Source organism: Platalea leucorodia (assembly GCF_965183815.1).
Source record: "Platalea leucorodia genome assembly, chromosome: 5".
Taxonomy (NCBI): domain Eukaryota; kingdom Metazoa; phylum Chordata; class Aves; order Pelecaniformes; family Threskiornithidae; genus Platalea; species Platalea leucorodia.
Window position 1 is genome coordinate 58,430,952 of NC_138827.1, and position 219,049 is coordinate 58,650,000.

General features: G+C 44.7%; 4 protein-coding genes across 6 annotated transcripts; 1 reads left to right on the plus strand and 3 right to left on the minus strand.

Moving 5' to 3' along the window:
• Window positions 1-44,192: 44,192 nt before the first annotated feature.
• Window positions 44,193-55,227, minus strand: LSS (lanosterol synthase). 2 transcript variants are annotated; one of them, XM_082313550.1, is made up of 22 exons: window positions 55,178-55,227; window positions 54,893-55,082; window positions 54,669-54,807; window positions 54,475-54,583; window positions 53,958-54,079; window positions 53,527-53,623; window positions 52,537-52,672; window positions 52,202-52,310; window positions 51,766-51,884; window positions 51,243-51,340; window positions 51,079-51,106; window positions 50,402-50,458; window positions 49,662-49,733; window positions 48,906-48,956; window positions 48,609-48,758; window positions 48,164-48,260; window positions 47,857-47,962; window positions 47,227-47,292; window positions 46,720-46,800; window positions 46,263-46,433; window positions 45,727-45,805; window positions 44,193-45,509 (listed from the first exon to the last, which is right to left on the minus strand). In XM_082313550.1, exons 1-22 carry the CDS (start codon window positions 55,192-55,194, stop codon window positions 45,324-45,326), a joined length of 2,280 nt encoding a protein of 759 aa, XP_082169676.1. In that variant the 5' UTR covers window positions 55,195-55,227; the 3' UTR covers window positions 44,193-45,323. The 2 variants fall into 2 exon arrangements, with proteins under 2 accessions (XP_082169676.1, XP_082169677.1); XM_082313551.1 differs by lacking the exon at window positions 46,263-46,433.
• A 6,929-nt stretch (window positions 55,228-62,156) lies between these two features.
• Window positions 62,157-65,087, plus strand: S100B (S100 calcium binding protein B). Its single transcript, XM_082311919.1, has 3 exons — window positions 62,157-62,215; window positions 63,497-63,649; window positions 64,164-65,087. The coding sequence occupies exons 2-3, from the start codon at window positions 63,512-63,514 to the stop codon at window positions 64,302-64,304; spliced, it is 279 nt and encodes a 92-aa protein (XP_082168045.1). The 5' UTR covers window positions 62,157-62,215; window positions 63,497-63,511; the 3' UTR covers window positions 64,305-65,087.
• Window positions 65,088-68,649: 3,562 nt separating this feature from the next.
• Window positions 68,650-72,230, minus strand: LOC309590307 (uncharacterized protein; the record flags this gene model as incomplete). Its single annotated transcript, XM_082311427.1, has 2 exons — window positions 68,650-68,691; window positions 70,849-72,230. The coding sequence occupies one exon, from the start codon at window positions 72,228-72,230 to the stop codon at window positions 70,902-70,904; it is 1,329 nt and encodes a 442-aa protein (XP_082167553.1). The 3' UTR covers window positions 68,650-68,691; window positions 70,849-70,901.
• Window positions 72,231-72,712: 482 nt separating this feature from the next.
• DIP2A (disco interacting protein 2 homolog A) lies at window positions 72,713-209,374 on the minus strand. Of its 2 annotated transcripts, XM_082311658.1 has the most exons (38): window positions 209,257-209,374; window positions 168,761-168,832; window positions 151,234-151,353; window positions 142,487-142,606; window positions 136,763-137,008; window positions 129,649-129,777; window positions 128,712-128,831; window positions 127,070-127,267; window positions 125,319-125,410; window positions 124,963-125,073; window positions 124,052-124,175; window positions 123,670-123,779; window positions 123,136-123,238; window positions 117,099-117,163; window positions 116,717-116,810; window positions 115,592-115,711; window positions 113,978-114,092; window positions 112,734-112,873; window positions 101,371-101,507; window positions 99,851-99,931; window positions 99,538-99,665; window positions 97,416-97,530; window positions 96,044-96,245; window positions 95,373-95,482; window positions 95,152-95,232; window positions 92,480-92,603; window positions 91,521-91,642; window positions 91,093-91,204; window positions 90,815-90,924; window positions 90,175-90,305; window positions 88,257-88,425; window positions 86,905-87,075; window positions 83,586-83,647; window positions 79,644-79,701; window positions 79,102-79,176; window positions 78,238-78,412; window positions 75,563-75,686; window positions 72,713-74,693 (listed from the first exon to the last, which is right to left on the minus strand). In XM_082311658.1, exons 1-38 carry the CDS (start codon window positions 209,351-209,353, stop codon window positions 74,441-74,443), a joined length of 4,716 nt encoding a protein of 1,571 aa, XP_082167784.1. In that variant the 5' UTR covers window positions 209,354-209,374; the 3' UTR covers window positions 72,713-74,440. The 2 variants fall into 2 exon arrangements, with proteins under 2 accessions (XP_082167784.1, XP_082167785.1); XM_082311659.1 differs by lacking the exon at window positions 115,592-115,711.
• Window positions 209,375-219,049: the final 9,675 nt, after the last annotated feature.

The following is a 219,049-nucleotide window of genomic DNA, read 5'->3' on the forward strand; positions in this document are numbered from 1 at the left end:
TGTTTAGGAACACAACTAAAAATTGATTTCACAGTTACTTAAACAGATGTTGGGACTCAGCTTTCTAATTTGTAAGCCTACACGAAGAAAGAAATTTGAATTTTTCTTAATTTCTTTTCTTTGTTTCAATTCTAAATTAAATTCCATCATTAACAGTGTGACCACCATATTATGAAATGGCAGAATGTCAGCAGAAATGTTTTCAGTAAAAATATCTTTTTGCCATTTACAAGCACTGCATATTCTTGTCTAAGTACATACCTAACCATCTTGAAGTCACTGGAAGTAGTCTCCTAAGTAAATTTATACATCTGTCTAATAAACAATGGCGGGCAGGGTGGAGAGCGAGAAAAAGTTGAGTCAAAGTGAATCTCTTGGCTCAGAAAGCACTTCGGACAAATGCTTTCAGTATTCTTTTGTCTAAGCAAATTTTAAGAGATCCAGTTGGAGTGCCTGAGTAATAACAGTATGCATTTGCTTAAAAGAGCACAGTACTCTCAGGTGCTTAAAGAATGCATAAATTAACATGAAACCCAATAAAAAAATAAGAAAAGTATTGATAGAAACACCTCTTGTGGGAGATCTGCATGATATACATCAGATGTCGCAAGCAGCAAAACAGGAGCAAATGTTGGCATGCTCTGCAATAGGGCTGTATAAGTAGCTTTCACGGTAGCTCCAACAGCCTCCCACCATAAATGGATGTGTGCAATATAAAATACTTGTTGCTGTCGTCTGAGCTTCTTGCGTCAACTAGTAAAACGACAGCTTGGATAAGAGTACTAAACCATGTAGGATGGGCTGCTAACAAATAAGGCCCTATCAAGCAAACTGTCCCACAAAATAAGAGTGCATGAAGACAAAATGTCAAAAAAAATGACAAAAAAAAAACCACCAAAAAAAGATGGGATCCCAAGACAGTAAGTCAATCCCAAGAACTGCAGAAGAGATGATGTGTGAATGTTATCAGCTGCCATTAAAAAGCAAAATGCTGCAAGTGATGGGGTGGCAGAAGCACCTAGGGGAGAGGAAGCACTTGCAGGAACCAGGATGAAGCCCGGGGCAGGGGCTGTCTGCCAGATTCAAGAGTGGGAAGAAAGGGCTGAGCTGGAACCTGTTAAGACACAGTTTATAGAGGAAGAGACATGGGGTAATGAGGGAGTGGACAAGTTGAAAACACTGCAGTAAGTGGAGAGGGTCAAGTGTGGCTGAAATGGATTTGCTTGCATTTTTCTCTTCTTCTGTATTATTCTTCTTCTGACAGAGAACTATAGCTCGAGCTTTGGAGTTTTACTGAGTCCTGAAGTACCATCAATTTTCTTCCAGTTTTGCAGAATTTCCGCCAGCAGCGAGCCCTGTTCTTCCTTATCTTTTGAACCCCCGCATGACTTATGCTGCCCCCGGTTTCAATACCTTGCCAGTGAACACGGACCTCACAAGGACAATCAGGTGAACTCACCCAGCACCGGCTGTGTTGTATGCAGTAGCTACACTCACCAGGCTGGAAACCCACAGAGTCCCACCTGGGTCGCCAAATTGTTAGCAAAAAGGACTTGCACGCATTATCTTCTTTTCTTCTAGTTCATGCGCGGGCCCTGGAAAGAAGGCAGCAGAGGTACACACTAGCTAAAACCCCTTTTATTGCCTGCATTAAGGTGCCTCTTGGCTGGGAGCCCAAGAAGGAGCCCGTCTTACACTCTTGATTCTTTATATACAATTTTAAGAGGACTCACGTATTCATTTTTACAGTTTACATAACCTGTTGGCTTTGGCCGTGACATCGCTTGTTACCATTCACTTTTGAGAATTTGTTCATGCGAACGCACCACACAAGCATGCTTAATGCATATTTGTTAGCAGAGTTTGCACTATTTTGTTGCAGCTTTGCCACTTTCAGCCGGTTTGGTCTGGTTTCTTCTAAGAGTGCACCCTCTTGTACGGGAGAGGTCACTGTTGGTCAAGTTCTCTTGCGCAGGTCTTGGAAGCCATCTTTACATTGGAGCTTTTTCTTATGTAACAGCCTCCATGGTCTGTCCAGCTCCCTTAGGAAAAGGCTGCTTGGCTGGCACCTCCCCTTGGGGAGAGGAACTGTCCCTCAAGTCCGACTCCTACCTAGGGCTGCCTCTGCCTTCTACTGAGGCACCCAGAGTGACCCTTGGAGGAGCTGTACATGTCTGTGGTGGGGACAGCTGTCCATGAGCGCTCCTCAGCAGAGGGTCCCCTTCCATCCCATGGTGATCTGGGAAGCCGAGTCACCAGACGCATGGCTTGCTTTAGTCCTGGTTGCAGATCTTGAGCTTAGACGGCTCTCCAACCTCTTGTTCCAGTATCATCCCTCTCTCCGTGTCTGCTCTCTTGATGCAGCTAAGGATGTCATTCTCCAGCCTGAGGAGCCAAAAAGGGCCGACCCCAACTCTCCTCCCTCCTCTGCCAGGCCCAGCCTCGGAAACCAGCTGGTAGCATCAAGGGGCTATATCAAAGGTTGGGAAGTTTAGGCAAGGAGCGTGGGGAAGGCATGGACCTACTTCTCACTGGGGTCTGAGACAGCATTCCCAGAAAAAATCACGGACATGCCTCCCCACACCCTTCCCTCCCTCCATCCCTGACTAGTCAGGCAGCCTCAGCTCCAGCTGTGCTCCTCTTGGCTCCAGCTGTGCTCTGCCCCTCGCCTTTCACCTTGGGGTGCAATGGGTGGGGGAGACCCTGCGCATCCCAGAACCTTCCTTCAGCCCTTGGATGAGCAAATCTCCCCTCTCACCCCTCCTTCCTTGCTGAAAAGCCCTCACCTTGTCTCTGCTCCTTGGGGCTCAGGGTGACAGGGCCAGAGCGTGGTGGGAAGGCAGGGAAATCTGTTGGCCACTGGGGGGGCACCGCAATTGAGGTGGGGTTTGTCCTGGCCCCTGGAGGGTTTTCTGCCTGAAGTTTTGAGAGCAGCAACAAGAGACAGCCACATGTGAGCGAGTTGCCCAGGGTGTCTGTTCTGCTCCCAGAGCAGGGAACGTCCCACAGCCCAGTCTCTGGGTCCCAGCACCCCGAGAGCCTGGGCATCCCCAGCCCTCCATGCACAGGGAGTGCCGGGGGAGCCCTCACCTCCCACGGAGGTGGTGTGGCACAATGGGACAGTGCAGCCTGGCCATGCCCTGGGGGACTGCGGCCGCAGGATTGGGGCCGTGCTGGCTTGGGGCCCCTGGGGGCACTGTGCCCCTGTGTGCTGGTCCTCGCCTCCCGGCCAGTGCCACAGGCTTCCCTCCAGCCCCCAGAGCCCAGAACTTGCTCCTCTCCCAGGAACGGGGCAGGAGGGGGCTGCCTGGGGGAAGCACGGTGTCAGAGTTATGCTTGTGTTTGCTCAGAGGAGACTATGCTCTGTACATAGCCTGTCTTCAGCAGCTGTTGTGGCTGCTGCTGTTGTTACTGCTGCCATGAGAGCTAATAAAACAGGCTAGCAGGCAGAGCTCAGCCCCTTTGAGCTACTGCCTACTGGAGCTTCCCACTCCACAGTTTCTTCTGTTCTCCTGGCCTGGCCTGATATGAGAAACCTCCCTGAAAGACATTTATCTCCAGGGACTCCACTCTGCAGGCACCTCTTTCCCCACGTCTCTGGCTTCTTGGTCCTTTGCTTTCTTTCAGGAGATGCAGCTGACCCAAATGAGCCTGGTCTGTGGGAGAAGCAAGTCGGGGGAAACAGGACTTACCAGCAGAGCTGAGAAGCACTGTGGGGTTGGGAGGAGGCTCAGACCACTTGAGGGCAGTGCAAAGCCCGATGTGCAGGGAGCCACGGCTCACACGTGCCTGGGATCGACCCCCTGCAGCAGTGGGGCAGGATGGGGGTCCCTCCGAGCCCCCCTCATACAAATGCCTGCCGTTGGAGCACGTCCAGCTCCGTCACTTGCCCCGCGCCTGGCACACTCAGCTCCCAGGACTGCCGGAGCCCTCGGCACTGCAGGTGCTCAGGGGAACGCCCAGCCCCGGCACCTTGGCCCTTGCTGGCGCCCCCTCCACAGCAGGACCCCCTCTCAGCGTGGTGTTCAACACAGAAAGGGGCTCGACTCCCTCTTACAGCTCCATCCTCACCTCTATCAAGGAACACGACGGTGCAAGGTGGGAGCACGGGTTGTGCTTGAGCAAACTTTGCAGAGTCTTCAGTTTGGCTCAGACATATGGTGGGACCCCCAGGACAGGAGGCCAGAGGCTCACGTGGGCTCACAGCAGGGCCGATGTGCACAGCAGCCCGACGGAGGAAATCACATCTCTGCTGGTGGGCTCCCTGTGTGGAGCTGCCTCTGCCCCATGCAGTTGTGCCCAGGCCTGCCGGGGCTGGGGAGCAGCACCAGTGGGGCCTGTGTTAACAGGCAGGGGCCTGATGGGCCAGCCAGACCCCTCTGCTACACTCTGCTCAGCCCCTGTGCCATTGTTGACCCTTTAAGATCCCCCCGACATTCCCCATTCGTCCCCCAGTGCCTCCCTTCCGCCCCCTGCCCACACGCCTGTAAACTCCTGTGCCCCCCCTCAGTTCCCCCCACCCGTCCCCCAGTGCCCCTTACTCCCACCAGTGTCCCCCTTTTCCCCTGCTACCCCCACACTGTGTCCCTGAGCAAGTGCCGTGTGGGACACCGGGGGCCAAAGCCTGCTTGGTGGCACAGTCAGGGCTGTCCTCGGCTGTTCCCCGAGCCAGCCCTAGCTGATGCTGGAGGTGGTCATGCTGTGGTGGGGGGGGGTGGCAAGGCGTTCCCCGTGGACAGCGAGAGGGCACAGCAAAGCCCCAGGACCCCATGGGGAGACCCCTGCTCTGGGGTCTGTCCCAGCATGACTCCATTATCCCCAGCCCGGGAAGATCTGAGAGGGGCCAAGCATCTGGCAGCCCCTAGCCTTGGTGTCACCCATATGTGGTCCTGCCAACCATGAGGGTGCCATCAGGGCAAAAAAAATACTCTCCCCTTTAGGCATTTTGTGATGAACTTTATTTAATTAATTTCTTGGTGCTGGCTGGGGCCAGGTATCTAGCGGGACTCCTCTAGCTTGGCATGATCCTGTGGGCCGCCACCCATGGTTGCCGTCACTGTGAATGACCTCTGTCACCAGCAGACAGCCACATTGGGGAGTTAGCCTGGGCTGAGTGAGCTGCTGGTGGCCCTAGAGCCCAAGTGAAGCGCAGCAGAGTGCGAGTGGAGGAGAACAGGAGCCTTGAGCATGAGGCCAGAGGCTCCCAGGCTACAAATGGGAAGCAACTCATCGCTAAAGGAAGAGCACCTCGCAGGCTGGGTAACACCACAGTCAGGGGAAGCAATGAGAGCAATGAACAAATATCCAACCTGTGGAAAACCGAGTGTGCCCGGCAAAACTCTGAGTAGAGGTAACTGGGGATCAGTGGAAGAAGAGCAGGGTGAAGTGGGTCTCAGGTCAGGGAGAACTGACAGTGACCCCAGAGGAAGGGGAGGAACAGCTAGGTTGATGCCTCCCAGTGATAACTGCCTCACTCATGGGAAGATCTGGACCAATGGGAGACTTTGGACAAGAAGTGCCCATATCCTTGTCACCAGATGGAGCAGATGTCAGCAGCAGGTGCTAATGCACAACTCGGACCATCAGTAGTCCCTCAGCTCGACACACAGGTGGTGTTTCTTCAGCTCATGCCAACTGCACAGTGTGTAGTGCAACAGCCAACAGGAGAAAACACAAAATTAAATGGAAAAAAAAGTTCTTTACCTCCTGGAGTATTTCCTTACTGCATTCCACCAGGAAGACGAACACCCACTTCCACGCTGCCTTCACACACGTGGGTCTGACATGCAGGAAGATGTCCAGGACAGCACTCAGAAAGTCCGTAGCCTGTGCTGGAGGGAAGCATTTGCAAACAGCCTGGCGAGAAGTCAGGAACAGGAGAGACCACATCACAGCTCTGCTCCAGCAATTTGGAAAGGAAAGGAAACTTGTCACGACTGTTAGTTCGGCAGTCATGGAGGGGCAATCCCTTGATCCTCCTGTTGTGCATACGCTGCTGTTCACATCTAATACAGCTGACTGGTTTGGAAGTGTCTCCCGCCGTGTTGTTTGCTTATATACCAGATTTGTATTCTGACAAGAGCACACACAGCTACACATACAGTATCTGCTCCAGCATGCCTAAAGGACAGTCTTGTCTCAAAGCCTCCTGCTACTTGCTAACAACAGCCATCCTGGACAGTTTGCTCTGGAGACAGCAAGAGACTCTGGAGGGGAGCAGGGAGATGTGCAGGAGTCCAGGAGCTGGCCCCCACCCCATTGTTTTGGGGCCAATTACCTTTGCTATTGTGGCACAGGCCTCCACCAGAGTCTTGGTGTCTGGGCTGTTCAGCTCCTCACACAGGCACCTGATCTCATCTGCCTGAGGCACCACCTTCATGGTCTTGTCTGGAACAAACACCAGGAGAAAAAAGGAGTCATGTCTACAGAAACCCATCCTCTGGCCCCAGATACTGATAAAGGAGAACTCAAGTGGTGGCAGTGAAGGCCACAGGGAAACCCAGAGCCCTCCTGAACTCGGTGCAGCAGGATTTCCTGAGCCCAATACATGGCTGATAAATCCCGAGCTGGAAAGACCCCTCGTCCTCCTTGAACCATTTGCTGGGGCTTCAGGGTTTCAGCAGCCACTGGCCTCTGCTCCCAGCAGCTGTGTCCCCCATTCCTGCACAGGCCACCATCATGTCTGGCAGGCAGGAAACCTCCCTGTGACTTCCTCAGCAGAGGCAGACCCTGCTGCCTGAAGCAGAAAGGGTTTGAACACAACCATTCACAGCACACTCCGGGCCTGCAGCTCAAATCCCTGCTACCTGCCCAGTTTCCTCTGGGCAGCAAATTGGTTTCCTGTCTTGTGCTCAGCAGAAGATTTCTTCCCTGGCAGGGATGAGTTTGGAGACGCTGCCTGGGTAGCTGCCTGCCTCTCCAGGCTCAAGGCAGGAAGCAAGGAGTAAGGCACCCTCTGAAACGCCAGGGACCTCATCCAAGCAAGTTGTCTGACCACCCTCTGTGTCTCCTGGAATGTGGAGGGGGACAGTCCCCAGCACTGGTGACAACATCCTGCTCTCAGACAGCAGTGGGGGATGGGCCTGACAACCCAACATCACACATGCCCCAAGGAGGTGGGACTCAGCAACCCTGTCCCAGGCATCCTTCCTGAGATGGCCGGGGAGGCAGAGGGCTAACAGGGTGGGGGCACATAACTAGCCAAGCTCATTGTCTCCCCGTTCCCTCCTGGGGATGGGGCCTGGCCCTGCAGGATCCCTGTGGTGCCGAGCCAGGAAGGGAGGGAGGATCCGGCTGAGCAAGGCTGAGAAGCGCCCACTCTCCTCACCTTGCATTTGGAGAAGGTAGCCAAGGCAGACCCATGCCCTCTGGCAGGACGTGGCCAGGCAGTCGCTGGTCAGAGTCCCCAGCAGTCCCACCAGATCTAAACTGATTGCAAGGACATTCTCTCTGCAGGTGAAAGCAGCAGGAAAAGGGTCACAGGCAGCCCCAGCACCTGTTCGCCTCTAGCCCCCACCCTGCTCCCTTAGGGGCAGGCAGAAGGGCTGTCCCATAATCCTAGGAGTCCTGAAACCCAGCACCTGGCTGGGCAGGGCTCCCTTCCAGGGCCGTGAATGGTGCACCAGGGCACACAGGGGTCCCTACTCACCATGAGCTCAAATTGCTCCTTAGAATCATAGAATCATAGAATCGTCAAGGTTGGAAAAGACCCTTAAGATCTTCAAGTTCAACCGTTAACATAGCACTGCCAAGTCCATCTACACCATGTCCTCGAGCACCACATCTATCTGTTCTTTAAATACCTCTAGGGATGGAGACTCAACCACTTCCCTGGGCAGCCTGTTCCAATACTTGACCACCCTTTCGGTGAAGAAGTTTTTCCTAATATCTAACCTAAACCTCCCCTGTCGCAGTTTGAGGCTGTTTCCTCTCATCCTATCACTCGTTACTAGGGAGAAGAGACCGACCCCCACCTTGCCACAACCTCCTTTCAGGGAGTTGTGGAGAGCAATAAGGTCTCCCCTCAGCCTCCTCTTCTCCAGGCTAAACAACCCCAGCTCCCTTAGCCACTCCTCATAAGACTTGTGCTCTAGACCCTGCACCAACTTCGTTGCCCTTCTCTGGACACGCTCCAGCACCTCGATGTCCTTCTTGTAGTGAGGGGCCCAAAACTGAACACAGCACTCGAGGTGCAGCCTCGCCAATGCCGAGTACAGGGGCACTATCACCTCCCTGGTTCTGCTGGCCACACTATTCCTGATACAAGCCAGGATGCCATTGGCCCTCTTGGCCACCTGAGCACACTGCTGGCTCATGTTCAGGTGGCTGTCAACCAACACCCCCAGGTCCTTTTCTGCCAGGCAGCTCTCCAGCGCTCCTCCCCAAGCCTGTAGTGTTGCATGGGGTTGTTATGACCCAAGTGCAGGACCCAGCACTTAGCCTTGTTGAACCTCATACACTTGGCCCTGGCCCAACGATCCTGCCTGTCCAGGTCTCTCTGCAGGGCCTTACTTCCCTCTAGCAGATCGACACTTCCACCCAACTTGGTGTCATCTGCAAACTTACTGAGGGTGCACTCCATCCCCTCATCCAGATCATCACTGAAGATATTGAACAGGACCGGCCCCAACACTGAGCCCTGGGGAACACCACTCATGACCAGCAGCCAACTGGATTTGACTCCATTCACCACCACTCTCTGGGCTCCGCCATCCAGCCAGTTTTTAATCCAGCGCAGAGTGCACTTATCCAAGCCGTGAGCAGCCAGCTTCTCCAGGAGAATGCTGTGGGAGACAGTGTCAAAGGCCTTACTAAAGTCCAAGTAGACCACATCCACAGCCTTCCCCTCATCCACTAAGTGGGTCACCTTGTCATAGAAGGAGACCAGGCTAGTGAAGCAAGACCTCCCTTTAATAAACCCATGCTGGCTGAGCCTGATCCCCCAGTTGTCCCGCACGTGCCGCGTAATGGCACTCAAGATGATGTGCTCCATGACCTTTCCCGGCACCGAGGTCAGGCTGACAGGCCTGTAGTTCCCCGGATCCTCCTTCTGACCCTTCTTGCAGAGGGGCGTCACATTTGCTAACTTCCAGTCATCTGGGACCTCCCCGGTTGACCAGGACTGCTGATAAATGATGGAGAGTGGCTTGGCAAGCTCCTCTGCCAGCTCCCTCAGTATCCTTGGGTGGATCCTGTCTGGCCCCATGGACTTGTGCACATCCAGGTGGAGGAGCAAGTCAGTGACTGCCACCTCTTCAACAACTGGGGCTTCATTCTGCATCCTATCTCCATCCCCCAGCTCAGGGGCCTGAAAACCCCAAGGATGACCAGTCTGACTATGAAAGACTGAGGCAAAGAAGGCATTAAGTACCTCAGCCTTCTCCGCATCCTTCGTGGCAAGGCTACCTTCTGCATCCAACAAAGGATGGAGATTCTCCCTGGCCCTCCTTTTGTCACTGATATATTTATAAAAACTTTTTTTGTTGTCTTTAGCGACAGTGGACAGTTTAAGTTCCAGCTGTGCCTTCGCCTTTCTGATCTTCTCCCTGCATATCCTCACGACATCCTTGTACTCCCCCTGAGTCGCCTGCCCCTTCTTCCAAAGGCGGTAAGCTCTCCTTTTTTTCCTGAGTTCTAGCCAAAGCTCTCTGTTCAGCCAGGCCGGTCTTCTCCCCCGCCTGCTCGACTTGTGGCACATGGGGATGGCCTGCTCCTGCGCCTTTGAGACTTCCATCTTGAATAACATCGGGCCTTCCTGGACTCCTTTGCCCTTCAGGACTGCCTCCCAAGGGACTCTGTAAAACAGACTCCTAAACAATCCAAAGTCCGCCCTTCTAAAGTTCAGGGTAGTGGTTTTGCTGACCCCCTTCCTTACCTCTCCTAGAATTGAAAACTTTATCATTTCATGGTTGCTGAGCCCAAGACAGCCTCCGACCACCACATCGCCCACCAGACCTTCTCTGTTCGTAAACAGCAGGTCCAGCAGGGCACCTCCCCTGGTTGGCTCGCTTACCAGCTGTGTCAGGAAGTTATCTCCCACACACTCCAGGAACCTCCGAGACTGCTTTCTCTCTGCTGTATTGTATTTCCAGCAGATATCTGGTAAATTGAAGTCTCCCACGAGAACAAGGGCTAGAGATTGTGAGACTTCAGCCAACCGCTTGTAGAATATTTCATCTGTTTCCTCGTCCTGGTTGGGTGGTCTGTAACAGACTCCCACCAGGATATCTGCCTTGTTAGCCTTCCCTCTGATCTTTACCCATAAGCACTCAACCTTATCATTACTGTCATTAAGTTCTAGACAGTCAAAACACTCCCTGACATACAGGGCTACCCCTCCCCCTCTCCTTCCTTGCCTGTCCCTTCTAAAGAGCTTGTGGCCATCCATTGCAGCACTCCAGTTGTGTGAGTCATGCCACCATGTTTCCGTGATGGCGACCACATCATAGATTTCCTGCTGCACAGTGGCTTCCAGCTCCTCCTGTTTATTGCCCATGCTGCGTGCATTGGTGTAAATGCACTTCAGTTGGGCTATAGATCTCTTCACCAACCCAGGCATGCCACCCCTAGGCTCATCCCTAGCAAGCCTGGCTATCTCCTGCTCCCATTCTTTGGCTGAGGTGAGCCAGCCCTTCAGTCCCTGAGGCAGGGTGCGTCTCTCTCGCAACAGGCATCTTTCTCTCCCTGACATCCCTCTCCATCTCCCTCCTTCTCTGGCCCCTTGCTGGCACAGACCCCAGCCCCACCAAGCACTGGCACTGCTTTCTCCACCACCTTGCTCTCTCCAGCTGCCTCTGCCCTGAGCCAGCTGTTGCTTCCCTGCCAGTGTCTCCCCACTCCAGCCTTCCCCCAGGCTGCTCTCACCCAGCTCAGGGTTGGCTCTTGGCTTTCCCTCCAGGAGGGCCCACTTCTCTGCCTGACCTGAGGCCACAGTGGCCAGGTGCTCCTGTCCCCCAGCTTAGCCCCTGGCCCCAGCCAGACACACAGCCTTGGAGCAAGGAGCCAAAGCCCCACTTTCCCACAGGAAAGGTATCCACCCCCTATCACCCTCTAAGGCCTCGATTCTCTGTCCCTGTGACACTTTCCCTGTTGCCCCATGGCTACTCACATGGACCACATCATCAAAGCAGGCAGAGGTCTTGTCTGCCTCCAGAAGGGTTTCTGTGAGATAGCCCAGATCTTCCATGAATCTCCTTTGCAGAAGCTGAAAGCAGGAAAGGAGAGCTGAGAGCTCTCAGAATGTTGCCCATTATTTCTTTATCCATGCGGGTAAGCAGCTGCTTCTTGGGGGCATGCAGCACAATGCTGCTGTAGGTGTGCTTGAGAGCAGTGCAAGTAGCCTGGGATCTCTCCGTATTCTGCCACTGCTGTACCTGTGTCGACAGAGATGCTGCAAGACATCAGCCCAAGGACTCCCACGGGCTCCTGCAGCAGGCTGCTGCCCTGCACCCTCACCAGCTCATTGTTCACCTGGGAACCTCCCAGCAGCTCCCCAAGCTGCTCCTCAAGCTGCAAGCTCTGGGGCTGGGAGCTGTTCCCATCCCGCAGCATGGGTTCTCACATGGGGATGGGGAGAAGGTGCAGCCAGCACTGCACACACTGCTGGTGGCTTTACCACTGATTTGAGGGGTCAGGGAGCTGTCTGGAACATTTCTGTGGAAAGGTATCTGAAATAGCCTGTCCTGGTCCTGCTCAGAGACATGAGGCCTGCGTGAGTCAGTGGTGCAGATAATCCCAGTCTGCTCACCACCCCAGGCCGGGCTGCACTGCTCTCTCAGCAGGGCCCTGCCCTGAAAGGCTTCCCTGTGGCCCGCAGGTGGGGGGGCAGAGCCAGTGAGACCTCACCAGGCTCCTGTTCCCGGCCCTCAGCTTTGGGGAAGGGGCAGAGTGTCGCACCATGCCCATCCCCTTGTTGCTAGCTCCTGCTGAAGTTGTCATGGGCAATGTGGCTGCATGCAAGGAACTGCTGCAGCTGCCCCAGCCAGGTGGCTCTGATCCACGAGGTGTCAAACTCCATCCTTTCCAATGACACCTCAGGGGCCCCAATGCCAGGACATCCCCTCTGAAACACAGGTCTTGGGTAGCTCTTACAAGAGGGCTTATCTAAACACAGCTGCCACGGTTTGGCTGCTGCAGGTGTAGAAGTGGAAATAAGGCCAAAAAAGGAAAGCCAGGCAGTGAAACTCTGGATCCTTTACCTTCCAGCCCATGGAAGTCTGATAAAACCAGTTTCTGGTGAAAGTGGCGGCAAACATCATCACTGTGTCCAAGACCAGGTGGAAGTGGCTCTCGGCAGCATGGGACACAACAGAAATAATTTCCTGCAACCACAGAGAAATGGGGAGTTGGCTCCAGCCCAGGCACTCAGCTGTGGCCAGAGACAATGGCCAGGCAGGACATTGCAGCAAGGGGGAAATGGCAGCAACAGGGAAATCAAGGAGGTCTGGAGCAGCCCTCCCTCTCCCCCCGGAAGAAGCAGAGGGAATGCTCAGGATCATCACCTCACCTGGGCCTCAGACAGCTCCACAGGATTTGTCTCCTGGAGGAACTTCAGCACCTGCCCTTGGATGTGTCTGAGGTCCTGACAAGCTGCCAGCATCATCCCAAGAGCCTTGTACAGCAAAAGCTGAAAGAGAAGAAGCCAAGCCCAAGATGCGGTCATGGCCTGACCTGTCAGGAGAGGGCTGGCCCCAGATGGACCCGACTGCCCCCGGGAGCAGGCGAGGCCAGCCATGGCACCAGGCTGTGGCCAGCCATGGCACCAGGCTGTAGCCAGCCACAGGAGCAGCCCAGGGAAAAGAGCCTTTTGGGGCCGAAGGAAGGGGACATAGTGAAAACTGCCTGCATGGCCAGAGCACCGGCACCAGCCCCAGCCCCAGCACAGGGCAGGAGACACACCTTCTCCCAGGAGCCAGGGGTAGAGCTGCCCAGATGCTGGCTCAGCTCCTGGCTCAGGCCCATGGTCCAGGCCTTGTCCTCAATTGGCTCCAGCAACACTCGCAGGAACTGTGGGCAACAGGAAACGAAGCAAGTGATCCCCTACCCTTGGCCAGGACCCTTTCCACACTCGCATGTCCCGGGACACTGCTGGGGGAGAGCTGCCGGGAATGGCAGTCTCTTCCTCCGCCCCACCCAACCCTCTTTTCACCAGCCTCCCTTTTCTCCTAACACCTCAGGCGAGACCCCCTGGCATGCCAGATGTAGAGGAGGAGGTAGTGCTAAGGTGTGTGCCATAGTGTTAGAGGGCATTAGCCATCAGTTGTGGCACATGTGCAGACAGCAGCTCCTCTTAGTGGGCAGGCACCTACTGTGGGGGGAGGCGCAGGGTGCTCAGGAGGTGCCCCCACCTCCTGGTGCCTACACAGGCAGCCCTGAGCTTCCTCCCACAACTTTGTCTGCTCCCTCTTTTCCCCCTAGGATGCTGTACCTTAAGCAGACAGTGCTCCCACTATGCAGAGTCCAGAGAGCTCTCAGTTTTTCCTAGAAAGTAAGAGGAGGCAAAAGCCCTCACTGCTATTTAAGCTCACACCAAAGAAGAGCACCAGTCCCAGGGCCATCAGGCTAGAAAGGGCCTAGAAGCACCTGCACCAAATCCCTTGTGAGGCCAAAGACACAGGAGGGATACCAGGAGCATTTGTCAGAGCCACTGGATTCAAGTTGGGAAGGACGCACTGACCACAGCTGATCCCCATTGCTTGACTGCAGTTCCCAGAACAGCTCTGACCACTGAGTGCCAGCACGCACCAGCAACGCACATTTTCTCCTGAATGACCTACCACTTTTTGCCCATTTGCAGCCTTTCTCCCAGGCCAAGACAGCTGCTGCAAACCTGGCCTGGCCTGGGGACTTGGCCCTCCAAAGCCAGGGGCTGCACCCCCTCCAGGAGCACCAGTCCTGTCCCTACCCCAAACACCATCCCAGCCAGGACATAGGGGTGCCACCAAGACCTGCCCTCCTAGGGGACATCAACGGCCTCATCCATCCCCTGGGCCGAATTGATGCTGGAGGACGGCTGCACCCCAGCCTCAGCACTGGCTCCCAGGAAGGGGAAAGGCAGCAGAGCAAGTGCCGGGGAACTTCCCCTCCGTCATGCTGGAAAGCTGCATTTCCCTGCCCCAACTCCATACCCTCAGCCTCTCCCTCCCCACCCACACTTTACCTTCCAGGTACTGCAGCAGGAGGGGGATCTCAGTCACCCACGCACCCCCCAAGGCTCTGTGGATCCTGCCATGGAGGGCCTGCAGCAGCTGCAAGGCAGCGACTATGCGTTCACTGCTCTCGCATGGAGCCGCCACCACCATATAGGCAAGGGCAGGAGAGAAGAGTCACTCCTGCCACCAGAGCTGCAGCTTCTCCCGGGAGGGAGCTTGGGAGCTTGGTGCCACTCTGGCCAGCAGCTGGGATCCAATGGCTTCACCCGGGGTTGCTGCCGGTCCCAAGAAAGGAGTGGGGTCCCTGATGGGCCTGGGCAGGCTCGGGCACACTGCCTCCTCCTCAGGGGCTTCTGCCACTGGCCTCAAAAGCATCTCTGCCCCGGGCTCTCCCACCATCCCTGGCCAGAAAAGCTCTTTCTTCAGAGCCCTGCTACTCACCAGCAGTCAAGCCAGCAGGGCCTGGGGAGCCGGCAGCCAGGCTGCAAGGAGGAAGAAAGGCTGGGTGAGCCGACGAGCCCCCACCATGCCCTGCCCCTCGCACCTCCATTGCCCCTGCTGAGGGCTGAGAGCTGAAGAGTCCCTCATGACCAGCAGCAGAGCCTGGCTCTGCCCTTTGGTTCTTCTGAGCTCCTGCTCAGGGCTGGCGGGGCACATGTAGACACAGACTGGCCCAGTCCCCAGCCAAACCCAGCAGGTCTCACTGGGGCTCCTACCTTGCTCCTGGGAGTCCATGGCATCAGGGTCCTCCTCCTCTTTGCATTCTGCTCTCTCCCGTCTCTCAGCCAGGGCTCAGAGACAGCGGAAGAGCAGGATCAGCATGCTACTGTACTAGGCTGGCACCACATACTGCAGCAGTCTCGGCCACAGGAGCTGCAGAGAAGAACGAGGCAATTCACCACATTGGCATTTCCACTCATCTTGAAGACGAAAAGGATGGTCTGTGTTTCCCTGAGCTTTGTGTGCTTCAGCACATGTGAGGGAAGAGGTTCAGGGCATAAGGAAGTGCAACAAAAAATGCCCTGAAGGCAAGAAGTAGCCACAGCAGCAAGGCAGAGGGCAACTTACTTTGGTCATCCCTCTCAGAGAGAATCCACAGAGCCCAGGATGTCAACACACAGGGCTCGAAGAGCTCCTTCCTCTGGGGTTTCCCAGGCAAAAAGGTCTCCTGCTACCTGCAAGACAGAGTTGGCAAAACCCCTGTTACTCTCAGATCGTGACTGACAAGGCTCAGGCATGGCCCCACCAGTGCTTCTGCGCCAGCCTCCCAGGAGCAGTGACCTCCCGAAGGAGGACAAGGACAGCTGGACCCAGCTCAGGGACCAGTTCCCAGACCCTGGGAAGGACTGGGAAGCTCAGGAGCAGAGAGAGATGCTACTTATCTGCACAGTCCCCCAAGGCCCAAATGCTGCTGTTGTGCCACCAAAGCAGAGGTGAGGAACATGCCCTTCAGCAGGGCTGTGCTCGGTACCAGCCCTGGCAGCAGCATGCCTAGCCTGATGGATGTGGAGGAGAGCCCAGAAGCCCTTTCATTCACCCTGCTCCCAAAGCATAGCCCCCCTGAGCCCTGGAGCAAAGCGATGCACAGGGATCCCCCGGCTAGAGGGAAGCTCCAGCCAGAAGGAAGATCCTCTGCAAGTCAGCAGGAGGCTCAGCCATCCCTGGCCTTCATCTCCTGGGTGCCCAGCTGGAATTAATCACCAAAGGGACTGCCAAATGGCCTATCCCCTTGCCAGAAAGGACACGGGTCCCCAGACTGCTATCGGATGGGCAGGGCATGCTTTGGAGGGCCAGAGCACAAGAACACCACAGAAAGCTCCTCTAGCCAGGCCCACCTGTCTGCACTGGCTGTGTTTTGCTGATCACCATTTAAGGATGGAGGATGTTCTGTCCCTGCAAGGCCCCCCTTCACAAGGTGGCTTTGCTGAAGGTGCATGTGGACACAGCTCAGCCTGCAGGCTGTGTGCAGGTAGCCCCGCAGTCCCGGATGGCACTGACATCTCCACTGACATCAGCACAGACACCCACGAGGAGGAACGGCCATTTGGAAGCTGCTCCAATGGCAGTGCTGGTGCTGATGGCCCAGCAGCATGCAGCTGTCCATGGTCAAGGACGCCTGCAGGAGCTCTCAGCTCAGTCCAGGCACCAGTCGAAGTCCCAGGTGTCCCATTCTGCCCTTACCAGTTTGCCTGAGGTCCGGCTGAACTCATTGAAGATGAGTTCCACCATATCCCATGCGCAGCAGCTCTGGGAGCCGGAGCTGAGCTGCTCCCTGATGAACTCCAGAACTGCCCTCCACACCAGTCAGGAGAGAGTGTGGTTACAACCCTCCTGTTGAAAACCCAAAGGGAAGATGTCTTCACTTGGTGGCAGCCTTTGTGGCTCACAGAGAGATGACGAGGGCACAGCAGAAGCTTTTTCTCCTGGTTTCAGGGATGGGCTTTAGCACCAGGCTGGATGTGCATTTGCCCTGCAGGGCACAGCGACCTCCCCACTCCACTCTGCCAGTGCTCCCCGGGGAGGAGCCATCACCCACCAAGTGGGCAACATCCTGGCACTTCCTCAGGCAGCCCAACCCTGCCCTTTCCAGCAGCAGCATCACCTCTCACCATCAGCTCTCTGGGGAGCACGAGGAAGTGGGGAAAGGGAATGGTCATCTAGGTCAGACCCCAAACTGATGCCTCCTGCTATGGCCTTGCCAGGCTCTGCCCCGAGGGGAAGAGTTTCTCTGCCTCCCCTGGCATCACCATCCCTTCCCAAGCCAGCTCACGTGGGCACTGGGGTCGTTGCACACTGACCACACAGCCTCCACCACCTGGGGCAGCTTCTCTCTTGTTGCTGGTGCTGGAACAGAGACAGAGAGCATGCACTGAGGCAGAGATGTGATGGCAGAAGGGACCCTTGAAGCTTCCAAACTTTTCATACACCAGCAGGACAGAAAAGCGGGGCCTGACTCTGACTTCACAGGAGGCAGCGGCGTACCCAGAATGACTCTGTTTCTAGAGGCACGGCTATTCTACAGGGACTGAAAGCTATGGTAACACAGAGAACAAGAGAAACGGCATGGGTACAAGCAACTCGTGTGCATGCCAGCCCACCTGCTCACTCACCAGCCCACCCGTGTTACTGAGCTTGGAGCATTGTGCCTGGTGTGCCTCCATTTCTAACTGCTGGGGGAGAGCTCAAGCCCTGTCGCAGAGTGTCAGCTCAGCTGGGGGACCCACTCTTTGCAGCTCCTTTTGGGTGCAGGTGTACCACTTTCAGCTCATTCCTGCCCTCAGCCCTGTAGCCCCAACCCCTGCCTTGTGCCCTTGGCCCATGGCACTGACCGTCAGAGTGGGCCAGCGCTTCCAGCAGGCCCAGGGCTGCCATGCACCCAGCCTCACTCCCATTGCTCAGCTGGGAGTACAGAAACATGACTGTCTCCTTGGCGCAGATTTGGGCTGCAGGGAAGAAATCGCATTCTGCATTAGCAGGCAGCTGGCTCCGACCACTGAGTACTGGGAGAGAGCTGCCACGGCATGGTGGGGCATCACCTAGTCTCCTCTCCTTACCCTGCAGCACAATGCAGTGGGACAGCACTGCCTTATGGGCCAGGCCAGGCTCTTTGGTCACATCAGAGAGCTGTGGGAACAAGGTCCATTTTAAAGAAATTCGCATCAGCGCTGAGGGGGACTGAAAAGAAATGGTGCTCTCTGCTCTCCTCTACCAGAGTCCTCCTGTGACTTGGCTGAGAGGGAAATCACTGTGGGAACTGGGCTGCCCCTCGGACCCATTCCAAACACCCAGGATCAGGTCTCCTGCAGCCTTAAGGCACATACGTGGCACCTGGCTCACAAATCCTGGCATGCTCCTAGCCTGCAGGAAGGTCCTGGCAGAGGGATGCTCTGCCCTGCCCTGCCCTGCCTTTCCCTTCCCTAACAGCTGACAGGTCTTTCCCCTCCATGGCAATCAGGTATGCAGGCCCCAGACCGGCAGCAGGGCACAGGCTCGCTTTACCTGGCAGTGCACAGCAGTGCTGATGACAAGAGCTGTGCCCTGTAGGACTGGGGTCTGAAATCCCTCCAGTGTCTCCAGGACACAGCTGAGGCTCTACAAGAGAATGGGGGAGGAAGAGGAAGCTAAAGCCACCAAAAGCCACTTGGGAAGGGAGAAACCTAGCACACCTGGGATAAGGGGAGTCCCTAACACCAGCTCCCAGGGAAAACCCCAAATGCTCCTGCATGGGGCTTCTCGTTTGCCCTCCCCTCAGAGCAGCATCAGGAGGGTCTCTTTCCTCTGAACAGAGCCCATTGTTGACAACTCAGTTTCCTGGCACTTCCCACTCATCAGACCTCACCCCTCACCGGACAGGACTGGACATGGCCCTGGGCATTAGGGCAAAGCTCTTCCCGCACAAAGAGCTCCAGGAAGGTGCCAATGCCTCCTTTCCTGAGAAGATGAGCCTCAGGGACTCTGGGCTCCCTCCTGGCCCCCCAGCATTGCTCTTTTCTTGCCCAAAGAGCCCAGGAAGCCTCAGGCCTCCTCTGCTCTCCCTGTTCCTTCTCTAAGGGCTTCCCAGCTCCTTCTGGCACCCCACAGCTCCCCAGTGCCTCATAGCACTCACACAGACCCACCCCAGCAGCCATGCTGGGCCCTGCGTGACTCCTCACCTTGGTACCCCAGGAGGTGTCTCAGACCTCTTGATATTGGTGCAGGAGCCAGGCATGCTCTTGGTGCTGCTCCTCATGTGGAAGGACCCCCATCATGGCAGCCACCACCCTGAGGACAGCCTGCTTGTCCTGGAGAGGAAAGGAGAGGCTCTGCTTGGAGGGCTGAAGGTCTGCTCAGCATCCCCTGGACACCAGTCTGCCTTTCCCACTGGGAGGAGTTTCCCTTTCCCTTCTGCCCTGCAGGAGAAGGGCTCACTCCAGAGGAAAGAGAGCATTTCCCTATGCTGGTACCCCAGCCCTCTTCCTTCCCTCTTCCCTTCCCTGCTCCCCTCTGCTTGCACCCTGTCGGGCACAGATGGACCCACTGATGTGGACTGGACTTCCCCACTGCAGCCCCAGGTGTGGAAAGCAGCACTTCTCTTCCTCCTTGCAGCCCAGCCAATTTATCACTGCATAACGGAAGACGGGGTAAATGTCTTCACAGAGCTGTGCTTCCCCATTGCAAGGGAAGGGGCATTGCTCCTGGTTGTGGAAATATGTATTGACCCCTTTTGACCATTGCTCCAGAACTGCACCAGGAGAAAGGAAAAGGGAGCACGTGAGAGTCTGCAGCAAGGAAGGTTTCTTGCACCCTCACCCAAACCTGCTTTAAGGACAGTCCCAGGCTCAGACCAGGACCAGATCTGGATCCAAGGACAAGTTGTGCTCTTGAGGTATCTGGATTCAAACACCTTGCTGTTTCTCTCCTACTCCCCATCACACCTTTTCCTCCTCAATGGCCTGTTCCCCTCTAGCATTTTCCACTGCAGCCCCTGCCCTTCCTTTGCCACATACTTGCCCTTTCAATGCAGGGACTTTAAACCACAGAGGAAAGCAGGGGAACAGAAGCCATGGGAAGGGACCTGGGAGTTCCTCTGCACAACACTGACGCGTCCTGCCCACAGAAACCTCCCAGACTTCCCCCACTCCTTCTGCACACTCACAGTAGTTTGGGATCGCCAAGACCTGACCTCACTGCAGGCTGCTGCCCACCACCCTCTGATATCACATGGAGGCATCAAAGGCCACCGCAGCCCCTGTCCCTGGGACTCCAGTCAAGGACCCGACACTCGCCACTGCAGACGGCATGCTGGACCCGTCCACTACCCACCCAACTCAGCATGGTGCACAGGGCAAGCCAGCGTCATTCCCACAAAGGGGATGCACTGCAGGGCTGCAGAGGAGGCAAGGACAGAGGGACTGAGAGGGTCAGTGAGAGACACGGGAGACTGGGGTCAATCCCTGGCAAGGCTGGGGCTGCTGGGCCATGTGGGACATGCCGGAGGGTGTGGGGAGGGCTGTCTTCCCCAAGGGGAACATAGGGAAGCCCTTTGGGGAAATGCGGAGGACAGTGCGGGGCAGAGGCTCAGCAGGTTTGTCTCCAGCGGGTTCCTGCCCTCCGGGAACTGGGATTGGGCTGGTAAGGCAGAGCTGCTGGCCAGCCCTGGCACAAAGCAAGGAGGCATGGCAACTTCATAGCCCCCCAGTTCAACACAGAGCATTTAGGAAGGGGGAGGATCCCTTCTCCCTGTTATCACATACCCCTACCCAAACCAGGAGGCCGAGATTGCCGTACTGTAGCTGTGGGCCATTTTGCCCAAGGTGAGGAAAACAATCTCAACAGGGACCTTCCCCAAGACCTTCAAGTGGCTCTGGAGCTCAGACATGACAAAGTGGGTGTGAGAGCGGGCCAGAGCCACCAGGACATCGCTAGCAGCCATCTTCACATTATCTGTCACACCCTGAAAAAGCTTCACAGGTTAAACACTCCTGAGAAAAAGGCTGAGGCACTGCGACAGACTGAACAACCCTGTCTCCCCTGCAAGACCCCTCAGGGCAATTGTGCTCGGGCCAGGTGGCTGCTGCCTTTTGTACCCTGGGGTAGGTGAGTAGCTCCCTGGTGAGACCAGGGAGGCTTTTCCCCAGCACAGCCCTGTGCTGCTGCCTCCTCTCCCTCTCTGTGGAGATGCCAGGAACAACTGTTGCAGACTCAAGACCCCCCTGGAGCCTCTCCGTGGAGCTGGTGGGTTCCTACGGCTCTTCTTCAAAGGCAGGAGAAATAACCTTGAGTTTGAACCCATCTCTCGCTCAGTTAGAAACAACCCTGAGTCTGCTTCTCTGCACAGCTCTCTGTGTTCCCTCTTCAAATTCTCTGTAATGAGGAGTCCCCAGAGCTTCTCCCTTAGGACCTCTGCTGGGCCTGAATAACCAAGGAACATCTCTGTGCTGCTCTGTATTTCCCCAAAAAACAGGGGCATAGGCAGGCTGCTTTGGTGGCCTTGAAAGAGAACAAGCTCACCTGGGCTGTTTGCATGTCACTGGACGCCTCTGCCATCAGTCAGTTCACAATACTGCTCATCAAACAGCTGTCGTCTCCCTGCAAGACACTCTCCAGCTCTCAGTATGTCTCCACTCTGTCATCCTGGGGACAGACCACAAAGGGGAGTGATGGGACTTGCTTTGCACTTGTTCCCAGGGAGCCACAAGAGACACCTGCTGTCTCCCAGATAATGTGTGCCTTGGGCTGCAGGCATTCGTCAGGACAGCCACCGGGCATGGCAAGATCTTCTGCAGCACCTCTGACACTAGCAGAGAGCCAGACAGGGAGGTCAACTCCACCAGAGTAAAAGGCCATGCAGGAGCCTAGAAAGTCATTCCTGAGGATGGGGGATGGCAGAGGTCAGAGGGAGAGCACCAGGCAAGGAAGGGGAAGGCGTGGGAATGAGACCATGCCCTGAGGAGGGGAAGCCACGAGCACCCTGCACCCTGGGGCACAGCGTCGCTCCACACGCAGACAGAAGCCGCAGTGCTGGGACAGTTCCTGAACCAAAGCTAAGGAGGGGCTTTGGGCCATTTGGACAAAGGCTCTAGAGACATGGGGTTTATGCTAGGGGCTTTGCCTTGCCCAGGAGGGTGCTGTGAGCTCCTGGGGAAAGGAGGGAGGGAGTGGTGGCATTAGTCCAGCTTGAGTGGCAGGACTGGCGCTTGTGGATCAAGTGCCTGCAGGAGGGCAGACGTGCCATCAGGCAAGATCCCCCTCTGCCGCGGCACCTGGGGAAGCCAGGTGCACGGAGGGGAGCCCTCACCACCACCCCGACCTCACCTCATGGTCTTGTAGCTGCTTTATCAGAGAAGTCCCAATGGCCGCAAAGGTAGTGATGGCTGCAGGGACAGTTCCCTTTGCCCTGCCTTCGTCCTCAGTATGTGCAGGTCTGGACTGGGAACACATGCTTGGGCAGAGAGCTGGAAGAAAAGAAAGAAATGGTTTTGTGGCTGCAGGGCTTTGAACCAGGGAGGGGTGAGGATCTTCCCAGCCTCCCCCAGCATGGGTTGTACTGGCAAGAGGGCAGTCAGTGAGATGAGGGGAGGGAGTCTTCCCCTCACTGTGGCACTGGGAAGAGCTCACTGGGGGACTGGGCCCATTCTGGGCTCCCCAGTGCCAGAACGGCAGCGACGCGTCGGAGCAAGTCCAGTGCGAGCGCCCAGAGCTGGGCAGAGGATGGACATGCGGCCCTGTGAAGAGGGGCTGGGAGGGCCGGGGCTAGGCAGCCCCGAAAAGAGCCATCCAGGACAGGTTGTCTTTGAGCAGTCTCCAGCTGCCCCATGGAGAATGGGAAGAGGATGGAGCCAGAGCCCTCTCAGAGGTGCCTGGCAGCAGGATCAGAGGTGACAGGGACGCAGCTCCCAGCACCCAGCTGGGATGGGCACTGCCTCCAGCAGGCATCAGCCACCAACCTCCTACCAGCTCCTCACCTCTGAGCGCTCTCATCCTCTTCACGGCAGCAGGATCCCCTGGATGGATGCACTGCTTTCTCCAGGTCCTCCTCCTGCAAATGCCATGAGAAACTGGAGCAGCACTAGCCCCAGGGGCAAGATATAGAGCCCAGCTGTTGTGAGCTGCCTGCAGGGCGGAGTGCCTCACAGAGGGCTGCTCACATGCTGAGGACAAACCACAGGGTGGGAACCAGACATGGCAGCACCCTGGGGGCCCTCACAGGCCCAGAAATGCGGGATTTCCCCATTCTCCATCACTTGAACTCACTCATGGTCCTCAAACAGTTTTAGCAATGACTTTCTCCTGATAGCCATTCCCAGCCCCATCCCCGATCCACATCCCCCTCCAGGGACCCAAGGCAAAATGGTCTCAAGGGGACCTTTTACCTCTTCATTGTCTCTCCCTGGTTTTCTCCAAAGAGGAGGCTCCTGCTTGTGTCTGTGTGTGCCCTCCCCTACATCTCCTCCAAGAACGCTGGCTCCCATTCTTCAGCCAGGACCGAACTGGGCAGAAACTGGAGACCTCCAACCCATCAGACCCAACTGCGTCACGGCAAGAGGCGACACAGGAAGGAGAGAGACCCAGGCTGGAGCTGCAGAAAAATCCAGCCGGGTCTTATGACTGCACAGATGGGACATGCTACAGCAGAGAGACGCTGCTCACTGGAGCAATTTGTGCCACCGCTTACAGCTACGTGGTGTCTCTCAGCCACCTGGAAAGCCCCACTAGCACCTGGGGCCCGACAGGATCAGGCCACAAGCCTCTAGTAAACACACATGGCAAAGTTATTCCCCATTTTCCCGTTTTCAGCCAAGAACATCAGCATTGATGATGGGGCAACCCAGCCTAGCCTAGCCAGGCACTCAGGGCACAGCTGCTCCTGGCCCACCCCAGCCTGCGGGCCTTCTCAAAGGGCCCTCACCCTGAGGCCTCACCGCAGGAACAGGCAGCGGGTGCCAAGCCCAGCCCTGCTGCATCCTGGCCTGGTCTGGCACCCTCCTGCTTTCTCCCTCAGTGCCGGCATCAGACCTAGCCACTGGCTGCCAGGGCCTGGAGCTGCAGCCAGCAGCCCCTGCCAAGGCATAGGAGACCCCAGGTGCAAGGGAGGCCCCTTCAGGGTGCCCAGCAAGCCCCCCTCAGATGTCAGGGAGCTCCAGTCCAATGCCAGTCTCCAAAACCTGCTTCTGTCTCATGAGGGGTGTCAGAGAAATCCCCTCTTTCCCCTAGGGCTGCCCTCAGTGGAGGGATGGGCCCTGCAGTCAGAGGAAGCACCTTCCCTTTTTTGGAGATAGTTACCAGGGAAGCTGCCTCTGCTGCTCTTGCTGCTGCCTGTTGGTCTCAGTGACATGCTTGAAAACATCTCGCCACAGTTGATGCGGTTCCAGCCTTTCTAGGACCTGGACCTCTCGTGGAGAAAGGTGGCTGCAACAGCAGGGAAAAGTCATCTCTCAGCTTCTGCCAGAGACCCTTTCTGCCTCCGCCATCATCCAGCCTCTGCACTTGCCCGGTCCCCCGTCCACCCACAGTTTCACCCTGCGGTGAGTCTTAGGCCTTGGCTGTGGGGGTAACCCAGGTCATGCCCATGTTAGGAGACATTACATACAGTTGCTTACTATCTTACTACATGAACAACGAATGTAGATGAACAGCAGAAAAGCCTTTTGAGACAAGCAGTTCTTCAGATCTGTTATAAAGCTGTAAACTTCAAAAGCTACATACATATTGGGAAGAGTTGAAAAGACCATTTAAAGGGAATATGTGAAGGAGAAAAAAATGGTTTGTAAAGACTTACACCTCCCATGCTTTCTGCTGACTGATGGATGGTGTGCACCACTACATCAGTGGTGACACCGTGACACTGTGGTGCAAATGGAGAAGACCAGTCCCTGGTGACTGCAGACGGTTTTCATACACAGGATTATTTCTGTGTCTGTATATGGTCTGGTTATGTGAGGAAGGAAAGAAATACCAGTTCAGTATGGTACGGCAAGGGAGGAAGGGAAAAGGAAAGAGCATCAGGGAAGGTTGCTCATGTGGGGATGAGGCAGTTGTTTGTTTCGGGGCTTAAAGATCTCTTCTGAGATGGAGACAGGGCTGTGTGTGTTTGGGATTGAGCTGAGGGATTCCTGTGAGTAAGGGGTCAACTGACAACAATGTGAACTATCAGAATTCAGTCTGGTGGGTTCCTGCATAAACAACCTTTTCTACTGTCTTTTGAAGGTACACAATGCAGACAAGACACCATCTGATTCCTGAAGGCTTTTATGCACAACCAGGTAAGAGCTTTGTCCAGTGTATGGAGAGATGACCTCAGACAGCCACAGCTCCAGCCACATGGTGTCTGCCTGGATATCTCAGGACAGTTGCTGGAATTGGGAGGGAAGATGCTGGTGGAAGATTCCTACTCTTTAGCAAGTCCTTGTTATTGTCACATTGCTTGCTTTGCTTTTTCTCCTGTTGTACATTTCCTGGTACCATCACCATCATATACTTTTTCTGGGACTTACTTACAAAATTTTCCATGTATTTGTCCAGGCCTGTGAGACTTCAGCTTCTCTGTGCTCTTCTGTGGCTTACTCTGCTCCTCTCTGATAATGCCTCTTAACATATCTAAGATGGCTTGATTCACTTCAGTATTTCTTCCTCTTTGTCTTTCTCTGCATTTGTGGTTTGTTTTTTTTTTTAAAATTTTTATTATTTTACACTCTTGTGCAGCGGACACCTGTTTTCCCTTCCCTGTGAATGAGCTGGGGCACTTCCTTGTCCCTGTGTGTGCTCTTCCCCGTTCTCGGTTAAAAAGAGAGTCTCTGTTTCCTCCCAAGTCCACACGTTCCAGCTGTGGCTCTTGGGGTCTTAAGTTTTGCTGAAAGCCTTTCTCTTGCTGGCAGCGTGTGGTTTGAGATGCATCACTCCCTTTCTTGTCACTCCTCTGTCCCATGAGAAACAAGGGTAACATAGATGTTTGGACAAGGTTTTGGAGCAAATGTTTTCTCATGGTTATTCCTCAGAGCACTCTCAATCTCAAGGCATTCCCATTGCACTCTTCTTTAGAGCTGGCCTGGTCTCAGACATTAATTCCAGCTTTCTTTTCTCCTTAGTTTGGAAGAAAACACTGCTGGGTACAAAAGAAGGCATGCTGCTCCTGGCAAGAGCTGTTGGTATTGAAGTCCCTCACATGATGATAGGTGCTGCAAAGGGTCTGTGTACCCTCTGTGTCCTGCCTCAACCTGAAGGCATGTACATGGTGGTAGAAATCCTGCCTTTTGCTGCTCTTGAGCTTTTGACTGTTAGTGGCCTCTCAGTGGAGTCTCTTTTTCTGACTCTCACTCTTCATTTTCCAATGAGTCTGCACATGCATACTCCTGTCCTGGTTTGTGGGGTAGCTGCTGATCCTCTCTCATTGCATGTTCTGGAGGCTTTTCACTAAAAGAGCAGAAACAGATGGCCTGGAGAGTGGCTTGAGCCCCTGTTGGATAGCCTGGAGAGTAGAACCTCAGTGGTGCTGAAGGTAATTAGTTCCTCAGGTTTTTGTGGACACAGCACTTGGAATCTAACACAGGAGCTGGAGAGCTTGTAGAAGGATGAATTTGGTGTGGATGAAATGCTTTTGGCTTTACTGCTTTTTTCTGCTGCAGCTTTGTGTGTTGTCCTCTGGCCTCCTAGTAAGTCCTGAATGACTGACTTCAAGTCCATGCTCAGAAGTTTTCTCTTTTGTGTGTGTGGTTGGTTGTTTTTTTTCAGGTGGCCTGTACGCAGCTGATCAATGCCGTGATACACCCTGGTGGTGAGCTTGACTAGGGAGTTCAGATTTGTATGGAGCTGATGCATTCAGGACTTCAACACATCCTCAAGGTAAGAAGCAGCCATCTTTCCTGTTCCCCCATGGAGTGTGATGGCCCCACAACAGTAGCACAGCTGTTTTCAGTGTGAAAAACATAGAAATTCTCTGTTTCTAGCAGACACAAAGCAAAGCTGGTCTTCTCAGATCTGCTGCCCTGACACAGGGCAGCTGGCAGCCAGTGGTGGAGCCCGGCAGGATGCAGCACCCACAGAAATGCCTGGCTCCTTGAGCCTCTGCCCTGGGGCTGCAGCACAGGGTCAGCACTGTCTGGGCCTCTGCTGGGAAAAACCCAATCTGAAGTGACCCTGACATCCCACAAGCATACCCAGCCCTGACAACGTGTTCCTTTGCCCATCACCACCACAGGTTCCAGAAGCAGTGCTGCTGGCCCTGACACAGTCCTGAGCCATCTCTTGACAGCTGCCAGACACAGACAATTCCTGAGACAAAACAGGCCTAAAAAGACGAAAAATTGCCCAGAATTAAGCTGTTCTCAAGTTTTTGCAGGCACCACACTTTTTGAGCATCCTGGGCAGCGCTCAAGAAACATGGTGGCTGCCTGTTCCTGGGAACAATGGAGTCATGCTGGGACAGACCCCAGAGCAGGGATCTCCCCATGGGGTCCTGGGGCTTTGCTGTGCCCTCTCGCTGTCCACGGGGAACGCCTTGCCACCCCCCCCCACCACAGCATGACCACCTCCAGCATCAGCTAGGGCTGGCTCGGGGAACAGCCGAGGACAGCCCTGACTGTGCCACCAAGCAGGCTTTGGCCCCCGGTGTCCCACACGGCACTTGCTCAGGGACACAGTGTGGGGGTAGCAGGGGAAAAGGGGGACACTGGTGGGAGTAAGGGGCACTGGGGGACAGGTGGGGGGAACTGAGGGGGGGCACAGGAGTTTACAGGCGTGTGGGCAGGGGGCGGAAGGGAGGCACTGGGGGACGAATGGGGAATGTCGGGGGGATCTTAAAGGGTCAACAATGGCACAGGGGCTGAGCAGAGTGTAGCAGAGGGGTCTGGCTGGCCCATCAGGCCCCTGCCTGTTAACACAGGCCCCACTGGTGCTGCTCCCCAGCCCCGGCAGGCCTGGGCACAACTGCATGGGGCAGAGGCAGCTCCACACAGGGAGCCCACCAGCAGAGATGTGATTTCCTCCGTCGGGCTGCTGTGCACATCGGCCCTGCTGTGAGCCCACGTGAGCCTCTGGCCTCCTGTCCTGGGGGTCCCACCATATGTCTGAGCCAAACTGAAGACTCTGCAAAGTTTGCTCAAGCACAACCCGTGCTCCCACCTTGCACCGTCGTGTTCCTTGATAGAGGTGAGGATGGAGCTGTAAGAGGGAGTCGAGCCCCTTTCTGTGTTGAACACCACGCTGAGAGGGGGTCCTGCTGTGGAGGGGGCGCCAGCAAGGGCCAAGGTGCCGGGGCTGGGCGTTCCCCTGAGCACCTGCAGGGCTCCGGCAGTCCTGGGAGCTGAGTGTGCCAGGCGCGGGGCAAGTGACGGAGCTGGACGTGCTCCAACGGCAGGCATTTGTATGAGGGGGGCTCGGAGGGACCCCCATCCTGCCCCACTGCTGCAGGGGGTCGATCCCAGGCACGTGTGAGCCGTGGCTCCCTGCACATCGGGCTTTGCACTGCCCTCAAGTGGTCTGAGCCTCCTCCCAACCCCACAGTGCTTCTCAGCTCTGCTGGTAAGTCCTGTTTCCCCCGACTTGCTTCTCCCACAGACCAGGCTCATTTGGGTCAGCTGCATCTCCTGAAAGAAAGCAAAGGACCAAGAAGCCAGAGACGTGGGGAAAGAGGTGCCTGCAGAGTGGAGTCCCTGGAGATAAATGTCTTTCAGGGAGGTTTCTCATATCAGGCCAGGCCAGGAGAACAGAAGAAACTGTGGAGTGGGAAGCTCCAGTAGGCAGTAGCTCAAAGGGGCTGAGCTCTGCCTGCTAGCCTGTTTTATTAGCTCTCATGGCAGCAGTAACAACAGCAGCAGCCACAACAGCTGCTGAAGACAGGCTATGTACAGAGCATAGTCTCCTCTGAGCAAACACAAGCATAACTCTGACACCGTGCTTCCCCCAGGCAGCCCCCTCCTGCCCCGTTCCTGGGAGAGGAGCAAGTTCTGGGCTCTGGGGGCTGGAGGGAAGCCTGTGGCACTGGCCGGGAGGCGAGGACCAGCACACAGGGGCACAGTGCCCCCAGGGGCCCCAAGCCAGCACGGCCCCAATCCTGCGGCCGCAGTCCCCCAGGGCATGGCCAGGCTGCACTGTCCCATTGTGCCACACCACCTCCGTGGGAGGTGAGGGCTCCCCCGGCACTCCCTGTGCATGGAGGGCTGGGGATGCCCAGGCTCTCGGGGTGCTGGGACCCAGAGACTGGGCTGTGGGACGTTCCCTGCTCTGGGAGCAGAACAGACACCCTGGGCAACTCGCTCACATGTGGCTGTCTCTTGTTGCTGCTCTCAAAACTTCAGGCAGAAAACCCTCCAGGGGCCAGGACAAACCCCACCTCAATTGCGGTGCCCCCCCAGTGGCCAACAGATTTCCCTGCCTTCCCACCACGCTCTGGCCCTGTCACCCTGAGCCCCAAGGAGCAGAGACAAGGTGAGGGCTTTTCAGCAAGGAAGGAGGGGTGAGAGGGGAGATTTGCTCATCCAAGGGCTGAAGGAAGGTTCTGGGATGCGCAGGGTCTCCCCCACCCATTGCACCCCAAGGTGAAAGGCGAGGGGCAGAGCACAGCTGGAGCCAAGAGGAGCACAGCTGGAGCTGAGGCTGCCTGACTAGTCAGGGATGGAGGGAGGGAAGGGTGTGGGGAGGCATGTCCGTGATTTTTTCTGGGAATGCTGTCTCAGACCCCAGTGAGAAGTAGGTCCATGCCTTCCCCACGCTCCTTGCCTAAACTTCCCAACCTTTGATATAGCCCCTTGATGCTACCAGCTGGTTTCCGAGGCTGGGCCTGGCAGAGGAGGGAGGAGAGTTGGGGTCGGCCCTTTTTGGCTCCTCAGGCTGGAGAATGACATCCTTAGCTGCATCAAGAGAGCAGACACGGAGAGAGGGATGATACTGGAACAAGAGGTTGGAGAGCCGTCTAAGCTCAAGATCTGCAACCAGGACTAAAGCAAGCCATGCGTCTGGTGACTCGGCTTCCCAGATCACCATGGGATGGAAGGGGACCCTCTGCTGAGGAGCGCTCATGGACAGCTGTCCCCACCACAGACATGTACAGCTCCTCCAAGGGTCACTCTGGGTGCCTCAGTAGAAGGCAGAGGCAGCCCTAGGTAGGAGTCGGACTTGAGGGACAGTTCCTCTCCCCAAGGGGAGGTGCCAGCCAAGCAGCCTTTTCCTAAGGGAGCTGGACAGACCATGGAGGCTGTTACATAAGAAAAAGCTCCAATGTAAAGATGGCTTCCAAGACCTGCGCAAGAGAACTTGACCAACAGTGACCTCTCCCGTACAAGAGGGTGCACTCTTAGAAGAAACCAGACCAAACCGGCTGAAAGTGGCAAAGCTGCAACAAAATAGTGCAAACTCTGCTAACAAATATGCATTAAGCATGCTTGTGTGGTGCGTTCGCATGAACAAATTCTCAAAAGTGAATGGTAACAAGCGATGTCACGGCCAAAGCCAACAGGTTATGTAAACTGTAAAAATGAATACGTGAGTCCTCTTAAAATTGTATATAAAGAATCAAGAGTGTAAGACGGGCTCCTTCTTGGGCTCCCAGCCAAGAGGCACCTTAATGCAGGCAATAAAAGGGGTTTTAGCTAGTGTGTACCTCTGCTGCCTTCTTTCCAGGGCCCGCGCATGAACTAGAAGAAAAGAAGATAATGCGTGCAAGTCCTTTTTGCTAACAATTTGGCGACCCAGGTGGGACTCTGTGGGTTTCCAGCCTGGTGAGTGTAGCTACTGCATACAACACAGCCGGTGCTGGGTGAGTTCACCTGATTGTCCTTGTGAGGTCCGTGTTCACTGGCAAGGTATTGAAACCGGGGGCAGCATAAGTCATGCGGGGGTTCAAAAGATAAGGAAGAACAGGGCTCGCTGCTGGCGGAAATTCTGCAAAACTGGAAGAAAATTGATGGTACTTCAGGACTCAGTAAAACTCCAAAGCTCGAGCTATAGTTCTCTGTCAGAAGAAGAATAATACAGAAGAAGAGAAAAATGCAAGCAAATCCATTTCAGCCACACTTGACCCTCTCCACTTACTGCAGTGTTTTCAACTTGTCCACTCCCTCATTACCCCATGTCTCTTCCTCTATAAACTGTGTCTTAACAGGTTCCAGCTCAGCCCTTTCTTCCCACTCTTGAATCTGGCAGACAGCCCCTGCCCCGGGCTTCATCCTGGTTCCTGCAAGTGCTTCCTCTCCCCTAGGTGCTTCTGCCACCCCATCACTTGCAGCATTTTGCTTTTTAATGGCAGCTGATAACATTCACACATCATCTCTTCTGCAGTTCTTGGGATTGACTTACTGTCTTGGGATCCCATCTTTTTTTGGTGGTTTTTTTTTTGTCTTTTTTTTTGACATTTTGTCTTCATGCACTCTTATTTTGTGGGACAGTTTGCTTGATAGGGCCTTATTTGTTAGCAGCCCATCCTACATGGTTTAGTACTCTTATCCAAGCTGTCGTTTTACTAGTTGACGCAAGAAGCTCAGACGACAGCAACAAGTATTTTATATTGCACACATCCATTTATGGTGGGAGGCTGTTGGAGCTACCGTGAAAGCTACTTATACAGCCCTATTGCAGAGCATGCCAACATTTGCTCCTGTTTTGCTGCTTGCGACATCTGATGTATATCATGCAGATCTCCCACAAGAGGTGTTTCTATCAATACTTTTCTTATTTTTTTATTGGGTTTCATGTTAATTTATGCATTCTTTAAGCACCTGAGAGTACTGTGCTCTTTTAAGCAAATGCATACTGTTATTACTCAGGCACTCCAACTGGATCTCTTAAAATTTGCTTAGACAAAAGAATACTGAAAGCATTTGTCCGAAGTGCTTTCTGAGCCAAGAGATTCACTTTGACTCAACTTTTTCTCGCTCTCCACCCTGCCCGCCATTGTTTATTAGACAGATGTATAAATTTACTTAGGAGACTACTTCCAGTGACTTCAAGATGGTTAGGTATGTACTTAGACAAGAATATGCAGTGCTTGTAAATGGCAAAAAGATATTTTTACTGAAAACATTTCTGCTGACATTCTGCCATTTCATAATATGGTGGTCACACTGTTAATGATGGAATTTAATTTAGAATTGAAACAAAGAAAAGAAATTAAGAAAAATTCAAATTTCTTTCTTCGTGTAGGCTTACAAATTAGAAAGCTGAGTCCCAACATCTGTTTAAGTAACTGTGAAATCAATTTTTAGTTGTGTTCCTAAACAACAGTAAGCGTACGTGCCTAACTTTCTAGACTTCCGAGAGTTTGCAGTAAAGGACGATATGTTAAAAATATCAAGATGCTGTTCTTATTATGACTACTTTGTGTCAAATAAGGGGGAAGGGGGGGAGAGAATCGTACCTAGATGTGTTTATCATCAAATGTTTTGAAAGTGCTTCACTTACTTAGAATTGCCATAGAAGTTTTTATACTGTTAATAAATCTCTTCTAAAATAAATACTGAAATTCCTCCCCTACCTTTTGGTAGCGGAGAATGGGGTGGGGGGGTGGGGGGTGGAACTTACTCAAAAGCCCCCAGTTAGTGTTAATCTGTAATACCATTTTATCTGTTTGTATTTTTGATTTCTGAGTGTTTGTATGTTCTTTATAGAAAGGTTTGCCTTTGTTTTTAGGACTGCACTACTGTGTTTTGGTTTTTTTTTTCAAGAAGCAGGAAGTACATTTTGCTTTCAGTTTTGTTGACTCCGTGAGGCTCTCAAATGTCTTTTATTCGAGTATTTGCTGGAGGCCCTGGTTTCCCTTTAAAAAGTCAGCCCAAATGCCAACACAATTTGCTCATGAAAAGACTTGGAGATGTAGGCACGTTACGGCACTGAAAAACACAAGAGATCTCTTTCTTTATTATTATATCAACTGTATTTAATAGACTGTTTTAATAAAGCATAAAGCTCTTTAATAGATTGTCAGTAGTTTCTGTGAGAACAGGAGTCGAAGCAGCAGTTTGCAATATGATTTTTTTGATTCTCTTCTCTGTTTCATCTGGGGCTTCTCAGTATAAGATGAACCATAAGTGCTCTGTGGTTTCTTCTTCTTGCCATCTACTTCCTAGGACCCTTTTCCTCATTTAATTTATTGAAGAAGTCTAAGCCAGTGGAATATAATTCAGAAAGTCAGCTGTAACTGTAATACAGCTGGGTGTCCTGTTCCCCTAGGCATCCGCTGACTTGTCTTTACTTTTCCTTCTAGGTTCTTGAGGTGTGAATAATCTAAACAAACATAGATGCCCTCATCTAAATGAGTCATTAAGTGCCTCTTACAGTGTGAGTAAAGAAATGGGCCCCTCTGGGTCCAGTTACCTCATTCTGAAGCAGTCTCTGCCTGGAGCAGAGACTTCAAAGGTGCAATTCACGCAGCCTTTTTCTTGATGCCAACAGCAAGGTGGTTCTTGGGTGACTTACTCAGAGCTCTTTATTGTGATTTTTCTGAAGTGAAGTGAAATGAGTCCCACCCTGGGTGTCTGTTCCCTGCTCCACCCCAGCCACGCTTCTGACCCCCCTGCTGCTTTTGTCCTCCTTCTATTATATAAATAATACTATGTAATATATAGTATGTAATATATATGTTATATATAATATTGTATATGATTATATAATATTGTATATGGTGATATAATATATAATTATATGCAATAATTTGATATATAATTCCCCATAATAATATATAATTCAATACAATAATAAGTAATGGATTATGCCTTCCTGTCTGGCAGCACAGCTGAGGGAGTCCTCAGGGCTCTGAGAGCAGCTCTTGGCCTGCAGGTGCTTTGCACAGGGGCCAGGCTGGGCGCCAGCATGGGGGAGCTCAGCTCGCCTGGCAGCATCAACCTGCCAGGGAGAAGCCATGCTGGGCTGCAGAGCCCAGAAGCCATCCCACAAGAGCCCAGGGAAACAGCCCTGCCCAAGTTCTGCCCGCAGGGCTGGGCTGAAGGGCAGCTGTCCTTAGAGAGTTCCCATCGGTGTGGGGCTCAGGCTCCCACAGCAGCTTTATGTCATCAAAGAGTGGAAGAAGTTTCTCCACCAGCTGCAGAGCAATGGGGCTGGCCTCCTTCCTCTTCATATGACCCATCGCATTTCTGAAGACAAGCAGGATCTTCATCTTGATGTCTGTGTTGGCATCCTGCAGGGTCTCCACGACGTCTGGCAGCAGGACCTGCGGTTTTCTTGCCTGTCTGAAGCACAGAATTTGCTTTTAGCAAAGTGGTGAAAGACCACCCTGGCAAAAATGCTGCGGTCACTGAGCACCAGCCTCCTGTCCACCTTCCTGTCAGGTGGCGCAGGAATTGCTGCAGCAGCCTCCTGGCAGGCGGTGGCCATGGGCGCATTGATGCGGACACGGGAGAGCAGGGGTAGGGAAGGGAAGGCAGGCGAGCAAAGAGTCTGTGTCCCCTGCTCAGCCACCCTCTTTTCTGACCGGCCCAAATGGGCAGCTGGCTTGGTAACCCTCCGTGCCTGGAAAGCTTCCCAGGCACCCACCAAGCCCCTCCATGGCATTTGGAGCCATCACCCCACCTCCTGACTCCCAGCCAGGGCCAAGCCACCACGTTACCCGCTGCCCCAGCCCCAGGCTGCCAACACGGCTCCACTTGACTATGCCTTGCTCACCGCCTCAGGTCTCTGACAGTGTGATGAAGCCTCTGAGCACGAGTGAGAGCATCACCAGGCTTGGATGCCTCAGAAACTTGCAGACATTGTACAGAGCTATAAACTCCTCTGATTTCATGTCACTAGAGGCCAGCAGCTGAAACAAAGACAACAGTGAGCCACAGGCAGACCTGCAGGGCTCCCCACACCGTGCAGCTCCTGGTTCCCACTGGCAGCTCAGGGCAAGGGCACTGGGGCTATCCTGGGGCAGCCCTGCCCATGGCGGCGGGGGGGTGGGTGTGTGTGTGGCCCCATGCCCTCCATCTCACCGTACACCGCATGGTGTCTCTGCTGGCTCCTGTCCTCTGACCATCAGCAGCCTCTTGTTCTCATGCCTCCGGGGAGCGATCTAACAGTGAGAGCTGGCACAAAGGAGGCACAACATACGGGTGGTGAAAAGTGTCTGCTAACCCCAACCTTGCAGCTGGCTCAGCCTGTGCAGAGGTCATGTCTCTGCCCCAGATCCAGCCCTTGCCCCAACTCTGTCTTCTGCCCCTGCCCTTCCCCTTCCCCTGTTCCCCGCCATGGCCTTGCCTCTGCCATGCCCCTGACCCAGGTTTCCAGCCTGCAGAGCAAGGCAGGAGGTTGCAGGGAAGAGGGAAAAAGAGAGCACTGCCTGGGCAGAAGGCAGGGGCAGGCTTCATGTTTGAGCACTGGTGCTGAACAGCCTGTGCATCCATTGGTACCAGAGTTCGCTGTGCAGCTCCCTTAAGACCTTCTCCAAAGTCTGGGGCAGGGAAAGCATCACCTCCCACGTGGCCAGAGCAGTGCTGCAAGACAGAGTGCTCTGTCAGCAGGTCTGTCTCGGCCATGGCGCTGTGCCTGGGCCAGCCCTGCAGGACCCAGGCTGTCCTGCAGCCCTGGCCCTGCCCAACCCCTCACCTGGGGAGCCTTGGGGCCCTGCCTGAGCAGGCAGAAGAGGGCTGAGGTGGTGTTCCCCATGGGGCAGGGAGGAGTCTGGTGGCAGAGCTCTGGGCTGGCTTGGCCAGCTTTGGCTGCTGCAGGCCTGGCTGACCCACCAGGGCTGGAAAGTGTGGTAGGATGGAGGGCCCTGCTCCTCAGGGATGTCCTGCAGTTTTCCTTGGGTCTGGCAGCCAGAAAGTCTCCAGAGCCCTCTCCCCACAGGAGTGAGGGTGGAAAGACACGTATGTATCAGACCTCTGGGCAGAGAGAGAACAAGCAGCTGTCAAGGGCGTGTGCATCCAACAAGGAACGCTCCCCACTTGCTTTTCTGATAACAAAGCTCTGGTGCACGTTCTCACCGGGAGGGAGAAACGACTTCTGTTTCTGGAAATCCCCATTTATGAAAGACTATCGACAGAGATCGCTCTTTGATGGGACTGTTTATAAGCATGAGAGCTTACTCCAAAGCAGCAGGAACACATTGCGTGTCTTGGGAGGACACAAAACAAGAAGTCACTGGAGAACGGCAAAGGAGAGCGTCTCCATGGTTGGCCTGAAGTTCCACCAACTTAAGGAGATTACTTCTCTCCAGTACTTCATCAGCTATTTCTTGTGCTGTTTGGATGCCACAGGAACATAGATCTGTCAGGTTAGTTGCTGCATAAGGCTGCATGCCCCTGAACTTTGAGCATGATCTTACAGAGCTTTTTTTTTTACCTTTTCCTGGGGAGAGGGAACAGGTGAATGTGATTTAGAGTTGCCTGAAACCTGGCCTCCGACAGGAAAGCTCTCTCCACCCTAGAGATTAACATTGGTTCTACGAACTCCATGCTATGGCCTGGTAGAAACGTGGCTTTTTCGATACCTTTTTAGCTTCTCTGGACTTGTGGTTTCAAAAAGTACTTCATTTGTCCATCCACCAGGATAAGTGTTGGCTTTGTGTCTGAAGAGGCATTGTGATGTTCAGGCCCTGGGTGGCCACTGTGCCCATGCCTGTTTCCTAGAGCTCTTTGTTGTTTCTCTTGTTTTCTACCTCTCTGTGTCTCTGTCCTATGTTTATATTACAAGCACTTCAGAAAAGAGCTTTCTGCTGGGGTTCGCACAGCTCACAGCCCAGGACAGCTGTGTCTGTGACCATCACAAGGTTTTCATTCTGCCTTCCCACAGAAAGCCAAGCCATAATACAAGGAGTTTGGTCTCATGTGTCTCCCAAGCAAAGCTAGAAATAGTGTTATCATCAGTGAGCTCCTATGGGCCATAAAGGAAGCTTGTCAAGGAAGAGTAGTGTCCTGCCACATAGGCTTTGAACTAGCCCTGGTTAAGAAGCTGACCAGCAGATTGTCACTAGAGGACACTCAGGCTGCAAGGGTATGCATTTCCCAGCATTCACATACCTGGAGGGAGATCTGCTTTGATGGCCCCATGCCAGAAGGACATGGTGGGCATGCATAGATGCATTTCTTGGACCTGTCAGTAGAGTAACCGCCTAGGGCAGAGGACAGCAGCACAAGAGCAGTGAAGTTCTGGCCTTTTGCTCAAGCCAAAGAGGCAATTTCACAAGGAGTTGCTCTCCTTAACAGCTGCAGAAGTGCCAGCTGTCTGAAAACATCTATGGCTCTTTCAAGGGGTGAGCTGACTGTTATGTACCCACGAACGCAGGGCAAAAAGACAGCTTGTTTGTCTTCTCTAAATGAATGGCTGGAGAAATGTTACTAACTCGGTCCAGGTGTAATCTTGGTATTTATCTTGGGAAGTCCGCGGATGGGATACACTGGAGCCACATACTTCCCATTCCTGGTCATCGAGGGCTCCACATGGTAACGAGGACCTGGAGAACAGCTGTCTTCCATGGGAGGTTTTGCCTCTTTACATGTGTAAGCAGGGGCTTTGGTTTTGGTGGGATTGCATTTCAGGTAACTTAGGAAGAACAGCATATGAAAGGACACCTGCGTGCAACAGCATGTTAAAGCTCCTTTGTAACTGAAGGAGTTTGAGTTGACCGCCTCATGAAACTCCCTTCATGCGGGACTTTTTCCTCCAAGAATAACACAGGAGAGCTACACAGTGCCTTGTAGTGCCAAAGAGTAAATCTCTAAGCACAAATGGTTTTGCAAGTGCATTGCTAAGTCATCTTAAAAAGAAAGTGGATCTCCTGCCGCCTAGTTCCAGTGACTGTCAGGTTATTTTCTATATGTAAATGCTACTCATTCTCTCAAAAGGTAAATAAACTTAATCCCACAGAAGCAGTATTTCAGACTTGCAGTTCAGGGCCCTGACCCTGAAGAGTGAGTCACGGGCTCTGTGCCCCACAAGGGTGTTTGAGCCAAAGTGACCCTCCAGAAACTTCTGAGACACAAAACACGCAAGACAGATCCACACTTTAAGCTTCTAACGCCAGACAAGAAGCACTCAATTGGCACTATGCCGATGAGTCAGGTTATTCGAGACCCTCGGGATGGCTACCAAGCTGCCCTCTGAGCACAAAGAGCAACAGGATCATCCAGACCTGAGGAAGGCCCAGTACAGGACACAGAACACAGATGTGGGCTGGAACTGCCCTGCCCAGGCGTACACATCACGTGGAAATGACCGCGCCCAAACCTGACTGATCTTGAACAGACCTCTCCACAGCCCTGACATTAAAACTCCTGCCCGCCTGACCCTGCAAACCCTCCTCCCCGCTGCCCACCACCCTGCACAAACACAGCATCAGTCCCTCAGTTTAGCTTCCAGAGAGCTGCGGGGCTCCATCGGCTGACTAGGATGTTGCTGCCATCGCCAGGTTCCTCCTCCTCCTCATCCGCAGAATTGAGAAACCAAGAGGGGGATGCAGACCGGCACAAAGAGATGGAGAAGGACAAAACAGCGGCAGGCTGCAGGATGGAGATGGAGGAAGAGCAAAAAAGGGCTGGGAAGCAGGACGGAGGCACAGACAGAAGAAAAATGGGAGAGCCGGCTGAACAGGGGCAGAAAAAAACAGCGATGGGCAGCAGGCCAGACAGGTGGAGCAAGAGGAAAAGCGGGGCACGCAGCGGGGCACAAGAATAAGGAGAAGAAGACAGGTACAGGGAAGCGGCAAAAACAACAGTGAGGGGAAGAGCGAGGGCCTGGGACTCGCCGCAGACTACAGCTCCCGGCATGCCCCTTTGACCAACATGGCCGACCGCGCCCCGTGGCGCAGGACTACAGCTCCCGGCATGCCGCGGGGCGCGCCTTCCCGCTGTCTGACCCTGCGGGGACACCGTACCCTGCGCCGGCCCCGCCGCCACCGCCGCCTGCTCGGGGCTGCCCCGGGACCTGCCGGTCGATCGCGCGGCCGTGCCACCGGGCCCGGAGCTCCCCGGCGAGCCCCCACCGCCCGCAGGACGCTCCTCCCCGTGTCCCCACCCGTCCCCGCTTTCCCCACCGTTTGTGCCCCCGTGCCCGGGACTGCCGAGGGACGCCCGGCCCCTCTCACCCTCGGTGCAGCCCCCCCCCAGCCCCGGCGACGGCTCCCTTGTCCCAGACCGGCCCCTCCACGGCCGCCCCGGGCAGGCCCGCCAGCAGCGCCACAGCCTGCAGCCGCCCCCGGCCACGCAGCCCCGTTGCACCGAGGCGCCGTCGCCATCAGCCTCACTGGCCGCCCCCGTGGCTGGAGCCCCTGGGGAACGGGGCGGGGCATGGCCGGTAGCCCCCTCGGGGACAGCTGGGGTCGTCGGGGCAACAGGGGTGTCCCAGCACTTGCCAAAAGCTGAAGGGAGGGCCCTGGGTGCACAGAAAGGAGAGGACGGAGATACATTGTTATGGGGACGAGAGAACAAGCGGAGAGCTGTGGGATGCGGTACAGTAAAGAAAAAAAACATCAGGGGCCGATGGCGCAAACAGAGGACACACGGACAGGGAGACAGGTAACCCCAGAGCACGCCAGAAAATCAGGAAAACTCCAGTATGGGAGAAGGCTACAGACAAGTCTTGGTGGCGCGCTGCAAGACACACAGAGCCCGGGGGCACGCAGAAAGGCGCATGGAGGGCTTGAGGTGCATCCAAGCACAAACAAAATGCCTCAGTGCCTACCCAAGGGGCCGCGCTGCCTGCTGTGGGGCTCAGGGTGGCTGGCAGGCTGTGGTCTGCGAGCACCCCTGGCTCCATGTGAACCCCAGCTCCCAGCACCCCTCATGCTGGCCTGGCCCTCGACCCTGGAGGTACCCAGGTCATCTTGGGGTGCTGAGAGCAAACCCAGGAGCAGCCTGTGGACCCCAAGCATCCATGGCAATGCAAGGGAAACCCCCTGGAGCCCTGTGAGTAGCACTGGGGTTCTCCAGGGACGCTAAAGGGGTCCGAGAGGCCTTTGGACCCGCCTGATGCCTCACCCCCAGCACATCACCACCTCTCCTGGACACTGTGACAGCCACTTACCAAGCGCAAAGGGACTGCAGGCACAGCCATGAGTGCAAAGACAAAAGCAATCATTTGTTAATTAAGGCACATAAGTCCCAGGAGCGACCTGCTACGAGGCTCAGTGCCCGTATGGTTCCCCTTCCCCTGGGGCACTCCAGCAGTCATTGCTGGAGCAGTGCTTGTCTGGTGGGGAATGCTTGGTGCCTGGAACAAGGGGCTGCAGGGCAGAGGGGGAGGAAGGAAAAAAGGCCGGAGAGTGGGACAGAGGGATAAAGAGAAAAAGAGGTGAACGGGAGAAGGACAGTGGGATGCAGAAAGGAAAATCAGTGTCACAGAGCATGACAGCAGGCTAGAGAAAAAGGACAGGAAGAGGCACAGAGGGACAGAGAAAGAGAGGAACAGGGAGCAGGACAGAGATGGAGAAAGAAAAAATAGCGACGGGCAGCAGGACAGACAGATGGAGACGGCTGGAGGACTGGAGATAAGAGAGAAGGACGTAGTGGGGAGCATCCTCTGGTCCCGCAGCAAAGTGAGAATGCAGGAATGTCCTGGTGCCCCTGGGCCATGTCATGGAGGGACACAGGGCCCTGACGCGCCAGAGATCCAGCCCAGCAATGGGAAAGGCAGGTGAATGGGCCACTGTGGGTCATGGCCCCATCCCAGAGCCCACTCCCTGAGCAGGGGGACCACTGGGCGCAGGGCCAGCCAAGCAGGTTTCCTAGGGTGGTGCACCAGCCGCTCAACCACAGTGGCTGGCAGCACAGGCCTGCCCTGGGCTCTCCCTGGAGGGAGAAAATAAATGAATAAATCCCAACTATGCTCACGCAGCCTCTGGGAAGAAGCCAGATGTTGCTGGTGTTTCCTGATGGAAGTGGCATAACCCAGCCCAGGAGCCGAGAGTTTTCCTGTCTTGACCTGAGAAACATTTTCCTCCTTTCACCACAGTTACCATCCAAGAGGCAGATCCACTGTGACATCCAAACGATGGCAAAGTCTGTGAAAAATTTAAACAGGACACTCGATGCTGCTTCTGCCTCTTCTCTGCTAAAATCCACTGTTCTCATGAGACCCAGGGTAGTGATGCTGTCTCATGTTGTTTGCCTTTGCTTTTCTAAAAAGATGGGGCTAAAAAGTCACAACAGTTGATGAACAGAACAAACTGCAGGCACAGCCTGTGATTACTTTTACAGCTTGAACACTGATTTTTACTTGAGTCCTTAATTTTGTAGCGGTAGGACATGACACTCAGCTGCAGGGCCCCCACCCCCTCATGCCATGGTGCTGTGCCAGTTCTTATGGACCAGCTCCCCTGTATGCCTGGACAGCATGGTGACGGGGGCTGGGATGACACATGCTGCCACGCACAAATGGCAGCTCTTAGGGGACTTCCAGCCCTCCCTGGGGACCACTCAACTCCACCTGAGCACCCAAAGAGCCCCAGCCCCACTCCTTTCCTCTGTACTAACGCAGACCAGGGAAAGGAGCGTTTCCCTCTCGCCCACCTCTGCAAGGGTAGAGGCTGGGAGGCAATGTGACTTGAGCTCTCCTCCGGCTTTGTCTCCCAGCAGGGGACTAGGTGGCTATCCCAAAATTTACATGCAAGAAAATAATACTGGGGGAGGGTGGGGCTTAAAATTTAAGCACAAAACCACTCCACTTTTCTTTTACCCAGTTCTCCCAGGATGTTCATCTATGCAAGTTTTCTCAGCCTGTGATAATATGTGAAAGAAGTGCAAAAAGAAACGTCTCACACCAGCTACGGCTGGGAAAAACTGATAAGCAAAAAAGGAGGATATCAGTGAACATTCAAATATAGTTGTTTTTTTTTTTGTAAATGAAAGGCAAGATGGCAACCTTGCACAAGACAGTCCTAAGATTTTTTTTTGCCCCTAAAAAGCAGTGGTCCCTGGATGCAGAAAGGCCGGGGCTAGGAGCCACGAGCTCTTTTCTGATGCTGTTGTTTACCTTGGCTATTCCTATGTAGAAATAAGATTTAGAAATGATCATCACACAGTAATTCTAAGGTGGGGGTTTCTGGTTTCTTGGGGTGGGAGGGAAGGAGGAAGGATAGTAAATATTCAGAAAACCTCAGCAACTTTAACGTGTTCCAGTTTTGGCTTGCTGAATTTGAATGGGAGACTGGAGAACCCAAGTTTCCCAGCTTGTGCGTAGCCTGGCCTTTGAGTCATGACACCTTAGAATACCTCACAGTTGGTATTTAAGATACCAGGTGCCCCAAGATTTAATTTCAATAAAGTCATGTCACTGTCCTAGCTCAACCAGGGACCTGCTTGTTAGACACATGAAAAATCTGAGGTGACAGCCAAGAGGCTTCGAACCACAGGAGTGTCTAGGACAGCTTTAAAACATTAACCTACACCATCAAGACCTAAAATCCATTAAAATGGCCTTTGTCTCATGCATAGAAAATAGCTTTCACATTCTATTTAGGAATCATAATTACAGTCTTCCACTCAACATAGAAACCAAATTAGTTTTAAAGCAAGATATGTTGGTTCTGTTTGTGGTAAGGATCTGGTCACACTGCTAGAAAAGCTCACTGCTATTGACCTGAAGAAGCAAAAAGTCCAGCTTCCTAACTCCTGATAGAAAACCAGTCTCTTTTTTAAACTGATGAGGACTATTTTGGAAATTGGTTCAAGGACAACTAGAGCAGCCATATGAACAGAGAAAACTGCAAACTCCATGTGCAAATAAACCGATGACATCATGACAAAAGTACTATTTAAGTACCAGTGTGAGAGAAGTCATGGTGACTTTTTTGGTCTTTGTCTCGTCTGTCTTAATAAAATCAGGGGATAAGAAAGTGCTATTAAATCCTACTTCAAGTGTAGAGCAGAAACCAGGTCCAAAGCCCCACAGGTATTTGAGGATCCAGATGACTTGTGAACCTCATGAGAATTAGCCACTTCTATGTCTTTTGAGATCTGTCCAAGGAAAGCAGATCAGCCTGGCCAGATAGAGCTACTGGGTAGTAGGGTTTAACGTCATGTCTCCTGGATCCCAAATGACTGTCCTCATCCCTAACATTGTATCATTGGTCCGTTGCTTGATGACCTCACAAATAGGGATGTAGACAAAGTGGAGACGTTTAGTGCCTCCTTCACCTCTGTCTTTAACACTGATGATGGGCCCTGGGACCCCCGGAGCCCTGTGTTGGAAGACCATAACTGAGGGGATGATAAATTCCTACCCGACTCTGAACTTGTTCGAGACTTGCTGCTCCAGCTGGATGCACATAAGTCTATGGGGCCCGATGGGATTCATCCCAGGGTACTGAAAGAGCTGTCCGAGTTCAAAGAGTGTCTGCACAACACTCTTAGTCATATGGTTTAGTTTTAGGTAGTCCTGTGAGGAGCAGGGAGTTGGACTCGATGATTCTTATTGGGTCCTGTCCAACTTGAGATATTCTATCATTCTATGATCCCCCTTTTTGCCTCTCACTCAGAAACAAGACAAAAACTAAGCTCAGCCTGAAACCACAAGCTAACAGACAGGTTTGTTTTACCTTTAGAGAGGACCTATTTGCTGCCCAGTATCTCTGTTTCATGATATAATGCTACTTGGCATGACCCTCCCACTGCAAAGCAGAGGGAACATTTTCCTGCTCTGAAACTGAAGGAAAGTGAAGAGTTCCTGGAATCTGAAGGGAGGACAGAAAATAAATTACATTCAGCAGTTTATGGTTATAAAATCTGCAAAGCAACCTTACTTTTGTTTCATTAAAGTGAAATGTGTTCTCAAGCCAAAACCTAGGTGGAAATCCAAACAGCCACATCCTCTCAAGACACACGACTGCATGACACTTGAATCAATTCAGTTTCAGCTAGAAGAAAGCTGAGTAACCACCACTCCTTGCTCCTGATCTCGTGCAAAGATGGAAACAAAAGAATCCATACAGGGCATAAATGCAGCTAACTGGTATCTAATGTCACAAATTTTTGGCCCCTTACCAACCAAAATGTTTATAATGAAAATGGGATTTTAGTGATAAAACAACTTCTTTGCAGCACTCCTAGGGGTATCAAGAATCTGTATACAATAAAAGAAAAAAACCAAACACAATAACATGGACACTGGTTTTGTCAAGTTCCCCTACAATGACTTAAAAACAAAACAAAATCAAAACTACAACAAAACCCTCTTCCTGCTTGTAACAGAGAATATGGAGGTGCTTTAAATGCAGAGTAGCATCACAGGCAGGTGTAAAGGAGCCCAGAATTTGGAAAAGGCAAACAGGGCTGTCAAAACAGCACGAGTTGAGTTTGCTTAAATAAGCTTTGCTAGCTAACAACCTGGGAAAGAGGACGGAGCACATGCTTAGCAAGCCTGCAGACCCTACCAGTCTGGGCAGGCGAAACATATGGTACAGAGTGGAGCTACTTCTCAGAGGCTGCAGAAATGGTTTGTACAGGGAAGTCTATGATTCCATGGTTCTTCCATGAAGTTAGACCCAGGCAGAGTCAATATTTTGCCCCTATGATAGAATAACCCCATGCAGTTGGCACAGGCCAGCCAACTGGCTGGCCAGCTGGCTGGGGAACAGCTTTGCCAAACTGCACCGGGGGTCCTGGCGGGCAACGAGTCCAAGAGAGTGCAGCCAACTGCACAGTGGGCTTATTTGCATGAGGGTAAGCAGCAGGCAGAGGAAGTCATCATTCCGCTTTAGTCAGCTGCTTCCTTGATTATATTTTTCTGGGGCCAAAGGCATTGGAAGAGAGTGAAGCAGGCACAGGCTCCAAGCATGGCTTGCTTGTTGGTGGAGATGGCGCCCATACCACTGGGGACAGGTGACCCAAGCCAGGTTACACGACACTGCTGTGCAAGCTCCCCTCCGCTGGGGCAGACCATAAGGAGACCAACACACAGTTAAGTTCCACTTGCAACACCATTAGCAATTTATTAACCTGTCAGTCAACATGGCTTCCAACTCTGACAACAAAATGTGAATGCCCAACTGCACCATAGCCTGAACAGGGGCACCTGCTATGCTGGGGGAAGGCTGGAGCCCAGGGGTCCAGGCTGTGCCCTGACGCTCACCACCTCAGTGCTTTCTGCTTCAGTTTCCCCCTTTTCAAAGTGGGAATGATGCTGGTGACTTCACCTGTGAGGCTCTGCGAAGCCAGGTGCCACCAGCTGGGGACAGAATGGTAAGAAAACTGAGCGAAGCACTCCTCTTTCCCATCTGTTTGGGGGAGGACAGGTGCCCTTCCCCTCCCAGCACAGGCTCCAGAGCAGACAACACTTCAAAGGCAGTCACTGGCACCCACAGCACAGAGGCCAGCTTGGCAGGGGTTGTGCAGTGCACCCCATCATGATGCTGGGCACAGGGGAGGCCCCAAATCCCACACACTTGTCACAGACAGCCAACCTGGACAGCACGAGGAGAAGATAAAGGCAGCCTTGCTCTACCCAGGATGAGAGAGAGTCTGTCTAGATGTGTAATACAACACAGCTTGGCAGCTTTCTCTTCTCAGATCACCAAACTGGTCTGAAAAGGCACTTCACTCCCCGTCCTGTGAGGGAGGATATACCTGGGAAAAACCTTTAAAAGTGGATTTTTAGAAGAGGTTCAACAGAAAGCAGAGACTCTGCAGCACCATGGCAGCACTACTCCCTGGCAGAGGCAGTGGTCCATGTGTTAAGATCAGCACTGAGATATCCTATGCAGGAAACACCCCCGTGGCCCCATGCACCAGCCGATATCTAAGACAAGTCAGAGGCTATGGCATCTGCAATGGTCCAGGTTCAGGCAGACAAGGCCTCCTGCACAGTCCTCCCCACCCCAGCTGAGGATCTGGACTGCAGCTGCCCAGCAAGAGGGCTGTTGGGATGCAGGCAGCAGAAACGCCCTAGTGTCCAGATGGGGAAGACATTGCGGTACGCAGTGTAACTGATGGCACACGACTTGTTGAATACTCCAGCAATATTCTCCTGAGAGAGAGACAGACAGCAAGATGGTATGGGTGACAGGGTACCAGTGTGTCCAGGATGTGGTGCTGAGCTCATTGCCTTCCTGAAGTCCCCCACCAAAAGCCACACGTGGCTTCCCTTCCAGGTAAGGGAAAGCACACCATTGCAATGGCTGCACAATGCCCAGAACATCTGCAACACCAGGGAACCCCTCTGGAAGACTAAAGGAAAGATGTACCTGAGGCCAGTCCCCGTTGGGCAGCTGCTTATCAATCAACACTTTGATGCCCCTTTCCAGTACATTGATGTCAGGGTACCTGCAATGCATGAGGGAGATGTGAGCACTCTTATCCAAACTGTCTGCAAACTGCCATCCATGCTTACGGAACTCAACCGCCATGCCATGCTTACGGAACTCAACCACCTCCAGGCTGCCCCAAGCTTCTCCCAGGCATGCTGAGTGCTTTGAGAAGGCCCCTCACAACCTTAGGACACCAGACATTATGGATACAGCAACCTTTTCCCAGGCTGGAGGCCTGCCGTTGTGGGTCAGACAGACCTTTGCTTTGCACTGGTTCCCCCTCGCCCGGCATTACGAGCCTTGCTGGCCTGTGGAGCACTGCACAGGCCAGTCCCTCATTGCAGGAGGCTCATGACCAATGACGTCACAAACAAACACGGTTGGGTGCCCTGCCACACAACCCAGCCTGCATTTCCCATCTCACTGAGCACTCAGGGCCAGGTGGTGCCTGAAGAGGTGAGGGCTGCTCCTACCTGACAGCCATGAGCCCCAGCAGGGCCCAACACGTGTTGTGGATCTGCGACATGGCACTCTGCACATACATGCGCTGCTCGCATGACTCAAAGTCCTCTCCCCACCCGCCATCTGCCATCTGCTTGGAGAGGAGGAACTGGCAGGCCTGGGCCACCTCTTGGCATGCAGCCCTGCAAGGATGGGGCAGAGAATCAGACAGGGAGTGTTTGCACACCCATGTTTCCCAGCTGCCAACAAGAGCTGGGCTCTGCTCAGCCCACGGCCAGGGCTGCCCTGATAGTTCAAGGCTCAGGCAGCGAGTGCCCTGGTCATATCGTAGGCACAGGGTCTGGGAGGAGCAGTACCTGGGGCAGGAGAGCCCATCCGCAGCCAGGGCATCCACCCAGCCCCACCACGGAGTCTTGCCCCAGCCCAAGAGGTAGGTAGGGGCAGGGGAACCAGGCAGCCCCTTCTCACCCGTCACGGTATGTGTGCTGCATGCTGGCAAACGCCTCCAGGCCAAACCAGGTGCCATAGGTGAAACAAACTCCCCAGCTCCTAGAAGGAAGGGGAGAGTGGTACTGTCAGGGGTGCAAGGCCCCAGGTAGAGGCAGGCTGCAACACAGCCGTGTTCACAGCAAGAGCAGAGCCAGGCATAGAGCTGCAGCCTGCCTTCCCCTATGGCGGAACCATGCCCAGTCCCACCAGCACCTGCTCCTGGCTCACTCAGGCATCAGCAGACACTCTGGGACCAGAGGAGCTGGAGCCACCCTAGCCCCCAGGGGCTGTCTGGGTCTTGTGCAATGCACAAAGTGCCTGCTCCGCCTGGGCTGATGGGAAAGGAGAGAAAAGCACAGGAGCTAGAGGAGGATCAGCCCCTACTTGCCCTTCCCACAGATCCTGCCAGCCAGGAATGTTTGCCATCATGGTCCCTCTCACACTGGGGAAGCCAGGGGAAAACTGGGCACCGGGAACACTGCTTACCCTTCCCATGACCCATCAGCTCGCTGCTTCTTGCGACAGAAGTCCAGGCCCTTCTGCAGAGTCTCTCTGGTCAGGAAAAAGACACCTTCTTCAGAAGCAGCTCAAACTCAGTGGCTGCTTCATCAAGGGCATCCATCAGTCCCTCTGAGGCTTTGATGGGTCCCATTGTTAGAGAGCTCAAGAGGCAAGAGCATGCAGACAAGGCAGCCACATTGTTGAGGATCTCAGACTCAGATCGTGCGCCAGTTGGGTGCTTTTCTGCCTCATGCCAGCATGCAAACAGGCGACCCAGCCTACAACTGGCTGCAAGATCAAGGCAACTGCTAAGTCAGAGGCAGGCAGATCTCCACCAGTTTCCCCCAGCCTGATCCCAAACAGCCTATGCCCTGCTCCTTGAGAGAGGCTGGCCCCCAGCCTCTTGGCAGGGGGCTCTGCTTTGGAGAAGTCACTAGCATCCCAGCTGTGCACACACCAAAGGCCTCTGCAGGGGCTGCTCCATGCCAATGCAGAGGTCCAGGCAAGACCTCTGACAAGGCTCAGCAGGGGCTGTGCCAACAGAGGCCATGGCAGGCAACAAGGGACATTGCAGCCTGTCTTCTCCCCCACCCGACTCTCATTTCAGTGACTCACCTGATCTCTGGGGCTCTGTGCTCAGGGAACTTGTCGTGGAAGTGTCTCAGTGCCTGCATGACAGCCGACGTGCACTCCACATAGGTGTAGTCAATCATGATGTCGCCTGCCAGTAGGTAAAAGGATATCAGTGCAACAGCCCCTCCGCTGGGGAGCCTCTGAGCCACACACTGCCAACCTCTCCCTTGTATACTTATCCCCCAGAGAGACCTGGGGCAAAGCCAGGCACCCACGGGGCACAGCGAGGCCAGTCCACTGTGTCTCTTCACATCAGACAGGATTACCAGCCCCACACAGCTGCCCTTACCAAACACCTCCGAGGGGTTCAGCAGCTCCAGTAAGTGGCCTCCTCGCTTGGTCTCATATGTGGCAAAGCCTCCGTCCGAGTTCCTCATGCTCAGCAACTGGCCAGACAAGCAGGGAGAGGGGTTGGGACTGGCTCACAGGCAGTACCACCCCAGTCTAGCCCCAAGCTGGGTGTGAGGACAAAGTCAGACCCACAAGTCCATGGGGCTGGCAGACAACCCAGGTCCCAAACCACACTGACAGGCAGGCCCAATCTGGACCATCACATTACATCACGTCACAGCTCCGTATCACAGTAAATATGGTGATGCCATACCAGGCCACAGGCCTTGTACTAGCTTAGTAATACCAGATCTAACAACTCATGAGGCCTTGTCTTCTGTTATTTTAGCTCGGTTTAGCTGCCTGCATTTCCCTTGGCCCTAATTTTTGCAGCACTTACTTACCACATTCACGGCATCAAAGAGGCGCTCAGGGGGGACGAGCTTGGCTATGAAGGGGCACTTCTCCTGCAGCAGCATAACTGACTTCAGTCCCTCTGCTGTGCAGTCTGCCACAATCCAGCCACAGTCTCGGGTGCTGAATGGGAAGCCACCCTAGAAAGGGGTCAGGAGAGCTCAGCACCTTCCCCTGACCTGTTCTGTTCTTGTAAGGGGGGAGGTGCTGCCCCTCATTCCCATCCCCTCTGCCCAAATCCCTGCCCCGTTTGCGCATTCTTCAGAGACCACCTCCAGCCGTCATACCTTGTTCATATGGCGATAATATTTCTGGTAGTTGGGTGGGTTCTCTGGGATCTGCAGAAGACAAGAAACAAGTGAGAGCAGGCTGGAGGTGCGTGGCTGCAGGACCATGGGCTGAAACCATTGCAGATGCAGAACCGTGTGGGACTGGCAACCGTCTGTCCTTTACTGAGGAAGGCAGACAGGGAAGGAGCTCAGATCTGGAGCAGAGAGTGCTAAAGAGAAATCATATTTTGGCCTGGTTTCAGCAAGTATTGCTAAAGTCCCCTCTTTGGGTGCTTTCCTGCCAGGGAACCATCTGCTTCCAATGCTCCCATTGGCAGCACCATGAACAAGACCTAAGACTGCATCTGCACCAAGCTGCTGGTGACCCCCACCTTGAACCACTGGCCTGGCCAGCAGGAGCTGAGCTCATGCAGTCACTAGCCAAGGAGTCTGGGTTTCCCAGATGGGTGCCTCACACATGTGGGCACCAGACAGGACAAAGGGCAAAGACGCCTAAGCTCTCAGTTTTACAGTCTCTCTTAGCCCAGGCAGCCAACCAAAACATCTCTGGGCCTGGCCAGGCTCCTCGCCAAGCTGCAAAGATGGCTCCCAGCAACAGGGAGCGGAAAACAGGAGGCTGTCCCTAGGACTTTGCTAGTCCAGCCCTTCAGAAGAACTCTTCAGAAGGCAACAGATGCATCCAACAGGGCTCTGAGAAGCAGTCAAGTCTGCATAGCCAGCATGTGAGAGACACTGCCAACTGGCTCTGCTCACCTGGGTGAACCGGAGGAACTCATAGGCATTTTGGAGGCAGGATGTGAATTCAGGCATCTTCTGGGCTTCTGCCTAGAAGCAGAGGTGCACAGTCAGCAAGCTGTGGCCACCAAGCGTGCCCCTCAGGAAGAAGAGGATGTGCTGCGACCTTGCTGACCTGCTGATCTAGGTGCCATTAATGCCTAGCCCTTCATATAGCCCTTTCTGTAGGTTTGCATTCATACTTTGCTTACCATTTCCATTATAAACCTCTACAGGGAGAACTGAACCAACAACTGTTGCAAGCATCACTGAGAGAGATATTTGCATATTCAGGTTAGGGGCTTACGAGAGCAATCACATCACCCTCCAAACAGCATGCCTACCATAGCTGTCTCTGCCCCAATGCGGGAAAGTAGGAGACCTGCCTGCTGTCCCTGCCAAATGGCAATGCTCTGGGGCCAAGCAGAGCAAGGAGGAAGGGCCAGGGTTTTACCACAAGACTGCAGCAACTGGGAAGTCTAACCTGACCCTCTCAGCCAGCACTGTGGTCTCCTGCTTCAAAAGCAGCTGGCAAAGATGGGTACCCTGCCTACCATGGCTGAGATGGGCTCTGAGAAGACGTATGTTTGCCTGGCTCAGTCATATGATGCAATGCCAGAATTGGCACAGCTTCTGCTAGTCGGAGCTGCTGGTATTTGGGGATGCACCAGGAGAGACCATTTTCCCAAGGCAGCATGTAGCACCGAAGGGTGCATTACCTCCAAGAAGGCTTGGATGGCAAAGGCAGTATCCCAGAGCTGGGATCCATTTGTGCCCTGGAAGAGAGAAAGTAGATAGTGAGGGGCAGGTGCTGGCAGCAGCCTGACCTACCTGTGGGGTCTATGGGACAGCATATCCCTCCTGCATTACCCCCACTAGCTCTCTCCACCCCGCATCTCGGTTTTATGTCACCCAGCATCACAGCTGATGTGCTGGCATAGAGGGGACAGATGCAGCAGCTCAGGGACAGCAAGGGGATAGGAAATGAGACAGCTACTTCAGCCCGCTCTGTGCACAGCCAAGACAGGAGAGCTGGCTAGCGATAAGAAGCAGAGGGACACAACAACTACGAGAGAAGCACAGCTCAGTCCACATGCAGTATCAGGCGCCTGTCTTTCTCCTTCCCTCCTCCCAAAACCCATAAGGATGCAGGGGATGGAGGCCTAGAGCTGCCCCCTCAGCTCACAGCCACAGAGACGCAAACTAGAAGGACGGACACTACTCACTCCTGGCACAGCCAGGAGAAGTGACAATGAGACAGACAAGGCCATCAGGCACCAAAGACGAGATGCCAGGAGCTCAGGCCCAGGGTGAACAAGCTATCCCATTATTCCATGGGCTGCCCCAGCACACCGGGATCCCTCTCAGTCACAGCTGAACTCCTACAGCACTTCACCTGCATCTTCATGCCATCGAGGCCCAGCCTGTAGGAGGAGAGAGCACAATGCTGCAGCACAGGCACAGCAAGAGTGCCAGGAAGCAGACTGGGAGCCACAGCGTGCTCACGCCACAGGATTCAGAGCCCTACACTGTGCCAGGTGGGCCACGCTTGGCCCTTACCAGAGATAGTCAGGGATCCTGGAAACGTGCTCCTGAAAAGCTGGGGAGTTCTTCCCATCCACGAACCAGCGAACCAGCATGTTGATAGTCTTGGAAATCTGCCAAGAGCAGCACTGTCACTTGATACAGTTTCTCCCAGCCCCAGAGACATATATTCCTCCTATCCAGGACAAAGCCATCTAGAGCTGGTCCTGGGCTTAATCCTGACCGCTCCATCTGTAGCATCACTCAGCATAGTTGAGTTAGTGGGGCAGGTGCCATGAGATTACTCCACAGCTTCCCCTCAGATCATTTCCCTGGACCACAAGGAGAGGTACCCCTCACCAGGGCCACAGCTGTCCCCACACCTTCTGCATCTTCTGTACCCTGTTAGCATTAAGCTCTTGAGCAGCAGGAGTTGTGCCTGAGCAAGATCTGGTGATTATGGTTACACACCACAATTGCAAAGGGCGGGGTGGGCCACAAGCTGGTCCCTAAAGAGCAAACGGCAAGATTTTTAAAGGATCGACAGTAAGTGTCCTACCGGCCCAATGCTGATGCACTTGGTGAATCTGTCATCAGCTTTGATGTGGTCGTACAGCTCTGTGATGGCTCGCTGCCGCAGGTGGGTGCTGTGGTGAGCTTCGTACACATTCATGATGGCTACAGGAGAAGAAATGGACATGCCCACCCCATGCGGCCAGATTCACTTGCTGTGGCAGGCTGCACCACTGCTCACATGACAACGTGTTGAGGAAAGCATGGGAACTGCTCTGCCCCAGAGTGGCCTGAGGACCTGGGCACAAGGCCCTCATGGAGGGAGAAGCCCAAGGATCACATGTCTCTATCCCAGCTCCAGGGTGTACACCGGTAGCCGGCCATAGACCCTGAAGAGCCCCCATGGTACAAGGCAGCTTCAGTTCCACCACCACCAGCTCACATGGCAAGGGCCCTCCTGCCCCAGCCAACACCACACTCACCATAGGCGACCCCCAGCAGCCAGCTGTGCGGTGTGTACACATCACAGGCAGCCACATTGTTCCTCTGGGCTGGCCAGTCTATGCTGGTGTAGTCTTGCACGTACAGCTCCTGGCACAAGACAACAAAGGGCATCAGCCTGGCAAGCTGGGAGCAAGCACCCAGAGGCAGCTTACTGCTGGAAGCTGGCTCCACTGCCTGGACAGAGAGACTGTGCGGGTGTGAGATGTGTCACTTTGCAAGCCAGAGGCTGGCCCACAAGGACATGGCTGGCACAGCAGGTGGTCAGGGAGCCATGTATCCTTGTCCAGGAGCCCCACCAGGGTCAGCTCCTTACCTGCCGCAAGCTCCGTATGAGCTCGTCCTCTTCTGCTGACAGACGCCTGGCATAACAGTAGCTCATGGGGAGGTAAACCTGGCGGCAGTGACACCAGAGCCGGGATGGGTGGGCTGGGAACCACGTAGGAAGCAGCCTGTTTGCAACAGAGAAGGTGCTACTGTGAGGAACAAGGAGGGCCAAGGGCAGCATGGAGAGACAATGTGCTGACCGGGAGATGCCCAGAGCAGGGCATGCCTTTCCCTATCCTCTGTACCAGGCCTGCTGCTGCTGGTAGAGCTGCAAGAGAAAACAAGGGAATACCACACAGCCTGGCCCTGCTCAGATCCTCCCCAACAGGGATGCTCCCTCCCCACCAGGGCCAGCAGACACTGCTCCTGGCCCAGCTGACACAGGGCAGGCAGGATCCCGAGCTCAGAGAGGAGGGAGGGGAGAAGTCAATTCAGGGGCCCCTCTCTTCCCCATGTAACTTTGAAGGCAGAGGCACAGACTGATGGTTAAGTGCATTTGATGACAAAGCACCATCAGCACTTGCTACTGTGCAGCCCCTGATTTCCCCCAGGAAAAATGTCATACGCTTTCCCTCTCTGACACCCAGTGGCCCCCGAGTAATCGGAGAGGGTACAAGTGAGGGTTAGAGTTGGCAGGCTTACATGTGGCTGTCTTCTCCTGCTAGGGCCTAGTTCTGGCTGGCCGCAAGAGCAGAAGATACTGCTGGCAGGCAGGGAGCACACAGACATATCAGGGACCCTGTGGGTAAAGCTAACAGGGCTGAGCCCTGGCATCTCCCTTCAGTGCAGTGTTCTGTGCTGTCTACCCACTGGCTGGCCTTGCTGCTGGTCTCCCAGCTGACAAGCAGCCTGAGCACACCCAGTTCCAGGCCATAGCTGGAGTTATCCCAGCAAACACCAGTGCCTGGGAGAGCTCTGGGTCGAGGCTGGTGGCAGGACTGACAATACCCCCTACCTCCACATCGAGGGTGGCACATACCACATCTCTGGGAGAAGCGTGTTCATTCCCTCCCAGCTGTAAACGTTCAAGACAGCCAGCCAAAACTTCCCCCAGGAAGGAATTCCCACAGCACCTCCTGCAGAGAGCGATATCAGCTTTCAGGGTTAACACAACCATGCCAGCTCCCTGTTTTCTTCCCCATCACAGGGTCTACTTCTCCCATGTTTGGGAGCATGCCACTCAGGCTGGGACACATGTCCGGAAAAACAGCAAGCAGGCAATGGTACAAAAATGTAACACAATTTCCCATCATTAATTGAAAATACAGGTGCCATTGAGGGCAAGTAAGAGCAACAGTTCCTCCACTACCTGGCAGCTCCTCATGTTCCATGCAGCCCTCAGGTCCAGCCAGACCTCTCTCACCAGCATACCAGCCCCACAGCTGCTGTGCGGGGCACAACGGAGCTGACCTTTGCTGTGCAGGTTGACACGGGCCCGCACAATGTCAGGGTCATCTGGTCCGAGCCCCAGGATCCTCAGGGCTATGTAGTTGAGTGCTGTGCCAAACACTGTTGATTTGTCTTCCACGTGCCTGTCACACACATACACAGAGACAGCATAGCTATTAGCCAGCTATTAACATTAGCCAGACACAACCCACTGTGCAGGGCTGTCTTTGTTGGGGTGAAGTGGAATGCCAGGGCTGATTGTGGAACCCACCTAACCCAGGGAGAAACATTGCTCTGCACTACCCTGGCACACATGATGCTTTGGGATATAGCGCCACAGAGGAGATGCAACCAGACTTCATGCTCCAGCCATCTCTGTGGCAAAAAGTGTACCTGGTGTGCTACACAAGCAAGTCCAACCACCCAGAGGTATCACAGTTGCTGAGTCCCACTCCCCAAGCCTGGGCAGATTTGACAGCAGCTACAAGTGCTGGACCTTGGAGGTGCCATCACTAAAAGAAGCATCTTTGCTACTCACAAGCCCCAGCCTCCATCTGGGAGCTGCACAGAGCGCAGGTAGCGCACCATCTCTTTCCGAAACCCCTCTGGCAGCTGGATCTTGACAGTGTGGCACGTGATGAGGAGACCTGGAGGATCAGACAGGCTGGCTCTTATACGAAGCCAAATGCAACACATTCAGTCTTCTCAGTGAAGGTGTCCCGCGAGGCCTACCTGGCAGGAGGAAGAGCGGCCCGCCATAGTCGCCCGCCCAGTGCCCGTCCTCGGCCTGCAGGGCGGCGTAGAACCGCATGCCCTTGCGGGCAGCCTCCCGGGCCGTGCCGGCCGCCGGCAAGGGCCGCAGCGCCTCGCCCTGCGGGGACACAGCGCCTCAGCCGGGGGTGCCCCTCGGCTCGGGCTCTGCCGCCCGGCCCGCGCCCCGGCCCCCCGCCCCGCACCGTGTCCAGGCCGAGGCTGTGCTCCTCCAGCGCCGTCTGCGCCCGCCGCTCGCCGCCCGCCTCGCGGTCATCGCCATCGCCATCGCCCAGGTAGCGCCAGCGCTGCCGGCCGCCCTCGCAGCGCAGCCGCCAGGCGGGCAGCGCTGTGGCCGCCGCCGAACGCCGCGGGCCGCCGCGCCGCCGCACCGCCCTGCCGGAGACAGGCACCGTTAGCCGTGGCCGCCGTGGCCGCCACCCCCGCTCCACGTCGCCGGCTCCCCTCAGCCGCGCCGCGCCGGCACCCACCCGCCGTCCGCCGCCATCGCCGTTCCCGCCCGTATCGCCGCCGGCCCGGGGCCGGGGCCGGGGCCGCACCGCCCTGAGCCGACATCGCCTCACGCGCGGCAGCCAATGGGGCCGCGGAGCCGGGCCGACAGCCCCGCCCCCGCTCCGCCCCCGCCCGCGCGGGCCCGTGTCGGCGGCGGGCGGCGGGGCACAAAGGTGCCCTCACAAGGCTGTTACCTGGCCAGTAATTGGGGCACCACCCTTCTGTCGGGGGATGGCGGGAACCTCCTGCCTGCGTGTACCTGATGTCCATGTCACGGCCGCGCGGGTGGCGTTGCTCAGAAGTCCTTTGCCAGCCCCAGCAGCCACCATGGGCATTAAATGCACTTTTATTTAAACCAAAAAGCTGTGAGTTTCCCTTTCCACCAGGGACTCCCTTGCAGGCTGGTGCACAGACCCAACAGAGGTAGATGATGCTTTGTTGGGGCCGGCCGGCAGCCTGTCAGGGAAGGGGGATCTGGAGGGGAGCAGGCGAGCAGCAGCAAGAGCAGCAGCTTGTGGCGGTGCTGGACAAGCAGGTGGTTGATAAAGATGGACATTGCACCCAATGGAGTGGGCGTTGATGGTGTTTAACAGCCTAGCAGTGGTGGTACCCCCTAAGGACCTGCCTTTGTATGGGTGGCCGTGGGCCATGAGCCTGGACTCAGCTCCATAGGCATCGCCCTTGGACCCAGCCCCAGGGCATGCCGTGGTGCTGTTGCCCCTGGCTCCACGGGGATGTGCCACTGCATCTGTCCCCACAGGTATCCCCCTCCTTGCAGCACCTCCTGTCACAGGGATGTCATCGCCCTGCTAACAGCCAGGACCCAGCTCCTCTGCCTCGCACTTCTGCCCTGGGCACAGAGACCACGCTCACTTCCCCAGGAGTGCCATCTCCCCACAGACCCCAACAGCTGCCCTGTCCCTTTGGGTGACAGTGCCAACCCTGAAAGCAATTGTTTCCACCGCTGTGCACCCCCAAAGCCTGAGCATGCGGTTTCTGTTGTTAATGGAAATTATAAACCAACTCCGGCCAAGCCTGGATGCCCAGCTCATGTCCTCACAGACCACAAGGGGCTGGGGCTACCATCTCTCAATGCAGCACCAACCATGGGGTTAGTGCACCCTGGCCCACGGGTGCCTGTGCTCCCCAGCTGCCCTGCGACCCCACCAGGCACTGCTGCCTCAGGGAGCCGCTTTTGCTCACTGAACCTGCAGAAAAGCTCCCAGCAGAGGCGATGGTGGCAGCACCCTCTGAAAGCACCACCGCCAGCAGCACCCCCAATTGCCATCCTCGGCACAGCTCTCCTGGAGTAGCGGGCACCCGCTAAATACCAGGGCCCTGCCTGGGCAAGAAGGGGTGCGGCAGGCAGGGGTGACACCCATAAAACATTTTGTTATGCTTTACGGGTGCTGTAACCATGGGGCTACAGGAGAACAGACATGTGGCACATCCTGTCACGTGCACAAGAGTCTGCCAGCCCTTATAAAAACACCGTCAGGGTTGGGATGAGGATAGGTTTCACCTCTGGTATCAGGTGATGGGGTGAGTCAGGCGTCCCCACCGTGAACCCTGCCATGGTGCCTCCAGCATGGGTGCAGTGTTGGGGCGGGGGGTGTCACCCTCCCACAAGTGCTGCCGTGGGACAGTAGTCCATGAGGTCAAGGAGGTGGCAGAGGTCCTCCCGTCCTGTCCTGTCCCAGTGACGTGCCCCCATCTCTCTGCTAACACCCCCAGTGCTGCCCCACGTTTGGCAGCATTCCCTTCCCGGGCCAGTGACCAAGTGGGTTTTAGTCCTTCAAAATCCCTGAGCTCAAGAGGCTCCCCAAATGGAGGTATGAACTCCATCAGGCACATGGATGGTTGGGAAGGGGCTAGCACCCTGCCGTGAGCCAGAGAAACCCAACAGGAGTCTGGGGAGGTGCATGAAGAGCCAGGGAGCCCCTCAGGGACAGATGGGCACCTGGGGTTGCATTGCTGGCAGAAGTGTGCAGCCCAGGGATGTCGGGGACTACTTTGCAGGAGGCAGGCCTGAGCTGGGCTGCAAATGGGATTTTGTGGGACAGAAGCATGCCTGGCTGGCAAACCCTCCCGACACAGGCTGGGGCCCTGCAGCCGCATCCCAGAGCTGTGGGGACGTGGACTTAAAGTACACATCCTCAGCACAGATGAATTCCCCTTTCCTTTCCTCCTGCAGACATTGTTTTTTTTACCATCTCTGTCTCTCCAAGGAAATCCACTGTTTTTATAACACATGCTATAAATCCTGCTCTGGGAAGGACACGTGTGAGCCAGAGATGCTTTACTTGCTGCTGTTTTGTGTTGGAAGGGCTGGGTGGGAATTTAACACGTACATGTTTAAATGTAGTGATAAAATTTCTTCCTGCTGCCTTTCAGAGTGACTTGGCTTCCCTCCTACTGCAGAGGTGACACCAGATCAAGCTAAGCCAGTGGAAAGTTCAGGTGGAAAAGCCCAAATTCATAGCTGTAAATACTTGTGATCAAAATTCAACCTTGACTCTAAGGCCTTGGAGGCAAGGGACCACCTCCATGTCTGTGCAGCGCCTTCCACAGCAGTCCCCAGGGGCCTTGGGGAGCACAGGGGGCTCAGGAATAAAAGAGCTACTCCCAGATGGGGCACCCATCAGCACTCCAGGACAGAAACATGCCTGTGAGTTAATACTTATTGTATTCACACACTACAAGTTGAATTTAAAATGCTCCTCTGCTAGCAAATAGCTGCTCCTCCGCTAGCAAATAGCTCTTCATTCATGTCCAGCATAACCTCAGGGATTATTTGGAGAGGATACAGTAATTTTATTTGGGAATTATAAAATTAATTTGGTATTTATTTTATAAACTAGGCTTACGTCACACACAGGTTCAGCCCTGGCTGTGTTCAGTAACAGCAGAATTTTGTCTGAACAACTAACAGTGCTGGAGTCTTCCTGGGGTGTGTCATGGCATGAGGATAACATCTTTGACTTGTGCCTCATACCACTGGTCCTCACTAGGGAGAGCTGTGTTGCTTCTCTTGCACAGTTTAAATGGACAAAGGGAAGAAGTTCACCGATATGGGCGTTGTATTTGGGGCTTAATAGCGTCTTGTTTATTTTTGGTTTAAGAAAAAAAAATTGTTGTAATGAATCTGCTGGAGATGCGCTTCAGGTAAGTATCTCCAATTCCTTGCAGATGCCAGAATCTGCAGATAATTTATGCTAATATTTGCCTAAAGACAGTGATGGAAGATGAACCACTTCATTTTATTTTTCTGTCTCTATACAACCTGCCTGCCTTAGAAATTCTGTTTTAGTTATGAAACTTTTATTTTTAATAATTGCCAAACTCCTCTTACCTGGGAATTATTTTTATACTAGTTTTTATATGTCTTATATGACCACAGCTGTCAGGGTAATGCTCTGTTCCTGTTGCTTCTGGGCGCTCTGCTTGCTAGAGACATTAGATGCTGAAAGTGTTCCCCTGAGAAAGGGATACCGTCAGCTTGTAAAAGCAAATGCCACAACTTCCCGCATTTTATTGCAGTCCAGCACATGAGACTCAGTTCACAAGGTCTTGTCTGCCAACTGCTATTCATTATGCTGCTAGAGTAAAAATTGCAAAGCCATGGGATATCATTTAGTTTGTATTAAAAGGGATCTGATCAAAGGGATTTTACAAAACATGGTCTAAATATGGCCGCCTCTGCTTTGAGAGAAGACAGACCTGAAATGGTCACTGTTTCGGCAGAAATGTCTTAAGCAGAAACACAGGTGTTTTAGAAGCATCTAGAAAAAACTCCATGGTTTCCTCTGTCCCTGTTAAGGTAACTTGGCTCCATGCAGCAAAAGGTGTGAGCCTTCACCACCCTGCTCCACCAGCAAGCCTGCAGCCCTCTCCTGCTGGGGCTACTGTCTATACCAGGGGCCAAAGAGACACTCTGGATTGATGCTGTAATGCTTTCTCTCAGCGCAGGTTTGATGGAGAACATATTCATGTATCTTTTTAATGAACTTCACAGTAGTCTCTTGTTGTTTCAGCTGAATTCAGCCAGGAACTGACCCAAGCTCAAGGCCATGTTTCAGACAAGGAAAGATCCCAGTTTTTTCAGCTCCAGAGAATTTGTTGCAGTGGCAGCAGCACTATTCAGTATTTTCTTAAGGGGTCACAAAAACTGCCAAGATGACAGCACCTGGTGGGCCAGCAGCAAGGTTCAGAGCTGCTCCTCTGCAACCTTAGCGCACGGTTGTGCTGGGAAGACAGTGGGGGAATGAAGGGACTGGGGGAAATGGCAGCTAGCCAGAACCCAAAGCCCAGGATTTATGAGATGAAGGTGGATATAAAGCTACCTTTGCCTGCGGTTCCCAAGAGGGAGGTATCATCTTAACCTTGTGAGTCTGTTCTGTGGAGGCAAAAAAGACCCACTGCTCATCCCATGGAACCTGCCCCTTGTCCTCAGGCGGACGCAGAGGCAACATTTGCACAGGGCTGGCAGTGATGGTGCAGGGCCCAGCGGGTCCCTCCTGGGGCAGACAAAACCCCTCAGGTCCCCTGACCTACATGCAGGGCACTAAATTGGGCCCATCATCTCCCTCCAACAACTTCAAGAAGCACCAGCCCAATTCCCAGATGTGTCCTGGTGTTTGTTTCTGTTTCTAGGCACCATTCAAGGCTTCCCGTGAGGATCCTAGCTCATCTCTGGCTGCTGTGTTTGTGAGTTTAGAAATGGACACAGCAACCATGGCACGGAGCTGGGGAACCTGTTCTCTGCAACGGTGTTCTGTGTGCTGGGACTGCGAGCATAGCCCTGTGGAGGCAGAAGCAGCTTCTTCCCCCTCCCACCCAAATTCCTCCACTTTCATTACTTTTTTCTCCCAGTTCAATGACCGCCAGCCTTTGTCTCGTGGTCTGGCAGAGCCTGGTGCCACACACACCAGAGAGACAAAGAAATACATTGGCTTTTCTCCCCGAGCCTGCTATGAAGAGCCCACATTGTGTTTTACTGGGAAGAGGGAGACAGGCAGAGGGCTGAAGTGTTTTGCTCAGCCTTGGGCTCTGTAAAACCCTCTGTTTCTTTAAACATTATCAGCCCAAAGCTCCGGCAAGGAAGCGGTGACCCTGAGGAAAGGAGCTCCAAGGTTACACTCTCCTGTTCAAAGATCAGGACCATGAATTTTAAAATAATGGAAGCAGCTCTTTGGGCAGCACTAACAAGTGCAGCCAGCTCTCAGCCCCACACCCATGCCCAGACCTCCTGGACTTTCACAGGCTGCGTCAGGGACAACCCAGGCCAGGAAGGCAGTGTTTGCTAGGACACGAGCCTGGACAAGGATCAGGGAAGTTGCCTGGAGCTGCTCATTAGCAGTGGCAGGAAAGGGCCAAGGTTTCTGGTGTTCACAGCTGATCCTGCTGCGCCTTCCCACCCTATCAGCCAGTGCAGCAGCTCATTCCAGGTCATTCCCTGCATAATATAGAAATCAGAGATGATTTGGGGTGAAATGGACAGTAAGAATAAGCAGGAAAGAGAATTTCAAGACTGGTCAGGTTTTAATCTGCCAAATACTGATTTTTCTGTTCCATTTTAAGAAAAGGTCACTTTCAAGACACCAGAAAATGGTTTAACGAGGCCAAGCTAGGACCTTGTCTCTGACTAGAAGTGCTGTGCTTTGATCCTGTGCTGCAGTGAAAAAGGCATAAATGGAAACATGCCACATCGGTAATAGCAGACAGCTTCAACTTTGGCTCATCCCATCTCATTCTTGGGAAACAGCATGGTTAGGCAATGAAACACAGTGAAAACCTGCTTTCTTCAGCATGTTCTCTGTATTTATCAACCACCCACTTGTACTGTGCCACCGGGAGCAGCCTGGGTGAAAGACACTGCTTGCTGCTCTTGCTGCTTGTTGCCTGCTCCCCTCCAGATACCCCTTCCCTGCCGGGCTGCCCACCAGCCCCCAAAAAGCATCACCTCTGTTGTGTCTTTGCACCAGCCTGCAAGGGAGTCTCTGGCGGAAAGAGAAACTTACAGTTCTTTGGTTTAAATAAAAGTGCATTTAATGCCCGTGGTGGCTGCTGGGGCTGGCAGAGGACTTCTGAGCAACACCACCCACGTGGCTGTGACATGGACATCAGGTACACGCAGGCAGGAGGTTCCCGCCATCCCCCGACAGAAGGGTGGTGCCCCAATTACTGGCCAGGTAACAGCCTTGTGAGAGCACCTTTATAACCCAAAGCCACTTGATGTGGCTTTTTGTGAGGGTATGGCAAGGCATGCGCCAGAACCTGGCACTGTTCCCCCAGTAGGCATCAAGGAGGAGCTGCTGCCCGCTCTGTCCTTCAACCACTTGCAGCCCAATACAATCGCAGTTCCCCCACAAAGGGTCTCACTGTCCCCCAGACTGATGGGGTGGCAGAGAAAACGCAGCCAGACCCGTTTCAAAGGTGCACAGTGAAGGGACAAGAGGCCACAGGCACAAGCTACCGTGCTGGACGTTCCCATCACATGCAAAGAAAAACCTCTGCCCCAGAGGTTGCTGCAGCCCTGGGACAGGGCCCACAGGGACAGAGGGGCTCCATCGTTCCCACGCACTTGGCCCTGGCTGTCGGGCACCTTGGGGCACGTGTTGGAGCCCCCACCCCAGCTCTGACTGCACCTGTCCAGCCATGGGTCATAATTCATTGCCTTTACTGTGGACGAGAGTGGCAGCACAAGCAACGCTGCCAGGCCGGCTCTCCTGCTGACTGCCCAGCTATTTTTTTTCTCACAACGGCAGCTTTCTCCGGAACGGCTCCCACGTCCGCGGCCGTGGGCTGGCAGCCAGTCAATGTGTCCCTGTGTGCATCGCTGCGCAGTGCGGGCCCAGCACCGGGCTCCGGACGCCCCCGCCTCCCGCTGCCATTGGCGCCGCGGGCGCTGCGGCAGGGCCCGGGGCTCTCCGCCCCCGGGCATAAGAAGCCAGCGAGTTCCCAGGACGCCCGGCCGCGTTGCATCGCTGTGGCACAGCCCCGCCGCCAGCAGGGAGGTGAGAGGGGCCGGGAGATGCCGGGGCAGGCACTTGGCTGCCGGAGCAGGCGGGCTGCTGCCGCGGGAGGGGTGGCGCGGGGGGCACTATCGCAGCTCCGAGCCCCGCCACGACAGCGGAGGCCAGCGGGGAGCTGAAACGCTCCTCGGCCTGGTGGAGGGAAGCAGGCAGTGGTGCGGGCGGCTAGTGCAGCCCGGCGCGGGCCGGACGCAGTGTGCAAGCGGCTGTTAGGATGCACGAATGCAGCTACTTCCTACCTGACTGGAAACAGTCTCGCAGTTTGGACACCTGTACGGGGGAGGGCGTCAGCTTGAGAGTCAGGCCGTGGGATGAAATTTAGTCCCCTCAGCGCTAGGCCTTGTGGTGGTGAAACAGGAGCCAGACTGCAAGGCAGGAGGCATTTATCCATGGGGTATGAATTAACCAAGTGCCAGAAAATAAGGCTTCCCCACTCTCCCCCCCAGCATCAGTACATCCAATAGCTTTTGGGAAGGTGGTTTTGCATCTCTCCCTTTTTGATCAGTCTCTTTGGTTTGGCTGTTTGTGAAATCTGCAGGAAATGCTGCAATCCCAATTATTAACATTTCAGAGAGGGTCTCCAGATCAAGTGTGGGAGGAGGGAGGTTAGAGGAGATGTGCTTATTTCGTCCTGGCGCAGATCAAAACTGGTTCCTGCCTGGGTTCCCCTGACTGCTCAGTTGGAGACAGTCCTGCAGGCAAGAAAGGCAGAGGTGAGAACGCCTGTGACAGAGGGGACAACAAAACCTTTCTGAAGCTCCATATGCAGAAATGAAACCTCTGCCTGCCTCTCTCCCAAGCAAGGAGAACAAAGCAATGGGTTAAGCAGCAGGAGCCAAAGAAGGGGTGAAATCACAACATGCCACCTGCTAGCCAGGTCAGCACATATGGAAAATGCAGGAGCACCTTGCTTTGCAGCCTCTCCTCGTTTTCTCTCCTACGCTGTGCCCATGGAGAGACCCGAGGTGCCAAACTCACATCAATCCCAGGGGATGTGACAGCTCCCGGCATGCGCCAGTCCTATACTGGACACTCCTCGCATTGTGGCTCTCCTCAAGAGCTCCTGGAGGCAGATCCAAGGTCTCTCAGGATCTTCTTCCCTGAAGTGAAAGCTGCTAGCGGTGCTTTTCAACAGCATGTTTTGAGTGTGGGGTCCAGCATTGGTGACACATGGGGGGAGCCCCAGGGTAGCCACACTTGCAAAGCAAAAGGCATTGCTGGAGCTTACCCAGGCTAATGCACCCATCACTCCTCTGACCTCAGGGCCACGCTGTGACCATGTCTGAGCTGGAGAAGGCTATGATCGCCATCATTGATGCCTTCCACCAGTACTCAGGGAAGGAGGGAGACAAGCACAAGCTGAAGAAATCAGAACTGAAGGAGCTCATTAACAACGAGTTGACCCATTTCCTTGGTGTAAGTATTGCCCTCCATGCAGCACGCCTGGCTGGGCTCAGGGAGCCGTGCTGAGCAGCTGCTGGGCTCCGCTAACTCTGTCTCCCATGGGAAGCAAGCGTAGGGGAAGGGGTTTATTCATGCAGCAGTCTGTTAAACACTTTGCTCCAGCTCCACAGGAGCAGCAGGTGGGAGGACAAGGGCAACAGCCTGTACTGGGGGCTAGGTTTCGGGTTGGATACTAAGGTAATTTCCTTCCCTGGGAAGGGGGGACAGCCTTGCCCCAAGGGGCTCAAGATGTCCTTTCCCAATGGCACAGCTGTGGCTGTGATTCCCACTTCAGGAGGGCCACTGTTCACAGATGCTGCTGCAGACACAGGGCGGTGCCCCAACACAGACAGGAAACAGCAATGAGCTATTTGGGATGTGTCTGAACAGATTCAGCCATGAGAGCACCCAAGAAGCAGGGACATGTTACTGCCTGGGCCTCACTCTGGTCCTCCCCAGCTTTGGCTGCCTGTTTCTATCCCTTCAGGAGATCAAAGACCAGGAGACTGTGGACAAAGTCATGGAGGCGCTAGACAGCGATGGGGATGCAGAGTGCGACTTCCAGGAGTTTGTAGCCTTCATTGCGATGGTCACCGCTGCTTGCCATGAGTTCTTTGAGCATGAGTGAGTTGGTGGGAAGCAGGCGAGCACCTCCTGCTCATGCCAGAGAGATGCAGAGCAGCATCACTCCTCCAGGAAAAAGACTGGGTGTGATTAGGGGCTCCTTGGAGTTAAGCTTGTGCTAGACTTAAGCAGCTTATTAAGTTCTGCAGCTTTGTGAATAAGAAACACCTGCGTGGCTCAGCAAAGCCTATCAGCCAGTGCCCACCTGGCTGGATGCGGTGTTCAAATGCCTTGTCTCGAGCTCCTTCCCTGCTGCTGTATGCAAGGGAGGTGCATGGGGCTGGAGGCAGGTGGACGCTGCAATCCAAGCTTGCTTGCAAAGGGAAAAGGGAAATGGGAAATTCAAGGGCTGAAGTAGGAGGTGATGCAGAGGGGCTGGTTACAGAAGCCTGGTTCTGAGCTCACTGGCCTGAATGGAAAGGCTCCCGTTGATTCCCGTGGGCTCTGACTGCCCTGTGCGTGGTACTAACCCAGGCAGCACAGCCCCTGCCCTGTCACAGGGGTTCAGCAGAGCCCACGCATTTCTTGGCAAAATGCTAGGCTTGAAAGGCAAAGCATAACCATCTAACAGCCCAGGCTTTTCTCTTCTCAATGAATCCTCCTGCTTTTAGCAGCCTGCAGAACTGGAAGCAAAAGCGTATGAGGCTACTGGGCTGGTGACAGCTTCTGGGCCTGGGATGTGCCTTCATAAGGTCTCCAGGCTCAGTCAGAAGGGAAGGGGGGATCTGCCTAGTGTGACCACAATGCTTTAACATAGACCAGGCACAGCCTCCGGAGTGCGTGGAAATGGTGGAAATAAAATGGAAATTTTATTCTTAAAATGTTGTTTTGGTCTCTGGCCTGCAATCGGTCTCTGGTGAAAAATGTGTCCTTTTGTCCCAGGCTGTGTGCAGCTCCCCAGCTGCCCTGCACTGTCAGAGGGGAAGGCTGGAGGATGCAGCCTGAAGCACTGCTACGGCTTATGCCCCTGGGTTTCTTGTTGGGCATTGACCCTTCATCTTCTCCCTGGCATCACTGTGGCTGGCCAAACAGCTCAAGGCTGTTGCCACCACCACGTTCTGCCTGGCTGTCCAAACTGGCAGATATACCTCCAAGGCCAAAGGAGCGCAATATACCTCTGTGGGACTGCTGCTGTTCAGGGTGTGCTCGGGGCTGCCAGGGTCATCCAGGGGATTGCACTGGTGAGCCTTTGCAAAGCCAAAACTAAACCTAGGATAATTTCCCTGAAGCCTATGCTCCTGCCTTTTTCAGTCTGCACTTGCCAACTAAACCTCAGCAATACCTGTGAGTTAGACATTCATGACTAGCAACATCTATAGTGACAAATTCACAACAGAGATGCCCACAGATGATGTTGTCATTTTTACCTCATTCCACACTTCATAATGATTTCACGTGCAAAATGACATGTCTTTGGATAGGGACCATCTTGCTATTCTCATCTGCCTCCTCCAAGCCATGAAAAGGGACACTCAGGCAGAGACATGCATACAAGAAAGGCAACGTCTTGTACTCCATCTAGAATTAGAAAAGCAGTTTTGCCATCCCAGGGTAGCACTCATTTGTTGAGAGCTTGTTTAGCATCCAAGTTACTTCCACCACATTTCTAACATCCTAATCAGTTCTCGGTTCAAGTGTTTCTAACACTTGTACGGACCTGAGGCAGCATGTGAGGACAACGAATGGGGACATTGTCTGTCCCACAGTGTCCCCAAAGTTAGGCAGATGGGACTCTCATGACCCTCTCTCGAGCCTGAACCTGAGTTCAGCAGAGGGGTCTGATGCTTCAGCACAAGGGTCTGCAGGTGAGGCTGTGTGGCAGGTCTCCAAGTCCCACCTCCCTTCTGCCTCACCGCACCAGCAGTGCTCACATGGATGAGGAATCCTTCCCCAAGACTGAGCCTTTTCAACAGCATCGCAGTGGCAAAGAGCTGTAGGTGTAACATGCGGCTTGAACGCTGGCAGAGCCAGTGAGACACAGAGCAGGCTGTCCTGTCCTTTGGCGGGCAATGGGAGCAGAAGCAGGGAGTGACACAGTATGACTGCACACATGTTTCTGGCAGTAAGGCTGATCCTGACTTAGCAACACCACTGCTAGGAATTCACAGAGGCTTTACCTGGCACAGGAGAAGGCGCAGCAGAGCTGGTGCCTCTTGTCAGGGAGGAAGAGAGCATGTCTTCCTTTGAGGTGAGCACCCTGACTGCCAGCAGTGCAGTACACTGTGCTCAGGCTGCTGAGCCCCGGACACTCCTCCCCAGCCAGCGAGGAAAGCAGAGCTTTCCTGAAGTGAAATTCCTGAAACAGAGACTGCATGCTCACAGGCCTCAGCACCCCCCAGTCTGCACTGCAGCTCTGCTCCCGTTGTGTCCTGCTGCTCTCTGACACAGGCGGTGCCTCAGCTGAGAGCATGGACTGTGGGGACAGCCGCATGCTGGCATGGTGGGGGAAGCAGGCAAAGCAGTTTGGGCCACACTGGCCCAAGCACATAGCATGAGGTGCCTCTGCCGACAGCTCGCCACTGCTGATCCCTCCTGCACGCTGCCCCCTTGCACGCACAGGCACAGGCACAGCCAGCCACCTGCAGCACCTCTGCTAACACCCTGGGTCCCCATGGACCATGCAAGCCCCCTGTGTCCAGCCCAGAAAAAGGATGCTGCCACACCAACAAGGGGTTTGAGTAGTGTTGTGAGGGGCTCAGAAGCACGGCGAGGCTTTCTGGGGAAAAAAGAAAATCACTCAAGCCTTGTGGCTGACCAAGGAGCAGCTGTCAGAGCTTTGCAAGGCAGACATCACAGCTGGCTCTGAAGGAGGCTCAAAAGGCTTAAAGCAACTCACTAACCTCCCAGCAACGACAGGCAGGCTCAATACTTAAAAGTGCCAGTCCTGACACCGCTGGTTTTCAGGGGTAGTTCACTCTTCAGGAAGGGAAGGTGATAGGCTAATGACATTATGAAATAAATTTTTAGTTATGCCCCCATCCCGACCAACAGAATCAGCCTGCTGTATGCCCGAGGTATGTGTGCTCTTACAATACCTCACTGGCACTGGTTAGATTGATCTGACATTGCATCGATCCCAGAAGAGCTCAGAAAATTCACATTTTTGTCATTAGTGCAGACTGGCGTGTGACAACCTGCAGAAAGGCTGTTTTGGTAACATCAAGCTCTGGGATCTGTGCCATGGGACCCTTAGGACCCTGGGAGGCTCCCTGAGGATGAAAGAACAGCATTACACTAGCAGCGCCTGATTGGACACATTTGCCAGTTATGCTTTTGACCCTCTATAGAAGAGGACGCAAGTGAATTTCCTACCAGGAAGGGCACCAAGAGATGGTTTCTTATATTAAATGCCCTGTCAAGACAAGAACTACTTATCAACAGTACTAAAAGTGAAACAAAGAGAAGAAAGTACAACAGGAGGAGCCTGAGATGTTTGAGAGACTCAAATTAACTTTCAAACTAGAAAAGTGACAGATGGGGGGCAGATTTAGTACATACATGCTGTATTGTACCTCTGCTGAATTACGTTTTCATAATTTAAAATGCTGCCATTACTTTTTGTTCTGGGAGATTAGAATCTGCACTTTTACTCACTCCCCAAATAATTATAGGCAAAGCGCACCTGTGAAAGGGAACCGTCTCTCTGGATCAGACACAGAGCCCTTACCAGCACTGGAAGAGTACTTACAGACCCCCACAAAAAAGTGCTTCCAGGTAAGATCTAAATCTTACTGGGAATGCTAATTATTGCTGTTATCACATCTAAAAAAAAAATTCATCTTGTTAACTGTCAATGGGATGTGCATTCAGGATGAATCATTCAATAGCAGAGTTCATGTGCTGACAGCAAGAAACATAATTTGTCTTAAAAAGAAAAAAAAATACACTTTTCCCACAAATCATCTACAAATCAAATGTGGACTTTCACAGACCCCAGAGAAAGAACGTTCCTGACCTTGTTGGATGGAGTAAAGCAATTGCGTAAACAAAGCACTGCACTGCTGGGCCGTGTCGCCCACGCGTTCAGAACTCCGCACTGCAAGCTGTGATGGCACTGAGAGGTGCTCCTCCATCCTGGCAGTCTAATGACATGGAAGCACATTCCTGCTCCCTCTGTACATTAAGCTGAAAAATACATTCCAAAAGAAAGCGTCAGCATTTCTGTGAGTGATCCATGGATTGAATTTGTTCCCCCTACCAGATATTAAATCTAAAGGATCTGCCTGGCTGTACTTACTGTACTGCAACAGTCAGGGCATTAGAGCGTATTTTCAGTTTTTCCATTCTGAAATATTCTTGACACCGGATTTTACTGCACAGTCTGAGTTCACCCTGCACCCTGAACAGTGTGGACTTGATTGCAGGGGAAAGGCAGCTGACAGAGCAGGAAACTAGAAAAGCAAAATGGGAAGCTTTTTAAACAAAACAAAACAAAACAGCTCCAAAACTGTTAAGGAGCAACACAAAACTGATCTTTAAAAGGCCACTTTTATATTTTCTTGCCACTGAAATTTTGATTCTGCATACCACATTACAAGTATAGACACAACCACCACAGCACTGTTGTCCATGTTTGGCAAAGAAAAATGCCAGAAATAAAGACAAATCATTATTTTGCAGTTACCTTTGTAAGCTAAGTTTTAAGGAATGCTAGAAAATTAGCAAATGCTTTTACTTCCATAAGCAAACTTTTATGTTTAAGCGAGAACAGGATTTTAAAAAGAAAAAAAAGTGACTGGAGAAAAAGATAGTGGTGTATATTATTTTAATAACATGTATTGAATGACAAAAAAGATAGAACCCTGCTTATATAGCACTGGCATAACTGAACTGAAAATAATCCCCAGTGTGTCTAGTTCCTCCTAAACAACATGACTGGTCACAAAACAAAATCTAAAGACTGTCACAAAAATTTACATTAGAATTTGTCACGACAAGAAACTCTGGCTTAGAAACATCTCATTTGAAATATCTGACCATATAAATATTTAAAGTATATTAACCAGCTGAATATAAACAACAGTTCAACAATAAGAATTATATCTTAGTATACCCAGCATCAAGTAAATCTCAAAGTGCAAAAAGCTAGAGAATTATTTAATGCAGTTTTGTTAGTTTTGTAAATTAGTTCTTAGATGTAATCCAGCTTTATCATCTGCTAACATGATTTCTGGCCTGATACACTGCAATACTTTAAATGTTCAAGCTTTTGGAAAATTCCTTTTTTGGCCTTAAAGCAGAGTTGTGAGTATGCTATAGAAACCAAAACCAGATGCCTATCCAAAAAGATCCTTAAAGTGCGTAATACGTGTTTTCACACAATGGCAGGGAAATAGCGTTAAAAAAATCAGGGACTTGGTACAGAAAATTAGGAATGTGCACTTAAAATGAACTCACTGCTTCCTTTTTTCTGCTATAATAAATTCCTGGGTAACAATAAGTGATAAATAAAGACGTAAAGTAGCCTCATAGTACTGTTGCTGGAATGACATAAAGCTTATAAAAAGTCAGTATAAAGTGCTGGCTCATAAAGAACACCACTGCAGTAAAGGCAGTTTTATTAATGTTTACAAAGTTACTTAGTACTCACTGGAGTCCAATCTCACACCCCAGAATAAATCTGAAACATTCCGTTTCAGTAACAGCTCTTTCGTGGCATCTTGCCTCATTCCCTCAGCGTGGTGACTGGCCAGTGAACCAGCTACAGCAATTTGTTAATTCAGAAGCAGATGGGGCTTAGGATTCCCTTATTACTATATTTTACATTCCCAAAAGATAGGGTTAAAAAAAAAAAAAAAAAAATCATTCTTGTAACTTTACTACAAGCTGGTATTTCAAATGTCAAACTCATTCAATTTAAGATGAATTACAGATTTTTTGACACCTGTCTTCATTAGTTTTGAGGAAGATGAGTTAAGTTGCTTTGGCAATAAAACCTGCCGTGCTTTAAATGCACTTCATACACAGCATTATCTGGATGCTAAGTACAATGCCTTGTAATTAACAGTGAGAAAAACAGAAAAGGCTCAAAGATGCTATCTTTTCGCTATGTACAGTGCTTTTAAAAACAAATTGTGTTTTGCAGGATAAATTCCTGCTTATTTCCTAAACCCACTGTTGGTACAAATCTGTTTTCTGTAGATGCGCCACCTCTCTTGCCTCTTCAAGCAAAAACTTTGCCTTCGTTTAAGAGACTACAGCTTAGTTTATTTCCACGTACAAAGAAGCATCCCTCTTTCAATCTGGGTAAAAGCAAGTGCTTTGGTCAGGAACCCCTGGAAGTTTGTGTTAGAAAATGTTGCTGACATGAAATAAAACCTCCAGGACCTGAAAACAGGCTGGAATTCCCCTGTAACCATGGAGCGTTCTGCACACCACACTGACTGTGGAGAGCCTCAGCAGACTTTTACGTATCATCTGCTGTGCCCCAGAGAAGTGTTTGCATTGAACCTTGCATCAGAGAAAGAATTCCATTTGGAAACACGCTCCAGAGTAACACTGGTGCAGCTATCATTTTCTTTTGATAAAAGTTAAACCAGACACTCTACCTCCCATGAGCCATGTTGTGGAGGGCCAGGAACAGTTCTTGGTTTAGTGATTTTTACAGCCTTTCCACCTGCTGCTGTTCCAGCTTTGGGTCAGCCTGGTGAGGGTGCTCAAGGCTGCCATCTTGGTGCTGCTGCTCCTGCTCCTGCTTTTTCTTTTCAGTGAGTGCTTTTGTCCTGGTGGTGACTGGCCTGGGTTTAGCATCAGGCCGCTCTTCATCCTGCTGGTGCTTTATACAATGTTTTTCAAAGGTGGAAATTTTGGCATATGTCCGGTTGCAAAGCAAACAGTGGTACGGCCGCTCCCCAGTGTGTGTTCTCATGTGAAGCTGGAGGTAAGAGGACCTGGAAAAGGCTCGGCTGCAGACCGAGCAGCAGTGAGGCTCACGTGCCTCGTGGGTCTTCAGGTGCTGCTTGAGGGATGATGCCTGCTTGAAGGCCTTCCCACAAGTGGAGCACTTGAAGTTCCTCTCACCTGACTCGAGAAGCTGGTGCGACACAAGGTGGGCGGAGGAGCGGAAGTTCTTCCCGCACTTGTCGCACTTGTAGGGCCGTTCCCCGGTGTGCAGGCGGATGTGGAGGACCAGCCCAGCCTTCTGCGTGAAGGCCTTCTCACACTGCAGGCACTTGAAAGGCCTCTCACCTGTGTGCACGCGGCGGTGGGTCGCGAGGTGCGAGGCGCGCCCAAAGAGCTTGCCGCAGTCCTCGCACTTGAAGGGCCTCTCGCCTGTGTGGATGGCCTTGTGGCGCAGCAGGTGGGAGGACTGGAGGAAGAGCTTCCCACAGACGGGGCACTGGTACTTCCGCTCGCCTGTGTGGGAGCGGAGATGGAGGGCAAGGTGCGACGAGGAGATGAAGGCCTTGCCGCAGAGCAGGCAGGCGTGGGGCCGCTCCCCAGTGTGGGTGCGCTTGTGGAGGACCAGTCCCGAGGACAGGGCGAAGGCCTTGGCACAGATGGGGCAGCGGTAGGGCTTCTCCCCGGTGTGGACCCGGCGGTGCTTGGCCAGAGCGCCGGCCTGCGCGAAGGCCTTCCCGCACTGCTCGCACCCGTGGGGCCGCTCCGCCTCGGCGGCGAGCGCCAAGCCCCGCCCGCCCCCCGCCCGGCGGCCCGGCGGCCCCACCGGCACCATGGCGGTGGCCCGCGCGCCGCCCCGCCCCGGAAGCGGCGGCACAGGCCCCGTGCCCCGCGCGCATGCGCCGCCGGCGCGCCGTGGTGACGTCAGGAAGCGAGGTGCAGGCCGCAAAGGTCGGCTTGCCGCCATCTTATCGCTCGGCGGGGGCGGAATGTTCAGCCCCGCGCGGCTTGCAGCCTGACAGCCGCCCGGCGCCTCTCCCCCAGGGGAGGGCTTACAGCGGCTCCGGGAGCCCCCGTGTACCGGCGGCATGGCTGGCTCCCCTTCCTCCTGTCTCCCCCCTGCACTGACCCAGCAGGGCTTCATGTCAAGACTCACCACTGGCTTTGCTGTGTGAAATAAGCAGCACCATGCATGTTACACACACCCTCCGCGCCCCCAGCTGTGCTCACCCCCGAGTTTAGAAAACTTGGTCTGTGTCAGGTGCCAGTTGTGCGTGGGAAGGACCTATACTCGGGTCAGGGCAAGGAAGTAAGCCAGACCCCAGAGAGCACTTCAATTTGGGTACTGAAAACATGAAATTCAGGAACATCCAGGCTTTGAGGATATGCAAGTGCTTTGACTGTAAAGCAACTGTAATGAAATTTTGCAGAAAAAGCTCTTCAGGCATTAAACTGTCCAAAACAGGTGAAAACTGTGTACTGCACATAAGCTCATTTTTGATGTAACAGCATGTTTAAACATTCAGCAAGTCAGATTTTCAAGAGCTGTTTTGAAATGTTTAATGTGCTTTTTGTTTTAGATTTACTTTACAAGGCAACTTGTCTCACTGTCATCAATATTTCAATACAAAAATCTTACAATGCTTTATTTGCTAAAAACCTACAACATTAAAATTGGGGTTAGGTAGTTCTTTCCTTTTGCCAGCTGTTTTGTTACGAGGAGTGTCCCATAGTCCACTGCTAGAGGTTGCTGTACTTAATAAGTTACACAAGTTCTGTACATAATTACAGTCATAGTAGAGTATGCAGCTGTATAATACACCACAGTAGAACACCATGAGGGCAAAGAACTACTATATGTGAAAGCTTTTTGTTGAATATTTTATAGTTTATTTGACCAAGAGTCAATTTGATATCCTCACATCAGGAGACTGATATCCATCTTTCTTAGGCACTGATCCAGGCAGAATTGCCTTGCAGAAAAACCTGGCTCTTTTGCCAAACTCATGCATTATTAAAAAAATTTTATGTAGCTCAAAGTCTTTAACAACTCTATAAAAATAATTATTTGCTAGTCTCGTGCTTACCTTCAAATACATGAAGTATTTGAATAATTTCACATTCTCTTTCTGAATTAGGTTCACTGCAGTATTAGATCAGGCAGAAACTTCAAAACCTTAATTAGTCACGTGTGACTCAACAAACTGGATATTTCAGCTTGAACAAAAAAGTCTGTCTAAATACAACTCAAAAAAAAAAAAAAAAAAAAAAAAGTAAGTTTGTACCACAGCAGATCAAGCTAAATAACACTGAAAATCTTTCCCATGGTGGAAAAAAAATATCACTATAATAAGTTTTAGCACAGGATATTCAGGGAAAACATATTGTAAGACCATGCTTTGTAAACATTTCTACAAATAATTCGGAGACTTGGCTTTGGAATGAATTTTCAAATACTTGGCGTTATGCAGGACAGTAATTAACAGCTAATGCTATGAAAACAAGCAACTTTAACATGAAGTTAAAATAGCAAGAGCAGTGAAGGCTCCTGCATCAAGTAGTTAAAACTGGATATTAATTTATATTTTATTATAAAGTTTATAGCATTACAGAGTCCAGCATGGCATGATAAGTAACCTTGTTACAGTTGCAGTATTTGTTCTTGCTTGGTACACAAAAGCCGAACAGCAGCATAATTGTTGTTACATTGAATCTGGGATTGGAATGAATTTTTCTTCTGAATAGGGATGAGTCAGTGATTTAAAATAAAAAGGCTGCATTTTTAAATCTCAAATATGTGCAAAATTCCTTTCAGTACAGTAGAGAATATGGTAGAGATGTGTGCAATCTTGAAAGTTACATCCCAACCCAGATACTGCCAATATATTGCAAACAATCACATGGAGGGTGAACTCTGAATGGTTACTCACAACTTTTCAGTATTATTTCCAAGAGTCCTCCTCACAGCTGGTATTCTCTCCCCACCCAGCTTTATGTCCTTTTATGCAGTGCATCAAGTACTGACATTCATAATTATTGGAAAAAAACATTGGTCCATGATAGTTCTAATAAATTTCCTTCAGGAATTCCAGTAAACTCTCCATCCTAAGACAGCTGTAACTGTTAGAATACATCTATGAAAGCAAATGCAATCTGAGAGATGAAGGTCTGGGAAGATTAGTATCTCCATTTTCCCCATGGTCTTCAACAGCTTTTAAAAACACAGAAAATGGATTCCGATGTTATTATTTGGAAAGTCCCTTGATTTTGGTGCTTTAGCCTTGATGTGATTTTCTGTTTTCACATGTTGTAGGCAACATAAATAGGATCCAACTGGTCAGCTAAAAATCCGTCTCTCAAGTGCATTCTTTGTTTCTCACCACGGGAATTGATAGGAATGACACCGGGGTCCACAATGACTACAACACCTACTATGAGATAATGCTCTTCCAGAACCACATTTGTTACCAGTGCGACCAGGTCCAACGCTTCTTGTTCTGAGCCTTCTAATTCGACAACCACCACCAACAAGTTGGTCCATGTAAACACAGCGCTGTCGGCATGATACAAATATTAATGGTGAGAAAAAAATACATAGTCAAAGGAAGTTAGTTATCAAAGAGACTCACTGGAAATAAATTTCATAAGTACTTGAACAATATAATAAATGAGAACAAGTGATACAATAGTAATGTGAAAATATTTGTAAATCAAGAGGTATTAAAGCTGTAACTTCTTGGGATATTCTTTGCCACTTGTTTAATTGTCCATGTACAAAATATGAGTAGGTCTTTTTCTCTTATATGTACACAATCAGTATGTAAGAGTCCTTTGCACTTATATATTGAAACGGGAACCATTAAGATTTCACATTCAGTGTGTGCATACTTGATAATCAATGTACTTGCGTAAATCTTCAGAGATTATTAAAGGAAAGACAAAACTTCCCAAAGATTACAAGTAAACACTACCACTTTGAGACTGAAGAGGACCTACAGCCAAATGGCATACATCATCCATTAGGACCAAATGAGAATAATATATGTTAGAAGATACCATTCAAGAAATCCTTGAGATGTGTTTACCACATCCAAGTGTGTACATTCTGACACAGCCAGGGAAGTCAACAACACAACTTGCAAGTGCTCTGCTGCCCCATTCTTGCCCTGCCCTCCCTGTCTTTCAGACTATGAAGATCAAACTCTGATAAAGGCATGGGCTATTTTTTTTTTATGAGTGGCAGAGGCAGGGGAAAGAGAGGTGTTATATTTCAATTACTCTCACTGCAGTCGTTTCTAAGCAAAGTTTTGTTGAGTTCCCTCTATACCAAGCTCTCAGTCTAGCGTGCTGTTCCACAAAGCTTGACTTCTGCTGCTTTAGAAGAAATAAAAGGATACAGAAAAGTAATACTGAGGCTCTTACCATTCTGCAATGCTCTTATGTGCTCTTATTACAGAGGTCTCTATATCAATGGGATGGTACCTCATTCCTCTGAGCTCCAGTGTTTCATCCAAAGAGCCTACCACATATAGGGCATCATGCCTCTCTGCAGTAGAGCACAGACATTTAAAACATCATCAGATCTACAGAACAAACATGGTCATTTGTATGTGCTTATTCCTGACATTCTAAGATGTTTCTGGTGCTTCCTAGGAGAAGGAGTCTATAATACACGTCAAGCTCTACCACTTGGAGAGAAGAGAATTAAGATGTCATTTAGCACTTCCACCTATTGACTCCAAGCAAATGAAACCACACGGAAAAGAATTTCTGGGTCATTCAGTTCTGCCCCTTCTCTCATGTAATGTAATCTCAGTTCATAAACCCAATCAAAATCCACTGTTAAAGCATCTTTTTGTTCCACTATTCTTACCAGAGAACTTCTATCCTCTGATCAATAGGAACACTTTTCCAATTTCCAAATTTAATTTTTTCTTTTTGAAACGAGCTTATACCCACTTGTCCTTATGCCAGCAGTATTCTTCTCAGCTTCTGAAGTTCCCCACAGTAGCAGCAAGAACAACTCTATCCTCTCCTCAGCCTTAGCTTTACTAGGTTAAATAAGCAAAGCTCTCCTAGACCCTTCTTGAAGGACATGCTCTCCACATTGCTACGTTCATCCTGTAATTCTGTTCAGTGTAATTTTGCCTTTTTTTTGCACCCATTTTGTAATTCTGCTCAATTGTGTAACTTGAGACGAAAAGCATCTTGGGAAGCTGCACTGTATTTCATGCATACTTGCTACGTTAATTCACCATACATAGCCTCTCAAATGCTGACAAACTAAAGGACGACTGACATTGTTCCACAGTGATAAAAATCTCTGAGATACATGATTTTTCGGAAAGCTACAAGGCACAAAAACTTGCTACAGTAATCTGGTGCCTTGCCACCTGCAACTTCTCTTTGTTCATGAATGCCTCCTCACAGGCATCCAATTTTTGTCAACTACCAGCTTTCTCAAGTACAGGGAGCCATTGCACTTTGAACAGTGATAGGAGGACAATTCCATCAAAGCATCCAGTGCAGAACCTTGCACTAAGCAGCAGCACAAAGTGCCCTGGAGGTCAGGTAACTACCCTAGAAAATCACAGAAGAGGAAAGCAAGGAAAGCCTAGAGCACTTTGGTTGGGTGTGCTTTTATCATGCTCTACCAGCTCTGAAGTGGAAGGTGACATGCAGTAAAAGCTTTTTCAGGGAGCTGGATTTACATTACATCAGCTCCCACCAACAGTCTGAGACCACATTCCTTCAGGAACAGAGACTCTGGAGGGGCTGGCCAACACAGAACTGCTCAGTGTACTAAGTAGGCTGAACGGGTGGAGAGGCCTGGTGCCAAGAAGGGTCCCTTCTCTGTAATGGTGGTAGCTGTGGGCTAAGGATATCCCACATCTCTGATGAAGACTATTTCTTTACCAGAATTCACCTTTTGCTCTCTGATGGCACTCTGACTGTGGAAGAGGTAAGCCTGCATGACGCTGTTCTGGAGGAGATGGAATTGAGTGGGCTGCAGGGATTTCTCCAGCCAGAGCAATAGCATCCACGTTTTTTGTTTTCAAGAGCCCCAGGGAGACTGAATAGGACACCCGCACAGTAGACTGGAGGATGACCCTCTCTTAGTGACTAGATCCAACTGAGTTACATCACGGACCTGAACCCTAGACTGTTTCCACTGCAACAGATGGGGTAGCTCCTCAGCAAAAGTCTGCACCCTCAACAAATTGCCTTCCTTGCTCACTCTTCTTCCTTCATATAATGGAGGACTAAAAGTAGGATGGACATGCGTGGCGTCCCCCAAACGGACACTAATGTTCCAGAAGCGGGAACACTGCTTTTCTATCTTGTACCATGAGTGGTTACAGGAAATGTAAAAGGTGTCTGTGAAGCCCCTACAGTTCATTATCCAGTGACAGCAATGAGGGGACACTGACACTATCCATGTAGATACCACCATTCATTTAAGTCCAATCACAGACAACTAGCAATATACATTTGCTAATAAGTTATAAGCATTCAAACTCCTTTTCTTAGGATGGTTAGAGATTACTTTTTTTTTTAAAAACGTGTGATAAGCAAGAGTTATACCTACTCCATATTCTGTCTTAACCGAAAAAGGAGCAGTTTTTCTTCCATCTGCTTAGATTTCTCAAGTTTAGACATCTTGGCTTAGACAGAAAAAATAGATTAACAATTTATTTTCTATACCGGAAAATCTGAATGACAACATTGCTTGTATTCTCTAGATCAGCACTGAAATACTGCATCATGTCTGTAAGGAAAGAGGTTCAGAGGAAAAGTAAGTAGAAAGGCCCTAGTGCTTCTAACAAATGTGCTTATATTATTTTGTGTAAGTGGAAATAAAGGAAGATGAACATGATTTCTCAATCTGTCAAAAAGGCATTAGGAATTTCTCATTTTGCACGATTACCCAGTAACATTATAATCAATGAATATGTACAGAGTAACAATTCCTGTTACATTCAGCACTTTTCTCTGATGGGAGTCAGGATGAACTTGCAGGACAGCTTACTCTTCGCTAGCTCAACTACCCCAAGTTTCAAACACAAGCTTCTGTAAGCACATTTGTTTTCTCTCACCTCCACTAGCATCAGTAAGTTCTGTTCTGCGCAGAAAGCCAAGGTACCCAGTCCGAGCCCATATGGTCTGAGTGTCTCCAAAACTCAAGCGAGCAGTAAAGTGATCAGCGTGCAGTGCTTCTTCTCCATACACTGTGTAGTAACCAGTAGAATTGTGCGGACTACTCACCCATATCTAGGGGATTTGAAAAAAAAAAAAAAAGAAAAATAACAAAAGGGAATCATTCCCATATAAACATAGGTTATTTTGCCAGACCCAGGCAGCATCATTTATTGATTTAAAATATCTGTTCCACTGATTGTTTTTTTTTTTTTTCCTCCTAAAATGCCAGTAGTAGTTTTATTAAAATAATTCATTAACTTCTGCCTCACAGAAAATGATCAGGAAAAAGGAGAGAAAAGGAGCTTTATATACATGTAATAGGGGATGGTAAAGAGGAAAAATGAACTAGGCATTTGGCTTACTGGAAAAGAACACCTGTTAACCTGCAGTCTTCTATTAGTTGGGCATCCTGGTATACACAAATCCAGATGTATATAAAGCAAGGACTAAACCAAACAGTAAATTACCTCATTACTACTGTCCACTGATGGGAGTACATAAGATATTCACTGTCTCTTCTAGCTGCCAATCAGACATACTAGTCAACTGATATCACCTGGTACTGGCAAGCAGTAGTTTGGCAGAGGAGGGAGGAAACCATGCAGACATACATACAAGTATGTCTTCCAGCTCTCTGTAGAGTTCATTCACTTGCCACATTATGCGGCCATCCCACTAAGAGACAGGCGTTGATCTAACATGATTTATCTATATATTAAATCACTGCTGATACACAAAGTACAACAGCATCAAAGCTTTACCTCTCCTAAATGCGAGTCTCCCAGAGGTCCCTTGGTTTCTGTGTGTGCTATGATGACCTTTACCCCTGGAAGAATCTTGAATAAGAAGCAAATGTTTACAATAGAAGTTAAGAGAACTTGAATTCATCAAAAGAAACGTTAATAATGCAGAGACACAGAAGTCAACAGTCTGTGCAATTCTTCTCATTCTACTCCCCTCTGCACCATAGATATCAACCATCTCTTCCTACTAAGTTGTTTCCTCATTTAAACTCTAAGCAGGTATTTTGCCACTTCAGAGTTGAAGTTTGTTTCACACCTGAAAAAGCCTTCCACATGAAGGCCTCTGATTTTTTCAGCTGTAGCAACATATCCTATTGCTTCACTTCATGCACCTGGCTTCATTTTAACTAGCTGTTCATTTTATGCTCTCTCTAGTGCCTCTCCTAGATATACTGTGATTAGTGAAGCTCGTTGCACAGATTCTGTACTACGATCCAGCTGATGCAGCTCACCACCCAGGTAAAGGTCATGAGGAGGAAGGATTGCTCTCAGTCTCTCACCTTCCCAGACTCCATAAGCGGCAGACTGTGTGGAGAACCTCTCTCTACCAAACGCACCCTGAGAAAATAAGACAATGCATTTGTACACGGATTTATGAACTTAAACAGAAGTTAAATAGATGTGTTCCAGTATATCCAGTGTTACCCCATTCTTAGCTGCACTGACCAAACCGTTATGATGCCAGCCAATTATGCTCAGTTATTCACAATGCAATAAGACAGTTAAGAGTTTCTAGCTGTCTTCAAGACTTTGATATTAGCATTCCCATAGACCATGCTTCTTTTAAGAATCAGAAACTCAGCTCTCTGGAGAGATGAATAACTTTTTCCAACAGAGCTCTAAGGTTGCAGTTCCACCAGCATTTTAAATTTACCTTCTTTGTTGGACTCTCCTGGACCTCTGCTTGCCACACTGAACCATGGCAGAGCGTCAGTAGGAATTACAAAAAGCAAAGAGCAAGCAGCCTAAACAGAATTAAGTGACACTATGCAGGCCATTAGTAGCATAACTTATAAAGGCAGCACATTTGCAGAAGGAACAAAAATTGGGTGTAATAGGAGAGGCGTACAAGAGAAGAGGCTCCTATACTTTATATTATATTACACTATCCCTACACCCATAGGCTAGAACTAATGCAGCTTTTAGGCTATGGCTGAACTTGTTTTTAACAGGAATATATATCATGCAAATCACAGTAATAAATTAAATGAGGAGAAAATGACTGTAGTTTACATTGATCTGTTTAGATGCCAAATCAGGATCATTTACTAGCAGTCCTGGTCAACCGGGGAGGTCCCAGATGACTGGAAGTTAGCGAATGGGACGCCCCTCTGCAAGAAGGGTCAGAAGGAGGATCCTGGGAACTACAGGCCTGTCAGCCTGACCTCGGTGCCAGGAAAGGTCATGGAGCAGATCAGCTTGAGTGCCATTACACGGCACATGCAGGACAATCGGGTGATCAGGCTCAGCCAGCATGGGTTTATGAAAGGGAGGTCCTGCTTCACCAACCCAATCTCCTTCTATGACAAGGTGACCCACTTAGTGGATGAGGAGAAGGCTATGGTCTACTTGGACTTTAGTAAGGCCTTTGACATTGTCTCCCACAGCATTCTCCTGGAGAAGCTGGCTGCTCACGGCTTGGATAAGTGCACTCTCTGCTGGGTTAAAAACTGGCTGGATGGCCAAGCCCAGAGAGTGGTGGTGAATGGAGTCAAATCCAGTTGGCAGCCAGTCACAAGTGGTGTTCCCCAGGGCTCAGTGTTGGGGCCGGTCCTGTTCAATATCTTCAATGATGATCTGGATGAGGGGATGGAGTGCACCCTCAGTAAGTTTGCAGATGGCACCAAGTTGGGTGGAAGTGTCGATCTGCTGGAGGGTAGGAAGGCCCTGCAGAGGGACCTGGACAGGCTGGATTGATGGGCCAGGGCCAAGTGTATGAGGTTCAACAAGGCTAAGTGCTGGGTCCTGCACTTGGGTCACAACAACCCCATGCAACGCTACAGGCTGGGGGAGGAGCAGCTGGAGAGCTGCCTGGTGGAAAAGGACCTGGGGGTGTTGGTTGACAGCCACCTGAACATGAGCCAGCAGTGTGCTCAGGTGGCCAAGAGGGCCAATGGCATCCTGGCTTGTATCAGGAATAGTGTGGCCAGCAGGACCAGGGAGGTGATAGTGCCCCTGTATTCGGCACTGGTGAGGCCGCACCTCGAGTACTGTGTTCAGTTTTGGGCCCCTCACTACAAGAAGGGAATCAAGGTACTAGAGCACATCCAAAGAAGGGCAACAAAGCTGGTGAAGGGTCTAGAGCACAAGTCTTATGAGGAGCGGCTGAGGGAGCTGGGGTTGTTTAGTCTGGAGAAGAGGAGGCTGAGGGGAGACCTTATTGCTCTCTACAACTACCTGAAAGGAGGTTGTAGCGAGGTTGGGGTTGGTCTCTTCTCCCTAGTAACAAGTGATAGGATGAGAGGAAACGGCCTCAAACTGCGCCAGGGGAAGTTTAGGTTGGATATTAGGAAAAACTTCTTCACTGAAAGGGTAGTCAGGCATTGGAACAGGCTGCCCAGGGAAGTGGTTGAATCTCCATCCCTGGAGGTATTTAAAAGACGGGTAGACGTGGTGCTTGAGGACATGGTTTAGTGGTGGACTCGGCAGTGCTACGTTAACGGTTGGACCTGACGATCTTAAGGGTCTTTTCCAACCTAAATGATTCTGTGATTCTATGAAATGATGGTGAATAGCTTGTCTTCTAACAGCTAAGATTTAAACTTGCAAAAATTAGAGGTGAGTAGTCACAAAAGCTGCCAGTTAACCTATGTCCCTAATTTAACATTATCAATTAAAAAAACCTGAAGCAAATGCACCAAGTCTTGATATTATGTTTCTTAAATTAAGTCTGGAAACAAATACATACATGTACCCTACTAAACTTACAGTCTGAACTTGATGCTGCCAGCACTTATATTAACTAAGTTAACCAAGAGACAAGTTAATATGAAAATTATGACTATAGAATTAAGTCTGATAGAATGAAGTATCCTTGGCAAGTTTTCAGATGACATGTGTGTACATATATGCGTGTGTGTGTTTTGATACGCTGTAATACAGGCCTGACATCAGTTTATTTGATCTGGGAAGGCTGAGGGAATTGAGTCGGTTTGGTCTGAAGGAAAAAAATAAAAAAAAAAATTAAAAAGACTTAGGGGGACTCTAACTGCACTTTTTCCACTACCTAAAGGATTGGTAGAGAGAAGATGGAGCCAGATTTCTTGGAGTTGCACACCAGAAGGAGAAGAGGACAGGGATGTAACATTCAAGATGGGAAATGCCAGTAAGGAAAACTTCCCCAGAGCGGGGTGTCAGTCTTGGCGCACACCCCCAGAGAGGAGGAGGATCTCCATTCTTTGAGATTTTCTGTACTGAACTGGTCCTGGCCCTCAGTAACCTGGTGAAGCCTTGAAGCTGGTTCTGCTTTGAGCAGGAGGTTGCATGAAGGACATCCAGAGATCCTGCCCACCCTAACTGTTTCTGTGATTCTGTGACTAACCAGCCAGTTAGCAAAGTCACCATTTGCCAACGGCCTGGTTAGGTAAGAAACAGCTAATGAGTCTAGATTATACAAGACTGATGAACAGACAGCAAGTTAGGTAAGGGTCTAAAAAGGAACAGCAGAACAAGTGATGGAGGAGGAGATGTTGGACCACTTCCAGCACATCATTAAAGGATTCTCTAGGGTGGGGTTCCTTGTATACGGTGATGACGGATTAGCTGCTGCCAAGAATATTTCAACATACCGCTGCAATGCAACAAGGCTGAACTTTCTCCTTGTCCTGGTTTCAGCTGGGATGGAGTTAATTTTCTTCTTAGTAGCTGGTAGAGTGCTGTGTTTTGGATTTAGGATGAGAATAATGTTGATAAGATACTGATGTTTTGGTTCTTGCTGAGTAGAGTTTACACTAGTTAAGGACTTTCCAGCTTCTCATGCTCTGCCAGGTGCATAAGAAGCTGGGAGGGAGCATAGCTAGGACAGCTGACCCAGACTGGCCAAAGGGCTATTCCATACCGTATGACATCATGCTCAGTATAGAAGCTGGGGGAAGAAGAAGGAAGGGGGGGACGTTCGGAGTGATGGCATTTGTCTTCCCAAGTAACCGTTACACGTGATGGAGCCCTGCTTTCCTGGGGATGGCTGAACACCTGCCTGCCACTGGGAAGTAGTGAATGAATTCCTTGCTTTGCTTTGCTTGTGCGCGCAGCTTTTGCTTTACCTAGTAAACTGTCCTTATCTCAACCCATGAGTTTTCTCACTTTTACTCTTCCGATTCTCTCCCCCATCCCACCGGGGGGGAGTGAGCGAGCGGCTGTGTGGTGCTTAGTTGCTGGCTGGGGTTAAACCACGACACTCCTCTACAGTCATTAAATAGTTAATGCTTTAACATCATCTGTACCTGTCATGTCGAAGTGCTCTCATATCTACGTAGACTGTTGTTGGATCTGGTCCTGCTGTTCCCTAAGAATAAGACAGAAGAAACAAATTCAACAGAGCCAGAGAATCCTGCTTTCATTCTCACAACCACATAAATTTACAAATTCCTCTCCCTTTTTTACTGACACTTATAAAGTACTGCCCTAATCTATGAGAAATATAGTAAAATAGCCCCCCTTTCTAGAGTGACTGCCATAAAGCTTTGATGTTTTATGTAATCAGTAAATGAATGCACAAGTGAAGTATGTATTTATGCAGGTAAGTCTTTAAGTTTTTAAAATTTTTAAATTCAAAACTTAAGTTTTTAAAATTTCATTTTAGTAAGCACCTCCTCTAAAAACTACATAGCAAGTGCAAAGCATGTAAGCATAAACCTATGCGGGTCTAATCCCTTTCCCAAAGCTCAGCTGTTCTACTTTATAACAGTCTTGTCAACTTTGAAGAAAAAGAAAAACCAACAACATTTAATTAAAATATAACTCTAACCAACCTGTATCTTTTCAAGGCTCCTGCCAGTAACAGCCTAGGCAGAGCTCTGTCGCAGTCAGAGGAAAACCTTCTAACCGACTCTGGTGAAAGGTCTCCATTTCCCAGCATGTGAACAGGGGACCTTTTTTTCCCCCAGCAGAATTTAATCTCAAAACAACTAGAAACTACTGTGAAATGCATATTTAAGCTGAAAAAATAGGCAAAGTTTCCTCCCCATAGAACAGTTTCTCATTTTAGAAATACTTAAAATGAGGCCACTTGGGCATCAGCTAAGATTGCAGTGCTGGAGAACAGTTATAATGTCTTTATAATGACATTCCCTTGTACTTTTGCAGCACCACTGAGGCTCAGTGACACTGACGGTCACACCAGATTAATGGTGTGATCGTTACCTGTAGGAACATACCGTTCAGTAATTTTAATCATTGCTATAATTCCCTTTCTGGCTTTTTTGAGAAACAGATATTGTACTTCAGCTACAAGTGTTCTTTGTGAGTAAAACCAAACTTCTTTAGAGGAAAAAAAAAAACTCTCTCTTGATCTGTTTCAAATGAAAACTCTCTCAAGTGGCATACATTTGTTATAGAGTAATACTGCTGAACCAGACTGACTTTAGGACATTACAAGCACACATGCATCACTATACCTGTTCAGCCAGCTTGCCCAGCCTGTTTGGCTGACAGCGGGACCACAAACAGAAGTAACAGAGGCCATCAAAGTGTGTGAAACAGAGAGAAAGGGGAAAAAAGAAAATACAAACAGAGGCACTGGAAACATAAGATACACACAGTAAGACAGAAAACAAAACTTATACTGTTTTAGAGTGAAAAGAAAATTTCCATTTCAGTTTATTCAAGAGCTTGGCACTTTTAAGTGGTTCATTGGGAAACATGCAAGTCCCAGTTAATAAGACGAGGTTTAAGGCAGATCATACGTAATGCCTGTTGCCTTATCATAAATCCCTCCTCCATCTGTAAGTATCTAAAGGCTGCTTGCAGCTTCAGAAACACCACCTCACTAAACCAGTCCAGTAAGGTTGGAAGATGTTACATATTTATTTGCATGCTAACTTGTATCAAATATGCATTCAGATTGGTTATTAATCTACACTCATTTAAATTCAATGATTTAAAGTAGTCAAATACAGATATCACTTTGGAAGAATGAGGGAAAGGGGTTTGAAAAAACACTAAAAAAGGGCTCAAGAACAGACAACAGAGACGAAAAAGGTATAAAATGAAGGGGAAGCTTAACTGCCCAGCAGCCCTACACTTTTCACCGTTTTCTTGGAGTACTTTTCACACTGCCATTTAACATTCTGTAGAAAAACTGTTTTTTTCCCCTTTGTACACTCTGAACAGCAAATATCCAAAGCTGGCTTTTAAAATTCTTATTTAGACAGGCAATTCAGAAAGCTGTTCTTTCACACTTGGTATCTGAAATATTTTATTCAATGAATTTAAAATCTTTCTGCACAGTCATCTTAATTTCATCTATATCCTTCCTATTTTTCAATCTACTGATTCATAAAATTGCTCTGGCCACATTTCTTTATAACCATTTATCTAGGGGTTGTTAAAAACCTTTTATTGTTATCGTTTAATATGTGTGAAAGAAACTATAGTAACTAAAGAAACAATTATGAATGGCAACATATTTAAGAAGCTCATGGCCCAAAACATCTCTCTTGTAGGAAATCTAGAACATTAAAATATATTCTGAGAGGAAAAAAGGCTTTACTTCACCTAGGGGGCACCAGAAAGAAGAAAAAAAAAAAAAAAAAAAAGTTTTGCAAAAGCACAGTAGCAATCTTTATACAATCATATTTTTTATTAAGTGTAATTCATACCAATAAAATTGGAAATAAAATTTACAATTACACACATACTTAACGCATGTGCCGACTATGAAATTCCTCACATACAAAACTACATACTGCCACATCTGAAACTTCAGCAGTTTATCTATTAACTCAAGTATTATCCAAAACCCAGGATGCTTTGCCAATTTCTAGACCATACTTAGTACCTGATTTTCAGGTAAGTTGTGGAATATATTTTTTTTTTCTCTCCTAACTAAAGAAGAAACATCTCATTAGGAAAAGTAGGATTTAATCTGGTTAAATTACACATACAAGATTTTTGTCAACTGAATACTAAACTGTCAAAGGTGGGTCTGGACCACAGCATGTCATTATCTCCAACCTGAAGCAGGGCTGTGTACTTTATGGGCATATTCTCCCCTTCAAAGCTTCCAATTTTACAACTTTAATTGAAGAAAAATTCCAGCTCTCACATGAGGTGAGACAAATGTATTTGCATGTTGATAATACTCATTTGAGATCTTTAAAACTAAAAAAACCTGCCAACCTTGTCATTTTTCCTGGGTCTTATTTGAAGAACTCTGTCTTCCATTTAATTCCACATATACATAAGCTACTTTTCAAACAGGCAAAATATGAATCACACAAAAGCTGAAATAGCACTGCTTGAAATACTTAATATGTTTATGACCACGAAGCTGTGTATTTAATTTAATACTGCTCCTGCATAGTAGGAAGGAAACAAATTTCTTAATACAGATCCTCTGTATTAGAAAGGCAAATCAATTGGTACACAAAAGTGAAATGATCATAATCCACATCTTGAAGGCTTATTTAACTTGGTGATGAAGCAAGCAAGCAATGGAGCTCTAGTTCATTAGAAAAAAATTACATACAGCTGAACATGATTTCCTATAAAGTTGCCAGAGATTCTGTCCATAAGCATAAGGAATAAGCAGTTTAATCCCACCTGTAAGCAAATTGCTACGTTGACCCTGCACCCAAATGTAGTGCTCACTGCACGAGCAGAGAGGCCCAGGTCTTTGAATAACTTAGAGAAAGACTGTGTTAATGTAATCCTTGGTCTCTCCTCTGCAACCACCATGCATGTTCGCACACAGGACAAGTTAACTCCTTTCACCTGAGAGGTTGGGTGAAGAAAACAACAACATTTTAAGTTTGAAGTCAACAATTCTAGAAATAAGCCACTTTAATTTGTGGAACAGATGGACTTTAAAAATGCTAGAATAACTGACGTGGACTAGTTAAACAATATAGACACGGACTGCACTCAGTTTGGCTCCATCCACCCAGCACAACCCTCTAAAATTGTGCCAAGAAGATCTGCGGTAGGGTTTGATGCAAACTCCTTGCATCAGGTAGCTGCAACATAGCCACTCATTGTTTTGAGCTGAAAAAACACAAAATGTCATTGTGTCACAGGTTTGGGCTCACAAGAGACCCACTTGCTCCCAGTGCTGCACAGTTCAGATGCAGGCAGAGTGTTCGAGACATTATTAGCTCTCATCAGCGTCAATGAGAACCTGTAGCAGCTGGCTGCGGGCCAGGATTCCCTTCAGTGAGGTCCAGGAGAACAGAGGGACACAGTTTTTTGTCTATACTGAGAATAAGCACAATGTAGACACTTTCTTGTGCACAACAAGCTGCCAGACATTCCCAGTGGAAGTCCTGAGCAGCTTAGTTACTACAACCGTGGGAAGTCTCCTACCATTGAGACAGAGGCGCCTCTTCAGGGACATTAAGTTTCAGTTAAAGAGATTTCCCTGAAAAATAAATGGATGTATTAGTGTGTAATTGCTGCTGTTAGGAAGATTACATCCATTTTAGTACTCAATACTTTTGGTGTCAAGAGATCTGAAAGCAAGTGAGACTTGCCAGGTTTTGGGGGGCTTTTTGTTTTGATTTTTTTGGGGAGAGGGGTTTTTTGGTTTTGGGGTTTGGTGGGGGCTTTGGGGTTTTTTTTGACGTGGGTTTTTGTTTGTTTGTTTGTTTGTTTCATCTCAGACAAGAAAAAGTTGATAGGCTTGCTAAGTATCTTGCCCAGAATCTCAGAAATACCCAGCAGCACAGAGGTGGCACAAATACGTAAAGTTGAAACATAAGACTTCTTCCTCCCCCCGCCCCCATCAGAAACATGAGAGCTGAAACTTCCAGCAATCTCAACATTTCCCAAAAAGCAAGTCATAATGAAAGGCTTTCAAAGAAAAATTTATGGCCCATCTTCTGCAAGCCGAAATGAAATATTTTTAGAAAGATACATGTATTTGTATGTCAGTATGTTGAAAAATTAAGTCCACTCACACGGAGTATATCAGTCTGTGTTCCAAGCCCTTTGGTGCATATCTCCATCACAGAGTAGGAGCAGAACGTGACGCGCACTTTATACTGACTTACAGCAGACAACCACAGAGACACATTGCTCTCCAGTTCCAGAGGAGGGACTAGAATAGACTGATGACCTGAATATACACTAGAGAGAGGAAGAAAAAGAAACATGAAAACTTCAAGCCAGCATAAAAAAAGCCAAAAGTTACATAAGTCAAAATGAAGCACACACAGGAAAACTGAGAGCTTGGTATCTATTTGAACTTCAGCTTATCTTCTCCACAGAGAGCAAGTATCTCTTAGTTAGCTAAGAACTATGCGTTTCAGTTAAGTCACAAACTTTAAGGTGAGTATATTTGTTCTGCAGTAAATTGTGTTGAACTATAGGCAAATACTCCATGCCTTGAATAGTCAGAACTTCTGACACTAAAATGTTAACAATTGCAACATCATTCCAGTTACAGATTACAACTGGCAATTGAGCTTATTTTTCTGAGTCATTCTAGGGAAAATGCACCTTTTGCTTTGAGTGAAATGAGTCTTTAACACCTATATTGCACCACTCAAGTTTTTAGTGCAATTTTCTAGCCTTTGCTGTAGGCGTCTCAGTTTTTAAACAGTGTTTATGTGCAATATTTAACCTGGATACCAGTTAACATAAGTGGACAGAAAGTCAAAATCAGAATCACACCACCTTTTAATTACTTTTTAAAAAATACTACATACTCATTTCAAGACAGTAAACGCCATGACCATACAGTCTTAAATTACCAAATGTTTTTTAGATCAGTTATTATCAACAAAATCAATGACACGCCCCTCTGTAAAACCAGGCTTAGATAAACCAATGCATCTTGAAAAAAAATAACAGCATCTCTAATTGCTTTCAACAGGTAGCTTGACATGCTTGCCATTTCTCCTGACTAGAGCTGACGTGTTTTTGTAGTGGGCAATGCGATGAGGAGGTTTTTTTTGTTTTCTTTTTAAACATTCTAAAATAGAAAAAAAAAATCATTCTGTAATAAAACAGTCTTTCACACTAAAACAAAGCTATAACTCAGATGAAACACAGCAGACCTTATAGTAACTCTTGTATAGGAAGCATGACGTACGTAGCTCCCTTCCCTAAAAATATTTTTAAAAATCAATTTAGATTTTAATTCTTCCACCACTGAGGCTTCTTCTCCCTCCACCCTGCCTCACTTTACTGATGACATAAATCATCAGATGTTATCAAAGTTAAATTTTTGCTTTCCTTCAGTACATTTCCTTTCCAGTTGGGGAAATTAGAGAGGGAAGGAACAGGTTAACTACAGTAAATTTAACTTTATCTGTTTATAAAATAACCTTTCATATTCAGTTTCTGCATTTTTTTAATGAAATATCTAAAACACTATAAAATCTTTGGATTAGTTAAATATGTAGAATATTTTAAAAGGCAAAAAAGAGGAAAATTTTGCAGCTTTGCAAGATGTGCTGCATTATAGTAGTTATCTGACTGAATCAATTCAGGTCTCATTCATTTTAAGAAACATTTAATTGCTTCCTTTAGCAGTATTTCTTAGTGCATACTAATCTTGCAGTCAACACCTTAAGGGTCTTGTAAAAAGATATGGTTTAATCTCAAAAGACTTTAAAAGGATTTATTTAATCAATGTGAAATAGACAGTGAAGTCCTTTTTTTTTCTGGTATCTAATTAATTCCACTTGAAAAACCCAAGTAACTCAAGTAACTAACTTATTTAAATGAATTTTGTTACCACAAAATTTATTTTATGAAATTCCTATAAAAAGGTTAACATGGGTTTCTCTGACAGTTTCATCCATGACTGTTTCCTTGGATTCTAGAGAAGGCTGGGAACACATGAGAAAGCCTACAACTCAAACAACATACCTGCACAAGCACCATAGTGCAAATCCCAAGCCACAATAAGGGTCAAGGCAGATGGCAATCTGACGTGAAGGGTACAGTTCACACTGTAGCTTTATAGAGCGACATAAGGCACTTGTAGCTGCATGTGACATCTGTAAGAGGAAAACAGGCGCTCTCAGGGACTTTTTAAAAAAGTGGGTATCACACGTAATAACCGATAGAAATGTTTATTGTAGAAGACGTGGCAATACGTAGTGGTTTGGGTTTTTTTAAGCACCTCTAAAACAAGAAAAGGATAAGAGCCCAAAATTTCATAGGTATTTTCATGCTAGTGGCAAATGACATCTGTCATGACATCCAACGATGCCAAATGACATCTGACGTCTCTATGATAGATCTCAAAAGAAAACATTAATGAACTTTATGATAAACACTCTCCATTTAGTCCCCTCAGTGATTCCTCACATAGAGCCAGTAAGACTGAATGTTCCAAAGAGTGCATCAAGAAATTTTGATGTCTTGCAAATTTAAAAATAAGCTTTCTGAACACTAACATGGTCCACTTACATTTTTGTATTTCTTCTCTGGCAGGAGGAATGAATGTGGTATATGCCTATATACAAGGAAACAAAGTATAATCATCTCCCTCTTGTTACTCTACCTTTACTCCTGCTAATATACCAGTAGTAGACACACTGAAGTCCAAATATGCCAACGTATCTGGAGATGCAGGTCTGAAAATACTAGCCAGCTTCTTTTTAGGCATATCATCTATTTAAAATATATAAAAAGAGAAGAGTACCATATTATTATTTTGGAAAAAAGAGCACAGGACAAAAATGTATCTTTACAGCATTAACACCAGATGCTTTCTATAGTTTAGTTTCTAAACAATATTCAAACTATTTACATTTGGGCTAGTGGGCAAACATTCTGTACCTGTATCCAAAATAGTGGGCCATGTTTTAATATCCACAGCTGTTGCAGCTTCCTTGGACTTCAGCAGTTTCATTATCGCTTGTGTGGTCAGTATACAGGCAGACTTACTGACCTGTAAAAGACACAGCATTAAAAACATTTATAAAAATAGTGAATGAATGCTCAAGTGATTTCATATCCATCCAGATGAGATAATCCGTAAGCTGAATAGATGAAGAAAACATTGGAAACAAAGCAAAATAAATTACAACAATAGGAAGAACATTTTAAATGAGTTTCTGAAAAAGTATTTATTGACTCAGACACAGCATACTGATTATTGTTTTTCTTAGTTTATTTTACATTGACTGTGGCAAAGCAATTTATCAGGCTGCATCAACCATCCTACACCCACCAAAAGCATTAGGAAAGGAATGTCTTATACATACCTCTACAATCATTTTGACAGTGGGCAGAGTGGTAGCAAGATTCTGTGGATGAGGTGGGCGAACGGTGATAGGTATACAGCCAGCATATAAGCAGCCATAGAAAGTTGCTATCAAGTCTACTCCTGTAAAGGATATTTGTGAAATTAAAGCCATTTTTATCAGAACAAAAGGCCAAACTCCTTCACCAAAATCAAAATACACACTGATTTATTTTATCAAGATGTAAGGATTTGTCACAAAGGTCTCTTCAAATCAACAGGCTGTTCTTGGCCATGCCCAATTCTATAAGGCTAAAATATTTTGCATTTGAGAGTTAGCAAATGTTATTCAAATCCTACAAACTTTAAATTTGTAGGGATATATTTTCATGGACAGGTAGTACAAAATAACAAAAATAACAAAACAAGATACTGTAGGTTTTGAAGATGACAACTCAGATTCTTTTAAAAAGCATACATTTGTTTTTCACAATTATCACTCTGAAATATGTAGTCATCCTACTTTTATGACGTAATACTTTTTTGCTGCGGTACACGTGCATTACTAGTGTATATTTACAAGTCTGGGCTCCAGATTTCACTTCTAGAGACAGCCATTCAGGAAAGAAAGGGTGTTCATACATTGACATCCCTAATCTAGTTTCCAACGGATACATATGGAGTTTTATTCCATTCTCTGAGGCTGAAAACTGAGAATCTTTCATGTGGTTTAAATCAAACTACTCTCGCATAACTGCCCAGCCATCTGGAGCAGTTAGATGAAATGTTTGGTAAATGTAGTTTGCCACTTGGAGGAGCGACATAATAATAAAACGACAAAAAGGAAGTCTCTTCCTTGAAATACTAAGTCACTGCCATATACCACTATATGAAATGGATGTTTGAATGCTCTATCTTTGCGACAGTAGTTTCTTTTCTTGTGATGTCTGACTTTTATTTTTGCTGTCTGTACTGCCTTACCTGGAGGATAAACCAGGGCCACGTGGTCACCAACATTCAGTCGTCCTTTCTCCATCAGTGCGACTGCCACTCTCTCTGCTCTCTTGTGCAACTGTATGCACGATGCAGTGCTAGCTACAGCGCCCTGCACAAAACAGAAGCAACATCAGAAAACTTTATGGAGAACAGTTTAAAACTGAACAAAGTACATGCTGCCGATGCAATATTTCATTATCATTTTAATGATACAGCAAACACTTTTAAAGACTCTGTCTTGGTGTTTCGGAAACCATGCTGCTGGTACCATGAACTTTTAGAATGCTAGAGAACTTTATACATATTATTTTGAACATCAAACAGCGAAGCAGCTTATAAATGTATTTGGTACCACAAAATGAATACCTCACAAATATTTGAAATTTCACAGTCCAAGGGAGAAAACACACTAGTAGTAGTAACACAATTGTTTTAGCAGCAAGTGAAGGACTGCATCAGCTTTACCCTACCATGCACAGCCAAACCTCTAGATGTTTTTGCAATCAGCAGTCTTAAAAGGGCAAAGGGAACTCTGCTGATGTCTTTGGTACAGATATTCTTTTAAAGGGTCATAGAGGCAACCTGAGGTGTGGTTGGTACGCACTGTCACTTCTGCTTCAGTGCATCTACTGTCCACCTTGTAGAAAGTGTATTTCCCACAACTATGCATCTGGAAAGTCTTTCACATGGAAGCAGCTGTATCTTTGGATTGCTTAGGCAGTCGCAAAGTCATGGAGATTCCAAAAGGCTTAGTCCAGTTTTTGATGTGAAGACAGAAAACATCCTTTTGCTATCCAGCCTAGGAAGCGATGCCTTAGCCTTAAGCCTGTGAGGCTGGGATGTATCCGTTTTTCCAAGACTACAATCTGTTGCAAGAAGAACTGGTTGGACAACTACCTCAGAGGAAAACAGTCAGAGACCAAATGAAGCCTCCCGCTATACAGATAAGGATTTTCACAGCAAATGTCTGCTATACAAGTATTCAGTTTCAAGTCCAAGACCAGCTGCCACATGTAATCGTCAGCCCAAGTGCACAGCTGTCAGATCCAAGGCCTAGTTTGATGCAGAATGGCACTAGCATTCTGCTCAGTTTTACTAAGTTGCTAAAGCCTGGGAGCTCAAGTCATGCAAAATAAGACCAGTAAATACATTGTATTGTTGATATAGGAACAGTAGCAGCTCAAGGACTTGGGATAAAAATATTGACACGAAAAAGCATAAAACAACAGAGTTTCTTACAGACAGCTGTGAACACACTAATGTTTAGCATTGTAGCTTATTAGTCCCAGTTATTTAAGGCATGTGTTCACCAACAGATAATTCCTTCGTGCCTAAGTTTTGTGTTTCCTTTTTGCAGTCTCCTTGTGAAGGGTAAAAGTTGCCTGAACAAAGTGACCCAGAAAGGGGCTTCATACTAGAAAACTTCCCTCAAAAGCCTCTTCACTTTGAGAGAATAAACCAATTCTGTGACTTTTAATAATAACCATATTGAAGCAGTTTCTTCTGCTAAAGCACAGTCTCATGAGAGAAGTCAGAACTTTGAACCACATCCTAAACCATTTTGCCTGTCTGAATGAGAGACCCAAAGGCAAATCCATGACTTCCCAAGGACGCTGCTGGACCTTCCAAAAGCATGTTCCCTGTCTCGCATGTCTGCGGGACAGCACAGCACAAGTTAGACCCAATTTGTCACTGGGCTGTTATTGTCACTGGAAGGGTAGCTACTGAGTACAGGCTCAAACGAAAATTGACCAACTTTGCCTCCTGGAAAGAAAGGAATAAAAAAGTGCCAGAACAGCAGTAGAAGAATCTAAAATATTTGAGTTTTCTGAAATATGCACAGCAGTAGTGCTCCTCAAGCCTGGGGAGGCTGAAATACTGAAGAACATACAAAAGCGCATGTTTTTTCACACCCCTTTATGAAGTGTTGTATACACAGCGTATGTGAATGCTCCAAACTACTGACAGTCACATGCAGAGCAGAGTGGCTATGAGCAAAAATAGATGGATTTACTGAGAAACGTGACTGTTGCCTTGCCATATGTCATAAGGGCTCAGACAGCCCTTGAATAAAATAAGGATATAGAGCCTGTGAGTACATAGAGCCAGTACTCCAAAACTGAAGCATTTACTTTTTCATGTTTGAGGGACTGTAAGTGACATCCTTTTTAGGTGCAGAGTCTAGCTGAGGACAAGGCATCAGTGTCTGAAGGGTGTGCAGTGCTCCTGGAAAATATGACTCTAAAGCTGTCCCAAGGGTTCTCTACTTAGGCTCTAGATCTTCTAATTAAAAAAATCCTCCAGCTCTGACTTCCAGTTACCCTTGTGCTCCGGGAGGAAGACAGAATTGTGGCTTCCATTAATATGACAAAAGTTGTGTTCCAGCAGGAAATGCAATTACTGCAATGTTTTAAGCTAAGCTGAATGCATACTGAAATTCCAGATGTGGAATAAAAGATGTGGAATAAAATTCCGGATGTGGAAAAATTATGCTGTTTGCTAACTAGCAATTTTTGTCTGCTTCAAAACCGTGACATTCCACATCATCAACATAACCTGAAGCCTTTTAGGAAAAGACTTCTAGCTGGAATTTTCTTAGAATCCAAACAATCTTTTACTGAGATCAATCTCCAAGTATGATCTAAAGTGCATCTCACCTTGGAATTCAACAAAAGGAAGAGGGGATGATCTGGAGTTGTTTGAGCTCGCCACTGAAGAACATCTGCTAAATACAGGAACTGAAACAGGAAAAAAAAGGAGACACTCAGATTCACTCAAAATGCAGCATGCTTAGTTTCAGCAGAATACCATAACTGGTCTTCTCTCATTTTGAATAAGCCAATTCAAATATTTAATAATACCAGGACATCAGTGTTACCTTTCTTGCCTGGTCGTTATCCTCCAACTGGGCAACATCTCTGCCTGAGGCTTGAGCAATTCTCTTTCCAGCAACAAGGTTTCCTACTATCATTGAAGCAGGACCAACATCTTCATTTTGAAAAAATAGTGCAAAATGAGGAAAAATAATGTAAGAAACATGTAATAATCTAGAATTCGGCCCGCAGATTACTATAAATGCCATATGTAACATAGATCTGAAAAGATGAAAAACTAAAACCAAGGATCATATTGCATAGAAAAAGAGAGAAGAGGATAATATGGTACATTAAAATTCAGTCCATTATCAATATGGTACATTAAAAATCAGTCTATCACTGATTCAGCAAACTGAGGTCTGTCTGTACTTCAGTTTTATTACGTGAGTTACCGGCCTTTGCAAGATGGCCAGTACAAGAACAATTTATAACGTAGCTACAGAAGCATGAACTAGAAACATGCCATGCGTCCTTGCATTTACCTGGGATTCAAGACAGCCCATAATGCCTTCACTGACTTCTGAGCTGCTCTGACGACACCACTAACTCTGCAAAGTTAGGCAGCTTAAAGCCATGAGCAGCCCTGAGCTGTCACATTGCCTCCAGATCATACTCCACACATACCCTCAGAGACAGACACGCGGAACTAAGGAACATGCTCTGGTTTACTCACCTGGTTGCTTCTGTCGAGGCTTAGGCAGGTTAGTAACGCAAGTATGTGGACACATCAAGACATTACAAGGGTGCAGAGCACCCTCTAAAAAGCGCTGCTTGGTTTCTGAAATATGAATTCCTCCGAGTGGAGCCTTTGGCAAAGTGTTGGCTGGTACCAAGGCAAGACAGTAGACGCCCACTTGGTGAATGCTATCAATTGCCTTGATAGAAAGAAAAAAAAAATACATTCCATGTTATCAACTGGGATGTAGCTAGAGCAAGAATTTGAATTCAAGTCATTTAGTAACATTAAAATTTTTACTTGCACCACAGTTTGCAAATAAAGGGTCCAACTCTGCACTCACTGAACTCATAGAAGTTGTGCCATGACTTCAATGGGAGCAGGAGCAGACCCAGGACTTTGCTTGTGCACTCTATCAAGGGGATGCCACCTGCACGTCAGGGATTAGGAAAGTCTCTTAAAAGTGGGCAAAAAGTGCAGAGATTTTAAAAAGCCAAAATTATACCACAGCAAATTTAGCACGTATGGCACAATCACAAAAGCGCAGTAGAACACAAAACCACAAAAACAGGGAGGGAAACATCTTGCTGCTTAAAACTTAAGTGTCTATTTTAGCTATGACACTTCTAAAAAGAGGAATAAAAATATTTTCTCCCACAAAAAAAACAGCCTTTCTATTACCAGATATTCCCTCCAAAAAGACTATGAAGCTGAAATTAGACAGAAACCATTATTACACAGCTGCCTTACTCTTAAGAAGCATCTTCCCTTAAGTTGTTCTCTTTAGCCTTCCCTTGAGTTGTCCCTTCATGAGAGTCGTCTTCCATAATTCCTCTCTCACTTTTTACTTCCTTAGAACTGATCAGTTAATTCTGAGATCCTCAAATGCAAATCTACCAGAATTCCCCTCCCTCCTGGCCCCCCACAAAAATACAAAAAAGTAATCAAGGGAAAAAATTTTTAATGCTTGCTGTTGGAGATCTAGAATAAGGATGTTAGTAACATAAAAAGATTTCAGGGTCTGTTGTGATACTTAGCACTAAGTATACACTTAAGCAGTTTCAGACTTAACTCTTCCAGCCAGTGTGAAATCAGCAGAAATATGTAGAATTAAAACAAACAAAAACTATCATCCTTAGGACTTTAAGAATCCTAGTAGTATGAAGTTAAAAAACATTTTGAAAGAAAGTCTTACTTTTTACAAAATTCTGTTAACTATCAACCCTGAAATACATTCAGAAGTCAGCTTATTACAACTCTCTGTAGTTACACTGATGGGTTTTTCTTATGGAAAAAAAGACACTCCAAGATTCTCATTTCATACATCACCCTTATTCACCTGGAAAGAGAGAAAGGACAGACTGACTACCTGTAGAACCCTGCTCATCCACTGAAAACTATCCTCCTCTGACGCATCAGGGCGCTGCTCTGCCACAAGCACTATTCGATCATCATGCAAAACGGTCACAGAAAACACTGCTATCCTAAAACGCAAAGGACAGAAGAATGATAGGATGCAACATATGATGAACATAGCATGCTTTATTATAATGTGAAAATGACTGCAACCTTTAATGGCACTGTTTCAACACACACAAGCATTATTCATGCCAGATCATCACAAAATCACAGACAAATTTAGAACAAATGTAGGTTCATTATTGTAGTTTACTTCTGTTGGGGGTTAAGTGAATTTGCAGTCACCAATGTAGCACGCGTTTAACACAGGCAGGTTCCATACGTGCAGGGGCTGTGGCCAGCCTTGCCTATATAATTCCATCATGCATGCTAAACTTGTTGAATCTACATATGATGTCCCTTCTGAAAGACAACAACTATGCCAAATTACTGACCAGCATGTCTGTCAATGCTTGCACTGAAAAATAATTATTCCCATTTGTGAATTAAATTAGTTTTAGGCTTGCATCTTCTAAGATAAAATATTAATAATGCCTCAACCAGGTATGTGCCATTATTTTTATGATATGTCAATTGCACAAGTGATGCAAAAATGAGGAAAGCTCAACTTTCATAGAAACACAGAATGTTTTGGGTTGGAAGGGACCTTTAAAGGTCATCTATTCCAACCTTCCCTGCAATGAGCAGGGACATCTTCAACTAGATCAGGTTGCTCAGAGCCCCATCCAGCTTGTCCTTGAATGATTCTAGGAATGGGGCATGTACAGCCTCTCTGGGCAACCTGTTCTAGTGTTTCACCACCGTCATCATAAAAAATTTCTTCCTTAGATCTAGCCTGAATCTACACTCTTGTAGTTTGAAACCATTACACCTTGTCCTACAGCTACAGGCCCCGCTAAAAAGTTTGTCCTCAGCTTTCTTATAAGCCCTCTTTAAGTATGAAAGACCACAATAAGGTCTCCTCAGAGCCTTCTGAGCCTTTTCTTCTCCAGGCTGTACAACCCCAGCCTGTCTTCATAGGAGAGGTGTTCCATCCCTCTGATCATTTTTGTGGCCCTTCTCTGGACCCACTCCAACAGATCCATATCTTTCCTGTGCTGAGGACTCCAGAGCTGGATGCAGTACTCCAGGTGGGGTCTCAGAATCACCTCCCTCAACCTGCTGGCCACGCTTCTTTTGATGCAGCCCAGGATATGGTTTGCTTTCTGGGCTGCGAGCGCACATTGCCGGCTTGTGTCCAGTTTTTCTTTTACCAGTACCCCCAAGTCCTTCTTCACAGGGCTGCTCTCAATCCCTTTATCCCCCAGCCTGTACTGATACTGGAGGTTGCCCCAACCCATGTGCAGGACCTTGCACTTGGCCTTACTGAGCCTCATGAAGTTCACATGGGCCCATGTCTCGAGCTTGTCCAGGTCCCTCTGAAAGGCATCCCATCCCTCAGGCATGTCAACCACACCACTCAGCTTGGTGTCATCTGCAAATTTGCTGAGGGTGCACTTGATCCCACTATGTTGTTGATGAAGATATTAAGCAGTACTGGTCCTAATATGGGCTCCTGAGGGACACCGCTCATCACTGATCTCCATCAGGACATTGAGCCATTGACCACTGAAGAGCAATAAGGTTGGTGATACAACACGTACTATCTTTGAAGGTCCTTCAGCAGCCCCAACACTCCTAGTCTGTTCTTTAGAACATGCTGCAATGTTCTTCCCTAGTCCACTCTGCATGAAAGGCTCAGGTGGACAAAGGGGAGTTGTGTTTTACACTTGGCATACAAGCTTCATTTGACTGCCTTAAGAGAAGCTGTGAAAGAAGCTGTAAACAGACAGTTAAAGATCTACATCTATTATGCATGAAGCAGGGTGTCAATATTTGTCTTCCAAGTTAGCACGGACAGCCAAGTTCTTATCTGGCATATCACAACCTAGTGCCACCTTTCCTACAAAATACACATGTAAAAATTCACATGCAGAGCTCCTGTGTACACTGTGTTACTTGTTGATTGTTTGTGGGTGAAAAAAGGAGCAACAAAGCCCAATCAGCAGTGATGAAGTTTTTAATATACTCACCTTCCCCGATAGACAAACTTCATGGGTTCGACTGCCAATGCGGTGGCTACCACATCATCCGCATTGTGCCTGCGGCCACTAACTGTCATTAGCCCATCCAATTTTCCTACCACAAACACCAAATAGTCCTGAAAAGAAGACAGGATTAGAAATAGAGGGGAAAAACCTCCAGACTCCTGGTGATACATGCCTGACTAAAGCCAACAATATTGAGGTTACTGTCCTGACACAGAATTCTGCTGAACTCAGGGGCATCACTTAAGAGCTGGGAGTCAGGACAAAGCAGGGCCCCAGATGGCTCATTCACACTCACCGGACCCACAAAGCCAAGCAATCCTGTTCTTGTAAAGGGTTGGTCTGAAACAGGCACGCCGGCTGCTGTCACTGGAATGGCCTGAAAGAACACATAAGTATTCAGACACTCACAGTACTGTTAAGAAAAGTGAAGTTAAAATGCATTCTGCCTCTGTTTCATTGCAGCTCTACGCTCAGTTGAAAAATTACCCGATGACAACAGTTACTATCATGTCAAGTATAAACAACAGCTTTTTGAATAATGAAGAGCACATCAATTCTTAACTCTGTGGTAGCCTTCTTATCTTTTTCTCAGCTACTCAGCCTTCGTAACAAGAGTTCACACCACTTTTTAAATCAGGTTTTATAGTATGCACTCATATAGCATTTAATCAGAAAGTCTTTCTGTTGTTACTGTTAACATCCCCGATGAGATACGTACCCAGGCATAACACTTCAATTGTGACAAATGCTACACTATCAGAAATTTGAGAAAGTTGAGTTTGCTGCAATTATGGGGCGGCCCACAACAGAGAACCAGAGCAAAAGCATTAAGCTTATCAAGTTCCTCTCATCTGCTCAGGTGGTTTCCTTGCCTTCCCCCCACGCCCCAACTCCTCCATTACATCAGGTTTCTCACTGGCTCTCTTACTAGCTAAGGACAGTACTGAAAGCTAAGCTGTTTAAAGTGCTGAGGCTTGGCAAGCTGACAGAAAGCTTTTTTTGAAAGAGAAGACTACGGTCAGGATTTCTTTCATCTCTCTGATAGAACTCCATACTTCAGCCAAGTCTTCAAACTGCCGCCCAGCGTAACACTACTGTGTGTGCAACTCCCAAAGGACTTTCACTCCTTTCTTGCCAGAAAAGGGAAAACATGAAATTGGGGTACCACTGTAAGGAGAAATCTGGGCAGAAAGATCGCTTTTGTTTTACTTTGACAAACTACAAGGCTTATGACTGTTATGCTATCATCCTTACTAGCTCTTCTTCCATATACCTAGGAACATAATTTCATATATCCAACAGCAAACTGTTTAGTGTTCTAAGCATTACAGCAAAGCAACACTAAAGTTGATTTTGAAATGCACATACTGTCTGCAATACACCAAGGAAGCTTTTCTAAATAATTTATTATATGTGAACAAATGCATTTTGATTGTATGAAGAAGCTTACAAATATCAGACTAACTTCTAACTCTACGTCCCAAGCTGCACACTAATAAACTTGGAATGTCTTCAGGTAACTTTACATAAGACTGCTGTGTTAACACAGAACTAAGATGAATTTAAATGCTAACATAGGCACAACACTGGATAGCAGAACATAGAGGCAGCTGATTGACTGCTGAAGGCACTTTGTATTTTTGGTTATAAGAGACAGAATTTCGAGTTCTGATAAAGAATGAAGCAAAGTGTATTTGGCCAGGGCTTTTTCTAATAAAAAAAGAAAGGAAGTTTAAGGGAAAAATAAGTTTATTTGCGAGAAGAAATACTAGAAATGTAACAATGAAACTTTACATTACAAAGAGAAATACAAACCTCGAACACATTCTTGGTGATACCGAGGAGGCCGAAATATGCCATCCCAGTTGCACTTGAATTCACACATATTTCTCCAACCTCATCGGCTTTACATAGATAAGGAGTCCCATCCACCTTCACAACACACACGTTTGCTAAAGGGAGAGGAAGAACACAGAATCACAGCATTGGTATGCTTCAGCAGCTGACACAGAAGTTGCTTTGCCACTGACACGCAAAAACACGGCATGCAAGAGAGCTCTGTCTTTTTGACAGCCTGTGTAACGTGTTCTCCAAGTTTGAAGATGCAAGTTCACAAAGGCAATTTTTTTTCTTACAGTGCTTCACAGCCTACACATCAGCTGCAACTGAATCCAAAACCATAGCAATTACTTTTCAACTTGAAGGCAGATGGTTTGATCAAGTACAAGCATGTATGAGAATAAAGATGAAAAATAAGAAGATACCAATTACAGACATACCATTCTTTTTATTTATTGCACACTTTGGTATTTGTAGTATCATCCCTTAAGTTATGTGAGAAACACATTAGAAATGGAGAGAAAACTAGGCTGTTTTATTCTCTCACTGTCAGGTCAATGATTTTTCTGCATTAATTCCCACCTTGTTTCAAAGTAGGCCAGTCTACCAACTATTATTTGGAGACCATAGACAACTCATCTCACAGAGTTGTCCCTTACTGAACTTACTCCTGTAACTACGTATTATCTCTTCCCTATCCTCAGTTTGATGAACTTCAACTCATTAAAAGGATTGCATTTCATAAAGGTCCTACTGCTATTATCCTTACCAATTTTCTTCTGAAATCTCAGAAGTCTTCTTACACTGACATTTTCTTATTTTAAATCAAGGATATACACACTTGTAAACCAAATATTACACTGAGCTTTGCTCAGGCTACTGGTTATATGTTACTTCTGAAGCCACTGTTTTCTCAGAGGTTTCTCTGGCCAAGTAGAGTCCTTGCTTAAGCAGTCTGGATTTGTCCTTTTCTAGTCCAAAAGGGAAAGGAATAAGGATATGGAGGGAGAAGGCATGATGGGGCAAGGAAGTTTAGCTTAGTACTTAAGATTAAAGACTAACAAAGAAATCAAAATGGCTACCTGGGTCAATAAAAAATAAACAGAGCCTTTGAAAAATAACACAGACTATGCCATAAATTAATGTTCTGCCCTTTCACATTGTGTTTGCTTCCAACTCAGATTATCAGAGTACTCTGTGGTCATGTATACTATATCAAAGAAAAGAAAACAACCACAAGACCCCAGAGGTATCAGAAATTTATTTAGTTGGTTTGTTTCTATCAGGATCTTTTGAATGTTTTGGCCATGGAGCATATGTCAAATAGGAAGCCCAGATAAGGCTTACAACAGCCATTATGAAGGACAGCATTACTGTTTTCTAATTTAGCCAATCTTAAGTGATGTACAGAGAGCCCTTATTTTTACCACTGTTCAACTAGAATGAAGAGAAACCATTAACGGAAAGTGGCACCTTATCTTTGATACTAACACATGATAAAGCCAGCTCTGCTGCAAGCACGGATCAAGAACTCTGCTGGTAGAACAGGTTCATAGGTACATTTTTCTAATCTCAGAGAAGTCTTCAGTTCTCAACAACTTAGGTCTGAACAGGAGAGACAATAATTCACCCTACCAATAGATCAACCTCTAAATTATCTTGGTTTCATAAAAATTATCTATCAGAACGACTAGCATTTATTAATAAAAATGTTTGGAACCATGCAATGATAACCTTCGGTGACCAAATAAGAAGACGTCACTCAAGTTCTAGTACAGGTCCAAGTCCAAATTAGAACAATGGTTTCAGTTGCTGAAAATTATACTTATGAACTAGAAGGCTGGAATTAAATTATACAGTATGAACTATCAGTTAGTCGTGCAAAAAACACATTTTGCAATTTTGGAGGAGAAACTGGAAAAAAGGCCATTTAAAACTTAATGGTAAATTGAAACAGAATAAATAGTTTATTACCACAGGAAATAACTTGAGTTAATCTCAGAACTCTGTAACGCTTAAGCAATGATGCAGAGAGAAGTGTTAATAACTGGAGAAAGTGCAGCAATTTGTAGGCATACACAAATGCTACAGTCCTCAACTCATTCACAAACATAGAAAAACCAACAGATTGGCCTACAGAACCCAAATGATGCTCCATCCATGAAGTCCAAGGACAATCCTATCACCCTGATCAAGTAAAAAAAAAATACTTACCAGTAACCAATGTACGACACAGGTAGTCTAAACATACATTCTAACAGGAGGTATAGTTCTGCCCTGCCTGTAGAGCCTGTACTCTTGCCTCTACTCCTTTTCCTGCTTCATGTGTGGCATACAAGAGAGTGCATGCACCATTTCAGTCTCTCTCAACAGCATTGCATCTGAAAAAGAATTAGAGAGAAAGGAAAAGCAGATGGGATGGGAATGTACATGTGGACTACACATCATGAAGAATACTGATTACTGCTAAGAAAGCTTTCTTTCTTCAAATGAGTCCACATGTACATTCTTATAGATGGTGACTCTCAGCAGTTAGCCCTGCCATGAGATTTCTGGCAGAGGATGAGAATCCTACTGTGCGAACAAATGACCGCACTGATGCCCTACCAAAGACTAGATTCAGCTTTGGATGTTTCAAGACCAGCACAGCATAAATGCAAGAAGAATGTCAAGAGCCTTGCACAGCAGAAGGCTACTACCAAAGGTGCCTGATGAGTGTTAGAAAGTGCTCTCTTGTTCCACTTTCACAGTTTCATAGTGGATCCATATGCAACTGATGTCCATTTGGATTGTTACTGTATGCCAACAGTAGATCCAGGATCTTCTTGTAGCAAGCAAATCTTCCTAGGTCTGGGTCCATGAGAATAAAAACAAGAGGGCCCTCCTTGCACTACAGTCTTTAGTTATAACTTCTGTTCTAGAAGCATGAAGCCTTAGGAAAAATACTAAAAGGCTAGGATAAAATGCCTCTACCACCACTGTGGGAGGTATTTGCAGGATTTCCAGAGAAACCCAGTCTTTGAAGAAAACAGCCTATGGGGATGTCCAATGCAAGGACCTGAATCCCCTGCTCTTCTGGGAAGGGCAAAAGGCATAAAGCAAGCTAACTTCCTAGATAAGAATGAACAAGAATCTAGACTCTAAAGGTGGTCACACAAGCATCCAAAGCACAAAATTTAAATAGGAAGAAAACATCTCATCACAAGTGTACACATTGCCACAAATGTCCAAGAGAAGATGTCCTCCTCCAAGAGAAGTTCTGTTCCAAGTGGAACACACAGAACTGATTACTATGATAAATTCTAAGGATTGAGTGGGAACGAGGTACTGCTATCTCACATTCACAATCTAAGGAAAAAGACTGAAAGCTTCACAAAGTTGTTCTGTAACAACTCCTTTCACAAATCAGGCACTGAGGTAAAGGAACCAGATTCCTCTGCAGTGAAGATGCATCGTGATAACTACCAGAACCTGGGCAAATGTTTGATGAGACATGGACAAAAGAAACAATAACATCCAAGACATCCATAGACTCGTGACAAAGTAAGCATCCTGCCATTTGAGAAATCTGAACCATTCTCCTTGAAATTCTGGGAAAGATACTGAATACAGTCACAATCCAGAACTTGAAACTGTATATGCATAAGTTCATCTTGCAGAAGCCTAAGATCTGGCACGAATCCAAAGTCTTCTGCTTGAGCATAAGAACATAACTGCTGCAGCACTCTTTCTATGAACTAGCCTTTGTATGATTAGGAGCTATAGGGGTATAGATCTTCGGGATTAGAGAGGGTTACTCTCCTGTCAAAAAAAGAATGTGGGAAGGATCCCTGTAAAAGAATGGAAATGTTTAGTCGGGAAGTTTCAGGGAGGTAAACTTAACTGAATACCCCGAGCATCCATATCCAGGTCCAAGCATAACGCATAATAAGCTTCAAAGATGACAGATGACACAGCAATCACATCCCAGTTGATGTGAAAGTTGAAGGCACAAAACAGGCAGAAGAAGAGAGGTTTGGTACTCTTCCTACCATCTTTACCAGTCCAATCTGAAAAAATGAACTAAAGATTGTTATGAGCCAAATATTACTTCTTAGCAATGTCAGTCCCAGACAGAAATCATGCAAAATAGCCCAAGGTGGTCAACAGGTGAGGCAAAACATCATCCCTCCAGGAGCTGCAGAAAAGATTCCAGAGGAATGCATACTAGGTTCTCACGTAGAATTCCCATTCTGTCTTTGATGGGAAGATTTCTTTGTGGATGCTTGCACTTCCCTGGTGGCTCTTCTGATTGGCATTCAAGGTGAATGAAAGTGAGCAGTCAAGGCAACTGAAGAGAATCAAGGGTGGCCTATGGGTTAAACAGCAGTGACATAAGACATGATCCTGGTGCTGAGGGGGTCTGTTGAATAAGACCCCCATAGCAGGTGGGCTCAGTGTCTCAGAACAAATAGCAAGATCTGAAGAAAAGGTGGGCAAAAGTGGACATTTGATCCATGACCTTTTAACCAGCTGGTTCCTGAATAAAGTACGACAGGGATCTCTAAGGGTAATGAGATCAAAACAATTTGGCTTGACTGAACAAGCCTCAGCATGACTACTAGTTCTTGGCTAGGAGACTACTTTCACAGCTCGTTTGACCAAATGAAATTCAGGGATGTGAGCTCCTATGTGATAAGATGTTTGAAAGACTAGGGCACATAGTCACTTCCAAGACCTTAAATGTATTCAATGAGGATCAGAAAATGGAACAAAGCCTTCAGGAAAGGCATCTCACTCAAATTAGGCCTTTGGTGAAAGCACAGCAATCTAAGGAAAGGAAAAAATACAAAACCAAACCAGATAAAGAGCAAGACTCATCAGTCAGCAGAGTAATTCAAGAGGGCAACTAACAGGAAAGGAAATGGTGGTATGTTCTCTCCTGTATGCCAAACACCAAGTGAGAATGGACAGAGTACATCCTCCATGAACACTACATAGGAAAAAGCATAACTCTTACAAGGTAAGGCACAGTAAGGCACTGTTAGAATGTACATGCAGACTCATTTGAAAATAAGTCATTAATTTCCTTAAGTCATTAATTTCTTTTCATTTGGCACACATCTATAAATAACTGCTAATCTTTTTACTTTCCTCCTACTCTGAAGGAAGCTTTTAACAATTTTTTTGCTTTTTAAGAGACACAGGGAAGAAAATCATTGGATTATCCTCTAGAAAGAACTCTATTGCATATGTTCTGACTTAAGAAACACACAGAGAAATTTCTGCTAAAATATACCTTCAGACCTGGAATTTTTATCATTTGGTCAAACTGAAGCTAATCTGCCCCAGATACCGATAGCTCAATGCTGATCAGAGTTTTAAAAGAGTTAATTAATTAAGTTGCCCAACTTCTGCTTAACGTACAAGTAGTTTTGCCACTTACTACTATATTTCAAAATAGCAATAGCCATCAATTACAAGTCATACCACTTCGAGGCACTAAACGGATACACACTTAACTGTTCTCCCCTCACACAATCAGACAAGTCACTCGATGTTTCTTACCAATGTAGAAAGTCATGGTAGTGTTGTCAATTGTATCCTAAACCAGAAGGGTCCATTAGATTTGCCAGACAATGCTCCAAGGCATTTGACAAAGGAGAAGGAGTTTTGTCAAATATCCCTCTTGCCACCCAATTAAGCATTTCACAAGGACAGGGCCAAGTTCATTAACAACTTACATAGAAGAGGAAGGTGACATTGCTTACCCACAAACATACAAGTAATTCTTCCAACATCATAAGGCAGACTTGAACCTGCTGCTGAGCAAATGCACTATGGAATATTAACCAAGTGGACTTACAGCTGTAACGGTTGAATAGGAAGAGTAGCTTAATGTGCAGCACAACTGTAGGCTGCTTTGTGGCTTACTGTAGCCAAGCACAATGCCCAGAGAGCAAGACTACAGCAAAGCCAGGAGGATCTCTGTGTGATAAACTGATCCAAAGAAAGATTTTCATCGATTCTGCATCAAATACCACTTTTTCTGAACTCTCAAAAACCGGACCAACATCCAGTTCAACCTCAGTCGGTTCACCAGCGGATCCATGACTACCTGAAGGGCATGCAAACTTATTCCCTCCATGTTCCTGTGACTAACCCATAATCTAAATAGAAGATTGGGAGCACAGCTAAATTTCAGTGGGATTTCAAGGGGACATCAGTAGTCTTAACAGTCAAACCAGACAGCAGTAGTAGTCCATGCCATCTGTATTCTAGCTGAAACGGAAATATAACCATTCTGTTGAGACATAGAATCCAGCTGCAGCTGACCGTCTTCTGGGTCTTTGCAGACCTGAATCTGAACATTCAGATGAAGCAATTCAGAAACTATTAAGACAGATTAGGTCGCCATACTCTTTTTTTTCCTGCACTCATGTTTTCACACTGAGGCAATACAACAATGCATAGTCATTATCTTCAACTGTATTCACATTGGCCTGCCTTTACAACCTTACTTCCTAGAGTGTGAAGTTGAAGCAGAAGTCATTTTGCTGTAAATTACCTGGCCCACCTATCTCATGAGGATCATAAGCACAAAAGAGAGATGGTGATATAATGGTAACTGCCAGAGCAAAGAGGACACAACGATTTTTCACAGATGCACCCAGATACCACCTGCCTGAGGGTACCTGGCACACCGAACTCTAACAGGATCTGTAGAATGCATATGGTTCTATGAACATATCTAGGAATGTATTAAAACCCTCCTGCTGGCCACAAAGCCCTTGCTCCCAGAAGAACATTTTGAATATCTCACCTTGCCTATCTACCTAGAAGGTCAGAAAAGAGATGTTCAATTTTTTGCAGTTAAAATAACCAGGTCAGACATGAATCCTCACAGGAAGGGCTCCTCTGCCTTTACTTTGGTATGAAGTACAGAGCTTCTGCTCAGTCTTTTACTGGTAGCAGGAGGAAGCTCTGAATGTGAATTTAAGTTCAGTAAGAATAACTGAACCACCATGCTTCTGGAAGTAATGAGGAAAATAAAACAAGATCAGCGCCACTTGCTACATGATGGCTGAAATTTTTATCAGCAGACTGGAAAGGTGTCTGCCTCCTCTTAGTCATAACAAGGGCCTTGATGTACTGAGAAGAGGTGATTGCTGAAATAGCAAGAGATGGCTCTTCCCTTCATTTTACCTTGAGTAAATGCTCTACAGAGAGGAGGGCTTTGGAACCACAGCTCAGCAAGGCATGAGGTTCGTAATAGGACCAAGAACAGCAAAGCCACAGGTACCAAGGGCATGACCAGAACAAATCAGGTTCTTTGGTCACTACATAGTCAACCTGAAGGGGTAAGGAGAATTAAAAAAAAATATCTGTACTTCATCTGCTCCAAGCACACCCAGACCAGGTCAGGACAGGGCCTGAAGCTAGTGGTATCCTCAGACAGATAGTGCCAGGGAACATTACACTACCAACCTAGATGTTGCCATCTTCACTTCTGGAGTAGAGGGCACTAAGTGGTCTTTCAGGACACAGATCCCAGTCATTGTCCACAGTCTTAGGTCTGGTTTGGCACCCTAGTTTTATTAATCTTCTTCAGAGTGCTCCCCTCTCCAAATAATGCATGACTCAGCAGCCTAGCCTCAAAAGAGAACAACGGGGAAGAGACAAAGTCTCCTTGCTACAATCCACTTAATGGGCTGGGGAACAATGCCCATATCTTGGGCATTGCAAACAGATGTCATTAAGAAACTGAGGTTAATCCAGGACTGACCAGTATGCTGGGATATCCAGAGTCTGGGACTGTCAGAATGGTTGAGGTTGGAAGGGACCTCTGGAGGTCATCTGGTCTAACCCCTCAGCTCAAGCAGGGCCACCTAGAGCCAGTTACCCAGGACCATGTCCAGACGGCTTTTCAGTATCTCCAAGAATGGAGTCTCCACAACCTCTCTGGGCAACCCATTCCAGTGTCCAGTCACCCTCACAGTGGAAAAAGTTTTCCTTCTGTTCAGAGGAAAGCTCATGTGTTTCAGTTTGTGTCCATTGACTCTTATTCTGTCATGGGACTCCACTGAAAAGAGCCTGACTCAGTCTTCTCTATAACCTCCCTTCTGATATTTGTACATGTTAATGAGATCCCCCCCCGAGCCTTCTCTTTTCCAGGCTGAACAGTCCCAGGTCTCTCGGCTTCTCCTCATATGCTGAGATGCTCCCGTCCCTTAGTCACCTTAGTGATGCTTCGCTGGACTCACCCTAGTGGCTCCATCTCTCTCTTGTACTGGGGAGCCCAGAAATGGACACAGTACTGCAGGTTGTGGCCTCACCACTGCCGAGGAGAGGGGAAGGATCACCTCCCTTGACCTGCTGGCAACACTCCTCCCAGTGCGCCATTAGCCTTCTTTGCCACAAGGGCACATTGCTGGCTCATGTTCAACTTGGTGGCCACCATGAACCCCAGGGTGTGTTCTGCAAAGCTGCTCTCCAGATGGTTGGCTCCCAGCATGTCCTGGTGCATGGGGTTATTCCTCCCCAGGGAGCAGGGCTTTGCATTTCTCCTTGTTGAACTTCATGAGGTTCCTGTCAGACCATTCCCTCAGCCTGTCGAGGTCCCTTGGGATGGCAGCACAACCTGCTGGTGTATAGAATCATGTCAGCCATTTCTCCCAGCTTTGTGTCATCCACAAACTTGCTGAGGATACACTCTGCCCCATCATCCAGATCATTAATGAAGATGCTGAAGAGAACTGGAGCCATTATTGAGCCCTGGGCTACACAGCTAGTTACTGGCCTCTAACTCGACTTTGTGCCACCAATCACCACCCTATGGGCCTGGTTGTTCCGTTACAGCCCATACTTCATCAGCTTCTCTGTGAGGATGTAACAGGAGACAGTGTCCAAAACCTGAGCAAAGTCAAGGCAGACAATATCCACTGCTCTCCCCTCATCTACCAAACCAGTCACTTCATCGTAGAAGGTGGTCAGGTTGGACAAGCATGACTTCTTGGTGAATCCATGCTGACTACTCCTGATGACTTTCTTTTTCTCCATGTGCCTGAGATAATGGTTTCTGTAATTAGTTGTTCCATCACCTTTGCAGCGTTTGAGGTGAGGCTGACCAGCCTGTAGTTCCCTGGGTTCTCCTTTTTGCCCTTCTTGAAGATAGAAGTGACATTAGCTTTTCTTGACCCCTCAGACACTTCTCCCAGTTTTCATGGTCATTTAAAGATCATTGAGAGCGGCCTCACAATGACATCAAACAGCTCCCTCAGCACTCACGGGTGAATCCTATCAGGGCCCATGGACTTGTGCATGTGCAGTTTGCTTAAGTATTCCTTAATTTCATCTCTTCTACCAAGGGCATGTCTTCCTTGCTCCAGACTTTCCCCCAGGTCTCCAGGGCCTGGGATTTCTGAAAGCCAGTCTGGATGGTAAAGACTGAGGTGAAAAAGGTATTCTGTATCTCAGCCTTTTCCATGTCCTGTGTCACTGGGTCCTCTGCCTCATTCAGCAGCAGGCCCACATTCTCCTTGGTTTTCCTTTTATGTATTTATAGAAGCCCTTTTTGTTGCCTTTAACATCCCTCCCCTGATTCAATTGCAGCTGGGCTTTGGCTTTCCTTACCCCATTTCTGCATGCTCAGACAGTGTCTCTGTATTTCTTTCAGGTTACTTGCCCCTGCTTCCACCTTCTGTATACTTCCTTATTATGAATGATTTCTGCCATGAGCTCCTTGTTCATCCATGCAGGACTCCTGGCATTTTTTCCTGACTTCCAGCACTTTGGGATGGAGTGCTCTCGATCTTGGAGCAGGTAATCCTTGAATATTAACCAGCTTTCTTGGGTCCTTCTCCCCTCCAGGGCCTTATCCCACGGGACTCTACCAAGCAGATCCCTGAAGAGGCTGAAGTCTGCATTCCTGAAGTGCAGTGTTGTGATCTTGCTTTTGCCCTGCTCCGTCCTCTCAGGATCTTGAACTCTGCTCTCTCATGGTCACTGTAGCCTTCGACCTTCACATTCCCAACGAGTGCCTCCTCATTTGTGAGTATGAGGTCCAGCAAAGACCCTCTCCTTGCTGGCTCCTCTATCACTTGGGTCAGGAATTTGTCATTGATGCTCTCCAGGAACCTCCTGGATTGCTTATGCCCTGTCATGTTGTCCCTCCAGCACACATTGAGGTGGCTGAAGTCCCCCACGAGGACAAGGGCCTGGAAACATGAGGCTGCTTCTAGCTGTCTGCAGAAGGCTTCATGCACTTCTTCCTCGTGAGGCAGTCTATAGCAGACATGCACTACAGTGTCACCCATACTGGTCTGCTCTTTAATCCTTACCTGTAAGCTCTGAGGATGGATGAGGAGCCAACTGAAGTGAGCTCCATGCATTCCAACTGTTCCCTCACATAAAACAAACTGTTCTCTCCTGTCCTTCCTAAAGAGACTGTATCCCACCACATCTCTGTGATCCCAGTACGTGGACGTGTCCAGAGGAGGGCAACAAAGCTGGTGACAGGGCTGGAAGGCATGTCCTATGAGGAGTGGCTAAGGACTCTGTGTTTGTCTCGTTTGGAGAAAAGGAGACCGAGGGGCAACCTCATTGCTCTTTACAGCTTCCTGAGCAGGGCACGTAGACAGGGAGGTGCTGATCTCTTTTCCCTGGGATCCAGGGACAGGACGTGTGGGCATGGTTTAAAGCTGTGCCAGGGGAGGTTTAGACTGGACATTAGGAAGCATGTCTTTACCAAGAGGGTGGTCAAACACTGGAACAGGCTTCCTAGAGGGGTGGTCAATGTCCCAAGCCTGTCAGTGTTTGAGAGGCATTTGGACAATGCCCTTAATAACATGCTTTAACTTTTGGTCAGCCCTGAAGAAGTCAGGCAGTTGGACTAGATGATCGTTGTAGGTCCCTTCTTACATATAATACATAGAAATATTCTATTCCTACACAGAAATATTCTATTCTATTTTATTCTAACATGTGGACTATCACTCCTGAACGAAAGATAGTATTTCTTACTACGCTATGTTCTGCTATACTTTTTATTACATAGCTGTATGTCAGTCAGCACTAATGCTAACAATAACACAACTCTGCAGACCAGCCAAAAGCATCTGCCCATACCAAAACCTATGCTCATTCAAATTTATCGTTGATTAATCTCTACTGAAAACATTGAATAATCTAGTTGAGACAGTACTTAATCATTATGTGTTTCAGTAATGCACCAAAAAGCAAGTCATACTACCTTGAAGGTATTTATCATTCGACATTTTTATTTATTTCATCAGCAAAAGTATAATAATAAAGATAAGTTATGTAGAGTATGCTTAAACCTACATGAAATGCTTTCCTACCTCCAGGCATAATCTGACCAACATCCTGTACAGTTAACACTGACAACTTCTCTTCTGTATCCACTCTTATCACGCCGAAACTCAGACAATTCATAGATAAGACTGCTTTTCCTGGAGGAGGCCCACCCAATTCTGGAGGTCTGAAAAACAGAAAGTCAAATCAGATATGAATCAACAGACCAATGGCAATATGGTCATCAAAACCAATGTGCAAGTCTCACAGGCTTGTTAAGGTTAAGAGAAATAATGGTTTCTTGTTTTAAACAAATGAGAGTTCAAGACTGGTAATATATTTTAACTAGATGAAAAAAGAGCTAGAACAAAACATCGCATAGCTTCCTCCCACTCTAAAATGTTACAGAGAGGATTTAGTTCTATTATGGGCAAAGAAGTGTCAAGAATCAGCATTCAAAGGCTAAATTTTCTAAACACTAGGAAAAATTAGGAAGTGTCTGGAGGGCTTCACACTTCTTACTCTGAGCAGAATTGATTGAGGACGAACAACTCCATTTTGTGTAACTGTTCAACTTTTGGGATGGAACAGAACAGAGTATTCCAGGCGCTGTTGTAAAAAATCAGTTCTGCAAGGACATTTTTTTTTTTAAGTTGTGAAATGTTGGTTCTCCCACCAGAGAAAGTACTCTCCAAAATATCAAACTTTTTTGTTTCAAGTTTTCTTGAAATTGATTTTCCAAAAAAGCACATTTTGATCAAAACCACTGTCAAAAAATTTCAGTATATTCCATCCATACATCTATTCATAACCAAAGTACTTCCTTTTTTCAGAGCATCTCTTGCTTTCTCCAGAAATTCAGTGGTATTTTTCAGGCCAGTTACAAATATTTTTTTCTTTCTTTAGCCCCCTGTTTACAAGACATTGTATATAAGCAATTACTTGAATATTCAGCATCTTCTTCCTCCAAATAAGTAACAGTCTTGATTTTTGGGGCATTTTATAAAGGTCTTCCAGCAACACCAGTGAGGATGAGACCTCGCTTTCCCAAGCAGTAAAAAAAACCCCAAACCTTATAACTGACTACTTTTCAAAAATACAAAACTTTTTAATGAAAACAAAAATCACCCATCCTTCAGTGAAGGAGATATGGGTGAGCCTCAAACTTCCTCTGTCTAGGTCTTTGGGCATCTTTATGTGGGGAATCATCTTTTTTGACTACCATTTTAACACCAGATACATTTCAATAGTCAAGAAATGCTTCAGTTCACTTCTCAGAAGAGAGAATTACCTGCGAATAGCAACAGTTAGTGCCTCTGAAGAACTAGCACAGGGACAGATTACTTCTGGTCTCAAACCTCTGGATTGAAATACATTCAGGAATGCATCACAGGAAGATATTGACCCTAAAAAGAACAATCACACAATTGGAAACATTTTGCGAAGGGCAGGAAAGCTTGAGCTACAGGATTTCGAAGTCTATGCTTACTCTCAGCTCAGCTATACAAATACGGTTGCATCTGTGCACCAAAACAATATACTTTCCAACTGCCTAAAAGACATTCCAGCCTATTATTAGATGTTAGATTTAGAGAAAAAACTCCCAGCGGTTAACAATTAATCCACTGAATGAAATTCACAGCTGCATACTGTCTTTCTCTGGCAGCACTCCGTAACACTTAACATCATGGAAAATCCTTCAGCTATCAGAATATTTTGTCACTAAGGGTAACTGTCTGTCAGCTTCCTATATAGCACCTATAGGAGCTTCTTACAGAGGTCACAGAACCAAAGCATTTAGAAATTAACATCAAATGCTTCCGACGTATCTTCACTTCAGTTTAGAGCTCTACCTGGCCTTTAGCACTCAACCCAAAATGCAAGAGGATTCCTCATCACCTACAGCTTTGTATTTTACAGCTGTGGAATTGCAGCACATAACGCAAACCAGCAAACTTCACTGATTTAAGTACATCCTAGGTAAAATTTCATGTAAATTCATGTAAGAGTACAGCACTGATGAAAAGATGAAGTTAAAGAAATGAATTTACACAGCTAAATATAGATAAGAAGTACAAACAGCAATGAAAAAGCAGTGGCATCACTAGCATACAAATAGTATTTTACTACAGAACGAACTGCCTAACTTTCACAGCATCAGCTCTGAAACAGTGCTTACAACAAATGTAATCTTAGCAAGACCATTTCAAGCTTTCATCTTCCACCATCACACCTTGCTGACCTCTGATCACGCAACTCCAAGGAATCTGAAATATTATTGATTTTCTGGTGTATGAGAACAGCAAAAATAAGCAACTAAGGTATATTCTTGCCTGTTGCAAAAAAAAAAAACAAACAACCCAACAACAACAAAAAATAACCAAACCACAAACTCCCAGCTGCTTTCTCAAATTACTGTAAATCACCACCATATGATTGACAGAAAAAGGCAAGAACCTACCGCATACTCTAGTTAATAGTTGTCATGATTTTGAGTTAAGGCTCTGACTGCTCCCATTTTTATGTCCTTGCACATGACTGAGACAAGCCATAGGGGCACGTACAGAATCAGACACACTGCAACTCAAAGATACTCAATGTCCACATGCAATACGTGAGCAACTACTTCAAAGCTGGCATTATGATTTACTTGAAATTTTAAAAGCCTCTTTCAAATTACACTGCCAACTATTCTTTATATAAAGAATAGATCCTTCAGAACATTTGCTATGAAAGTTTCGCTCCAGTGTCCTTGGCAAAGAAATGCTGCTACTGTGTCTGTTTTGCCGAAGATGAGCTATAGCCAGTGCTGCTGAGGTCCTACAGTGCAGACCCAGAGTTCTCTGACTTGCAGTGTCCCTTAGTTCACCTTGGACTGACACTCAGAAAATGCATCCACACTCACATGGATTAGCTCCATCTGCCACTATTAACATTCGTAAAGAGCTCAGACTGACATCTCTCTGATCCCTCTGAGCCAGAAGTGACCAGTGCATATCACGTGATTTTAGTACTGCTACACGGGCTGAAAATAAAAAAAAAAAAATTATGGTGCATGTGCAGAACAAAATAAGGACCAATTATAAAATTATTTATTTTTGTGTATTTACATAAATTTATGAAACAAATTACAAACATAGAAAACAAATACGAGTGCCAAATATTTAACTACTATGACACTTGTACACTCAATGTCTCCAGATGGACTGGATTATAGAATTTAAATGTTTACTATAAATTCAAATACTAAGATGAAAAACAAAGTTTCTTTAAAGGTCTATCAGAAGAAACCATCAACATCACTCATCAATGAATCTATCAGTACATATATGCAGCTGGTGAGGCCACAGCTCAAATACTGTGTTCAGTTTTTGGCCCCTCACGACAAGAAGGACATTGAGGTGCTGGAGTGTGTCCAAAGAAGGGCAATGAAGCTGGTGAAGGGTCTAGAGCACGTCTTAAGAGGAGTGGCTGAGGGAACTGGGGTTGTTTAGCCTGGAGAAAAGGAGACTGAGGGGAGACCTTATCACTCTCTACAACTCCCTGAAAGGAGGTTGTAGTGAGGTGGGGGTCAGTCTCTTCTCCCTAGTAATAAGCGATCAGATGAGAGGAAATGGCCTCAAGTTGCACCAGGAGAGGTTTAGATTGGATACTAGGAAAAATTTCTTCACCAAAAGGGTTGTCAGACACCAGAACTGGCTGCCCAAGGAAGTGACTGAGTCCCTGTCCCTGGAGGTATTTAAAAGACGGGTAGATGTGGTGCTTAGGGACACAGTTTAGTGGTGGATTTGGCAGTGCTAGGCTAACGGTTGGACCTGATGATCTTAAAGGTCTTTTCCAACCTAAACGATTTTATGATTCTACGATACTGAAATGGAGTACCCAATTGCTGAAGCTGTGGCAAAGAAAGTCAGCTGAATAAAACAGCAGTGGCCTCAGCTAGAGCAGACATTTTATACAAACAAATTAATTTATTTTTTTTTAAATCATCCAAGAAGAGATGGGTTAAACAAAAATACTTCAAGGTTACCTTTGTATGAGCAGACTTTCTGTATCCAGGAAAGTGGATTAACCTTCATTAATGCATAGGGAATACTGATGACATGCATCCTGTTCATAACACTCTATGAGAAAAATATTAAAAAATAAACTTTCAAGTGGCTCAAAGAATACAGAGCACGTACCAGTACTTTTAAAAAAATCATCACAGCTACAGCATAACTCTTACATTTAACTGTTAGTGAAAACTATGTGTAGAGTCAGTAAAAACAGAAGCTATGCTTGTGCAGTCTGAAAAATACAAATACTGAAATACAAATAGTTTGAGAGAGTTTCACGTCATTCTGATACCAATACTCCATCCCTGAGAGAAGCAACTTGCTGCAGTTTTTTTAATTCATTCAAATACTTACTGTTAATACTCCATGCCAAAGGCCAGCATCTCTTTTGAAATCCAAGACATTGGTCAGTGTTTCAGCTGAAAGCGAAGGAAAAACTGTAAGACTTAAGCAGCATATTTATGAGAATATTTAAGAACTCAAAATATTTGTTAAAGCAACTATGAAACTTCCAACACCACTAAGAAATCCAAGCTATGTTGGCATGCCTTCTTGTCTATAACAAACAGGTTGTTTAAGCTGAAAGTGCCTTATTTTACTTAAAACAATCACCTTTAAATTATGATTAGAGACTAGATTCTTAGAAGGTTTTTAAGACCCTGTTTTTATTATAGTACCACTTCCACGTGTTTGTTACATTTGCCAATGAACTATGCAGACCAATGAACTATGCAGACCGAAACATTAGGTTTGATGCAACCTTTTTCAGGTGAACTGAAAAAGTTCAGCTATATTTGAAAGAATTAAAATTTAGTGAGAAATATTACCATGGCTGTACTAAATTTTCTTCAGTGTTTTCTGAGAAATCTGAACACCTTACATGATTTAAAAAAAATAGAATCAAAGATTTTAAATCAAAGATTTAACCTGATTTTAGAGGAATATCTTACACTGATCAGGTGAAACTTGCTTATCACTGATGTAGGATGGCTGCATGCACAATAAATTGTTCTTTGTGATATTTTTTATCCTTTTTAAGTTTTCAGAATGTACACAGCTATTTCCCAATAAATAAAATACTTCGGTAAGTCAACCACATATCCATCCATTCTCTGGGTGACTGAGAGCTCCAATCACTCTGAGACGGGTGCGTAGTCCCAGACACGAGCCTGTATATAAGGAAATGCAAATCTTCTATACCCTCAATTCTTTTCAACCTTCAGGAGAAGTGAACTTCATGGAACTGGATTTGCTGTATAAAGCAGCCAGCAGTTTCACAGATTCTTATGAGAGACTCTGTATGATCCTCACAGAGAAGCTGATCAAGTATGGGCTGCATGAGCAAACAGGGAGGTGGACTGAAAACTAACTGAACAACCAGGCCCATAGGGTGGTGATTGGTGGCACAAAGTCGAGTTAGAGGCCAGTAACTAGCTGTGTAGCCCAGGGCTCAATAATGGCTCCAGTTCTCTTCAGCATCTTCATTAATGATCTGGATGATGGGGCAGAGTGTATCCTCAGCAAGTTTGTGGATGACACAAAGCTGGGAGAAATGGCTGACATGATTCTATACACCAGCAGGTTGTGCTGCCATCCCAAGGGACCTCGACAGGCTGAGGGAATGGTCTGACAGGAACCTCATGAAGTTCAACAAGGAGAAATGCAAAGCCCTGCTCCCTGGGGAGGAATAACCCCATGCACCAGGACATGCTGGGAGCCAACCATCTGGAGAGCAGCTTTGCAGAACACACCCTGGGGTTCATGGTGGCCACCAAGTTGAACATGAGCCAGCAATGTGCCCTTGTGGCAAAGAAGGCTAATGGCGCACTGGGAGGAGTGTTGCCAGCAGGTCAAGGGAGGTGATCCTTCCCCTCTCCTCGGCAGTGGTGAGGCCACAACCTGCAGTACTGTGTCCATTTCTGGGCTCCCCAGTACAAGAGAGAGATGGAGCCACTAGGGTGAGTCCAGCGAAGCATCACTAAGGTGACTAAGGGACGGGAGCATCTCAGCATATGAGGAGAAGCCGAGAGACCTGGGACTGTTCAGCCTGGAAAAGAGAAGGCTCGGGGGGGGATCTCATTAACATGTACAAATATCAGAAGGGAGGTTATAGAGAAGACTGAGTCAGGCTCTTTTCAGTGGAGTCCCATGACAGAATAAGAGTCAATGGACACAAACTGAAACACATGAGCTTTCCTCTGAACAGAAGGAAAACTTTTTCCACTGTGAGGGTGACTGGACACTGGAATGGGTTGCCCAGAGAGGTTGTGGAGACTCCATTCTTGGAGATACTGAAAAGCCGTCTGGACATGGTCCTGGGTAACTGGCTCTAGGTGGCCCTGCTTGAGCTGAGGGGTTAGACCAGATGACCTCCAGAGGTCCCTTCCAACCTCAACCATTCTGACAGTCCCAGACTCTGGATATCCCAGCATACTGGTCAGTCCTGGATTAACCTCAGTTTCTTAATGACATCTGTTTGCAATGCCCAAGATATGGGCATTGTTCCCCAGCCCATTAAGTGGATTGTAGCAAGGAGACTTTGTCTCTTCCCCGTTGTTCTCTTTTGAGGCTAGGCTGCTGAGTCATGCATTATTTGGAGAGGGGAGCACTCTGAAGAAGATTAATAAAACTAGGGTGCCAAACCAGACCTAAGACTGTGGACAATGACTGGGATCTGTGTCCTGAAAGACCACTTAGTGCCCTCTACTCCAGAAGTGAAGATGGCAACATCTAGGTTGGTAGTGTAATGTTCCCTGGCACTATCTGTCTGAGGATACCACTAGCTTCAGGCCCTGTCCTGACCTGGTCTGGGTGTGCTTGGAGCAGATGAAGTACAGATATTTTTTTTTAATTCTCCTTACCCCTTCAGGTTGACTATGTAGTGACCAAAGAACCTGATTTGTTCTGGTCATGCCCTTGGTACCTGTGGCTTTGCTGTTCTTGGTCCTATTACGAACCTCATGCCTTGCTGAGCTGTGGTTCCAAAGCCCTCCTCTCTGTAGAGCATTTACTCAAGGTAAAATGAAGGGAAGAGCCATCTCTTGCTATTTCAGCAATCACCTCTTCTCAGTACATCAAGGCCCTTGTTATGACTAAGAGGAGGCAGACACCTTTCCAGTCTGCTGATAAAAATTTCAGCCATCATGTAGCAAGTGGCGCTGATCTTGTTTTATTTTCCTCATTACTTCCAGAAGCATGGTGGTTCAGTTATTCTTACTGAACTTAAATTCACATTCAGAGCTTCCTCCTGCTACCAGTAAAAGACTGAGCAGAAGCTCTGTACTTCATACCAAAGTAAAGGCAGAGGAGCCCTTCCTGTGAGGATTCATGTCTGACCTGGTTATTTTAACTGCAAAAAATTGAACATCTCTTTTCTGACCTTCTAGGTAGATAGGCAAGGTGAGATATTCAAAATGTTCTTCTGGGAGCAAGGGCTTTGTGGCCAGCAGGAGGGTTTTAATACATTCCTAGATATGTTCATAGAACCATATGCATTCTACAGATCCTGTTAGAGTTCGGTGTGCCAGGTACCCTCAGGCAGGTGGTATCTGGGTGCATCTGTGAAAAATCGTTGTGTCCTCTTTGCTCTGGCAGTTACCATTATATCACCATCTCTCTTTTGTGCTTATGATCCTCATGAGATAGGTGGGCCAGGTAATTTACAGCAAAATGACTTCTGCTTCAACTTCACACTCTAGGAAGTAAGGTTGTAAAGGCAGGCCAATGTGAATACAGTTGAAGATAATGACTATGCATTGTTGTATTGCCTCAGTGTGAAAACATGAGTGCAGGAAAAAAAAGAGTATGGCGACCTAATCTGTCTTAATAGTTTCTGAATTGCTTCATCTGAATGTTCAGATTCAGGTCTGCAAAGACCCAGAAGACGGTCAGCTGCAGCTGGATTCTATGTCTCAACAGAATGGTTATATTTCCGTTTCAGCTAGAATACAGATGGCATGGACTACTACTGCTGTCTGGTTTGACTGTTAAGACTACTGATGTCCCCTTGAAATCCCACTGAAATTTAGCTGTGCTCCCAATCTTCTATTTAGATTATGGGTTAGTCACAGGAACATGGAGGGAATAAGTTTGCATGCCCTTCAGGTAGTCATGGATCCGCTGGTGAACCGACTGAGGTTGAACTGGATGTTGGTCCGGTTTTTGAGAGTTCAGAAAAAGTGGTATTTGATGCAGAATCGATGAAAATCTTTCTTTGGATCAGTTTATCACACAGAGATCCTCCTGGCTTTGCTGTAGTCTTGCTCTCTGGGCATTGTGCTTGGCTACAGTAAGCCACAAAGCAGCCTACAGTTGTGCTGCACATTAAGCTACTCTTCCTATTCAACCGTTACAGCTGTAAGTCCACTTGGTTAATATTCCATAGTGCATTTGCTCAGCAGCAGGTTCAAGTCTGCCTTATGATGTTGGAAGAATTACTTGTATGTTTGTGGGTAAGCAATGTCACCTTCCTCTTCTATGTAAGTTGTTAATGAACTTGGCCCTGTCCTTGTGAAATGCTTAATTGGGTAGCAAGAGGGATATTTGACAAAACTCCTTCTCCTTTGTCAAATGCCTTGGAGCAATCTCAACCATTCTGTGATTCTGCGATTCCCAAGATACATTAGCACAGACTACCCCATCATGGGATAAGAACTAGTCAAAGCATGAGATTCTTCCAGCAAACAGATTTCAAAGGGAAAAGTTTTTGGTTAATGGTAGCACAGATGAACTCTATGCACATGGTCAAAACCAGATGCCATTTTTGGCTATTCATTGAGAGAATGACTGTAAACAAGTCGATCTCTCACTTTATTCAAATCCCTGTGGAGATTTTCCTTATTAACTAAGATGAAGATCCCTTCCTTTCTGAAAATAGGAACTACTGTGGCCAAAATAGTGAAGCTACAAGAAGCTATAAACAAAACAGAAGGCAAAGCTTTATACTGGGTATGGTCTACACAGAACACAAACCTCATGACAGCACTCCAGCATGTGGCAACAGAAATTTGAAAAATGAACATACAGGAGGACAAGAGAATTCAGTACCCTCTGTGAAGATCTGAAATGTTAATGGCTAGCAACACTACTCTGCATTTGTCTGAAAATTAAGATATGTAGACCCCCTTCGATCCATAATTAGTTGCCATCATCCTTTCAGGATTCAGGAACTACTGTACAGTCCTTTACCGACAAGCTGGGTGCACCCTCCTCTCTCCCAGCACAGTTCTTGTAATTGGCAGCTGTGATGGGATGTCCCAAAATGAAAATGGGAAAGGGTCCTCTTTGATGATAACTAAAAAGAGTAGAGATATCTGACTGTGAAAACCTCTTTTACCCTATCATACTACTTGTGTGGACTTTGGAGAACTACAGGTGTAAACCAACTCCCCAAAGGAGGATGGAAAAAAAAAAAAAAGTGCAAGAGAGGACAGTTAGCAACCGTTAGCAATCTGCTCATGGCCTCAAATGCACTACCTAGAATCACAGACCTAGTTCAAGTAATTGGGCCAGACGATTTGCACTAGGACTTTTAACCTTGTGATCTAGGCAGGCAGGGTCATCAAAGGTGCAAGAGCAGTAAAGCCAAGCAAGTCAGGGTGTTTTTTAATGATGGTAACTCTCAAAGTTTCTTGATCAAGTCTCTCTTTCAGGGATCAAGTGTCACACTCCTAGGAATCTTGAAGTAGAAGAGTTGTAAGGCCTATGATGCATATTACATTTCACCTAGTCATTACTGGGTTTCAAGTCAAGACTTCAAAACGCCTTCACTTTGGTCAATAACCGCAAGTCTTTCTCCTGACAGATAAGAAGTTGCACAACCGATACCAGCCTGTCTGCATGGCACACCAGTCTGCACTGTTAGAGCAACTACAGCTGGAACTGGCAGCATCCAAAGCTCTTCAAAGAGATCCAAGCTACCCAAATGGTCTCTAGAATCAGCCTAGGAAAGCTCCCTCAGTTTCTGCTGGGAGGGCTCCTCTAAGTGTGCATGTGGGCATCTCAAACTGTCTCCCTTAGGACTTCATGAAGTGGCCAGTGCATTCAAAAGGCATTAGGGAGGGCAAAATAGATTCATAGCAAAGCTGTTTTCAAGAGGATGAAAAATCAGTGTAGCTCTTACCACTGACTAACCAATTTATGAAGATTGGAAAATCCAAACCCTTGAATAAAACCAGTAAGGATCTTAAGTTTAAAAAATTTTAATACACATTGATTATGATTTCACAAGTGGCTTCTTACTTTCCTTCACATATCACAACGATTATGAATGAGGAAATTTGTCTTTCCCTTTGCAATTAAAGCTACCAAGTTCTTTTAAGACAGTAAATATGACTTTGTAACATAAATTGTCTGAATATTCAAAGCTATGAGTATCACCTATCTAACTTACCTTCTGAATAACCACATGCCTGAGTCAATGCATGACAGTGTGCCAGCATGGAAGCATGAGATATAGTAATGCCCACTGTGCTGCCCTCTTTACTTGTTTTGTACTGAAAAGAGAAAGTTTATACAAGCATTATATTGACAACAGAATCTAGAAAATTTACAGTAGTGAACTGAAAGGATATTTTACTATAAAAATGAAGTGAACTTTTTAAAAAAAATAAAAAAGCTACCATAAAAGATGCATTTGTGTTCAGAGAATACATTAATATCATATGAAATCTAACTGTTCTCTACCCCAATTAAACAAATTGTCCCAGGGATCCCAAAATGCCAGTTATCCCCAATCTTCAATCTGACTCAGCACAACCACTCAAATGACAGTTTGCCTGGCAACCTTGAGGGAAACACTCTTGTTCCACAGTTAAAAATATTATAGTAATCTCTTTTATTGCATCAAGAGATTAAAGGAAGAAAACGTGTTGTGACATAAACTACAACAGAGTAACCCTAAGTTAAGCATATTATACTGGATCACCTCAATATAAGCAATCTCAGCACTGGCATCCCGTACTTGCGGATGCCAGTCCTTAGTTGGTTTTGCCAGATGCTTCCCATCAATCACAAACCAAATGAGACGAGGCCAGCCTTCAAAGAAAAAGAAAAGTTACTACCATTACAGTTCCAAAAATCAGGGTTTTTTTCCCAGTATTCAGAGATAACAACAGGAGGCAAGCAAAAGCTGCACCATCATCCCACTGACAGGAAGAAGCAGCACTAAATACTGTCTTGACAATGAAGGCAGTTCTTTATATATAAGCTAGAAGCATGCAAGCAAACTTAAAGATTGTTGTTTAAGAGCAGTAATGGATATACCTGCTCTTTATAGGATAAAGAGATTTGAGTAGCTTAAAACATACCTTTGAATGTAACCACCTCGCCAGTCTGAGCTTTAGGAAGGCCCTTTTGACAGGCATCAGTGGTTAAAGCTAGTGTTACTCCACAGCTGCCCAAAAGAAATCCAATCTGCTGGCTGCCAGCATCCTACACAGAAACCATGTTACAGCAAACTTACAAATAATGAAGGTTTTGTACAGTTTACTCTAACTTTTCCACGTTTAGAAAATATTAAGCCCATTTATATATCACGAAAAAACGAATTTCTAGCCCATGAGACCTTTTATGGAAAACAAAAGACTGAAGCCTATGCTCAAAAGGCTTAGTTTTGCTCAGTGCCAACCAAGTTAGATTTGGCAGTAGATCTAGCAAGCAATGATAGCAAAGTAGTGTCAAAAGCAATGGTTGTGCATCCCTCTCCAACCCAACAGGGACATTTATAAGTTCTGGTAAAACAGCGACCTGGTTTGATGCTGTTTCTGAGTCCTGAAGCACTGAAGAGCAGAGCCTGTAGCTTTTCATCTCTTCTCTAATAATCTCAATGTGTGTGGGATTATATTGGTATTTCCAGTAAGCATGGTGTCTCTACCTGCCTGTGCTTTCATTACTCAGCATGAGAGGTGAAAAGATAGCATTTCTGTGTTATATTTTGAAAAATACTTTCACACGTATTTTCAAAAATAATGAATTAAAATAATTTCTACAGTTATGTATTCTAAAACAGTTAACTTACTAGCTTCATACTATTTCCTCCCTTCCCTAACTAAGTATTAAACACTTTCCAAGCATATAATGTGCACTGAGTAGTTCAGCTAATGCACCATACTGCTTTCAAAAGTGCAGGCTCTGAGGGGCCCCATATAAGGACGATAGGATTTAGACACCCACCTACTTTATTTACGAATCCATAAAAATGTTGAATGTATTTGCCTACCTTTCTTGTTAGTGGAACTTCTATTGGGACAGGAATAAGTTCTGCCAGGAGACATCCATAAAATGCCACCATAAACATAACTGGATCACTATTAGGAAATACGAGAGCTACCTACAAAAATACATTAAAATAACAAGAAATGTTTTTTGTCATTGTTTGTAGGGGGAGGGCTGCTTTTTAATTCATGGAAAAAATCTTCACAACAATGTTCAGGTTCATATTTAAATTAGGAATAGAAATACTAAATGTTGTAATAATATACTATTACAAGTCACAGTACTACAAAGCTTTCTTTAGCTATGGATAAAATAGACAGTGAAGAACAGCTCTAGAGACCATTTCAAACAGAAGCCTACCCGGTCTCCAGGCTTCAGCAGTGGTTCATTCTTAGTGGTTAGCTTGTTTAGCAGGGTATACGCTAACTTCAAGCTTCGACTCCACAGCTTGCCTAAAGAAAAAAAGACAATGCAGAAATTAAAAAATAGAGGCTAAAATTTTAACATTTAATTGGCAAATCTCAGTGCCTTATATATGCACCAGACAAGTCGGTTGTATTAGAACAGGGTCACCAGGCACATGAGCAAGTCATTGGGGAAAAGTGAACATAACTGTTGTGAAAGCAATTCCACCTCATAAACCTACCGAGTTCTTCCAGTGTCTCAGTGCATGTGTGTGCGTGCACGCACACACACACGTAGTCTGGTTAATACAACCTAATTGCATTTCCAAAAGACTCTTCTTCACAAGACTCTTTCCTAAGTGCTCTTAGAGAAAGCAAATTGCTTGGGATAAAAAGAAAAATCCTAAACTGGACAAAAAATTAACTGAAATTTAAGAAACAAAGGGTAGGAGTAAATGCCAGAATAGCTGGCTCTGTGAAATACCAGTTCAGTGCTTAGTAGTGATCTACAAAGATCTCAATAATTCAAAAAAAAAAAAAAAAAAAAATTCCAAGCTATTAAATACAACAATCTAACTACTTATGTGACATAATATAAAAATCAATTTTTAATTTGTAGCCTCAAAAAAGAGAGAAGAGCTTTGATAAAAAAACTGTTTATAAAAAATTGAGCAACAGCAAAACCCTTCCACTGTAAATGGTAAATCAAAGCAAGAACCACCCCCAAAGAAGCATGCCATGGCAAACAGCATGCATACTGAACTCAGCTTTCTAGTACAGGGTCTTTATCATGGACTGACATCCACACTCAATCCCTTCAGACCACGCAGCAACCATCAGTTATTTTGTGTTTGTCAGTCTCAAACTTCAATTGAACAGTTTTTTTTCTGTGTAATTTCCAGTTTTATAAAAAAAAGTTACACAGGACTCAAGTACATCAAATGGCCAGTTCTCTAAAGAACTGCAGTTCAGTGCAGTTGCCAGAGAGTCCATGTACAATTTAGAGCTTGGTTTCTTTTTAGTTCTTCTTTTCCTTTCTTTTTTTTTAAATGTAAAACTAAACATGATATTCTAAAGAATTCTCAAAACTCCACTGCAAATTAATGAAACTAATGCAGCTGCTCAGTTACATTTCCTGTAAGCATACTTTATCTGTAAGAATGCAAACAAGAAATTTTAACATTCTAATATACTATACAACAAAATGCTGCAGTTAACCGTCCTGGGGGACACAATTATCTTCAAAAAAAATGGAATTACTGTAAAACTTGTGGTTCATTGATGAAGGCAAGTTTCACTTCCCACAATAACATCCTTAATATGCTCCTGAAGTACACATCTTCTCTGTAAGGATATGCAAGAACATGCTAAAAATTAATATCTACTCTGGGAATCTGAAGAGTGCATTATTTGTCATCTGTTTCTTCCTCGTATTTTACACCAGGCTATTTTTAGTGTTCTTTTAAGCAAAAAACCCACAACTGTTTGAAATTTACAAACAGCCACTTCTAAAGAATCAATATCATATACATTTTCCCTTCATTAACTTTATTTAAAATGTTTTTCATATACAATGAATTAATAATTTGTATTCGAATGGCAATCTCAAAGTATTTTTCATGAGCAGTCAGTCCCTCTTAAGTAAAGCAAATTGTTCGTTCCACAATGAACGCCTAATTCTTTCTTACAGTTATCACCAAAACCTACCATAGGTAAGCGTATAAATAGCTTTCCCAGTTGTATCCAATGCTGTCAGACAAGGGGCTTTTGGCTGAGTAGTTCCCCAGCGCTGCAGGGCAGCCAGCAAAGAAGGTGGCCAGTTGGTTACCACGCCTAAGGGTTCACCTTTAAGTACGTTTATTTGATTTCCTTCAGGCTTTGGTTGATTTGGGTCAGGCTGTTGCACTAAAACCAGAGCACAGTAAAATGGCAAATGTTAATCCTTACAAAATGTGCAAGTTACACTTAATAGACTATTCTACAAACCGTTCTCACTCTCCTCTTTCTCACAGCTATCATTACTTCTCCTCTGCTTTATGATGATGCTATGCTAATCATCTGTTGGCTTCCCAAAAAATAATTACCATCACTTTGGAGTTCTGATTCCACATTATTCAAAGGACCTGGCCACAGGAACAGAATTTGACTCCCTAGTTCACTCTTTTTCTCTGCTTTGGAAAGATGATATTTTCTGTTGTTTGTTCTGCACATCTATATAAATGAAAGCTTACACCAAGGCAAGAAGCATCATCAGAGAAAATGGCTTCAGTGATAATTGGACATTTATTTTTGCTGCACCAAATTCTTAATAGGTGATGAAGAATGACACTATGCTTCTGTAACAATATATGAAAAAGAGCACCAGATGAAATGCTCCTGGTATGGATTACCTACAACTAAAACTGTACTGCTCACAGAATATTTCGTTTGATTTCCAGATCATCTCTCTCAACTGTGCAACAGTGCAGGGTTTGTATGCCATTTGGTCTCTGAGTAGCCTGCTGTAAAATCCTGCCCCAAGCTACTCAAGAAGGTGAAATATCTTGATCTTAGCAAAACTTCATATTTTAAAGTATCAAATGAATAGTACAGGGAATCTAGTAGCAGCTGCTCAAAAATGTCACAGAGAACAGAATTTTCATTTAATCTTTAAGACTAAGAGAACAGATCAAAAATCATTCTCCAAAATTAGCTGATGCAGCTGGTTTTAAAGGCAGCTACATATTGCTAGCAACTTCTATCTTTGTCAGAGATGTTCTTTCCGCCTGAACACATGCATACAGAGAAGAAAATAGTGGGTTTTTTAGCTAAGCAATATCTGCAGAGCATGTACAAGCACAATCCTTTCATGTAATGCACAGACAAGACATACTGCACAGTGCACTCACTGCATTTAATTTCTCTGAACCTCTAAAATAATGGAAGTTTCTGGATTTCAAGAAGAGGATATCAACATGTATGCAAACAATATTATCATAATAAATTCCAGTTACTAGGAAGTAACTTTTACATTTAACTATATTTGGGCACTGACCAGCTACAAAGCAGCTTTTCAGAGCAGGATGTGGGGGTGCTTTTAGACAAGCAGCTGCATGCGAGCGGCTAGAGAGGCTGTGGAATCTCCATGTTCGGAGATGCTCAGCACTGGATTGGACACGGCCCTGAGCAGCTTGATCTGGTCAGACCTGCTTTGAACAGGTGGTTGGTCAGAGGCTTCCAGGCATCCACTGCACCATCAGTTACACTTGCCTATTACTCAGGCTATGTCCTGACTAACTCCAAAGAATATCCTCTATAAAATTACTGATTACCACAGGGCAGAGTTCAGAATGTTTGAAAGAAAATTAACCTTCTAGCAGTTCTTCAAAATCATCAACAAAAAACTCTTTCAAAGGTGGGCGCTTTGGTCTTTTCAAGGTATTTAGAAGCTGCTGGATTTTAGAGGACACTCTGCTATTCACTGGTACACCTGTCAAACAAAAAAGATTTATTACTTACCATATATTAATAAACATATACTAAAACACATGCTGCCACATTGCTGACAACATCACTCTTAAGTTCAGCGCAGCTTTCACGTGGAAGAGTCATTCAAGATGAGCAGCTTGTTTGGGAAAAAACAGCTTTAATCAGTAACGGTTTCAACCATGGATTTATTTCTTTCAGAACAATGCTGTTTCCTAGCTACCTGGCTGATGCATATACCTTCTCACACTTTAACTTAGCTTTTCAAACTGCTGACTTCTACAGGAGATTCCAATACAAACCTGAAGAATGTTCTTTTCTTCAAAAGTCTAGGTATTTGCTACGTCTTAACATTTATTCAGTTCTAAAAGTCTGAGAATCCTTGGAAAAAATAAGTGAATCTTTCGATATTTTATAAGGCTAGCAAAAAATAATCACAACACAAAACCATGTCAAATGCTGATTTTCATTTGTATATGTGATATATTTATTTTAAATTAAATATAAATGTGTATGTTTATTTACATTTACTAAAATTTAAACCTCTAGGGCAATGTAAAATTAAAATGTGAGACTAAAGGGCTTACATTGCCTTTTACTACAGAAATATACAGAAATGGGGACATGGCTACCACCAGCAGAACACAGGAAATGCAGTACAGTTTCCTCTCCTGTGGCAGACTGACAGATACACCATACTACTGAAAAGCTTTGGAGGGGGCAGGCACATAGCACACAATGGGTGTCAAGCTCTGTTATGCATTCGCTTATTCCGAAAACGGGACATAGACTGAAAGGTAGGAGGTTTATAATACAGTCACCATCTGCAGTTTCCAAAACGCTGCTGTTGTAGCCTCTGGGAACTCCTCGTACTGATGCTACCTGTGGACGCTCATGATGTAAATGTTCCACCAGGCCAGTGGTTACATCTGGAGGCGCAGAGTGGTTATCTGTAGAAATGGAAGACAGACATGGGAGCTCATCAGTCATCTTAAGAATCAATATATCCAAAGTTGCTCCTTACAGCATTCTTGCTGTTTGCTCATGTGTTTTTAATAAAACTCTGATTTCTCTAATGAAACTGTAACCAAAATCTTCTAGATACAGGGGGAATCCTGAAAGGAGCTGCCGTGTCTCTCCAGGGCAGAGAGGAGCTATTCCAGCTTTCAAAGGGATCCAAACAAATCCTGACAAATAAAGAGAGTGGTGGGTCACTTCATCACTTCAAGGTGAAAGCCAGGAGATTCATCATGAGTAAACAGCACAAGTCTACAAAGAAAGCCTGTCTCACATCTCTCAGAAGAAATACAGGCACCCAAAGTCTCACCACAAAACCGGAATGACTAGTCTAAGTTCCATAGGAAGAGAAAGGGACAAAAGCATAAGGCTTAAAAGAAGGGAACTTGTGCCCCAGGATAAAATGAAGCACTTATCTACATTCTGCAGGCTATAAGAGAAAGACTTTTGCTGAGAAACACAGATTAAGATTTAAGGTGGCAAAGATAGGTCTGAACACACCTTGAGGATGGACACAAAGAGATGAGACACTCCCTCAGCGGAAAGTAACTGCTGGCTTAAAAAACGGTCACCTGCAGTTTGTAAGACCAGTCATGGTTTTCCTTTAGCAGCTTTTCTTACGACCTGTTTTTAAAAGTCTCACAAGATATGTAAGTAAAAAAATCCTGTTTATGTTGTGGTACAGACACAGTGTACTCTTCACTGCGGCATCCCTCAATGAGAACAGCTGGAATGCCTGTAACACTCAAAAAAACCTGTGGTGTAGTTGTCAACATTATACACACACACTGCTCACAACAGATAAATTTAGCACAGGGTTTTCTGAGGCACAAGGTGATCATTTGTGGCTGGACACGACACATTGTTTCATTTTAATGGTGTGCGCTACAAGCAATAAATATTTAATTTTTTTTATAATGTATATTTACATAGGGAAAGCAGGCCATTTCTCAAATCCTCACATATTCACAGGGCTTGAGAACCACCTTGTAACAACCTTGAGGCAAAAGCCTGCTCTGCTTGGAACTGCACCACGTTTCTGTGCTGCAGAACAATGCTTAGGGTGTATCGTCATTCCAAATTGTGACCTAGATTATGGAACAGTTTTGAATGGAATCACAGGTTAGAAAATGGCAGGATCCAGGAGAAGGTTCATACAAGAAAAAAGAAGAATTGGAAGCCTGAAATATTCAGAATCCTAATGAGTAAAAATAGGAGTGCAACAGGAAGGAGCTTAAGAACATACTGCTGCACTGTGCTGGAGGAACTGCTTGGGGTCATACAGCTCTGCAGTGATACCCCATGAAGGACCTCAGCATGCCACAAATACTGCAGAAAGAACTCAAAGCATAGGGACATGTAGGCAGTGCTGTGAAATACATGTATTACCCCACCCATTCTGAGGAAGGAATTAGCGCTAAGATAACAAGTGCTCTGTTCACAGATTTCCAGAGCTGACATACAAGCCACCAGTACAGCTCTAAGCAGCTTTAGAGGCACCAGCAGAAGAAAAAATTAAATCCATTCCCATACTTTCCAATGGTCATCACTGCAATGCTTATTTTTGTATTGCAGAGACTTGTCTTGCTGGGTACTAAGCAAGGACCACAAATTCCTTTCATGTGGGTAAGGTACAAGAAGGACAACGTATCACTTAATGTCTCTGACAAGTACTGAGTTAGAACCAGTAACAAGAAAAGGTGACAACTATGTGTAAAACTGACCCCTGTAACCACTTTACAGGGCATATAGAAAGCCCATGTATTCAAATTACTTCTGGAGCTGCTTTTTGGTTGTTTTTTTTTTTCCTTTGCTTTACCAAAGTCCCAAAACACTGACTTCACACAGCATACAAATTAATCACAGAAAAGGACACAGAGTCAAATGTACCTCGTTCCCATACTGCAGCATTTGCCCACAAGTCCATACTTCTCAACTTACAGACCCTGCAGTGATTATCAATGTCTAAAGCTTTTACTCCTTGGAATACACCAGCAAGAACTACAATTAGGGATGTATCTGCAATGTGGCTTCATCAGTGGAAGGCCCCAAGATGGCATTTCTATAGATGAAGTTGTCATCACTAAACATTCAAGTGACTCAAAATGTACACATAGGTACAAATATAACAATCAAGAGAGAGGACAAGAGAGACTAACACACGCTATGAGACTTGGTGCACATATGGGTCAGAAGCCATGCATGAAGTACAGAACTTGAAATGCTGAACGGATGCAGGTTTTACCATGCATATTCCTGTTAGGAAAAAGCAATCTTCTCCCCACATGCATGAGGCAGATATTTGCAATACAAAAGCTCTGCAATTAGATGCTCAGAAAATAACATAAGGAAGAAGCTATTTGGCAACATTTATGGAAGAGCTATGTACTTGGGAACAGCTCAAAGAAATCACAGAAAAAATGAGAATGCTCAGAAAAGAAACAAAAAAACCATTAAGAATCATTCCCAACTGAAAACAAGCACAAAAAATAGCTATATATGGAGGTGCTAATCTACAGCATTCACATACCTTACAAGCACCTCAGAGCCAAGTTACACGCAAATCAATGTCCTCACCACAGAAGGGAAATAGCAGGGTCCTTATGAACAACTTCTCTGCTGTCCACAGCTATTTCATCTTACATACAGCAGAGAACTGACTCTCCCTCCCAATTCTGCCTTGCGAAGTCAAAATTCTTTCTATGCATGTAGAAGGAATAAGTTCAATTTTCAGGATTTATGCTCAGATACCATTCACATTAGTTTCATTAATTATTTAGGCATTTTATTAATATATGCCAATGAGAATCCATGAAATTAGTCTGTATCATCTAGAGATACTGTGGCAAAGCAGAGAAAGAGAAGTGGTGAGTAGTCAAAAAAGAAAAAGTCTGAATAGACTTGTGACTTCAGGAATAAAGTTAATTGGATTTAGACTGAAGTACCTTTCCATTGTTGATCAGAAGACAGAGATAAATGCAAAAGAGAGCAGTGGCCCAAGAAAGAACGTATGGGACACAACACAGAAAATTAAAAGCTAGGCATTGGAGAGAAAGTAGTCGCTAAGGAGGAATCTCAGGGTGAAGACTCGAACACTTTTAAAAAGTCCCTACCTAGCAGGAAGTCAGGTTAGACCTAGAGATGGCTGTGTATGATTGTTTTGTCTCTAGGAAACCACTCGACCAAAATGGACATTTAGAAGAAGTTTATTAAATTGTATTGGAACAATAAAACAAAAAAGAGCACACCAACCCAGCCAGAACACAAAATAGGATCCACAAGCCACTACTTCATTCTTTGCATTTCCTCTTCAATAAACTCCTTGAAACTGTTTCTAACACACTTCATTCTCACAATTTCTGTAAAACTGCTTACAGAGCCACAGCAGTTCAAAACACCTACTCTTATAACCCTGCTTCCCCTTAAGAAAAGGAATTGTACTTTTAAGTGCTTCAATAAATAGATAATACCGTAATGCCATGACAATCTATCTTCCCGGTTATGCTACAAGAGCTAAGTTGGGAAATACTCCACAGTTGTGATGGTGACCTTGAAAAAACCCTACACACACTGCCAGCCTTATTGATTTTAAAGAAAACATTACACTAAAAGAAAAAAGCCCCCAAAACAACACGTAGATGTTGTCCTTGCTTTTGTAGGTGAAAGACAAACAGCTTAAAAATAACGCCTACTCCTATCTGACTTTATTAAATACTGTAACCTTGCACTTCCAACACTGCAGTCTTATTGCTTGGGAATTTAGTATGATCTTATCAATAAAAATGCAAGCTGGAGAAGATGAGCTGCAAGGGAACAATCTGCTAAATTTAAATTCTCCAACATATCAAAATTGCGAATAGTTATTCAGTACATAGTCAAAATACAGAGTATTTTAGTAAGGCATAGTATTTAAAATATGTAAGGTGCCTTTTATATTGCTGATATCAGCCCATTAACTAAGAAAATAAATAAACTCTTCTTTTATGCTCTAGGACAAATCAAAGGGGTCCTTTGTGAAAGTATACTAGTATTTATCGATAACCAAAGAAGTTTGCAATGTAAGAACTGAGTAAGTTTTCATATTCTTGTGAGCAAGGAAGACTATAGACAAACTTGCTGATTAATTATTTTAACATTAAAAATGTCACAACTGAATTGTTATTGGACATGCATGAATGTTACCAAGCTAGAAATGAAAATTGATGGAATATGGCAAGAACTTCACAAATGAAGAAGATCATTCTTATGCAAAAGGACATCTAAATTTTTGTCAAAGGCACTGGAAATTTTACCTTTCTAAATATTTTTAGTAGATCAGTTTGTAATGATCCCTGAGCTTCCTTCCTGATAGATACTATGATTACATATTTATTTCCCATTAATGAAATTTGAAACTACTCCACTGCATGCACTCCAACATTTAGCTACTTAAATGTTGGACTTTGAACTGTTAAAAAGGCCTTGATTTTGCATACAATTTTGATGATTAGATAGTCCTGATAGATCTTAAGAAGCTAGTTGTGAAATTTGATATGCATTTATATGGACTGAGATATTAGACGTAACAGGATGCTGTGTTACATTTTGCATATCTTGCAAGTTTTTACAGCTACATTAAGAATTTCATCAATCACACCTACAATTATGGCTAACCTTCCAAGTCTATTTGTTAATTTTAAGGCGTTAAACATGATTCCTATAAATCCATAATGTGAAATCCAGAATGCCCTTAAAGCAAGGCGTAGACATATTCCATCTTACTTAAATCCACTAAGTAAAAAAAAACAAAATTGAAAATTTCTTATTATAAATAAGCTTGGAAATGGGAAGATGACTATTTAGATTTCTTTAAAGGCAATAAGATGGGTATGTTTTGTACAAACAGGAAAAATATCACTAGCAATAAAGCCACAAAAGTTAACCAAAGAGGCAAATCTTTCTAACTATGTTTATGGATGAAGTACTGATGAAGTGCAGAAAAATGAACAAAGCCAAATGCTGCCCATAACTTTGTAAGACACAAAACAAAACCCAACATTTTAGCATGCAGGAGCTTTCTAAGGCAACAGCATTAAGCAGGCTTGGGGAAAAACGTTTTGCCTTGTAAAAGCTTAGATATCAGAATTCCTCTCCATACTTAGCTTCCACAATAAAGAGATTCCCATACAAACAGAAGAGGAGGTCAAAGCAAGTAGCAAAGACACAGATAACCCTTCCCAGACTCTCTGACACCTAAAGAGTCTTCCAGAACACCAAGCAAGCTACCACCTCTTTCCATCTCAGCTCCACTTGCAGAAAACTGACTGCACTGTGAAAACTGGGATGTCAATCACAGCAAAACGAGTCAATCCCTGTTTCTGTCAGCACCTAAGCCACACAGAAAATCCAGAGGATCCTCTTCTGGAGAGCCTCTAGCTTGTTCATAGTCCTTTCCCTGTTTCATAATGTGCTTTAGGAACCTGAAGAAGTAAAACTCCTGGTCACAAACTACAAGCATTGGTTGCATTTTGAAGCCCATAGCTACTATAAACTAAGGCTGATGCCCGAAACTTAGTATAAGGCAGAAGGAACTCGGAGGGCAAACCAGCAAAGAACAGAGAATCAACCCTCTTATGATTAGCTGCCTCACACCTAGAACTGTGAACTGTTTGTATCATCTAAACAGAGAAGTCTAAAGGATACATGATTGGGCTTTCACCAAAATTTGAATGTAACAGGTAGACCAGCTAAATGAACAGGTATTTTAGAAATATATTTGTGCCTTAAATTATCATAGTAATCAGCATCTCTAAGTATACAGAAGCCTGTATACTCAGTTTAAATCTAAAGCATTTCAGTGTGTTTTCCTCATCTGACTTAATCTGATCTCTGTAATGAATTAGAAAAAACTGTCTGTATGGTGTAGGTAGGCATACAGTCACAGATAAACAGTCAGGTAAGTAGAACACTGGAACTGCCAAAACCTGAAATGTCCAGGAACAACATACATGATGCCTATTGGATATTACTAGAAGCTCAAGAACTTTGTGCTGTAGCCCATAGGTGAAATACAAACATCATCCTTCGTTTCATTTTTCTAAATTACTTTGGTGAAAAAAATTATTTGAAATACAAAGTCATTGTTTCTCCTCTAGGTCCTTTCCCATCGTTTAACATTAGTGTGGACCTGTTGCACACACATAAATCCACTATCAATCTTCACTACAGTGTACAAAACATTGTAAAAATTATTTCCATGGTGGAAGAGACTGCCTTTCTCCCTCCCTACTAAATCTTCCAAAAGCACAAGACTAGTGCTCTGCATTTCAGGACAAAAAAAGGTAACCTGAAGTTCTGGACTTTCAGCATTACAGAGATCGAGACAAAACTCACATTTACATTTTGGCTTACCAGTACTTTACATTTTCACTCTAGTTGCACAATAAAGGATTATTCGTGACCTGCGTTATAATTAAAGGAAAAAAAAAATCACATTTCAGCTTGAAATCTAGCTTTGTCAGTACCTCTGATTTCATAACTTTCCGAAAGATTCTGGATGGTTTTCTAGTCTTTCAGGTGTTTACCAATTAAGTCACCTTTGAAATCCATAACCTGATATTGTCTAGGGTAAATACATGCAGATCAGAAAGTATGCACCAAAAATATGATCCCGTTGAAATTCTGTTTTTGAATCCAGTAAAATTGAACCTTAGTTTCTTGATAAATCAAGCATTTTACCAAGAAGAATGCACGTTCAGATCTCATGAACAACTGGTTTGGTTTAAATTAAATCCATATATATCATACATACCTGGTCTGTGGATTGTACATTTTAAGGCTATTTATAGATATTCTTCTGGTGAAGACTTTTGTGTTTAGCACTGCTTTGGGATTTTTAATTTGATTTTATTCCAACCACACAGGCAGTTGTTTACTGACCTAGCTGGGTGTGTGCCATGAGATCTGCAAGCACAGTGGCAGCAGCGGTGGCAGTAGCAGTATTGGAAGCAGCAGCAGGTTTCCCTCCTGGATGAGATGAGGTGGAGGATGCAGAGGATGAGGTGGAGGAGCCCTGAATAACCCGGTTAAGCCAGGGCTCTACGTTGGAATGGCTCTGGAACGGAGTGGAGGTGATCCGCCCTTGCCGACGTAAGGAGCCCTCATCTTCTGATGCTGACGATGTGTCTGTGATTAAAATAACGATGACAGGCATGTAATGTGGGAATGACCCAACAGACGGGAACATGAAGTTTTTCCATGTTCTCCACATAGCATTCTCATGTGCTACACATGAGATGCATATATTAAGCAAATGATACATTCACATGCACAAATTCTGCTCATTGTCATTTTTTAGGTTAAGTCAACAACTTCTACACATTATAGCTAGAACACACTTGAAGCAAAGTTTCATTTACCTCCTGTATTTGGAATGACGTTAGGACTCAAAAAAGGCTTCTACCTAAGGTACCTAGTACATTCACTAACCTTTCTCAGTGAGTATACCATACCTATTCCCCTGAAAAAATATTTCTGCTCTGAACAGGTAAATTGGATCTCATCCCACCTGAATAAATTCCATTACATTTTTTTGTTGGGTGTTTTCTTTTTATTTTTTTGGTGGGAAATTCTTCACTTTTCGATTCTTTTGACAAATTTTTTGAGAACTAATTACTAAAAAAAACACAGTGCTATAAAGTTCAATGAAAGTTATTTCATTAATCTAAGAATAATTAAAAGGAATTTAAAGCATGTATTTTAACATGAACATAACATAAACTGATTTTAACAAGCACTACATAGAAATGCTTAGTAAAGCACCTTTTAATTCTAGATGTATATTTGATGCTGTTAGAAGTCTGATAAAGGGCTCCTATTTTAATTACCACTCAGTTATTTACAGCTTTCCAGAAGTTCCCTGTTGGCACTCAATCTTTCCACATTTATTATCCACTCAGTAACAAATAAAAAGGTCTTTCTAAATATCAAGAAAATACATCTCTGTTGATTTTGAATGAAAAATATGAACTTTTGTCACAGCAAAAGAATCTTGCCTTCCTAAAGAGACTGCTGTATTTTAAGAACTTGACTCTCTGTATATGCCCCACCCCCAACTCTCCCCCAGCTAATTAAAGAAAAGCTCCTAAAACAATCCATTGCCATATACTGATGAAGTTCACATCAAGTCAGTTTGTGAATAGCAGTTTTAAGTCACACATAATGGCCAGACCAATTAAAAAGTTAGCAGGAGCTGAAAAACAGCTTCTGAAAAAGATAGGGTTTCCATTACTGTATTCTAGAGTCCCTTCCAGACATGGAAATCCTGGGTTATAGGGGAGTGGGTTACCTCAGAAATTCTGCAACCTTAATTTTGGCTTCCCCCCCCTTTTTTTTAATCCTCTGAACACGTAACTGTTCAGCTATATACAACTCCATATAAATTTTGTTGAAGCCACATTAAATCTTTTCCTCATCTTTGGCAACAAATTTCAGTTGCCACGTGTTTAATTTTCTGCTTTTCAAGAATATGTGCATTTCCAATAGCTTCAGAGTAATTGCTCTTAAACAGTCTAAAACCACAAAAATCGGATATAATTTCCTAAGAAGGTCGTTTAACTCAATGGCATTTTCAAAGTCAAAATTGCAGACCTCTCATTACTTGACCATCCCTAGTCAAACATTACAATTTTGAATGAAAATACACAATTGATCTTTGAGAAGATACAGCTGTGGTGGATCACCATTCCTGGTTCCGTGCCTTGTATGATATTTCTGGTCTACCGCCACAGTTGTAGTTTTTGGCTGCTGACTTCATCTGCTCCAGGAGAGGAGCCAAACCTGCCCCTTAGTGCTTGCAACCTTCCCTTTCTTTTAGGCAGAAAGCAAAAATAAACAATTCCAGGAACATGGAACAAGATAGGATTACAAATAGTGAGGTTTCAAAAAAAACACTCCCACATCTGCAATCTACTATCACTTCAGAGTAAGAAATAAAACTACAGTAAAAGAAGGTTTCTCAGAGAATACATACTCTGATAGTATCACCTTATCCAGCTACAAGTTTAATGAAGTCTCTAAAATTTTTAAGCTTTCAGATGTCTTACATAAGCAGAGGGGGGAAAAACCCCACTTTAAATGTAAAATATTAACTGTGTATAAAAATGAAGGATCCATAGTAAAATCATTCTAATATCAGAACATAATTACAACAGAAAAGTAGCAAAGTAACATCAGTAACTAGCTCTGTGGCATCGCAGGAGTTAATTAGTGGTTCTTGGTGTGCTGGGAGCAGAATGCTATGTACTTGGCTTGCAGCTCTTCCTAGCTGGGAGCTGACCCAAGATAGCCACAGAAACCACCACCCTTTGGACCAAACTTGCATCAAGACTACAGCTCAAGTTCTGATCACGTGAAATCCGTATGGGAAGGATGAGAGACTCGATGGGATGAAAACAGAAGTATATTAACATTTTTGGAAGGATGAAAGCAGTTCCATTACTGTCAGTCAGGAGTCGGTTTTGAACTTAACGTTGTGGCTAGAATCTGATGCTTCCTTCCTGGTGACTGATGTAACTGCAAGAAAATGTCAGTTATTGAGAAAGCCCAGTTTAAATTGCATTAACTTCTGCCAATACAAGGATTTTAAGGCAGTGGTTTAATGGCTCAAGACAACAAAACTAGATGCTTCAGCGCTACTCACGTTCTTTGCAATTTCACATCTTTCCTGCTGAGCTAACTTTGCAAATAAAGGCAGGCCCATAAAAAGACTATTTTTGTGAACTGATATAACTGAAGCAAGTCGTCAGAGTATTTTTGAATGGCCTGATCATCTATGAAACAGAATTCATCCAGTGGCCCATTCTCTTATAGAGATAAAGGTATCTCATAACAAGTCACCTTCCCTTAGAAACAGCATGACAGATCCCAGAGACACTTAACTCTTCTTTCAGAATATATTAGTTAGGGTGCTTCTGCATCCTGCTAAAGCCCAGTGCGAGTGTACTTGTCTTCTCTGCTAACTTCTTGGGCAGGCATGTTAGAAGATGACGCTCTCCAGCAGCACAAACACACTCACACAAACATGGGTAGATCCCACAGCCTCATCCTGCTCCCCACTCTGGCTGAGCAGGATGGAGGTCAAACATGCACACACACGTACAATGTGGATCCCTCCAGCAGCTGGGTTTGGACACTCAGTCTGCCAAGTAGCTGTCCCTGGATCGCAGTCTCCCCTGTTGCTGGCACCTGGACATACGAGCCTGAGGCTGCAGTCCCACTCCATTTGTTTGTATAGGCTGGCTGATGCAGCCACTCCACACATACAGAATACAGAGTCCCTCACCCAGGAGAGGTGTTAGAAATAAAGTGTAACAGGAGGAGAGAACAGACTGCAGGGTCAGGTGCAGGGTGTGGCCAGGCAAGCGTACCATTTACACATGACCAGCCCTTTTTATCCCCATACCCTGCTATTTTCCTCACACTTGTTCCTCCCCAAATCACCTAAATCTACCCCTTTCCCTGTCTGTGGTTCCTCACCTAAACATCCCATAACAAGTCTCATGCAGTCCCCAAATACTTTTGCGCTACATCCCGTAATATGTCCCATACCCCTCTGCGGCATGCCCCCTCAGTCCAGAAGATGCTCTAGTGTTGACTGTTCTTGATGGGTTTCATGTCTGGGCAGGAGGGCTGAGGCTCTCCAGGGACAGCCCTGGGAGGGGCCTGGACAGGGTGACCTTTCTTCTGGGCCCTTAACTTGTGTTCCCACTTGCCATTGTTCCCCGTGCGCCTCTGGGCTTGTGGAGATGGGTCTGTGACAGGCTGATGGCTCCTGGGACAGGCCTGGGAGCAGCTGGGGCAGGGTATTATTTGGGCTCCCCCACCTGCCAGTCTCTGTGCTCCTGCAAAGGCGTGCAGACCAGCTTTTATCACATAACTTAAGTTTACCAACAGCATCTCATTTTTTTTCTTTATAGAGTCTCTCAACCCTCTCAAGATTTTGCTTCTTCAGAGTAGCACGTTAGAGCCCTGACCTCAGGCACAGTGGCCACAGCCATAACTGCAGGGACACTGCTTCAAATCTGTGCCGAAGGTATTCAAAAAGAGAATGATATTTTGGTTCTCTCAAAAAAACTGCAAGGAGATTCTTTCTAGTTTTAAATGCTAAGGGAGACAGGACAGCCTAACTGTCCTCTGCTCTCAGCAGAGCTTCTGGATGCCAGCTATTTTTTTTACACCAAATCTTAGGCAGAAGAGCAGCTTGTTCTTCTCTTGTTGTGATACACCTCACGCCAAGCACATAGTGATTTGTCACACTGGGGGAATGAGAGAAAAAGACAGAGTGATGCTACATGAAATACACCGCTGACTGTTCTATCAGAGTTTATTCTGGAGAGTGAGAAGGACTATTGCTTTGAAGAGCTATAAACAGAAACCTTCAGGGCCTCTCTCCCAAAGCTTCAGTATACAGATGGTCACCATACATTAATTTTTCTCCAGGATTTCACTTTATGCAATTCACGACAACTTTCCATACACAAACAACATGTATGCAAGAAAACTCAAGAGCATGATAACCACCCTGCTGCAACAGCCTCATGGGCTTCTGAGTATACAAGTACTACAAGAATAAGCTAATCAAAATGCATGATACCTTAACACATCTTATACGCAAAAACATAAGGGTCAAGAAAGACCATATATAAGACTACAGAAGAAGTTCATTATTTATTAACTAATGAAATAACCAGAGAACCTACAGAAACAATATACAAAATGTGACTAGCAAAGAAAAGTGGAATTTCCTTTAAATGGGAAGAACAGAAAGAAGAAATATAGCCCAGGAAGCAAGAGAGCAGCACAGCAGACCTTCTCTTTTATAGAAGGGGGATAAGAAACAGAATTGATGGAGAAGGGCACTAGAGGTCAGTGTGCCTCTACTCCCAGGCAACATTAGAAAAGAGAAGAGCACATCATTCAAAACTTAAGAGCTTAGGGAAATTCCTTTTCTTTGCATACAAGACACTGGCCCCAAAACACCTGGCTTGCTAGCACGACATGTTATCTGGAGAAAGATTTTCTTAACCTCTAGAGAATTCAGGAAGATTACCTTCCTCGCTGCACACCCCCGCCCCCCCCCCCCCCCCCCCCCCCAATAAAACATTCTGACCTAAACTATCTGAACAATTTTAGCATATGATTTTCTGAACGCTTTAAATTGCTCACAGTTGAAACCATCTGATGAGTGTTTTGCAAGCTAATGCAGCAACTTAATGCTCTGGCATTTTCTTCAACTCTTAAAAAAAGAATCTTATGCAACATGAAATAAGGTATTTACAGCTCTGACATGCTTGCCAAGATTATCTCCTTCCAAGTAAGACATTACCTAAGAGAACATACTTAATGCATAAAGGGCAACTGCTCACTCTATTACTGCTTTCAAGTATACCTTTAGCAGCTACAGCATCTCCAGATGAGAGACAAAATCTTGAGGAAAGCCATCAAAGAACAAATCCAACCAACACCTCATTATCAGGAAATACAGCCATGAATAGAGAAGTTTATTGCAACATACTTACAACTGAGCAGAACAAAGCATTTGCTCTTTATATTTTGCTATCACATTCACCTGGCAAGATTTACATATGTTAATTCAATAGATACCTGGAGGTGTGTACGTTTCTACCGAAGAGTGCACAAGAACAGACCGTCTTTTTGAAGGCATGGGCATTCTTCTCTCTTTGTATTTTGCAAGTGCTGCTTGTACTGCTTCAGTGTGGACATCTATGTAGAGAAAAAAAAAAAAGGTTAAGAGATTAAGTTTAATCATTATTTCTTTCTAAAAATATAGAAAGCACCAATGCCATCTTTTACAGCTCAAATCCAAAGGCTGAACGCACATGAAGGCCCTTACGGCTTTAGTCCTGTTTAGCCCAATTGCTTAGCTTGCAGAAAGGAACAGGTTCTCAGCTTCAGAGGAAGCAACACTTCTTGGAGAGCTGAAAGGTCCAAAGCTGAACTAAAGTAACATGGTTTTCAATTCTGAAGCTGTGACAACTCTATCAATTGTTTCTCCTTCAATGGTGTTTAGGACTGAATAAATACACCTGCCTCCCACTCGAATTCAGCTCAGAAGCAATGGTTTAAAAGTTAAGGGAGGATATAAGCAGGGTCAAGTTGACATATTTTCCTCATGAAATCAGCTTGAAAAGGCTTTGTGAGTATCATTTAGGAAGAACACCCTGAAAGCCAATACTGAAGTTACAGAATACCTAGCAAATTAGTTCTGAGCTATGATTTATTTTCATTTTGGGGGGAAATTTCAATGCAGATACTGTAAATTGGCAACAGCACTGGACTCTTCATCCTTCAAAATCCACAATGGGAAAAGAAGTGAAAAAAGTATACTTGAAGCTCTCACAAAAGAATGCAAGTAACAAAAACCAGAAAGAAGCAGCTAAATATATATGAAGAATTAGGAAAGAGACACCAAGTGTTTTCACTTTCCTGAAAGCAAAAATTACCCTAATATACTCATGGGGTATATTTTAACTTTTCTTATTTTTAAGCCAAAACCGAGATTAAAGGGGAATTTAGTGTTCAATCAAGCCCACACTGCATATAAAATTTAACATATTCAAGTAATTCTAAATTGCCTTCACAGATTTTTCAGTGTGACATATGTATTTCAATGGTGTTAAAAGCTAAAACTTATGTAGAAAGAAAATTCATGAGATGAATTATATATGAGAATATATATATGAGAATAGATGTCAAGGAGAAAGGAGGCAGACCAAAAACATACTTTAACTTATGACCCAAGTTCAAACTCATGAAAAACAAGTACAGCATGTATACACCTACAAATAGCTACAAAGGGCTCAAAAGCAAGTTATTATGATTATGCTTTTGTCTTACAACATTTCTCTTATGTAGAAGCTACTATACCAGAATTTCAGAATGAAACTGTTCACTTTGGAAAAAAAGATGTATTATTGCATTAAGTATCCATCTAAGGCTGCAAATACGTAACAGGTTGATAGACTTGTAGGTATGAAACTCAGACATGTGACATGCATACACTTGCACAACTTACATATTAAAAAAAAAGTAATTTCTCTGCCTCATAGGGATTAACCTTGATGATGACTACAAGTAAAGCTCCATATTTTACGGTACCTTTTTAAAAAAAAAGGTACCATTTCTGGTACTAGTCCTGAATCTACTTCGGTCATGCTCAGCACAAGGTTATTCCTAATTTATTTTAAATATGCCAAACAATTCCCGCTAACTTTGACAAAGCAAGAGATAGTTCAGGGGAAAGCTAATCAGTACATATTTTAATGAAAACCAGAAGAGATTTTTGAGCATTCCAGAGAATGAAAGGCTATGAAACAGCAAAGCACAGCACATCTATGTGAACCTGTTGGAAGCCTCGGCATGAAACACTTACTTTCCAAAGGCAGCTGTGTCCCAATGCATTGGATAAACACCTGACACTTAGGGGACAACTATTCAATTCTCCATTTCAAAAACAGATTACAAATGCTGCCTATAATCTCAGAACCTTGCCAGAAGAGGCTTCATGCAATATATTTCTAACCACCTCTAATGACAGATATTGGCAGATGCCTTTGCTTCAGAACTTCTGTTCTTAAGTAAATGAGACAAAAATCACCATAGCTTAGTCTGACATCTTTTCCTGTGTTACATGAAAACTGTTCCATTTCCACAAGTAAAAATCCCTCCTGCTCCAAAGCATATTCACACCATGTACTTCAGGCATCTAACTTTTGCTCCCTGACTACACAACACTATTTACTGCAATAAATGAGATTAAAGAGACACCATGACAGAAGCAAGTTATAACCCCAGTACTGGAAGCGCACAGCACCTTTAAGAGAAATGCCAGGGAAAAAAAAAAAAATCCACTCAATGAAAAATCAGGAAGCTGCTTTTCTTAGTCACGTCCAAATGAGAAACAAACTGTTTCCTTCAGCCTGGCCAGATGGACCAGATAAATCAAAATAAGCCCTGTGCGTATGGTCCCAGACACCACCTAGATCTTTGCAGTAACAATGTCACTTTTCAAGTCTGCAGCTCCCCCCAGATAATCTGCTCAGTGCTATATTTAAAATATATATATGCAAATACACTATACCACCTGTATGTTCTTACAAGACTTAGGAATTTACTAGGTAGATGCTTGTCTCAAGTAAGAACTTTTTGTGCAACTAACCTGTGAGGTTCAAGGACAATGCTGTTAAGAGGGGAAAAAAAATATTTAAAAAAAAATCACTTCTTAAACCTCTAACTTTTGAGACAAGATTTTTTTTTTTTTTATATTGGGCACCATGTTGGATTTTTGCTGCTGTCCTTCACACCAAGCAGTTGTCAATAAATGTTTTACGAATTAAAAAATCATTACCCTCTCCCTATGTCTCCCTGCCTCCCTTCCCCACATCTGGGCTGCTGCTTTTTGTCAAGTCTTGGTTTCTCCTGATCCTTAGTTTTGGATTTCCCCCCACCCCATTGTAAATGTCCACCATTGAAGCTTATTCTCATGGATACCTAGAAGCAAACCTCTTTATTTCACAAAACTCCAGAAAGTTTAAGCAGAACTCACAGACTTCTTGTTTTGCTGCGTTACTTTGATGCACCAAGGACATTACTGCTATCCATAGACTTAGGAGTGTTACTTAAATTAAATGTTATTTTTGCAGCCTTAAAAGTTAGGGACAAAATGCCCGTTCCGCAGGACACATTTCCATAGCAGAACTTTCAGTCAAAACCAAGCTGCATGTTTTTAAAAAAAGATGGTAACTATTACATGCATTCACTTCAACCATGCATAAAACTATATATAATTTAAAAGACATTTTTGTTACGTTAACATCTGGTAGGAAGAAGGGGAACATAACAAATGTTTTTTCTTCAGAAAAGGTCTTCCAAAAGAGAAAATTAACACACAATATTTATAGTCTGTATATAAATTCATTAAGTCATTAAATAATGCTGCAGGTAAAAAAATGAAAGCATTCTTAGCTAGTATACAAGGGTACGTTGAGGCATTTTAACAAAGTAGAGTGGGACAGGTCATAACATCACACAGATTTGTGGTAGCAAGCATGGGAACTACTTTTTATTCCACTTCCAGAGGGCAAAAGCAGCACCACCTCCTCCTCTTGCCCTCTTACTCCCACTTCAAAACCTGGAAAATACTAGATTAAATGATAAAAATGCAACCAGAAGACAGTCAGGATAGATTATTATTCTGTTTCATGTTTTTAGCGCAGATTTAACTCATCAGTTCTTTCTGTACTCATTAAGATTTCCATCTTGAAATTTCTCTTTTAATATCTTGTCCTTGGATAACAACTGAGGACCATCCTCTGTCAGCCAAATAGATTAAATATTTGGTTTCACTGCCCTGGAACGCTTTGTTCCTATTCCACATTTCCTTTAAGAGTTTTTCTACATTATGTACAGGATGAAACAGACTTCAGTAAAAAAAAGTAAAAGGAATGAAATAATTTTAAGGAAGCAGAACATTTACGGTACAAAATTCATAAAGTACCATAAATTAAAGTTTAATTGGATATTGGAATTGCAAAAAGAAGGTCTCTACCATTGTCCATTACTAAATTCTTAAAAATTTACTGTGAAACTGATATAACATTTAAGAACTGTGGACTTCAGTTTTCTTCAGCGGATTGAATAGTCATTAAAATCAGATCAAATGTGACCTGTTTTACATCATATTTCTGAGAACAGGGAAAACAAATGTTCAGCAGTGAACACTGGAAGAGATGAACAGCAAGTCCAGCATCTTGTTAACATGAAGATTATGCATACCAAAGTGAGAAAAAAAAACATATGCTACCATCCAAAAGCAGAAGAAAAAGTCTTGAAAAAATAGTTCTACGTTTCTGCATTTTATTAAGCTGCAAACAACCATCAACAATTTATTTTTGATTCAAAACAGGTTTTTTTCCTTCCTCTGTTGTAGTAAACCACATAATCTTCTCTTCCATTTTATGTACCTATTCTCATTTTCTTTCCTTCTACATGTCCTTAAAAAAGGACGGGGGAGGAAAACTAAGAAATAGTTCGTGGACTATAAATCACTCTTACACCCTAAACCCTCCAGCTATTAGAAGAGCATTTTTCTTTCCTGTTTGTAGCCTCTGCTTGTTTATCAGCCTCTGATTCTTGTTTCTGCCTTAGGCACAGGAGGAAGAATTTCTACAGTTTGAAGAAAAAATGGCATTCACAGGTTGGTAAGTTTCCCTTCTGCTCACAGGTCTCCAAACACCAGCAGCTAAAGCAACCAGTACTGTCTGCCTCTACAAACAGCTGCTGCAAACTAGTGTCTCATATGATTGCCTCCCTGTTACAAGGATTGCCAGTGTAAAAAAAAAAAACAAAAAAACAACCGGGGGGGGGGGGGGGGGGGACACGACCGACAGAAAAAAGTAAAGATATTTTTTTAAAAAGTAGTATGACTCCAGGAAGGCTGGTAGAGCACATAGGATCAGTGCAGGATCAAGCGCTATGAAAGGAAAAGAGGACAGGGGAAAGGAAAAGTAAAAAAGGAAAGGGAGAGAGCTGCTGTATATTGCATGCTGCTGCACAGGTTATCACCCCTGCACACTGAGCAGGCTTTTCCTCATCTGGAGCAGCTCCCCAAATGCATCTCTGTATCCTGTTCCAGGCAAGCTGGGAGAATAGTCTATATTACAGCTGTTTATCCAACATGCTGAAGAACAGAAACCAGAAAAAAAATGCAAGAGTGGAAAGAGAAAGTATAGCTGCTGGGAAAGCTTTTTCAGACACCCTAAAGGCTTACCAGCTAACTCATTTGTGTTCTTATCCAAAACCAGGCAGCAGTGGGACTGAACATAGGAGGCGGCACAGTGCCTCCACCAGAAGCCGCACACCTTCCCTGAAAGAAAAGCCAGCAGCAATAACAATACGCCTATCACCAAGTGTCCTCTGAACTGAGGGTATGAGGGCCTCAGCGCTTATCATGGACAAATTCTTGCAAAGTCTCTACATTTCTCACTTTCTCTATCACACTGTCATCATTTAACAGTATGAAAACCTAGTTAAAGCGCTGTAATGTTAACTCCTATTCTGTGAACTCTTAGGTAATTTAGTAGCCTACAGTATTTATTGATGGTATTTACTGTTTGGTGATATTTACTGCTTGAAGACAAAAATCTGTGGATGATAAAAATTATAGTTAATTTAAATGGACAACAACTCTGGGAAACTATTAAAAAAATGTGCTTATAGCTTGTAAATGGCAGATTAATTGCATAAAAAGGCAAAATTGTTTCACTTGCTTTTTTGAAGTAATTTTTATGTTAATGGTTCTAAAAGAAGTATAATTGCTCCAGAAAGAGATCCTGTTCTATGAAAAGTTGCATTCCACTCTCATTCCACCTTGAAAAGGACACAGAACTGATGAGATGCAAAGAAAGGAAAAAAAGAAATAAAGAATGGAAGGAAATAAAAAAAGAAGAAACAACACACCCTCTACTCCTTGCAAAAGTCTAAAGAATAAATAAGGCAAGCAATTCTATCCAGTACGCAGAATTATAGCCTAAAGCTGTTTATCATTCACAACAGGTAAGGTGTGTCAACATACAGGGAAATTTAAAGAGGTAACAACATTATAAGCTGGTGGTGGTGGACACCTTTTCTTTAGGTGAAAATGCTTTTAGCATAGCTAGAATTTCTCAGATAAATTGGGACTGCTTTGTGAAGCAAAACTGTCATTTTTTATGCCAAAGTAATGGGAGGAACAAAGTGAATCTACTTCGCAGTAACTGGTGTTTTCTGAAATGTCTTGTCAACATTTCTATTCATGCTCTACGTATACATAAATCTCACAGCATGAGTAGCCATGAAAAAGAGCATCAACACTGATGTGAAGCATTTTCAGACTTGAATGAACTAGATGATTCAACATCTATTAGAATCAGAGTAGTAATACTTTCAAAGAGTAAAAACACATGCAACAAACACCTTGCATTTTTCTTTCTGTCTCTCTCTACATTGAGATAAAGAAGAGAACAACTAATGCTATAAATGTGAAGAATTTTTTTCTAAAATTTTTTCTATTTTTTTTTCCTGATTTTTTCTAAAGATTAGAGAGGAAAAAGGGGAAAATATATTGGCTTCTCAAATCTATATCTACATTACGTTGCACAGACATAAGTTTAACTTAAGTCAAGCAAAACCTTCACTATTTGGTTTTGATACCACCTAACTGTTTGGTTTTGATACACTAAGCTTTGTCATATACCACCAATCGGAAAAAGAAATCCAATTACATGTGTTACAACTAAGAACTTTTTCCCCAAGAGCTTAAATTTCAATGGGAAGAACACACTCTAAGCAAGAATTTTTAATTCTTTTTCTTTAAGCATGAGTTAGGGGAGCAATGATGGGAAGGACATGGCAGTCCACATGAAGTACTACTTAGGGTTTTGGCACTGGCCAGTGATAAGTACAAGAAATAACCTAAACCCCCTACACATCAGGCTTCATCTTGAATAACTGTCCACTGGCAGGATTGCTTGAACACTTAGGGTCATTCAGAAATACTCATATTGAGATGTGAAAATATCAGCTGAGCTCTAGACTGATGAGAAAGTGAGCAGTACTTCAGAATCACGGAAAGTCGATTTAAAGAATCTTAAAATCAACAAGGCCATAGAAATATTCACTCTAGGAAAAGAGGAAGCACTGATAATTAGCACTGATAGTTAGACTAACATTTAAAAGCCACATCTATTCTTAAGCAAGTATGCTAGCTGAACTTGTTAATATCCACCCACTTCTACATGTCTTGCACTGTAATACTAATGAGCCCTATGCCAAACTTCCCCCAAACAATACCAGTAATATGGTAGGGTTATTTACTTGCTTCTTGTTGTGTTTGTTTGCTTTTTTAAGTATCCTCAGTGCAAGCTAAATAGGATATCTGAGGCTCCGAGACAGGAAAACTGTCTGTGTATACAGCGTATTGCTCTGGACCCTCCTAGCTCTCTTAGCTAATGGTTTCCAAGTATTCCGTGTTGTAGCCGTGCTCTTTTTGCTGATTTTATTTCTGTTAGTTTAACAATATGCTACTTTAAATGAATTAATTTCTACCAGATTCATGATTCTACTTGTAATTTATTTGGAATCTACTTGGTCACAAAGTAACTTGGAAATCATGGCTGTAATTCAACCACTAAATCTGTTTTTTTCCTGGTATATACTCAACAGTAGAATTATATTGATGATACATTTCAAATGCAAAAATAAATTCAAATGACCAATTTGTACATACTCTTAAACACGTCATTTAGTTAATTTTGATAGTATGTGATCTTCCCTGACATTAAGAGGTTTCTTCTTTGTGTAGCTGAATACATACATCTTTCCCAGGAGTCCATATATATCCTCAGAATATTTAAGAAGTCTCATTCATCCTTCAGTTATTCGTAAGGAACCTATACAGCCATATCAACTCCATTTCTGAAGCAACGTTTTAAATGTCAGCAATGCAAATATGATGCAATAACCACTATGCCCAAGCAGTTGCAAAGCAAGGTGACACAAGATCAACAACATATTAAGGATGTGCAGTGCATGTCATTACTTGCACTTCTCATCCCCAAACCCAAGACATGTAATTACCCCAGAAAACAAACCGAAAAATTTCCAGTTAAAAGTCCAAAGGTATGTAGGAGAGAAAAGCTTCCAAACACCTGCCTTTTCTCACTATTGTGACAAGGAATTTCACAGGGAAACAGTGTACTTCAACCACCTGAAAAGTAACAATGGAAACAGGATGTGATGAGGATATTGGTATTTTCACAGAGTTTCCAGAACAGGTTTGTCACACTGGTGTCCGTTTAAAATTAAGTAGAATATCCATTGTGACATTTCCCTTTTTTGTGCACTTGCTTGAAACCAGGAAATATTTGAAAGTGAGCTACAGTAAATATGATAATCCTATAACCTTCCTTTAACAAAATAGTCCAACCAACCAAGCAAAAAAAAACCCCACAACTCACACACTGTAGTCTTCTGAGTGTTTAAATAACTGTTCTCTAGACCAGAAACCCAATCAGCAAACAAGAGAAAATTGTTAAGCATGGTGTAAAATTCACAATAAGAAAAACATCAGAAGGCATGTCTACAATTTCTTTCCCTCCCAGTATTTCCTCCGTTCTGGATTTGAACAGAACCACTCATGTATAGAAATACAAAAAGCTACTTGAAAAATATTCATTAGGCTCTTCCCTTCTTCCAAGGCACTTCCAAATTTTTCTTTAGGTGTAGGTACTACTTTACTGGTACACTGTTCCTCTTAAGACACCTGATGTTTTAGCTACATTTCTTTTCCTTACCAGATCGGAAGCGCTCATCCCTCGAGTTGGTAGAACGGGATTTCTGCTGTTTAGATAGAGCAGTGGTAGCTTGTGAAGAGCCTGGGACTCTGTTCTCTGCTTGTAGGCATGGATCCACACCTGAAATACAGTTTTATTTCAGTACAAATTCAGGTTCACAAATAAAATATCTGCTTCCCTTGTCTACATTCTTTTACCACCCTTGACACGTACTTACAAGTTCAACTGGAGCCCTAAGTCTATACCTTTAAAAAAAATCTCATCTTCCAATTGCATTTTAAATTATTTAAACAAAACCCAGCTTGATCTGATAAGCATTTCACACAGAAGATAAGAAACACTTCTGAATAACAGAAAAACTCCTTTGTTCCTTGCAGGAGTTTACAATCATTTGTCATTAGGTGTTGTGTATGTCAGATCCATGCGGAGGGAGGAGAAGGAACCAATTGTCTCCCAGCTTACTGCTAGACATCAAGAGAAACGCTGCAGACATACTTACAATTACACATTGGACTTGGAGATCCTGAACAGACAAGATGATACTGCTCCACCTTTTAAATAAAACTGGAACTACTCTGGCGAATTTCTTTTGAGTCTAAACACAAGACAGCTAATTTGAGTAAAATTTAGGAATGTGCGTATCTGTTTAATCTATTCCCATTTAATAGAACGATACTCAGAAGATTCACATTTTACAAAAACTGCAATTCTCTAATAAAAACTTTGCGGATATTAAGGGCAGAATTACCCTGTCAGCTTCAGCTGTCTAAAAACTACTGCTCTAATCTAGGTTGGCTGGGTACTTTATATACTCGTTAAAGGATTACAGATCTTCCCATCCCCATAAAGGGCAACAAAAATAAGAGGAACTGAACCACTCTCTAGTTGTTTCCTCTGCACCTGCCTACAACAGGGCTCTAGGCAGATAACCTAGAGCAGGTGCCTACCTTTAGGCTGGCTAACGTTCAGGAAGATGAATCTCACCTTTACATTCTAGCATAGCAGAAATAAGAAATCAATGGGGTAGACAGTAACTATTAAACGTTCGCTATCACTCCCCAACCCCCCAAACAAGGAGACTCCCTGCTGGCTCTTGATACATCTGCGAGGACTATACAAATTTGAGCTAGGAACTTACACTTTCAATTTTATTTTCTCATCTATTATACATCTACACTTAAAGTAAAACACCAAGACCTGAAACCTCTGCAGGTGCTCTCTGAGGATACAACGTCATGCACAGCCACAAGAAGCCAGAGGAACATAAGGAACAAAGAAGCACTCTCTTCAGTTTGCGCTGTTTTAAGACCAGTGAATGATCACCTTCAGAAATGCAACAGCCACTACATATCAAGTACAACAGGTGCAAAACTACAAAGCAGTTGGAAGGTTTTTTGTATGAACCTATTATAAATTTATGATCTTACGTGGCTATTTGGCTTAGTGTCGTGTTTAACAGTAAACTTTTCTTTGCCATATATGATCTGCTGCACCAAGTTTACTATGTTTCTAGACCTTGTACCATATAGGGCTGAGTGTATCTTTCATTTTACTCTTTCCTTCCCTTGAAGAGCTTCTGCTTTCCTACCTGCCCTCAAGCCTTGCTAGAACTAGAAACAACACTTTCAAAATGCAGATATGTACAGAAAGCAGCTTTCACTGAACTGAAGATGTCACTCAAGAGGAATCCATGCCAGTTCCTTTGGAAGTAAAGCTCTTTCTTTAACAAGCAAGAACAGATTCTTCTTTCTCTCATGGGCTTTCTGTTCCCTCCCCTTCCCCCCAGGTGTGTACCAAGAAAGAAACTGGTAATTAATTGTTAATAAATCTAGCAAAAGATCTTTATTAAGTCCTTTCAGTAAGACGCGGTCTTCACATTGGTAGTGTAAGTTTTCAAACAGTAATTAGATTAAATATACCAGTTCTACCTCAACTAATGAAAACAAACTTTCAAATACGCTCTTTAAATATAATATCCTCAAGAAAAGTGTTTTATCATCTTCCTGACTGGATCAGCTGCTATACATCAGCTTTCTTATGTATCTGTTAACACCACTAAGTGAACGTGCTCCATAATCCCTTTTTCATCCCTGTTTGCAGCTGAGAGTTAACCTCTCTGGATGTTGAGAAAGCAACCTTGAGTTAGCCATGGGTTCGGGGAGGGTGTGTGGGGAAAAAATATAAGCCTAAGTAACAGAAAAGGAAGGAACATTTAATAAATCATATAGATCTAACTTTTCGGAAATTAATCCAACTCGAGAGACGTGCTCCTGTCTTTTACAATTTGCTATCCAGAAAGAACAAACACATTCTCACCTAATGGAGTTTTCCTACTCTCCAGAAGTAAAGTTTTTGAAGTAGACGACAGGCTAAGTAACATCAAATGCATTTCCCAATAGGGGAAATGAGACAGGCCAGTAAAGAAACTGAAGCATCCTCAATGGAGACCAGTTGAACATGGAGCTGAGTAAGCAAACAGTATTTCAATGCTACCCAATATAAAGATGTAACGTTCCCTGAAACACTTTAGCCGAATTCTGTTTCTAAAAAAAAAGCAAATTTAGTCTACCAACTGAATTGATTCAACATACTTGATACTCGAAGAGTGGTGAAAATACTTGAGAATTGTATTTTACATTTCATGTGAACAAAAATTTTACATAACCACGAGTCAAGAGTCCAGAGAGATTTGTTGATCTGGAAACAGTAAACAACCACTTCATATTTCTTTAAAAAGACTGAGGCAAGTCATCTCCTCAAAGCCTGAGCCAAAAAAAGAGCAGATGCAAACGGTTAACACGATAACTAAGGTGGAGAAAAAGAGAACAGGACAAGCAGCTAAGCTGGGAGTCTCCCTAAAATAGATCACCTGTTATGAAATTTTCAGACAACAGCATATCTACATTAGGAAGGTCAATGTGCCAAACATCAGGTCAATTTTGTGCGATCTTGTTACAAGAGACCTTGGGTGAAGAAGGCAGCAAAAGAGCAGGAGATTTTTTTGTGTGTGTGCGCGCCATTTTATTCCTCCAAAAGAGGGTTATTAGTTGTAAGTGGAAAAAGAGGTTAATGCTCTACTCATAATTCCTTATTTTTATGTTTTCCAGTCCTACAGTTCAGTACCCAGCTTTCCAAACCTGTCTTTCTCCCTGGGCACGGCATAGCCCATGAATTCCCATTTTGAACTCCTGTAGCTGGTATGTAAGCAAGTAACTACAGAGCCTTGGAATCACAACTCAAGACCACAATCAAGCCCCTTTCCCACTCTGTGATCCCATGTGCCTGACAAAGCTGGTCAGCATAATTTGACCAATGACACTGCTGCATCTGGCACAAGGGTTTAGCTGTTGAATGTACAAGAAAAATAAGATGGAAAATAAGTTAATTGGAATAATCAATCAGCAGGTGACATACTGCATGTGGGATGCTTCCAAGCCATGTGCAACTTGAGCATTGCTATCTGGCCACACCAGTACTGGGGGGAGAGGGAGTGGGGAAGAGAAGGGACCCCAAATAAGCATAAAGAGTGCATGAAAGCTTAACAGCTCCAAAACCAGAACCCTCTCCTCCTCCAACACTTACGGAACAGATTTTTGTGGATCAGAGTTAGGGCAGCGGTACTGTGATGAAATATATATCAATAAAGTTCCCTTTAAATTAGGATGAGGCACAAAATCAGTGGCACAGTTGGAAACCACAACTGTGTTTCTTCAGGTTAAATCTCCCTTTTTGCTTTCTCAAAGAAGAAAGTTTCACATCATAGTGAAAAAATAACCAAGGATGAGTCTGAAAAACATCACTTTTTGGTAAAAATAGTAAGATACTGCATCTAACTCTTAGGCTACACAATTATGTGCAAGAAAAATCCTGTTCCACAAGCTTGGTGAACTTGTTAATTTATTCTGGTGCTATGCAAATCACTACCTTAGCCTCCAGCAAAAGCAGCTGGATAATTAGGCTAACTCCCTCCATTCACACTGAAGATCTTAACAAAAATAACATTTTAAGAAGTGTACACTAAAGATGCTTGATCCACTATCACTGTATTTTGTCCATTTTTAGCTTACCCAAAGTTAGCAAGAATGAAAAGTCATCTTAAAGAGGCTGCTTGTTCCAATTGACTGAACAATATGCTTCTAGTGGATTAAATTAAAGTTCATATTTGAATTATAACTGTATTTTTGCATCCATTAACACTGGAGAATTAAGACTAACACTGACATTTCTAGCAATTTTGATTTATACAATCAAAAATTATTTTACTATAAGAGCACTGAACAGTTGACAGTACAATGAAGACTTTGCTAGCATCACTGGAGAGGATGCCTAGCTAAACACATCTGGCATCAGATAGGCAGAGATAAAAATTTCAAAAACATACTTAGAAAAAGCACAAATTTATATGCTAGAGGACTCTCCTGGGCAAACCACATGAAGAGCAGTTGCCCTACTGCCTTTCATCTCATCTGCATAAGATGTGATGTCTTAACGTCAAACTCAACGGTTTTTAAAGACTTTCACCAATGTCTCAGCAAACTCTTATTTGAAATAGCTATTAGACATTCAAATTTAATTACCTTCACAAAAAGACTCAACTTGAAATTCATCTCCTAAAACAGAAATTCAGGCAAAGTAATTTCAGTTCTAAACTAGGTCAATTTATATAAATATAAATATAAATATATATATATTTATATATAATATATAAAGTTGTACCAGTTTACTAGCTGAACCTTTCAAAAGTATTCTCTCTTCAATTTACCATTAAAACTTGGAAAAGTAAAACCAAAGGAGTTAAAAGAGCATGGCAACAATTCCCTCATCTCAGTTTTACTTGCATTGCCAGTTATGTATCATGCCTCCAAGCACTCACAGTCTGCATAAGATGACGTATCATATTAAAGAGCTTTGCAGAGAGGAGAAGGGAAGAGGGAGGCTGAGGAGGAAACTTTAGGCTCTTCATACACTATTAAACCTTTCTGCAGCTGTTGAACTGGATCTAGAAATAAGAAAGGAACAAAAGACAACAACCAGATTCAAAGCACTATAAGAAAGGAAAAGGGATATGACAAGGCAGAAAATAAAACAAGTGTGGGAAACTCCCAGTCTGGCTCTAGGCCAACCTTCCAGTCCGTCCAGCCCTGCTCTAGTCCCTCTCTGCTGTCTTCTCCACACCCAGCACGCTGCTCTGCCCAAAGACCATGGCTAGCCATCCAGTCTGCAGCATGCTCCTTCCCTTGCTGCCCCTCCGCCCCCAGGCTCTTCAGCCCATCTCCTCCAACCCTGCCTCTGGTTTCCACTCCCTCTCCATGGATTCAAGCCCTACACACCTTCTGTTCATGTTTCTCTGTTGCGGCCTGTTTACCACCCACACTTGCATAGGGACCATACCAAAACGAGGGAGGTTTTTGCAAAGGACTGCAGTATTTCTTAGTTTCCTCTGCCTCTGCCTGCCTTAAAGGAGAGGGAGCTTCAGGAGTTTCCTAGTTAGAGACAGGCAGTCTGTAAGAATAGGTAAGGTCTTTCCTGGCTCGTTTTTCAGCCATTTATTAACGCATGCAAGGGGCAGGGGCAGGGCCAGGTGTGCTGGAAACAGCCTCTCCTTCCCCGTTAGTACCACTCCATACATCATGGCAGAAGAGGTGCATCATTGTGCAGCACCTTCACATGAAGTATCTGCATGTAACCCCTTGATTTCACCATCACTAGGGTACCTCGTACTCCCCAGTCTTTTCAAGCAAAGCTGCGTAGCTGTGCTAATGTGTACCTAGCTTAAGTACAGCTCCACAATAAGTCATATTAATTCCAGATCTCTCTACATAGAATTTTAGATACAGCTATTTCCTACCGAACTGTAAAGGAAAAAAAGCAAACTCTTCTCACAAAAATTACCTGAGATGCTAAAGTTTTACCTAAAACACATACGCTGAGTTCCAGATCTTTTCATAGAAAACTTAAGGCAGGAGACTAAATAGAAATTATTCCTCAAGAGACTGATATCTGAGGACTGAGGATCTCTCTTTAGTTTTTGGTCTGAGAAGACTCACCTCGAATTATTAAGCATCCAGTCCTTACTCAGGTCACAGTTCAATTTTATCATTCTTTGCTGTCATACCACATCCCAAGACATATCACCTGATACACACATTTTTGTCTTCAAGATCTGAAACTATCTAAATGTTCGCATCTTCCAGGTCAGTGAAACTTAACAAGGGTCTACCTAATGTAATTTATTACCCAGAATAAAAAATTAGAAAATAATGAGTTAAAAAAAATAGTAATAGGTATCATATACATGCATCATGCTTGACAATCTTCCACTGTTCTATAGCATTTTCTTCTACTCCAGGAAGTAAACTTCAGCTTGTAAGTTTCCACTTAGAGAAAATGAAACAATTTTAAGGGCGTTATTACTTTCCATTAAAGGAAGCATACAACAGCATCAAAAAATACAAAAGCATAGAAGACGCTTGTTAAAAATTCAATTAATCCAAATACCAGCCAGGAAACTAAACTACCTCAATGAAAATACCAGTGGCAAGAGACATGCTTATTTAGACATTACGACAAGACTGGTAAGCAGAACACCTACATTTCATTAGCACCCACATGACATTATTCCTCAGAATAATAGTCCATTCTAAGCAGCAGTTCAGGAGATGCTTCACAAGTAGCCCAGCTCTCCTAACATAAGCTGATCCTGCCTGTCAGTCACAGCCCAAATTAATATAAATTACGTAAGTGCCATGAAGTGCAGTTCTAAATCCAAGCAGGCAGTAAAAGAAGAGGAAACCAGATATGAAAAGCCCTCATGGCAGAGAGTCACCAAAATCAACACTAGGAGCAGGGAACGGCTGGTGAAGCACAGAAATCAGAGGAAGATGGCTGGCTGTGCAGCACCCAGCTCCAGCAGAGAGCAATGGGACAATTCAGTCCCTGGACTTTGGAAGATCCCTGTTAAAACACTTCTTGCTCAGCTATCAACTTTCAAGGTGATGTTCACCACACCACTTACATAAATTTGGTGGTATTAGCTGAGCCAGCAGAGGCAATGTCTATTTAAGCACACTAATAGAAAAGAAGAAAGCAAGCTACCAAGGATGACGGATATAACTACATGGTGCAGTTGGCCAAAGGTCCTCAGACTTCAGATCCAGTTCACTAAGACAGAAACCTCAGGGAGCCAAGTTTCACTGACACACCCAAGTAACTGGCCACTGAAGAGAAAAAGAGCTTCAACAAGATAATTCAGGGGCATCACAGAGAAATCCTGTTTCCATATTAGCAGCCCTAACGGAGGAGAAAAGTTTCCATGCAAGATGGCAGCCCCCTAATGAAGAGAAATTATTCCATACTGTGGTTGCTTGATAAGATGGCCAGATTTACTTTTGAATTGATAGATACATCTCTAGGGGCAAGAAAAAGGGAACTACTGTGTTAGGTGTTTCAACCATGAACCAACCGTTTAGATTTCTCACAGTATCAGAGAGGACTGCATGATGACTTGTCACCTGGGTGTAAAGGTGAAAAGTTCTCACAACGTATCTGAACATGGTCTTGCAAAATATTGAAGATGAACCAGCAGTAAGAGTTCATGTAGACACCAGTAAGGCAGGAAAGGCGTTTTGGAGTTACAACTTGAACTGGTCAGAAAGGAAGCTGAAGACCAGCGCTTTTGTGGTAGCATAATCATTCCCGGTGAAAGACACAGAATTACACCAGGAGATGGAGACAACATGTGCCTGAGAAAACCGTGGAACAAAAAAAATGTTTCCAGTTAATTGAAACTGATAAGCTTTTGGAAGAAAAAGCAACGGCACAGTAAGCAACAGAGCATCTACAAGTGTAAGGAAGCAAAATTAACAGCCTTGGCAGACACTATCCCGTAACTTCATCTCACAAATTAGATGACAGTCTTGTCTTCGTTTTTAGAGATATCACTTTTAAATGTCTCCTCCCCTTCCCTCCAATCGAAATACTATTTTCCTTTACAACGCAGTCGTCTTTTCCTTTTCAGCAAGGCTCCCCATTCTCTATCTCTTTTTGCCCTAGAAGTCTCCTCCAGACATCTTTTGCTGAAGCTTTACCAAAACTAATGTTCCCACAGTATTGCCTACGAGATGATGAAGAAGAGGGACTTGTACTACAAGCGAGAGCCAGAAACACCCACATGGGACCATCTCCTATTCCAGTCTTGCATCTCAAGTTCTCCAGAGGGAATTTCAGCAGAAATACACTAACATAGGAAGGATGAAGTAGCACCTGCACGTGTTCAGAGCAGAAGTCCCTCAGCTAATACCGAACACCAATCTCCTACTTAGCACAACACATCAAATGGAAAGGAACTGGGATTTTCTGGTTGCTTTCATTGCTCAGACAGTATCCAAGGAACTGGTTGGGCCATAATTACTAACACTAGGTTTAAACAAAGGGGAAAACTCTAAATGAGCTAGAAAAGTTGGCTGGTATTCCTATCTGGCGGTTTGCTTACGATAAGCCCTTTGTCAAACCTCTCAGCTGTTAAACTAACTAATTCATATTTGCCATTACCACACCCTTCTGCAAATATTTTGAGGAGCGTTGCAATATGATTGTTCAGGGCAGCCATCCAGCTTACATAACCCTGTTTACATCGAAGAATAAACTCTTCCCCTGACCTGCTTTGCACATAAACCCCGCTTCCTTTTGACTGTGCCTTGAAGCCAAAGTCAGTTCATTTGTTTTCAAGAAAAACAACAGGAGAAAAAGTAGTAACACCTTACATGCTTTTTAATATTTTTGGGGTTTAATGACCCAAACAAAGGAAAGCCATAAGTGATAAAACTGGAGCAGAGGAAACTGCAAACCAAAACATATTGAAGTTTATGCAGAAATACAGTACCTTTTATTAGAACCAGTAACAGTTGGGACAAAGTACACAAGAAGAGGAGAAAAAAACCCCCTTGATTTCAGATACAATTCCTGTATCATACAATTCCTGTGCATTTGTAGGTACTTCACTTTTACCAGACATATCAGCTAGTAGAACATTTCTCTGCTTACAAAAACCCTTTTGGCAAAGTCTCCTTGTATTATATGGCTTGCAAGCAATACTACCACTGATGACATGGTGCTTTAAAATTTCAAATTGCCTTTATAAAGACCTCACTGATAAAGATGTTGATGCAGGAGAAAACATCAGCTCCTGGGAACATACAAATGAGTAAAGGACACTGACTGAATAGCATTTCTGGTTTAGGCCTCAAAGAGCTCCTTAGAGATCTATGAAAGAACAAGCTGAAATCACTTGTCCTTACTTTAAAAACATCTGAAGAACCACGTGTTTTAATTAAAAAAAAATATGATTAGCTTGTTTCCTTTACAACTATTTCATCTTAATTACTCTCCAACTTACTAATAGAAGTGAAAGATGACTCTGTATGTGTTAATTTGTCTCAGATTAAAGCACTATGAAAAGCTCTCTTAACTGATACCACTGAATGACAATTGGATCTCGGAATACTCAGAGGCAAGGTTTTGCTGTATTAAGAAGGAGCTATATGCTCAGGTTACTTGATATTTATAAAATGCAACATTTAGCATCGCTTTTAACTCATTAAAATAACTAGTGATTAGCTGCCACACAGGGGTTTGGAGCTTTTTGCATTTTATTGTTTGTTTGGTTTTTGTTTTTGGTTTTTTTGGGGTTTTTTTTGGGTTTTTTTTGTTTGGGTTTTTTTTTTTTTTTTTAAATCCTGAATATTAGAAATAATATTTTGTTAATGACAATCAATCCAGGGGTTTTTGTTCTCACTAGTTACACTATTAGTCTATGAAAAAGTACGCTGGAGACATCCAAGTCTCTAATCCACCACAGTAAAACTCCAGGACAGCAAGCTCTCAAGAAAAGAGATGCAAAGCTTCACATGGTTAGTTTTTCTTTTTTTTAATTTTTTTTTTTGTTTTTGTTTTTGTTTTACATTAATACAAGAAGCTTGACCTAAACATCTTGGGTTTTCTAGGTCATACTTTATGCCAGATTTCACTCAGGTAAGCTTTCTCAAAACTACCATTAATCTGGACTAGTACTTATGGTTGACAAAGACACCGCGTCCTGTAAATAGCAGGTCTCAGAGGCAAATGAAGAATGTGTGTTTTTTCAAGTTTATAAAGCAGAAGCATGTCTGGTTTAGTATTTACAAATAAAGAAAACAAAAATGGAGAGATATTTGTTATATTGTCACTAATTGATAAGCACTAGTGGCAGTTGCACTATGGTTAATTTATTTTCTTTCACGATTAATCCATAAAAAGCATCAATCTTAAAAACTTACTTGCTGAAGATGAAGATGGGCATTTGGAACTTTTATGTGAAACCTGATGGCTGAAGAGACGATCAGAGGCAGCAGGGGTGAAACAGTAAGTTTTAATTTGGCATTGATTGTTTATTCTTGCACCAAATTTGTTTCTAACATCTACCAAATCAGATTTGACATAAGAAAGCTAACAGGAACAGACCATTATGTGCTGTGGCTAATTACAATCACGTCGCTGATGCAGAACAAGTCTGCTTTATTGGATGACTCAGTGCAGATCCACTACTGACTGCAGAAGTACGGCCTCAAGCTGAAGCAATTACCTTCAAGTCAATAGAGGTCTCTTCTGTCATCTCAGGATTAGATGGAAATCAGCTGATGTATTTTTCATGTTTGATTTTATCTTGTTTCTTCTGCTTTGGTTTGGAAGTGTTCTTGAATCTTTAAGATCACCAGGTCCTAGCAGGTTCTTCTGACAAAACGATTTCTTTTTCAAGTACTTAAGTACATCTGAAGTACATTTAAGTACTTTTAAAAATCACTTATGTTGCCCAAGACAATCCCTGAAACTTTCTTTTTCTTTTCCCAGCAGAGGTCTCCCAGGTTGGTTCTAGCTACCACACCAAGATCTGTCTTGGACTTCCTCAGAGAATAATCTTGGAATTTATTCTTATTGTTCTCACAAACGGCAAAAACAGGGAAAGGAAAGCTTACACACATCTTTTGTTCTCCAGAAATACAGGGCATTCAAGCCCTGATGACCCTGGAGTGCCTTCACTACAAAGAGGTCCCTGAGTTTATGAATGAGCACAGTGGTCAATCTGCAAATCCAGTACCAGCATGGAAGATGTGCCTCAACAGAATACAGGTGCTCAAGGCACTGGTCTGATGCCACTGGCATGTGACAACTAATCTACAATGTGACAGCTGGCCTCAAATGTTAGCATTGAGTTTTCTCAACTGAGAGCATATTTAGACCAGGAAAATCTGACTCCTGAAACATTCAAGAGCTAGGAAGAAAACAAGTAAAACACAGGCAAATAAAAAAATATATATAGTGCTATATAGCTACTATTATTATTATATATAATATATAAAATATATTATAAATATTACATATAAAACAGTGTGGCTGTTTTATTTATATATTATATATAAAGTATATCATTTATATATATTTTATATATTTAAAAATAAAACAGCTACACTGGCCAAGCTTTTAAAACTACAAAAAATATTCTTTTTTTTTTTTTTTAAAGAAACTGCTGGCAGGTAAGTAGGAAATTACCACAGTATAGCAAAGGATGGTTCCAGGGTAATTCCTATTTAACAAAAGAGAATGCAGACTACCTTCAAGTGACTGACTGGTTGCTGTCAGAACCTCTGAGGTTCGTATTTCATCTTCCCCTTTGGTTAAAATAGCTTTGAAATGGTTTCAAGTGTCTGGAGTATCAGCAGAATTCAGGTAATGGCATGGCAACCACTAAAAAGAAACCTACAGTTACCAACATATCACATTGGAGTGCAGAGAAGAAATTTTATTTATTTCACATTCAACAATCAGCTCATGACATTCCACTTCCTGATATGAATTTTTTAATGCTCCAATGACAAATGTAACTTCACAGGTAGAAGTTACCTGCTCTCCCAAGCACAGCATCGAGATTGCTTATAATGAGGCTTTTGGAATTGCCATCATCTCTGGTATTGATTCTCATTCTGAGATATATCCCACATGTGGGAATATAAAGTGATTCCAGAAAGAAACAGTTCCTTTAATCATTAGAAGTTTCCTGAAATTCAACAGAAAAATTACAATGGACATTGGCTACAAGGAAAAAAAAAAAAAAGAGAGAGAAGGGAGTACAGTATTTGCTCCCCATCAGCACAGTACGCTCCAGGACACAAGTTACCAAATTTCACTGTAAACACTGCTCATTTTATCATGTTATTTCTGAATCTTTTTACAACCAAGCTCTATCCACATTCAAACTGTATTTTTGCAATGTGTCTGATGTTATCCATCACTCAGAAGCTTCACTTAGCAGCATGCCAGGTTGCCTACAGATATAAATAATTATTTCCTCATAGTTTTATCTGAAATTTGGGTGCAGAGGTTGACTGGGGAAACTGATTATTGACTGATTACTGTTAAGGCCTGCTATTACTCACCACTTGTTTTAACTTTTGCACAATGCATTTGGTTGGATTAGTGAAAGATAACACATTCTAGTTAGTATTTCACCATTAACTACATAGTTTTATGGTTCCGAAGTGAAATCTAACATTTCCACTAACTCTTCATAACTGCAGGTTTAGAATTTTAGAATGGAAAACAGAGCCTACAGGAACGCAACTCCTGAATACTAACATGTTCTACTTAATTTTACTGTTAATTGAAAATATGCTTTCCAGCCACTTCTTTCTTTTTCTATTCACCAAGCCCTCTGTGGGGTTATTTAACACTGTCTGTATAATGATTTGGTTTCCCACAGATTCAGCTACACAGTGCAATAGAAACTTGATCCAATCCATTTTATACGGCATTGAAAGAGCAGGAGTTCTCATATGATTAGTTTTTATGTGGCAGCTGATGAGGTATAGCATGAAAACTTCCAGGACTCAAATCTTATGGGTATATGAGTATGCTTTAAGACACAAAGATCATACAACTTTTTGATTCATAAATATTTGTTAAAAGAAGATCCCATCAACCACGCATGTAAATCTGAATGCTATGATTACAGATATCTCTTTCCAATTTCTAACAAGACAGAAGAATCACCCTGAAAATTGCAGAAAAACCTGTCCACATTCAAGTCTAAGTTGGAGAACCTACAGTAGATTCACAGAACGGTCACTCTGTTCTCTCAATTTAAGCCATCTCTTTCCACAGTTGCTTCCAAACCTGTGCCACTACTTTTTCCTTCTTTACAAGCACCACATCAACATGCAGACCTATCTCAAGTTCTCTAATCATTTCATATTTCATAAACTTACAGTAATTAAAACCCTTCATTTAAAACAATTTTCCCATTACTCCTTTTTCTACTTTCCTGCGTCTCACCAGGAATTCTATTTCTTACTCAGTACTTAAACTGCTCACCCTACATTTTGTTAAAAACCTTCCAAATCAGCAGAACTGTACTATCAGCTAAAGTTTCGTAACAAAACAAGTAGAGCAAGGTACTGCTGCACTAGGAGGAAGACATCAGGTTTTGTGACATTCAAATAAGTACTGAAGACCATGAGATAAAATTAACTGGTCAGCAGTCTTTACCTCATAGCCCAACAAAGAAAAGATGACAACGCATATATTTGGAAAAGAAAGGATGACCAAACCAGCTTTAGAAAGACATGAGTTATTGGTCCTGGGGATGGTCAAATCACAGACTAAGAACTCTTCAAATCTAAAATGCTGGCATCCATCAGTCTGCAAAAACTTGATGGATAATGGGAAACTTAATGAATCCTATCAGGAATGCCACTAAGCACAGAACGTTACAAAAAATCCTGCGATCAAATTGGTAACGATAAAATCTACTGCAGGCTCAAAGCCACTGGGACTCCCACACATTAATCTGAGCCATGCTGAAGCTGTGTCAATTAATAAAATTCTGAGCTAGAACTGGGTTAATGGAACATATGTCAGGAAACTGAAATAAGTAGTTAGCTTAGGGTTTTTAAGCAAACTTTGGGTTTTTGCCAGAGTATCATTCTTTGTGCTCAGAGGCAGACAGCCGCACTCACTCTCTTTTTAACATATTAAAGCTAGACTTTTGTCATCTTAATGCAAAGCCAGGCAGAAGTGGTAGACAAATCAGGTAATCCAGCATTTCTTAGAAAATGTGGTATCAAGCAAGTAGGACAAACCATAGGATCAGCTCATTTTCAACCACTCCTTAAGATGACTAGGGAAAACCTGGCTGAACAAGGAGAGATTTTAAAGCAGCAGGAAATCTAAAGGGACCTAGGTTCCTAGTTGAGCCTAATATCAGATCACAGACAAACTAGGTGACCACTGAATGGCACTACCATCTCCTTAGGATATGCTTTCTTAGAAGTATTGTCCAGGATGTTAAGGTGTTAACCTAGATTATATGAAATCACTTCTCCTGAATGAAACACTGCTGAACACCTGAAGTTTGAAAGAGAAGCTTCAGTGAAAACAATTCTAAAAAAGTGCTATTAACATATTTTTCCTACTCATTTTTTTACTTTCAAAGCTGTCTAACAAGCCAATTCTGTAGTTTCATATAACACTTCAGCTAAGCGAGTTCCTGAATGAGCAGGTTACCTAAATAGGATATTACAAAACACCTTTGGAAATTATACAGGTATCATAGCAGGCTTCTAGAGCAGACAACTGAATTTAATCAGTCTAACACCCCTGGAAACCCTGCACAGGAGTCAGTGTTGCTTCTAAGACTCCAAGGAGTTAGAACATGACACGGGGCCAGCAGCATTCATGCAGAAAAGGGGAACGAAGGTGCTTTACACTGCATCCTAGCTTTAAAACTTACTTAAAGTATGGAAGAAAAAGTGCTGTACTTTCCTAAGCTACACCTGAAAGCTCAGAACTTGAATAATTTGTGCAAACAGCCTTTCAGTTTAAGGGTTGAGAGGGAAAAAATAAAAAATAAAAAAATCATTATCAATAGAAAGGAGAGAAGGCAGAATCAACAGTTAGGAGAGATTAAAACAAGACACAGAAATCCAAAGACATGACTTTCTAGTAGACAGAGTTCATTCACAGAACATTTCTCGTAACTGTTAATCTCAGCCAAAATGCATACTTAGCTTGGTCTCAAAAGCTTTAACTAAGCTGAGTTGGACAACAGGGTATTTTGAAAAGTGAGACAGTTCCTTAGAGAAAAATGGTGTAAGGAGCAGAAGCTGTGGCAGGTGAAGGTACAGGTTGCTGCTGACTACAAAAAAAAAAATCCAAACTGCTTCTATGCAAGGAATGAGCCATTTTATAGAGATGTTAGGTCCTGCATGGTCTATAAAGTTTTATAAATTTGCTAAAGGAAAAGCTACAGCTGTTCTTAAAACAAAACAAAACAAAAACCCCAACAAAAGCCCAAACCAAACAAAAAAAACACAACAACAAACCTGTGCTAAGAAACCCCATGATGAAACACCAGATCACATTCCAACTGTTCAACACCAAATACACACCGTAAAACTTTTTCTAAAACACCACCACTCAGCAATCAGCAGAACTCATGAGAATATAACTTTTGTCTATCCTGCTACAATGAACCAAAGGGCTCAATCCATGAAAATTTCAAAAGCAAAAGAGACTATCATCTAGTTGAACAATTTGCACAAAACTGGCTGCAGATGTCCGTTCCTCCTTCCTAAAATCAATAACTTCTGTAAATATCAGAAACGAAACAGTACCAAAATCACTGCCCTAATCCTGCTGTTCTCTGTTCTGAAAACATTGTAAAATAATACCTATTATTCTTTCTCTCTCATTTATCTACAGTGTCTCATTATCAGTTCCACTCATCTCGGTTGTCTTCTCATTTTCCCTTATCTCAACTGGAATCTCCCAAGCTATGGAAGAATTGGTCTATGGTTACTATATGAGACCAAAGCTCAATGGCAGCACAACAGCTTTAACCCTGAGTGATTTAAGTGTCTTTAAAAGTTGGGCATTTAGCTTTTGGCCATTGAAGATAAAAGTCTGGCAATAACCAGCTTAAGAAGTAATAGTTTATAAGAAGTAGTCATTATTTTGAAGAAACTGTGGGTGTGAGGATGGATGGGGAGGCACAGGGCACATTCAAAAAAGCACACTAAAGAATGAGAGTGATCACTAGTGGGTGTTTTCATTTAATGAAACTGGCCAACTTGCTTTCAGGAATAACTTTACTCATTTTTAAAGTTATCTTAAAGTCTTGGACGCAGTTCTGAAACTAAAGTTTGCTGACAAAAATGCTACTATTTAACATTTCACATAAAATGTTTAAAAAAAACATTTTAGACTTTTCTCGTGTTCTGCACTTCTCTATAACAGCCATTTTTCACAGCTAGTTAGATGCCATGTCAATCAAACACTATTAATTCACCTATTCTATTTAGTAAGAACTTTTCTATTACATATTTTCACAGATTTAGCGCAAAAGGTGTAACTTACATAACTTAACAGTCCTTGGGTGGACTGTTCAGTGGATAGGAAACTGGCTGGATGGTTGCATCCAGAGGGTAGTGGTCAATGGCTCGATGTCCACATGGAGATCAGTGACAAGTGGTGTCCCTCAGGGGTCCATACTGGGGCCAGTGCTGTTTAATATCTTCATCAGCGACATAGACAGCAGGATTGAGCGCACCCTCAGCACCCTTACACTAAGCTGAGCGGTGCAGTTGACATGTCTGAGGGACCTGGACAAGCTTTAGAAGTGCGCCTGTGTGAACTTCATGAGGTTCCACAAGGCCAAACGCAAGGTCCTGCACCTGGGTCGGGCAATCCCCAGTATTAATACAGGCTGAGGGATGAAGGGATTGAGAGCAGCCCTGAGGAGAAGGACTTGGGGGTACTGGTAGATGAAAAGCTGGACATGAGCCGACAATGTGCTCCCAACAGCCCAGAAAGCCAACTGTATCCTGGGCTGCATCAAAAGAAGCATGGCCAGCAGGTCGAGGGAGGCGATTTTGCCCCTCTACTCTGCTCTGGTGAAACCCCACCTGGAGTGCTGCATCCAGCTCTGGGGTCCTCAGCACAGGAAGGACATGGACCTGTTGGAGTGGGTCCAGAGGAGGGCTACAAAAATGATCAGAGGGATGGAACACCTCTGCTATGAGGAAAGGCTGAAAGAGCTGGGGTTGTTCAGCCTGGAGAAGAGAAGGCTCCAGGGAGACCTTATTGCGGCCTTTTAATACTTAAAGGGGGCTTACAGAAAGATGGGGACAGGCTTTTTAGCAGGGCCAACAGAGATAGGACAAGGGGTAACGGTTTTAAACTAAAAGAGGGTAGATTCAGACTAGGTATAAGGAAGAAATTTTTTATGATGAGGGTGGTGAAACACTGGAACAGGTTGCCCAGAGAGGTGGTAGATGCCCCATCCTTGGAAACATTCAAGGACAGGCTAGATGGGGCTCTGAGCAACCTGATCTAGTCTAGATGTCCCTGCCCATTGCAGGGGGGTTGGACTAGATCGCCTTTAAAGGTCCCTTCCATCCCAAAGCATTCTATGATTCTATAATTATATGCAGTCTCTTACCTTGAATTAGTGGTATGTACCGTGCTAACAGCTTTGCTCTTTTCTTTTCATATCCTTTCTGAGTGATGTCTCCTAAAGAAACAAAGAAATAAATTCATGTTGTTTTGAACAGTTTTTAAATAAGCCTTCTCATTTTCGTGACAACTATGATTAAACTCGCTAACATTGAATCAGTCACATTAGCAACAAAGACCTGGGCATGTCAGAGAAATTCACGGCCATATACATACCACCCATGCAGCCCTATCTGTGCACATATGAAAATAAGTGTCTTGGAAGTATACGACAGAGAAATAGTGTTTTTGTCTGCAGCACCTGTGTTGAAACTGGTTCTGGAGATATCTACCATAATGCAGAACACAGCACAAAAGATTTGCAGTGTAGCAGAAGCCAACGAAGCTGACAAGCCTGGCTCTGCACCCTTCTGGGGCATCAGAAATGCTCAATATACGAGGGCTTGAGAGAACATCCTCTAGCACACCTTTGTAGCACCTTTCAAACTCTAGACCATGTTGGCCGCTCTGCACTGTGCAGCACATCAGTCTCCACTTTCAAATTCTAGGAGGTGATAATCTCTTTCGAGCACTAGTTTTTATTCACAGTTGTCATCTGATAACCTGTTTTAAACCTATATTGCAGGCTCCACTGGTAAAATGTGACGTCTTTTCACGCAGACTAGAATAAAAGAAAAACTTCTACAGAAACCCAAAATAAGTTTCTGAGACATTTCAGAATCTGTACTTCCATAATTCTACCAACAGAACAAGGTGGCTCCATGCAAAACCAGCGGCAAGCTTAGTCTAAAAATAAAAAAATCCAAACACCACCAAAATTCTATGAGCTTTGTCCATTTTCTAGATCTCAGCGTAGACGTGAAAACAGTGATCTCAAATAACTTAAAACCACTCCCAGCTCCCAAAATTCATGCTTGCTTAGACAGTGAGATACTACGCAGTTCCACTAACAAAGTGGACTTTTCTCCCTCCATACTTGGCAAATGCATCACAACAGCATGAGATACAACCAAGATTAAAGATATAAAAAATATCTTATATTTTTGAAAACGTACTCAAGTAGAAGGTGAATTTTAGAAATGTAGGCAGATAATTATCTTGACTTTAATTAGGAAACAAAAGTAAAATTTTACATTTAGATCTTTGCTTCAAGCACATTCTTCCAGCACATTATTGGTGAAAGAGCGTATCAAAGCAAACTGGGGGGGGGAGGAGGAGGAGGCATGAATTACATATATACGGATTAAGCAAAACAGCCTACCTCTGGCCATTTGCTTTCTGCCAAACCTGAAAATTTTTCTCCATCCTAGTCACACAGGGAATCAAAACTTAATGTCTGGAAACTGTAAGAGGAGTAGCATGCTTGTTGCATGAATGGATTTAGGTCTTGCATTTGATGGAACTCCAAGAATACTACACCATGCTATTTCTAAGGCCTCTCTGACCTCAGTCATCAGGTGTGCAGTAAGAGCTGACAACATGTCCCAGACTTGGGACTTTGCTGGGTATCTGTCTTTATCCTTACCAAAGTTTTCTACAGGCAACCAGCAGAATCAAGAGTTATGAGGGCAATCCAGAGAAAGACAGAGCATGATTTACACAGGATTCGTTCCATTTGGAAATGAGGCTATAAAAGTATATATTAGATTATATGTTACTAGTAACAGTCATTTTTAATTGATCCAGATGAGTGGCATGGCTTGGGCATGCAGAAGCAAGAACCCCTTTTCCTCAGTCAGGTGTTACACAGAAAAGTTCTTACTCTGTACTTTAAAATGTTTCTCGGGTATTTGCCTTAATACATAAAGGTTGGTTTTGGTTTTTTATTTAATATTGTCCATAGCAGTACGTGCTCTAAATGTATTTCCTCAAACATCTACCTCCCTCCTACATCACAGTGTTGGATATGCGAGAAATAAGACAAAGGATGTTAAGGCAGAGGACATTAATCAATCTCTGTAAACAGTTAACAAGACCTGGCCTGAGAGAAGAAACAGGAGGACACCAGTCCAGCAACAGTCTAGCAAGGAAATACCAAGATAAGCAGGAGAAAACAAGGCCACTGATAAAGCCAGAGTGAGAATCACTTGAACCATGAGTGAACTATCCTAATTAACATAGTAAAAACCACACCTCCAGCACCGAAGCCCCTGGCCCAAGCAAAGACCCCTACCCACTGAGCATGCTCTGTAAATTTAAAACACACCGTACCCTTAAGTGGAGATGAGGCTTGTGAGAACCAACAGAAGCAAGGACGAATAAGTGGAATTGTGAAAATACTGATAACAGCTACTCAGAATGTATAAAATGTCACTGCATGTTAACCAAGATGTGTTAGGTTTGTGGAGTTAACACCTAGCACCCATCTCTGCACAGACGTGAAATGAACAAATATCTCGACTCTGTGTTATTTGGCTTTTTGCACACCGGGTAAAAGAACCCTGCTTTTTGGGACAACAACAGGACACTACTAACAGAAATTAAGTCACTTCATTCTACCATCCCCCCACAATTAAGTGAATATGCATCATTTAAAGCTACTGACAGTATGCCAAAACAAGCAATGAGAGCTTGAAGATACTGTTCAAAACAGATAAGAAAAAAAAACCAAACACAAATCCCGGAGTGCTTCAATCATTGCAAGTATTTCAAACTATAACCAAACAGAATCTGTCAAGTTTTTACTCATAAACCTCTGTAAATATTTCATATCAAATTTGGACACAAGACAGAAATGCTTTGCTTATCATTTTTCTTGAGCAGAAAATTTTTTAGCAGAAGAAATACCATTTTTATATATGTATGTTATATAATTATATCAAAACAGGAATGAAATCAAAACAAAACACAAAAATGCCTAAACAGATTTGTGTGCCTGGGAAAATCTAATCAAAATGACAAATTACACTCTAAGTCCATCACTTCTACAAAGAAAGAAAAAGGATACCAAAAAAGATGCATCATTTTCAGTTATGGAGGAAAAAAAACCCAGAACTCTCAAGAAGCACCAGCAGGAAGAACAGTTTATCTTAAAATATAAGTAATTTGGAAGACTAAAGCAACCTCAGCAAATTCTTTAAGTGACAAATGCTGTACGTAACACAAATCTGCTATACCATAACTTCAGCGAGGACAGTAATTTTCACAGCTCCATAAATGACTCAAGTAATCCTTAAATCAAATCTCTGTGCAAATCAGCCACCTTGCAAGGTATCACCCAATTGAAGAGGTATTCCATGGAAGCAGCAGATCAAAAGACAGGGTTGAAAAGAAAGTCTCATTTAAACCAGAATATCTCAAACTTCGGCTTCTCACTGCATTTGGAAATTCTTTGATTTTACTGGAACGCTGACTTGAAAAATTTTCCTTGAATTGGGTTAAGAAAAGTCCAAAGTCAAAAGCATCTCTGTCGATTTTTGCAGCCCCACTGGCAAGTCAGACTGTGCTGCCCCAGCAAAGATTTTCTTTGTTCCTTTCTCAAAAGCTTGGGGGTGGATTCCTCCTGACAATTGCTCCCCACCCCCTCACCCGCAGAGCCTCAGTGGGATTAACCCATCATTTCGGGTTCTTTGTGATCTCTCACCTCTTGCAAAAAGAGCCGCTTAGCCACATCTGGTATGTCAGGGCCACAGCTGCTGTCATTTAGCCTCACTTTCTCCCTAGTTATTAGACTACACAAAAGCAATATGAGGCTCTTCAGTCTCAGCAAACCATCTGGGAACCCTGGATAAAACTAGCCACTGGGTCGAGGTGTTAGTTCTCTGTCTGGAGTATCTGTCATTATTTTACAGTATGTCAGAGGCTCTGAAAAAGTTAATCTAGACAGAGATGAAAGTGTTGGCATGTCTTAAAATGATCTATAAAAATTACTTTCTTAATTAGTGCACAAAGAATCTGTCATGCAATTACCCCAAATCTATCCAGGCATGTTTTTGTTTCACAATGTTAGCACTATAGTCAACAGAACCTTAATGCCAAATTAACTAAATAAAAGTTACCAGCATTTTATTAATTATTTTTCATTGGCTATTGACTTGCTGGATTCAAAAATTTCAACTAACTTACTTTAAATTCTGAAAAACAGGTGGTGAACACTGAGTAAGTGCTTCAATGCTCTTCAAAAAACACAAGAATAGGGAGCAAGCACATGCTCTACCACCTAGATACAGCTGCCATGCCTCACTGCATCACAAAATCCTCACACTGCAAAATCCTGACATTGTAATCTCAAGTATTTTATGGTAGCTCTAACCATTGGATAAAAATGCTTAGAAAAAGCTTTTTTTAACTAGGAATTGGGCATATTTGAGCAACGCAGTTCATAAATAAATACAGTGTACCCAACAGAGAACGTTATTTCCTTGATCACCACCAGAAAAGGACACCCACAAGTGCAGCAGCCTCTTCTCTTCAGTGCACAAACATACAGGGCAGAGCACATCCAGTGCTGTTCCAGCTTCTTTGTAGCTTTGTATCCCTGCACTGAGGAGTCCTTGAAGGCTTCTGATGGAGAAGGGAAGATGAGCAAGATGCAGACAGACACTGAACAGCTCATGGAAAGGTGAGCTTGCTAATATTAAGTGAGTAACTTCTCCAGCCCTTAATCAGTAGTTTGCACTTAAATTCTCACTGGGAGCAGCTATAAGAAACCACGCACTACACTGTGCTGGCAATACGTCTCCAGAGTCGGTCATGTAAACACTCTCCACAAGATGACTGCGTACCATACAGCTGAGGATAGCTTTGTGAGAGCCTAATACTTGCTAAAGATAAGGAAATGGCTCCAGGTCACCAATTTGCAGAGGTCAAGAACAGAGACATTTCTAAATGAGAAGTGACTGTGCATTAAACGTGGATGAAAAGAATAAGATGTATTAGCTTTGCAAGATGAAACCCTTAACGATTCCACTGTTTGGCCACTGGTGAGTACAGCCACAATCTCAGGTATATCAACTATTGACAAATCACTGCAGAAACTTTTGCCTGTTCTTTCAGTATAAAGTGAAAGTCAAGGGTGTGAATACTGGTTTCTGCCTGAAGAGGTGGTTCTTGGATGGTTTGAAAAGGCAGGCAAGTTGCCAGTCTAAAATGTAACTCAGAAGTCACCTACAGAAAAATTTAAAGTAAATCTCCAGTGTTTCTGGGGACAGGTTGTCACTATATTTGAAAGGTTGGTGGAGTTGGAAGAATCAATTCAGCAGTCATAATTTCTAATTCTACCTCTTAGACATGTTGGTAAATGTTTTTGTTAAGTGAAACAACTTACCAAGCTGTATTTTGCATCATCCTGAAAGTATTATAAAAGGACCACTGCATTGCTAGATGTTTTTGACTTACTGCAAAGTCAGAAACTGCAAAAAAAAAATTGTGAAAGAAATAATTATTCTGACATCTGTGGTTTTTGTCCACTGTGAAAGCAAAAATAATCAAGGCATTTCTAAGAACTATGATGAGAGTCAACAATAAGAAAAGCCAGTAACATTTGGTGTAACAGCTGGGGAATCAAAAGATGGTGCTGAGGAACACTGAACCATTCAGCCAGCAGAAGAAACGGCTCCGTTTCTCACATTATCTGTCCTCCAGAGTAAATAACGTGCCAACCAGTCCCAAGGAAATTGCTGATAATGGAAGCACACAGGAAGAGAAAAGAGACCTCACCAATACAAAGGTGATGGCAACAGAACCATCAATGGACGGTTCATCTCCCGCAAAGCTCTGAAACAACAGCTATTTGAGCATAAAACCTGCAAAGATCATGAGCTTCTAAGTCATATCATGCATGTGTATTGCAAGCTTAAGCATTCTTGATACAGCCTCAGAGAGCGCCAATGAGAAATCATACCCATCATCAACAGGGAGAAAGTTCCTTAAGGATGCGTACTACTGAAAGGCTTGAAACCAATACAGGCAAGTAATACCTAGTAATTGGTGCATCTAACCTGTAACAACGACGACGAAACCATCTGAACAACCATCCCTATTACAAAATCTCAAGGATGCTGTTCTCTCAAACGTAGCTCTGACAACTGCAGTAAGCAGAGACTGAAAAAAAAAAATTCCACACTCCTAGGAACACAACATTTATGTTTTCAGCAAGATGCATTCACAGTAGATCAGCAGGCTTCAGAAAGCCCTTGCTAATAATAATCAACATGTAAAAGACTCAAAATGTAGACAGCATGACAGTAGGATAAAGTTGTTTGTTCATCAAGGGGGAGATCCACAGCAGTAGCCACATGTAATTCCTGAAATTAATACTGAGTCATTATGGTAAGTCAGATCTATACTCTCAGTCATATATGATATATCTCAAGCAATGTCACACATCCCTTTTTACCCAGCTTTCGAACTCCAAAGTACGTCATTTGTTACAGCACCCTGGTAGCCAATACCGGTTGCTGATACCCTGAGAAAGAATAGGGTGCAGCACTGAAATACAGCAGGATGGTTGTATTTACACCTAAACTTGTAGTCACAAACAGGGCCTTGACAAAGAGGAGGAGTTCTCCTGGGTGCTGAACTCCCCCAGCGGGCAGGGCCGTGCATCACAGGGCCTCTTCATGCTGTGACATTCAAAAGCTAGCAAAAAGGCAAGGTCACTACCTTCCCAAACAGCTATTCTCCTGTTAAAACCTGATACCAAAACAAAAACCAAGTCATAAAAACAACCACCAAGGTTGCCACTTAAATGAAAATTAACGTCTCAAAAATCAAATATTATGTGGGTGTTTCCAAAGTCTAGCATTTTCTTTCGAAGAAGGTGAAACCAGCACAATTGCAACCCCTGATAAAGAGGCTGATGGACAAGCCTCAATGTAGCCAAGCCCAATGAACCAATAGCAGTGAAGAAGAAATATTCTGTTAAGCCTTCACTCTGGGATTGCTAAACTTGTGGATGAGACGACTAACCCCAGAGTTATAAGATTATGATCCCATGTGCATGAGTAATTGCCACATGGGCAAGAAGTGTGCCATGAGCCAGCAGTGTGCTCAGGTGGCCAAGAGGGCCAATGGCATCCTGGCTTGTATCAGGAATAGTGTGGCCAGCAGGACCAGGGAGGTGATAGTGCCCCTGTACTCGGCACTGGTGAGGCCGCACCTCGAGTACTGTGTTCAGTTTTGGGCCCCTCACTACAAGAAGGACATCGAGGTGCTGGAGTGTGTCCAAAGAAGGGCAACAAAGTTGGTGAAGGGTCTAGAGCACAAGTCTTATGAGGAGCGGCTGAGGGAGCTGGGGTTGTTTAGCCTGGAGAAGAGGAGGCTGAGGGGAGACCTTATTGCTCTCTACAACTCCCTGAAAGGAGGTTGTAGCGAGGCCGGGGTCAGTCTCTTCTCCCTAGTAACAAGCGATAGGATGAGAGGAAGCAGCCTCAAGCTGCACCAGGGGAAGTTTAGGTTGGATATTAGGACAAACTTCTTCACTGAAAGGGTGATCAAGCATTGGAACAGGCTGCCCAGGGAAGTGGTTGAGTCTCCATCCCTGGAGGTATTTAAAAGACGGGTAGATGTGGTGCTTGAGGACATGATTTAGTGGTGGACTCGGCAGTGATAGGTTAATTGTTGGACTCGATGATCTTAAGGGTCTTTTCCAACCTTAACGATTCTATGATTCTAAGTGCCACATTATCCAGCAAAGGAGGGAAAGCAAGACACATTGGGAGGTCACAGTTCTCACTGGGATTAAAGGGCAGAGCTGACAGAGTTGACTCAAGTCTTACTGACTTGGGAAAAAAAAAACAAATCAAACAAAAAACAAACAAAAAACCCACCAAAACATTATTATCCACATAAAGTTTTGTGGACTTTTCCAGAAGATCATCATACAGCTTACAGTCACTGCTTAAATATGCTTAAAGGCTTGACGCAGCAAATATTTGGGAAGACATGTTCTTTTCCAAGGCTGCAGTGTCTCATATGAACATGGAATCTGATAGTTGCAGGTAGTTCAGGGTTGGAACATGACCTTGAGGAAAGTCCCTGAAGATGAACCAAAGATCAAAATACAGATCCTTAAAGAGAAACTGTAGAAATATTGGAAAGGAAGGTGGAAGGTTAAGAAAAACTTGCGGAAATTAAATATTCTTAAGAAAACTGGAAGTCGTTTGCGGACGTATTTTCTCCATATACACACCCATAAGCTTCAAGCTGGGCTGCATACAGGTTGCGCCATCAACAGATTCTGCCAGGCGACAGTTCACAATCACTCTTACTAACTCTCAAGTTTTAATCACCACTTAAATCTAACAAGCAGAACAACTCTCCCAAACCTACTACTAGTGCCCATTACAAGCTTTGGTTACCTGATATACATTCTTCTCCCAGATACTGATCAACAGGTGATAAAGGACCTAGAAGATGAAAATCATTACTTGCAATTAAAGAAAGGGTTTTGGACCTCCAAACTATGCAGAGGCCAACACTTGCTGCCACCCCTGAGATATGGTCTCTGGTAGGTCTGTACTGTTTAAATCTGATAAAGTGTTTTGGGGGAAAAAAAAAAATATTCCATAACTATCACTTATCCCTATCTGGAAACTGGTGCACTTATTAAACAAACTGGTTCCAAACTGGATCCACATCAACACAGCTCTTCTGTAAACCATGGTGAGGTTTTTTCCTCCTTTTTCTGCCAGCTGAGGGACCACCATTTTTTCCTGGGCAAAACAGAAGTTTACCGCTGGATTCTTTCTCTAATAGGTGAGCTATTAATCAACAGCACCTTGATAAACCAGCAGGACATCTCACAACTGTTTGTAAATAAATATCTACTAAGTAGTCTTGGTCCTACATTTTGAGCCACTCATATTTTTCCCGTTTCAACCGTAATCTTTGCTCCTTTTTCTAAAATTGTATTACAAGCTGTATTTCCATCATTACTGAACTTCACACTGAAATAAGTGACTGTACACAGATTAGTTATACTGCTAAACTCAGTGGTTTGTTTGTTTGTTTTTTTGTTAAGAATGGTAAGTACGTCTGTTTCCAATTGTTTGCTCTTCTATAAAACTCATGCTTTGCAATCACAGCTATAAAGAAGCACTTTTAACTTGCCGTATAACGTGAAGTCCATTCTGGCTTGCAATTTCTAGCGAAAAGACCCGTTTTCTCCTCCTCTGTACAACATACCTTCATTCCAAGACTCATTCTATAGCACAAGTATTTCAGCCACAGCGAAGTTTATGTTCACATTGTCTTTGAAAAGCATAGAAAACTGTAGCTGCATGAAAAGTGGTTGAAGCTTTACTTTTAATATCCAGAAAAGGACACTTCCTTACATCTATAAGTTTGCAAAATATGCCAACAGTAGTCCTTTATCCTGAATCATTGCTATTTTCTGAAGTAAGGGCTATTGATTGATGCCTTAATTTAGTTTGCATACGATGAGCTCAGTGGAGTGTGAAAATATCTTGATTATAATCTTTCATATTATACAAATCTGTTAAAAATGGAAATAAGTGACATCTGATCATTGCATATGGTGATGTGTCTGACTAACCTAGGAGACATTCTATTTCAAGGATCCTACTTTAAACATCCTGAGAACATCAAGATGCCTTTTAGGCAGTATTAGAAGTTCAGCACAACTTCACTGAAAATTTATGTTATTGGTAATTCCTAATTTGCAGCAGGACTTTCATCCCTCTGACAGAATTAAAGTTACCAAAGTACAAATCTGTCTGCATGTAAAAGTAGTAACGTGGAGATACACAACTACTTAAAATGTACACAGTTTCTTTAAACGTTTGCATACACAATGAAATCACTGAAAAATCAAGTTCCAGAAACTAGACAAATATTGACTAGCTAATTGCATGTATCTTAATGACAGAAAAGGAAGCAATTTTACCAATATGTTAGTAGCAGAAGACTAAGTTTTCCACTTTTTGCACAATTACACAATGGGACTATCTAGTTTACAATACCATTAATTGCCAAGTGTGCTTTATCTTGGCCTAAATTTAATCTAATCAAGCCATTAGGGGTTTTGCTACTGGCAAAGCAATGCTAAATGTTAGAATTAGAAAATTCTATTCTGACACATTTATATACCAACTTTTCACCTCAAAGTTTCAAAGCAGTGGCTAGACAGAGGCACCACTTATATTTTACAAACTAAAAAAAAGCCAAGGTGAATGAAGTATGCCGTACAGCGAGGATGAAAAGTCTATATATTCCAGGTTATTCTGATCTGCACAAATCCACACTAGTAAACTGTGCATGTACATGGAAAGATGAGAGCAGTGCTCCTTTTTAAATATTGAGATGCCTGGCTTTAAGCTGTTATTTGCTTCATCTGCCAGGAGTCAGCATTTGACAGGGTAAAAGAAGGTTAAATAATTGGATCACAAAAGCAACCTGGCAAGTTTCCAGGCTCAGTTAGCCCAATTAATGAATTGTTCTTATACTGCTTCAGTAAATCCTTAAGCTCACTCCACAGGGAGACAGGAAAAGCTCAAACTCTACCGCTTCCCTTCTATCCCATTAGGGCTCTCTGTAGAATACAGAAACAGATTGACAGATGCCAGCTATACATACATCTGTAGGTGTACCAGTCTGACTCTGGCTCCTGCTCTTACAATTATTTAAAAACTAGTCCTGTTTTAGATAATTTGAGATGCTTCCTTTCAATGAAACATACCCTTATCTATTATTGCACCAGAAGGACAAATGAAGAATCATCTTCATTAAGCTCGTGTTAAATTATGGTTTGTTATTTCCACAGCAGATACAAGCTTCAAAATATAATACTCCCAAACATCAGGCATTTTTAAGTATGAAAACTGTTTTTGAAACACTCAATTGATGTATTTTGTAAGGTTGATTAGAATCTTCACCCAGAGGTTATAAAGAAAATTTATCAAACCACATACAGCTTTCATCTCTCATTATTATGTAAACTATGAATGTTGCCATCTCCTTTAACAAGCTGAGGAAACCTATACGCATGGGGGGAGTGGTGGAAATCTTCTGGTACATAGGGATTGTACCGTCTGCTTCCCACAAAAGCCAACAAAAGAATCTGGAGAAAAAAAAAAAAATCAGACTGGGAGTGGTCAGGCAGATCAATGAACAGTATATTTTAAAACTTCAGCTAAAAAATATTTTCTGACACAGTTGAAAATTATTTTGGTAAAATACAGAAATTAAAAGCTTTTGAAAGGATGATGTTGTATGCATGCAATGTGTCCCCCTTTTAAACACTATTAAGAAAATGGTATTCCAAAATAACCAAAATCTCAAGTGTACTGCAGAGATGAGAATATTCAGACTTTTTGCTTGTCACTTCCTAGATGCATCAGGGATACAATATGAAAGTAGAATAATTATGCCTGGCATGTAATAATCAGCTATTATAATGAATTAGGCCAGAAATAATTGTCTGAACCAAGTCATTTTAACCTAAAGCATGCAGTGGGGAGGAAGGGGGAAGATGCTTTGCTGTTAGGGACAAAGACACTTCCCTTCACCGAGTTGCACTGACAATTTCTCCTGCCATAACCAGGAGCAGTCTCAGACCAAACTCTATTCAGTGGTTACCACAAAAGACTCTCTGAAAACCATCCCCAAATATGAAAATACGGAAACAACCAGATATAGAAATGGGGGGGCCATAAAGAAAAAAAAACTTTGTAGAGTACTTTTTGCAACAAATTTAATACACATTCCTCTCCAATAACACTGTGAAGAGAAGAAAATTATTGGCTAGATAGAATTTTCTCTGTATAATTCAGTTAAGACAACCAATCATAAAATTCATATTTAACTTGGTAATAAATGCCTTATATCATGAAGTCACCCCTTGCCTTGAAGAATGTGTGTGTAAAAATAAAAGAGGATATATGCACCATTTAATGCTGTTTGTTAAGTTGTTGTAACTCCCTTTCTGATGCAAGAAGCCTTTTTTTTTTCCTTTCATATCCTCCACACACTCATTACGCAAGGCATAGTGATTAATGAGCAAGCTGAAGATACTTCAGACTATTAAACTTCTACATCTTGTATGAAGGTTTATTTTTATGGTGCACTTTTTGGATGTCAGTGACTGTTTTTTGTTTTGTTTTGTTTTGTTTTTTTCTCTCTCCACTAATACCCAGGAAGTTACATCAGCTGTAGATGTTTTACAAGCAACTAAGCGTTTCATATTTACTAGTTGCAAAAAGCTCATATTCATACTTTGGTAGCAACCACAAAGCTCAAGAGATCACAGCAAAGATGCCGTTTAGGCACGATGCACAATACTAAAGACTGACACAGCCTGATTCAGAAAACTATGACTACAGGAAGATCCAACTCATTAATCAGACCATGAAAATCTTTTAAAAACCCACCAGACAATCCCAAAACACACAAACCACAGCATGATATTCAAAATTCACAGAGTATATTCAAAATATACAAAGAGAAGTCACATAACCTGCAATAGCTAGACCATCTAGAACTCAAGTTATTTTGAGTTGTAAAATATGAAACTTTTTCAATGGATTTCTAGATCTCCGTTTCAGGTTTGATTAGTTTCCTGACACATTATTACCACACCCTCATGTACATTGCCAAACCATGCTTTTAGAGGAAAGGATAAAAGAGATTCAAAGTTGATCTAGAAATAAATGGGGCGGTGGTGGCTACTGGGCCAAGTTTTACTATGAATGCAGACACTTTGACTTTTTAAAATAAAAAGGTAGTATATATTAAAGAAAAATCTTCATCAGTATCCCTGGTAAACCTACAAAATAACATAATACAATGTAACTTTTCTAGGAAATTAGACCTCGATAAAAGACTTTACATTGGATCCACACAAATCATCTGATGTGATCACGAAGAAACAGATGAAGTGATTCAGAGTTCCTGGCTGAACTGCAAAATGATAAACTACACTGAAAAACTGAAAAAAAAAGAAACCAGCTGAATTATTCACGGAAGCATGCACAAAAGCAAGCCAGCTGGTGCACGCAACCAACCTCCTATGGCAGGAGAAAAAAAAAACATCCCTATTACAACCAGAACACTCATGTGTTTACAAGCTTGGGAAGCCCCAGCATGGGTCCCTATGACAGCTAAACTTATTTATATTTATTTCTAGTTGCAACACTACTTATTAAGTGTCTAACTGAGGTTAGGAGCCTATAAGTGATAAGCAAACAAAATATTTTCCTGAATCCATGACTTGCTTGTAAAGGCCTTTCTTGATTATTCACACACAGAACCAGCACTTTACCAGTCAAGCTTATCACGCAGCACCCACCATATATCTGTGCAAAGTCAGCAACTGTGAGCGCTCACAAAAATTAAACCAATCATCTCATGCCAACTTTCTGTGTAGAAGGCCATTATCAAAGACCAAGACCATCCCACCCACCCCAGCCTCCCATCAGTGCTGGTTATGGACAAGTGCACTGCTTCACTCCTGCACGCCTTCCTGTCCACTTGGCTCAGCCGCTCCTACTTAATGAACAGACAGGAGCCATCAGTTCACTACCAATGCTAGGAAAATTAATTCCTCTAAAGGAAGATGCTGATTTCTTTCTACATGTTTTCATACCCTTAACTTGAAAAATCTTACTCAGAAGAACATTCAGACGTCTCTCCCTGAACAGCAAGAACAAAATGCTGTCATTTCTGCCAACTGCACTTTTTCCTCATTTACCTTGTTAGAAAGAGCCAAATGAAAGCCAAGTTCAGTGTCTGTAGTCTTAGACGCTCAAGCCCACAACTAGCACCCTGTCTGAGGTTGAACATACTGCTACCATGCTGTTGCTGAGGCAGTGGCTAATTAGCAGTATTTTCTATAAAGTAAGGTTTGTTAAAACCAAAGTAGCGAAACACATCATTTTTATTACATTAAATACTGAACAAAAGAAACTTTTTTTTAATTGTCTGCTAAAAAAGGACAAAATATGTTAGGGAGAAAAACTGAAACAACTCCAGTAACAAAACAAGCCAACAAAAAAACCCACATTTCCAGAATTTCACATGCAGTGATACCCGTAATCAAAGGCTGCAATGTGTCTGAAAAATACTCTTTTGCAGTAAAATACTCTTAGTCACCAAAGTAACAATGATGTAAAGGAGGTCCAAAGACACTTCCAGAAGGGAATCTGGAAGCACCACTACAGCAATAAATCTCCTTTCCGATGAGTGCCACCATCAATTAGGTAGGAGAAATAACATTGCTGAATCTATTAAACCCATTTAACTTTACCAAAATATATCTGTTGGCAAATTGATCACACTCTCAGTAACATTCTTTTGTATGGAAAACTGAATATTCAAAAACTGAGGAAAAAAGCTTAGAATAATATTTATTTGGTTCCTGATTCATATTTACTACAAAAGTTCCTCAACTATACACATTTTTTGTCTTGTCTTTTCAGAAGTCCATTTCTCTCATCACTGAAATAATTTAAACATCTACATCTCTGGATAAGCCACTGAGTAGGATTTCATCACTACTCAAACCTGAACACACCACCTGCTGAAAAGAACTTTTTCTTGCCAAATTTGCTTTCAGACAGTTCACTTCGAAGTGACCAGGAGAGGCAACACAAGAGGTCAGCAATCTTCCACAAACAGCACTGAGGACTTTGTTGGAATAAATCGGCCCAATCAGGCTTTTTAGCCATCATTGCATCCCAGCATATTTGGAAGCACTGCCATGGGCTTAGCTGCTAAATTCCATTTTAGCTATTCCGTGAAGACCTACTTCCTTATTTAGGACTGACCAAAACCTAACACTTACTTGGTAATTTTACAAACATAATATGAAGAGCAGGTCAGCCAATTTCACCTGTTTTTTATTCCAGCATGTAACTGGGTTTTATTTTAATAACTCTGGTAACATTGTTATTTAATTTAACATGTATAGCCGAGCCTTTGCATTAATAAAATTGAAAGTCTTTTACCTTTATTTTATAATTCAAATCTACTAATGCATAGACTTCAGAACATCAAGGCAAAGAACACTGAGACTTCAGGCAATTTACCTCATCAACCTGACCAGCTACTTGGCTATGCCTGAACAGACATTTGCTACTCATATGGTGTGCAAAGTTTGATTCAAGTGAACTATTCTGTGTTTTTTCTTTGATTCAAGCTATTTCTTTATTAGAGAAATGTGTTCAGTGGAATCTAATCCCCTTTTAGAAGCTGCAGACGAGTGCATTAAATTGCAAAAACAAAAATAACACAGGAAGAGTAAGGAATGGACTGGCAACTCAATTAGCCAGGAAATCAAAACTGGGGGAGCAAAACCACAGTCAACTGGCATGGTTATCGTTGTTTACTGATTATAGTCTACTTAAGCCCATGCAACAGTTTCTTCTTTCCTATCTCTGTTACTCCACCAAAACCTTGATATATATGTGACTATCATCAAGAACTGCATCAACAGTATCACCTTGAAAATTTTTCTTAGTGCAAACTTTGGAAGTGTTGCTCCTTCTAGGAAGAAGTTATTGACTTCACAGGCAATCTAGCAAATAATTACTTTTCTCTAAGTATTCACACATTTTATATAACTGCTCAAATTAACAGATCAGATTCAGCCTTCACTTGGTTGGAATGTGAATGGCAGCTAAAAGACTAACCTAGAAAACAAAAAAAAACCCCGAAGTTCAAGTTAATTTCATCTATCAAAAACTTTATTCTGCTGTAATCTTGTTACCAACTCACAAACATAGCATATTTAAGTGCTGGAGTTGTGACTGGTGACCTGCTTGTACACCTTGATATTTCAAAGATTAACAGAACCAACTTGTATTGAACTTGAGTTTAACAAGAACTACCCCAAAATGCGGAATTTGATCATTAAGACAAGAACACACTCCTAAGCTTACAAGACCTTCTCCCCGTCCCTAAGCAAAAACAGGTATGTAACTTTTTATTGACACACAGGACCTTAGCTAGGTTCTCAGTATTGGTCAACACCATACAGAAGGTTTATCTAGTTACATATTCTCCCTAATGCAGACCTTTAAGTTGCACTGGGTTTCAATTGCAAGTTCAACAGTTGTACTTGAACAACAGCATCTTTACAAATACACCACACCCTGATTTCAAATACTGTAATAGCAGAAACGTTGTTCCAGTAATTCCTACCACTAAAAAACGTGCATTTACTTTCCATCTAACGTTATGTTTCCAGCCATTGCTTCTTACTGTTTATGATAGCTTGAAGAGCCCTCATCACCTTTTTTTTTCACATAAGCACTAACTAGCCTCCTGAATAAACTCAGTCAATGCAGAACTACCAAGCCCAATTCCTTAACTTATTCTCCCATTTCTTTGAGTCCCCTCCATCTTTCACAGCTTGCAGGCAGCAGAAGCAAGGAGATTCCTGGTACCAGATGAACACATTACTTCAGAAAGCTGCTATAATCTATTCAAGATTATTCAATCTATTCAAGCAAGCTCCACCAACACATGCAGTGTGAACATCATCCATCTTGGCCAATGGTTCCCAAACTTTCTGTTGCTGTACACTGAGAAAACTTACAAAGCTCTCCTGCAGGACATTCAGCTCTCTGCATCTCCCACCCCTACTCTCACAACCATTTACTCCTCTTGTGCAAATGATTTTAATAGCACTGCCACTGACATCAAACCACAGATATTAAGCAGGACCCACTTGATTCCATCTGAAGCCATTCAGACATCTAACTTGTTCAAAGCTCCCAGTCTTGAGAGCACAGTTTGACAGTACCTAAACTTACCAGTATAGAACCAGTCTGGCCAAGCTCATGCTTGCTTCATGCTCTGGCATTCCTCAAATTGGAAAACCACTGTTATATGCCACGAGACTGCACAGAGAATCTGTGTCAACTGATTATCCACCATTTCTTCCTATTCTTTGCAACTGCTGCTTCCCAGAATACAGCATGTGGATTCCACCCTACATCCTTTGATCCTGTGTCCATATTTGATGACATTACCTCTAAATCTCCTTACCAAGCTACTTACCTATTTACTTTCACTTCTCCCAATGGAATCTAAAAAGTATTCAATTCCCAATTGCTTGAGAAAAATAAAATGTCTATAATTGGGTCAAACCTGGAAAATCTACTAAAAATGCTGCTATTCAGGAACTGGTCATATTTATAATTCCATTTTTAAAGTTGTATCATTAAGCTGCTTTCTAAATCATTCATAGTGACTTCTAATCTTCCTAGCTTCATACTATCACATCACTAACTCCAATACCTCTACTTTTTTTCAGGGATTCCCCCACAGTAGCTATTTACTATTTGGTCCACACAAACAAGCCGGATTCTCAAGTCTTCCCTATTCACATAGGCCTCATCGTGTCCTAGGATATGCTCATCTATTATCTGCTAGATGCCTGTGTTACCCAATGCATCCTAATTCCTTCCACATCACCCATTTAATGGTTATCTCAAAGCTGTGGAGGGTTCCTTGTAAGCTTCCTAAGTCTTTTTCCTCCGTCTCTCAAACTAAGCCTTTGTGAAATAATTCCCCTCTTCCCATTCCTTCTAGCACTACTGAAAAATTAACATAGAATCAGAGAGTAATTCAGGCTGGAAGGGACCTCAGGAGGTCTGTAGTCCAACCTCTTGCTAAAAGGAGGAAAATTAAGAGGTCAGACTGGGTTGCTCAGGTGTTTCTTTCAGTACCAATGGGTCACGTTCATGATTTTTTGATGTTTCTGTGCACTGAACCTGGGAATGACAACATTTTTATCTATAGAGAATAGCCCCTCATCCATACTTCTAGTGTTCTTAGCACTATTATCTCACCTGCCTCCAGTTATGCAAAACAAAATTGCTCTAGCTATTAAAACCTGCCAAATTAAGGCTTTGGTTTCTTGGTGGCTAGTTTCTTACTTTCTTGAGTCTGGGAAACAGTTCTTTGCAAATCGGGTTGGAGAGAATGATGACTACTTAGACAATTCTCTGTATTGGCAGATCTTGTTTTTCCAAACCACAATGCTTTCTTCCTGCTGAGCCACCAATACAAACCTCATACAGAGAAAGTCTGGCTTCAGGTCAGAAAGAGGAGAGCATTCATCTGCTGTTGATCAGCAGCAGGAGACCAATGCAATCTCTGCATTACAAAATCTTGTCTCAAAAGATCATACACCTCTCAAGATACACTTGCAGTTTCAACAGCAGGAACAGGCTGGTGAAGATCCTCAAAGTCAGCAGGTACATAACAGAAGAGGACAGGTTAGTAGGTACGTAGGTTCCCAAGCCAAGGCCAAAGGATACTAAGGGAAACAGGATTAAAAAATAGGATTAAAGAAAACAGATTAACTTCTCCAAGTCTGGTCACGCAGCACATCTAGACTAATTTAATAGGTTACTGCTGCTGAAAGATGTAGCTGTGCTTATAACTCCCAACCATTGCACCCTCCCATACAGCAGCCATAGAGCTCACGTGATCACAAAGTATGCTCAATTAAATCACTAACCTGGCAAGGTAACAAACAGCCAGACCCATTCACTTTGTGCCAGGTAAGTTTTCTGTTCAGTTAATGAACTGAACTGAAACAGCTCTCTTTTTTTGGCACCAGCAAGCTGTTAGACCTTCTTAGTTCCTACAGGGTAACTGGGTCCTCGTTTTCACTTTTGACATCTCCATACAAGGAAATATCAATAAAGTACACAGAAAATGTGACTGTACTAGAACAGCCCTGAGTGTCAAAGCCAGGTAACTCATTCAAGAGGTTTTCCTTTTTCTTCTTTCATACGTGTGCTCTCTCCATCTTGCCCGTGTCCATACCATACAGCTTTATCTAGAGCTTATGTCAAATCTGGTGTGCATGTTTGGTGCTGTTATCAATGCAAGTGTTGTTGAAAGGACATTTAAATGTGCTGAAAATTGTTTCAATTCATTAAGAGGGTGGCTGAGAAGGGGTACGGCAGCGTAACTACTTTTCACCTTGGCAAGCAGGCAAAGGGTGTGGCTGCACAAGGTAGGATTGCAGCTGGAAGAGACAGAACTGCTCCCCTTCAGTGTGCTCCAAACAACTGCTTCTGCCACAACTCTGCACCAGCTCCAGCACTCACACCACTCCAAAACCTGAGTGATATTAACTCAGCAAACAAAATCTTAAGGAAACAAAATCTTAAGGAAACAAAATCTTAAGGAAACAAAATGGGATGGGTGGGAAGAATTAGTTTTCCTTTAAGTGAATGATCTGAACTGGCTCATAGAAAGGTCTGTTGAGTACCATAGTTAGCATACAGGATAGCATCCCGTGGCTCAGAGCACAAGAGGAAATACCAAGCAGCAAGGGACTATGCTGTCCTCAGCCACTGGTGAAATACCAAAGTTCTTCATCTTAATAGCAAACAGTTATGTTTTCCTCAAGCTCTTCCATTACTACGAGCTTTCCCCCACAGCTCCTTAACAGTGATCACTATTACTAATCACTTAATCATTCAGAATCTCTTTATTTTAATAAACAGATTTATTAAAATAAAGAGATCACAAGAAATTCCTTTAAAACCGTACTCATCTATGAACCTTCTAAAGTTCACGTATTTGCTGCCGTAACAGTGAAGCCTAGTACAAAAAAACCACCACCATATACAATGCTGCCTAGTGCGACCATACAAAGTCTGAGTGCCCAAAACACACGTTTAGAGAAACATTAAAGTTACAAAGACAAATATGGGAGTTCAAAAATATCAGACTTAAGCTTGTCGATTCAATCCAATGTAGTCCCTTGCACCCAAGTACTGGGAAAATCTACATGACCACATTTGTTTTTCAACAAGACCTCCGATTCATCCAGTGCACTGAAGAGACATTGTTCAATGACCAGAATATTGAATAAGTTTGTGTTTTGTTTTTTAATTCTTTTGCCAAGAGAGAACAGGCTTCAGAATGCAAGAGTATGCGAACAGAAGGTCATGGTTGGGGGTACAGATCGGGGGTACTTGTGATGGACAAGTACTAGGCTGGCACCAAGTGTTCAAAGTTTTTCATCCTAAAATAGAAAATCTGTACTTGTTTATACTCAAAATGGTCTCACTCAGCTATGTTATGGTATGAAAAGCCACGTGATCCTACATTCAGATTTAGTCTGAGTGTGGATTTATTTCAAAAGTCCCAGCAAGATCCCCAGCAGCGCCTCTCATTGGTGTTCAGAATGTGATGAAGCAGCAACAACCTGTTGAATGCTTGGGATTGGATGCAATACAGAAAGCAGGACCACACAAGAATTTAAAAAAAAAAAAAAAAAAAGAGAGAGAGAGAGAGAGAAAGAAAAAAAAGAGATGGCACTGTTTGCACAGAAGTCAATATCTTCAAAGATAACACCTGGATCTGGTTTCACCTTGTATAACCTGTATTCAAATAGTTTCCAGATAAGTGCAGAATAAAGCTATCTACTGATAAGTTTTTTTCTATTCAGTGTCTTGCACTTAAACTGAAGAGATTGGAACATAAAAGTTTCTACATGGGAAACTCATTAGCAGTGAAATTGTCCTAGTTCAAAGCAATAGATTTTGACATTTGCCTCCAAAAGCCTTGGCATATCTAAGGCACCGCTGACATTACCCTTCCAAATGCTGTGTTACAGAAGCATTTTTTTCAGCTGATTTACACGATTATGTTTAACAGTAGCACATTAAACTACAAAATGTCTAGACCCACTTTAGCAAATCTGTAAGTTTCAGAACAAAGATAAAGATGTCCGAGGATCATGCTAAAGGGCTGCTTGCCTTTTCCTTCAAAGTAAAAGCAAATGGGCTCCCAGACAATGTAAGAGCTCATGGATAGTGATTACAGAAGATGGGGGGATGAATGGCAGCACAAGAGAGAAGGCAACATAAGGTAGATGACATCCACTCCATTTGATGACGCAATACTTGCTCCATCTAAACTTACTCAGCAGGCTATTTGAACTCCATTTCCAGCACAGTTCACTTAGTTAAAAAAAAAAAAAAAATTAAAAATCTGTTTTGCAGAAGTGCTTATCAAAAGGATTTTGTTCGGGGTTTTTTTGTTTGTTTGTTTAGTTTTTTATTTCTTAAGTAACCAATGAAGTCTGAATACTGCATTTTCAAGAAAGCACTACAAAGCTATGCAATCAAGATTTACTTTTTATTGTTACCAGAAAAGACTGGGGGCATAGCCATATAACGATACAAATGCCAAAAATGGATTTTCTGACTGAAAGTCATCAATCTGTAGTTGTTTTTTGCCCAATATAACAGTCACTACATAATACAGTTATGATTCAACACCACCTCTTATGATGGTGACTATTTCAATTACCACCAAGACTTTAAAGATTTCTGAGATAACGGATGAAATGCACTAGCATTTTTAAATTGACACCCCAAATCATGTTTAAATTGTTTGAATAATTGCTTTAAACATTCATAAGACAAAGCCATTTCTGTTCACAACAGACAAATGCTTTGGGGCTCTACATTTATTTTAGACTGGAATAAAGAAGTCCCTACATTGCTAATACAAAAAAATACAGATACTCTTAGAGTTAAGGATTTCAAATACCGATTATTAGTCCCTTCATTTTGACTGATGATTGGAAGACACTTTAATGGCCTTACTGCATTTTATAAACAGCTGTAGAATTTTAAATCAATTAAATTCCTGTTAATCTAATATGTAGAAGCTGCTGACATGTCCCGTACAAATGCTAAGTTTCACCTGCCTTGCCCATTCATCTAACTTGGTTAGGTTTCTCAAGTTCCCCAGTCTTCTCTCTCCAGTCTTAATATGAGAAGAAAAAAAAAAATTCCACCAGAGCTACTATCCACTTACCTACCATGACTTTTATTAATCCATGAGAACATTTTGCTTTTTACTCCTGGAAAATTTAGACCCTCCAGAGGTCTGGTAAGAGAGCTGTAAAAACCTACATCCTGAGTTCCCATCAACTTCCCCATTATCCATTAGTTTGACATATTTAAATAAATCTGGAAAGTAACCCAACACAATTTTCTCATAGAGAAGATTAGGCAGTGTTTACATTTTTTACTCCTGAAAAATCTGTTTTGTGTGATCTTTATACTACCATGTACATATATTTGTACCAGATTTCTCTTTTGGAAATGCAACTCCTTTCCCAAGAAAATTATCTTGGTATACCATTATTAACAGCTCAATTTTTCAGCCGAAATTCTTCAATTTTAAACTTTCCAATATCCCCAATCTGCAAAGCTTTTCTGATTTTTGCATGTGTTTTCTTAGCATGTGCCTTGGTCTGTATGAAAAGAACTGAATCCTAATAATTCTATATTCTCTACAGTTTTGTGGCTAAATCCTCCTGTGCTTCAGAAACGAGATGCTCCCTTTTTAGCTTCTCTCAGGAACAAAGGTATCATAGTTTTCCATATCTTGTCAACTTTTTCACTGTATATGACTTAACCCATAAACCATTGGCTTAAAACACCCAAAAACTGACACAAGAGCATAATAATTTCAAAGCCTCATGTATGTCTATTAGATACTCAAGTGTTCTTTCAACAGCTAAACTGATTTACTCATAAATTTAGGAAGTAATTTTAGTTCCCAAATTATGAAAGATATTTAAAAGTTTAAAATTCTAAAGCTTTTACAGTTGCTACAGTTCCCTCCCCCTGATATTCTAGAAAACAGCATTATTTTAACCTTCTTCCCAGAAGAAGAAATATTGAAATCAAGAAATTCTGATTACTCATGTCAGCCAGCAGCAACATCCCTGAAAAACTCTACAATTCATTGCAGCTAGGCAAGAAAACAAAAAAGTAATTTCAAACTCAATATTCTACATGCAGATTTTTCTTAAGGTCCTCTTGTTACTTTCTTTGTTGTAAGCAAGAATAAAATTCACCACAAAAGCTACCAGTGAAGTCCCTTCCTGCAGAAGCAGGAAATCAGTAACATTATTAACATAGCATCAAGATCCAGTAAAATCTACTGGAAACACCAAGAAAAGATTAAAGACATCAACATGACATTCTTCTGTCAAGTGACAGATTTTATATTTATTTCCACTTTTAGGCCTCACTTTCAACAGCCTTCAGTCATTAAAGAACCTGCTGCTCAAAGCCTCCTCCAATAAATTCACGTGTTCAAGACTCTCCAAGAAGTGTTATGTGAAAGCCCTGACATCAGAAACTTCCTTGAAAAAGCTAAGAGAACTGAGGTGAGCCAACATTTGTTAATTACCACCTAAGAAAAGTTAGGAACTAGTAAGAGCTTGCTTCAGCATCCTTTCTGAACACAGGTAACTGTTCTGGTAGAAGCACCACTAGTTCTCCATGTGAATATGTAAACAGCAATATCCTGAGGTCTTCCCACACTGTTTTCCTGGCTGTTTGTAAAGCAGTAACCATCTGGTGTGAAGTGTCTCCTTGTGTCCCAAGCTCCCATCTTCCTTGGGTAGCAGAAGACTGCATTTGGCAAACAGACGCAACTTTCTACAGCACAAACAGAAAGCATACTGAGGTCCATCTGGAAATATACCCCTGCACACTCCTGAAGTCCTTTCTTGCCTAAGATTTTGCAAGCATTTAGTGTAAGACAACAAGCATTTTTCAGAAAGAAAAAGAAAGCCTATTTGAATTGATCCTGGGAGGAGAAAGAGGTAAAATAAAAACTTCTTAGCTAACACTAGCAAAGAAAAGAAAACTTCTCGGCTTGTCATCTGTTTTAAGCTGATCTCCAGCTGTCCTGTCATCTCGAGTCAGAAAGGAATAGCATGCTGTTAGGTTTTCCTCCATAGAGCCGAAAAAGAAAGTAGTAGACAAGAGCTAGAGCGAGTGCCAGACACTGGGCAAAAAGTATTTATGCTGAGCAAGTATTGAGACACTCAAGAAAAGAGAATTACTATTTGGAAAGTAACCAGGAAGAAATTTTTTTCAAGGGTGGTGAAACACTGGAACAGGTTGCCCAGAGAGGGGGTAGATGCCCCATCCCTGGAGACATTCATGATCAGGTTGAATGGGGCCCCGAGCAACCTGATCAAGTTGAAAATGTCCCTGTTCATTGCAGGGGGGTTGGACTCATGACCTTTAAAGGTCCCTTCCAACCCAAACCATTCTGTGATTCAATTCAAGAAATAACTGGAATAACAGTGCCTCCTGGATTTCTCAAACAAACAAACAAACAAACCAACCCCAAACAAAACCACTTCAATTTCTTCAAACATTTTCTCTAGTAAACATACCAATAGAATTTTTTATTTTTTTAAATGCTCATGCCAGTTAAGTGTAGACTGCACAAACTGGCAATTCAATAAACAATTTAAAAATACTTGGATGTGCTTGCAATCAAATAAATCACTTACATAGAAAAACAAGTCTAAAAACTGAAGATGAGTCTCAAAGGAGTAACACCAATTCCTATAATGTTGGTAACTGGGTTTCTTTTAAACATAAGTTTCCTTAGTCTTAAAATACAATCCACTTGCATTTACCATTAAACACTTAATGGCTTCATTCCATTAAATGCACATTACTTCATTGCTATTAAAAAAATCCACAAAACCATAAATCTGCAAAAGTTACTATTTTATCACCTGGTTTATCATCTGAAGGTAGTATGTCAACATGATCAGGTTTTGGGTGTGTGTGTGTCCCCCTGGTCACAATGTTGTGCTTACAGAAATATCTCTATTTAAAATAATAAGATTAGAATATCCGGCCATAGCTACAAGTGAGTACAGAATACGAGGGACCCCTATGAACAGAAGTTAACAGCTTAAGATGGAGAGAAACTCTCAGGAACTTGGAATCATGCTGATGCCTCTACTACAACGCTGTCAGATTGTGGTTGATTATTCCATTTTCCAAGTAAGAATTCATACAGCTAGTCCATAAGTAATTTTTTTGTCAGCTATCCTGGAAAAGGAAAACAAGTGAAACTCCCTCTATATTGTTCAAGACCTGGAAAGGTCTGTGGCCTGTTAGCCAAGCATGTCTCAGAGGCACATTATTGACAGGGTTAGAAGTTATTCCATGTGGTTTTGGTTCCCTTTCTCTTCCTGCTGGAAAACTACACAAGGTTTCTCTAGTTTAGTGTGTGCTGTACCACAAGCTTCTATTATTAACAATAAGATTAAAAAAAAAAAAATTCACATTCACTGAAAAAGGAAAGGGCAATAATCACAGTGTTATCCTTTGTAGGTCTTCATTCTATGGTCTCTGGAGCAGCTCCTGCCTCTTGCAATCAGCTCTGTTACAAGTATTTCCAGCACCCAAAGTTTTTCTTTCAATTAGCAGAATCTAAACATTGTGAAGGACATCTGAAAAACACCTTTTGTTAGGAAGGGAAGATTCTCATTTGCTAATGGTCAGGCTCAGGCACTGATAAAATTTATAAATTTATGTTCTATGGCAATAAAAACAAACCAAATCAGAACAGTGTCAATATCTGCTAAAACCCAAATTTGAAGAAAACCACGACTTTGCACTCATTTAGGCAATAGTTGCTGACACATCTAATCCTGGCATCACAAGTTTGGAAAGTCTAGAAATACAGATATAATTTGTTCTAATGACTAAGTAAATCAGAAGAGCGTTCCCCGTTTAAAAATACCCATTTCCTTAACACATTCCTTCATCTGTCACACAATCACATTGGTCAATTACTGTAGTAATCAAACAGCCCAGTTTACTGCATTATTCAAGAGAAGTAACCCAAAACCTCACAAACAAGGCGGGAGTAGCTGGAAAGGGAGTACAGGGGCAAAGGCGCACACTGTCTCTACTCCTGTGCTACTGCTCAAACTGACACATCCAGCTACGGTTTCAGATTTGACCACCACAAAATATAGTTTCTCAGTTCACCAAACTGCTTGAGGAAGACAAACTCACAACCAGCAAAAATATGACACACAAACCCACAACAGCCAAACTAATCGTTACCTTACTGGATTCTTCTTAGTAAATTGTAAGTGTAGCCCAAAAGTCAACTGAGACTACATGGAGTCAAACTGGGAGGAACTCGAGAGTCAGAGTTCTTGACATGCAAGCTCATCAAGCAGGAACATGCTTGCACTAAGGCAAGGGGGGGAAAAAAAAAAAAAAAAAGAAAAAAGACATCTAGCTCCTGCTTAAGGAGTGACTCTGGGTTCATCAGCTTGACTGCTAAGAAGTTTCAAGGTCATGAATTTTATTATGCATCTGTATAACCCAAAGGCAGTAGAAACAAGGCAAAGAGCAAGAATGAGCAGTCCCAAGTACAGCCATTGTAATTCACACAACACGTACTACAACCTCAACTAGCTGGTTTATATAGTTTAAGTTTCTTAGTGATTGTTACTTAGTAAATTAAAACTTAAGAGAAAAAAAAATTAGAAAAATATGCCCAAACCTAAATACTTGCTTTCTTCAAATGCTCGTTTGGGGGGGGGGGGGGGGAAATCAGGGAAAAATCTTTACTGAGCTCCTATCTCTGGAAACAGTGAATACTCTTTGCAAATTGAAGTAATTCCCACCAAATACAAATTATACCCAAACATTTGTGAGAAACTTAAATATTTTTGTCAAACAACATGTAATTGTAAACAAACATTTTTCCCCAGTGATCCTGAATGTCTTTTCCTAACCCTGCCTCCCAGTGTGCTTTAATGACATGATACATCTGACATGCTTTCTTTGCAACAACAAATTCCTCTCTTAACAAATTCCATTTTCTTAACGTTTCTTATTCCTTATAATGTAAGACAGAGATTTCATATTGTGGGACTTTTACAGAATTCAGTCTTCATACCAGGAAGCAAAATGATCTTGAAGACAAGAACACAGTAGCATACTTTTTTACCCTTCAGCTTCTTCTCCCTACTTTATTATGGCATGCAGATTCTTTCTGCCAAAAAGAGGTCAGATCAAAGACCAAAGGTAAAAATCCTACAGTCGTCATGGGACACAGTGTGATGCAGTCAGCTGGAAATCTTCCTTGCTTTGTTATCTTGGGATCATAATTACAAAGCTCCAGGATGGCAGAGACCACCCCGACACAGGGAACAGTAACCAGCAGGAGAAGCATGCAGTGCGGTATCACTCATACGTAGCACACACTGCTACAGCCACATGATAGACCCACCAGCACGTCTGGACCTGGGAGGTCTGCTGGAGGGTAACGTGTTAGCGTCAACTTGCAAGACAGCCAAGAGCCTAAAGCCTGGTAAAGGGGGGAACTCACCGCTGCTCCCCCTGCCACTCACCCAAATTACACATTCCCACCGTGGACTTTGCATAGGGCCTGGTGCTTACCAGAATCTGTGAGCTGAATCTGCTCTGCACGAAAAAACTGCCTATGCATAATCTTTATACCATTCACAGGACTTCTCTTTCCCGCCTCACAGTTGTACTGCCACCCTCCATAGCACATACACCCTTTATCGTTGGCCTCCTCCTACCTATGTACCTTGTTGCAACAAGAAAAAACAGAATCAAAACCTCCTGCCTTCCTTGCCTCCAAAAAAGTTGCAGTTCACAGACTGCTCTGCAGAAACCTCTTCATGGTAGGATGGAGCTGAAGGCCCTCTAGTTACATTCAAACCACCTACCATTACAGGTTTTCAGTTCTCCATATGCAAATAGCTTTTTCAAACCCTATCTGATAAAATATTGAGTGGCTTATATTTTCCTTGTATCTGATTAATCGCAGATCTGTGGGACACTAACGCATTGATCTTGCACCATGATTTATAAGCATGTTTACATTTCAAGTTCTAGAAGGACAAAATGCTGCTATAACCAGCAAGGCCAATGTTTCATTCCAGGCTGGATCCAGGACAGCTCTAAAGGAACAGCAGTATGGATACAGGCAGATACTAAAAAAATTTATTTTGGGTATGGATTCATGTTGCAGGTAAGCTTAAGTATTGGCACTCCTTCATCCTTCCCCCCTCAACCCAATCCTTCCAGCAAGCTCTGAGCCCATCTGGCTATAACACTAAGCACATGCAACTCACTAAATTGCTTAAAAAAAAAAAAAAAAAAAAAGGTATTCACTTTCTCTCATGTTAACTTGCTGTCACTGTACCACAGCAGCAGACAGGGCACCAGATGTAGCTCAAGATAAAAGCCTGGGGATGGGAATTCCCCTTTTGGGCAACGGCTGCTTCTTTAGTTCACCTGCCTGGTGAAACAGCACCCTACCCAGAACCTGGGGACAGACAGAGGCCCCTTCCAGCTCCCTTCACAGCAGCAGCCAGAAAGCAGAGACACAGGGCAAGCACAAGATCCCCACTGTAAAAACTGAAACTCTCCTGTGCGCAAGATGGCAAATGGAAAGAATGAGCTCCCGCAACAGCAGAAGGGTGCCCCCAAACTTCATCAGAAAACCACTACAAAGGGGTAATAGGGCAGAAAGGGAAGTAGCAAAATCCCAGTATTATATTTGTTCCAGTGGAAAGGAAGGAGCTAGCTGGACTGATAGTGCCCATATATACACATGCACACGCACACCCTTAAAACTTCATCAACAGCCTGTTAAGTGTAATTGGCAGTTTCTTCGTTAGCATATTGTTTTAAGGATAAATAACGAAATGCTACCCTCATAACTTTCTTCTGAAGTAGCTGTTTACTTTGAAAGGCACTCTAGGGAAAAAAAAAGATAATCAGGAATGAAAGGAGCTAGAAAAAAGGAAAATGAAAAAACTCAAAAATTTGAGCCATGATGAATTGTAATAAAAAGCCAGAATAAAAGATGATTTGCATCTATCTTCATAATGTTATGACATCAGCTATTAGTATATTTTCGGTGTCCATAAATAACAAATACTAGAAGAGGCAGACTTTTGTCAGATCTTTCTTGCTGGCATGACAGGTACACTCCACCCACCCCCCCACCACTCCCCGGAGATAAGGGCTTTTAACATGGCAATCACTGGCTTTCTGCACCTCGTTTTTGCGCCTTTTGCGCTCTGCCGTGCCCCCAGGCCCGTACACCCTGCGGCCGGGGGAGCAGGAGGAGCGGGGCCTCTCGGTCACCAGGCGGGGCCCGCAGCCAGTGAGGCGCCTTGGCTCAGAGAAACTTCTAGGTCATGGCCAGTGATGGCCACAGCTCAGATCCGACGACCCAGGGCATAAATGGGGCGCCGCTGGAGATCCCCTCGGAGCAGTCTTCTCAGAGCAGAGGGTCTGTGTCCGAAACCTCTCCCCTCAGGTTGGGCCACCACCTGAAGAAACTTCCTGGGAAGTTTCACCTCCTTTGGGTGGGTGATTTTCTTCTGGATATCCTTAAGTGAGCCCTCACCCCCATCCCCGGGGTGAGCGATTCCATCCTCTGGGTACCCACAGGAGGGAGCAAGAGTTTCCCCACTTTGGGAGTGAGAGTGTGTGTGCACTTTGGATCATCGTTCTCCTGTGTATTGGCATGTAGTAACAATACCCTGACTGACACCTTGAACCTGTTATGTGTTAAATGTTATCGGAGCATTGATTGATTTTGTTTTACCCCTGTTTCTCATTGGTTTCTGTTGTGTGGTTTTGGTTGTTTTGTGCAATAAAGTTGTTTGAGATTGTCCTTCATTTCGGTTTGTTTTAGTGTACCTCCGTGATGCTGGTGTCCAGAAAGAACACTGCACAAGAAGTTCCTGCTAGTGAAGGGATGAGGCCCAACTATATTCACCAGCCACAAGAGGTCTATCCAAGTTCTTAAAGGGACGTACACAGAGATAACAAAATAGAAACAGCTTGACCTTTGAAAGGTAACAACATGACATGGAAGATTAAGAGCTGCTTCCTTCTTCACTGTCTTGTCAGTAAGCTTATCATAGACACCCACTACAAGACACAAGCTTCAACACAGGAAAACAAACAAAAAAAATATCCAAGGAGGTTTGAAAGAAAACAGGTTATTAAAAAGGAGTGAATAAAATCCATTAAAATCAAGCTTGTCCAAAACACTTCTTTCAGACATCAGATAAACCACACAGCAAGTCCTTTGGCCCAGTGGCAGCTGAGCCCCAGCACACCATGCTGTTCCATCTACCCTGGGGTTGAAGGGGAGGACCCATCTACCAGTCAGGCAATAAAAACAGACATTCACCCACACCGGATGGTTGTCAGTCTATGTACATATTGACCTGAGAGTTAGCTGACTGAATCCTTCCTTGAGAGCTACAAACCTTGTGCCAAGAAACTGTCAAATACTTTGATATTATTCCAAGGTAAATACACAGGTTCTTTATAACCAAATGACTGTCATGTAATCAGAGAGACTGAAATATTTTGCCTTAGTATTTGCATACAGGTATAGTAAAAAGATCTTTCTTCCAGTAACAGAACTGGGTGATATATCTGTAACTCAGCAGTATGAAATGTCATCAAACTGGCACCTTGGGCATCTTGAATCTCTGTGTCATACTGTTCTTCTGTCCAAAAAATGCCCATAGCCCGTCGTCAATGAAATCACATTTCAGAAGAATAGTTTATTCTTAAAAAAGAAAAAAAAAAAAACCAAACCAACAAAAAAAACCCAAAAAACCCCAAACAAAACAAAACAAAAAACCCCAACCAACAGCATCTTACAGAAACCATTTTAACTAGCAAATGTGAAAAAAATCACCATGTTCTCAACACTGGCAGATCTTGATTTAGGTTTGGGGGGGAGGATAGGGAGGTAGAACACAGGACAGTGCTCCATGTTGATTTTGTAAAGATCTATTTACTTCATAAATATGTGCATTTATGATTTTAAGGGAAGCTGTCGTGGTTTAACCCCAGCAAGCAACTAAGCACTGCACAGCTGCTCACTCACTCCCCACCCCACGGTGGGATGGGGTAGAGAATTGGAAGGGTAAAAGTGAGAAAACTCATGGGTTGACGTAAGAACAGTTTAATAATTGAAGTAAAATAAAATAAAGTATTAGTAATAGTAGTAATAGTAATAATAACAACAATAATATTATTATAATAATACAATAATAATATACAAAGCAACTGATACATGATAAAATTGCTCACTGCCCACCGACTGATGCCCAGCTCATCCCTGTGCAGCAACTGCTGCCCCCTGTCCAGCTCCCCCAGTTTATATACTGAGCACGACATCATATGGCATGGAATAGCCCTTTGGCCAGTCTGGGTCAGCTGTCCTGGCTGTGCCCCCTCCCAGCTTCTCGCTGGCAGGGCAGGTGAAGCTGAAAATTCCTTGACTCATGTAAACACTACTTAGCAACAACTAAAACATCAGTGTGCTATCAACATTATTCTCATCCTAAATCCAAAACACAGAACTATACCAGCTACTAAGAAAAAATTTACTCTATCCCTGCTGAAACCAGGACAGACGCTTAGTTTTGCATGAGAACACCTGGAAGAAAATACATTTCCTTTAATTCTCTTAAAGTAGAGGCTGCCACCATACTCCTGTTCCTCACCAGGATTTAACCCTCCTTGCTAAAGCAACATACAAAAGAATAACAAAGTTTAAAGACGAGCCCTCTGCCACAGAACAGCTGAAGTTGGAAAGGATGCCTCAAGTTCAACCTAGTTTAACCCCCTGCTCCTGCAGGGTCAGCTAGAGCAGGCTGCCCAGGATCACATCTAAAGAAATCCTAAAGGAATTTCTGACAAATGTTACCCTTGTCTTAGCTAGACAAAACCCAGCATTTTACAGTTAACATTATTGTTGCCATTCACACCAGGAATGAATTAAGATATCTGCCAGGAACATAGCGAGCTGCCACTTCAGTCTTCAACCTCAATCTCCAACAACTACAGTCAACTATTCAATGCAGAATTGGTTTTGATAGATATGGAGAGTATTTGATATTCTTCTACCTAAACAGTAGGAAGAGAATAATTTAAACACTGGTTAACTACAGCAGAAATCCAAAAGACAAAAAAGAAAAAAAAAAAGCCCCAACTACCTAACTGGTCGAGTCTGAAATTCTGCTTTGATTGGAAAGAAAGTTGATGACCTAGCACTCCCAGTTCTCCTGGTTGTGCATCGTCTGTTTCCTCAGAGCGATAAAGATAACAACACAGTAGATTTAGTCCTTTTTTAATAAGTCCTTAAGTACATCCCCATTACTCCTCAGTTGGAAGCCACAAATATCAAAATAAGACTGGATGTCCTTATGTCTTTTGTGGATTCTCACTGCTCACAGGACTCTTTTCATTAGAAGCAGCTAAAGATAAAAAAGCTAAGGATGCTCTCAGCTAAGACAAGACACCTTGCCCGTCCTCCCATGTTCCAGAAGGAAGAAATAAAAAGGAGGGGGAAGGGGGGGCAGAATAACACTGATAAAAAATTAATATGATGGGGGAGTAGGAATCAGAGTGAAAGGGAAGGTGCGTTACAGATGAAAACCATGGTCAATCGTATTATTGCACTGCTATGACAGAACTTTCCAGCATGGTTGCTGCTAATCTTTAAGTCCAACCCAACAAGAACATCTAAAACAGCTTCTCATTACCTTCCAAAATAGAGGGAAGAAAAAAAAAAAAAATTCTGCTCTGATCATCCAGCACATCAGATGTGGTAAGAAAAAGAAAATGGGTTATTTTTTTTTTCTCTCGCAATGTAGAAGGGCATATAGGACTTCGAACTCTTCACACCATCTATGTTAACTGCCATCTCTCTTAAATCCCTAGTTTATGAATTAATTTGACTGAGGACGTCACAAGGTTTGGATAATAAACTCAACTATAGTGCATTCCCACAGGTAAACGAGAAATGACAGTCTGCCCCTTTTTTGAGGAATAGGTTTTTCATTTGAAAAAAAATTTAAGGGCGGCATGTGTAAAAAAAAAAGATAGTAGTAAAAATGCGTAAAATTGGTTTCCACTCTAGTAATCCAACAAACATAGCTACAAGAGTCTCAGTTGTCACTGTTACAATTATACTTATGTGATGGGATAACACTGAAACATTGGGAATGGTCCCAATTATGACTTTAACTCAGTTTAGAAAAACACCTCCTGCACATTCTAGACAGGACAGCTCAATCTCAACAGCCACTGTCAGTAACAGACCCAACTGCACCTTCGTAGACCTGCACAAGCTTTACAAAGTCATGTGGCTGATGCACAGAATGGAGGAGGACAAAAATGTACCGGAAAAACAGCTGCCGTCATCTCAGTGCCAGTAGCCTGGCTCAACAGAAGTCCTTCTACTTAGCCTAGTAGCAATGCTTCTCTCCTCCACCCCTCCTTTCTTCTCTCACTGTACCAGCAAACTGGTTCATAGTCAGGGCAAGATTCAATGCTTGAACAGTCTTCAAAACGTGCTGTGGCTGAAAGGAGCACAATGGATGGAAGCATCCCACAGACCAGGCGTCTACCTACCAGCCACCTAGCTGGACTGTCTTTATCTCAACAGACATGTGGCCTTCAAATGAACTTCAGTCCTATCCTGAAGCAGAGTAGAAAGATTCTGAACCCACTTTCGGAAAGAAAATGTCATTCTTGACCATACCAAGTAAAGATGCTATTTCCTTTTTACAGTTTAATAGCAACAGTATACTTAAAGTTGTCATAACCAGTAAGGAAAAAAAAAAATCTTCATTCCAACCATCACCTTATTAGACAAGTTAATTTGTCTACCAATTTGTCTACCTTTACTTGGAAAAGAAGGGGGCTTTAAAAGCAATCTAGTTTTCAGCTGCTGCTGTTACAGAAGAAAATTTAGTTGCGACCAGAACACAGCTTCAGAAAGCTAAAGTCATATGGCACCTGTTCTTTAGTGACCTGGACTAGCTGACCAGTCAGAGCAATGGGACGAGACAGAGCAATGACAACCCACCAGGCAGCTACTTCACAGCCAGCCTGTCAATCGCTGCAGGTGACTTTCCATCCCCTGATGACATCAGGGAAACTGAAAGGCTGGGACAGCAACTCCATCCAGCAGTATCCTGGTTTCAGCTGGGATAGAGTTAATTTTCTTCCTAGTAGCTGGTATAGTGCTGTGTTTTGGATTTAGGGTGAGTATAATGTTGATAACACACTGATGTTTTGGTTCTTGCTGAGCAGAGTTTACACTAGTTAAGGACTTTTCAGCTTCTCGTGCTCTGCCAGGTGCATAAGAAGCTGGGAGGGAGCATAGCTAGGACAGCTGACCCAGACTGGCCAAAGGGCTATTCCATACCATATGACATCATGCTCAGTATATAAGCTGGGGGAAGAAGAAGGAAGGGGGGGACACTGGGCATGATGGCGTTTGTCTTCCCAAGTAACTGTTACGCATGATGGAGCCCTGCTTTCCTGAGGATGGCTGAACACCTGCCTGCCCATGGGAAGTGGTGAAGGAATTCCTTGCTTTGCTTGTGCGCATGGCTTTTGCTTTGCCTATTAAACTGTCTTTATCTCAAGCCATGAGTTTTCTCCCTTTTACTCTTCTGATTCTCTCCCCCATCCCACCGGGGGGGAGTGAGCAAGCGGCTGTGTGGTGCATAGTTGCTGGCTGGGGTTAAAGCACAACAAGCAGTAAGACCTCTTGCCCATGGAGCCCCAAAGCTTCACCAGCTTTTCACAGCAGGCAAGAAATCTGCTTGGACATAAACAAAAAGAAGGTTTTGGAGCAAAGGCCTGCCACCATGAAGGCAGCAGCTTTAATCTCCTAGAAGATATCCTCGAAGATGGCTGTAACCAGAATTCCATCTACATTCACTGTGTCCATTTCAAATAGCAGCAAATCAAATCCTCCACCTGTTAACAGGCTATGAAAAGCTTATTTCCTTATTATTTCCTTAAATAAATTAATGTCTCCCTAATAATAATCCCATAATACATGCATTAAACAACATAAACCTAAGAATGACATGAGTTGAGAATGTGCTTAGAGAGCCACCCAAACACTGGACTCCCACAAGGTCAAGCCATTGTAACTAGATTCTCTGCATATTTCAGGAAGGTAGTGTTAGCTACATGATTGTGTAGTTTTACAATCAAAACCTGCCAAAGCAAAACCAGTTTAAATACAGGCACATTTTGATGAAAGGATTCAAATATGCTTGTACCCATATAAGGCACATTTGAGTTGGCTACCACTTGTTGGCTTATATACAACATAGCATTAATGCAGCTAATATTCATGAAGACTACAACAGTACCTGACTTCCAGACAGGGCTGGCAGAAAGAGCTAGCCTTGTTCCATTAATTGATGGTCACCAACAATGCGCCCTTAAAGCCCTCCTTCAGATACCTTACATGACCAGAATTAAAGGATCCCTTGTGTACGGTAACCATGAAGCTTGCAAAGGCAACCACTCCTTGACACAAGACTGTTTTATAACAAATAAATAAAAAACAAACAAACAAACAAGCAAGCAAACAAACAGAAACCTGCTTCCCTTCAAACACTGCATGACTATTTCAGTCACAAACCAGACCTAAGCATACTAGCTAGCCTGAAGAACGTCAGCCAATCACTTCCCTGTAGCCTCTTCGACAGAAGCCATCAAGAAGAGCATTTCCCAACTGGCAATCAGTTGGGTAACGGAATAGATTTGGACTAGAACAAAATATCTTCAGCCTCTTTACAGCAGGCAATCTCTGTTAAGAGTTTCAGCTCAGTTTCAAAATAAGCCTGCCCTACAAGTTCCTACAAACAGAAAAACCAAATCCATATATTTAACGTTTAAAGCTGACCAGAAATTCAGACAAAAAAGGAAAAGCATTTTCACAATCACACGCTGGTCAAACAGCCACCTGAAAGTCTGTAAACCCACATTTTTCTTTCCTCAACTTTTACGTAACATTTACTGAATGCAAATCATACATTATGCATCCAAATGGCCCAGTCTCACCAGGACCCCACAGGAATAAGTACAAAAAATTTCCAAGACAAGAATCAAGCGTAGTCATATGCTCTTATAAGTCCCTGAACTGCTAGCTGAGGGGACTACCACCATGAACAACTCTAGAAGACAAAGCCATAAAAGCTAACACCAGTGGGATGGTCCTCATTCCTACAGGGACACACAATATGGTTTTATCTTTAAGTAACTCTACTCCTACGTATATTGCCCTTGGATTAGAAATAAACAAGTGAGGCATCTTCCTGCACAGATGACCTGGAAGAAGCAAAAAATGACGCAGTTCCACATCCCCTAGGCTTAGGAGAGTAGAAGTGAAGCTGCTCAAACAGTGGAAGAGCAGTGCCTAGCGCTCTTCAGAAAGAGGTTTTTAAATGTCAAGATTTATTTCTGCCAGATGACGAGTCTCAAGCTTTTCCCTCTTAGCCAAAACATACATCTTGTTGACCTTAACGCTCTCTACAATTACCTGAAAGGAGGTTGTAGCAAGGCCGGGGTCAGTCTCTTCTCCCTAGTAACAAGCAATAGGATGAGAGGAAGCAGCCTCAAGCTGCGCCAGGGGAAGTTTAGGTTGGATATTAGGAAAAAATTCTTCACCGAAAGGGTAGTCGGGCACTGGAACAGGCTGCCCAGGGAAGTGGTTGAGTCCCTGGAGGTATTTAAAAGACGTGTAGATGTGGTGCTTGAGGACATGGTTTAGTGGTGGACTTGGCAGTGCTAGGTTAACGGTTGGACTTGGTGATCTTAAAGGTCTTTTCCAACCTAAACAATCCTATGATTCCATGATAAGCCAGCCAGTTATAGCTATATGCCATGGAAAAAACTGTAGCAGAAAAACTGGGAAAGCTCTGAAAAGGAAAAGAATAAAAATGAGGAGCCGTTTGCACAAGAAAACAGTTGTTTTGAGGCACAGCTTTCAAAGAAAATGTGGTTTTCATGAATGCACAAATTATACAAGTAACATTTGTGTCTAAATGAGACCTGCTCTAAGACCATACCTTAACAAAAAGCAATGTACAAGTACATTTAGATAAATAAAAATATAGACAAATATATGGTGCACTGTCACAAAACAGGTACAGGCTTTAAAAAAAGCACATTGATGTTTTTCCTACAGAATCTCCACTACAGATTAGATTTTTTTTTTTTTTTAAAAAATGGGGGTTTATAACCTTAGCTCTCTTTCAGAGCACGGAAGAAAAGAACATTTTATAGCAACTAATAAAAAACTAAAGTACTGGACTTTCACAGCATCACTTTCATGCTTTTACGGAAGATCTTGCCAGGCTGATTAGGAAACTCTGCATCTTTCCATTACATCAGAAAGTTGCAGCATCTTACAGTCTTAAGGTAAGAAAGCTTAGTCTACAGATCAATGAGCTACAATTCAGCTTAGCTGCCAATCATCATCTCAAAACTGCCCTTATGTCCCAAAAAGGTTGTGGCAGATCTCTTAGTTTTCACTAAAAGATTCACTATTTTTTTTCAGCAAGAAAAAAATTACAGTGTTGATATAACAAAGCAACATAGCAGCATTGTTCTAGGGTGGATTTTTTTTTACCCCCATTATTTTTCTAGTATGTGAAGAACACAAACCATTGTCAATAAACAGGTTAGGATCTTGTAAAAGTGGAAGGATCCATCACACTGCATGTGACCAGAATTGTAGCAAGGGTTGGAGATTCCTCCCATCCAAAACTCTAAGCTGAGCACCCGGGGGTGTTGGCTGACAGCCACCTGAACATGAGCCAGCAGTGTTCTCAGGTGGCCAAGAGGGCCAATGGCATCCTGGCTTGCATTAGGAATAGTGTGGCCAGCAGGACCAGGGAGGTGATAGTGCCCCTGTACTCGGCATTGGTGAGGCCGCACCTCGAGTACTGTGTTCAGTTTTGGGCCCCTCACTACAAGAAGGACATTGAGGTGCTGGAGCATGTCCAAAGAAGGGCAACAAAGCTGGTGCAGGGTCTAGAGCACAAGTCTTATGAGGAGCGGCTGAGGGAGCTGGGGTTGTTTAGCCTGGAGAAGAGGAGGCTGAGGGGAGACCTTATTGCTCTCTACAACTCCCTGAAAGGAGGTTGTAGCGAGGCCGGGGTCAGTCTCTTCTCCCTAGTAACAAGCGATAGGATGAGAGGAAGCAGCCTCAAGCTGCGCCAGGGGAAGTTTAGGTTGGATATTAGGACAAACTTCTTCACTGAAAGGGTGATCAAGCATTGGAACAGGCTGCCCAGGGAAGTGGTTGAGTCTCCATCCCTGGAGGTATTTAGGTTAACGGTTATTATATTTATATATTCACACAAATAATATTATTATAACAGAGATTATTATAGGTTAACGGTTGGACTCGATGATCTTAAGGGTGTTTTCCAACCTTAATGATTCTATGATTCGATGTTATTCCTGCCCCAGCATAGCATACGTGACATTTCAATTAGCAAAGTACACATACAAAGTAGAACAGAATTTGCTCTCAAGTTTCTTCTTTTCTTTTCCTCCTTTCACACTTGCTCTCAGATTATGCTAACATCCTTCCAAGTGTGACCTTCTCCAATTTATACCATATTCAGCATAAGAAATCCCCCATTAAATCTCCCCACAGTCTGTCTGTTTTCACACACACAAAAGCCTTTGTTAAGGCAAAGGTCAGCTACAACATCCATACACAAAGTGCAGAAGAGCACTGGACATACAGCAAAAAGGCTGCTGAAAACTCGAGGAAGTCAGCAGCAGCAGTCTTCCACTATGGGCTGGAATCTGCTCAGATATAAAGAGGGAAACAACTGACAATCTCTACAAGTATCAATTTACTTCTTTGAGAAGCAGACTACTATACAAAATTTGTACTCACTTTACACAGGTTAAAATGCAAGTATCTAATCCTAGATCACCATTCCTTTCTCTCCAAGTAAGCAAGTTCTGAATATTAATGACAGAGGGCTCCATTAAAAGCAGCATATACAAACTTCAGAACATGAGCATGTAACATGTTACTAGATGTTGAAGAACTCCTGCCTGCACTTTCAAGTCATTTAGGCAAGGCAGAAATGGAATCACACCTTAGATCAAATATCACACCTAAGATCATGAACTAAGTCTTCAGAGTGGTCAAGAAGTTTGAGCTAACATTATGACTCTATCCAATCACTTAATTAATCCAGCAGCTATACAGCAATACACATTTCAGTATCAGACACACTGCACGAAGGCAGTTTACAATCACTTTAGGTGTTTCACAGATTTAACATACTGCAGACCCATATATAAAAAAAGATTCCAGCGGTTAAACAAACACACAGTCAGGACCTATACAAGAGGAGCCAACTCCAGGATATCCTGGCTAATCAGCAAGTACCAGCGGGCACACATGCAAGAACTGCTGTACTAAGAGTGGCTGCAGTGTGAGAGCACACAGGTACCAGCTGCATGCTACTGCAGCTCACAAGTCACAGGATCTCCTCTTGCACAAGCAACAGTACATGTCAGGTACTGCTTCCTACTGCTCTGGCAGACATGCAGCAGCATGTTGAACTTGAACAAAGTTACTAATCCTATACTTTTCCCCTGCCTCCTGCACCAGAGGTTCCACACTGGAGGTGAGGACAGCCGATCTATGAATCATTTCCTAAACCACGACATATGTCAGCCAGCATATGAAGGTGAACTAACCCCAGTTTTATGCCCACCTGAACGTACTGATCTGAAAACTGCAACATCTGAGGAGCAGACTGAATGCTCCTACTGCAGGACTGTGGCACAGTTTTTTTGCTCTTCCAGTCCAAGGTGCAGCTTGACAACATAGCTAGGGAAAATGCAATGACTAACTGCTCCCAGAAAATGCTGCCTCGGTCTCCTCCGCCCCTTGCATGCTCTCCTGCAGCAGGTGTCTAGACCTGCCTGTCTGCAGGGTGGGCCACACCAGGGAACCAATATGCAAAAAAAAACCCCCAGTCCTACCAAGAAAACAAATATAATTCCCACGGGGATCACAAAATGACTGTTACCACCAAACACAAGCCTAGAAGTGGAAGGAAAGGATCTATACCTTTTGGGGGCAGCAAACCAACAGGTGAGCTTAAGTATATTGTCAAAGGGAACCTTAGCCTGGCAGTGCATCTTTGCCACCTCTGACCAAGAGCTTGTTAACTAGAGAAGTGGAGGGAATGTCACCATATTCTGCCTTGAAACTTGATATACAGGAAAGCATAAAAACGTCGGGAATTATAGAGAGAACCGAAGCAAGAGGTTTAAGATTTTAGCTATAATTAGGAATAGATATTAAAAAAACCCCAAAGTGGTATTTTCAGAGTATCCAGCTGCATGCTAACTGACCATTTCGGTGCCAGTTCAGACTGAACGGAGAAACATCTTATGGCCATCTCAAAACGCCTGTGAAAGAGCCTCTACCACCGCTTCCACGCAGGCGCCGAGGACGCGGGGCGGCTGCAGCCGCCTTCCCCCGCGGCCGTTCATCAGCCGCCGGGTGAACCCCACCTCTGCCTGCGGCAGGGGTCCTGGGGAGAAGGGCGCAGGCCCTCACAGCCTCCCGCCCGGCTGCCTGCTAAACGCGCCCGCCCGGCCATCCCGGCTCCCCTCCGAGGGCTAGCGGCGGGAGAGGAGCCCCGGTGGCAGCCGGGGGACGAGGCTCCCGCCGCCGCCCCGGCCCCTCAGCGGGACCAGGCCCCCGCCCCGGGCGGACAGCGGAAACGACCCGTGCGCTTCCTGCCGCAGCGCCGGCCGGGCCGAGCCCCCCCACGCGGCCGCAGTCCCCGGCCTCGGCCGCCCTCGCCCTCACCCTCCGACAGCTCCAGCTCCAGCTCCGCCAGGCTCTCGCGCACCTCGGGCGGCAGCGGCACCGCCTCCAGGGAGCAGCCCGCGCGCTCCGCCGCCATGGTGCGGGCGAGGAGCGAGCGGGCCCCGCCAGAGCCGCCGCCCAGCGCTGCCGCAGATGGGGCCGGGGCGGGCGGGGTAGAGGCGGCCCCGGGACGGGACGGGACGGGACGGGACGGGACGGGAGGAGGCGCCGCGCCGGCCCTGCCGCCCCGCGCAGCCGCTGCCGCAGCCAGGGACGCGTGCCGCGCGCAAGGGGTGGGGCGGGGCGTTCCCAGGCCACCTCGCGCGAGCCGCTCCAGGGCGGGGAGGGGGCGCGCGGGCCCCCTGGCGGCGGGAAGCGGCTGCCAGCGGCTCCGCCAGCGCGAGGCGCCGCCGCTGAGGGGAGCGCCCCCCCGGCCCCGCCCGCCCGCCAGGCCTTGCCGCGGGGAGCCTCAGCGGGTAGCGCCAGGCCCCCAGCGAGAGCTCCCCTAGGAGCGTGCGCCCTCCGGTGGTGAGGGCAGGGAGCCCCGGACCTGTGGAAGGCGCCGGCCGCCGGCGTAGTCCCGCGGCTGAGGAAGGGCCTGAGTACGACGCACCCTCTCCCTCATCCAGCTGTTGTCTTTCCCCTTCCCTACCTGACCTACTTGCTAGTGTTATGTCCCCTTCTGAAAATACCGAAAGTGCACTTTCTCTCCCTCCCCTCTTCTTCCTCCCAGCAGAAAACGTGACCGGGCCCGAGGCCCCAGGGCCCAATCCTTCTCACAGCGTTTCCCAGGAGCAGGCGCAGAGATTTTCACGGAGCGGAATTACACTGTACCTGGAAATGTGAGAGCCTGGATGTAAAGTGGTGCTTGGGCCTGCATAAAGCAAAAAAAAAAAAAAAAAAGTCTTTTCTAAAGACAAGCATCTTTTCTAAATGTAAAGACAAGCATCTTTGAAGGGCACTACAGAAATAGAGAGCCTGCGTTGATGCGATGGCTCATCCCAGTTTAACCACAGGTTCCAGGGTGAACATGTCCAAAAAGCAGATTCTTTGCCCGGTGTGCAATAGGCCAATAATCACACACTCAGGAGAGACATGGCCTATTTATTTATCTCACGTCTGCACAGAGATGGGTGCTAGGTGGTAACTCCAGAAAGCTTGCACACCGTCCTGATCACATACAGTCGTCTTCTACGATGCAGAAGGCAGCATCAGCAATTAGTCAGGTTTAGAGATAACTTCCACTTATACAATCAGTCTATAGGTTTCTCGCTTTCAATTAGAGAGACAGTACAACATTTTTATACTACGCATGCTCAAAGGGTGAGGGTCTTCTCATTCAGGCTAGGGTCTCACAGTAGTAGGTGTGATTTTTAGTATTATAATGAGGACAGTTCACAGTAAGTATGTAATAGTTTACATACTTCCAAGATGCTCAGGGTCGTTCCTGATTAGGAGTTCCTCAACTAATCACTGTTGTCAGCCTCAAGGATGGTCATTCCGACCCCGGACCATATGTTTGTATTTAAATTTCCTATGCACATACAGATAGTTAGTTATGCAAAATAGAGACATAAAAATCTTAGAATCATAGAATCGTAGAATCATAGGATCATAGAATTGTTTAGGTTGGAAAAGACCCTTAAGATCATAGAGTCCAACAATTAACCTATCACTGCCGAGTCCACCACTAAACCATGTCCTCAAGCACCACGTCTACCCATCTTTTAAATACCTCCAGGGATGGAGACTCAACCACTTCCCTGGGCAGCCTGTTCCAGTGCCTGACTACCCTTTTGGTGAAGAAGATTTTCCTAACATCCAACCTAAACTTCCCCTGGCGCAGCTTGAGGCCATTTCCTGTCGTCCTATCACTTGTTACTAGGGAGAAGAGACTGACCCCCACCTCGCTACAACCTCCTTTCAGGTAGTTACAACCTCCTTTCAGGTAGTTGACACCTCTTGAACTATTTCTTGACACCGCTTGAACTATTTCTGCAATAAAATGAGGTCCTCAATCTGAAGAAAACCCTTCTGGTACCCCAAATCTTGGTATAATTTCCTTTAACAAAATTTTTACTACTTCTCTTGCCTTGTTGGTGCAACATGGGAAAGCTTCAGGCCATCCTGAAAGAGTATCAACAATTACTAATAAATACTTATATCCATTACAATTAGGTAATTCAGAAAAATCAATTTGCCAGTATTCCCCAGGCATGAAACCTCTTTTTACCTCTCCGGGAGCGGGTCTCCTTTGGATCTCAGGGTTATTTTTGGCACAGATCTCATATTGTTGTGTAACACTTTTAGCAATCAGCACCATGTTAATCCCTACAGTGTATCTCTGCACTATTTCAATTAGAGCTTCAGTTCCCATATGTGTACTCTTATGTGTTCGTTCCATTAGTTCCTTCATTATCTGTGGAGTTGCAACACATTGTCCAATTGTAGTTACCCACCATCCTTCGGCAGTCTTTATACACTTCAATAGTTCAGCCAACTTGTTTTCTTTTTCTGTATATTTAGGAGTGTCAATTTTCAAGATCCTTTCTGGAACTAAGGTTGCCACTGTTGCTGATAGAACAATTCCTTTCACAGCCTCGTCTGCTTTTCAATTTCCTTTATTTACATCAGTTGGTCCAGAGTGATGTGCTTTGCAGTGCATTACTGCTATTTCTTTAGGTTTATTAACTCTGATCTGATCTGAATTCTCTCAGTGCCAGGAGGCACACGAGGCGCGAACATCGTTCTTCCACTTCGATCGGTCCGCGGCTGCGTGCTCTGGAGTCCCAAGGGCCACAGCGCAGTCTTCTGTTGGTTTTTTCCTCAAGACATGACCGATCCAGTTCCATCTCCTCCTCCTCACTTCATTACTGATTTTCTCCATCTCCGAGTTGATGCTCGTCGTTTCTGCAACTTTTTATTTTTTTTCCGGGAGGAGGTAGTTGGCCTCCTGCCCAACCGCCATGACTTGGAGGGCCAGTGGTTTTTCTGTCAAGGTGGCCTTCCCTTAGGCTGCGTTGGTTCGCGGCACCTTCTTCAATTTTATCTGGTGCACCCTCCAGAGAGGGATCCCCTATCCACCACCCAGGGGACGCGCCTTCTAGCCGTGCAGCCCCAGCCGAAGGAGGTTTATTAACTGGCTCAAGTAATTTCATAATTTCTTTGCTGTATTTTATAAGGTTTCCTTGTGAAGATAACAATCCTCTTTTCTTTCCAAATTGCACCATGAGCATGTATTATTCCAAAGGCATATTTTGAATCAGTATAAATATTAGCCTGCTTTCCTTTGGATAATTCCAGGGCTTGAGTTAAAGCAATTAATTCTGCCTTCTGAGCAGATGTATTCGCTGGCAGTGGTTTTGCTTCTATTTCTTCTTCTAAGGTAACAATAGTGTACCCAGCCTTCCATTCTCCTTTCACAACGAAGCTGCTTCCATCAGTGAACAGCTCCCAGTCGGGATTCTGTAAAGGAGTATCCTTCAAGTCTGAACAACTAGAATACATCTGTTTGATGGTTTGTAAACAATCATGTGCCAATTCCTCCTTTTCATGTAAAGGTAATAGCGATGCCAGGTTCAAAGCACTGGACACTTTCATTACTATATCTTCTTATTCGAGCAATACTGCTTGTATTGTAACATCCTGCTTGGGGACAACCAATGGTGTCCTTTCTGTTCCAGCACTGCGGCAACAGTGTGTGGCACATAAACAGTTATTCTTTGTCCCAAAGTCAATTTTTGTGCCTCCTGTATTAGCAACACAGCAGCTGCCACCACTTTCAGACATCCTGGCCATCCAGAGCTTACTTCATCTAATTGTTTTGAAAAGTAAGCTACCGGTCTTTTCCTGTCTCCCAAAGTTTGTACGAGCACTCCCAGTGCATGATGTCCTCTCTCATATACATAAAGTTCAAAAGGTTTTGTTAAATTTGGGAGACCTAAAGCAGGAGCACTCTTATAAGAGTGATTTTTATTTCATCAAATCCTTTCCAGCATTCTGGAGTCCATTCCAATAACTCCCCTGGACCCTTAACAGCTTCATACAAAGGTTCGGCCATTAATCTGAAATTAGGCATCCACAGGTGACACCATCCAGTCATTCCTAGAAAGCCCCTAAGTTCTTTTTTTGATGGGGGGGGGGGGGGGGCAATTTGGCAGATTGCCTCCTTTCTCTCAACTCCCAGTTTCCTCTTTCCGTGGGATATTTCAAATCCAAGATAAATCACATTTTTCTGCATAATCTGTGCCTTCCTTTTTGATGCTCTGTATCCTGCCAGCCCCAGAAAGTTCAATAGATTAATAACTGCCTCTTTACATTCTTCAGCCATGTCTGCCCCCAACAAGATATCATCTACATATTTTAACAAGGTAATGGTAGGCTTCTTACCTTGCCATTGCTCCAGCTCTTTTGCCAATACATTACCAAAGATTGTAGGACTATTTTTGAATCCCTAGGGAAGCACTGTCCAGCATAACCGCATTTTGCATCCCGTTGTAGGACTTTCCCATTTAAAGGCAAACAGCTTCTGATTATGTTTGTCAAATGGAATGCAAAAGAAAGCATCTTTTAAGTCCAACACTGTAAAATAAACATTTGAATCAACTATTGTTGTCAGCAGAGTGTAGGGATTAGGCACCACCGGGTGTACATCAATCACTATTTGATTAATAGCTCTTAGATCCCATACTAACCAATATTCCTGTGAATATGGCTTTTTAACAGGCAGAATTGGGGTATTATATTCAGATTGACACTCTTGCAATGGTCCATATTTTAGAAAATTATTAATTATAGGCTCCAGTCCAACCCGAGCTTCCAATTTCACGGAATATTCTTTTCATCTTACCGGCTTCGCTCCTGGTTTCAATTCCACCTTTACCGGTTCTGCCAATTTGGCTCTTCCAGGTTTCTTAGTTGCCCAGACAAAGGTAATCACTGCAGAGGGGCCTTCAATTTTTCCTTCCTTATTTTCAGCATTCTCCATTTCCGACAATTCCTGTAACATATATACTTGTGCCTCCCAGGCATTATTTTGCAGAATATGTACTCAAACTTTATTCTGATCAAAAGTTATTTGTGCTCCCAATTTATTCAATAAATCCCTTCCCCTCAGAGGTAGGGGACATTCTGGCATATGCAAAAATCCATGTGTAAGTAAGTGTTTTGTTTCCAATTTCACACTTAATCAGTTGAAAGAAAGGCCTTATCTCTCGTTTTCCCGTAGCACCAATTACTGACACAGAGAATTTACTCATAGATCCTTTACAACTATTCAAGATTTTTAGGTCTAGGTACCCGATGCTTTACCCCATACAAAATTAGCTGCTGATACTGTTTGATCATCAATCTGTCCGCACTACTGTTTGGATCCCAATCTGGTTCTTGTACTGTCATAAAAAGATTTGGACCATCCTCTCATTCTCTTCCCATGCTTTCTCCAACACCATTCTTTTCTCCTCAGACAAAAATAAAGTATTCAATAATACTTGCACATCCTTCCAGTCCAGATTATGATTTTCAATTATCAATTTAAAGGACTGATACATTTTTTCCAGATTTTCCTGATATGACCCCGCAGACTCTTTCCAATTCATTAAATCTGAGGCTGAAAAAGGAACTTACTTTCACATACACAGGCATTCCATCCCATCCTACCACCTGACGCAATGGCACTTGAGTTGTGGGGTTCCGCTGCGCCCGAGTTCTACCCGCAATAGGACTAAATCCTTCACTTCCTTTACTGCTTCTCTCCCTGTCATCAACAACACTATCCTGGTCCTCTTCCCCTGGTCTCTTCATCAACTGCACATCCTCTTCTTCATTTTCCACTTCCAAATACTTTTTTGCAATGCTACAAGCAGAACAACATCGACACAATTTCTTTTTATCCTCCATCATCATCAAAACATTTGAATCAGATACCAACAATTTACACTTTTTTCCTCATTTTGTGATCATTTCTTAAAGAGCAGCACAAATCCACATATGGGATCTCATCCCATTTATTCTCCTTTCTACAAAATAGCATGAGTTGCAAAATAGTATTATAATTCAAAGTTCACATTTCTGGCCATTTTTTCCCCATCATCCAATTTATACATAGGCCACCATTGACTGCAGTATTCTTTTAATTTTCTCTTTGCTAGGGGATCCTCACCAAACTTATTCCAGTATTTCAGGATGCATCCTAATGGAGAGCAGAAGGGAGGTTCAGCAGACTGTCTTGCCCCTTGTCCCGCTCGCATATTGTTACCCAAAAAGAACATTCTTACCCACGTTTTCATGCACTCCAGTCATCACTGTCAAGCATGCACAAATACCTTTTTATTTTTACCTTTTATACAACCTTCCACCTATTATACCCCCCTTGCAATGTCTCTAATTTACGCATTGCACCTTTGAGTCGCTTACCTGCTCTGGACAGGGAGAGCACTCGTGGAATCCCCAAACAAACTGGTCGTTGCACACTGGAATCCAAAGAGCTAGCACCCATCTCTGCACAGACATGAAATAAGTCAATACGCAATGTCTCTCCTGAGTGTGTGATTATTAGCCTATTGCACTAAAAAGTATCCACTTTTCGGACAACAAGTGTGTGGCAGGACACCAAGGTGTGATCTTCCTCTGGCATTCCTGTAGACCCCAGAGACTCGTGCAAAGGCAAATCCGGGACCTTGCCAGCGGTCCTGACCACAAGGACTGCTCTGCCAGTAACAATAACTTTCCTGGAGCCAGAAAGTAGGGAAGAAATCTGGGGAGAAGTTTTCTAATAACAACTACTTCTGTCAGAAACAAGCTCTCCCTTTTGGGGTGACCAGGTTTGTGTTGGTATCACATGTGGAGCAGGGGCAATGCAGCCCTCCCAGGCCTCCAAAATAAGCGTTTTCGAGGCACCTACCCCTCCTGAGTGCAGTGCTGCGGAATCACATGGCTGTGGCACCGCACCTAGTATCCCTGTGGACCCTGCTCCTGAGGTGGCAGGAGAATGACAGAGGCTGAAGAGCTTGTTTATTCTGGAAACAGGACATCTTGCTGCTGAGGAAGCCATCACGTGAACGCTCTTCTCCTCACGTGTGTACATGACAGGTATAAAAAAAAAAAAACAACACATGGGTTAGCATGGCATCACGTCACACAGCAGACCAGCATGCACGGTACGGTACAGCCTTCAAACAAGGGAACAGTTTGGGGCTGCACGTCTCCAAGCAGCAAGAGATACGATGGCATTCATGTGTGCCAGCACCATGTTTGCATTCTGTGAAATGTGGATTGATGGCATGCTGTAGCATAGCTCAGTGTGAGACAGGCAGACATTTGCATTAGCAGATATTCCAGGTCACTGCAGCAGTGGGAGAATCTCTACTCACACTCCACTCAGGGAAGATTACCAAAAAATGACTTACAGGATCAGCCAGTTTCTGTTCCTGTTATGTACAACTGGTCACAGTTCCTGTTATGTACAACTGGCATAAGTTCCTCAGGGACTGGCCCAAAGGTCACCTGCAGCCTGCAAAGCACCACGCAGCTCCCAGCTCCCACAAGCACATTTGCCTCTGGAACGGGCAGCCTGGCAAGTAGCCAAGGAACCCAGCAAAGGGTTCCCCAAAGGGCGGCCAGACTGAGAGCAAACGTGGCAGGAGCACCCACCACCAAAGTTACAGGGCTGCCTGAGGGCGGCTTTGCAGTCTCCTGAGCCTGAACTGCAGAGTGTCCTGCCTGCTGGCTGTGCTCTGAGTCTGCTGGTGACTCAGGAATACCGCCTTGGATACTAACCACTAAACGACAAAAATACATGGACTTGTCAGGTACAGTGCTTCGTCAAGCTAGGCTGCAATCAACCCAGAGACAGAAGCACCTGTTGAGGAGCCATGAGTACCAGGGGCAGTCCAGCACCTCTGGTAGAGACTCTTCCTTCACCTAGTGTGGAGAACCGGTACCAAATGGGGTTTTGTCTCGACATTGCCGCTGTAGCGCCATCCAGCGTCGCGCTTCGAAAAGACCCTCTTCTCCCCAGCTTTGAGAAAAAACAACCTCGTGCGCCTGCGCAGAGACTAAAGGCGCGAAAAGAGCTGAGGCGGGGACAAAAAGGCGCGAAAAGAGCAGAGGCGGGGGCAGCACGTCCGTGGCGAACTGCACGTACACATTTGTGATCTGCGCATGCGTGGGAGCCCCTATATAAGGAGCGCACGTGCCCCGCGGCGGCGGAGCGCGCGAGAGCGCGGCTTCTGTTCTTGCACCCTCAGGGCCTCCCCCCCCCCCCCCCCCCCCCCTTCGGTCCCCGACGAAGCCAGAGGCCACTGAAGACCCTGCGGAAGATCACCGGACTCGAAGTGGTGGTGACAAACTCCTCCTTCTCCTTCTAACTCTCTCTCCCCTATTCTTTTCCTCTCCTCCCTTCTCCGTCCATTCTCTTCTCCCCTCCAATAAAAGTGAAAGGTTGTACGACATCTGACCGCTTCCAGCGTCTTAATCTCGTCCTTGGGATCGTATGGAAACCTCCCCCGACATTGGATCGGGACACCTAGGGTGGGTACTAAAGCTCCACAGCATTTCCTTCACACAGCACAGGAGCTCCTGGCACTGCTTGTTTCCCCCACGGATAGGCCATTTGCACAAATGGCTCCTCTCCCCTGCCACTCGTACCAGCCTCTTGTTCTACCTAGCTTCTTGGAGGCCAGACTCCTCTATTTTTCAAGTGTGTGTGTGTGTATATATATATATATGTATATACATATGTGCCACATTATTTTTCAGAGAATTAAATGGTGATCTACCTGACAGATAAACAAGGGCTTGCCAAGACCAATATTGGACAAAAGCAGTTAAGTAAGTATGTCACTCTCAGATGAACACCAATATCCAATTGTCAAATATCCTGTAGAGAAAAATCTTTTAATAGGCTGTAGTAGGATAACCTGCTTCCAGAAGAGATTTTTCTGATTCCCCAAAGTTAAACACCATGTATGCTTCTAAGGTTGAGATTTCACATTTCCAGAGTCTTAAAATACTTCTGGTGTTACAATTCTGCCTATACTTTTTCTTTAGAAAAAGAAAGCAAAGAATGAAACTTAGGTTATCCCAAGAAGCACTTGTTTTCTATGAAATATCATGACAACAAATACCATAGGTAAATAAAGAAGTCTTGTTCAGCATGATATTTGGAATATCATAGAATACCAGCTTGGAAGGGACCTCAAGGATCATGTGGTCCAACCTTTCTAGGCAGGAGCACAGTCCAGATGAGATGGCCCAGCACCCTGTCCAGCTGAGTCTTAAACGTGCTCAGCGTAGCAGTCAACCACTTCCGTGGGGAGATCATTCCAATAATTGACTGTTCTCATTGTGAAAAATTTTCCTCGTGTCCAGTCGGAATCTCCCTGGGAGTAACTTGTACCCATTACCCCTTGTCCTCACCACGTGACTCTTTGTAAAGAGGAAGTCACCATCTCCTTTGTAGCTGCCCTTAAAGTACTGGTACATTCCATGCATATATGTATTCCAGTGATACATTATGACTGGAAATGGGTGTACCACCAGACTGCCACCTCTTTTCTCTGACCAGCAGCTTAATATACACCTCCCTAAAAGGTACCTACAGCACAAGGTAGAGCTAGTATTTGCAATCAGAAGTTTCACTTACATTAGAGGTAGATATAGTACAGGGGTTTTGTTTGTTTTTGCCAAAAATGCATACATTTAAACAAAAGTTATGAGCCTTTTGAATTAGGAAAATTAAGCTAAAAGGATCCAGACTAAATAGGAAAGACAACTACCAGCAGTCCAAGAGCTG

Coding starts and splice junctions, on each gene's coding strand:
- LSS (XM_082313550.1), bottom strand. Junction 52,673..53,526: donor ACGCTTCTCCCAGAGATGTG/GTATGTGCCACC, acceptor TGTTGCAAACAG/GCTGCTTCCTACGTGGTTCC. Junction 48,759..48,905: donor ATTATCGCCATATGAACAAG/GTATGACGGCTG, acceptor ACCCCTTTCTAG/GGTGGCTTCCCATTCAGCAC.
- S100B (XM_082311919.1), top strand. CDS start 63,512: ATGTCTGAGCTGGAGAAGGCTATGATCGCCATCATTGATGCCTTCCAC. Junction 63,650..64,163: donor AGTTGACCCATTTCCTTGGT/GTAAGTATTGCC, acceptor CTATCCCTTCAG/GAGATCAAAGACCAGGAGAC.
- DIP2A (XM_082311658.1), bottom strand. CDS start 209,353: ATGGCGGCGGAGCGCGCGGGCTGCTCCCTGGAGGCGGTGCCGCTGCCG. Junction 125,411..127,069: donor TATTTATACGCTTACCTATG/GTAGGTTTTGGT, acceptor TTTTTTCTTTAG/GCAAGCTGTGGAGTCGAAGC. Junction 74,694..75,562: donor CATAAGAGCATTGCAGAATG/GTAAGAGCCTCA, acceptor TCATGCCGACAG/CGCTGTGTTTACATGGACCA.